Genomic DNA, 288,358 nt, shown 5'->3' with positions numbered 1-288,358 from the left:
CATCACTACAAAAGTTTTTTTTTCTCCTGCCTGATAATAGCCCACCTTAATCGATGAGTCTTGTTAGAACTGATATGGCAACACCCATTTTTTCATGTTCTCTGTATATATATATATCTATATATATATCTCCACTGTATTTTCCACTGCATGTGTCCAACGAAGTGGATTTTAACCCATGAAAGCTTATGCCCTAATAAATTTGTTGGTCTCTAAGGTGCCACAAGTACTCCTCATTCTTTTTGCTGATACAGACTAACACGGCTACCCCTCTGAAACCTATCTGATGAGGCTAATTAGTGGATTAGAATGGGCTGGGGAGGATAATGAGCAAATCGGCCCATTAACACAGGGGATATGACAAGACACAGGAAGGAAGTCCAGAAGATATGGGGCAGGTTGCTGGTGCTAGGAAAGATTGCTGGGTTAAGAGATTCCTTCCTTCCTTCCTTCCTTTCTCTGGAGTACTGAGGAGAAACTGAAACTGGTAAAAAATATGGCGTTTGGATCAGTAAAATGGTGGGAAGAGCAGATGTAAATAAACTGCATCAGGATGCTTAATAGTTGAAGATCTCTCTGAGTCTGTGCAGACAGAGCAGAAGACAGGAGCAGGTTGTTGCCCTGTCACAAGTTGCTAGGTTGCCTGAGATAGGTCAGCCTACAGATCCCTGTTCCATGATTGATTTAATACTAGATCTAGACATTTTAGTACCTGAGCAGAGTGTTATAAAAGAGAGAGTGTCTAATTCATTTGGATAAATAATCCGCTGGTAGGTGGGCTTTATCTAACCCTCATATCAGTTTGCTCTTTGTGAGGATATGTATTTTAAGATACTATATCCTAGTAACACCAGAATTAAATGTTGACTGGAGTAAGACAGGCAAGCTCAGAGAATTCATTATAAGGTACAGAGCTGCTCTCATCTAAGTCATGGGTTCCAAGCCAGAGTAATCAAAAATTCCATTCTAATCGTTGTAAAGTGGCACATATCAAACTAGGTGTTCGGCTAGTTCTTAGCAGCAGGTGCCAATATAATTAAAAACACTCTCATGACTGGCATTGGTTGGTAGATGGACCAGCGATTATATAGCTATAGATAATAATCCACCTATTTACTAATTCAAGTAGCTCTTGAAGTCAGAGTGAAGATATATAAACAGGGCATTATGGGGAAGATTGGAAAAGCTTCTGTTTACCCGTGGACTCTGTCACATGGGCAATCTGATACCTTTCACCAGCAACGTTCAGTGCAAGATCCTGGAGTTTTAACAAAGGTCACTTAAAACAGGTAAATAACTCTGTATTCCATGCTCATGAGATGATATACTGTTCATTAGGTCTAGAAACTTCCAAGCAGATAAGACAAACAGTGATGCAAGTAGGGTGGTATGGTCTGGTACACCGTACCAGTAAGCTATTTATAGCTGATGCGGTGTACCAAAGACCCAGGAGGAGCCACCCAGAGGCCCCACACCAGCAGCTCCTCCGGTGTGACTGTACCACCCCCAGCCCTTCCATGCAGCTGCATGCCTGCGTCTCCTATCTGTGGCCTGTACAGCAGCTCTGTCGGAGGACAGGACTGAGGGGGGCGAGGCTGGGGGCGGTACAGCTGCCGGCATGGGACTGCCCGACGTTCTGCTCCTTTCACCGCTGCGGTTCCCAGGAGAAGCCTGCGGTTCTTCTGAGACCATGAGATGAGGTGGGTGATATGCTCTTGAATACCATTTTATGAGGACTCCTGCATCACACGTACTATTCAGCTGGGTGGGATGGTCTAGCTTCAGTGTGGAAGGAAAACATGAATCTGCTTGTGAGCAAGTGAATCATGAGCCCTGGTAGAAATTATGTAGGAGGGGGAGGAAATCTACTGACCCGTCAGTCAGTGAATGCATTTTGAATCTCTAAACTGAATACAAGGAAGGCCTTTTATCACTTATGGATTAATGGAGGCAGCTTCTGGCTCTGAAACTGCTGGCCATGGAATGCCTCCAGCTATGTCAAAGCACACTCTTTTGGGTGAGTGAGATGGAGACAGACTTCATGTTGATTTCATCAAAATGTAATGAAGAAAAGCATTCTAGTAGGCATGCAGAAGGGAGCAAGGCCTTAATTAAATAAAGATGGTGGCCTTCTGTATTGACCTGAACTGTAAATAGCAGGGGGCCACCACTAATGCCCCCTTAGTGGGAAGAGGTGGGAAAGGAGGAATGACTCATTTAACAGAACCCCCCAGTTTGCTACCCTTAAACCCTGACCATAGGCTACTGGTGAGAATGTAATGGGGGGTGGGGGAAAAGCACAGCATGTGAGAACATTGTTACCATGTTCTGAGGACTGGCTTTAGTTATCCTTCTTTGGAATCTAAGACAGGTATAAATGCCCTCTTCAAGAACAGGAATAGTCAGGACTTCCCCCAAATAGAACAGTTGGGTTCAATCCAGATTAGATAAAAGACTAAAATTTTTGTTCTGAAATTCAGCAAAAGGCCAGATCCTGCAGTCCTTATACAGGGAAAATCCCCATCAACTTCAGCAGGGGTTCTGCTTAGATAAATCCTGCAGGGTTTTGTCCAAAGAAAATACAGGAGCTGTGTGAATGTACTGCATAGCTGCTATAGAAATGTAATACCAGTCAGCTGAATTTACGGATGTTGTGATAGGGCAGTCAGCCCCTTTAAGGGCAGTGATGGCTAGGGGTCAGCCTACCCTTGTCACATAGGCCAGCCCACCTAAGATTTTAAAGATGTGATAATATAAAATTAAGGACGTAGGAGCTATTGGTAGAGAGGAAGCTGTCCCAGGAATAAGTGGTGTTGGGAGGAAATCCCATCACTATTTCTTTAAGGACACAGGACTAGGAGCCTGGCAGAGTTGGCAGGGCAAGGCTCACCTCTCACCCAGCCAACTGGGATGAACTTTGGGAGTGGGGACCAGTGTATATGCTGCCTTCTCCCACATAGTAGGAAAGACACCAGTGGAAGATCTGTCTGCTGAACTCTCCTAGCTGGAGGGTGAAAGGACTAATTGAGGAAAAGGGCCAGCTGTCTCCATTGTGGGTTGTAGGACAGAATTAAAGGTCCACCCCCTCAAGCAAGTGGGAGGAACCATTGAACCCCAACCATAACGGAAGTCTTGGGACAAGAAAAAAAATAGAGATAGGAGTTGAAAATCAGAGAACCAGACGTTGACACAACAAAGAACACTGGACACTGCTCCTCAAAGGTGTCTAAGGAGTCAGTGGACACTGCCCAGAGGAACTCTGCCTGGAGGCATGATCGGACAAGTGACTGGCAATAGGACCCACAGTGAGACAGTGCCCCTTGTCCAGCTTCCTTCTCCTGCTGTAATGGATGGCCAGCTTGGCCAGTGCTAGGATGAGGTTCACGAGGACGTCTTGTTACTTTGTGGGGCTGCAGATAAGGTGTGCTAGGATAAACGAGTCTGAGAGGGGAAATGCAGCCAGAACCTGAATAAGAGGTTCTGGAGGAGCCAGGAGAGGGGCTGCAGCCTGATGCGCTCTTCATAGACATGCACCAGGGTTTCCCTCTTGCCACAAAAGGAACAGGTGTCAGGAGTTTGTGAACTGTGCCAGATACATACCTGTGCTTACAGCTCCATGGAGGAGCCACCAACTAATATCCTTGGTGCATAGCGTACAGGCTGGCCTAGTGGGATTCCTTGCCCTCTGCGGGTGACAAGGGCCATCTGTAGGAGAAGCTGGCTAAGCTCTACAGCTGGTCTGAATTATGACTCTAGCTCCAAGGAGGAGAGCTGGGGACTCCTTTCTTCAGAGAATGACTGTTTTTAAATTACAACCCCAGCTTCAGAGAGTGGGTGGCGGAAGGGGAGGGAGGATCCTGAACAAGTGACCGAAGAGATGAGTTAATTCTGTAGAAAGAATTAATAAACCAGGCCCCCATGAGGGGGTGTATGCTTTGAACTAATCTGGTCTGAGTAATTGACTGAAAGAACCCAAGTGGGTGCTCCGAGCAACGCATTGCAGGGCCACCAGGGAGCATGCACGTGACAGACACCATTACAAAGAAGAGTCTAAGGCCCAGCATCTGTCTACTTGTGAAATAGATCAAGGTAAAACATGAAGATCGCCATGGGGGATCACAGGGCTGTCGTGAATGGAACCAAACTGTCGGAACCAGCTTGAAAACCACTAACAGTAAAAGGCTAGATTCTGTGCTGCACCGCTCTGGGTCTGCCATACAGAAAACACAGCCCAGGGTGAAGGTGGAAAGGATGAGGCTGAAGGGAATGCAAAGGTGATTTAAAGCTACCTGTGTATAACCCACATGTTCTCATTACAGCATTTAGTGGTGCAAATAAGGGAAGAAACAATGGGGAGGATACAGAGTTCTTGGTTTTGGTTTGAAGGATTCTGGCCTAAACCCCATTTTTAGTCACCATTGCAATCCATGAAACCCCTGCTCAGTGGCTGCCTAACCCTATAGGTGCCTAACTTTACTTGGTGCCTAAGTTTTTTTGCAGTAAGTTCCCTAGGCACCTATTTTTCTGCCTTTGCGCGCTCACACTGCTGCCTCCCTCTAGGCATCTGGACACCTAAGCCCCAGAGCAACCCACAAAGCTCTGGAAGATTGGCACTTGCCCGCCTATATTGCCTGGTCTGGTGAGGGCTAGAGGAAATTGTGATGTAGGTCTCTGTCTCGCTTTCCTATGGAAGTTGTTCCACTGTAATTAAATAACTGACTTTATTAATTGAGCGGGAGAGAGTGAGAAAGTGACTCGGGTGCTCAACAGAAAAGTGGCAGATACCTCTTTAAATCCCACAGCCTAAGCGACAATCCTAACCACTAGACTAAAGGTTATAAGGGAGTTCCACCTCCTCTCCATGCCCCCACAAACATTAGGTATGGAGAGAGGCAGGTGCCTAACACATTCTCAAGAGAAACTACTTAAGTGCCTGAGCCGTCTGACTCCAGGAGAGCGGTTCCCTATTGTAGATTGCTATCAGAGAGAGGTGTCTCCTTGTAGTCCCAGTTTAGGCACTGAATTCTGTGGGGGCCTGGGCTTAGGAAATATCCTTCTCCTTGGCATCTCCCATTTGCTAGCTTAGGCAGCTGTGTCTAGTGTATTGGCTTTTGAGGATCTTGTTCACAGGCACCTAACTCTTATTGTATAGGGAGCCAAGGTGCCTAATTCAGATTTGTGGATCACAGTGCAGTTCCTGTGAATTTTTTTTAATAGGTGCCTAAAAGTTAGCTGTTGCTAACTAAGTCCCTTTGTGGACTTGGCCCTCTGGGCTTACAGGCTCGCTGAAACTGAGCACAGTGATTCTGCTACATGGGCCAGGATCATCCAGAAATTGGGGGCAGGCACTAGGTTGTTTGAAGCTACTCAGGTGACTTCCATTGTGGGCAAGCAACCTGGAAGGACATACCCAGAGTCATCCTCAGGGGATGGAACTAATGGAAACTCATGTGGGGAGAGAAGTTTATAAATAGGAGTGGGAGCCAGACTGGAAAAAATTAGTGATGGGTCTGCTGTAAGGATGGTGTTCCTGGGACTTTGCCAGTTTGGGACTTTGCCAGGCACTACAGGGTCCTTTATCTCACTAGAGGAGAAGACTACAATTGCTGCAAGCTATGCAAATTGCAGGTTGTTATTGCCAAGACTCAAGGGGAGACTGTAGGACTATAGCTTGTTTCTCAGACTTTAAGAAGCTGGTGTGCCATTCAGAGGATTTGGATACTATTCCACAGAGACTAAGAAGTGTAAAGCCTCACAGAGAAGAGCCATATGCATGTATGCATGTACATGTTCAAAATTTTAGATATTTGAAATTGATAGCAACAAGTACTGAAACTCGGGGGAAAGCTCCCCTGAAAGTATTTTCATTAGAAGTTATTGACAATCTTTACAGTTGTTTCAAGGGTTATGAGTAAACTATTATGTAAGCATAGAGAGAAAGAAAATGTTTTCATTTAGATATGTTGTGTCACTCTCCTATCAGAGATTTAACTCTGTGTGTGTGTATGTGTGTACACACCTGAAAAGACTACATTTTGTCTAATCTCCAGTTGCACACCTAAAAGGTAAGCTGAGGTACAGGAAGGGGAAAGAAATTCTATACCTGATGTTAGCATATTGCCTTCCCCAAGCCCATTATATTTGCACTTCACTAAGGGTGCCTGCTCTGGGGCAAATGTGGCCCCCTGCGTAAGCTGGAGCAGCTGAGGGTAGTGCTGAATATTACAGCAGGCTCACCTACCTGTGTATGGGCTGCTCTATGACCAAGAACTGCTAGAGTGCTCTGTATTGTGCCACTTCCCCACCCAGTACTCAACACACACTACAGCCGGTGATGTGAAGAGCGGCAGCGTAGGGTTGTGTAAACTGGCTATACACTGCCAACATCCTAGGGGAACCTCTGAAGGCTGGTCCATGCATTTTTAGTCATCCAGAGTTACATAAAGGTGCTATAGTGTGTGGACAGGGGTGTTCAGCATCTGGCCCTGTGCTTTTGCTATGATGAGCATTGAACGATCTGAATCTACATGGATTAATAATCATTTCCATAGTAGTTGTTTCTACCCTCCCTAGAAAAGGCCAAAACTACGGAGCACCCCCCCCCCCTTCTGTTCTCTAGTCCCTGCAGCCCAATTTTAGCCACCCACTCCATGCTTGGGATTATGAGGGGAAAGGACTCTTCGCACCTTCTTGTGCACCTGTGGAAAGGCTGGCCTTGATTTGGCCCTACATGTATTGTTATGGCAGAGGTCACCAGGTGGCTCTGTTACACATAGCTGTGCTCCCCCCCCCCCCCCCCCCGGGCATGTGTCCAAGTTTCTAGTCTTGGAAGAAACACAGTGGTGGTGTTAGTTTCGGATGGAGATCTTTGAGGATGCTGTGGGAAGTAGCAAGTGTTTTTTCTCTCTCCCTTCATCTTTCAAACTAGAGTAAATTCTTGGGGCCAAGGAGCTCCTATAACTGGACTCGAAATCTCTGAAAGAGGGGTTTCCTGCCTGCTGTTTGACCTCCTCTGCTCAAGGGCTAGAGTGTAGAGTGTAGAACAAACAAGTTGCACTAAGAAGGTATCCGGATTCTGCACCACTGATTTCTCCTCCACTGGGATGCTGATCTGCAAGGCCTACCCATCAGCTACTGCTCAGTAGAAAGGTGATAGTATGATTCTAGCCATTCCAAATATTAGATTCGCAAAAGCTGTTACTCAAAATGTTTGTTTAAAAGACTTATCAAGAAATTCTATAGGAGCAACTGAGGAATATTTCAGAAAGTATCCAGTAGTGCTAATCTGAACTGAGTTCCTAAGCCTCCTTTTCTGACTAACACCTGTCCTCACATTGCTACTGGGAATAGTTGTTTCCACTTGAACATTCAAATAGGCCAGGTAAACTCAAAGATACAAATAGCTCTGTATTACTTGTAAATATAACACTAGTGCTCTGGTTAAGGCAAGAGAGATTTCTAATTTTAGTATACTAGAATACAAACTTAAATCTTGAAAGTAGGTACAGATAAATCTTGGGTTTAGAGGAAGAGTACTATCAGAAGATGACAAAGACCAAAGCTACTGATAAAGAGGAAAAAACAGGAGAAAAACATCAGCGGGAAGCCAGAAATTATTCATTTTAAATAAGAAACAGTGGCAGCAATTTTAAACTGCATGTCTGCTCTCCTAGCCGGTTTCAAGCTGCTGGAAACCTGTGATGTTGCTCAACAAGCCATGTGGTAGAAGCAGCTGCATGACGTTTCAGGTCTTCTAGAAGACTTCCATGTAGTGTATCAAACATTAGTAATCTCCCTCAGTAGGTACAGAAAGTAGCATAATTGTTCCATCTCAGGACTCTGATATTAAAAACCCGCACAACCCACTCATCCTCGTAGTTTGAGATCACCAAAAACCACTTAATACAACTGTTATTGAGTGGTTATTCGGAACCTTCAGTGTACATGATGCTTTACATGTAAAGACATGGCCCTTGTTTGTCATTTAACTCCTGATAAATTAAGATGATCAATTCAAATATGAGGTGTGGAGGCATAATCAGTGAGGGGAGCAATGTAGGAAGCCTTAAAAAAAAAATAGATGGGACGTGATACTGTTCAAAGCATAAGCTGATTGCATGAGGCCCAAGAGCGTGGCAGAGACAAACCATAAGAGAAGATGCATCTTCTCTCACTCGTCACACTCCTCTGTAAGAGGAAATAAGAAGAGATAGAGGACAGATAGTTGAAGAGTTTTGAATAAGTACTTACAGCTTTATTGTGTACCACTGAGGGCAGGTTACATTATTTCTTGTTTTTACAAGGCTAGTGGAGGAAGTCTGGCAGCTCACGCTACCCTGTTCCAGAAGTCCTCCTGCAGACAAGACAGAGAAAGGGGAACAGACAGCCACTGAGAGGAAATGATGCCGTAGTAACCGTTGTCATCTGGAAAGTCCCAGGCTACTGTTCAGTTTAGGACCTGGGAGAGGAGTCTGTAGTGCAGTATAGAGCAGGCCAGGGCTCTTCTCTCAATCAACCAGGACAAATCCTGGAAAAGAGGGCAATACATAGTCAGCCTCTTTCCTCAAAGTTGGGAAGATGCTGCTAGGAAAAAGGACTGGCTGTTCTTTTGGACCAGGAGAGTGATACTGAGTGACTGTTTGGACTTTAACTATCTCTAGACTACACAGGAGAGTTGTAAAATTCTTACCCCATGAGGGACTCCTGCTGGAGGAAGGAATCCAGCACTTTTGGTGTTTGCAGTTCATTACAAAATGTATTTAGCTCTTAGACGCTGCTCTCAGACCAGCTCTTGTCTTTGACTGGCAATAATCATACAACCATGGTTAATACATTTAGTGACTTTTTGGTCCAAGATTAGATTAAACTGATCTTTGAGATGCATTAGACTGTTCCATACTTTGAAAGAGTACAGCTAGCTCACTGCCAGGCCCAACTTTTAACAGACTTAAATTAGCTGAATATTTATTTTTAGAATTGCTTGATTTCTGATTTAAGGGCTGCTCCTTAACCACTAGTTGTCAACTCTTCTTTCATATACATTGTGAATATAGAAATAGGTGTCAGCTAATTGTAAACATCTATTGAAACTAAAAAGCAAAAGGATTCTTATTGCCCTTTTTTCCAACACCAGTGTCCCCGCTCTGGGGAGTGGTAGCAGATATTGTGGGGGGGCCTTGCAGATCATCTTCCTAGTGGAAACATCAGTGACGCAGCAGAGTCTGGATATAATCTAAGTTTAACTTGCTTTATTTACAAGCATATACTAGTCCTGAAACACAGGTGGTATAACAGCATGCAGGCAATCCTTACTTTCAGGAATTTCAACCCAATCCCAATACTCATCCCCATGGAGCAACGCTGCCTCAGGAATTGACTAATCAGAGATTAAGGCAGAAAGTAACTGCAGTGCTGCTTGCACAGTTTCTTCTACTCAGAATTTTGTATAATCAAAAACTAATAACAAGCATTTCTTCAGAGACTAAAAACTTGCTCACGCACTGAGAAAGAACTTTGAAGACTATATGTAACAGAGCCACCTGATGATGCCTGCTATACTGGTATCTTTGTGTGCGTTAGGTGGATTGCTGTGTAGAAGCATCTGTTACAAAATCTTCAACTAGTACCATTTGGGATGGGTCCAGGTTTAGATGATTAATGCTGAAGCTCTTTCTCATATCTGAGTCTGTCACAGGCTGAATGAATTCATACCTTCTATTCTATCTCAGGCAGATAGGGCACACTACCATTTGTATTACTTAGTGATCTGATGAACAAATGGATCCAATGTCAGAGAGTGAAACTTCTGTACTGAAGCAGAGATAGCTCTGGAAATGGTGGTAAAAATAACCCAGAATTCAGCTTGTCTCCTGATTATGCTAGTCTATGTGTCTGTCATTCATTGCTCTCATCATCTTTGTTTTGCAATGCCATAAGTATTAATGTGTGATATGAAAGTCCAGGCCCTGCTGTGAAAACTAGTCTTTTAGGGGAACTACATACTATGTTTATACTTCAGTCCAGAAATGAACACTCTTACACGTGCTATCAATGCCTCAGGAGATTCTGAACAAATGCCAGCCTTCTCACATCATTTGCCAGCCTTTTTTCCCTCCAAAACCATTACTTGCAAGGATAAAATCAGTGTCCATAAGTATAGTGGATTGGGATTATAGCGTGGGGTCCAAAAAGGGGTTACAATGCTGAGTGTCACATCACATAACTTTTAGGTACCTAGAAAATCCAGGAACAATAATAAAAAGAAAAGGAGTACTTGTGGCACCTTAGAGACTAACCAATTTATTTGAGTATAAGCTTTCGTGGGCTACAGCTCACTTCATCAGATGCATAAAGTGGAAAGTACAATTCACAGAGCAGAGTTAGGTGCCTACGCTTCCTATATAATGAATGGGGAAAGATTGCGCCTAATAAAGTGATCCACAAAAGCCAGCATGCAGATGGAGAATCACCTAACCGAGCCAATGGGACAGGCCAAATAGTGGGGTGTGTTCTAAGCCCCACCCATATCTGAGATAGGTACCTAAGGGAGGGAGGTACCTTCCTCCGCTCAGCAATGAACAGGCACTTACTTGTGAGGAGGAGGTAGTGGTGCCTATACTGCCCACCAGCCCAGGTGTGAGAGCACTCCCCTGGGATGTGGGCAACCCAGGTTTAATTCCTGGATATCAGGAGCAAGTGTTAAATCTCCAGAAGAGTTGCCCTTCCTAATGCAAATGGAGCAGTTCTTAGAGGGTGTTCCCTCTAAGAGGAAATAGAAAGATACATCCTAGATGGGAATCCCACAACTGTAATCGAGGTGGGGCAGATTGGAGCCAAATGGGTGGGGGTGGCAGAAAAGAAAAAAACTAGTAGCAGTTGGCGCAAATATCAGAAGGGGTAAACCGGAACAAAAAGGGTGGAGGGAGGAGAGAGGAACAATCCTGATCGCAGTTGGAGTGGAGACCAGAAGGGACAACCTCTGACCTCACCCTACTACCGGGAACAGCCCAAGGCCCCAATTACATCCCAAGGAACACTCCAGATACCGTATTGTCCTGCCACACCGTTCTCCAGCAATCCACCTCGCTCCAGTGACCTGTCAGCTGGACGATGTTTTAAATGTAACGAGCCGGGGCATGTAAAGGCCAACTGCCCCAAGAACCCCAACAGATTACAGTTCATTGCACCGGAATCACACCAGAAGTCCTCAGGCCCAGAAGCCTCCCAGATACCCTCGGAGTGGAGGGAAACTGTGAGTGTGGGCGGGAAGAAGGTCACCGCATGGAGGGACACCGGAGCGCAAGTGTAGGCTATCCATGCTTCCTTAGTGGACCCAAATTTGATCAACCCAGAGATCCAAGTAACAATTCAACCCTTCAAGTCCAACTCTTTCAATTTGCCTACAGCCAAGTTGCCTGTCCAGTACAAGGGCTGGTCAGGAACATGGACTTTTGCAGTCTATGATGATTATCCCATCCCCATGCTGTTGGGGGAAGACTTGGCCAGTCATGTGAAGCTAGCCAACAGGGTGGAAATGGTCACCCGCAGCCAGGCTAAGCAAGCTGTCATGCCTAGCTCTGTTCCGGAAACTTCTACCAGGACCCAGTCAGAGGTAGTGAAACTGGACCCCATGCCAACATCTGCAACGGCAGTAGTGGAGAGCCAATCCCAGAACCGGAACCAGCAGAAAACCAGCACCAGCACCATTGCCAGCACTGAATCCAGTACTTGCAACCCCAACACCAGAGGGCCCCACCAAACCTGCACTGGAAGCAGCAGATAACCCTACACAAGAGGCTCAGTCGGAACCTGAACCCCAACCCCAGTGGAAAGCGGTTCACAGTCAACGGAAACAGCCCCATCCCCTACATTGTTTCCAGAGGGGCCAAGCCCAGATCCACAATCCAATGAGGAACTGATGTCTCCAGCATCCAGGGAACAGTTCCAGACCGACCAGAAAGTGGATGAAAGCCTCCAAAGAGCTTGGACGGTGGCACGGTGCAACCCACCACCTCTCAGCTCTTCTAATCGATCAAGGTTTGGTAGAAAGAGGACTTTTATACAAGGAAACTCTTTCTGGTGGACACCAGGAAGACCGGCATCCTCAGAGATAGTTGGTAGTTCCAACTAAGTACTGGGTAAAGCTATTAAGCTTAGTCCATGATCATCCTAGTGGCCATGCCAGGGTGAACAGAACCAAAGACCATTTGGGAAATTCATTCCACTGGGAGGGAATGGACAAGGATGTTTCTACCTATGTCCAGTCTTGTGAGGTGTGCCAAAGAGTGGGAAAACCCTAAGACCAGGTCAAAGCCCCTCTCCAGCCACTCCCCATCATTGAAGTTCCATTTCAGCGAGTAGCTCTGGATATTCTTGGTCCTTTTCTGAAAAAGACACCCAGAGGAAAGCAGTACATACTGACTTTCATGGATTTTGCCACCCGATGGCCGGAAGCAGTAGCTCTAAGCAACACTAGAGCTGAAAGTGTGTGCCAGGCACTAGCAGACATTTTTCCAGGGTAGGTTGGCCCTCCGACATCCTCACAGATGCAGGGACTAATTTCCTGGCAGTAACTACGGTAAACCTTTGGGAAGCTCATGGGGTAAATCACTTGGTTGCCACTCCTTACCACCATCAAACAAATGGCATGGTGGAGAAGTTTAATGGAACTTTGGGGGCCATGATACGTAAATTCATAAATGAGCACTCCAATGATTGGGACCTAGTGTTGCAGCAGTTGCTCTTTGCCTACAGAGCTGTACCACATCCCAGTTTAGGGTTTTCACCATTTGAACTTGTATATGGCCATGAGGTTAAGGGGCCATTACAGTTGGTGAAGCAGCAATGGGAGGGATTTACACCTTCTCCAGGAACTAACATTCTGGACTTTGTAACCAACCTACAAAACACCCTCCAAAATTCTTTAGCCCTTGCTAAAGAAAACCTACAGGATGCTCAAAAAGAGCAAAAAGATAAACATGCCAGAGAGCGTTCCTTCAAAGTAGGGGACCAGGTCATGGTCTTAAAGGTGCTCCAGGCCCATAAAATGGAAGCGTCATGGGAAGGGCCATTCAGTGTCCAAGAGCACCTGGGAGCTAATAATTATCTCATAGCATTCCCCACCTCAAACCGAAAGCCTAAGGTGTACCATATTAATTCTCTAAAGCCCTTTTATTCCAGAGAATTAAAGGTTTGTCAGTTTACAGCCCAGGGAGGAGATGACGCTGAGTGGCCTGAAGGTGTCTACTACGAAGGGAAAAGTGATGGTGGCGTAGTAGAGGTAAACATCTCCATGACCCTTGGGAGTATGCAGCAACAGCAGATCAAGGAGCTGTGCACTAGCTATGTGCCGACGTTCTCAGCCACCCCAGGACTGACTGATTGGGCATACCACTCCATTGACACAGGTAATGCTCACCCAATTAAAGTCCAACCTTACCTGGTGTCTCCTCAAGCTAAAACTGCTATAGAACGGGAGATCCAGGATATGTTACAGATGGGTATAATCCGCCCCTCTGGCAATGCTTGGGCATCTCCAGTGGTTCTAGTTCCCAAACCAGATGGGGAGATATGTTTTTGTGTGGACTACCGTAAGCTAAACGCTGTAACTCGCCCAGACAACTATCCAATGCCACGCACAGATGAACTATTGGAGAAACTGGGATGGGCAAGTTCATCTCTACCTTGGACTTAACCAAGGGGTACTGGCAGGTACCACTAGATGAATCCGCCAAGGAAAGATCAGCCTTCACCACACATGTCGGGCTGTATGAATTTAATGTACTCCCTTTTGGGCTGCAGAATGCACCCGCCACTTTCCAAAGACTTGTAGATGGTCTCCTAGCAGGATTGGGAGACAATGCAGTCGCCTACCTTGATGATGTGGCCATATTTTCGGATTCCTGGGCAGAACACCTGGAACATCTACAAAAAGTCCTTGAGCGCATAAGGGAGGCAGGACTAACTGTTAAGGCTAAGAAGTGTCAAATAGGCCTAAACAGAGTGACTTACCTTGGACACCAGGTGGGTCAAGGAACTATCAACCCCGTACAGGCCAAAGTGGATGCTATCCAAAAGTGGCCCGTCCCAAAGTCAAAGAAACAGGTCCAATCCTTCTTAGGCTTGGCCAGATATTACAGGCAATTTGTACCGCAATACTGCCAAATCACCGCCCCACTGACAGACCTAACCAAAAAGAAACAGCCAAATACCATTCAGTGGACCGAAGAGTGTCAGAAGGCCGTTAACCAGCTTAAAGCGACACTCATGTCTGACCCTTTGCTAAGGGTCCCAGACTTTGACAAACCATTCCTAGTAACCACAGATGGGTCCGAGCATGGTGTGGGAGCAGTTCTAATGCAGGAAGGACCGGATCAAGAATTCCATCCTGTAATGTTTCTCAGCAAGAAGCTGTCTGAGAGGGAAAGCAACTGGTCAGTCAGTGAAAAAGAATGTTACGCCATTGTCTACGCTCTGGAAAAGCTATGCCCATACGTTTGAGAACGGCATTTCCACCTGCAAACTGACCATGCTGCGCTACAGTGGCTTCATACCGCCACGGAAAATAACAAAAAACTTCTTCGGTGGAGTTTAGCTCTCCAAGATTTTGATTTCAACATACAACACATCTCAGGAGCTTCTAACAAAGTGGCTGATGCACTCTCCCATGAAAGTTTCCCAGAATCACCTGGTTAAAATCGTCCTTGAGATGTGGAAAATATTGTTAGTCTTTATACACTTGGTAGTATATTTAGAGGTGCATGTGTCTTATTAACTCTGTTTTCTCCTAGAGCTCCAGGAAGAAATCCAAGCCAGCGTTTCATCCTATCTGTGGTTTGGGGTATGTGTCATCAATATTAAGGGAAGTGTAAACACCTTTCTGTATACAGAACTATAAAATCCCTCCTGGCCAGAGGCAAAACCCTTTCACCTGTAAAGGGTTAAGAAGCTAAGATAACCTTGCTGGCACCTGACCAAAATGACCAATGAGGAGACAAGATATTTTCAAAGCTGGAGAGGGGTGGGGAACAAAGGGTCTGTCTGTCTGTGTGATGCTTTTGCCGGGAACAGATCAGGAATGCTCTTCATAACTCCTTAAGTTAGTAAGTAATCTATCTAGAAATGCATTAGATTTCCTTTTGTTTAATGGCTGTTAAAATAGCTGTGCTGAATGGAATGTATATTCCTGTTTTTGTGTCTTTTTGTAACTTAAGGTTTTGCCTAGAGGGATTCTCTATGTTTTGAATCTGATTACCATGTAAGGTATTTACCATCCTGATTTTATAGAGGTGATTCTTTTACTTTTTCTTCTATTAAAATTCTTCTTTTAAGAACCTGATTGCTTTTTCATTGTTCTTAAGACCAAGGGTTTGGGTCTGTGTTCACCTATGCAAATTGGTGAGGGTTTTTATCAAGCCTTCTCCAGGAAAGGGGGTGTAGGGCTTGGGGGAATATTTTGTGGGGAAGACATCTCCAAGTGGGCTCTTTCCCTGTTCTTTGTTTAACACGCTTGTTGGTGGCAGCATAGGGTTCAAGGACAAGGCAAAGTTTGTACCTTGAGGAAGTTTTTAACCTAAGCTGGTAAGAATAAGCTTAGGGGGTCTTTCATGCAGGTCCCCACATCTGTACCCTAGAGTTCAGAGTGGGGAAGGAACTTTGACAAGTGCTCTACCTGCTGAACTATGTGATAGTCTGATGTGAGACCTCACCTGTTGAAGCTGTGCCATTGAGGCTGAATTAATGAAAGAATGGTTGGAGCAGGGCAGCTGGCTCAGGTGGGGACCCGAACCGCTGAACTATAGTCGGTCTCTCTCCTTCTCCCCTCCCAATGACTGTTCCACAGTGGATAAATAGTCAAACCCTTTCTCCCACTCTGGCAGAGAGGGGAGAATTTAACCCAGGTCTGCCACATCCCAGGTGAGTGCTCTAACCATTGGGCTAAAAGTTATAAGGTGGAGAATGGCACCACAGCCACCAGATTTTTGAATGGGACCCAGTCTAGTAGACCTTCTGGATTGGTCCCCGCATTTGACTACGGTGGCCAAATGCCTGTCTTCCCCTGATTAGTGAATGACTAGAGGAAAGCAGCAGTGTGCATGCCCAGAGACATAAACACAGGTGCACAGGGAACTTTTACCTTGAAAAACTTAGATGCCTAGTGAGTTTAGGCCCCTATAGGGTTTGCTGCGATTTTTGTTGATCACAGTGGAGCCAACACTGTGACTTAGGTGCCTAAAATGTGGCTTGGGCACCTAAGTACTCTTGTGAATCCCACCCAAACTGCCCTAGGTGTGACAGCAATTGCGACTGTAGCCCTAAAAACAAAAGTAATTGAAATGCATTTGGTTTCTTGGGGTATGTCTACACAGCAATTGAACAACCACAGCTGGCCTGGGTCAGCTAACTTGGGCTGCGGGGCTGTAAAACTGCAGTGTAGACATTCAAGGTCAGGCTAGAGCTCGAGTCCTGGGAACCCACAAGGGGGAAGGGTCTGAGAGGTCAGGATCTACCCCGAACTTGAATGTCTACACCGCAGTTTTACAGCCCAAGCCCCATGAGCCTGAGTCAGATGACCCGGGCCAGCTGGGAGTGTTTAATTGCTGTGTAGACGTACCATTGGTGATTCTTCCTGTAATTTACACATTGGACCAAATTCTGTCATCCATTACTTATGCAGTCTTGCTGTATTTAGGGGAGTTGCACAGGTCTACCTGAGGACAAAACATATAGCACCTTATAGCTTCTCCTTTTATTGAATCATTGAAATGTAATATCAGGGTAGCTGAAGGAATGAGGCAAGACAGCACTATCGAAAACTCCAAAAACCTTTATTGCCATTGGAGCCCTAACACAGCAGTACGAACTTTTCCTAGGGCTGGCTACAGGCAGCACCACCTACCAGGAAAACACTATATTTCAATTCCCACTTTTCCAGCCTCAAACTGCACCTACCTGCAACTATCACTGAGGGAGAGGATGCCAATTTACAATATAAATTAAGATCTGTGGATGGAAAATGTGACATTTTTCAGACAAACTGCTGAAGTATTCTCCATGGTGTCCATGAGAGGTATTAAAGCAACAATCTCTAACAATAATGGGGAAATACTTAAATAGTTATAAGATATTATTTGTAAGGTAAAGAATGAAGAACTGTGCACATATTTAAGTGATTTAATAGGGCAGAAGAATCAAAACTTCCCCATTCCTTTCTAGCAGTACTTGAGTCACATAGCATGTGGCAAGTTTTCCATAGATTAATTTTATGCAATGGAATTTTACTAGAATTTCTACTCCACAGCTAAGTCCTTCCATTCTTTAAAATTAATCACTTTCCTTACCACTAGAGCTTGCATCTGATCATAGTAGGGGAGAAAGTTAAACATTTTTATATAGTTTAATTATTTGCTACACTTACGATGGTTTTGGACAGTCCACTAATTGCTGAAAATGTTCTTCCTTGGGCTACTTTATTATTAAACTAGCATTTCCATATGATATGGATCCTCACTTAACATGACAATTTTGTGGAGGAAAGAATGCTGTGGGACAGAGTGACAACCATTTCAAGGTCATTGGTGGCACTTACAGAGCAGCTGGAGATGGGGACAATTCTTCTGGGCCTGAAAAATGAGCACTGGCTGGTGGGATCTCATTGTAATACAGGTTTGGGATGACAAGCAGTGACTACAAAATTTTCGGACACACAAAAGACACATTCCTGGATCTATATTGCCAAGCTCAGTCCAGCCCTCCTCCAACACAGGGGCACAAGAATGATAGCTGCAGTGACAGTGGAGAAGGGAGTGGCGATTGCACTGTGGAAACTTGGGAAATCATTTTGGAGTTGGAAAATCCATTTGGGAGCCATTTTCATTTAGGTGTGCAGGGTCATTAATCATCTCCTGCTATGCAGGACTATGACTCTCCGCAATGTGCAAGACACAGTATGTGGTTTTGCAGCAATGGGGTTCCCAAACTATGGTGGGGCAATAGATGGCACACATATCCCTATTTTGACACCAGCCCACCTTGCCACAGAGTACATCAACAGAAAAGGCTACTTTTCTATGGTTACGCAATGGTCAGTGGATCATTGAGGACACTTCACTGACCTCGCTATTGGCTGGTCAGGGAAGGAACATGACACTCACATCTTTAGAGCACAGGACTGTCAGAAAGCTGCAAGTAGGGATTTTCTTTCCCAACTGGCAGATTACGATTGGCTATGTTGAAATGACCACAGTTATCCTGGGGGACTCAGCCTTCCCATTGCTCCCCTGGCTCCTGGAGCTGTACACTGATCACCACAACAACACCAAGGAAAAGTTTGAGCTACTGGCTCAGCAGGTGCAGACTGACAGTTCAATGTGCTTTTGGTAAACTGAAGGGATGCTGGCGTTGTTTACTCACAATATTGGATCTCTGTGAAAAAAATATCCCAATGGTTCTAACTGCCTGCTGTGTCCTGCATAATACCTGTGAAGCAGAAGGGGAAAAGTTGCCACTGGGCTAGAGGGTGGAGGTGGAGATGCTGTCTGCTGAGTGTCAACAACCAGACACAAGAGCTCTTAGAAGAGCTCACTGTGGAGTTATAGAGCTTAGGGCAGCTTTGAAGGAGCATTTTAATAGTGAGCCACAGTAATGTGGTGTGGTGGACTGTGCTCCACTTGGCCCTGCTGTTTTGGGGCCTGTTAGTAATTGTGTGGTGTTTGGTGTACATGTATGAATATAACACTGTGTTTGTCACTGATCCTGAGTTGTCACACTGTACCATAACAAGTGGGTGCTTTCAGTACTGCTAGGCTCTCTGCAGCATATGGTGTGAACTAATAAAGATGAATTATTTCCCAAAGAATAGAATTTTATTGATTTTTTTTTAAAGTGCAAAAAAAAATCTGTTCAATTAAAAACAAATACATAAAAAACTTAATAAATTAATAGAACAGAGCTTAAGATGGGGAGAGAACATTCATATCCATTTTAGCTACACATACATCAACAGTGGTTTTAACAGGTCAGTATATGTGAAACTGTGGTCTTCCTTACAGTCCCCTGGCATGCAGTGGGAGGGATAAAGAGGCAGCCACTGATGCCACACTGAAAATAGAGGGCAGCTGCAGGGAGGTGTTGCAATGGAGTTCTCCATGGACTGCAACGGGAGGTGAGCCCATGTTTGCTGAACTTGTAGGTCCACAAGAGTCTGCAGCATTTGTGTTTGCTGCCACAGAAGCTCCATGTCCTCTTGCATCTCCCACTCCTTTTCCTGCTGGGCCTTCCTCCTGTCTGCTCTTTCCATCTCCAGACTATCTGCAATATTCACCCTCCAGGTACTCTGCTCTCAGTCTGATGTAGCACTGGCTTGCAGGATCTCAGGAGTCCTCTGCTTTCTCTTCCTTATCTGGCTCCGTCATTCTACGGGTGTGCCTCCAGCAGACGGCAGCAGCTACAGATAAAACACACGGAGGTACCATTGTCAGTATAGTCATAATGGAAAGTGAAAATGAATATTCAGAACTCCCTTCCCTTGTTCCCCTCAAGTCTTAAACCAGACATGCTTATTGACACTTCTGCTTCTGAGTGCTTGTGCATGGCACCACTCACAGCACCAGCCATGGTGAGTGTGGTCTGCCAGGGTGAGGGAAATGAGGTGGGAATTGCTTGGGTGCATAAAACTATGAGTATAGGGCAATGGCACTGAACACTGGCACAATTTTCCATTGGTGAACTCCTAAGGGTAATAAAGGCACAGAGAGCATAGCTGCTGCTGGGGTCCTGATGCCGCCGGTGCCGGTATGCAGCTAGCCTGTTTACTGCAATGGTACATGTTGAAGTTATCCCAAAGTGGTGTGGGAAAATGTCCTACCGTGGAGGAAGAAATAAGGCTGCCATCTCTAGAAACCTTTGGGAGACGATCACAGAGTAGCTCCATTAAAGTTTCATTCAGATCTCTCAGGAAAATTCAAGAGACATCCCTGTGAAGTACATAAACAAACTACTCTGTGTGCCCCTCCCCTCTCCAGCTTAACTGTACAGAAGAATGAAAAGCAGATAACTCTTCCTCTCATTGTTGTACTGCTACTTCTAGTACAAGTAAATTAATGAAAAATCGGTAGCTGGGTCCTGTTAAGTTGGAGGTACCATCAGTACATTATTGTAATGGGAAATACATTTACATGAGTACCTAAGGTTCCTTCCCCTGCATCAGGCTCACCCGTGCTTGACTTCCAGGATTGACTGGACTACAGTGGAGTCTCAAACAGGTCCTGGTTCATGGCATAGTGGTCCCCCTCCCCCAGGCGCAAGTCCCCCATCCTCTTCCTCTCTCCTCCTCGCTGTTCACAGCAGGAGTCTGTGACTTGGGCTCGACAGAGGTATCCATGGTGGTCTGAAGGGTGGTGGTGGGGTGTCTCCCAAGTATGGCATATGGCTCTTTATAAAAGAGTCAGGTCTGTGACTTGGTACCAGGTTGCCGTTGGCCTTCCCGGCCTTGTGGTTTGCCTGCCTCAGTTCCTTCGCTTTCATGCAGCACTGCTGCTGATCTCTGTTGCACCCTTTCTTCTGCATCCCCTGAGCAACCTTCTCATAGATGTCAACATGTCTGTTGCTGATCCGCAGCTGTGCCTGCACATGGTCTTATCCCCACAGGCCCAGGAGATCTAGGATCTGTTGTTTACTCCAAGCTGGAATGCGTCTGGAACGTGTAGCCAGCACGGTCAGCTGGTCAGTTGCACATAACAACGGAGAGCTACTAAGTGTGCATACCAAGCTGGACAATCAGGAAAAGGTATTTCAAAAATTTGCAGGGCTTTAAACTGGTGGGAGGGCTTTCTGGTCTCTGTGATGCCTGGGCAATGGAATTGACAATTGTGGCATAGCGGTCAGTGTCAGGCATTGTGGGACAGCTTCTGGAGGACTGTTAGGATGGACATAAGTAATGCAGTGTCTGCACTCATACTGAGTCAACCTTGGCATGTCAATCATTGCTAAATGCTGACGTGGGAGGCGGTGTTATTGCGTCACTGTAACAGGGCTCTTACGTTGGTGGGAGACACACACACAACTAGATTGATGTAAGGCGGCTTACATCAACCTAACTTTGTAGTGTAGACCAGGCCTCTGTGTTTCTTGGTTGTGCTTGCACCACCCCAACATGGTTTCAAAACTAGCTGGAGGCCAGTTCCACAGATGTTGACCGAAAACTAACATCCTGTGTTTTGAGAAAATGCTACAAACATTTGAAAGAAGTAATTAACAATTGTAATGTTTAGTGTTTAGGCTGTCTTGTATGCATCCGACAGCTGGGCAATAACTAACTAACTAACGCATCCTACAGCTGGGCTTATGTAGTCAGAAATCTATTGAGAAGTGATCAATAAATGATGGGAGATGATCGTTTTATAATTGTCAGTCTTCTGCCATCATCTCCAGATTCTACAGCAGTCACCTAGAACTAAACATGCACATAACCAAGCTATTCCTAGATGTCCCAAGATGGAGCTGTGTTTGCTATATCTTTAAGAATGCCTCATTGGAAACAAATGGGTTCTGAGTCTTTTTCATTGAGGTGTTAAAACTATTTTGCTGTCTCTGTTGAAAATTAGCAAGAGATTAGCAATGACCAGACCTACATTTCCTGTTCTACCAGTAGTGTAGATTCTGAATTTGCATAAATGCAAAAGTCCCAGACAAAAGAATCAGTATTATGAAAATGCAAATATTAAAGGTTGTTTCCATATGTTCTGGCAAAAGTCAATCAAAACTTGACTAGTATTACTAGATACCCTGTATGTGTGCTTTAAATTATACACTTTCAGGTCAGCTTTGCTAAGTGCTTTAATACTGAAGCTTTGATACTGAAATTTGCAAAACATATGCAGCTACAGTATGTAAATAAGATTCATAATATGATGGACATGGCAAATCTCTGGAGCTCTTGGGCGTGGGGGAGGAATTGTAATGAGACGCACCCCATATTATGCAGAGTAGCAGTAATACCAGAGATGTCACTGTAGCTATTGGAGTGCTGTATTGTTAAGTTTGTGGAGAAATGGAACAGAAGCAGAACACGGTCAGACCACCAAATCTCAACACTCACAAAGGCATTTCTTGGAATTCTGGCAGGCAGTAATCCAGCAGAGAGAGGCTGTTCTTTTAGATATATTCTGCAGAATTAGACATCACGGCAAACTTGTGTCAGAAAATGCAAAGGCTGTTTCTTTAAAAATGTAATTAGCCCATAATGAAGTACACTTATTAACAGTTATGTATTACATAACATAATATGTATTATGTTGCATATAGAATGGCTTCTTAATGTTTTAAATAAAAATAATCACTCTAGTACTATATAATGCATTAATCCTTTTGAATTAGTACTTCATATGCTAGACACACAAGTTGGATGAGGTAATATCTTTCATTGGACCAACTTCTGTTGGTGAGAGAGACAAGCTTTCGAGCTTAGAGAGGGCTCTGAAAGAGAGCTCTGTCTGAGCTCAAAATCTTGTTTCTCTCACCAACAGAAGTTGGTCCAATACAAGATAATACCTCACCCACCTTATCCCTCTAATATCCTGGGAACAACATGGCTACCACAACACTGCATACTTCATACATTGCTATTTTACTTGTATTTAAATATATATTTTTACTAATGCTTGACTAGTCTCATGTTAATGCGTGTTTTAATCTAAGCGCTTTGGGATTCCAAGTTTTAACAAATTAAATCACAAATATAACTATCAGGTAGTTGCTATAGATATTACAAGGGCTAAATCCTATCTGGCCTGATTTTTCAGAGGTGCTGAGCACACTCAGATGCAACCAAAGTCAGTGGGGGAGATGTACATAGAAGTAGACTGCCTATACTGTAGGAACTGCATATGCTTGAGAGAGGAAGGTCAGGGCACTAGCCTGGGACTCGAGAGTTGGGTGTAATTTCCCAGTTCTGCCACAGACTTCCTGTGTGACCTTGGCCAAGTCCCTTATTTGTAGTCCCACATCTGTAAAATGGGGAACACTACCCACTCTCATTGGGCTGTAGAATTGTTCAGATACTATGGTAAAGGAGAACCATGTAAATACCTAAGACAGGTAAATATTCTAATTAAAAATCAAGCCAATAATTTTTAGTCACCACTCTGGCTGCTGTCTGAGCACAGGCTATAGGATTAACCCTGAATTTTATTTTATGATATAATTTTACAGCAAATTAACAAATTTTACAACAAGGTAGCAACTACAAAGTGAGGTTGATGTACATCACCTTGAGTCCACCTCTGTCAAATTTGTCTCTGGTTGACCTAAGAGCCCTGTTATAAGGACACAATAAAATCATTTCCTAAATGGTGCAGAGCCATGGTTTACCTACTGATGTTGATGCAGAGCCAGTGTAGACATTGCATGACTTGTGTGGACTCTAAGAGTCCTCCAGCAGCTGTCCCACAATGCCCTGTTTTCTATGACAGTTTCCGCTCTAGTCACAGTTGTGAACTCCGCTGCACAGGGATCACATTGTTCGGAAGCCACCCCCCCTCACACACACACACCCCGACATGTTTTTTAAATGCCTTTTCCTGATTGCCCACCTTGGCGAACACACCTAGAAGCTCTCCCTCGTTGTGTGCAACTGCCCAGCAGTATTGGATCTCCTGGGCCTGCCGGGAGAAGAGGCTGTACAAGCACAGCTACAGACGAGTCATAGAAATGTGGATATCTGAGAGCAGATTGCACAGGGGATGCAAGTAAAGGGGTATGGCAGGGATCAGCGGCAGCTTTAAACTGCTCTCTGCATAGTTGCCATTTCTGCAGCAATTTCTAGTCTTCTATCTCCTTTAAGCCATTTTTAACGTATACATTCAGTATTTCATATTCATACTTCTATAATAAATTAGATGAAAATGGCAATTGGGCCACAAACTGCTGCTGCTGGAAGAGCAGCTGGGCTTCTGGAGGAGAGGAGAAAGAGTCCAAAAACTGACTGCACAAAACCTTGATAAATAAGATGGGGGCAGAAGACATTGCATGTACTTTTTTTAACTGCAACTTAAAGCTAGTCCAGGGGTGCTTTAGCCGGCTATTGGTGCACTTCTTAGCATGCTGAAGGCATTCAGCAAAATGTACCCAAGCACATAAGAGAACCCTAGTAGTGCACATCCTGTTTTGGCTCATTGCTCTATTATTTGGTGATTACTAGAACACTGGAAATGAATTTCACATCTCTTTTTTTCACGTCACTGGGTTTCTATCCAGCTGTGTAATTGCTATAATATTACTCAGTATGTAATGCTATTTCCTAGACTGGTCATTCTGACTTCCCCTCCCCCCGTCCCTATTCACTCTTTTGGTTCATATTCTCACAATGTTCTCATTGTGATTCACTTCCCTATTGCCATTTTTAAAAATAAATGCTCAGGTGCCATGGTGATGGTTATGGCATAAGAATCTGATTAGAACAGAAATACTGGTGTCTTCCCCCTCTTTTCTTCTAGCCTCAAATTTATGGAATACTCTACCCCTCTTCATTTCTGATTCTTTAACCTTAAATGCCATCTCAACTTCTCCTTTTTTAAAAGCTGCTTTTAATGATTTGATGTTTCTCGCTCTTCTTATAATCTTTCAGTAGTTCTCACTTGATTTGGGAACCATGTGGGTGGAGGAAGATGGTGAGAGGGAGGGAAGGCAGATCTGACAAGGAGCCAGGGTGCTGGGGGAGAACTGGGACTGGCTGGGCAAAAAGATGGACAAGGAGCCAAGTGATGTGACACTGAGATTGGATGAGGACCCTGGGGTGGGAGACTAGGACTGGAAACTGGTGAAGATGAGGAACATGGGTGGAATGGAGAAAGACAGATCAGATGAGGAGGTGGGGAAATTAGGATTGGCTGAGCAAGGAAGCTTGGAATGGGAGCGGGAGGGAAAGTCAGGGATTCTGAAGGAGTGAGAAGAGGACTTACTAGGATTGGGATAAGAAGCCAGAGGAGTTGAGATGAAGACTGTGTCAAGGTGCTGGGAGTAGGGAGAAGATAGAATGAGGACAGGTTGGATGTGATGGGGCAGAAGGGGTCAAGCTTGGGGGAAATAGATGGAAGAGTCTGTGCCCTCTGGAGCACACTCTCCTCCAGAGCCTGGAATGGAACCCAAGATTCTTGAGTCCCACCATTCCTCTGCTGTCAGCAAATATCTGTGAAACCCACTGGCAAAGTTTCCCATCCCTCTCTAGGACTAGTCCACGGAGGAAGACAACCTGCTGTTGTTAGTTACTCTGTTAGCTCAACTGGCAGAGATCTCTATGGTGGATTCAAAGGTTCTAACCCTGCTGATGAACCCTGTTGGTGTCAGTATGATGCGACATGCTGGAATTCCTGTTTTTTCATTTTGATTTTTAAAAATTTAGGAAATTACACACACACAAACATGCAAAACACATTACGTAGGGTGCAAAACCAAGCACTCAAAACCCATGCAACCTTAATTCAGTTCCTTTGTGTGTATGTGTTTGTTTGAATCAAGCACAGGAATGGAAGTTAGTGGTTGCCTAGGGACCAGTGATCATGACCTTATTACATGCAAAATACGAGCAAACAGAGGACAGTCCTGTACAGTTATACAAATTTGGTCTTTTGAAGCACCAAATATGTATGTGTGTGTGTGTGTGTGTGTTATATACTTGAGGCTTCAAAAGACCTAATTTCCCAAAGCTGAGTAAAATTGACTGGGAGGAAAAAATTAAATTGAAAAACATGAAGAAAATTTAGGAGCTCTTTAAGAAGAATTTATTAGGTTGCCAAAAAGCCACAATTCTACAATCAAGAAAGAGAAAAACTTTGGTTAAAAGCTTATCCCTGGTTCAATGGGGAAGCAAAGGCTGCAATTAGAAATAAAAAAGCAATATATAGCAAATGAAAAAATGGAAGAAATAGATATAAATTAGAAGTTACAAAATGTAGAAAATTGATAATGAAAGCTAAAGCCATCAGGGAAAAATCCATAGTTGGCAGGGCTAAGGACAATGTGTTTTCAGAAGTATATTAAGAACAAAAGAAAACCTATGGTATAGGCCAGTGGTGGGCAACCTGCGGCCCGTGTCACACATGGCCCATCAGGGTAATCCGCTGGTGGGCCACGAGACAGTTTGTTTACATTGACCAGCCACAGGCACAGCAGCCCACAGCTCCCAGTGGTCATGGTTCACCATTCCCGGCCAATGGGAGCTGTGGGAAGCGGTGCAGTGTCAATATAAACAAACTGTCTCGTGGCCCTCCAGCAGATTACCCTGATGGGTCACAGGTTGCCCACCACTGGTATAGGCCCATTGCTAGCTGCAGATGTTAAAATCGTTGTGCAGGCAACCCTAATTCTGGCATTTCCTAACTTTTGAGTGTTTGATTCTGTATCCTTAATATTCCTCTAATGTGTGTGTGAGTGTGTGTGTAAGTAAAACCAAATCCTTGGATTGTGTAAATTGGCTTAGTTCTAATGGACTTAATCAAAGCTATGCCGAAGTACACTAGCTGAGAGTTTGGCCCATGTAATTTTTCACTTATTAAGCAATATGCTTGATGCTGTACTTTCTGCACCAGTGATGCTCAGTGCTACTGGGTCACTCATATGCATTTTAAAAACATAAGGTCCTGATTTTCAGGGTCCTGTTGAAGTGAATGGAAGTTGCAGGTTCTTAGCACACCTGAAAATTGGACCCTAAATGTGCACATGCCTTGGATCCAATCTGACCTATAGGTTAGAAATCCTGGGCCAAATCCTGGGCAAGTGTGTGCCTTTGAGGCTCTGGGTGATTTGGAAATGTCATGCAGGAGATGTAGTTTTAGTATTCTGGTGAATAAATATTTCAAATGTTTAAATATATAACCCACACAACCTAAAATAAAAAAATCATGCATTTCATTACTCTTTAGTAATAATTTTGTCTGTATTTATTAAGCAAACTAAGATCTTGGGAAAAAGAAAAGGAGGACTTGTGGAACCCTAGAGACTAACAAATTTATTCACTTTATCACTTATTTAAGCTGTAGCTCAGGAAAGCTTATGCTCAAATAAATTTGTTAGTCTCTAAGGTGCCACAAATACTCCTTTTCTTTTTGCGGATACAGACTAACACGGCTGCTACTCTGAAACCTAAGATCTTGGAGAAACTGATGGACTAACCGCACTAGCTAAAATCAGGCAGACTCTGTAAAAGAACCGTACGTGCTTCTCTCACATAGAGCTCTGTCCAGTCAAACATATTCAGCAAGCCCTGGAAGGCTATTGAAGTTGGCTGCACAGCAGGCCATTCTATTCAGTAGGCAGGAACAAAAAGGGCAAAAAAAGCCACCCCAGCACAAAAATTGTATTGCTTGCTGATAGTTGTACAGCGGCTGGAGGGAAGAGATCTTTTCATCACATGAACCACGACTGCTTGTTCTTGCCTCCCTTTCCCCACTGTAACTGTGCAGCACAGGTACAGGAACATCCCTATTTGGTAACAAGACAGAATTATGGGTTTAAAAGAGAAAATTCCAACAACCTGGTGTTGAGCTGGGAAGAGGTGGAGAGGACCATACCCACCCCTATCTCTATTGAATAAGAGAGCTCTTGCTTCCCTCCTTATTGTTGGGGCAGAGGCTGAAACAAAACCCAGTCACCTGGTCTAAACAGTACACACACTGCTATTTAAGCTAAGATACTGTTCTGTAAAGTGCTGAATGCTTTCTGCAAAGTGCTGAGCATCCTCCACTCCCACTGAAGACAGAGTTTAGGATGCTCAGCAACTTGCAGGACTAGGCCTGTACTCTGTCCATATTCTAGAATTCACTGCTTAAAATAATGTGTGTTTAAGAATGAGAATAAAAAGAAACTATTCAAGCTGCTACAGAAGTGGGCAGCACCCATAACTCATTGAAATGCCACTCTTTGGTAAGGTGAACATGAATATGGCTTGTGCTGAGCTAACTGGCTGTAGATGAAACACACGAATGATAAAGACCAATCGGAATGTTGCGACACTGGGTTTGTTTGAACTGTATTTCATGTAAACCACGAAAACTTAGGAAGATATTTAACACAGGATGAAAGGTGACTTCAGAACGGAAAGTCTGAAACATCATGTGACACAGTTGTTGTAGTGGAAATCCAAATTCTCATTGGTTAGTATGGATGCTACATCGTTATGGTAGGAGAGAAGGAATCTTTTAAGAATAATAAAAATCAGTCTGCATTTCAGTTGCAAGCCAGACTGACACAAGTTGTTAATTAAATAAGATGAGGAAAATCAATTATTGTTTTGCCTGCATGGTGTTAGTTGGAAAGGGTTTTCCGTAACTGTTGAGGAGGCACATGTAGAGCACCGATTTGCATACTGACTCTATTCCTCTTATCTCTAAATTTTTCTATTTAAGTCATCTCTAGCTCCAACCTGCATGTGATGCACAATATTTAATATCTTGTCTGCATGGGTGAATAGTGAGTTTGATATTATGTTTCTTCAGTGTATTAGGAGAAGTTGTTTCATTTGTTTTGCTAGCTGTTCCTCCCCTCTTCTAGACATCTTTATGTGAGGGCCCACTGAAACAGGGAAGGCCTATAACCTCCTTCATCCCGTGAACATGTGGGAATGTGCACAAATATATTTAGGGGAACTTGAGAAACGTAACATCTGTTTATCTAACTCAGTTGCATGAAAATGTTGATGAATGACGAATGAGAGAACCCTTTCATTGAAAGCCTTATGCCAGTGTAGCCACAAAACCCTTACCCTGATGCTATTTCTTTTACTAGGAATCCCTGAATAGGAGTAGCCTGGATTACTTCTTGGGTGTCCTAACAATAAGAATGTGTTCAGGGCTATACACAATACACTGGAAAGCAGTCCCTGCCCCAGCTGCTAAATACACTATAGACAATACAGACTGCTCAATGTTTTATATACAAGTATTGAACACAAATAAGGCATAGGTGGAATAACAAGTTTTTGTGCTCTTTTCCCCCACTTAGTTTAGCTATACATTTTAAATGCTCCGTTATTGTCATTAAAAGATCTTGTGGAAAAACTGGTTTTAAGGAAAGTATGGAAATGTAGCAGGAAAGATCGCTTGATGAGTAGTGACGGAGAAGAAATTCCAGACACAGCAGTAGCATGAAAAAAGGCACAGATGAAATTAGAAGACAAAGGGGAAAGTCAGGTGGAGGCTTTGGAGGAGGGTCATGGAGAATAGTCCTAAGATATCAGGAAGGCCCAGATCCAGAAAGAGACTTAGGCGTTGTGATGCTTAACAGTGCAGTACCTAACTTTTAGGTGCCTAGAAAATCGCAGTAACAATGCTGCCATCCACAAATCTCCCTATATGATGAGTGGAGAGAGAAATGTGCCTTAGATTGTGTTCCACGAAGCCAGCATGTTAGGTGGTGGCTGCCCAAACTAGCAATGGGAGATGCCAGGGAGGGTTGTGTATGCTAAGCCCCGCCCTTCTCCCAGAGTACCATACCCAAGTCTGGGCAGCAGGGAGGTACCCCAATATAGCCAGACGAGTGTCTCTCTTCCCCTAACTTGTGTGCGGGGCTTGGTCTGGTGGACGTGCTCAGAGGCTGCCTAACTCCACACAAATCAGCCAGGGGATAACCTTTAGTCTGGTGGTTCTGGCACGCCTCTGGGATGTGGGAGACACCCCCATTCATTTCCCCCCCTCTGCCTGATGAGGAGAAGCGCTTTTAAGAGGGATCTGCCACCTCTAACCACTAAGCGATAGAGTGATTCTTGCTTGGTCTCTGGCCCAATTAATATTTAATTATTCAATTATTTATTAAAATAGAACAACTTCAGTAGGAGAGATGGAGGGGTGCCACATCAGAATATCCCATGTCCCAGCAGCTACAGCACTCTCATGAAAGGTGGCAGATCCCTGTTCAGACCTCTTCTCCTCATCAGGCCAAAGGGAGACTTGAAAGAAGGTCCCCCACCTCCCACATGATTTCTCTAACCACTGGACTAAAGGTTATGTAAGCAGAGTCAGGATGAACTCCACCCTGACATCTGGTGGTGAGTTGTGGCAAGTTGTGGAAAAGAACTTCAGGGGCTGATCTCATTTGCATAGGCACACCCACCCCGCCTAGCATGAGCCCATAGCTGCCCAAATGGTCACTTTGGCTGCTGTGGGATCCCCAGTTTCTCTGTTATTGTGGCAGGAAGAATAAATTGTAATTATCCTGATTATGTGAATCAAGGACAGTGGAACTGTACTTGGCCTTTTGTTATGATGGAGGGACTCGCCATCAACTAAGTAGCACTCGTTGGGCAAGGGACATGAGTTCCAAAATTCAGTGAATTGAGAGAGGTTGGTGGTAGGTGGCCCTTTGGTGAGGGTCTTACATGCTAATTGTACTTCCGCCTCTCTCCACTGTGGAATATCAGAGCTAATTTTGATTCTATTAGGCATTTCATTACAGGCTGCTGAGCTGAATTCACTTTGGGCCAATGGTGCACTAGTACTGAGGCTCCCCTACTATAGACTGAAATTGTGAAAGAGCTAAACTTATTCAGAGCTGAAATCACTGAGTGTTGGTTAAGTAGTGGGGGAGCCTGAGGATATATTGTGGAGCAGTTTGTGGGACAGCTGGTAGAGCAGAGCGGCTCGTGGAGCGGAGCAGTTTGTGGGATGGCTGGAGCAGCTCATGGGGTGTGGCTGGCAGAGAGGAGCGATTCTTGGGATGGCTGGTGGAGCGGAGCCCCATGGAGAGGTGGAGCAATTGGCTTTGGACCATGTAAGGTGCCCCTTAACTCCCCCACCATCTCCACCCAGGTTGGGAGGTAAAACTCTGCAGATAAACTTTCGAGCTCTGGTGCTGCACTGACCAGGGACAGAGACTTTTGGGACTTTGGGTGACTTTGGGTTGCTGGACTCAAGAACCAAAGGGAAAGGACATGCCCCAAATTGCTTGAGGTGGGTTTTTTTTTGCTCATGAGTTGTGCTATGAATCCTGTTGGTGGTGTTTCCCCAACATAATGCCACATTGTTTCTCTCTGTTATTAAAAGGCTTTTGCTACACTGACTCTGTGCTTGTGAGAAGGGAAGTATTGCCTCTTGGAGGCGCCCAGCGGGGGTGGTATATATTTGTCCCAGGTCACTGGGTGGGGACTCGAGCCGGTTTTGCATCGTGTATTGGAATGGAACCCCTAGATACTGAACCCGGCCCTTGTTGCTGCCAACTCTGACAGGCAGAAAGGTCACAGTTATAAGAACATAAGAAAGGCCATATTGGGTCAGACCAATGGCTCATTAAAACTGTAGCATATATATATATTCAGGCTTGGGCTGGAGCCTGGGCTCTGGGACCCTGTGAAGGGGGAGTGTCCCAGAGCCTGGACTCCACTTGGTGCTGCAATCTTTTATTGCAGTGTAAATATATCCTCAGTGAGACAATGACTGACAAACCACATGTACACAGTGCATACTCCCTGCTCCCATGACATTCAGCATCCTTTAACCAACTGTATCTCTCTGTATTATGAAATCTCAAAGATCAGGCTGTAACCATATCCACCGGCAAGTGGAAAAAATCTCACTCTGTACGTTTTGCACAGTCTTGCAGTGTTTATTTGACGGAAGGGGAGAAGGAGTGCCCCAGCACTGCAAGAGCCTGGAGTTGTCCAATACAAATAAAGAAAGTTTTGAATTGTCTTTTGTAGTCACTGTTACTCGAACCAGTGAATTCTACTTCCTCCCAAGGGAGCTTATTACTTATATCCTAATTCCCTGATGTTATGCTATTTAATTCAGACTACACAGTCAAGCCCCAAACCTGCAAGCATTTATGTATGTGTGTAAGATTACTCACATGCTTTTTTGGGCAGAGATTATCTTTTTGTACAGTGCCTGGCATAGTGGGGCCTTGAGCCCTGACTTGGGCCTTTAAGGAACAATGCTATACAAATAATAAGTGCTTGCCTTGCCCTAAATTACAGGCAATAATCTGCAGTTTGGAGAGTGCCCGTTGCAGCACATAGAACAGAAAAGAATGACAAACATGCTTACTACTTCTGATCCTGTATATTAGTAATAGAGTAAGGTCACTAAATTTAATATTATAGTAGCGTCCAGAGGCCCTGACCAATATTGGAGTCCTATTGTAATAGGCACTGTACCAACATAAATATTTCTGATTCTGACTTTACTTGCACCAGCTTTACTCTGGTATAACTCCCTTGACTTCAGTGGAATTACACCCTGTTTACACTGTTTAACAGCAGAATCAGGCTGTTTGGAAGAGTTTACAACCTTGGGGTGGGGAGACTATCAAATACATACAATTGTTGTGCCTTTTTAATTATTTTAATAGTAATTATAAATACTGATCCTCCCCATCTGTTCCCGAGTGGCCTACCTAAAACTGCCCCTCAGCATAGCTAATAATCCCTATCTAGTCATCAGTGTTGGCCAGTTTCTTGCTGGTGTTGACATCTATGGGACGAATGTGCTTAAAGTTAAATAGGTATATAAATGTGTGCAGGATCAGGGCCTTTGCTACATATTGGTGTTAAATACCAAATAGTTATTAAAATGTCTATCATATTGCCCCTTAGTTATTTCTTTTCCAAGCTGAACAGTCCCAGACATTGTCTACATGCTTCCCAGTCCCAGATATTGTCTATATGCTTCATTGGTGCAAGACTATTATAGTTACTTTAGATATTAACTGCTTATGTTGAAACAAGCTGAGTCTTTGTCTTTCTCTAACTTAAAACAGGCAGGGCTGTGTTTCTTGGTAGTTATGCCATGTTAAGGTCACTGGAACATTTCATGTGACTACTCCATTTCTGGATGTTTGGGTTAAATAGACTGCAGCTGTACTAGAGTGTTTGGGACTCATTCTGTGTTGCTGTTCTCAGGAGGCGCGGTACAGAAGATGCAGTCCAGGAGAGTGATAAAGGGAGGGGCAAAGGTGGTTGTATGCAACGTTTGTGCTTGCCAGAATAGTGGATTAATTTAAATCAAGGCAATTTAAATCATGGTTTAATTCACCAAGTGGAAAGCCTTGATTTAAATAATCGATTTTAATAAACTTCTCCATTTGTACTTCAGTTAAATTCTAAAGAAAGGTGCATTCTCATTGGTTGATATAACCTTTAAAATATGTTGATTTACAACCCAAATAGAGCCTTTAGCAAAAGATGTACCAAATATAGTGTATCTAGGAGGGAATACTATAACTATATACATTTACATAAGAGATTATAGAGATTAATATTTTCAGATTATTAATAATTAGCGGTACATTTTTAGTGTGCTAGAAAATGATGAATTAATATTGCTTATTTACTAGATAATTAACTTTTTGCTTATGATTTGTGTCAAGCAGCATTAGAATGGGAATGGGAATTTTAAACAAACACACAACAGCATATAAAATTTATGTTTACTAAAGAAAACAAGCCTTTAATATAGTACATAGAAATGAAGGACTGGAAGGGACCTCAATAGACCAACCTCAGTGCAGAGGACTGGACTAGATGACCTATTATCTAGACCATGCCTGACAGGTGTTTGTCTGACCTGTTCTTAAAAACCTCCAATGACTGAGATTCCACAACTACCCTAGGTATTTGTTCCAGTGCTTAATTACCCTTATAGTGAGAAAGTTTTTCCTAATGTCCAGCCTAAATCTCTGTTGCTGCAATTTAAGTCCATTACTTCTTGTCAAGACCTCACTGGATAAGGAGAAAAATTTATCACTCTCTTTATAACAACAACTTTTTACATCCTTGAAGACTATTATCATTTCCCCCCTTAGTCTACTCAACTCCAGACTAAACAAACCTAGTTGTTTCAGTCTTTCATCATATATCATGTTTTCTAGACTTTAATCACTTTTGTTGTTCCCCTGTAGACTCTCCAATTTGTCCGTGTCTTTTCTGAAGTGTGCTGCCCAGATTTGGACACCATACTCCAGTTGAGGCCTGAGTAGAGTGGAAGAATTACTTCTCATGTCTTGCTTACAACACTTCTGCTAATACACCTCAGAATGATGTTTGCTTTTTTTTGCAACATTGTTGACTCATTCAGTTTGTGATCCACAGTATAACCCCCAGATCCTCTTCTGCAGTACTTCTTCATAGGAAGTCATTTCCCATTTGTATTTGTGCAATTGTAATACCTATCTGTAAAAAGAGGAATAAGAACAAACCAGGGAATTATAGACAGTCAGCTTAATGTCAGTACCCAGAAAGATAATGAAGCAAATAATCCAACAATCAATTTGTAAGCACCTAGAAGATAATAAGGTGATAAGTAACAGTCAACATTGATGTGTCAAGAACAAATCATGTCAAATCTACCTAATATGCTTCTGTGACAGGGTGACAAGCCTTGTGGATGGGGGAGAAGCAGCAGATATGATATATTCCTTCGTATGTGTATTGCTTTGCATTTGTCCTTATTGAATTTCATCCTATTTATTTTAGACCATTTCTTCAGTTTGCCTCTTCCATTTCGTATTCTAATCCTTTTCTCCAAAAGTGCTTGCTTGGTATCATCTGCAAACTTAATAAATGTTCTCAGAATGCCATTATCCATATCCTATATGAAGAAATTGTATAGAACCGGACACAGTACAGATCTCAGAGGGATCTCATTTGATATGCCTTTGTAGTTTTTGACTGTGAACCCTTGATAACTACTCTGTGAGTAAACTTTTCCAACCATCCACATTATAGTAGGTTTGTCTAGGCATATTTCCCTAGTTTTCTGATGAGATAGTCATGTGAGACAGTATCAAAAGCCTTGCTAAAGTCAAAATATATCAAGTAATATATTGATTAAACTGCATTAAATCCATGTAGACACTCTCAGTCAGAATTAAAGTGGCTGTAATTTGGTTTATCTTAATTATTAAAGCCATTTTAATTCTAAACGAGAGTGTCTACACAGGGGATTCACCTATGGTCCAAGAGGTGAAGCTGGGTCTTTTCAATATCTTCATCAATGATTTAGATAATGGCATACAGAGTACACTTATAAAGTTTGTGGATGATACCAATCTGGGAGGGGTTGCAAGTGCTTTGGAGGATAGGATTATAATTCAAAATGATCAGGACAAACTGAGGAAATGGCCTGAAGTAAATAGGATGAAATTTAATAAGGACAAATGCAAAGTACTCCACTTAGGGAGGGACACATACAAAATGGGAAATGACTGCCTAGGAAGGAGTACTGCAGAAAGGGATCTAGGGGCTATAGTGATCACAAGCTAAATATGAGTATTAGTAGGAGTGTTGCAAGCAGGACACAAGAAGTAATCCTTCCACTCTACTCTGTGCTGATAAGGCCTCAGCTGGAGTATTGTGTCCAGTTCTGGGCACCACATTTCAGGAAAGATGTGGACAAACTGGAGAAAGTCCAGAGAAGAGAAACAAAAATGATTAAAAGTCTAGAAAACATGACCTATGAGGAAAGATTGAAAAAATGGGTTTGTTTAGTCTGGAGAAGAGTAGACTGAGGGAGGACATGATAACAGTTTTCAAATATATAAAAGGTTGTTACAAGGAGGAGGGAGAAAAATTGTTCTTAACCTCTGTGGATAGGACAAGAAGCAATCGGCTTAAACTGCAGCAAGGGAGATATAGGCTGAGCATTAGGAAAAACTTTCTGTCAGGATAATTAAGCATTTGAACAAGTTGCCTATGGAAGTTCTGGAATCTCTTCAACTGGAGGTTTTTAAAAGCAGGTTACACAAACATCTGTTGGGGGTAGTCTAGATAATATTTAGTCCTGCCTTGAGTACAGGGAATGGGACTAGAAGACCTCTCGAGATTCCTTCCAGTCCTATGATTCTACGAACAGAGAAGAACCGCTTGGTAATAGCGATCATAATATAATTAAATTTAACATCCTTCTGGGAGGCAAAATACCAAAGAAGCCCACCACAGTAGCATTTAACTTCAGAAAGGGGAACTACACAAAAATGAGGAGGCTAGTGAAGTGGAAATTAAGAGGTACAGTCAGAAGACTGAAATATCTGCAAGTTGCATGGCAACTTTTAAAAAACACCATAATAATCTGAATTTAAATGTATACCCCACATTTAAAAATATAGTAAAAGGGTCAATAAAGTGACACCACAACTAAACAGAGTAAAAGAAATGGTTAGAGGCAAAAAGGCGTCTTTAAAAAATTGGAAGTCAAATCCAAATGAGAAAAACAGAAAGGTGCATAAACTCTGGCAAGTCGAGCATAAAAGTATAATTAGGCAGGCCAAAAAAGAATCTGAAGAGCAACTGGCAAAAGACTCAAAAATGAACAGCAAAAAATTGAAGTATATCAGAGGCAAGAAGCCTGCCAAACACTCAGTGGGGCCACTGGACAATCAAGGTGCTGTAAAGGAACACTCAAGGAAGATAAGGACATTGCATAGAAGCTAAATGAATTCTTTGCATTGGTCTTCACTGCAGAGGATGTGAAGGAGATTGCCACACCTGACCCATTCTTTTTAGGTGACAAATCTGAGGAACTGTTCCAACTGAGGTAGCAATAGAGGAAGTTTTGGAACAAACTGATAAACAGTAATAAGTCACAAGGACCAGATGGTATTCACCCAAGAGTTCTGAAGGAACTGAAATATGAAATTGCAGAACTACTAATAGTGCTATGTAACCCATCATTTAAATCAGCTTCTGTACCAGATGACTTGAGGATAGCTAAAATGACACCAATTTTTTAAAAAGGGCTCCAGAGGCCATCTGAGCAATTACATGCCCGTAAGCCTAACTTCAGTACCAGGCAAATTGGCTGAAACTGTAGTAAAGAACAGAATTATTAGACACATAGATAAACATGATATGTTGGGGGAAGAGTCAACAGGTCTTTTGTAAAGAGAAATCATGCCTCACCAATCTATTAGAATTCTTCAAGAGGATCAATAACCATGTGGACAAGGTGATCCAGTGGATATAGTATACTTTGGCTTTCAGAGAGACTTTGACAACATCTTTCACCAAAGGCTCTTAAAGCAAAGTAAGCACTCACACAGATAAGGGGGAAGATCCTCTCATGGATCAGTAACTGGTTAAAAGACCAGAAATTAAAGGTAGGAATAAATGGTCAGTTTTCACAGTGGAGAGAGATAAATAATGTCCCCAAGGGATCTGTACAATGACTAATGCTGTTCAACATATTCATAAATGGTCTGGACAAAGACATAAACAGTGAGGTGGCAAAATTTGAAGACAATACAAAATGATTCAAGAGGCAAGTCCAAAGCAAACTGCAAAGAGTTACAAAGGGATCTCACAAAACTGGGTGACTGTGCAACAAAATTACTGATAAAATTCAATGTTGATAAATGAAAGACATAATCTCAGTTATGGATAGAAAATCATAGGGTATAAATTAGCTGTTACCACTTGAGAAAGAGATCTTGGGGTCACTGTGGATTGTGCTCTGAAAACATCTGCTCAATGTACAGCAGCAGTCAGAAAAGCTAATAGAATGTTAGGAACCATTAGGAAAGGGATAGATAATTGGATAGAAACTATGATAATACCACTGTATAAATCAATGGTACACCCACACATTGAATACTGCATGCAGTTCTGGTCACCCATCTCAAAAAAGAGATATTGGAATTGGAAAAGGTAAAGAGAAGGACAACAAAAATTATTAGGGGAATGAAACAGCATCCATGTGAGGAGAGATTAAAAAGTCTGGGACTGTTCAGCTTGGAAAAGAAATAATTAAGGGGCAATATGATAGAGGTCTACAAAATCATGAATGATGTGGAGACAGTTAATAAGGAAGTTGTGACGCTGTATGGTATATGGATGACCATTTATAATATTATTGATACCAATATTACAAAATTGCAATGAATCTTATACAAGATATGCCATGTAAGGTTTCAGTGCAGATGTTATGATTTGCTAAACGTGATAAGCTTGTTTATATGTATGTATCATCTTTGTATCATGAGTTATGAATATGGGTAGTATATTGATATCTCAAACTTGTGCTGTGCATCTGCGTGACACTCCCCAGACAGATTGGCATCAGCATTGTCCAGCCTGCTTGGTGGCCCATCAAGAGCAATCATCTGTTCCACAAACTTATTGAGAGAAGTCAGGAGCTACATCTGTGAGTCAGCAGGACATGTAGGGACAGGAGACTCCAAGTACCTTTCCATGCCCATGTGCTGTGAGCTTGTGTTTGAGACAGAGGATGTACAAGCCACATGGCAAAGGATACAAAAAGGCAGCTGCATCATCTCCATTTTGTCTTCAATCCTGCTTCTTACCTCTGGAGTAACTTCTCTACAAACTGAAGCTTTGAACAAAGGACTTATAGACCCCCCCCCCAAGCTTTGGATGTGTTTCAGAGGGACTTTACAAGCCAGCAAAATCACCAATGCTCCTGAGAACCTCATATATGGACTCTGAAGTCATATGCATGTATCTGATTGCTTTGACCATTTAACAACTCTCTTCTTGTTCTTTTCTTTCATAATAAAACTTTAGTTTTCGATACTAAAGGACTGGCTGGCAGCATGGTATTTTGGGTAAGATCCAAACTAGTATTATTTTGGGGATCAGAAGAACATTCTGTATAGTGAATAGAGTTTTAAATAACTTCTCACTTTACTGAACCTATTTACCGATTGGCAGCCAGAGACTGGAAAGCAATAGAGGGGACTGTGTGATTTTCTCCCCCCTACCAACCCCACCCCCAGCTTCTTGATAATCCATGTGGGGAATCAGGAGCACAGTTTGTGACTAGTTGGTGAATCTAACTACAGTGTTAACCATCAGTTTGGGGTTTGGGGAGAATCTGCTCTCCTTTTTGCAGTCTGCCCTGAGCATGGCATTTTCAGTGTGGGCTATCCTAGGCACCTTGGGTCACACTGGCATAGTTGGCAGGATCCACAGAACCAGATCATTTGGGTTTTGGATCAGAACCCCACACTATTCCAAATTTAAAATGTGATACTGAGAGTGTTTAAACGTTAAAGTTAGACACAATGAGTGATCCATGATCATATGAGGCTATGAACACAAAAGAGCATAAACATCTATGCAAAGATAGAAAAATAACACTTAAAGGGGACACCTCAGATCAGAAAATGAGAGATTTGCTCATGGACAGTGACCAGAGAACAGGGTCTTGGTCTGCCCCTCTCACAGATGTAGCTACTGCAGAAGCAACCAAACCGGAAGCCCTGAGAGAGAGCCAGCATCTTCAGCATGAGAGAGAAATGGCAGAACTTTGAATGCAAGAGAAGGAAGCCTTGGTCCAGCTGGAAAAAGAAGCTGGAGAGAGAGAATCTCACAGGAGACGAATGGAACTTCTGCAAGCTGAGATGGAAACTGTCAGACTCCAACTCAAAATCCTGGAAGAGAAAAAAGGTCTGTCACTGCCTGGAAGTTCTTCTCCTTTCAATGTCAAGGATTTGTCCAACTTATAAGGACAATGAAGATGTTGAGGAATTTCTGTGTTTGAAAGACTCTGTGATATTCATCAAATTCCAGATGAGAGAAAAATGCCTGTTCTCCTCACCAGATTGACTGAAAAGGCAAGAAATGTATTTAATGAAATGGAGTTAAATGATGCTTTGAATTATGTAAAGTTTAAAGAAACTATATTGCAAAGATTTAAAGCTACTCCTGAGTCTGATAGCTTAACATTTCTAAATGTCAGTCTATCTGATAATGTTATCTATGTTAAGACTGTTCATAAATGGCTTGGGTATATAAAAAGGTGGATTAAGGGGGAAAAGGCTTATGATAGTTTTGTTAAAGTGATTGATTTAATTGCTATGAAACAGCTTCTTGAAATAGCACCTGATCATATCAGAGCTGAAGTGTGTGATTAAAAACCCTGATACCATTTTGAAAGCTGCAGAAATTTCAGGTGCTTTCAAAGAGAATAGAAACCATGGTTGGCATAAGCCTCAAGGAAAAACAATTCCTATTCATCAGTTTAAGAGGGAGGATGGGCTCAAGAATGAGATTAGCTTCAATTTTGTTAGAAAATCTTACACAAACCCAGAATTTAAAACTGCTTACCCCAGAGGAAAACCACTTATATGCACTTGTGTGGAATTGTTGTCCATATAAAGCCAAATTGTCCAAACAGTAGGGACAAAAACATCCCCAAACCAGCAATGCTTCAACCAAAATCTATTTGAATATGGAAGTACAGACTAGCCATATAAATGCTAACACCACTAGCTTGAGTCCAAACACAAACACTGCAGGTGTTATGCTACCACTTTAGTAATCCCTGATGGGAGGGAGGACTGTAGCCTCACTAATTATGTTATGGTTGAGACATAGAGGGATAATGAGAAGTTCATAAAGAGTGCCTGGGTCAATGGGATTATGTGTACTGGATGGATAGATTCTGCCTCAGACATTACCTTGGTTAAAAAGGAATTAGTCTGGGAGGAGAATTATTTGCCAGATCAAAGCATGAGCCTGGTGGCACTTTCTGAGCATACAGTAAAGGTGCTCTTAGCAAAAATCCACTTAGAGTGGGAAGATTTTAGGGGTGATATGACAGTTGGAGTTAGGGAACACCTCCCTGCAGATGTTTTGATCAGAAGTGATATTGTAGTTGCGACTAGCAATGTCAATGTCATAACCAGGTCACAAAGGGAATATGGCTCTGATATGGATACTGTAACTTGTGATAGTGAGGGAATCTGTGAACAGACAAAGGATATCTCTCGGCTGGTGCCAGTTGAGACTGTGGCTGAAGTGGCTCTGAATTTAGGTGAAATTCAGAAGAAGTTTTATTAGGGCCCAACAAGAGGGTGTTTCATTAGAAAGGGCCAGAATTGATGCCCAAAACCTCACCTCAGTGGATGAAGGAACAGGCAGATTTGTCATGCAAGATGGCTTGCTGTACAGAGAACCTCCTACTGGGAAAAAGCAGCCTCATGGTAAGATCTGCAAGCAGCTTGTGGTGCCTGAGGAATATAGAAGTGTTTTGTTAAAGTTGGCTCATGATGGTCGCTCTGCAGGACATCTGGGCATAGAAAAAACTTGTGACAGGTTGAAGCAAAATTTCTATTGGCCTTACCTGTTTTGAAACAGTGAGGGAGTATTGCAGAATCTGTGATTTGTTTCAGAAGCACCAGGGCTTTAAGGGTCCTAAGAATGACTCTACAGCCATTACGCATTACTGGGAGGTATTTGCCAGAATATCTGTGGCTATTGTGGGACCATTCCCTAAGCCTTCCAGGAATAGAAAGAAGTATATTCTGGTGTTGATGGATTTTGCCATCAGATACCCTGAAGCTGTAGCTTTGCCTAACGTTGAGTGGCTACAGCTTTGTTTACTATTTTAACATAAAGAAAAGGAGTACTTGTGGCACCTTAGAGACTAACCAATTTATTTGAGCATAAGCTTTTGTGAGCTACAGCTCACTTCATCGGATGCATACTGTGGAAAATACAGAAGATGTTTTTATACACACAAACCATGAAAAAATGGGTGTTTATCACCACAAAAGGTTTTCTCTCCCCCCACCCTACTCTCCTGCTGGTAATAGCTTATCTAAAGTGATCACTCTCCTTACAATGTGTATGATAATCAAGGTGGGCCATTTCCAGCACAAATCCAGGTTTTCTCCCCCCCCCCCCCAAAAAACCAAACCCACTCTCCTGTTGGTAATAGCTTATCTAAAGTGATCACTCTCCAAGGAGAGTGATCACTTTAGATAAGCTATTACCAGCAGGAGAATAGGGTGGGGGGAGAGAAAACCTTTTGTAGTGATAAACACCCATTTTTTCATGGTTTGTGTGTATAAAAACATCTTCTGTATTTTCCACAGTATGCATCCGATGAAGTGAGCTGTAGCTCACGAAAGCTTATGCTCAAATAAATTGGTTAGTCTCTAAGGTGCCACAAGTACTCCTTTTCTTTTTGCGAATACAGACTAACACAGCTGTTACTCTGAAACCTATTTTAACATAGTGGGTTTTCCCAAGGAAATTTGTTAGACTGTGGTGCCAATTTTATGTTGATTGTATTTAAGCAGCTATGGGAGATGTGTGGAGTAAAGTGCCTAAAAGCTGTCCCTTACCAGCCAGAGACCCATGGTTTGATAAAAAGGTTTAATGGAACATTGAAGGCTATGCTAAAAATGTATGTCGACAGGTGCCAGAATGACTGGGAGGTCTGGGTGTCATATTTGTGTGCATATAGAAGTGTACCCCAAGAATCTACAGGATTTGCTCCCTTTGAGCTACTTTATTGGAGGCAGGTCAGTGCACCCCTATATCTGATTCATGACTGAGGTGACAGAAGAGCCAGTGATATCTGTCACAATGCAAAGAAAGCTTGCAAGACATGATGGATCTGGTTCAGCAGAATCTTGAGAGAAGTCAGGAAGCTCGGAAGGCTTTGTCTATTAGTCATACTGAGGAAAGAGCATTTGAAATTGGAGATGTGGTGCTTACACTAGATCCTGTGAGAAGGAATAAGATGCAAGATATTTGGAATGGACTTTATGAGGTAGTGGAGAGAATTAATGAAGTTACATGTAATGTGAAGAGGATATGCAAATAACGCATACTAATAGGTTGAAGGCTTACCAGAAGAGGGAGATAGCTGTAAACATGATTTGCTGTGCTGAGGAAGAGACTTAGTCTATGCCTTTTGTCGATATGGTTGCAGAGAGGAATCGCAGCTGGAAACCACTGAAATGGGAGAGGGTTTAACTCCAGCCCAAAAGAATGAGATATTAACTTCATGGAGGCACCACAGGCAAATATTCTCAAACCAGCCAGAACACAATGACATACTAATGCACTCCATTCAAACCACAGGTCCCCGCCAAGCTCCTAGCAGAGCATACAGAGCTAAGGGAGAAATGCAAAAGCAGATTCAAGAGGAGGAAAAGGAAAAAGCATGTTATCCATGGGAACAGTTACTAGATCTAAAGCCCATGGACACCCCCTATTGTTATGGTACTCAAAAAGGACAAAATCATGAGGTTTTGCATGGATTATAGGCAGCTGAATGCTATCACACAACCTGACCCTTACCCCATGCCCAGAATAGAAGATTTGCTAGATACACTGGGGTTTGTGTGTGTGTAGTGAAGTTCACAAGCACACTGGATTTAACTTAAAAAGAAAAGGAGTAGCCATCACCTTCAGCCCCCAGCTATTAAACCCTCTCCAACGCATCATCAAGGATGTACAACTTATCCTGAAGGACGACCCATCACTCTCACAAATCTTGGGAGACAGGCCAGTCCTTGCCTACAGACAGCCCCCCAACCTGAAGCAAATACTCACCAGCAACCACACACCACACAACAAAAACACTAACCCAGGAACCTATCCTTGCAACAAAGCACATTGCCAACTCTGTCCACATATCTATTCAAAGGACATCATCATAGGACCTAATCACATTAGCCACGCCATCAGGGGCTCGTTCACCTGCACGTCTACCAATGTAATATATGCCATGATGTGCCAGCAATGCCCCTCTGCCATGTACATTGGCCAAACCGGACAGTCTCTACGCAAAAGAATAAATGGACACAAATCAGACTTCAAGAATTATAACATTCAAAAACCAGTCGGAGAACACTTCAACCTCCCTGGATACTCAATTACAGACCTAAAAATCGCAATCCTTCAAAAAAACTTCAAAAACAGACTCCAACAAGAAACTGCTGAATTGGAATTAATTTGCAAACTGGATACAATTAACTTAGGCTTGAATAGAGACTGGGAGTGGATGTGTCATTACACAAAGTAAAACTATTTCCCCATGTTTATTTCTCCCACCCCCCACTGCTCCTCGGACGTTCCTGTCAACTGCTGGAAATGGCCCACCTTGATTATCACTACAAAAGGTTTTCTCCCCCCCGGCTCTCCTGCTGGTAATAGCTTATCTTAAGTGATCACTCTCCTTACAGTGTGTATGATAACACCCATTTTTTCATGTTCTGTGTGTAAATAAATCTCCTCACTATATTTTCCACTGAATGCATCCGATGAAGTGGGCTGTAGCTCACGAAAGCTTATGCTCAAATAAATTGGTTAGTCTCTAAGGTGCCACTAGTACGCCTTTTCTTTTTGCAAATACAGACTAACATGGCTGCTACTCTGAAACCTGGATTTAACTTGAGGGTACTGGGAGTTTCCCTTTGATACTGACTGCCAAGAAAAATCTGTTTTCATAGTGGAGTCTGGCCTGTATGAATTCAAAGTCTTACTGTTTGAATAGCAAAATTCAGGAGCCACATTCATGGGGCTTATAAATGAAGTCCTACAGGGTTTGGAATCTTTTGCCAGGGCGAACATAGATGATCTAGCTATCTTCAGTGGTTTTTGGCAAGACCACATAAACCATGTGGGAATTATGTTGCAAAGGCTTTGAGAGGCTAACCTTAACTTTTAAGGTTTCTAAATGTAAGATGGGAGTCTCAGAGGTGTCGTACTTGGGACACAGGGTGGGCAACGTGTTGGTTAGCCCTGAACCCTCAAAAGTAGAAACTTTAAAAAGCTGGCCTGTCTCTAAAACAACAAAACAAGTCCAATCCTTTATTGGCCTAGCCAACTACTATAGGAGATTTGTAAAGAGGTTTAGCAACATTGTTGCTCCAATAACAGACTTTACTAAGAAGGGAAGGTTAGAAAAGGTGATATGGACAAAGGCCTGTGAAAATGGCTTTCAGAGCATTAAAGAGGCCTTATCTAAACAACTTGTCCTAACCAGCCCTGATTTTGAGGAACCATTTCTGCTGTACACAGATGCCAGTTCAACTTTTAGGCTTTATTCCTTCTTCCACATACACAATCCTCTCTCATCAAGCACTTCCTAAAAATAGTTTTCTCAACGTTCCTCAGTGCTCCCTTTTGAGAAGCTATCTAGCATACATAGCATCCCTCTCCATGCTGCTGCTGCCTTTTTAAACAGCTGCTGCTGTTACCTCAGTCCCCTGCAATGATGATCGTATAAACGTCTACATTTTTAAAAGATTAAGTGTAGTCACTTGAATGAAAAGTGTTATCAATGAGAACCACACTGATTATCACTGCCATGCTTTTTCATGCTTAGGTTTTATTAACTAACAAAATTGGTATTTATGTTTTTGTAACTATTACTTACTGAAGCAAACCTAAGTCTTCCTTATTTTGGAGGAATGGACTGCTATTCTTTCCTTGTGGAGTCATTCTCTACCTATGGCACATAATAGTGTAGTCTTCTGTGGGCTGTAATGCTTTGGCCTAATTTTGATTGTTAGGATTAGTGTGCAGATACTGGGTGGTGCTGGTCTGACCCAGGAGGTGGTCCCGTCTGGTCTTAGACTGCCAGGAGGCCAGACTAGATGATCTGGTGGTCTCAGCTTCTGGCTTTAAACTGTTTTGATTCTGGGCATGTCTACTCTACAGCACCTACAATGGCATACTTACAGTGCTGCAGTGGTGCTGCTGGGGCATAGATATTTCTTACATTTCCAGAAGGCTTCCCCGCATTGAAGTAAGTAATCTGTGAGAGGCAGTGGACAATTCTGCCAGCCAACTCTGTTTGCAGGGGTTGATTAAGTTGACTTAGCTATGTTGCATAGGGCATGAAATTTTTCACATTCTTGAGTGATGTAGCTAGGTTGATCCAATTTTTTGGTGCACATTGGGCCTCTATTACTCCACTTCCATGACAGACGTAGCACTTAGGGCAATGTAGTTAGAGCGACAGTGTCAATGTAGACATGGCGTTGCTTACATTGACTTGCTGCCTTTCCCACAATGCCCTCCATTGACTGCTAAATCAGTGCAAGTGCTGGCACAAGGAGTGTAGCGTGGACAGGCAAAAGCGAGTCAATTACTGCACATTGACATAACTTAGATAAACCTAATTTTGTAGTGTAGATTTGCCCTTAGAGATGTTCACGTTTCTTCCCCGGCTGAGCAGGATGTTTGCTGTGCTTTAGTGAAACACACTAAATCAGGGTGAGTCAATAGGCAGACTGTAGGCCAAATCTGGACCATCAGATGCTTCTGAATGAGTGAGAGCTCTTTCTACTTACTTACAATTATTATTGTTTTTGTATTATTTTCTCTGGAGCCCGGATCTCGACAATACCTTGACCAAGAAATTTGGACCTTGACAAAAAAATAAGTGATTACCCCTGCCCGCAAATCTCCTTTGTTCATAGTGACCCTCCCAGTGCTAGGCACAACTCCTGTACTGCCTGTCAGGCACAGGTCAGAGGGGTGGCAGGTGGCCTGACGGTTTCGGTGGGTGGGTAGCCACAGGGCTGAACGCTTGCACAGGGGTGCAGAGAAGCCGCTTTGGAGGCAGCTCCCCGCCCGGGCTGCGCTGAACTCCGTCGCTCAGACGAGTCACAGGAGCGGGTTTCCATGTAACGCGGGGGTTAATGAGGGGGCGCTTCCTGAGGCGGGCAGGACGCTATGGGGGAGCTCGGCAGGCGGGCCGCGCTGCGGGCTCTCGGAGCAGGCTCGCCGGGCTGCGGCCGGCAGGTGGCGCTGGGCCGCCGCGGCGCTGCCTGAGCCGGGCCCGGAGGCGGGGGCAGCCGGCGGGACATGCGCGCTGGGCCGGCGCCGCCTGGCAAGCGGAGAAGGAGCCCTCGTCCCGGCCGCTGATTCCGCACCGGGCTGCGCCCTGCCGGCCCCCTGCCGCCCCGGCAGCACCGCGGGCCGGTCCCGGTCCCCAGCGGCCCCCGCGCGCCCAGCGAGCCGCGGCCAGGCCGGGAAGATGGCGACGCTGGGAGGCGAGTCTCCGGCTTTCCCCGCTGGCCTGGCGGCGGCCGGGGCGCTGCACCCCCAGCACCTCGGCGGGGGCGGCGGCTCGCTCGGCTACAACCTGCCGCTGAGCCGCGCGCTGGAGCGGGCGCTGGAGGAGGCGGCGCACTCCGGGGGGCTCAGCCTGAGCGCCAGGAAGCTGAAGGAGTTCCCGCGGGGCGCGCCCGGCCACGACCTCTCCGACACCGTGCGGGCAGGTGAGCCGGGGGCGGGCATCCCCCCAGGCACCCCCCGCGTGTACCCCCCACTCCGCCCGGGGACGGGCACCCCCCACTCCTCCTTCTCCCGGCGTGTACCCCCCACTCCGCCCGGGGACGGGCACCCCCCACTCCTCCTTCTCCCAGCGTGTACCCCCCTCCCCCCCCCGGGGACGGGCACCCCCCACTGCCCCCTCCCCCCCCGGGGACGGGCACCCCCCACTCTGCCCCCACTCGGGGACGGGCACCCCCCACTCCCCCTTCCCCCCCCAGCGTGTACCCCCCACTCTGCCCCCACTCGGGGATGGGCACCCCTCACTGCCGCCTCTCTTGCGTGCACCCCCCCATGTGCCACCTGCACTCCTCATACCTACTGAGGTCTCCCCCCATGCACCCTTCTAAGACAGGTACCTTCTGCATGCACCCCCTGGGGACAGCTGCAACCCACTCTCTGCATGTACCCACCCCTACATGCACCTCCAGTCCCTTGACAGCCATCCACCCAGGGGGCAGGCCCCCCCACGCCATGCACTACCCCAGAGGGTAGTCATACATCCACAACCCACACGGCGGCTTATACTCATTTCCTCCACGTAGCCTCTATGCAAACCAGTAATTCATCTCTTAGTATGGGGATAAATTCCACAAACCCTTCATATCCCTGCCCCCCCATACATTTGGGCTACCTATTCACACCCCATACATTTGGGCTACCTATTCACACTCTTGCATATGCCCAGTGAAGTTGGTTGTGTAGTGGTGCTGCAGCTGGTGGGGAGTGGGTGACTACCCACCCACATAGACTCCTGCTGCTGGTGGACGTAAATACAGGTTGAACCTCTCTAGTCCGGCACCCTTGCGACCTGACTGGTGCTGAACCAGGGGATTTTCTGAACTATGGGAGATCAATGTAGGGTGTGGGCAGGTCTCCATAGGCACAGGAAGTAGGGTGCCAGTGGGTCTCCATTGGCATGGGTCTCCATAGGCAGCACCCCCAGGCTTTGCACCCAGCATGGCTCCCCACCCGGGGGCTTTGATGCCTGCCCGGGGTCCCAGCCACCGGCCCCAAGTCTTCCCCCTCCCACCCGGAGCTTACATGCTGCGAATCAGGTGTTCGCGGTGCTCCAGAAGGGCTGGGACGGAGGAGGAGGAGTTGGTAAGTACAGGGCCGCTGGTGTGTGAGAAGGAGGGAGCTTGGCGACTGAATGCTCCACACCCAGTCACTTTTCCCCGTGGGTGCTCCAGCCCTGGAGCACCCACTGAGTCGGTACCTATGCCGGACCACAGATGTTGCCAGACCAGGGAGTGCTGGTTTAGAGCGGATCAGTCTGTATCTACACACATTTGGGGTTATGTACATCACCTGCATACTTACCCACTCATACACACAAGGGCACATACACCTGTACCTCTTGAAGCCCACATAACCACCCAGTATTGTATCCACACACTGGGATCACATACACTTCTACCTCTCCTGCAGAGAACAGGCACTATAATATTTTTCATGAAGAAGGAGTAGGTACCTTTTTTAGACCCAGACCAGGTTTCACCTTTAATAGTTCCTTAGCTTTGTCTGTGGTGGCTGCTGCTGGTGACTGGTTCTCAGAATGATTAGTTTCAGTGCTTCAAGCGAGTTGTACCTATGGAATAGATGAAATATATAAAAGGAAATTTATACATATATTAATTATCATGCTGGATCAGACCAATGGTCCATCCACTCTAGTATTTTGTCATTGACAGTAGAAGATGCAAGAAACCCTGTAGCGGATAACCTGTTTGTAGAGGAGTTAGTGTTCAGCTGTCCTTTGAAGCATTGGGGTTTACATCCTTCCCGTTCACAGCATAAAACAAAACCCAACCCTCATTTTTTTTCAAATATATCTAGCCTTGTAAATTTTTGATCTTTATTTAAATCCTATTAAGCTATTGATCTTTGGGTAGCAATGAGTTAATTAGGTATTGTGAAATCACTTGTGTATTGACCACACATACTTGTAATATTTGTATATGTATCGTGTGTGTGCATGAATGCACAAATGTTTACATGTGATGTATACAGCATTTAATGTACACTGTTACGGGTATTACATGCATATGTTCATGTTTGCCATAGGCTTACTCTTCCTAAAAAAAAATTATTTAGTTGAAGTTTGTAAAAAAAAAAAAAAAATAATTTTTTTTTCATTTGAACATACTGGTTTGAAGCTTTTTATGTGCTGCAGTGTGGGTATGTACTCTTGTAACATTTTAACTAGGTAATGTGTTTGCAGAAAACACAACATGGAAGGGGATTTTCATCCTGGTTTTGCTTGATCTACATGGAGTCTGCAGAAGCAGTCTGTATCTTGATTTTGAAAAAGCAGAGTTTGCTCTTTATGATAAGTCTTTGTAACCTGATCCTTTTTTGGGGAGTTATGTATTTTAAAAAAATTAAAGTATCTGCATATCATCTTAACAGCATGTTGTAACCTGTTAAAGTGAACAGCCTGTTTTGTGAGTTATGTCATGGGTTGATATTTCTGGAGGGGCAGTCAGTTGTTTCACTATTTGCTTTACAAAAGCAGAACATATGAACAGTTGGAGGATATGTATGGCCAGGTCATCTAACTCTTACAGGACATTTTTGTGACAGTAATTTTTGTCTCACCCCTCCTTACATTTACATTATGTAAATACAATGCTCTTTTTGCAGCAGTTAGGTCGTACTTATTAAATTTTACTTTTACCTTTTGGCAGATAATCACTTTGACTTTCTTTCTGGAGTACTTCAACTTTGGTGCTCATTTTAAACTTCATAGCACAGGGAGACAGGAGCTTTAAGCTCAGAGATGTGAGTAATAGGGGACTTGCAAAGAAGTAAAACCTTGTCTGCACCCTGGCAGCATCTTCCTGGGGTTACAGATTTCTCAGTTGCACATTTCTTAACATAAGTTTTCAGCAAAATCTGAAACTGCAGGTACTTTATAATAAAAGATTCTCAAGGGTGGTTCCTGAACATGCTCCCCGTGTTTTAGCCAGATATAACGAAATATAAGCTGCAAAGTGTGGCTAATGTAAATAGCCTAAGCAAAATATTTCTTAAGTTCAAATTTGATCATGTATGTTTTTCTTCAGCAAAATGTGGGACTGTATAAAGAACTCAAATTGCTTCCTATATTTTTGGAAGCTTATGGCCAAGATAGAAAATACAAAATACAGATCATTTTTCATGACATCCTTTAGATGCAGTTTGGGCACAGAGTATTAGTAAAATTTATTCAAATGTTTTGGCTGAAAATGGTGCTGAAAAATGTCTTTGCAGAATGGAAGTATATAAACCATCTGTGTCACGTGCATGTATCTTTACTAAGTTTTTATTGTTTAATGTTAGTAAAGAAGTTATGCAAAGATTGAGGTTGCTTATGGTCAACTTTATTGTACTACGTTTCCTTAAGTAAATGAGGTTACTAGATGAAATATCATACATAAAGAGTAAAATACCCTCAAGTGTTTTCTTAAAGGTACATATTTTGGTTAAAAATCATATTTAAATAAACTAATATCCTTATTTATGTAGTTAAACAACCCAGACTACTAGAACTGGAAAATTTTGGGTTTGTTTTTCCTTTTGTTTACTACTTGCTTGTCACTCAAATTGGATAATGAAAATAGACTCTAGTCATTTTCACTTCCTAACTATCCTTCACCAGTGCAATGTTTGGGTTATAAGCGTTTGGGGTAATGCTCAAATCAAAAACCCACTTCTCATTTTAAATCAAACATGAAAATTTAACTTTAAAGCAGTCTTGTGCAAAAAACACAAGTCTACTAGATAAAATGAACTTCTGAGGGCTAACTAGTTGGCAGTATTCCTTTAATACTCCTTTTTTAAAATGCTTGTAAATGCATGGATTTAATTTACAGGGTTTCTGACACCTGCGGCATCTAACAAAAAATCATAACCAGTATGAAGTATTCTAATTACGTAACATTTTTATATGAAGATTGGTCTTGAAGTTTATATATCTTTAAAAATGACTTAAAGTTGGTTTTTTATCACTCTAAACTTGTTTTAGTAGATAGTCCTATTGCAGAGAGCTCTTTAAAGCAATGTTTCAAAGCTACCTTTACTCATTATGGGCATTACCTGCTCCTACTAAAGTCAATGTCAAAACTCCCAATAAAGTCAACTCTCACTGCAGTAGGACTAGACTCCAGGTATGAATGAGAATCTGGTATAAATGTGCAATATTAATATGAAGGACAGTAGAACTAAGGATACTAAATAGGATGTATTTTTGAAATGTCTAAAAGTGTTGTTCATTTGAAAACTATTAAAAAGGTCTAAACAATTTAAAATTATTTAATACACTGTTATTCATTTGGGAATTTTTCTGCTTAAGAACTGAATGAGTCAGTAAACTGAATTTTCAGGTTCTTTATTGGATGTGAAGTATTAAGGGATGTCTATTACAAAAAGACTTAGGGCATAGCAAAGTCTTTTTTTATATAAAGTTTCTGGTTAGATTTTTCTAAACCACATCAGTGTGGCTGCATTGCACAAGCAGTTTCAAAAATAATAAATGCTATTCTTATCACTTGTATTACAGACTGGATTATGCAAAAGACAGTGGCACACTAATCATATACTTCTGGAGTGAGTGTGTAATTATATTCCACACAACCACTGGGAAAGCTAGAAGCATATTAGTTTATAAAAAGAAAAGTTACTTTAGATGTGCAACCATGGCTGTGTCTGTCAGTTACTGTAACCTCTTTTTGTGAGTCTTGACTATATTTCTGGAGACTGATCCTGCAAACCTTTTCTTGTGTAACTAATACCCATATGATCCCATTGATTTCAGTGTAAGGATTGCACACATGAATAGGATTACTTGTGTGAGTAAAGGAATGCAGGACGTGGGACTTGCTTTTTTAAATTGGTTAACAAAACCATTTAAAAAAGGTACAAAACTATTTAAACATAGTTACTTGGCTAATTTGGAACAGGTGGAAACATGATTTTTTTTTTAAGTTGCTTAAAATTCTCTGTAAATCAGCAGGACTCTATACCATGTTTTTAAAATGGTTATTCCTGTGCAATGCTGCCCAGGCAAAACCATTAGTTTGAAACCATCTTCAAATAACTAAGTTACAAGTGGGAATGTATGTGACTTTGCTTTCCATATTCTCTTATGATGACTGGGGCTGCTCACACTCACCCTCTCCTCCCTAGGAGATCGATTTCAAGTGTTTTTTATTTAGCTTTTAATGAGCACTTTTGATTGAAATATGACATATAAAAGTTTGGCTCTGAGGATTCTTTCTACAGAATCTGAAAAATGTATTTTTGATGGTTTTTTGTTATAAATTTTAAATACGTTAAGGCTTAACAAGTTCTACATTGCTTTTCATTTGAATTTAGTCCAAGATGGTGCTTGTTAAACCACAATAATTTGTAGTACTTTTTGTAACTCTTCTTAGAAGTTAGCTCCCCTCCTTAGATGAACTGACCATTTAATTTTTTTCTTATGTTGAAACTGGTTTCAGTTATTATCCATTAATTAAAAATGTTTGCCCACAAATTCAGATTTCCCACAGCTTCTTTTTATAAAAACTATACACATTTAATTATTTTAATTTATTCTGATTAATTTCCTCCAACCCTTTGCTATCCTAGTTGCTCTTCATAATGCTCTGTTTCTGGTAATTTTGCTAATTAGATCAGTAGATGTTCAGTCAACTCCATTTAAGATGGATGTAGGTTGTTTCGGGGAGGAGTAAACAATCAGACAATCCAAATAAAAACTCATTTTCCCAAACCAGGTTTCTCTAAGATTTTTGTTGAATAAGTTATAGGGGGGGAAAAAAAAGAGTATGACTATTTGACAGGTCCTATTTACTTCCTCTCTGACTTCCTTCCCTTTCCCAATGCCCACTCTGCTCCATTCATCCAGAGAGAACATAATTATTGCCTTGAATGGACGCTGAATAAATTGGGCTTTGCACAAAAAGCTTCATTCAACAAAATTACTGTAATTTAACCAAATTATAAGAGTATATGGCAAATTATAATCCACCACAAGATAATATTAAAAAAAAATCAAATTCTGTATAAAACCAAAATAAGAATGATTTGAGCAAGAGCATTCACATTTCAGGAATTAATCATAATACTGATAGCGCATCTGTGATTTTCTCTTGTGCCTAGATGTTTGACATTTAATCCTTTTACTGCAGGTTTCTTATGTTTATTTAAGGCCTTTTAACCTTGCTCAGAGTAGCTTTTATATAAATATTACTCTAAACTTATTGGAATAATGAGGGGAGGGAAGTTAATTTGAGAGAAATAAATTATGATTATTACAGAGCTATCAAAACCAAAGCTTAAGGGAAATACAGAAATGTATAAAAAAGTGGAAAAATCATATCAAGTAAATAAATGGAAGTCCAGTATTGTTTACCCAACTGTCAAAACAATATTGCTATTTTAGACTGAAATGTCTTGACATTATTTTTAGTCTAAACAGCCCTGTATCAACATCTTAAGGTTTCTTTTTTCTGAAGGGCTATCCTTTATAGAAGATCTTTCAGTATAAAGGAGCCATTTGGAAGTAAAAAGGCTGCTAGTGATTAGTAATCACAGCCTAGCCCTTTCAAAGTCATTTTCCTTTTCGTTTGGGGCCCATAGTAGATGTCCTCCCTTCAGGTTTTGGGACTCCATAAATGTCAAGGCTAAACAAATCCTTTTTAAAAAGTACCTATTTGACCTTTTTGTTACTGAGCCTTGAATATTTTGTGGTACAAGCTGATGGCTAATGTTTAAAGCTTGTCACAGATTTTTTTTTTTTCCTGTAAAACCTGTGCAAGTCCCTCTTACATTCTCCGACAGCTAGCCTTTGTGACCATGTTACTTCCTCTTTTGGGAAAGACTCCAGATCACTTTGTGGTCAATTTTTTTCCCATATGTAAAACGAGGACAATAATAGTTAATATCCTCACAGTGACGATGTGACTATTAATTAATCAGTGCTTATAGAGTGCTGTTAAGTGCTAAATATTAGAATGAGAGGAAGATGAGGAGATGGAGAGACAGTAGAACACAGGAAGGACCAAGTGTGAGAGAGTGAAATGAAAATTTGTGGAAGTGCAAGATACAGAATAAGAGGAAGAAAGGAAATGAGGCAACATAATGTGGGCCTGAACAGAGAGAATGGTTATGAGTATGAATGAAAACCAGCTTTTCAAAGAAAACAGCATTAGAGAGTAATGACAGAAAATTCATGAAGATGGATAGAATGGAAGACGAGAAAAGAGAATAAAGAATTGGAAGAAGTAAATAAGCAAGAAGAGACCTAAGTAAGTTTGACTAGTTCAATTTTATATTCTGAGAGAAATCTTACATCTCTAAATTAGAAGAAAGAGGGTGGGATTTTGAGCAGTTAAGTTATGTTAATATTGTTGGCTAGGCTTAGGTAGTCCAACACTGGAGACAGAGAAAATAACACAAAATTAACAGGTGAATAATGCATTTATGTGCAGGCATGTCCACTTAATTCTAATTTTAAAATGTTGACAAGTATACATTAAAGCCAGCACAAGAAGCTGGATTTCTCTTTCCACGCAGGAGAGAAAGCTGATGGTATTACTGATATTTGTAAAAATGCAAATTATTCTCTTCCCAAAACCCTAAGGCTGGTTTTGTATGTAGTAGCATGACCACATGAAAGGATGGAATGGCACAAGATGCTGATGCCACCTCTGTTCCTAACTGTACTCTCGCTGACCGCAGCCAGTTTTTTTGCTCACTTTTTGGGAGACTAGTCCCTGTGTCCACACCTTTGATTGTCCAATCCCCATTCCTGCCTCCTCAAAGGTCAGAGTTTAGGCTTCTTTTGTAAATATCCATGTAATAGGGTCAGTGATGGGCTCAGAGGCCTAGTGGTTAGCATCCACTGAGTAATGGGGGCAGTGATGGGGGAGCCCAGGCCCTAGGAGGATCAGCAGCATTTGGCCTCAGGGGAGAGAGGGTCCTCCAAGTTACCTTCCCTGGGTCATTTCCTACCACTGTTTTCCTTCGTCAGCTTCTGGTCCCAAATAAGGTAAAAGAAACCAAGCTATCAGCTCCAACAGGGCTCAGCATATAGACCTGTTCCCTCAGGAAGGCTTCTCCAGTGCCTTTGGCAGGAGCCTTCAGGGTAGGTCTGTCTTTCTTCCCTGCTAAGTTGGGTTGCTCCCTTTTCAACCCCTCCGGTTGGAGCAGCCTCTTCAGGGCTGGGAGGGCAGGGCTACCTGCACCCAATATGGTCTTCTAATCCTTTCTGGCCTAATGTGGGGTTTGTAAACTGCATTACAGTCCATTAGTACCAAATAAGCCAGTTAGCTCAAATAAAGAAAGTTTGTTTGACGTTGAAAACAAAATTTAAAAAAATCAGTACTTAAAAGCTAGGTTCAGTTAGCAGTATTGCAGTATTGAGAGTAGAGTAGTTAGAATTTATTGAGTAGAGTTAAACATCTTACCTCTCAGCAACAGTGTTGATCTTGCAGTTAACAAGCTGAGTTCTAGTCAGTTTGAGTTGTCGTCCTAGTTTGTTGGTTACATGTGGCTCCTCCTTCAAGGATTGGGAATGTGGGTGCCAGGCCATCGTCCCTGGGTCCCAAAATATTGGAAGGCCTGTGGTGAAACAAATCTTGATATAATTTTTATTTAAATTTGAGACTTGAAATTTGGAGTGTTAGGGAGGAATAAGACTTGGTTCCTTCAGTGCTTTTCATCTTTAAACCTTAAAGTGCTTTGTTTTGTAAAGGAGGGCAAGGGCCAGACTTACCAAGGTGATAGGCACTGAGTGACATTTACAAGTGCCTAAATAAATTTGGCACCTAACTCCCATTGAAAGTCAATAGGATTTAAACTCCTAAATGTCTGTGGCACTTTTGAAAATCCCACTAGTTGCCCATCTGCATCGTTAGGCACCTAAATACAGTTCTAAATCTAGCCCCATGTATCTTTATCTCCTTTTAGCATATAGGGAAGCACATAGAGAGAAAGGACTTGCCCAGATTCACAGAATAGGTCAGTGGCAGAGACAGAAATAGATCCAAGTCTCCTGGTTCCAGCTGCAGTCCACTGGACCACAATGCCTCCCAATTAGACTTTGGGGTGTAGCAAACCCATCAAAGTTTATTCACTCATATCAAAGAGGTTTGTTGAATATGTTTTAAGGAATTCCTCACAGTCTTAACACAGTATCATCTCAAAGAATAGTTCCTTCCTGCTATGGTTGTGAGTAAACATACCCTTTTGGGAAGTCTTGTGTATTGACTGTGTTTCTACCCTATGTGGTGGTCTTGTTTATTCTCAGGCTGACTTGTTGGCCAGCATGCCTTTTTCTTTCTCTCCTTGTATGGTACTGATCACTATAGTGTATGAACACCTCAACATATTTAAAAATAGAAATAACAGTAACAATCTTTGTTCCTTCCATCCCAGGCTGTAGGAGAAATATTAAGATTATTTTTATACTTGTGTATGAAGACTTTACTGAGAGAGAGCGCCAAATAAGATGAGAACTGCATATATTTGTGAATGTGATGAGGTCTATAGTCATTCCTGGATCTGGAGAAAGTGAGTTTCCTACTTAGCAATGCCTGTGAAAATTCTTTTATTTGAGCATAAGCTTTCGTGAGCTACAGCTCACTTCATCGAAAGCTTAAGCTCAAATAAATTTGTTAGTCTCTGAGGTGCCACAAGTACTCCTTTTCTTTTTGCGAATACAGACTAACACGGCTGCTACTCTGAAACCTGTGAGAAATTCTGACTCTCATGATCACAAGTCTGCTGACAGTTTCAGTGGAGCACAGCTGTTATGGGAGGTCCTGAGCCTGAGGGAACGGTGATCTGAGGTAGCTACCCACGATCCCATGCTAGGCTTTGAATGTCAGGACAGAGAACTTGAACTCCTCGCAGCGGGGAGGTAGAGCAGACAGCAGAATACACAGTAATTTGTCTTACTAAGTGGACAAGCTGCTGTCTTTTATATCAGTTGTAGTTTTCTCAGGGCATATGGTTTCATTTCTAGATACGAGTTGCAGTAATCAAGCCTGGAGGTCACTGACTTATGGATCTCTTGGTCTGAAAATATGTTCTTTACAATGCTGAGCTTGTTGTCAGTGTTGAAAAACTAAGAGTAATACTTGAATTAATAGGTTAACTAATTGGAAATTAACTTTGTTTTTTTTTTACTTTTCAGTAGATGAAGGCATTGAAATATATGAATCCACTTGCTTGTGGCAGAGTTTTGTGTAACTTATGTTGTGGTGGTATCTTTGAGATAAATGATAGCACCTGCATTCTGCTCACTAATCCATCCCTCTCAAAATACCTAATAATATTTCAGACTTTTACGCAATTTTTATATAGTTGGCTTTAAAACTCTCCAAGCCTCAGAATTACATGGTTTGAAGTGCAGGGCTGGTGACAGGCATTCTGGACTGGTAACAGGTTTAATTTCCAGTTGTTTCTTTTGTTAACCATAAAGACTAGAATCAGAGGCATTGTACTAATGCAGTGGTGGGACTACAACACTTCTGAGATGGCTGATGTTAGAATAGTGACATTATTTTAGGTAGTAAAGCTATTTCAGATAATTTTTTTTTTGCAGTGCTGTAGCCATGCTTCTTAACAATCTGCTCCACCGTGAATTTAACTATGACACTCTGAGTACCTATCCCAGACTTAAAGAAGAGCTCTGGTGTAGCTCAAAAGCTTGTCCCTTTCACAAACAGCAGTTGGTCCAATAAAAGATAATTTTTGGAAATTTCTAAAACTTGGCTAGTTTTTTCTCCTCTTCTAATATACAGTTACTAATTCTAATGTACTAAAGTACAATTTAACTTGAGGTATCACACTATTGACTTTGTCATATTTCAAATTCTACAATATAAAGCATTTACTAGTACATTATTAAGTACCATTTAAACACCAACTTGTGAAAATGTTAAAATGGAACTGATGTGTTTTGACAAGGGAAGATATTGTGAGGATGGGTAACTGAAAAATCAACCAAAATTACAAGATGTAGAAATCATGGAAATAGTTGTTAGGCAGAAAAATAGATAGAGAAGAAGTATAAGGTAAATAAAGTACCTCATGTTGTCAGTGATTATTAGTAATGCTTTGCGGTGCCTTTATTTTAAATTCAGCATGTATTTCTGAGAATGCAATTAGGTCCAGTTGAACTTCTGTAAATCTGGTTCCCTTATACCAAAATAATACAGCAAGTAAAAAAGCTGACCTTCATATTTAAAGTAAAAGAAAAGAGCAACAGCATAATAAAAATTCATAGATTTAAAGGCCAAAAGAGACCGGTTGTGATCATCTAGTATAACTTCCTGCTTACCACAAACTGTAGGACTTTCCTGATTTAATTCCTGCTTCAAGTCCAATACCTGTGGTTGAACTAGAGCGTATCTCTTACAACGGTATCCAGTCTTGATTAAAACATTTCCAGTGATGGAGAATCCACAACCATGCTGGGTAAATTCTTCCAGTGGTTAGTTACTCACACTATTCAAAACGTATGCCTTATTTCTAGTCTGAATTTGTCTAGCTTAATTTTCCAGCAATTGGATATTGTTATGCCTTTGTCTGTTTGACTGAGGAGCCCTCCATTATCAAATTTCCACTTCCCATATAGGAACTTATAGACTGATCAAATACCCTTAACCGTAACCTTCTCTCTGATAAACTAAATAGATCAAGTTCCTTGAAACTCACTACTATAAGGCATTTTCCCCAATCCTTTTCTGAACCCTCTCCCAATTTTTCAACATCGTTCTTTAATTGTGGACACCAGAACTGGATACATTATTCCTGTAGAAGTTGCACTTCTGCCAAATATAGAGGTCATAAACACCTCTACTCTTGCTGATATTCCCCTGGCTAAACATCCAAGAATTGTATTATCTCTTTTAGCTTCAGTGTCACACCCTGGAGCTCCTCTTCAACCGATTATCCGCCATGACCCCCTCCCCCCAATTTTTTTTTTAGAGTTCTGCTTCTGAGGATAGTCCCCCATCCTTTAAGTATTGCTTATATTCTTCGTTCACAGATGTATGACTTTACATTTGGTCATATTGAAATGCATGTTTGCTTGTTTCCAGCATAACCAGCTGATCCAGATGGCTCTGAATTGGTGACCACATCTCTTCATTATTTACCACTCACTCAGTCTTTGTGTTATCTGCAAATTTTGTCAGTAATGATTTTGTTTTCTTCCAGATCGTTGATAAAAATATTAACTAGCATAGGACCAGGAACTGATCCATATAGGAGTGTTGGAAATAATTTTCCTAATAAACTCATTAAGGATTACCCTGACTCAGTTTTCACACAAGCATTCGTTTATTAATCTGAAGGTCACTTGGTATTGGTTACATGTAGAATATCAATATAAGCATATATACCCTTATATTCTCTGTCTTAGCAACAATATAATTATAAGCATTTTCTGAATACTTACAATCAGATTAGGCCTGGGAGACATCCCATTATGGTGTGAAGGGTAAGGAAAAGCTCCAGAGGGATAAGGAAAAGTTCTGACAAAGAACTCCCAGAAAACCTTGTCTTTTATACACTATAACAAACAAGTGATATCAGTGCTAATTATTGGACCTTAGTTAAAATCAGCTGAAGCAATTTAGGGCTGCAGTCTGCTTTCATCACAGTTTTCCTCCTTATCTTATATTTTTTCCCAACTACTGGGCTAAGCATTTTCTAACCAATTATTTACTGCACCTAGTGCCCAGTTAACCAGTTTTCTTAATAGATGTGCGACAGTTCTGAAAAAAGGACCATATTTTATAAGTTTACTGTACCCACCCTACACACACCCAAATCATCTATCACTTGAAAGATTATTTTATATATGTTTAGATGAAGTATGATTTGGAGGTGTCAGGAGGTGCTGTATGCCTGTAGTTGTGAAACAATAGTACCCAAAATGAGTGTCACTTTTTGCATAGTTCCAGAAACACTGCAGTATGACTGACTTTAGTTTTTATTGTTTAGTTAATTTCAGCACTTTAATGTGGTGTTTACTGGTCAGAATGATCAAATGACATGTATTAAGATTTTTATTGGTTTTGCCTGGGCAAGCTTTTTTAGAAATGAAGCTGTTTAGCATATAATCTAAATGGCAAATACCAATATTTTTCAAGATACTAACATTGACAATTAAGAATATATTATTTGAAAACATTTAAAGTATTTCACAAGCGATTATTATAGTTTTCTACATTTTTCAGTTGAAACTTGCTGTCCAGACCCATCTCTCACTGAAGGTTGTGGACTAGTAGAGGTAGATTGTGTGCCTACAATTTGTACAGCATAGTGGGTAGACATAAATGCATATATAAATTCCTAATGTAATGCTTCTCTATTTGTAAGCTTTTGTACATATGACGTTGCACCTGATCTGCCTGGTAGAATGTTTTAATTTGCAATTGCCTGTTCATGCAGTACAAGCCTTTGAAATATTATAGAAATTAGCTTTTTAGTTTAGTGATGCTTATACATAGGTCAGTACAAAAATGTCAGTTCTGATGCTAACATAGATCTAATTTATATCTTCTGTAGTACAAATCTGTGTACTTGTACAAAATGAAAAATGGTGGTGGTGGTAATGCTAACAATATACTTTGGGAATTTTACCTCTACAGAGAAGTTACAGTGTATGAAGACTTCGAGGACACAAGCCCCTTAAAACGTACTTGAAAGAACAGGACTTGCCACAAATTTGGAAAATGTGTTACTTGTCAAGAAAATCAAAAGAATGCAAAACTACCAAAAGCTACCAGTGCTGAACAGAATTCGGTGATTCTGGCAGCAGAAGCCAGGAGAGATTAATTGTATGGAAGACTACTGGCTGAGTTTTTTAGGTTAGATGAAATTAGACGAAGGTTTCTAACCATCAGAGGAGAGAAGTTTTGGAATAGCCTTCCAAGGGAAGCAGTGGGGGCAAAAAACCTATCTGACTTGATAAGTTTATGGAGGCGATGGGATAACATGATTTTGGCAATTAATTGATCTTTAACTATTCATGGTAAATAGGCCCAATGGCCTGTGATGGGATGGGATCTGAGTTACTACAGAGAATTCTTTCCTGGGTATCTGGCTGGTGAATCTTGCCCACATGCTCAGGGTTTAGCTGATGGCCATATTTGGGGTCGGGAAGGAATTTTCTTCCAGGGCAGATTGGAAGAGGCCCTGGAGGTTTTTCGCCTTCCTCTGTAGCATGGGGCCCGGGTCACTTGCTGGAGGATTCTCTGCTCCTTGAAGTCTTTAAACCACGATTTGAGGACTTCAATAGCTCAGACATAGGTGAGAGGTTTTTCGCAGGAGTGGGTGGGTGAGATTCTGTGGCCTGCCTTGTGCAGGAGGTCAGACTAGATGATTATAATGGTCCCTTCTGACCTTAATATCTATGAATCTATGTGCTACCAGTTATTACAGGAGCTGCTTTCAGAAAATTCACAAGCCAGCTGAATTTGGCACGTCAAAGTTGAATTGAACACGGGAAAGAAAACAGACTAAATCTGATCAGACAGTGTCATGTTCACCTGCTTCTATAATCACCAGAGCAAGTATATCCTTTGGTGATTGGATCTGTTGCATTGTTTGCTTGAGAACAACACACAAGAAAGACAAGAAACATCATAAAAGAGAAACATTTGAGAGAGCAACCTATCTAAGGGAGGAAGCACTTCAAAAAGGAGATGACATTTTGTGCAGAATATCTGTCGAATACTTGATTGCTAAGGATGCAGTTTATCACTCAACATGCCATTCTTTCTACTTGATTAAAACTAATCTTAAAGCAAAACCATCTGGTTATACTGCAGCAATAGTCACCTTATGACATTGCATTTTATCAGCTGATTGAAGAGAGAGACAGTGATCTTATCTATAACAAGAAGGCTCTTCTCCAGTCCTAGCTGCTAAAAAGTTAAAGTCCATCTTCCCTCAGATGTAGAAACTGCAAGCTGCTCCAGTAGCAAATTACAGGCAAGATTAGAAAAATACTATGGTTCTGCAATTCCATTCCCTTCAAAGTCAGGTGATAGTAATTTGCAGAGGTCAGCTATTTTTGTGCCCCTGTTTGTGCAGGAGTTTGTCCTTTGGTTGGTAAAGAGGCTTATAATTCAGCCAACAATGAATATCGTACTTCAGAAGACGGTCGTATAAGGTGCTTGACAATTGTGGAGTGCATACTATTGAACAGTTCCAAAATTATGACACCACTGCACATAAGTCTGGCTGCACAGTTGCACCCTGAGTTTGGGTCTCACAATTTAATTGACATACTACACCTTCATGGATTCTGCATCAATTATGATGAGCTGAGGTGATTCATCACTGGTGCTGCAAGAACTAAAGTAGAAAGACTCCAGGGACATATGTTCATTCCAAATGGAATTGTACCACTTTGTGCTGGTGGAAATCTCATCCATGAAGGAAATAACATAGAAAGCAACATAGAGACCTTCCTAAAATACTTCTCTAGCCATTGAATGGAATAGTCTGCAGATAGTCCAGCATCACAAGAAATATCACTGAAGTGCGGGAAAGAAAAGTCACTTATTTTCGAGGGGCAATCAGAGTCATTTATGCAGTGTGCAGCATTTGAAAAACCTAGAACATATCCAGAATGGAGTTGCTGTGAAAAAGAACTTGAAAATATAAACCCTTGTTGCTTACAAATGGACCCTGTCTGAGATCTCTCCTAGTGTCTTTTAAGACTATTGTCTCGTGATGTCCTGCCAATACCAAATTACATTGATGATGTTCACACTAAAGTGATTCCATTTTGGACTGGTTTAAACCGCAAACTTGCAACAGAGAAGAGCACCTAGACAGCAGTTGCATATGCACCTATTGTGGATGCCAACCAGCTGACATGGCCGCAGTCTATATCACAATGCTGAAATAAGGAAATAGGAATAGCTCTAGGACAGCAGCATGCGGTTCAGATCTTGGATCAGCAGCTGTTTGCTGTTGCTCAGCAAGTGAAATGGATTCTCCTAAATGAAATTTATACCAGTGTGATTTGCCTGGGTGCTTTTCACAGCCCGTGCTGTTTTATTGCATGTTTTGGGAAATTTTGGGGAGATGCAGGATCGCTTGACCTTTTTGTGGATTCTGATGTATATGCAGCTTGTATTGCAGATCAAATTGGGAGAGTGTGCTGGGCAAGCTGCAATTTCTGCAGCAAGGAAGTTGGTCGCAGTAGTGTCTGACAAGAGAGAGGGAAGACAAAGGAGACCCACAGAGACCTGAATTGCTTGCACCTCAGTCTAGCCATCAAAAAGGACAAGTCACTGGCCAAACTCCCACCATGTGAGGACAGTTTTGAAGAACATGTCAAAAGAGTATCTTGGCAAACAAAGGTTTGGATGTCCTCCCACATAGGCAAACCAGATATTGGGTCACCATTGCCACACGGATGGAAAAATATGGATGATGAACTACATCCTGTATTGTTCAAGGGCCCAATGGCATCTGAGCTTCCGCAACACCTTATTTGTGACTGTGCCAGTCGGGGTCACTGCACAATCAACTGTCTGTAGTCAGAATAATCTTCCCTGCACAGAACTGTGCACATGCTAAGGCAGTTACGACTGTGGTAACCCACACATTCTTGATAGAGATCATAATGTTGAACAAGATGAAGATGTTGACTAGAAATGTTACCAGCGCTATTACATTTAAATTATACCTGTATACGTGTATTAATATGTTTTGTTTTCCTTTTATATTATTGTTGTGATGCTTTGAGGTCGCAAAGAAATCCACTTTTGCTTTGAAATAATTGTAGTCATTAAGCTAACAGAAACGAATGCAAATATTTGTAAGTGGTCATTTTAATATGTTGAAGGTGCCATTGTTTCCCTCTCTTAAGAACATAAGAACGGCCATACTGGGTCAGACCAAAGGTCCATCTAGCCAAGTATCCTGTTTTCCAACAGTAGCCAATGTCAGATGTCCCAGAGGGAATGAACAGAACAGGTAATCATCAAGTGTTCTATGGTAATGGCACCACTTGACAGCTCCACATCAAATCTCATCTTAAAGTAGACATAAAAAGCTTTTTATGATGTGTATGTGTGTGTAGAGAAGGTACCTTAAGTCAACCAGGTTGGTGGTATCTGATTCATGCCGATTATTTCCCAAACCTTAAATAAAATTACACTGGTATTCGAAAGGGTCACTTCAAGTTTAACACAAATAATCCTTCTTTCTCATAAGTTCATTCTTTTTTGTTATGTGCATTGGGCCTATTGCTCATGCTAATATCAAAACTCAGTTAAAAACTAATTCACTTGGGTCTAAGATGGGCTATGTTTCTAAAAGAAGCCCACTAGAAACATGTCTGCCTGATATAGATTCCCTGTTTACAATTAAATTTTGAGACCAGTGGCCAGTTTTGAGTCCATTTAGAGTTTTCCAGGTTGACATTATATTGTTCTAGTTTCTTAGGGTGTGTCTACACTGCAAAAAAAGGTGTGCTAGCTATCTCAGGTTAAAATATCAGTGATGATATGGCAACTTTTTAAAATGTTGGTTAGTAGGTGAAGTTAAGGCCTTTACAGGATTCTGGGATTGAACTCCAGCTATAATCCTGAGAAAAAGCTGAGTTGTTGCCATGTGTTTGCTGCCTTTAAGGCCAACAGGCTTATAGTTATTTTGGCCATCCCATTTACCTTTTTTCAATATTGGCACAACATCAGCTTTCTTCCCATCCTTTATAATTTCACCACTTTCACCAGACTTATTAAAAATGAACAGGAGCAGTCCAGAGAGCTCCTTGTCCACTTCTTTTAAAACTCTTGGTTATAAGTTATCCAGACCTGTTGATTTGAAAAGGAAATTGAGTTAATATTGTGTTAAATTAAAAAGGTTCTGACGTAAACTGATGTTAAAATAAGTGAATATGGAGGTAAGGCAGCCACTCTATTCTTAAAGTACTATTTTATGTCTTAATATTGAAAACTTTACTGGTATGTAACAGCACATACACATGAGACTCTCAGAAATTCTAGGTTTCAGGGTAACAGCCGTGTTAGTCTGTATTCGCAAAAAGAAAAGGAGTACTAGTGGCACCTTAGAGACTAACCAGTTTACATCCGACGAAGTGAGCTGTAGCTCACGAAAGCTTATACTCAAATAAATTGGTTAGTCTCTAAGGTGCCACTAGTACTCCTTTTCTTTTTTCAGAAATTCTAGTCTCAGTTGTATGATTTATATAGTTGTATGAAGAAGACTTACCTTTGAATTTCTTGGCTTTTGCTCAAAGTCAAAACCTTCACATAACTATTTTATATTAACATAACTAGCTATTTTAAGAAGCTAATCCTGAGCTTTAGTAGACAAGACCTTGTTCTGTACATACTACTAATACAGTAACTCCTCACTTAAAGTCCTTCTGTTTAACGTTGTTTTGTTATGTTGCTGATCAATTAGAGAACATGCTCGTTTAAAGTTGCACAATGCTCCCTTATAACGTTGTTTGGCAGCTGCCTTCTTTGTCCACTGCCTGCAGAAAGAGCAGCCTGTTGGAGCTAGCTGGTGGGGGCTTGGAACCAGGGCGGACCGGCAGCCCCCCATCAACACTCCCCTCCCCTAAGTTCCCTGTGCGGCAGCTGCCCAGCAGGCTATCAATTGCTGGGCAGTTCAGCTGTCCCTCTGCCCACTGCTGTGTGCTGCTCCTGCCCTCTGCCTTGGAGCTGCTCCCCGAGCCTCCTGCTTGCTGTGCGGGGGGGGGGGGGTGAGGAAAAGAGGGGGGCTAATGTTAGGGTGTCTCCGTCCTCCCTGCTTACCCCATCTCCATAGAGCGGTGCGGGGGACGGACGGAGGGGACATGACAGGGCTCAGGATGGAGGGAGCTTGCTGGCAGCAGCTGGTGTCTGAACTTGCTGATCTACTTAAAAAGGCAATGTACTTAGTTGGGTCAGTGTACTTAAAGGGACATTGTGCATCTCTCTCTCTCTCACGCATGGTGTGTGTCTGTGTCTCTGTCTGCCATGCTGTATCCCTTTCCTCCATTTGTGCTGCCTTGTAGAGTGTGAGGCTACGTTAACAGCAATGCGTTAACCCTTTAGGGCTCAGCCAAGTGCTAGTTCATCATTTAGCAGTAAGGCATTCCTTGGGAAATATCCCACCCACTTCCACCCTCTGACTTCTTCCTCATCCAAGCTTCACAATCATCATTGCTGTGTACAGTATTAAATTGTTTGTTTAAAACCTATACTCTGTGCGTATGTGTATTGTGACAAAGTTCCTCCTCTGCCTTGGTGGGTCCTGCGCTTATTGGAGGATTTTCTCACCTCAGAGGTTCACGGCAGCCCTCAGTTTGGCCACTTTCGTGGCTCAAATCTGCCATTCACTCAGTTAGCCTCATCACTGGCCAGCAGGGGAAAGGAGGAAGAACAATCCCCACAGTCTCTGCTGATCCACCTAGTGGATCGGGGAACAGGCTAGAGACCTTCCCCTCTGGTGGAACCCACAGTGCAGTTCAACTCCTCTGGTGTCAAGTAGGGAGTTGAGAGGTTTGGGGGGAACCCGGGCCTGCCCTCTACTCCGGGTTCCAGCTCAGGGCCCTGTGGATTGCAGCTGTCTACAGTGGCTCCTGTAACAGCTGCATGACAGCTCCAACTCCCTGGGCTACTTCCCCATGGCCGCCTCCCAACACCTTCTTTTTTCTCACCACAGGACCTGTATTTACCCCCCCCCCCCCGTATTTACATGAATTCTTATGCGGAAATTAGATTTGCTTAACGTCATTTTGTTTAAAGTGGCATTTTTCAGGAACATAACGTTAAGCGAGGAGTTACTGTACTAATATCTTGCAAATTTCAGCTGAAGATTTGTTTTACATAGGTAAAAAGTATTACTATTCCTGTTTTTACAGATAAGAAATGGAGGCACAAAGAGGTTGAGTAACTTGAGCTAGATCCCAGAGCGAATAAATGGGAAAAGTTGAGAACAGAACCCACCTATGACTCCCAGTTTTCTGTTTTAACAATTAGATCAAGACGTGTTCAAGCGTCTGTAAGAATGGGTGGAGTGGTATTTTATCTAAAGTTTTCTTTTGTGTGTGTGTGTGTGCGTGTGTGCATGCGGTACTTATAAAGCTAAAATCTCTGAAGATTTCATTGCTGTTTTAGGGCATGGGTGCCACTTCATGTAAATATTTTTGCACTAATGCTGCGCAGAGACAAAAACATGAAACACTGGAAACAGCTGGAACATTTCATTAAAATGCAGAGAAAAAAACATGAAGGTAGGATTGAGAAATGTGCAGTCTGTGAAAGGGTCATTGTCTAGATTGGTGACTGATTAAAAATTAGATATTCTCTGAATGAGAATGTGAACTTCAAAGAAGCAATATTTTGGAAAAAAGTGCTCTACTATACCTTCTCTCCTTTCCAGCTCTTTGTACATTTAGCTTCTTAGTGAATGGAAAAGGTTATTTTTGGCGTGGTGCCCAAGAACTAAAACTAGCTCCTGAAATCCTTTAACTCTGTCTGATGTTGAACAGCTCTGGGTGGTAGTAAAATAACTGTAGTAATTGGCAGTCTGACTGAAATATTTTAGTTGTTTATTCTAATATTAAGTTGTGAGAGAGAGAGCCACATGACATGTCCTGCATCCAGCTTATCAGAAATATGTAACCCACATTTATCTAGAAAGCAGTGGAAACCTGAATAATACAAAGCGGTTCCTACAAATAACTGATAATGCCCTTCCTTGGGGAAGGGGAGGAGGAACTAGTTTAAACTTGTTTTCTGTATGGATGTTAAAAATGAGAGGTGATGCACAGATTTACTGTGAGAATTTTAAAAACGTTCCCAATGTCTTTGAGACTATGCACACTGAATATCAAACAAGCCTGTGAAGTTTCTAGTGCTGTTGCTGAGAACAGGGCTTTTTTTTTCTTGTGCAGTGGATTAAAAAATTAGGAACTGATACAGTAGAACCTCAGAGTTATGAACACCTCATTTGGAACCGGAAGTATGCAATCAGGCAGCAGAGACTTAAAAAATAAAAATAAAAAGACCAAACACAAAATAATTTCTAGAGCAGATCTTTTAGAAAAACATTCAGTCTTGATTTAAAAATTGCTAGTGATGGAGAATCTACCGTGACCCTTGATAAAACTCGTTCCTGCACCAGTATTTATTTTGTGTACAGTATTACCGTTGTGTACCTTTGTGATTATGGAATTGGAGAAATCAGTTATGAATTATTTCACAACCTTTTTACTGAGGATTGCTTTAAATTATGGTTATTACATTCAGGGATTTATGAGATAGGTTAAGTATTTTAACATGAAAAATCATTATTCATTAATGAAAAGTCCTAAGGGCTTCTCCATACAGCACAGTAATGTCTGCTAGGAAGGTGTGAATTCTAATGTGCTTTGCACTGACTGGCCTATGTAGACCCTGCTGGCGCACACCAAGAGTTAATGCTCATGAGGGAACTTGTAGTTCATGCCAGCAGTCTCTGTGTGGACCAGTTAGTGCACAGTATGTTGTGGACAAAGTTGCTTACGTTTTTTGTTTTTAATCACTTAGCCAAAACAATTTTTTGGTATAAAGTTGCTGAATGTATTTGAAAATTACCTGCATAGCTGTATAATAGTCTCATTTGTGTAGCCAGGACGTGGATGTCTTGCTAACAAGGTCATTTGTGTGGATAAAAATTAATTTAATATGTTGAAGAGCTGTAGGTCTGTGTTTTTGCCATGCGGTAGATTTTTCTGTAGTCTCCTGCTGAATCTCAGTAAATAAAATGGCTTTGCTACATGTTTTCATTGTAGAGAAACAGTTGCAATTCATTGATATTCCTCTGGCTGAAATTGAACCAGGGTGGAAAAGATTAAGTATCTTGGCACCCAACCTTAGTTGGAGTTTCTGGAGTCCAATGAGGGGAATGTGCCTGAGGGGACGATGAGAGAGAATGAGAAGGCCTGTTTTTACTAAGATGTACAAATTCTCTTTTTATCTACTATATTGTATACATGACCTAGGTCCTACTCTTTCCATTAGGTATAAATTGATCATTTTTTGTTACATGAAATGTAAATGGTTGCATTGAGGGTAGGCCAGTTTGTGCATATAAACAGTTCTCAAAACGAACATAACATTGTATTATAGAAATTAGCGACTAAGTAACGTGATTCCCGTTACATTTACACAGAGGCTAAGGGAACACAGCTACATTCTGCCTTGCTCCTTGTTTGGTATTAGACTCATGGGAAGCTATCAGTGTTACAAAATAATCTGATAAGGAATGATAAGCCATTATTATTCACTTTATTTACAGAAGCTGATTTCTCTTGGAGAGATTGATTTACTGAGTATTCTTCAGATGTTAGCTCTTTCGTCATTCTGTGTCATTCTTTGCTCATTTAATGCAGTTTTTTTCCTATGATATTGGAATAGATTATTTGAATCATAGGACCTGATAATTTTAAAGCCAGAAAAGGCGGTTAAGATGATTTAGTCTGACCTCCTGCATAACATAAAATTCACCTAGTAAATTCCTGTATCTAGCCCAACAATTTATAGTTGAATTAGAATGTGTCTTTGATATATTCTTGATTTCAAGTCTTCAAGTGCTGGTAATCTTTTCCACTGATGAAATCTTGAAAATGTGCTCACTATTCCCATTTTGAAGTTGAAAGTTAAACTTCTTGCCATTGGATCTTGTTCTGCCTTTGTGCCGTATTTAGTGGACTCTTTAATGTATCCGATACCTTCTCCCTGAGCAGTTCATTATAAACTATCTCTTAACCTTTTTTCATAAACTAAATAGATTGAGTTCCTTTAGTCTCTCATTTTTCAGATCTCATATTCATTCTTGTAGTTCATCTGTAAACCTGTTCAGTTTTTTAACATAACATTTTAACAACATCTTTTACTTAAAAATGTGGACACAAGACCTGGACACAGCATTCCAGTAATGGTCTCACAAATGCCATATATGGAGGTAATATTACTTCCCCACTCTTTAATATACCTCTCTTTATACGTCGAAGTATCGTGTTAGTTGTTTTTGTCACAGGCATCACATTGGAACTCCTGGTCCATTTGCTATCCATGATGATAGTCTTTTTCAAAATTACTGTTTTCCAGAAAATGGTCCCTAATTCTGTATGTCCTGTATTCTTTTATGACCTTGCATTGCCTGTATTAAAATGCATGTTGTCTGATTGTATACTGTGTACTGAGTGATCCACATCCCTCGTTATCAGTGACTGATTCTTTTAATTATCTCACCACCAGTCTTTGTGTCGTCTGCATATTTTATCAACAATGGCTTTATAGTCTTTACAGGAAAAAAAATTGAATAAGTTGATCTGAAAACCAGGCCCTGTGAGGCCCATCATAATGTATGCTTGAGGGATTAATGTCTTGCTATGCTGAGAGCAGACTGCTCACTTTGTGAGTAGACGTTGGCTTAATGCTTGCTGCAGGCAAGCCAAAATTAATAAGATTTCTAATGTTTGCAGTGTTGTAGCTGTGTTGGTCCCAGGATATTAGAGAGACCAGGTGGCTGAGATAATATCTTTTATTGGACCAACTTCTGTTGGCAAAGGACAAGCTTTTGAGCTTACACAGAGCCCTTCTTCAGGTCTGGGCTGAAGAAGAGCTCTGTGTAAGCTTGAAAGGTCTCTCTTACCAACAGAAGTTGGTCCAACAAAAGATAATACCTCACCCACCTGGTCTCTCTAAGGTTTCTATGGTGAACAAAATAAAATACTTCATGATCTGCTAATAATTTTTTACTACTAATAAAATACTTTATTTCATTGCAGGATTACTGAAGTGAAACCATTCATGGTTTTTTGTTTAAAGATTTCCATTGCAATTTTTTCTCATGTTTACCTTTAGACAGTATTTTAAAGTATATATTCCTTAACACTTTAGTGTGTTGTAGAACTCTTTAGAGGGCTAGGATGCAGTCAGATTTTAATTAAATTAATTAGATCTGTAACAGATGAGTTCTTGAATTCCATTTCTGCTTCATTCTTTTTGATTCTTTTGGTAAGTAAAGGAAGTTGTCAATGCCCATAAAAAGTTATTTAAATTATTTAAAGGTTTAAAAAATTGATGGGTCAGTTGATTCAGCAAAACATTTGTATTACAATAGGGAAATATAATCTATCAACTGCTTTTAAAGCATTGTAATATAAGTGCTATAGGCTCCAATTTAGCAAAGTACTTAAGCATATGCTTTGCCAGATGAAATGGGGACATAATGGTAAAAGTTATTTCTAAGTGGGAGGAAGGTTTATAAAGCAAATAACAAATACAGGAAAGCCAGCTCTTTTAATAAAATTAAAAATCTCTTCTGAAGTATCTATTGCAGAAAACTGTTTGATCGTTCTGTTTATAGAAACAGGATGTTTTGGCCCTATGAAATGTGGATTTCTTGGGAGTGAATTTTTGAGAAACAGTTTGCTCTGGTGGAATGCAGATTACATCAATTTGTTTAAAACATGCTGTGACCAATGCATAAAGAATAGCTTTGAAAGTATCAGTAACAGTGGGATTCCGAGAGGGATTCCATGCCAAGGCTTCACAGTTTGCACTGAATTGGTGGTATTAGAGTTCAGACGATCACCTCTTGGACACTTAAAAACTAGAGTTGGGAGTTAATTCAGGACAATTTGGGGACAAGTGGAAGAGGACAAAAGCATCTATGACATGAAACAAACACTGCAAAGGACAAGTTGGGGTGAAAAACTGATGAAAGGAAAATGGAATTGGAGGAACAGAGGAGTTGAAGACCCATGCTTCCTTCTTTTGAATTGTTTCCTTTTCCTTTTAACTACTTCAGTCTCACTTCTTCACTTCCAGTATTAAGTATATTTGTATTGAGGTAACACACAAATACCCCAGTCAGAATAAGGGCACCGTTGTGCTGGACATTGCAGAAATTAAAAAGGATGCTCCCATCTAGAGGAGTTTACAATCTCATCTCTCCTTGTTATTCTCTTCTGTCCTCCTCCTTCCTGCCCACCCATATGTTGCAGCCTCTCCCATTCTTCTGTAATCTTTAGTTCTCCCATATCTTTCTTGCTCCTCCCTGCTACATTTTCTCTCTGTTTTGCACCAGATACCTTGTGCAGTTGGCACTCTTAAAAGATTTCCTCTACTCTGAATTTTCTATCTAGTTGATTTGCCTAATAGCCTGTTTTTCTTACAGCACAGTAGACTTTTCAACAGACGGCACTTCCTGTCAGTTATTTTATTTGGGATTCTGCTTCAGTCATTGCTGATTTAGCAGTGGATTAATGACAACTGCACTGAGAAAATATTAGAGGACTGATGAAGATGGAGGAAAAAAGGGAAGTAGCAGCCATATAAATGGCACTGATGGGGTGAGGTTGGGGTCCTGGGTGATTTTTAGGTAGCCAGTCTAAGAATGGTTCTAGAAAATGTATTTAAATTTGCTTTAAAAGGGTGGTCAGGGTGCTAAAGCCTTCATAATTGTATATTAACTTTTAATAGTAGGACATGATTAGGTGAGGTTTTTTTAGGCTTTCCAACTTGCTAGAGAAGAAGGACTTTGACCTTCCCATGCACTAATGAAGAACAACCACTGAATAAATCAAAGCAATTTTTATTGTATGGATTTAGTTTGTCAGATATACACGGATTAAGTTTCCCTGCTGTAATGATTACAGAGTGAGTTGTGCTTTAGATCCCTTTGCAGTCCCTCTTGAGTATTTTCCTTCAAGTGATAAGCATGCACCTGTCTTTTTAGTGGAATTCTGCACTTCACCTCACTCTAAGACAGGTCTCTGGCTGTAGCCCCCTTGTTTATGGCTGTGATAATTTGGTATCCACAGTAATCTTTGCTTTGGAACTTTGTGACCAATGTCTGGTTAAAGTGACCTCAAAACAGTTTCTTCAAAACAAATGTATTGTTTGTTAATCCAAAGGCACATAGCAACAGACTACTTAAAACAAAACAAAACAAAAAAACCTTAAGTGCATATTTTCTTACATATAAGTGCATATAGTTTTTTCTTGCCAGCTTAAACAGACTTCACTTAACCCAGGTATCACGAAACATTAGGTTGGGGTGAGGTAGATTGCTACCTGCAGCTACTTCTTTGTGACACCCAAGCTTTATGTGTCGTCCTTTAAGTCATTGGTGGTTTTTTATCCATTCCCACCCCCCTTTGTTTAGAGTTCCCACCAAAAGATTTCTTGGGACATTGAGGAGGTCATCTGAACCTGACCACACTGGTTTCTCTGTTTCTCATAAGGGTGTTGGAGGTACTCTTCCCCCAGTGGATTCTTGCCCCTTTGAGCACCAGGCAGTTGAAGTCTATCTGCAATCACTGTTTGTGTGTTCCTTTAGGATTTAACTCTTAGCCAGCTTTTACCAGCAATACAATAGCTACGCAAACCCCCATCCATATCTATATATAGATGTTTAACATTCATAGAACTATGCAGATAATCTGTATGCAGATAATTCCCACATTCTTCACACCTGGCAACTATTATGCATAGATCTTTCATCATTAGAATATCTGGGAAATAATGGATAATCAAATAGTTTAGTCCAAATTAGTGATTTAACATCAGTCTGTCTGTTGAGAAGGGAAAGACATTATTTTAAAATATATCTTGTGGAGGTTGGTTTTACAAAATTTTGAAAAATGTGTTCAAGTTCTTGAACAAGTCCGAACTGATGAGACACTGAATAATTGCAAAGAGCTTTTTTTTTTTAAAGGTGAGACTTCAGTTTGAGTACATTACATTTAGTATTTGTTCGTGCATGCAGGAGGGCAGCAGAAGAAAGCATGCTATTAGAATGACTTATCAAAGTTGTCTCACTTGTAAGACTGTAAATTTCACACAGTAGAAACTTCTAATCTAAAAATAGAATTTCCCAAAAGACAATTAAATTTTCTGTTTCCATTCTGTGCCAGTCACAAATAATTCCTCAGTGTGTAACTTTTTCTAACATAAAAATAGTTATTAGTAATCTACTGATTTGTTTTAATGGGCATCTTGGGGCTTACTTACTGTTCTTCTAAAATAGAATGTGGTCAATACTAGGCATATTAAACTGTAAAAAGACTCTTGGGTGTTCTTTGGGTGTACTGCATTTCAGTATGTGTCTTGTGCAATATCAGATTGTCTCGAGGCATATAAACAGCAAGGGAACAGTGATCTGGATTGTGTCCTACAGATACAAAAGGGATGTATTTTCTTGTAAAAGAAAACGTGTCTGTGAAAGAAACTGTTACAACATTTTTGGTCATCTAAGCATAACAAAAGATATATTAAAAATCTTACTTGAACTATTTCTAGTATTAGGATAAATTATAAGAAACTGTACTCTAATTTTGATGATTATGCTTTGCCTTAATTCTCTTTGGTTTTCGTGCTCTGATTCTGCTGTATAGCTTTAGCAAGGTCTCCTTCACCATCTATACCAAGCCTCTATAGTATGATTTAACCTGCTTTGCTGAATCATCTTGCGTAATTTTAAATAAATCTGGTTTTAAAATATAAATGTAATTTCATCATTAGCTTTTGCAATCCTTGAAGTCATATTTTTAACAAAAGAACTGGAGTTCTTCAGTTGTGTTTCCAGAGTGTAAGATACTGCCTTTTGAACCCGTTGTTCTGTGACATTCGGAATATCTTGACTGCCTTACTAGTTTTTCATTCTAAGGCTCTTTACACCAAGTAAAGAGATTTATCACTTAAACTTAGTTTAGACTTAATCTTCATCAAACACATATTTTAAATAACACAATTATTCAGTTAATTGAAATGTTGCAAACCAATTATTACTGCTGATCTTGTGTCACAGTTGTTTCCATTAAGTAAGCAATTTGGTTTTGCTGCTTTTGAGGATTGACACACAACCCCCTTCATCAGTAGTTGTTAGTGTCTGGTTGTAAGCTTTCCCAGGCTGTGCTGATTTTAAAAGATATAATAGAGAGCACAGGATTTCTAAATTAGCTTAACTACTATGTGTACCTCAATGAAAAATACATACTTCCAGGAGCTGGAAAGTGTAAATGTCCCTAGGAGCTGTTAACAATATGTAGGTCTTGAGGGAACATTGTGTCAATATGAAAATGCTATCATATTTCCCCCTTCCTGTTCTAAGTTAAAGAAGTGACATGCCTTCTCTAGGGTGATTTTTTAAATGTTAGATTTTTTTTGAGGTATAAAACATTGTGTTGACAGCTACTACTTTTTAAAAAATATTTAACAACTTCAGAAATTGGTGATGATTTCATAGAGGTGCAGTACATTAGCTGACATTCCTAATATTGCAAGATTTGGGATTAATATAAAATGTACAGTCATATTAATTCACATTGTTTTTTGTTTCTGTGGGACAAGCTGTCAGTAAGCAGGTGGTAGTGTAAAGAATGATGTAATGACATCTTCCTTTTGTGTGGCTAAAGGCTTCTGAGATTTAGTTCACCTTCTTTAAGAATGAAAAGTGATTTAATAGTACTTGACAGGTTTCAGAGTAGCAGCGTGTTAGTCTGTATCCGCAAAAAGAAAAGGAGTACTTGTGGCACCTTAGAGATTAACAAATTTATTTGAGCATAAGCTTTCGTAAGCTACAGCTCACTTCATCGGATGCATTCAGTGGAAAATACAGTGGGGAGATTTATATACACAGAGAACATGAAACAATGGGTGTTACCATACACACTGTAAGGAGAGTGATCAGATAAAGTGAGCTATTACCAGCAGGTAATCTTTGGTCACTTTTCGATTACAGACCTAAAAGTGGCAATTCTTCAACAAAAAAACTTCAACAACAGACTCCAACGAGAGACTGCTGAATTGGAATTAAGTTGCAAACTGGATACAATTAATTTAGGCTTGAATAAAGACTGGGAGTGGATGGGTCATTACACAAAGTAAAACTATTTCCCCATGTTTATTCCCCCCCCTTCCCCCACCCATGTTCCTCAGACGTTCTTGTCAACTGCTGGAAATGATCCACCTTGATTATCACTACAAAAGGTCCCCCCCCCCCGCCCCGCTCTCCTGCTGGTAATAGCTCACCTTACCTGATCATTCTCCTAACAGTGTGTATGGTAACACCCATTGTTTCATATTCTCTGTGTATATAATTCTCCCCAGTGTATTTTCCACTCAGTGCATCCGATGAAGTGAGCTGTAGCTCACGAAAGCTTATGCTCAAATACATTTGTTAGTCTCTAAGGTGCCACAAGTACTCCTTTTCTTTTTAATAGTACTTGGCATTTATAGCCCTTTGCACTTTAAAAATGCTATGCAAATATAAGCCAAAAGCAGTGCCACAATTAGAACTCAATAAATCCTCACTACCAGTCTAGTGCTCATTTGGAGTATAACTTCTATGGTGATTAGTGATATATAAGGCTGTTTTAGTCATGGGTATTTTTAGTAAAAGTCATGGTCAGGTCACGGGCTGTAAACAAACATTCACGGCCTGTGACCTGTCCATGACTTGTACTATATACCCCTAACTAAAACTTGGGCCGGGGTGCTCTGGGGAGGCGGGCCAGGGGCACTGTGAGTGCTGGGAGCGGGGGACTGGAAGCCCCGCTGGTGCTGGGAGGGGGGGCTGGGCAGCGGCAGCCCGCGGCCGGGGACCCGTGTTGGGTTGGAGGGTTGGCAGGGCTCCCTACCCAGCTCTGTGTGTCCCTGCAGCTCCTAGGTGGAGGGAAGGCTGGGGGGCACCCCACGCTGCCCCTGCCTTTAGCTCTGGCTCCACAGTTCCCATTGGCCGGGAACTGCAGTCAGTGGGAGCTGTTGGGGCGGTGCCTGTGAGTGCGGACCCACCCCACTTGCCAGGCCCTTGGAGTGAGCAGCTGCAGCTCCCGTCGACCCTGGAGGCATTTAGGTGGCACAGGACTTGTTGCGCCATTTTCCCCTACCAGGAGAGATGAACTGCTGGCACCAGCCCACCCCACGGCCCAATCAAGGGGGAAGCCGACCATGCTGCCATGGGGCTCGCCATCCCCACAAAGCCCTCTGGTGCCAACAGCTGAGGAGCGGGACCCTACTTGGTTCCCTAGTTCCCGAACCTCTGTGCCTTGCAGCATGGCTCCTCCGTGGTCTTCATTTTTGGAGACCTCTGAGTCAGAGTCTGACTCCCATGGCTTGGACAGGAGTCAGAGCAGGAGGTGGAAGTTGCAATGGGATTGGTACGCCTATAGGGCACTGTGGCCACTACCGGGGCAATACCCGACGCAGTGGCCCTTCTGGACGCCCCAGGCCTTCCACCAAAGTCATGAGTCGCGTTTGGCAGCAGCGTTGGTAGTATCGGCTACCTTTATATTGCACTCTGCCCCTCAGGAAGCTCCAGCGCTGAGGCTGTCTGAGATACCGCGGCTGGCCACCGCGGCACCACTGCAGCTCACGTGGACACCGTTGGCTTCGGCACCTTTTCCAGTACAGTCGGCACTGACGGCTCCGGTGCCGACTGCTCTGGCTCCGGTGTATGCTGTCCCGTCACTGGGTGGTATGGCACCGTTAGTTTCGGCACCAGCCTGGGAACCCCAGGTGTCACGGGACCCCTCGGGCGTGGAGGGAAGGAAGCAGCCTCCCCTTACGGGGATCTCTTCCTTTTCCTCCCCGGATGAGGCGTTGGCCGGCACTTCTGTTGCCCCAGTCCTGGAGGATAACGGAGTTCTGCAGCAGTTGCTGTGGTGGGTTGCCCAGGGCCTGAGCATTCAGGCGGAGGAGGTAGTGGAGGATGCACATCCCATGGTGGATCTTCTTGCCCCCTCTGGACCTGCACATAATAAAGACCAATAAAGACTGTACAACAGAGACTTTGTGACAGACCCCAACCTCGTTGCCCCCGACGGCTAAGCACAATGAAAGACGCTACTTTGTGCCATCCAGGGCTGCAAGCACCTTTATACGCACACTCCAACAGATTCCCTGGTCGTGGACACAGCCAATGAGCGCCAGGGCTACCAGGGACCCTCCCCAAGGAACAGGGAGGCGAAAAGATCTATTCCACTGGCAGTTTGCAGCTCTGCATTTCTAATCAACGGGCTGTTGTCAGGAGGTACTGCTATAATACATGCAGGGCAATGGCAAAATTCGCAGAGCCGCTGTCACAGGACTCCCGTGCCGGGTTCTCTGCCCTGGTTGAGGAGGGCAAGCTCATTTCCCGAGCTTTGCTGCAGGCCGCTCTGAACGGGGCTGATGTGGCTACTTGGGTCATGGCTACCGGGGTTGCTATGAGAAGGGGCCCCGGGCTTCAGGTCTTCAGGACCATTTGGGATCTCCCCTTTGAGGGGTTGACTCTGTTTTCCGATAAGATGGATAAAAGGCTACATAGCCTAAAAGAATCGAGCGCCATCCTCAAATCGCTGGGCCTCCATACTCCTGCCATATAGCGGAGGCATTTTAGGCTGTAACCTCCTCCGCGGTTCTACCAACCGCAGAACCATCAGGACAGTTCACGAAGGAAAAAGAGAAGCAGCAGGAAGAGGCCACATCCATCCTCAGGCCAGGGCTCTGGCCGGCCCATACCTTCATCTGGCCAGAAGCAGGCCTTTTGAAGGTGCGAAAGAGGACAGTGTACCAGTACTTGGACTGGATCCAATCCGCCTTACCTTCTGATCCCAACTATCCCCTTTCTGCGTGGTCCCGTATCACATCGGACGGATGGCTGCTCCGCATGGTAGAAAGGGGATACTTCATCCAATTCTCAGCCCTCCCCCCCTTCCCCGTCCCTCTTCAGGGACTCTTCTCACGAGCAACTCCTCATACAGGAGGTGCATTTGCTCCTATTGCTGGGGGCAGTGGAAGAGGAGTTGAAGGGCAAGGGCTTCTATTCTCAGTATTTCTTAAAACCGAAACCCAAAGGTGGGCTCAAGCCCATTCTACACCTGCAAAAGCTCAACAAGTTCATGAAGAAACTCAAGTTCCGTGTGGTCTCTTTGGCCTCTATCCTCCCTTCCTTGGATCCAGGGGATTGGTATGCCACTTCGACTTGAAGGACACATACTTTCATATACGATTACACTGCTGCACAGGTTTGTGCTGAGCAACAACCACTACCAGTTCACAGTACTCCTGTTCGGCCTGTCAGCGGCGCCTCATGTATTTACCAAGTTCCTGGCAGTCGTGGCCACGTTTTTTTGCAGGCGGCAGGTACAGGTATTTCTGTACCTCGACAACTGACTGATCAAGGGCCGCTCCAGGACTCAAGTGGAGGCACAAGTGGACTTCATAAGAATGACTATCGACAAACTGGGCCTTCTCGTGAACACAGGGAAATCAACTCTGTCCCGTGTTCAGCGCACAGAGTTCATAGGGGCGGTAGTGGACTCTACCCAGGCCAAGGCATACCTCCCGGAAGCGAGGTTTTGGGCCCTGGGCGACATCATTTGGAGTTCCCCACCCCCACAGCAAGGAATTGCCTGAAACTGCTAGGACAATATGGCCACTTGTACCTATGTGGTGCAATACGCCAGACTCAGACTCCGGTCTCTCCCATCGTGGCTATCCTGGGTATATTGGCTAGCTCGGGGCAGTTTGGACAGGGTTGTGACGCTGCCTTGCCTGGTCCTCGACTCCCTCCAGCGGTGGCTTGACCCACAGGTAGCGTGTGCAGGGGTCTCCTTCACCAGTCCTCAGCCATCTCTCTTGCTGGTGACGGATGCGTCAGGCTTGGGCTGCGGAGCACATCTGGGAGACCTCAGGACTCAAGGCCTCTGGTATCAGGTGGAACTCGCTGTTAACATCAATGTCAGAGAATTGAGAGCTGTGCACCTGGCATGCCAGACTTTCCAAGCCCACTCAACAGGGAAATGTGTATCAATTATGACAGACAACATCACGGTGATGTTCTATATCAACAAATGCGGGGGTGCATGCTCCTCTCCCCTGCATCAGGCTGTGGGACTTTTCTGTAGAACACTTGATACACCTACAAGCATACAGAAGGTACAGAATGAATTGGTGGACTGTCTCAGCAGGTCATTCCATGGACACGAGTGGTCCCTATGCCTGGATGTCGCAAACTACATCTTCCAAAGGTGGGGCTTTCCCCAAATAGATCTCTTTGCCACATGATGCAACAGGAAGTGCCAGCAGTTTTGCTCCTTCTGAATCACAGTCCGAGCTCAATCATGGACATGTTTGGCCTCCCATAGGGAGGCCATCTCCTATATGCATTTCCGCCTATCCCTCTCATTCACAAGGTACTCCCCAAGATAAGGCAGGAACGAGCTTCAGTGATATTGGTAGCTCCAGCCTGGTCCTGCCAATTCTGGGACACATTGATCCTGGAAATCTCCGTGGAAGCCCCAGTCACCTTGCTGCTCCTCCTGGACTTAATAACTCAGGATAACGGCTATCTCCAGCACCGAACCTTGAATTGTTGCACCTCATGGCGTGGAAGCTCCATAGCTAAACCCGGTGGAGCTCTCCTGCTCTCACCCGGGTAGACAGATACCCCTTGGCAGTAGGAAACCCTCCACCAGGGCTACCTACCTTGCCAAGTGGAAAAAGTTTTCAATTTGGTCGGTGCAGCATCGCTCATCCCCGATGCTCACCCCATACTACTTATACTGGACTAGCTTCTCCATCTCAAGCAGCAGGGACTGGTCTGTATTGTCAATAAGGATTCACTTGGCAGCCATTTCTGCCTTCTGCTGAGTGTAGAGGGCCGGTCGGTCTTTGCCAACTCTACTGTCACCTGTTTCCTGAAAGGTCTTGACAGGCTATATCCGCACATCCACCAACCTGGGACCTCAGTCTGGTCCTTTCCAAATTGATGAGTCTGCCCTTTGAACCACTGGCGACTTGTTCCCTGCTCTCCCTGTTGTACAGGTGGCATTTCTGGTAGTGATAACCTCAGCCAGGAGGGCGTCTGAGCTCAAGGCCCTAACAGCAGAGCCCCCTTACACCATGTTTTATAAGGACAAGATTCAGCTCTGGCCACATGCAGCTTTCCTCCCAAAGGTTGTATCCCAGTTTCACATCAGCCAGGACATCTGCCTCCCGGTGTTCTACCCTAAACCGCAGTCGACCGGCAGGGAGCAGAGGCTTCACTCATTGGCTGTCCGCAGAGTGCTAGCCTTTTACATTGAAAGAACAAAACCCTTTAGGAAGTCCATTCAACTGTTTGTGGCCATGGCAGACAGGATGAAGGGTCTTCTAGTCTCCCCCCAGCGAATTTCGTCGTGGGTCACGCCCTGCATCTGAGAGTGCTACAAACTGGCAGAGGTGCTTGCCTCTCCATTCTCAGCACGCATGACCAGGGCACAGGCTTCTTGAGCAGCATTCCTGGCGCAAGTTCTGACCCAGGAAATACGCACAGCAACGTGGCCCTCCATACACACTTCCACCGCGCATTATGCGATTACCCAGCAGGACCGAGACGATCTGTCCTTTTGGTAGAACAGTGCCCCAGTGAGTAGACATTTGAACTCAGACCCTGCCTCTGAAACTTAGGCTTGGGAGTCACCAGATTGGAATGACGTGAACAAGCACCTGAAGAAGAAAAACGGTTACTCACCTTCTCGTAACTGTTCTTCGAGATTTATTGTTCATGTCCGTTCCAATACCCACCCACCTACCCCTCTGTTGGAGTAGCCGGCAAGAAGGAACTGAAGGGGTGGCGCCCAGGCCGACCCGACGGATGCTGCTATGAAAAAAATCTGGCTGCCGTGCCCATGCGCACACCTGATTGGAATGGACATGAACACCATATCTCTAAGAACAACAGTTACGAGATGGTAACTTTTTTCTCTTATACCTAATCATGTAAATCACAGGGGAGTACAGATCATACAAACCAATAAGTGGATGAGAGTCTCTAGGGACCACTGGTGTCCAGGAAGTCCGGCAGGGAGGGAGTCACATAATAGGTGGTCTCTGCCTCATGGAGCCCCTTATCCAGCTTCTGTGATGTTTCTCTCTCTTCTCCTGTGCTTCCTCTTCCTATCTGACTTCCTCTGTTCTTTTGTGTCTTACTCTTTAACCCCCCCCACCCTCACGCTTCTTTTGGTTCTGTCTTTCAGATAGTTTTCCACCCCTCCTTCCTTCCCTTCCTTTCTGAAGTCAGCTAAACTGGTTTTCCAAAGATTTAGTTTACCCCTTTTTCACGTGTTTGCACGTGAACAGCTAAGTTGAGTCCTAATGGGGTGGTGTGCTTGTATTTCTGTCTGGTGTGTAACTGCTTCAGGACCTGTCATCAGTGGAGGATTCACATACATATAGGCACTCATAATACAGCAGTTTTTCATAACACAACTTTAATGTCAACCAGAATTCATAAGTTGTACAGACATAGCCCCAATTCATCACAACATCATGGAGGAGCGGCCACTATTTGAGTAAATGCAGAGGGTCTGTGTTTCAGGCATCGTGGATTATGAATTCTTTCCAGTCTCCTATGAGTATGTTTTGCATGGGTACAGCTGAATTTCGCTAGCTGTTGGCCTTTTCAAAAAAATATAGTGACATATAATAATAAATGAAGAGGAATAAATAGAGGGTATTAATTTCAGATCTTTACATACACCATAAAAGCTGCTTTTTCTGGTACGTGGGGGACTGGGGGGTGCTGGTAAGTGAAAAATGCCGGTTAACTAAGAGGGAGGGAGTTTGGGGGCAGGAAGGGGTGCAGGGTTTGGGGCAGCGGATAGGGCCGCGGGAGGAGATGCGGGGTACTGGATATGGGGGGTGTTCACCTTGGGCGGCTCCCTGCAAGCAGTGACCTATCTCAGCTGCTCCTAGGCAGAGGAACCTTCACAGGCGCTGCCCCCACAGTTCCCGGCCAATGGGAGCTATGGAGCTAGTGCTAGGGGTGGGGCGGGGGCAGTGTGCGGAGCTGCCTGCTGCGCCTATGCCTAGGAGCAGCCAGGTCATGTTGCCGCTTGCAGGGAGCTGCCCAAGGTGAGCGCCCCCTGAATCTGGCACCCCGCACCCTCTCCCACGCCCCAACCTGCTGCCCCGAGCCCCCTCCTGCACCCAAACTCCCTCCCAGAGCTCACGCTCCACACTCCCTCCTGCACCTTAACCCCCTGCTGACCCCTTGCCAACCGGACTATAAACCAGAATTTCAATGAAGATCAGAAATGCAGATTTATAGAGCTTTCTGTTTGGTGAAGTGATGGATAAAACAGCTTTTATTGTACAATGCCTTGCTGAACTTCTTCCCTTCAGCAGTACATCTTTAGTATTTATTGATTTGGAGAACTTTCTCTAATGTGTCTCAATACCTCATTTAAAATGCTTATAAACCAGTTTCTGTCTGTCAGTGAACTAACAAGTGTTGCAAATAAAAATATCTGCATTTTAATTAAATTTGAGATGTTGTGGCAAATACTTTCTTGGGAAATCCAGTGGAAAGTCCCTTTGTGTTAATCTGTAGCTATCTGGTTGTTTTATCAGCCATTACGCTATTACAAACCTATGCAAACTTCATAGTGCGGGTACACCAGTAATTATCCTGACAGACATGCAACAGTAATAGCTCTACTTAATTTAGAGAACAACTTACCTACAGCTTAAATCTGTTGCTGTGCACTGTGTGCTTATATTTTATTGGAATGGCACGATGGCTGAATTGATCTGCTTTGAAAGAGTCTGGGAAACAAAATGAAGATATACAGAATAAGGCCATGTCTACACTTACAAGCGTACAGTGGCACTGTGCCACTGTAAGAACGCTCGTATAGCTGCGTTAAGTTGACGGGAGAGAGCTCTCCAGTGGACATAATAAACAAGCTCACAGAGCGGTGGGAGCTACGTTAGCGGGAGAGCATCTCCCACTGACATAGCGCTGTGAACGCCAGTGCTTATGCTGGCAAAAGTTATGTTGCTCAGTGGGTGTTTTTTCACACCCCTGAGCCACAAAAGTTTTGCTGACATAAGTGCTAGTGTAGACATGGCCTTAATAACAAGGCTCTTGGTGGAGTCTGTACCAGTGACATAGGGAAAGGTAGGAGAGAGGTACAGAAGGCCACATTTAGGTTGCTTGGAGGTACCTTGGAGGATTTGAGTCCTGATGTTGGCTCTTACCAGTGTATTCATTTGAGTAAAAGAAATAAAACAGAGCTATAGTTTGTTCTTGCTGTGGTAATCTCTGGTAATCACCCGGCCTACTGGGACACCATAGGTTCGCCACACATCCTATGAACCACTCACACAGTGCTGAGTGCTCCTAGGGATTGGCATGAGACCCAGTTATTCTCAATGGAAAAAAATTCATATGCCAGAATAAATCTACTAGCAGGCGTGTGTGAATCTGTTCAGCTAGTGCAATCTCTGTTTACCTCAAAATTTGCAAATCATACGTGCAATTTTGCAGATGAGAATGGCCCCTATTTCCCCATTTGTTAGCAAGGACTACCTGCCTTACTGTACTTTGTCTCTGAATTGATCCAGTTGTTTTTTTAAAAAAACCCTTTGTTGGATAGATGCACTCCAAACAAAACAAATACAGGGGTACTCACAGGAAATACTCTGGTATTCTTAGTCGTTGACATTAATAACCTACTTTCTTAAAGTAATGAGGAAATCTATCCATAGTACTGAGATTGAGGGTTCCAGTGCAGACAACTCTCTAAAATCGTCCCCAGAATAGCTGCTTTAGTTTTTTGCAGTCTTTCTTTTTGAACAAACATACCCATATGTCTGGTCTGTCAAATCATTTGCCTAAAAACAATAAAATGAACAGAGCTACTCCTTCATCCTATGACAAGAGCATCCAACCAGTTTTATACATAGCAATTTTTATAAGGCATTGGGAAAATGAACTCACAGCCCTTTTCTTGCCCTTATCCAATATCATCAGTGTCAGTGGCATTTTTTTTAAACTTTCTCCCACAAATAGAGATGTCTCAGTAAAGTTGTGTTAGAGGAGATAGCCTGCCTTTATGACAGGTAATAGGCATAGTCAAGTCATGAGAACACGAGTAAAAATAATGCAAGCAGAAGTCTGGCAGCAGGGTGGGAGTTATCCAGTTTATTGCAGTGAATGCAGAATGTATGATTACCAGTCTTATGAGCAGGTTGCATCTTTGTGCATTTGGTGCAAGCAACTCATGGCCCTCAGCGACAGAGTATGGGTTCTTGAGACCAGAGTGACTGAACTGGAAGAGCTAAGGGAGGAGAGCGAGGTACATAGATAGGAATTTCTGGGGCATAGTAAAGCAGTCTGACAGGCTCTGTTCTGTCGAGGACGATGAAAGTCTTGGAGCACATCAAGCTGGAGTGCAAGGAAATGATCCCATAGTTGGGACTTTCCTTCCAGATGATGTCATGGTATCCTATCGCACTGGGGGTACGCCTCTCAGAGAGGAAACCTGAGTTATTAGGAAGACACAGATAGTAACGGGGGATTTGATTATTGGAAAGAGAGTTGGTTTTGTGACTCCGGGAGAATTGCATGGTGAATTGCCTGCCAGGTGTGAAGGTTGCAGACCTCTTGAGACATCTAGACAGACTTATGTACAGTGCTGGGGAGGACCCAATGGTCGTAGTACATGTAGGTACCAGTGACATAGGGAAAGGTAGGAGAGAGGTCCAGAAGGCCACATTTAGGCTGCTCATTAAGAGACTAAAGTCCAGGACATCCATGATAGCATTCCCTGAAATGCTTCCAGTTCCACACAGAGGGCCAGACAGGTAAAACTGTGGATGAGATGATGGTGTTGGGAGGGGGAATTTGGGTTTATTAGTACTGGGCAACCTTTTGGGAAACGAGGAGCCTATACAGGAAGGATGGGCTCCACCTAAACCTAAATGGAAGCTAATTGCTGGCATGTAAAATTAAAAAGGTTGTAGAGGAGCTTTTGAACTGAGTGCTGGGGGAAATCCAACAGGTGTGGCTATGCACATGGTTCAGACAGACACATCCCATGGGGAGGATTTATTAAAGGGAATAGTCTCTATCCTAGTAAAAAGGAAAGGTTAGAAGTTGATAAAGTACAGGTAGGAACTGAAGAGAAAAAGTCAAATGAAAGAGAGTCCCATTCATTACATTGCATGAAGGCAGACAACTAAATATTGAAAAATGTGTAAGTCTAAATACTAAGATGGGTGAACTTGAATGCCTGATATTCAGTTAGGATGTCAGAGTACCCCCTTTCCCTCCCCCCCTTCCCCCCGCACTCTGAACTCTGGGGTAGAAGATGTGGGGACCTGCATGAAAGACCCCCTAAGCTTATATTTTACCAGCTTAGGTTAATACTTCTCCAAGGCACAAATTCCTTTCCTTGTCCTTGGACAGTATATTGTTGCCGCCACCACCAAGTGATTTACAAATTTAGGGAAGGGTCACTTGGAATCCCTATCTCCTCCAATATATCCCCCAAGCCCGTTCACCCCCTTTCCTGGGGAGGTTTGAGAATAAAATACCAACCAGTTGCCTTAGCAATTTGAGCTCAGCCAGACTCTTTGTCTTTAGGATACTGAAATCAATCGGGTTCTTAAAACAAGAACTTCTATTACAAAGAAAAAAGTAAAAGAATTACCTTCCATTCTGATTTTTCAGGTGTAACTTTACAGGGTAATAAAAAGATTTAAAACACAGAGGATTCCCCTCTGGGCTCAGCTTCACAGTTACAAAAACAGGAACGAAGGTACCTCTGTAGCATAGGGAAATTCACAAGCCAAAACAAGAGAGAACCTAACGCATTTCCTTGCCCTTCTCACAGTTTCTGTGGTTTTAGATGGATTATTCCAGGTATATTTTTCAGGAGATAATTGTACCTGCTTGGCTTCTCCCTCAGTCCGGAGAGGGAACAACACACAGAACAAAACAAATCCTCCCCTCCCCAGATTTGAAAGTATCTTCTTTCGTCTTTGGTCCTTCTGGACAGGTGCCAACTAGGTTATTTAAACTGCTTAACCCTTTACAGGTAAGGCAATTCAGTACAGCTGTCAAGGAGAGATTTTATGCTACTGAATGGGCTGGCATACATAAAGGTTGCTACCCTTCCCCCTGTATTCATGACAGAGGATATTGATATAATGGGCATCACAAGACACTTGGTGGAATGATGATAATCAATGGGACACAATAATATCAGATACCTATAAATTATATAGGACTGACAAAGTAGGTTGTGCTAGTGGGGGAGAGAGCACTATATGTGAAAGAAAGCATAGAGTGAAATATAATAAAAATCTTAAATGAATCAAACAGTACCATAGACTTTCCATGGCTAGAAATTCTGTGCTTGAATAAAAAGAGTATAGCAGTAGGAATATATTACCAAGCACCTGACCAGGACGGTGATGGTGATGTGACATGCACAGTGAGATTACAAAGGCTAAAAAAAGAGAAAATCAGATAATGGGGATTTCAGTTATTCCCATATTTACTGGAAACATGTCACCTCAGGATGTGATTCAGAGATGAAATGTCTAGTCACCATTAATTTCTGCTTCTTGGAGAAGCTAATCTGGCTAGTCCTGGAACTCACAAAGGGAGAGAGAATTCTTGATTTAGTCCTAATGGAGCACAGGAGCTGGTCTTTTGGTGAATAGAGCAGAACTGCTTGGTAAAACAAACCATAATGTATTTAACAAATTAACATCATTTTAGTTGGGAAAATACCGAGGAAACCCACCATAGTGGCATTTAATTTCAGAAAGCAGAACCGCACAAAAATGAGGCGGCTAGTTAAATGGAAATGAAAAGGAACAGTCACAAGAGTGAAAATTCCTGCAAGATGTATGGAAACTTTAAAAGACACACACATACACACACACCCCCTCCCCCCACAAATAAAAAGGAAGAGGACCAAAAAATGCTATCCTAGCCAAACAACAGAGTAAAAGAGCCAGTTAGAAACAAAAAGACATCTTTTTTAAATATTGGAAGTGAAATGCTACTGGGGAATATAGAAAGGAATATTAACTCTGGAAAGTCAGTTGTAAAAGCATAATTAAGCAGGCCAAAAAAGAATAGGAATAGCAAATAGCAGTAGACACAAACTATCAGCAGTTTTTTTTTTTTTTAAAGTACATCAGAAGCAGGAAGCCAGCCAAACAGTCAGTAGGGTCACTGGATGATGGAGATGCTAAAGGAGCACTCCAGGAGAAAAAGGCCATTGCGAGAAGCTAAATGAATTATTTGTTTCAGTCTTCACTGCAGAGGATGTGAGGGAGATTCCCACACCTGAGCCATTCTTTTTAGGTGACAAATCTGAGGAATTATCCCAGACTGAGGTGTCAATAGAAGATGTTTTGGAACAAAGTGAGTTCTTAGAGCCAGAGGGTATTCAGCCAAGAGTTCTGAAGGACCTCAAATATGAAATTGCAGATCTACTAACTGTGGCATGTAGCTTTCACTTAAATCAGCCTCTCTACCAGATGACTGGTAGATATTTAATGCAACACTGATTTTTAAAAAAGGTCCCAAAGGTAATTCTGTCAATAACAGACCGTAAACCTAACTTCAGTATCAGGCAAATTGGTTGAAACTATGGTAATAAAGAATAGAATTATGAGACACAAATATGAACACAATATTTTGAGAGAGTCAGCGTGGCTTTTGTAAAGAGAAATCATGCCTCATCAATCCATTATTCTTTTAGTGGCTCAGCAAACGTGGACAAGGGTGAACTAGTGGTTATTGTGTGCTTGGGCTTTCAGAAAGACTTTGGCAAGGTCCCTCATGAAAGGCTCTTAAGTAAAATAGACGGTCATGGAATGGAAGGGAAAGTCCTTTTATGGATCACTAAGAGGTTAAAAGATAGGAAAGAAACAATTGTAATAAACTGTAAGTTTTCACATTGGAGAGAGGTAAATACCAGGGATCTGTATTGAGAACAGTGCTGTTCTGCATATTCATAAATGATCTGGAAAAAGGGATAAACAATGAGGTGACAAAATTTGCCGATGATACAAAATGGCTTAAGATATTTAAGTCCAAATCAGACTGTGAAGAATTATAAAGGGACCTCACAAAACTGGGCAACAAAACGTCAGGTGAAATTCAGTGTCGATAAGTGAAAAGTAATGCACATTGGAAAACATAATCCCAATTATACATACAAAATGATGGGGGTCTAAATTAGCTGTTACCACTCAAGAAAGAGATCTTGGAGTCATTGTGGATAGTTCTCTGAAAACATTGTGCAGCAGCAGCCTAAAAAGCTAACAAAGTTTGGAATTATTAGGAAGGTTTTAGATAATAAGATGGAAAATATTATTATTCTACTATATAATACATGGTGCACCCGCACCTGGAATTCTATCTGCAGTTCTGGTCACCCCATCTCAAAAAAGATATATTAGAATTGGGAAAAGTACAGAGAAGGGTAACAAAAATGATTAAGGGTATGGAATAGCTTCCATATGAAGAGAGATTAAAAAGACTCAGAGTGTTCAGCCTAGAAAAGAGACAACCGAGGGGCGATATAATAGAGTTCTGTAAAATGAATGGTGCCGTGAAAGTGAATCATTTACCCCTTCTCATAATGAAAGAACCAGGCACCACCCAATGAAATGAATAGGCAGCAGGTTTAAAACAAACATGAGGAAATACTTCTTCAGACAGTGCACAGTCATCCTGTGGAACTCATTGCCAGGGGATGTTTGTCAAGGCCAGAAGTATAACTGGGTTAAAAAAACAATTAGATAAGTTCATGGACACATAAGAAGATTGGTCCATCAATGGCTATTAGCCAAGATGGTCAGGGATGCAACCCTATACTCTGCGCGACCCTAAACCTTTGGCTTCCAGAAGCTGATTGTGGATGGCAGTGGATGGATCACTTGATGAATTGCCGTGTTCTGTTCCTTCCCTTTGAAGAATCTGGTTGCTGTTAGAAGACGGGATGCTGTGCTAGATGGACCATTGTTCTGACCCAATATAGGCATTCTTCTGTTCGTATGTAACTTTCTTGATTAGCGCACTATTCCCTGTGGGAAACTAGCTACATAATAAAACATTTTTCTTGGGTATCTAATTTGTTAATCGTGTGCAGACACAATATTTTGAAACAACATTGGCTGTTGGAATTACTGTTTATCAGAGATGCTTTGAAAGTATCTTTCAGCTAGGAAAGAGGATTTCTTATTCATGAAGTTAATGTTATATCAGGGGTGGCCAAACTTACTGACCCTCCGAGCTGCATACAGCAATTTTCAGAAGTTCGAGAGCTGGGGCGGGCCTGCTGGGGCTCTGGGCTTCAACCCTGCAGGGAAAGGGGTCTCAGGACTTCAGCTCTGCAGAAGGCACCTGATGGCGCTTGGGACTTCAGCCCCGTTCCTGCTGAAGTGCAGAGCCCCAGAAGGCATGCCTTGCAGCACTGTAGCCCTGAGACCGCCCCCCTCCCTGCTGGGCAGGCAGAGGGGATGCATGGGAGGGGTCATGTGCCCCTCATGAGTTTTGCCAGGGTTTGATGGCCCCACTTTGTCACATGGTGCCATTGGGCCCCCTCCCTGCATGGCCGCTGCTGGAGCCAGCAAGCTGGGAGCTGCAGCTGTGAGGAGAGGCAGCAGCAAACAACTGGGAGCTGCAGGGAGAGGCACTGCTTTTGCTGCTCTCTCCTATGGAGCTAAAGCAATGGCTCCTCCCTGCAGCTCCCAGCTATTTGCCACTGCGTCTCCACATGAAGATGCAAGGGGTGGGGGGGACTACTGAGGAGACCTGACTCAAGCTATTGGGGGTGGTGGTGAACCTTTAAATTGTGCCCCCCCAAACTCCCTGCCACCCCCAGTCTGGTAGATGGAGAATGAGGGGGTTTGAAGGGGCTCTGCGAGCCGCACTTCAACAGTAAAAGAGCCACAAGTGGCTCACGAGCCTCAGTTTGACCACCTGCTTTATATGTATGTACATACATACGTTTGTATGTGGAATTTGCATTTTTTTTCATGTAGACGGGGAAAAAAGAAGGAAAAGGAAAGTTCCATGTACAAAACTTGAAAATTGGAGGCCTTTTTACTTCTAATATGAGAGCTTACAGGATCTAAGGGCAGGATTGTGCCATTTATAGAGAGGAGCAGTTTGTAGATTTTCTTCTGGAGCTCTCAATTAATGACACTTTGTGCTCGTCACTATAGTAATTGGGCCTCAAAGTGCTAACCTGATCTATTTATTATTATTGTCCTCCTTGTGTTTTACTATAAATACTGGGCTATTTAAAAATATGGAACTAAATCTATTTCTACATTTTAGTGAATTAAATGTGTTTTCTGTTACATGATTGGATTGTGACTTTAAGATTTCAGTAGGCATTTCTTCATGCCTTCAGGAATAATTAATACATGCAACAATACAAGATTGATGGGAAGAAAACTAATATCTTTTGTAGTTAGCCATGCCTCAAACATATGTCAACATATTTGTCTGGTGATTTGTCTTAGCAGTTTTCTGGAGAATTTATTGGGGATGTTTTGTTTTGCTTACTTTCTAAATGAAAAACATCTTTGCAATCCATGTACTTGTTAACATTCTGTTCATTGTTTCCCTGTGATGTAAAGGGCAGATATTCTGATCAGATTTAATACAAATACACAAGTTTCTATATATAGAATAGTTGGTGAAATTTTCTGCTTCCCTTTTTGTGGTCTGTGTTCATACCATAATTGCATTCCAGAAAAATTATCCTGTCCAACCTCTAAATCTTCACTTCCATACAAGCCAAATGCTTTACTGTTGAATGCCAGAAGAGTTTTGTCACTTCATTAATACAAGATTTATTCCACTCCTCAAGGCTTAAGTCTACATGTTCTTGTGCTACAGAATTGATTGGAATCTCTTAAAAGCTGAGGTGACTTCAGAAGGCTGTTTTTCAAATTGACCATTCTGTTCCACCTTGTATTTAGCTATGACATTCTGAGTAAGTTTCCCAGGCCAGGAGAAGTGTTGTGTGCAAGCATGAAAGCTTGTTTCTCTCACCAGAAGTTGTCCAATAAAATATATTACCTCACTCCCCTTGTTTCCCAACACTTGTAAAAGCAGTTTTGTTCGCTCTTTCTTCAAGCCTCTAATGCTTTGAGATAAGTAACATAAGGGAATCACTGTAATGACAGAAGAAAGTTGTTGCCTAGTTATGTAGTTTTATTGGTTACTCATCTGAGTGGACTTCACCAATTAAAGAAACAGGTGACAGCTGCATAAAAGAGAGAGGCAGCATATTAGCAGGTTTGACTCCAGTCAGTAAAATAAGAGGAGAATGTGAATATGAAATGTACAGTTTCAAAGTATCGTGAATTATACAAGAAAAATAACATGACTTCCTGTTTTGTTGAGACCGGAAATTAATATTCTTGTAACTGGTAAGGGGAAAATGTCTAGAGCTACTTTAATGATTGTCCATTGCATTTTGCATAGCCACCATTGAATGTACTTTTTCTGGACTTACAGTTAAAAGACTTATATTTGGAAATGATCCAAGTATTATTTTACTAATTCATTAATATTTAAACCATTTTCATCATCGTGCCATGTGGTATTGTTCTGAATTTTAGAGAGTGTATTAAAAGCTGACTTGTCAGGGTTACAAGAGTTTAATAAGACTTTGTGCATTATGTTTTTAAAATTGGTGGGAGTAGATAAATTAACACACTTAATTTACCAAGACACCAGAAATACTGGGGAAAGTACCTAAAATCAGGTATGTGTTCACTGATTCCACAGCTGCAGAATTTCTCAAAGGATTAACGCTTTGCCACAGAATTGTGCTTCAGAATCTGAGCTTTGTGGAGGAGGAGAGGCTGGTTGTGTAAATGTCCTAAGGGTCTGCAGGAGAACAGTTCTGATAATGTGCTTTATAGAAAGTGTGCAGAAGGGGAGCTCTGCTCTTGTGCATTTAGGGGAGTTAGAAGTATTGATGATCCTCTCTATTTTAGGTGGCGGGCAGGGAGGTGAAAAGTCTTGCAATATAGACAATTATGCGCAGCTAGCAAAAAGTTTTTCATGAGAACATTTAAGAATAGGGTGCTCTAGAAAACTATATTGTAGTTAGCCCACCTAGGTTCCTGTAATAATCTAGTTTAAATTTTCAGGGATCCTTACTTTTTCTTTAATAAAGAACAAACATTCCCAGACAAAAATTATTAATTTAGAGTTAAGGGTACTTAAACTATTAATATAACCATAATGCAAAATAAATAACTACAGCGTTACCACTTTTTTTGGGTGGGGGGAGGCATAAACTCTGGAACATAGAAGTTGCCTTGCCTTCCAGACCGGTTGTCTGTCCCATCAGAATTAAGATTTGAACACAGATCAGTACCAGATGCTTCCTAGGAAGGTTCAAGGAGCCCCTGTAGTGAATGATGAAGAAGTTTTTTATTCCTAGCTAGACTCTCAATATAAAGGTTATGCCTTGAAGTGTGACAGTTTATATCCCTTAAAAAAAGTTGTTTATGCTTTCATCCTATGTTCACATTCGTATATCTAATTCTTTTGCGACATCAGATAAGCTCTTGGTCTCATACTTTGTGGCAGTGAGTTCCATAGGTTAACCACACGTGGTTAAAAAACAAGTATTTGTTTCCTTGCAATTTAACTGTCTCTTCTTTTTCTTGTATAACAAGGGGATAAATAGGAACACACTATTTACCTTTTTGACCTCTTTTCACCTCTATCAAGTCTCCTCTTATTCATCTCATTAAATTGTTCCAGTCTTTTCAGTCTTTCTTCATATGGAAGTCTCAATGTAATTGTATTAGCTGTACAGTAATACACTGAAATATATAAGATGAAGTTTGTTAATATCGTGGTAAACCAAATGTATGAACGTTAAAGGAAATGAAAGGGTTATATAAATTACAGTAAATTGAGTTCTACTCCGAATGCTCAAGTGTTAATCATCATATTTTGCATAAGAGAAGTGTTATAATTACTGCAGTGATCCTGGCCCCAGTTCTTTTGTACACTAGGGCTGCTTTGTGCCATTCTGGCAATGCAAAACTGCTCTAAAGCAGGCTGATCTAGCCCTGGGAATTCCCCCTGTGCAGCTCATATAACACTGTCTGTTTCACAGCTGCTAGAGTAGGGGACGTGGCTGGACATGGACAATGGTGCCCTTGCATTTGGTTGGTTAATTGGTCCCTCAGAGCTAGTATAGATGAAAACAATCTTCAGGGTGATATAAATTTATCCTGTGGACCTGCTCAGTGAGCAGGATGGTGGAGGTGGCCCACATCTGACGTAAAGAATCTTGCCCCTTAGCTCTTAAGTTCTTTGTGTGTGGTTACCGTTATATTTATTGTTATGATTAGTATGCTAGTGTCTAGAGGCCCCAATCAAGATCAGAGCCCCCAGTTGTATAGGCACTTTACAAGTGTGTAGCTAGTCCCTGTCCTAAAGAACTTACAATCTCAATAGATACACAGCAGAAGGATGGGAGGAGAAACAGAAGCAAAGTGACTTGAGTGAGGTTACTCAGCAAGTCAGTAGCAATGATATAGCTTTGTACTGAAGTTATAAGTAATAGTTGGTTTTTCTATTGTAATGCACTGATTTTTTGGAGTTTCACTACATTTGGTGTTTTAAGGCACATTAAGTTGAAACTTGGTGTGACATTGTCAACACAGATATAAATTGTTTTAATGAGAATTCTATGTGTAAGTACTTAAAAAATAATTACCTTTTAAAAAAGATTTTTCCTTAAAACTTGCCAAAAGCATCTTAAAACAATATTTTGTGTAGATTTAGGAGAGACCAAATCCATTTGCTGTATACTTTTTAAAGCTGGAATTACTAAAGTACTTAAGTTTAGAAATTAGCCAGTGAGCATGTACAGTTGCTAGTTTTGATCATTTGCTTTTGTAAGACTGTTACATACCCTGAAGTGAATGGTTAACTTTCTCACAAATTTTTTATGAAAATGTCACTGTGACTCTACTACAATGCTCTCTTTTTAGTAAGCAAAAAGTCAAGGTGAATTTACAGTTATGATATGAGGAAGGGCAAAACCGTGTCAGTGCAAATCTGTGACAGCATCATCACGATCACTAGAATGATTTAAAGTTGGGCTGTACAAATCCTGAAGAGTATACTTTAGAGGAAGAATGTGCATAGGCAGAGATATAGTCTACTTCATTTGTGACCCAACTTTTCTTCTTCTTGTTTTCACCTGTTTTTCTGTTATATTTTTATATTTTACGATTTTTAGATCATTTTAACAATTATGCAAAACCAGAGTTACCTGATGATACTGTGAGAGTTTAGGAAAAAAATACATCATGCAGAACTCGGCAGCTTGATTTGCTTCAGATCTTTCCCTAGCCAATTTTCATGCTTTGCAGGCAGAGCCACGGGGACCTGGCAATAGGCTGGAAAGCTTCATAGGATTAAGGCATATACGTTAGCCGTATAAATTATGGCATATTTCAAATATTTGAATAGAAAACAATTAATAGATTTTGACACCAGTAGGGACCCCTTATGATCATCTCATCCAACCTCCAGCATAACACAAGCCATAGAATTTCACTCAGTAATTCCTGGAGCAAGTCCATAACTTCTGGTTGAGATATTGGGAAAAAGTCCGTCTAACCTTTGAAATTTTATTAGGGTGACTGATTGATTGAAACTACCAATTTTAATAATAATTTAAATAAAAAAAGCAGGAAACATTAATTTAAATAATTGATTTTAATAGTGTTTAGCATTTGTACCTTAGCCCCGCTGCGTAGGGCTGAAACCCTCAGGCTTCGGCTTTGGCTTTTGCCATAGGCCCCAGGAAGTCTAAGTCAGCCTTGGTGACCCCATTAAAATGGGGTCATGACCCACTTTGGGGTCCTGACCCACAGTTTGAGAACCGCCGGACTAGGGTACAGATTGCACAATATATTCTACTCGCTGTAGATTGGATCTGTAGAGAAGATTCTCAAGAATGAAAGAAAATCTGGTGTATAAGAGCAGTCCTCTGTCTCAAAGGAGGAGGAAGAAATTCATGATGTCAGTTCTTTCCTATCTTATGTTGATGTCCGAGGTTGGTCTGTCTATTCAAAACAGTTGCACCAGCGATTTTTAAAATACGTATTAATGCTAGGGTCATTATTGGTGCAAGACACTGCCCTTTAAGCTGAGTACATCATCTGCAATGGTCACCAAACCCTTGACAGTACTGGGGTCAGCACTGAACCAGCATACACCTAACATACATTTCCATTAATAACCTCCTCATTACAGCCCCTTCAGGTTAGTGCTGTTAAGAACTAAAATTGAGGTAGTTTTGGAAATGTTGTCATGAGGAGCATTTGTGTCTTATATAAATTGCCTTATAACATGCCTTCTGCATCTGAAGAAGTAGGTTTTTTACCCATTAAAGCTTATGCCCAAATAAATCTGTTAGTCTTTAGGGTGCCACTGGGCTCCTCATTGTTTTTATAAATTGCCTTATAGTTTGAGAGGAAACTTGTTTTAATGTTAGATTCTTAAAGAGAACAACAATACTCGTCCTCCTCTAATGAAGATCATTTTACCTTTCTGGACACAAATCCCTTCATTGAAAAGAGGAACCTGAGAGTAGATGCTTCTGCATTTCAAACGTGTTTTGTCAGTATGGAATTTTCTGATCTTAAAGCAGGTTCATTTTGTGTGTTTAAAAACAAACAAAGCCTCCCAAATCTTATAGGCTAAAGATTTTTATATGTATTTTTGTACTTTTAGTCCAAACTGGGAAAAATCAGTGTTTGGCAAAGGATGTACAGTAATTGGTCGGGGAAAATATTTGCAAGTTTAAGTAGTGTAATAAATAGTATTAAAAGCTACTTAGTGGCTTCCTTTCAGCTAAGCATGCTAAAGTTGGTCATGTTGGTTTTGCATTAGATAAATTTTGAAGTAATGGTGTATTCGTTTGCCTTCTCAGCTATAGATTTTCATTTTTAATGCGCATTAAAATGTAATTTATATTAAAATATTTTGTTTTATACTGTACATTTTTCATGTCCAGTAAAAACAACATTATACACCCATGGAGAAACTAGGAAATTTAACATACTGATCTATTAGAATAAGGTATGGTGACAACTCTCCATACAGCAAGGGAAATTCTAAACAGTGCTCCTGTAAAGGAGGGAGCAGGAGTTCCAGAGATGCTTTGTGACTGTAATTTGATATAGGTAGGGCAACATGATATCACAAAGCCAAATAGACCGGTTGAAGGAGTGGTTCCCAAACTTTTTAGTAAGGTGAACCACCAATTGCATTTTGTCTTTCTTGGGGCCCACACCTTTATCTCTGTTCCTCCCTCCCTTTCCAAGCCCCCTGCTTGGCTCTTTCCAGCCCCCTTGTTGTTGGCTCTCACAGGCCTTGCCTCTTCCTGAAGCCCCAGCCAGCCTTTCTCTCCTCGTAGCCGCGATCCCTACCAGGTTGTTGACTCTTTGCTGGCTTTGGCTGCTTCTGCCATGCTGCTGCTCTCATCCTGCTCCCCATGCCACTGCCTGTTGCCCTGGGGACGTGAGAGCAGGATCCATGCAGCAGCGTCGAGGAAGCAGCCAGAGAACGGACAGCCACCAGCCTGACCCCGCCTTGCATTTGCCCAGGAGGTGTTCCTCCATGCTGCTACCTGGATCCTGCTCCCCAGGCTGCTGCCTGCTACACAGGTGAAGTGAGAGTGGGGAGGTGGAAGGGGCAGAAGGGGGAGTTCCTCTACGGTATGTGTGACCCACTGTTGGGTCTGGACCCACCATTTGGGAAACACTGAGGTAAACTATAAGCCTGCCCAAGGTATTCACAGAAATCTGATTTCCCTTATTTTAATTTTCTCTTTTCCAAGTTCCCACATCTCAGACAGAGTCATGAGTGTCATCAATAGAGGTCAATATGCAGAATAGAAAACTGTTACAATTCAGGGCAATTGTACCTGTATTTCTCCTAAGTGATTCAGCAAGGGCACTCATTCTCAGGCAACGGCTGGGGAGCTGGAAGCCTTTCTTGTATGGAGACCTGCATCTCACTTCCTTCTGACTGGGGTATTTCCAGGATGCAGTGTCCTGCCTTGCCTGTGTAATTCCCAACAGAGAGAGGCTGCCCAAGCACACCTTCCTGCTTTCTTTTCTGAGATGGTTAACAGTGTGACTACCCACAGTTAAAGTTATCACACAGCTCTTTTATGCAAGCCTATTTTATTCTTAAGATAAAAGCACTTCAGCGAAAACATACTAAAACCAATAAGAACCTACACACATGCTGATAAGCTTACCAGAGATCACCATAACCCTAACATGGGCTCTAGCAGGAGTCTTCAGCACACCACCCAAGGGAATTCCTGTGGTCACAAGTTCATAACAGCTTCAGATCAGAACAGCCACCTAGTCTTACAGGGCTTCAACAGGGCTTGCAACCCTTCCCTAAAGACTGGGACAGTCCATGGACCTTGGGTCCTGTCTGCTGGATCAGGAAGAAGGCCCTGAGCCTGTTTAAAACCAGGTTATTTATTTGTCTGTTGGTCCCTGGAAAATCCAGGTTGACCTAGCATGTGTCCCTCTTGGGTGGTGGGGTGGTGGTTGGGGCTTCAGAGGGCTGATAACAGAGCAATTACATTAGCATCCCCCACCTCCCTAGAGGAGTTATATACAATTTCACAATAATACACAATTGAAATTTTAATACAAGAGACTTCCAGAAGTATTAAACCTAATTCAGTAAAGTTTAATTTAACTCAAGTTAACTTTAATCTTAATGCCATAAGGTTTGTCCAGTATATGGCAGGATGTTGTCAGTCTGTCTCAAAAACTATTTTGTACTTCAGTTTTTGAAGAAGTAAACTAAATTATGTGGAAAAACAAGATAATGAGTTCATTAGCTGAGCTACAAATACAGTAAAGCACTTTTGGTTTAGGGCAGCTAACTTTTTACTCAGTAACATGGCTAGGTTATTCATTGAATAGATTTACAACATATTTCAGTGTTAGCAATGCAAGTGAGCTAATTTCACTGAACAGAGAAGCAATGAAAGTAATATTTTGGTGTCAGAGTATTAGTTTGCTTTTTCATCTACGGATCTTTAATGTTTTTTTAATTAAAAAGCAAAGTTTTCCTTAGATAAAAAACAGAGAATATCTAGTTAGTTACCCATCAAATGTTTAGGTGTATGAATCTAAAATGTTGATTATATTTTTAAAATGTGATTTTAGATATTTCGTCTGTATTTCCTTTTGTCAAATAAAGTAGGAATACTAGTTCAAAAATTACTTCGACTTTTATACAGTTTTTCTGCATTTTGGTGCATGAGACATAATATTCAGTTTCCAGGGCAGTTGCACCTGAAGGGAAGTGTTGGACCTGAAGGGAGAAAAGAAAGAGGAGTCTGATATCTCTGGCTGGCAATAGGCAGAGCTTTGATTCAGCGGTATGTGCAGTGTCCAGACAGTGGCAGTATTTGTTGTTTCCTTCCAGAATTATCAGTGATATGGAAGTGAATGAAGATGGGAAATATGGAGAAGAGAAATATAAAATTGCTTAAACACCCCACTATGCTCTCCCGCCAAAAGAAAACTACCGCAAAACCCTAAAACAATATAACAAGCCTGTGTTTTGTGGGTTCTCATAGTAAAAAACTACAGTGTAGAAAGAATTTCTGAATGATTATAATAGCTAAGCTTAAAACAACAAACAGTTTTCGACACACAATTCAATATCATATCTAAATTGTTAGCAGTGTATATATTTTATTTAGGGAGAATGAATCTTACTTAAGATCAGTCCAGGAAAGCAGAGGAAAAAGATAGAAATTGGTCAGATAAACAGTTGCTAAAATGTTTGTTATAAATAAAGCAATGAAAAGTAATAATTTTCTTTAAATGCTGACACAAATTACTAACAAAAAAGTAACTTGCCCCTTAGCTTAAATTTTCTCACCTTGTCTACACTAAGAAAAATTGGCTGCATTGTTTTCTACCAAAAGTAACAGTGAGAGCTGTAGTGTGGGTATTCCGACAACCATATCTTACCCAGCCTTGAGTATGATTAGATAACATGGTAAAAACATCTGCACTGAGACCACACGATAACTTCTGCTGTTGCTAGTGTCGGAGGAGCTGCACCAAAGAAAAAATCAGGAGTCTGAATTTTGCCAGTATAGACAAATCCTCTGAATCTTTTCTATGAAAAACAATTAACTTCTGGCATTGTCAGTGTAACTCTCTAATAAGCAGAAAAATAAAAATGAAGAACTCTGTTTAAATTGGATGTGGTTCAGATTGTTCAGATAAAAACTGTTTCCCGATCTGTCATTTAGTACAGTTTTATGCTCTTGCTAAAGACATGGGAATTATCTCCCCAGTGCTGCTTGTATGCCTTTCCTCTCTGACTCCTTTCACAGTCATTCTCCCTGACAGTTCTCCTTTAGGAAAATAAGATGTCATTTTAGATTTACAGACACCTGGTATGACAGTTAAATTAGGCTTTGCCCAATTAGTCTGGCTTTGCTGGCTTGAACTATGTTTTAAAATTGTGTAACAGCTCTGCCTGTGCAGAAAGGAACAAAATGTTTGCATCTCGGAAAGAATAATTCCAAGTGCTTTGTGGAATGAAAACTCAAACATTCCACTTTAAAGTCAGTGGTTTGTTTTTTTTGTTTTGTTTTTTGTTTTGTTATTTTTAACCAATAGGTGCCAAGGAAAGTGTATTTGACCTGGACTCCACAAGTATTAGAGGATTTTTATAAAGGATAAACAGTGCCAGTTGAATCTTGGCCTGACAAAACTCTTAACTTACTCCTTTGCAAAGCTGTTTTTTCATTAACTAGAGAAGTAACACCAACAAGATATGTGGAAAATCCGTAAAAAAAGATCAGGGAAGACTACAGTTCTTCTTAAAGTCCCTAAGAGAGAATTTTACTTCATTTTAGATAGCATAATTCAAGTACTAATATAATTGAGGCTTAATTTGATGTAAAAATCAATATCACTTGTCTTTGCGACTATGTAAGAACACGTGGTGAGATGTGATGTGCAATTTCAGAGGCATTATTTTCCATTTGAGAAAGGGTGTGTGTAAAAAATCAGGCTTATCCTGGGAAGCTAGCTTCTGCCTTAACTATTGAGCAGCTACGGTCACTCCATAATATGTAGGGCATTCATTGATAGTAAAGACTTCTATCTTATTTCAACTGAAGATAATTCTTTTTTAAAAAGTTCATAAGGGAGTAAAATAAGAATTGAGAATAGAATGACTGTCTCGTTCTTAACTCTAGCATTGTAACTGTGGAGCTATAATAAATTCTTCCTCAGTTGATTTAAGAACCAGCTATTCAAGAGGGATTCAGTAGTGTCATGTCTTTGTCAAGTGAGGAAGGACGGTGCTGTGGTTAGGGCACTAGTCTGGGACTCTGGAGACTTGGGTTCTGCCACAGACTTTCTTTGAAACCTGGGGCAAGTCATTTAGGACTTGTCTATAAGAAAAGTTAGTGCACGGTGAGTTGGGCTGTAAATCTACAGTAGCCTGCAGTGCAATAACTGACTCTGTGGATCCAGCTACTGTGCACAATAAGTTCCAAAGTGTACTTTGATCTATTCCACTTTGAAACACGCAAACTATTCACCTCTAGACAAGCCCTCTGTTTCTTCAGGTATGTCTACACTACAGTAAAACACCTGTGGCTGGCCTGTGTCAGCTGACTCAGGCTTTTGGGCTTGTGCTGCAGGGCTCTAAAATTGTGTAGATACTCAGGCTGGAGCTTGGGCTCTGAGGACCCCCCCCCCACCCTTCCCTTGTGGGGTCTCAGAGCCTGAGCTCCAGCCCAAGCCCAAATGTCTACAAGGCAATTTATAGCCCTGTAGCCCAAGCCCACAAGCCTGAGTCAGTTGAGATGGGCTAGCCACAGGTGTTTGATTACAAGACATATCCCAAGTTCCCCATTTGTAAAATGGTGATAATAGTACTTCCCTAAGTCACAGGAGTGTGGCGAAGATGGATGAGCATAGGTATTATTGTAATGCAGGCCATGCAAGTACCTCAGAGACATTTGGGCTTTCAAACTATCTGGAATCAGGGAAGACTCAGAATGCCTCGTGTGTGTGAAATAGCTGTATTTTTTTCATAAATGTAATTTTCTGTGAAGAATCCAAATTAGCTACAGTGGCTTCAGAGTTTGACATGTACTTCAGTAGAAGTAAATGTTGAGCACTTTTAAAAATCTCACCTTGTGCATGTGGGGCTTTCTTTTGCACATACAAATGTGACATTTTCATTTTGTGATTGATCCTGCTCTCGTTTCAGTTACTTGGTATCAGGATCCTTTTGTTAGGAATAAAAATTAAGATCAAAATTTAACTTCAGTTCTTCTGAAAAGCAGGCCTCTTAATTTTCCAGCTATAGGCATCCATTTCTGGATTTTGGTGCTTAACTTTAGACTCGTACGTTTTGAAAATTTTGGCCTCATTACATAAAACAGTCTTGCTGAGCTAGCCCTTTATACACCACAGGTATACAGGTAAAAACAGATACAATGTTTTAGTAGGTTTCTGCCCTCGTTTAGAACTGCTGCTTATATACTCTACAAAAACTAATATAGAGAACAATTAGAAATTGATTTGGACCCATTGCAAAGAATTCTAACACAGAAACAGGTAAAATTACAAATGAGTGCAGACAAGAAATAAATGCAGGTTCTTTGCTATTCCGTATCCACAACCATTTTCAGAAATACTGTTGTATGAAAACAGGTTCTCTGTTCAAAGCAGTAGGAGACAAGTTTCCTGTTACTTGTGTGTATCCTTCTTGTGACCCCAGCTGAATGCCTGTTTACTATAAAAAGGGCAAATTCAGGAACTCAGCTGTCCAGAGGGACCAAGCTACTGTATAGCTGGTTTATGAAGCACCGTGCACCTGAGTGGAAGGAAAGGTCACACACAAAAATCATAACTGGATGTTTTTGTGGTTAATTAAAAATATTTTTATTCTTTAAATGTGAACTTGAAAAATGACTTTTTTCTGTGAGGAGGTAGTGACTCGGTCAGAGTTTCACATTTCTTCAGTTAGAATTTTAATTTTGTGCAAGAAAAATGATCTTAAAGAAGCCAGTGTTGCCTTTTTTATAATTAGTAGCTGTCCCAAAACAGAATGTGAATTAAAGGAAGTGTATGTAGATATCCAAGGGAGGAGAAAGCCCCCTTAAGATATAGGTCTTTAAAAGCTTACATTGTGGATTGAGGAAATTATTGTTTTGTTTGGAAAGACAATGAACTAAGGAGAGAGAACTTCTGTAAAATGAATTGTTATAGAAAGTCCTGAAGGTTTGCTTTACAACAGTTTCATAAAACACAGTATTCTTCTTTGAGAATGAGATATGTAGGGATGGAAGGAACCTCAGGAGGTCATCTAATTTTTTGGTCTCTCCTCCCGTGCTGAGGCAGGATTAAGTATATCTAGACCATCCGTGACATGTGTTTGTCTAACCTGTTTGTTAAAAATCTTCAATGATGGGTGCCCCGTTCAAGGCAGCTGCAGGGTACCTTCAGCAAGGGCATCCACTTATAGCTCCCCAGCCATTGCCTCCCTTGGGTGGAGACAAGCGTGCCTCTCTCTCCTGACCAGGGTATTTCCATGCTCCACCATCCCCTGCCTACACTGTGAATTCCCCAGCAGGTCAGACTGCCTAAGCAGGCCTGCTTTGCTTTTTGTTCAGAAGTAGGGCAGTTGATTAACTGCAGTTAACTCACGCGATTAACTCAAAAAAATTAATCACAATTAAAAAAATTAACTGCAGTTTTAATCGCACTGTTAAGCAATAGAATATCAAGTGAAATTTATGAAATATTTTTGGATGTTTTTCTACTTTTTCCAAATATATTAATTTCTATTACAACACAGAATACAAAGTGTACAGTGCTCTCTTTATATTTTTATTACAAATATTTGCACTCTAAAAATGATAAAAGAAATAGTATTATTTAATTTACCTCATACAACTACTGTAGTGCCATCTTTATTGTGAAAGTGCAACTTACAAAAGTCCTTCTTTTTCAGCCAATTGTTAAGATAAACAAGTTTGTTTACGGGACATAATTCTGCCTGCTTATTATTTACAGTGTCGTCTGAAAGTAAGAACAGGTGTTTGAGTGGCTCTTTTGTTACCAGCATTGCAAGGCATTTATGTGCTAGATATGCTAAACATTCATGCCCCTTCATGCTTCAGCCACCATTCCAGAGGACATGCTTCCATGCTGATTATGCTTGTTTAAAAAAAAAAAAAATGGGTTAATTAAATTTGTGGCTGAACTCCTTGGGGGAGAATTATATGTCTCCTGCTCTGTTTTACCTGCATTCTGCCATATATTTCATGTCATAGCAGTCTCGGATGATGACACAGCACACGTTTGTTTTAAAAACATTTTCACAGCAGATTTGACAAAACGCAAAGAAGGTACCAATGTGAGACTTCTAAAGATAGCTACAGCACTCGACCCAAGGTTTAAGAATCTGAAGTGCCTTCCAAAATCTGAGAGGGACTAGGTGTGGAGCATGCTTCCAGAGGTCTTAAAAGGGCAACACTCTGATGTGGAAACTACAGAACCCAAACCACCAAAAAAGAAAATCAGCCTTCTGCTGGTGGCATCTGACTCCGATAATGAAAATGGACATCTGTCGGTCCACTCTGCTTTGGATTGTTATTGAGCAGAACCAGTCATCAGCATGGATGCATGTCCTCTGGAATGGTGGTTGAAGCATGAAGGGACAAACTAATCTTTAGCGCATCTGGCACGTAAATATCTTGTGATGCTGGCTACAACGGTGTCATCAGAATGCCTGTTCTCACTTTCAGGTGACGTAAAGAAGAAGGGGGCAGTATTATCTCCTGCAAATGTAACCAAATGTGTTTGAGTGATTGGCTGAACAAGAAGTAAGACTGTTTTACATTTTATTTTTGAATGTAGGTTTTTTTACATAATTCTACATTTGGAAATTCAACTTTCATGATAGAGATTGCATGACTATACTTGCAATAGGGGAATTGAAAAATACTATTTTGTTTTTTACAGTGCAAATATTAATAATCAAACATAAAGTGAGCACTGTACACTTTGTATTCTGTGTTGTAATTGAAATGAATATATCTGAAAATGTAGAAAACATCCAAAAATATTTAAATAGATGGTATTCTGTTATTGTTTAACAGCACGATTAACTGCATTTAATTTTTTTTATTGCTTGGTAGCCCTATTCAGAAGCTATAAATAGCATAATTGCCCAGGATTTTAAGCTACCACGGAGTTCTTTTTAGTAGGGTGGCCAGGAGCCAGTTTTTCGACCTGAAAGTCTGGTAGAAAAGGGGACCTGACAGTGTCCAGTCAGATATATTGACTGGGCACCCAAAGTCCAGTCACTGTGGGTGAGAAAGGTTCTGGGTCATCACCTCGGCCAGCCCCATCTCAGCTGGGACCACCTCTTACCTGGGTCAGACCGCTGCAGCTTCCAGCCCGGCTGTGCAGCCATACCATGCCACCCTTACTTCTGTGAAATTGACCAAAATGGACCATGAATTTGGTAGGGCCATACCAAGAAAAGATACTACCTCACCCACCTTGTCTCTCTAATATGACACTCCTGTTAGTACATCCTAGAATGACATTTGCCTTATTAGCAAACATACATATGGTACATTTTGTATTTTGAGAATTAATGAGCTGAAACTGAGACTCTAAAAAATTATATCAGGGAACTAATATAGTAGTTGCAGTGATGTAATGTTTTCTCATCCTTTTATATCTTTCCTATGCATTTTCCTGAGTTTCAAAACTACATATTTTAGAACTTAGATTCTTGTTTCTTCCTCTCGAGATAGCTGCATTTAGCAATCTTCCTTCAGATTTTAGGTAATGTTGTTTTTCAATATTGTTGCATGAAAAGCGGCCTAAACAAACACCACAAAATAATATAGGCACACCAGAAACTGTATGTGCTGTATCCTTTCAAAGGAAGATATTGTTTGTTTATGAATTTTGCTCTTGTATTGTGTACTAAGGGCTGGATATTTTCTAAAATCAGTTTTTCCCCAGCGACTCCCCTGAGAGAAAGTGGAAATATGCTTCAGTAATACAATTCTGTAAATAAGCGGTGATCCTCAAAGAACTTTTATTTTATTCATGGACACAGAAATATTTGCATTTGAAATGAATAATTTAATTGTAAATGGCAGGGGTCAATGAGGGCAGACTTCTGAATTTTTGAGAAGTGGCTGTAATTTTATTGATTCCATAATAGAATCACTTCTCAGGGCAACCTGTATTGGAAGCAGGGCAAAGGGGGAAGGCGATAGATGCTCCATCTGTCACCTACCTCCCTCATTTTGAATTCTGAAATACAGGGCATCACAGCTGCTTAAAACAAAGGCCCTATCAGAGCCTGCATTACTCCCAAGACCTAGTCTGGCCTGCAATCCAGAAAAATCAACTGACTGGGAAACCGTATGACTTTGTTGTAGGGTGGATCAGGCTTGTTTGTGAATCCAACTCCCTTTTCTAAGCCAGGTATGCTGATTCCTAATTTGCAGAAAAAGCTTTTGGTTTTTGGCCCCAAACCCTCCTGACTTCTTTTGGTTTGGGAGACCAAAACAGTAAACTCATCACTACCTTGCTGAAAAGGAGGATCTGGCACCCCTGCTGCTAGGATCTGTAACCCAAAGCTACAATCCTGTAAAATTTATTGGTAATCCACTCCATGCCTATTCAACAAACAGAGTACCACACAAACAGTTGCACAAGTACTCAAAGTACCTGCCCCAGTGGACTGTATATGTCTGCAAAGTCCAAAGGTGCATGTGCAATTCCATGGTAGAAGGCAAAGCAGGAAGAGGGAAGCTCTTCTCTATCAGGCTTGATCATTTTATCAGTTGGTCTGCACCCCAGACAGCCAATCCAAGAGCCTAATTCAGGGACCAAAATTACCAATCAACCCCCTAGCTAGAGAGGCTCCCCACTGACTGATGTCACAAGGAAGCCAGAGGTGTGCCTGTCCTCCTTGCCTCATCCTGCATTCCCACACTGTCTGAAAAGACTAGCGTGCATTCTTGGAACACAGCTTTCTTACTGCCAATATTTTAACTAACTCAATCACTTAGTGGAGATGGTTAGGAAACCTCAGCATTTTGTCAAATAGATAAAACGTCTTGCTAAATTTTGTTCTCTGTTTTCTGACCAGCTCTTTGCTAGTTATCCGTGGTGGTATAGGAACCTATAAAAAGGCAGCAAAAACAAAAAAGTGTTTCTCTTTCGCTTGAATTTGTTGCTTTTGTTAAGTATTTTGACATCCATGCATAGCTGTGGGAAATGGAGTTCTAGTAAAAACTTGCAGCTTAATTTAATTATAAATGTGGTAATTATGAGCTAATATAAAGAGGCAGGTTTATTTAGTAACTATAGGGAATGTTATTGCATAATGCTTTAAGTTGGTACATATATAGATATTACTACTTCTGCAGTAATTCAGTGTTAAGATTGTGGTTAATTGCAACACATCAGGAAATGCAAAACTTAAGGTTTCCATAGAAACACTGTCTATTGCATATGTTGTATCTTTGTGTTACACATATAGTAGCATAAAACGTAACTGTACTGAACAACTCTACTAAGAAAAACAATAATAAAAAGTGCTACGAGTGTGAAGTGTAGCTCAATTCATGTCCATGTGAGAACTTTAACTTCAGTATTTCATGATTTCTTTGTGACTTTCTTTTCAATGTGACATTGCCTTAACTGTTTTTGGAATTTCATTTCCCACAATTTGATTTTAAGATTCCTTTTTTCCTATTTTGCAAAGCATGTACAGTTCACAAAGGGCTACTGACATGCTACATTTGAATGATCAGAGTTCAGCTTTTAAAAAATGATTTGACCAGGAAAAAAGGTATCAAGAAGATTGTTAGTATGAGAATCTATCCTCTTTTTTTGAATGCTAGCAAAACTCAAAAACAAACAAAAATCAGCAACAACAACAAAAAAAACCAAAACCACTTTTAGGTGTGACTCATGAAAAATGACATTCCAATAACAAAGCTATAAGTGTAATCCAAAGAAGTCTCTTTTGGCAACCACTGTATTCTAGTTATGATATGCATGCAAATATGTAAAAAGATAAGGAGTACTTGTGGCACCTTAGAGACTAATTTATTTGAGCATAAGGTTCGTGAGCTACAGCTCACTTCATCAGATTAATACCGCCACTCAAGCCCATTGTTTTCACCATTCTCCTTCTCTGATTGTGTGCTACAGCTCACGAAGCTTATGCTCAAATAAATTGGTTAGTCTCTAAGGTGCCACAAGTACTCCTTTTCTTTTTGCGAATACAGACTAACACGGCTGTTACTCTGAAACCTGTCATCATGCAAATATGTATATGTTTAGATTCTTTGTTTCTCAAGTCTCTAATGTTGAGTTAAAAAAATCTGAGAAGTTACTGAGTGTTCTCGAGATGGTTAATATTTCCTGAAGAAGATTTACAAATCATCTCAAGTTTAAAAGGTTTTTGTGTTAAAGAAGCTTGATAAGTTCAGAACTGTAAAGAAGCTGATACCAGTGTTCCTCGATGCATTGGCCCTCAAGAGGTGCTCATACTTTTTTCTGTGAGCCCAAATGTATCACTTTTGTGACTTGCCTTTAGCCAAATGCATGTATGGCTTCAGATCTCTTGCTTCTTTCTCCATGGGAGCTGGAGACCTGAAACCACTCATGAACTGATTCTTCCAAGTCACTGGGTGGTCCCCTCCATAATTTAAATAATGTAGATGTATGAAAGATCAAAATAATTCACAAAACTATTTTTAAATGTCTGCAGAAATGGCTGTTCATGAATCACTTGGTACAGTACTACAAAGAATTTTTAACTTTGTTTCTGCAGTTTTGTTTATACTTTGTCAACTCAGAGTTATTCTGTTGTGGTGCAAGAATTCCATGATTGTTAATTGCATTCCCCAACAAAAGACAATTTTACATTTGTCCTCATTGTCTAAATTGCAACAACTTCCTTCAGTCTCTCTCTCATTTTTTCTCGCCTTAAATCCTAAAACACAAAATCCTTAAATATGTATGTGGTAAGATTGTTAGTGGATAAAGGAGTTAGTTTAAAGTAGTCAGTAAAGCTGAATGTTAAGCTTATTCATTCACAAAAAATCCAACATGTTGAAATGTTATATGGGATGCATATATTTTATATATCATACACAACAAAATGCTGATTTGCTATCCATGTGACAATTTGCCTAACATCCTCCAGGTGAAGGAGAAGTGACTACATGACCCTGGGAGTGAGTTATTGTCTGCTAGTTTGTTTTTGTTGTTGTGTGCTTGCTGTGTGCCTGCTTGACTGAAGTTTATAGTGTGGTCTGCGTGTGTGTGTGCATGCGTGGGTGGGCGGGCTGAGCCTAGTGACCTGCTAGGCAAGACTGAGAACTTCCTAATGAGACTTTACCCTTTCCTCCCTAGTCCATTTAGAATCCTGGGACTGGGAGGCAGGGCTAACTCAGGGAGAACAGGAGTTTAAAAAGCTAGAATGTAACAGAGTAGAGAAGCTAGCAAACAGGGGTTTTGTGAGGGAACTTAAAGTGGGAGCCTGACAGTGAGACATACTTAATAAACCTTCTCTAAAATTAGGTCTATAACTGCCCCTTCCCCAAAACATACACTCAAAGAGCAAACAAACAAAAAAACCCTGCAAGAGTAAAATAATACAGGCACAAGTCCAGCAGCAGAGTGGGGGCTATCCAGTTTATTGCAGTAATTGCAGCATGTATTATTACCTTCCTTGAGGGTAGATAGCATATATGTGCATTTAGTGCAAACAATTCATGGCCGTCAGAGACTGGGTATGGGCTCTTGAGACAAAGCTAGCTGAACTGGAGGAACTAAAGGAGAGAGAGAGAGGTACATAGCTGAGACTTTTTGGGACACAATAGAATAGTCCCATTCCCAGTCTGACAGCCTCTGAGCTGTCAAGGACGATGAAAGTCTTGGAGAGGGAGCACATCCAGCTGGAGTGGAAGGAAATGATCCCATAGTTAGGGCTCTCCTTCCAGATGATGTCATGATATCCTCTCTCACTGAGGATACACCTATCGGAGAGGAAACCCCAGTTATTAGGAAGACATAGTAGTAACAGGGGATTCGATTGTTGGAAAGATAGTTTTGTGATGACTAGGAGAATTGCATGGTGAATTGCCTGCCAGATGTGAAGGTTGCAAACCTCTTGAGACATCTAGACAGACTTATGTACAATGCTGGGGAGGAGCCAATGTTGTGGTACATGTAGGTACCAGTAACATAGGGAAAAGTAGAAGAGAGGTCCGGAAGGCCACATTTAGGCTGCTCGTTAAGAGACTAAAGTCCAGGATATCCATGATAGCATTCCCTTAAATTCTTCCAGTTGCACACAGAGGGCCAGTTAGACCAGTAGAACTGCAGGATGTCAATGTGTGGATAAGATGATGGTGTTGGGAGGTGGGATTTGGGTTTATTAGGGCTGGATAACCTTTTGGAAAATGAGGAGCCTATACAGGAAGGATGGGCTCCACCTGAACCAAAACAGAATCAGACTGTTGGCATGTAAAATTAAAAAGGTTGCAGAGGAGCTTTTAAACTAAGGGCTGGGGGAAAACCAGCAGGTGTGGCTATGCACATGGTTCAGACAGACATATCCCTTGGGGAAGGATTTATTAAAGGGGATATTCTCTATCCTAGTAAAAAGGAAAGGATAGAAGTTGATAAAGTACAGGTAGGAACTGAAGAGAAACAGTCAAACAAAAGAGAGTTCCATTCATTACATTGCATGAAGGCAGACAACTAAATATTGACAAATTTTGTAAGTGCTTTTATATAAATGAAAGAAGTCTAAATACTAAGATGGGTGAACTTGAGTGCCTGATATTCAGTGAGTTTATTGATATAATAGGCATCACAAGACACTTGGTGGAATGATTTTAATCAATGGGACATGATAATATCAGATACCTATAAATTATATAGGTCTGACAGAGTAGGTTGTGCTAGTGAGGGAGAGAGCACTACATGTGAAAGAAAGCATAGAGTGAAATCTAGTAAAAATCTTAATGAATCAAACAGTACCATAGACTCTCCATGGCTAGAAATTCTGTGCTTGAATAAAAAGAGTATAGCAGTAGGAATATATTTGTGACCCCCTGCCTCGTGATGGTGATGTGAAATGCTCAGTGAGATTAGAGAGGCTACAAAAACAGAAAATTGGATAATGGGATTTCAGCTATCCCCATATTGACTGGGAACATGTCATCTTAGGACGTGATTCAGAGATGAAATGTCTATAAACACCATTCATGACTACTTCTTGGAGCAGCTAGTCTTTGAACCCACAAGGGAGAAGCAATTCTTGATTTAGTCCTAAGTGGCACATAGGATCTAGTCCAAGAGGTGAATATGTGTGAACCACTTGGTAATAGCGACCACAATGAAATTAAAGTTAACATCCTTGTAGGGGGGAAAATACCAAAGAAACCCAGCACAGTAGCATTTAACTTCATAAAGGGAAATGAAACAAAAATGAGGAGGCTAGTTAAATGGAAGTTAAAAGAAACAGTCACAGAAGTGAAATGCCTGCAAGCTGCATAGAAACTTTTTAAAAACTTCATAACTCAGGCTCAGACTATAGGCATACTCCAAATAAAACAAAAGAGGAAGAGGACCAAAAATGTCACTGTGGCTAAATAGAGTAAAAGAGACAGAAGACATTCCTTAAAAATTGGAAATGAAATGCTACTGAGAAAAATAGAAAGGAACATAAACTCTGGAAAGTCAGTTGTAAAAGCATAATTAACCAAGCCAAAAATGAATTTGAAGAGCAACTAGCTAAATACACACAAACTAACAGCAGTGTTTTTTTCAGTACATCAGAACTAGGAAGCCTGCTAAACAATAAGTGAGGCCACTGGATGATCGAGGTGCTAAAGAAGCACCCCAGGAACACAAAGCCCTTGCAGAGAACTTTGCATAGGTCTGTACTCCAGAGCCTGTGAGGGAGATTCCCATACCTATGCCATTCTTTTTAGGTGACAGATCTGAGGAACAGTCCCAGATTGAGGTTCCAGTAGAGGAGGTTTTGGAACAAATTGATAAATTAAACAATGAGGAGTTTCTAAGACAAGATAGTATTCACCCAAGACTTCTGAAGGAAATCAAATATGAAACAGTGGGATTACGAACTGTGGCATGTATTCTGTTGCTTAAATCAGCCTCTGTAGCAGATGGCTGGAAGGTATCTAATGCAACACCAGTTTTTAAAAAGGGCTCTAGAGGTGCTCCTGGCAATTACAGGCTGGTAAGCCTAACTTCAGTACCAGGCAAATTGATTGAGGCTGTAATAAAGAACAGAAATAGCAGACACAGCGATGAACAAAACATGTTGGGGAAGAATTCACATGGCTTTTGTAAAGGGAAATCATGCCTCACCAGTTTATTAGAATTTTTTGAGGAAAGTTCAGTAACCATGTGGAGAAGGGTGATCCAGTGGATATAGTATACTTGGACTTTCTGAAGTCTTTGTCAAGGTCCCTTGCCAAAGGCTTTTAAGCAAAGTAAGGAATCATGGGATAAGCAGGAAGGTCCTTTCCTGGATCAGTAACTGGTTATATTACCCACACACTCTGTGGCACCCATCTTTACCCAATTCCTAGGGATCAAGGTGTAACCCAGTTGATTTAGGCACCCCCACCCTTTCCCAGTTCCTAGGGCTCCGGGCAAAAGGCACCTAACCTTACCCAATTCCTCAGGCTCAGGGCGTAATCTGGTTAATTTAAGTACCACCCTTACCCAGTTCCTAGGGCTCAGGGCATACTCTTCTATGGGTTTGTGGGGTTTTTTACCAGTGAAAGAACCTTACACAGTAATATCCTTAACCTTGCATCCAGTGAAGTGAGCTGTAGCTCATGAAAGCTTATGCTCAAATAAATTGGTTAGTCTCTAAGGTGCCCACTAGTACTCCTTTTCTTTTTGTGAATACAGACTAACACAGCTGCTACTCTGAAACCTATCCTTAACCTGTATTTATTAACAGTCACCAAAACAGAATACACACTTTAAGCACACCGTGCTCACCACTCCCAATAAGGCAGAAGAACTTTTCATGCTGGCCAGTCAGGATCAGGTTGTCTGGGGACGCAGCTTGTGCATGATATAGTTGGCAGGGTGCTGAGGTCAGGCAACTCTGATCATGGGGCTGTGTCCTGGAGCTGGTTCCAAAGAACTTCCTTTTGGACCCCAGTTTATACAGTGAAACTTGAGTCCTGCTTAGCTATACCTTAACCAATCATTTTACTAAAGTATTACAAAATAATTCTTTTACCAGTCCTAACATATTATGAAACCATTCTTTACCCAGTCATACCCCACCACCTTAGTTGATTTAAATCTTGCAAAATTAATTATGCAACAGACAGAAACCATACAGGTAAACAATAGAGAAGTAGGGGCTATAAAGATAAAAAATAAAGAAGTATAGGATTCACACTTACACTGTTGATAGGTGATTCCTTGCCAGACAGAATGTAATCAGACTCATTTTTCTTTAAACATCTTAAGATCTTGTGATGGGTTCCCCTTGGGGTGCTACCTGGAACTGGGGTACCACTGAGACCCCTGATCCACCAGCCTGGGCTCCCTCTCACACTGTATTGCTGTGACCAGCTGCAAAGCCCTCCCGCCTGCACTTTCACCAGCATTCATACAGGTAGCAACAAACCTAGCTGTAGTTACACGCTGGCTCTCTAACCACCAGCTTCCCAGCCTGGGACCCCAGAGCAGTACTGTCCTGCCCTGGTCAAATCTGGCCAGTATATAGGTTTAATACACGGTCTGCCTCTCCCTCAATGTGAAGAGAACAATGCATATTTGTGGTAACCAAGCAGAGATTTTTCCCAAACACTCCAGTCAAAGCTCACTGATTTAGATTAAAAAGTTTATTAACTGCAAAATATAGATTTTAAGTGATCATAAGGGATAGCAAACAGATCAAAGCAGATTAGCTCGCAAATAAAAATGCAAACTAAGCTTAATATACTAGATAGATTGGATATAAATTAGCAGATTCTCACCCTAAGAGATGATACAAGCAGGCTGCACTTGCTTTACAGCTTGGAATCCCCAGATGCTTCAAACACAGGCTAGAAATCCCTTTTGCCTAGGTCTAGCACTTCCCCCAGTTCAGTCTTTTTTCCGCAGGTGTTCCCAGGAGTCCTCTTGTGTGGGGAGTGAAGAATTACAGATGATGTCACTTCCTCCCTTGTATAGCTTTCGCATATGGCAGGAACCCTTTGTTCCAAAGCTTAGTTCCTAGACCAGTCTGTGGAAAAATACTGACATCCCAAGATGAAGTCCACCATCATGTGGCCTGGTCACATGTCCTTGTAGAGTCATAGCAGCCATTACGTACAGGCTGTTTGAAGTGTTCTCAGGAAGGCTCCCCAGCTGGGAGATAAACTTCTCCTAAGGCCTGTTGTTCTTTCTAATGGCTCATTGCCCTGAATAGGCCCTTATGAACCAGCTATCTAGACTGAAAGCATCTTGTCTAGTGGGGGTTACCCAGGTGTAACTACATTTACAATACAGATACATAATCAATATTCATAACATCAGATACAAAAATGATACATGCATACAAATAGGGTAACCATATTCAGCAAATCATAACTTTTCCAATGACACCTTATATGACTTATCTTGCGTAAAACACATCATCATTATGCTATGAAGAATATCGGGTGCAGATTCGTAGATCTGTTTCTTTCTCTATCTGATGGTCATGGGTAAGGATAGTCTTCTTAAGAGCCTGATATTACATTGTTTTAATACAGTTTTGATGGAATGAGCGGATGTGACTTTCTGCTTCTTGGCTCATGGCTGCTGCTCTTCTAATATGGCTACAGAAAAAGGTGTCAGACCTTACGGTTAAAAGATAGGAAAGAAAGGGAAGGAATACATGGCCAGTTTTCACAGTAGAGAGAGAGAAATAGCGGTGTCCCTCAAGGATATGTAGTGGGACCAGTACATATTCAACATATTCATAAATGACCTGGAAAAAGGGATAAACAGTGAAGTGGCAAAATTTGCAGATGATACAAATGACTCAAGATAGTTAAGTCCAAAGCAGACTGTGAAGGGATCTTACAAAACTGGGTGATTGGGTAACAAAATGTCAGATGAAATTCAGTGCTGATAAATGCAGAGTAATGCACAATGGAAACATAATCCCAACTATACATTCAAAATAATGGGGTCTAAATTACCTATTACCACTCAAGAAAGAGATCTTGGAATCATTGTGAATAGTGTTCTGAAAAGATCCACTCAATGTGCAGCATCAGTAAAAAAAAAACAAAAAAACTAACAATGTTTGGAACTATTAGGAAAGGGATAGTTTCTGTCTATCACAGTTGTGTGCTCCGTGCAATTCTGGTCCCCATCTCAAAAGAGAAATTAGAATTGGGGAAAGTACAGATAAGGGCAACAAAAATTATTAGGGGTACAGAACAGCACCCATATGATGAGAGATTTAAAAGAGTGGGACTGTTCAGCTTTGAAAGGAGACAGCTGAGGAGGGATATGATAGAGGTCTATAACATTTTGAACGTTGTGGAGAAATTGATAGGGAAGTGTTATTTGCCCCTTCATATGAACAGGGGTCACCTAATGAAATTACAGTAGGACCTCAGAGTTACGGACACCTTAGGAATGGAGGTTGTTCATAACTCTGAAATGTTTGTAACTCTGAACAAGACATTATGGGATGCTTCTCAGAGTGGACTGCTTGGAGCGGGAGCTCACAGCTGTACTTGCGAACTTCAGTGTCTTCACCTCCTACCTGTAAGTGACTGCTCCCCATGTGGCGAGTAGGGGGTAGGGGTGGGGACAGGTAGCCTAGATATGCCTACCTTTAAGATGCAGTACAGGCAGAATACAGTATTTGCTAGGTTTTTTTGGTCTCTGCTGTTGCCTGATTTCTTACTTCTGGTTCCATATGGTGTCTGGTTGACCGATTAGTCTGTAACTCTGATCGTATCTTAGAGGTTCTACTGTAATAGGCAGCAAGTTTAAAATAAACATAAGGAAGAGGAACTCCACACAACACTCAGTCAACCTGTGGAACTTGTTGCCAGGGCATGTTGTGAAGGCCAAAAGTATAACTAGGTTCAAAGAAGAATTAGGTAAGTTCATGGAGGATAGGTCCATTTGAGGCTAATAGCCAAAAAGGCCAGGGGTGGAACCCCATGTTCTGGGTGTCCTTAAACCTCTGACTGCTATAAAATGTAATTAGATGACAGAGAATGGATCACTCAATAGTTCCCCTGTTCTGATTATTCTCTCTGAAATTCGTTGCTGGCCACTTTTGGAAGATAGAATATTGGGCTAGTTGGACCATTGGTCTGGCCCAGAATGACCATTCTGATGTTCCTATGTTGTGATAAATTGACCACTTTAACTGCTTTCTGCCCACTAATCCATCACCCCACCAATCTATTGCCCCAGGAATTATTCTAACACCTCAACCTATGTTGACGGGAGAGCTTCTTCCACTGACATAGCTTCTGCCACTTGCGGAGATGGTTTTATTATGCTGACAGAAGAGCTCTCTCCCATCGGCACAGAGTGTCTTCACCAGACATGCTGCAGCATTGTACATGTAGACGTGCCCTTAGTCAGAAGATGTTAAAATGAAGAGCAGTTGGGACAGCTCAGGGACATACTTGTATATCACTGAAATGGAATAGAAACGGAGTCAGTTGGATAAACATACAGTCGGCAACAATGGTAATTCTCAGTATCATCCGTAATAGATTGGGAACTTCATTTACAGTTGTGAAATGGTTTAGCTGTTCCTTAGTGATATTAGTTTTGTTGCTGTAAACATTTCTGTTCTTCTGGAATGGTAGTGTTGCTGGTTCTGATGGAAAACATGATACAGTTAAATCTACATTCATTTCTTGAAGTATGATGCTCTGATTTATGAATAAGTTAATATTAAATGCAAATGCAAAGTATTCTGTTATGTGTCTCTTCCTCTTTCTTAGAGGCAAGTTGTTGGAGTGGCCTCAAATGCCACTGCTTATGAAGCCTTTACCTGAAAGGCTAGATCTATTGTTTGTTTTAGTTGTCAGTTAGAATCAACTGCTTAAATGTTTTTTTTTAAATGTTTTTAAACATGTCTTTAAATGTATTTTTTTAAAACGACTCTCAATTTTTCATTCTCTTTTGTTTAACATTAGACATTCAGGTTTTGTCTGTTTTGTTTTTTCCTGAAAGACTCTGGAGACAGGAGAGCTAGTAGAATTATAACATCATAAGTACCAAGAAAGTGAAGCTTGAGCAATTGAAATGAGAAAGAAACTTAAGTCAGAGCTTTTAAAAAAATGTTATGCCTATTTAATTCAGACATCTGACAAGCAGTTGGGAAAAGAAAATCTATTTGTGAAAGGGTCAATATCTACATCCCTTTGTCTGAGAGTTGAGAAAACTACTGACAGGTTTCAGAGTAGCAGCCGTGTTAGTCTGTATTCTCAAAAAAAAGGAGTACTTGTGGCACCTTAGAGACTAACCAATTTATTTGAGCATAAGCTTTCGTGAGCTACAGCTCACTTCATGAAAGCTTATGCTCAGATAAATTGGTTAGTCTCTAAGGTGCCACAAGTACTCCTTTTCTTTTTGAGAAAACTACTCTAGCTGTTTGGTATTCCAAGGAGAACTCCAGCAAAAACAGAGTTTATAACCTAATATTGCTAAAGTGTAAAAGAAGAGTGAAAAAAAGTAAAATCTCAGTGCTTTGGGTTGCTTTTATACATCATAAAGAAGTCAAAAGGAACACGCCCCATTTTCTCCCTTTGCAAGACATCTTAAGTAATGTTAATACTTGTAAAGTGTAGAGAGCAGTGGGAAGCCTGAATAGGTTCTGTAGTAATAGCAATATATCATCTGCCAACACTCCCTTGCTATGATAGTTTGTTCTCGTTTGTGTAGGTTGAGTGTGATGATTGTTGTGTTCAGATTTATACTTTGGTTATACTTCTGTGCTTTTATGTCTCTCTCTTGGCCAAACAGCTCCCAAAGAGGTAAGTGTGAGAAACAAGGCTGTGTTTGAGCTGGTAAATGTGGATTGTGTAGAATTTTATTGTTCCTTAGAGAGTCAGGAGAGAATTGAGTCATTCATCAAACAGGTTTGATTAAGACTGAGAATGGCCTCAAATGCTAACAGTAAAGTGGATATCTTCCATCTCCTCCTTTCTTCCTTCTCCTCCTCCTCCTTTGTTTTATGTTACGATAGTGTCAGGAGGCTGCAGTCAGATTGGCACTCTTCTGGCCTAAGCATTGTATAATATAGAGGTAGACTTGGTACCTGTCCTTAAAAGAGCTTTCAGTCTTAACAATATGAACAGCTTCGATAGGGTGGGGGAGAGGAGGGTGTGTGTGTATGTATGTATGTATATGAGAGAGAGAGATATGGGGCAAGGAAGAAGGGTGTGTGTGTGTTGCAGAAGAGATAGGGGTAGCTATTTTAGTTTTGTAATTACATCTGTAAGTATTTATTGACTACCCTCATCTTGGCCACAAAACTCCGCATGGCCAGAATGGCAAAGGACCTATATGGATCACTGACAAGACATGCAGCTTTTTCCAAGCTAAGGGGCAAAGATAGATCTCTGCTGCCATGGCATGGGTAGTGTTTCGTACTTGTAATTTAAAGTTTCTAGCCTATTGAGTAACATAATTACTAAATGACAAGTTTCAGAGTAGCAGCTGTGTTAGTCTATATCCGCAAAAAGAAAAGAAGTACTTGTGACACCTTAGAGACTAACAAATATATTTGAGCATAAGCTTTCGTGAGCTACAGCTCACTTCATCAGATGCATTCAGTGGAAAATACAGTGGGGAGATTTTTATACACAGAGAACATGAAATAATGGGTGTTACCATACACACTGTAAGGAGAGTGATCAGATAAGGTGAGCTATTACCAGCAGGAATAGTGGGGCCCCCACTCTACTTGCTCTACATTGATGACATCTTCATCATCTGGACCCATGGAAAAGAAGCCCTTGAAGAATTCCACCATGATTTCAACAATTTCCATCCCACCATCAACCTCAGCCTGGACCAGTCCACACAAAAGATCCACTTCCTGGACACTACGGTGCTAGTAAGCAATGGTCACATAACACCACCCTATACCGGAAACCTACTGACTGCTATGCCTACCTACATGCCTCCAGCTTTCATCCAGACCACACCACACGATCCATTGTCTTCAGCCAAGCTCTACGATACAACTGCATTTGTTCCAACCCCTCAGACAGAGACAAAGACCTACAAGATCTCTGTTAAGTGTTCTTACAACTACAATAACCACCTGCGGAAGTGAAGAAACAGATTAACAGAGCCAGAAGAATACCCAGAAGTTACCTACTACAGGACAGGCCCAACAGAGGAAATAGCAGAACGCCACTAGCCATCACCTTCAGCCCCCAACTAAAACCTCTCTAACGTATCATCAAGGATCTACAACCTATCCTGAAGGATGACTCATCACTCTCACAGATCTTGGGAGACAGGCCAGTCCTTGCTTACAGATTGCTTCAGGCTGCGGGACTAATACTTACCAGCAACCACACACCACTCAACAGAACCACTAACCCAGGAACCTATCCTTGCAACAAAGCCCATTGCCAACTGTGTCCACATTTCTGTTCAGGGGACACCATCATAGGGCCTAATCTCATCAGCCACACTATCAGAGGCTCGTTCACCTGCACATCTACCAATGTGATATATGCCATGATGTGCCAGCAATGCCCCTCTGCCATGTATATTGGCCAGACTGGACAGTTTCTACATAAAAGAATAAATGGACACAAATTAGACTTCAAGAATTGTAACATTCAAAAACCAGTTGAACACTTCAGTCTCTTTGGTCACTCGATTACAGACCTAAAAGTGGCAATTCTTCAACAAAAAAAACTTCAAAAACAGACTGCAATGAGAGACTGCTGAATTGGAATTAATTTGCAAACTGGATACAGTTAACTTAGGCTTGAATAAAGACTGGGAGTGGATGGGTCATTACACAAAGTAAAACTATTTTCCCATGTTTATTCCGCCCACCCAGTGTTCCTCAGATGTTCTTGTCAACTGCTGGAAATGGCGCACCTTGATTATCACTACAAACGGTTTTTCCCCCCACCCCGCTCTCCTGCTGCTAACAGCTCACCTTACCTGATCACTCTCGTGACAGGGTGTATGGTAACACCCATTGTTTCATGTTCTCTATGTACATAAATCTCCCCACTGTATTTTCCACTGAATGCGTCCGATGAAGTGAGCTGTGCTCACGAAAGCTTATGCTCAAATAAATTTGTTAATCTCTAAGGTGCCACAAGTACTCCTTTTCTTTTTGCGTAATTACTAAAATTACATAGTAGATATTTCTTACCTTTTAATTTGATATTCTTTTCCTCCCTGAAATAAACCTTTTAATCAAGAAAAACTGAATTGGATTGTGATGAGATGGGGTTTCACTACTGTTTGGTATTCCTGAGCCTTATTACAAAGTCGAGGGAAAGCAGGGATCCCCACCCCAAAAGATACTGCAATGGAAGTAGCATAGACCGCGGTGATAATGTAAAGTGGCAGCCTGGAAAAAGTTAAGGGATCCCTGCATAACATGTGGCTGGACTGGGTACAAGAGAAAGAAGCTGGGTCACAGGGGGAAGGAGCCCTCTTTGGCATGGCTGATGAAACATAGAAAAGTCTTTGGGTATCGTGAACAGCATTTTGCAGTTGAGTTATTTTATTTAGTGTTGTTCATATCCTTTATAAAAAAACAATAAATCGTTCCCAGAGGAATGGGCCTTAAAAAGGACTTTTTTGGGTGGAGTTTGTTTCCCTTCACTGGCTAGTGAAAGAGCACACTGCCAGTATAGTTCGAGGTATACTATAAAATAAGTGTACTGCCTGTATGTGAGAAGAACTCTTATTTTGTTGTCAGCAAGAGACTTTTGTTCTGAACTTAAAAGTTAAGCTCTTTACCCAGCATCAAAATAACTTTTTGGAATGAACCAGCAAACTTTGATGGGCTCACTTAGACCACCAAATGAAAAGGAAGTTGCTGTGGTTTGTGGATAGGAACTTATTTACAAAGACTGTAAATGCTAATTATATAAGGATATTATAATCAGAAAATGACATGCAAATGATGGATTTTCACACCTAAATACAGTACCCTACTGTAACTGTAATAAAGAGATTCTGCAGTTACAAGAGAGGGTTTGACAAAGAAAGACAAAGTTGAACTCTGTGATGTAGACTGAGGCCTTGTCACTACTGAACAGAATGTATTTTTTATCATAAGCAACTAATGTGTGTGAGCTATCCTGAGGTAACAGCACAGTGAAGACAAGGCACTTCAGTTTTACTATAAGGTAAACTCACCACAGTTAACACTATAAGCCTGGTTTACCTTATGGTAAAACTAAAGTGCCTTGTACATCGGGATAGCTTATATGTATAAGTTACCTTGAGGTAAAAAATGCACCTTTTTTTTTAAGCAATGAAGACAAGACCAGACTGAGGCTGCTTCTGACCACATAGTAAGTTTTCAAACTAATTCCCTAGAGTGCAAGATTTTCTAATGTTGTTAATTTACTAGGTTGTATCTAATAAGTAGGGCTGTCAAGAGATTAAAAACATTAATTGCGATTAATCGCACTGTTAATAATAGAATACCATTTATTTCAATATTTATGGATGTTTTCTACATTTTCAAATATATTACAACACAGAATACAAAGTGTACAGTCATCAGTTTATATTTATTTTTAATTATGAATATTTGAACTGTAAAAAACAAAAGAAATAGTATTTTTCAGTTCCCCTATTGGAAGTATAGTAGTGCAATCTCTTTATCATGAAAGTTAAATTTACAAATGTGGAATTATGTAAAAAAACCCTGCATTCAAAAATAAAACAATGTAAAACTTTAGCGCCTACAAGTCCACTCAGCTTTACTTCTTGTTCAGCCAATCACTGAAACAAGTTTGTTTACGTTTGCAGGAGATAGTGCTGCCCTCTTCTTGTTTATAATGTCACCTAAAAGTAAGAACAGGCATTCTCATGGCACTGTTTAGCTGGCATCGCAAGGTATTTATGTGCCAGATGTGCTAAAGATTCATATGTCCCTTCATACTTCAGCCACCATTCCAGGGGACATGCGTCCATGCTGATGATGGGTTCTGCTCGATAACAATTCAAAGCAATACAGACTGACACATGTTCATTTTCATCATCGGAGTCCGATGCCACCAGCAGAAGGTTGATTTTCTTTTTTGGTGGTTCGGGCTCTGTAGTTTCTGCATTGGAATGTTGCTTTTTTAAGACTTCTGAAGGCATGCTCCATACTTTGTCCCTCTCAGATTTTGGAAGGCACTTCAGATTCTTAAACTTTGGGTCAAGTGCTGTGACTATTTTTAGAAATCTCACATTGGTACCTTCTTTGCGTTATGTGAAATCAGCTGTGAAAGTGTTCTTAAAATGAACAACATGTGCTGGGTCATCATTCAAGACTGCTATAACATGAAATATATGGCAGAATGCGGGCAAAACAGAGCAGGAGACATACAGTTCTCCCCCAAGGAGTTCAGTCACAAATTTAATTAACGGATTACTTTTTTAATGAGCCTCATCCGCATGGAAGCATTTCCTCTAGAATGATGGCCGAAGCATGAAGGGGCATACAAATGTTTAGGCTATCTGGCACATAAATACCTTGCAATGCCGGCTACAAAAGTGCCATGCAAATGCCTGTTCTCACTTTTTCGTGACATTGTAAATAAGAGGGTAGTGTTATGTCCTGTAAATGTAAACAAACTTGTTTGTCCTAGCAACTGGCTGAACAAGAAGTAGGACTGAGTGGACTTGTAGGCTCTGAAGTTTTACATTGTTTTGTTTTTGAGTGCAGTTATGTAACAAAAAAAAATCTACAGTTGTAAGTTGCACTTTCATAACAAAGAGATTGCACTACAGTACTTTACTTTGGTTGAGGTAAATTGAAAAATACCATTTCTTTTGTTTATCATTTTTACAGTGCAAATATTTGTAATAAAAATAATATACACTTTGATTTCAATTACAACACAGAATATAATATGTATGAAAATATAGAAAAACATCCAAAATACTTAATGAATTTCAATTGGTATTCTATTGTTTAACAGTGCAATTAAAACTGCAATTAATGGTGATTAATATTTTTAATCGTGATTAATTTTTTTGTGTTAATCATGTGAGTTAACTGATTAATCGACAGCCCTACTAATAAGCTATACCTCCAGAATCTTGGACAAGTTATGTGGGTATAACCTACTTAATTTTAATGTTATGATTTTTTTCTTTGTTAAACCTGCATTTAATTAAGAATTGGAGATTATTTGAGGACTCTGTATGGTCCTTATGAAAGCAGACTAACATGAGATATTAAAAAAGGCCAACAAAAGTGGGGGGTCCTAGCTTGAACACTTAATTCAAAGGCAAGAAAGTTTGGGATGCTTCAAAAGGTGCTGTATGCACCTTAAGAGTGGTCAGTGTGAGTACAGCCCAAACACCTTGAGTGTGTACATTTGGGTTAGCTGGATGTATCTGCACTGAGACTTCTCCAAATTACAGGAAGTTTTTTAAAAACACAAAGTGGAAGCAGCATAATAAAATCTTAATACACATCTTTAGTCTGCAGTGCCTTTGTATGTCACTACTGCAGTTTAGCAATTAATGTAACCACACATAAATGTGATATGGCCACACATAGATATGATTTATTTTCCATTACTGATGTTAGTCTTGAAACATTCTCATATAGTGCAATGTGAAAGACTTACTGTGTTATCTACTTTCCTGTTACACTATTGAAGTTATTTTATTTTCATTGTACTGCATTAACATTTTTTTTTCCTTATAAGTATGCCAAAGCTATAGATTTGCATCTTAGTATTTCAGCACCAAATATTATGTTGGACAGTGTATTTTAGTTATGACTATTGTATTTTCCGTAGGAAATGTCTAATGGTTATTGTAAACATTATTTCTGGGAGTCCGAAGATAGATATTGCAAAATTTACCACAGATTGAACTGTTACACAGTTTTCCCAACTGTAAAATGAAGATGTTTCCTGACTTCATAGATGTGTTGTGAGGATTTATTGAGGATTTATTCATTAAAGTATGTAAAGCATTTTGATATCTAAAGTATTGTGATGTTCAAAATGTCAGCAAATCTTACGGGTCTATCATACTGTAGCTCTTCCTGTATTACTGTTTTGAAACAATTTTGACATGTGAGAACTTCTTGTGGGTTCAGGCTAAATTGAAGAAATAGTTCAGTCTAGTCAGATTGCTTCTTCTTTCAGACATGCTTGTGTGGTTAACTGATATGAGGAATCTTGATTGAGTAGGCAATGATTGTTTTGATCCCCCTCCCCAACTGGAGAGTATTAGTTTACCTCAGTATTTGGATCCCAGTCTTCCCCTGTACCTAATACATACGGATCAGGTATAGTTTGAGTTTGCCATATTCTGTTTTCACTGCACACTGAGTCCCTTTCTGATTACAGTGCATAGTATAGTTGATCATGCATTCTGGCAATATGACAGGGTAAAATTTTCAAGAGCAATTAAGTCCCACCAAATTGGACCTAGGCACTTAGGCTCCTAAGTCCCACTAACTTTCCATGAGACTTAGGAGCCTAAGTGCCTAAGTTACTTTGCCAGAAACTTCAGTGTTAAACAAAAAACGAACAATATTAATGTTAAGACAATCATAGGACTGGAAGGGACCTCAAGAGGTCATCTAGTCCAGTCCCTTGCGCTCATGGCAGTATTATCTAGACCATCCGTGGCAGATGTTTGTCAAATCTGCTCTTAAAAATCTCCAGTGATGGAGATTCCCCAACCTCCCTAGGCAATTTATTCCAGTGCTTAACCACCCTAAGAGTTAGGAAGTTTTTCCTAATGTCCAACCCTAAACCTCCCTTGCTACAATTTAAGCCCATTGCTTCTTGTCCAGAGGTTAAGAAAAACAATTTTTCTCCCTCCTTGTAGCAACCTTTTACACACTTGAAAACTGTTATGTCCTCCCTCAGTCTTCTCTTTTCCAGACTAAACAAACCCAGTTTTTTCAGCCTGCCCTAATAGGTCATATTTTCTAAACCTTTAATCATTTTTGTTGCTCTTCTCTGGATTCTCTCCAATTTGTCCAAATCCTTCCTGAAATGTGGCACCCAGAACTGTATACAATACTCCAATTGAGGCTTAATCATCGCGGAGTGGAGCAGAATAATTACTTCTCATGTCTTGCTTACAGCACTCCTGCTAATACATCCCAGAATGATCACTTTTTTTGCAACAGTGTTACACTGTTGACTCATATTTAGCTTGTGGTCCACTGTGACCCCGAGATCCCTTTCCACAGCACTCCTTCCTAGGCAGCCATTTCCCATTTTGTATGAGTGCAATTGATTATTCCTTCCTAAGTGGAGTACTTTGCATTTGTCCTTATTGAATTTCATCTTATTTACTTCAGACCATTTCTTCAGTTTGTCCATATCGTTTTGAATTTTAATCCTCTCCTCCAAAGCACTTGCAACCCCTCTCTCAGCTTGGTATCGTCCAGAAACTTTATAAGTGTACTCTCTATGCCATTATCTACATCACTGATGAGGATATTGAACAGAACCAGACCCAGAACTGATCCCTGCAGGACCCCACTTGTTATGCCCTTCCAGCATGACTGTGAACTACTGATAAATATTCTCTGGGAATGGTTTTTCCAACCAGTTTCGCACCCACCTTATAGTAGCTCCATCTATGTTGCATTTCCTTAGTTTGTTTATGAGGGGGTCATGCAAGATCATATCGAAAGCTTTACTAAATCAAGATATACTATGTCTACTGCTTCCCCCCATCCACAAGGTTTGTTACCCTGTCAAAGAAACCTATCAGTTTGAATCATAGAATACCAGGGTTGGAAGGGACCTCAGGAGGTCATCTAGTCCAACCCACTGCTCAGAGCAGGACCAATCCCCAATTTTTGCCCTGATCCCAAATGGCCCCCTCAAGGATTGAGCTCACAACCCCTGATTTAGCAGGCCAATGCTCAAACCACTGAGCTATCTCCCCCCCCCCCCCGTGTTTGGTTTGACACGATTTGTTTTTGACAAATCCATGCTGACTGTCACTTATCACCTTATTATCTTCTAGATGTTTGCAAATTGATTGCTTAATTATTTGCTCCATTATCTTTTGGGGACAGAAGTTAAGCTGCCTGGTCTATAATTCCCTGTGTTGTCGTTATTTCCCTTTTTATAGATTGGCCCTTTTCCAATCTTATGGAATCTCTCCAGTCTTCTATGACTTTTCAAAGATAATTGCTAATGGCTCAGATATCTCCTCAGTCAGCTCCTTGAGTATTCTAGGATGCATTTCATCAGGCCCCGGTGACTTGAAGACATCTAATTTGTCTAAGTAATTTTTAACTTGTTCTTTCCCTATTTTAGCCTCTTTTGATCCTACCTCATTTTCACTGGTATTCACTATGTTAGACACCCAATCACTACCAACCTTCTTGGTGAAAATCAAAACAAAGAAGTCATTAAGCACTTCTGTCATTTCCACATTTTCTGTTATTATTCCCCCCCCCATCATTCAGTAACGGGCCTACGCTGTCCTTGGTCTTCCTCTTGCTTCTAAGGTATTTGTAGAATGTTTTATTGTTACCATTTATGTCTCTAGCTAGTTTGATCTCGTTTTGTGCCTTGGCCTTTTTACTTTTGTCCCTGCATACTTTTGTTAGTTGTTTATATTCATTCTTTGTATTATGACCTAGTTTCCACTTTTTGTAGGATCCATGTTGACCTGTCAGTTGGTGTTCTGGGCTCGTCTTCTAATAGGGCTGCCAACCCTCCCGGATTGGCTTGGAGTCTCCCGGAATTGGGCGTGATCTCCCATAGGCTACTGAAGCTAATCCGGGAGATTTTAGGCCGCTAAAAGTCTGGTGGCGCAGTGGGGCTAAGGCTGGCTTCCTACCTTCCTTCGCTCCATGCGGCTCCTGGAAGAGCCTGGCATTTCTGGCTCCTACGTGCAGGGCTGGCCACGGAGTCTCTGCGCGCTGCCCACCCCTGAGCACTAGGGGCGGTGCTTGCAGGCAGGGGCAGTGCGTGGAGCTGCCTGGCCGCCCCTGAGCTTAGGAACCAGACATGCCAGTCGCTTCCAGGAACTGCCAAAGGTAAGCACGACCCGGCAGGAGCCCACACCCTTCATCCTTTCCTGCACCCCTCTCCCTGCCGAATCCGTGAGCCCGCTCCCAGAGCCTGCACCCCCTCTTGCATCCCAGCCCTCTACCCCAGCCATGAGCCCCGTTCTGCACCGATAGTCGCTGCCAGAACTTGCACCCCTGCCCCAGGCTCAGCCCAGAGTAACCTCCCACACTGCAAATCCCACAGCCCAGAGCCTGCACACACCCCCTCCCCCTGCACCTCAACCCCCTGCCCAGTCCAGTGAAAGTGAGTGAGGGTGGGGGAGAGCGAGCGATGGAGAGAGGGGGGATGGACTGAGTGGGGCCTTGGGGAAGGGGCGGGACCTTGGGGAAGGGGCAGGGCAGGGTTTGGGGCAAGGGTGTTTGTGTGATTAGACAGTTGACAACCCTACTTCTGAAGCACCATAGGACCTGATCACTATGTTTTGTAACGGTTTGAAATTATCAAGGTTTTAGCACAATTTTCACTCAAACTGACCTCTGTAACTAAGTTCTAACTCAGGCTCCACCTACTCTTCAGTGAGCTAGACCTAAATTCTGTGGGAAGAACTTTGCAATCTGTAGCACTTTGGTGTGGAAGATTGGAAAGTCTGTGACAGCTTCATTTAAATTACCCTATATTTATAAGTCATTGACAAAAGCCTCAAGTTGCACGTGTGACTTATTTGTTACATTTCTGGACACATTTTTTATGCATGCTGGTTTTGGATCTATTGAAATCTTGATTAGTGGGGAGTGTTTGCCTCTAATACAATACCATTCCTTGTCTGTGAATGAAAAGTCATTTGGCAGAGTTTTGAATTACTTCCCCAGAGTAATTCAACTCCAGGTCTGTTGTCTTAGTTTTAGAATGTTGAGGTAAAATGTAATTAACTTTCAAATGATGACTGGTAACTTAAATCATGCTACAGTAAAAGCATTATTTATACCAATTACCATTACAATGAAAAAACGAATCCAGTGCCCCATTGGCAACATTAAACCCAATACTGAATTCAGCAGCAACATAATTTAAAATTAAGTCACTGCTTATCTGTCAGCCAAGTTACCATAAATACTGCCTCTCATAATATAGTACTTTACACTTCTCAGAACCTTTCATCTAAAGATCTCAAAATGCTTTACAAACATTCAGCAATCCTTACAGTAGCCCTGTGAGTAAAGTATTTTCTCCATTTATTGATGAGGAAACTAGAACAGAGAAGTGACTTACCTAAGGTTACGCAGCAAGTCCATGGCAGATTTGGGAATAGAACCTGTATCTTCCAAGTTCTAGTCCTTTGTGGTAACTAGTAGGTCATGATTCCTTTCAGACAGTAGAATGTCACAAGATTAAATTAACATGGTATTCTAACCAAATGTTCTGATTGGGGGTGGATATAAGTAGTAGTACTCTACTCCAGCTCTGCTCACAGTCCCAGAGTATCTGAATATTCCTACTAAAATAACAGCGGAGTAGTTAGCAGCGTTGACCAGTGAAGTAATTGAAGTTTTGCCTTTGACTTAAATTGGGCTAAAATTGCACCTGTTGACTTTATGCTGTCAGCATTATGGTTCAAAGTTAACATTCCATTCAGATGCAAGAGGCCAGTTCAAACTTTTATTGGGACGAAATGCTGAACTTGCCAGTCATATATGAAGTAAGTTGATTTTACACAGAAAACTTATGAGAAATTGTGGAGAAAGGAATCTCAGCCTCAGCTAGGTGGTTTGATGTGTAGCTGTTACGACAACCTGTGGGTTTTAATAGGAGCTGGGGCCCTGACAAACCCTTACATAGAGGAAGAAATTCTAGACATGTGAAGTCACATAATGTCAGATCTACTGGCTGCTCAAAGCTCCCTCATGTAGAGTTCCCTTCTGTGTCTGCCTTTTCCTAGTAGAACAGCAGCCGTTCTGCTTGAGAACCTGCCACACCGTGGAGGGGTTGGGTGGCATTTGGCCATTAGTCGTTGTTCCATTTGTCTATGTGTAGATTCAGTCCTACATCAGTTCATGTAGAGAATGGAGGGCTAGAGAAGATACGGTCTTCCACAGTATTCTTGTCAGCAAGTTAAAAAAGTATGGATTGGATGAATTAACTATAAGGTGGATAGAAAGCTGGCTAGATCGTTGGGCTCAGTGGGTAGTGATCAATGATTTGATGTCTAGTTGGCAGCCGGTATCAAGCGGAGTGCCCCAGGGATCAGTCCTGGGGCTGGTTTTGTTCAGCATCTTCATTAATGATCTGGATGATGGGATGGATTGCACCCTCAGCAAGTTCGTGGATGACACTAAGCTGGGGGGAGAGGTAGATATGCAGGAAGGTAGGGATAGGATCCAGAGTGACCTAGAAAAATTGGAGGACTGGGCCTGTCAAGGTTCCTTCCCCACTCTGAACTCTAGGGTACAGATGTGGGGACCTGCATGAAAACCCCCTAAGCTTATTTTTTACCAGCTTAGGTTAAAACTTCCCCAAGGTACAAACTATTTTACCTTTTGCCCTTGGACTTTATTGCTGCCACCACCAAGCGTCTAACAAATATATAACAGGGAAAGAGCCCGCTTGGAAACGTCTTTCCCCCCAAAATCCTCCCCAAATCCTAAACCCCCTTTCCTGGGGAAGGCTTGATAAAAATCCTCACCAATTTGCATAGGTGAACACAGACCCAAACCCTTGGATCTTAAGAACAATGAAAAAGCAATCAGGTTCTTAAAAGAAGAATTTTAATCGAAGAAAAAGTAAAAGAATCACCTCTGTAAAATCAGGATGGTAAATACCTTACAGGGTAATCAGATTCAAAACACAGAGAATCCCTCTAGGCAAAACCTTAAGTTACAAAAAGACAAAAACAGGAATATCCATTCCATTCAGCACAACTTATTTTCTCAGTCATTTAAACAAAACAGAATCTAACGCATATCTAATTAGATTACTTACTAAGTTCTAAGACTCCATTCCTTTTCTGTTCCTGGCAAAAAACAACACACAGACAGAGAGAGAGAGCCTTTGTTTCTCCCCCCCTCCAGCTTTGAAAGTATCCTGTCTCCTCATTGGTCATTTTGGTCAGGTGCCAGCGACGTTATCCTAGCTTCTTAACCCTTTACAGGTGAAAGGGTTTTTCCTCTGGCCAGGAGGGATTTTAAAGGTGTTTACCCTTCCCTTATATTTATGAAAGGGCCAAAATAAATCTGATGAGGTTCAACAAGGACAAGTGCAGAGTCTTGCAGTTAGGACAGAAGAATCCCACACACTGCAACTAATCCCACGCACTGCTACTGATGCAGCCCAATATGCCATTAGCCTTCTTGGCAACAAGGGCACACTGTTGACTCATATCCAGCTTCTTGTCCACTGTAATCCCCAGGTCCTTTTCTGCAGAACTGCCTCTTAGCCAATCTGAACCGTCTGGCTAAGAGGCAGTTCTGCAGAAAAGGACCTGGGGATTACAGTGGACAAGAAGCGGGATATGAGTCAACAGTGTGCCCTTGTTGCCAAGAAGGCTAATGGCATATTGGGCTGCATTAGTAGGCGCATTGCCAGCAAATCAAGGGAAGTGATTATTCCCCTCTATTTGGCACTGGTGAGGCCACATCTGGAGTATTGCATCCAGTTTTGGGCCCCCCACTACAGAAAGGATGTGGACAAATTGGAGAGAGTCCACTGGAGGGCAACGAAAATGATTAGGGGGCTGGGGCACAAGGCTTACGAGGAGAGGCTGAGGGAACTGGGCTTATTTAGTCTGCAGAAGAGAAGAGTGAGGGGGGATTTGATAGCAGCCTTCAACTACCTGAAGGGGGTTTCCAAAGAGGATGGAGCTCGGCTGTTCTCAGTGGTGGCAGATGACCGAACAAGAAGCAATGGTCTCAAGTTGCAGTGGGGGAGGTCAAGGTTGGCTATTAGGAAAAACTATTTCACCAGGATGGTGGTGAAGCACTGGAATGGGTCACCTAGGGAGGTGGTAGAATCTCCATCCTTAGAGGTTTTTAAGGCTTGGCTTGACAAAGCCCTGGCTGGGATGATTTAGTTGGTGTTGGTCCTGCTTTGAGCAGGGGATTGGATTAGAAGACCTCCTGAGGTCTCTTCCAACCCTAATCTTCTGTGATTCTAAGTATAAAAAGGTGCAGATCTGTTTCTTTCTAGATTTAGGACAAATTAGCTAGGAAAAAAGCAGGGGCCTCTTACCAGTTTGAAAAAAACTTGTCATGAGCTGAATGTTGAGACAATCGTATTACACTTGGGTTGGCGAAATTATAAATAAAAATTCAAAGACAAAATCTATTCAATTGTGTCCCTGATATAGTATGTCGAAGTGGGAAAGCACAATAGAAGGCTGAATAATCTGTATATATTTTTTTTTAATTCCACTGGTTTTGTCCATTGATAAATTATTCTTAGTTGTTTTCTGGTTTAAATTCTTACTTTTTCTGTTAAATTACAGTATTAAGTGGCTGAAATAAGTTAAATATATAAGCTATGAGTGAAAGATTGTAGTATGCTATATTGTTTGATATCGGATCATTTTGAATTTTACTACTGCATATATAAACCTCATTCCTATATGCAGATATGCTAGCACAGGCCCTCATACCCACTGTGGAGTCCCATTTAAATCAGTTTAGGATGGGGCTATATAAATACCTAGATACATATAGTTCATTGAAGCAATGTTGATAACATTGCTAGAATAAAATAGTTTTTAAAAGGTCTTATTTGATTTGTGATATGAGATGCTGCTAAATTCCTTGTATCCTTTTTTGTTCATTCCTATTGCTTAAATCCAGGGGAGGCTATAAAGCACAAAGAGTGATGGATGATTTTCTCCTTTCCTGTTACTGGTAGTTTAGTTTAAATGTTTGCTGTAAATTATGCTCAGACATTCCAAGCAACAGCTGAGATATTTCATGCTAATCATTTTATATACATGCCTAACAGCATGACTAATAATAGCATGGTTGATGTTTTTCCCTAATACATTTGTTACTCTGAATATAGTTGGAGAATCCTGTCTTCAGAAGTTTTATAGTTTATATATTTTAATATCTTTTATTGGACCAATCTCTGTTGATGGAAAGGACACTCTTTCCAGCTTCACAGAGCTCTTCATCAGGTGTGGGGAAGGTAACCAAGTATTCCTTTCTGAGATCTGAGGAAGAGCTTTGTGAAGCTGAAAAGCATATCCTGGGACCAACATGACAAGCAATTATATATATTGTGACAAAGCTCTGTCCTTGTCTCCATGGGTCCCACATTTCCTTGCGGATTTCGTTAGCCTCAGAGGCTCACTGTGACCCTCCACGTAACCCTTCTCTCTCTAGAGACAAGGGTCACAGTCTCCTAAGCCATTTTCATCATAAGTCAGCGAGGGAGGTGAGGAGAAGTTATCCTTCCTTGCACAGTCTCTGTTGACTCCCAGTCTTAGTGATTAATCAGGGGGCAAAGATGGGCAGGGGGAGCCCGGGCCACCCTCTACTCCAGGCTCCAGCCCAGGGACCCTAATAGTATCAGCTATGGTAGCTGACCTTTTAGAAACATAACATGTACAATTCCCTGGGCTACTTCCCCCACAGCAGCCCTCACTTCCTCAAGCTCCATTTCACCCTTACCTCAGGGCCTCCTTCCTTGTGCCTGCTATGGCGTGTACTACTCAGTCTCTCCAACAGCACAACTTCTTCCCACAGCAGCCCTCACTTCCTCAAGCTCCACTTCACCCTTACCTCAGGGCCTCCTTCCTTGTGCCTGATATGGTGTGTACTACTCAGTCTCTTCAACAGTGCAACTTCCCCCCACAGCTCCTGACATGCACACCCACCTGACTGGCTGGGAGGCTTTTAACTAGTTTCAGCCAGTCCCTGATTGGCTTCAGGTGTCCCAATCAACCTAGCCTTCTCCCTGCCTTCTGGAAAGTTCTTAATTGGCCCCAGGTGTCTTAATTGACCTGGAGCAGTTACCATTTCACTTATCCTGGTATCAGAGATTTGTTTAGCCTGGAGCTAATATATCTATCTCCCACTACTTTTCTATAGCCAGCTGGCCTTGCCCCATCACAATATATATATATTTCCTTCTTGCACACTAACTACTGGCAGTGGCCTCTCAAGTAGAAACATTCAGACCCTTTCAGAACTTTGTAAACAATTAAAGGAGGAAGTTATTTTTGGCCAGGAGGTGATTTAACATTGGGCTTTTTTGGAACCACAAAATAAGTAGTGCATTTATTTATTTATTTTAAACTGAAGACAGGGCAAAGAGAAACATAATTTTACAATCCTCAAGTTTGTCTTCAGACACGGAAAGAAGTCTCTGGTTAGTTCATGCTTGTGCAGTTCCGGGAATATGAATGGACTATGTACTAATGCTGTAAATGTTTATTTAATTTATTGATGAATTAGAATACAAAAAAAATCACCTTGCAAAGTTACTTATCATGAAAGGGTACTAGGGCTCAAGACCACACTGTAAAACAAAATATACAAAATTAAAAAAATATTTCTATGAACTGGTGCTTAAGGATGATGCACTTGTATATTTTCTTTATAAGACAGGGTTTTTCAAATATCTCTGGCCACTTCCGCTTTTTGTTCGGGTTATTGCACATGCTTAAAACTTCCTTTGGAAACTTTTAAAATGCATCAGTTTCTGGTGCAATAAAGCAAAATTAATTCATTAATTAAAATAGTTATTTTTCCAGAGCTAATAAGAGGGAAAATTACTTCTTATTTGAGGCCGGAGTGGGGGACTGTGTTGTCCATCGGCTAGTCAATTTATTTATGTTTTTGTCATACTCCTTATATTAAGGCTGAATTTATTGGGCTGAGGATAATCTCTTTAGAAAAAAAACTTAGGGAACTATAGTGTCACCTTGGCCCTCTGAGGGAGGGGGTTGATACCTTAGGAAGGTGTGGTGGGTCTGTAGTATTTGAAAGCTACCATGCTGTGGTGACCCACGAGCACTTCAACTAGGTGAAGGGTCTGCAGATCAGATCTAGCCAAGGCAAAACTTGTTAGAAATCTGTCCATGGATATGACCTGTGTATCACAAGAAGAGAGGTTTGCATTGGTTTATTTTTTATTTATGCCCTAGGAGAAATGAAGGTATAACCTGTTGATCCATATTTGTAACTTATTTCTCCTATGTTTAGGATTTTCAGGAACTATGTATGCATTAATAAAAGCAAATATCTTTAAGGAGTGTTGCACTGTAGACCTAAACTTCAATAGACAAGGGTTAACAGTAAAAATAATAAGTTAAATTTCCAAATCTAATTATTTTAACTTGGGATGTAATCATTGAGCAACATTGTAAAGGATTGATAGTTTGTCTTCAATTTATTTTGAGTTTGTTTATAACCCAAATTTCTCTATCTAATTTGTTTAAAGTGCCAAAAGGACTCTTAACATTTTTTTTAAAGCCACATTCACGGTAGTACTGAAGTAGTTCAGGTAGTCTTAAAAAGGAGCACTGTTGCACACAGACTAAAAATTGGTCGAAGGACCATGAACAAGAGCTAATGAGGAAAGGCAATAGACTCTGTGGTCATCAAACTTTTCCAGACGTGAAAGATTTGTGGCCTGTTTCTGGCTCAGGGATCGGCAACCTTTGGCCCGCAGCCCGCAAGGGTAAGCTCCCTGGCAGGCCGGGCTGGTTTGTTTACCTGCTGCATCCACAGGTTCGGCTGATCGCAGCTCCTACTGGCCACGGTTCGCCGCTCCAGGCCAATGGGGGCTGCGGGAAGCGGCGGCCAGCACATCCCTCGGCCCACGCCGCTTCTCACAGCCCCCATTGGCCTGGAGCGGCGAACCACGGCAAGCAGGAGCCGCGATCGGCCAAACCTGAGGACGTGGCAGGTAAACAAACCATCTTAGCCCGCCAGGAGGCTTACCCTGGTGGGCCGCATGCCAAAGGTTGCCAATCCCTTTTCTAGTATCACACAATTACGTAACTATATTAGTATAATTGAGGACAACACTGCAGGTCTTGGGATAGTATATATCTGTTTCAGCAGAGCTAGAATGGGAAATGCATGTGCTTCTTTCCCTGCCATGTGGATTCTACAGAAATATAAGTAGTTTTTAAAAATTGCTTGATGTTTGAGAGATTTATTTTTTGTAAAAGAGGTCGAGATTTGGAAGATATTATCTCCAGATTATTGCAATTTCATTGAACTGTACTGATGGTAGTTCTGAGTTGCTGCAAAAAAATGAAGACCAAAGGACAGCTGGAAATGAAATGAGTACACCACGAATAAATACATCAGCCATTCACATAGGAGAATGCAGAAAAGTTTTTAACAATGTAGACTGCTCCTGCTGGCAATAAATTCTCCTGTCTTCTAACTGGAAGTTGCTTGAGGTGACTCATTGATATGCATTGTGTTAATTTTAATTCGTCCTCCACCTCCAAAAGAAGAGAAAAGTGATTGTTGTCTTATTTTCTGATTTGCAGATACAAGCAGCTATTTCAAATGTCCATTCCTCTTTATTCATGTTTATCACACAGTGACAGCTTTGTCATATACATTTAATCTTCCCTGTACAATGGATGTTCCCTTGGAGCCATACCAAGAAGTGTTAGTGAAGCTGATACAACCTTGTGAGATATTCTTTCAAACTTGCCTACTAGTAGCACTGAATTGGTAAGGAAAGTAGCATGGCTTTTGGTTCTCTTCCAAAGCTATAACAAAAACAACTGTTATAACATTTATCTATGTAGCAAATGAATTACAGCATTTAATATTTTATACAGCTGCAGCACCAAGCAGTCAGGAGGCTGAAATTTGGCATACAAGAGAAATTATTGTCTTTTAAAGAAAATGAAAAACATTGCAGGTGCTTAAGGTATAAAAGTGGCCAAAAATGTTTAGTGATATCAGACTTTTATAAATTCTTAGATCAGTCTCCTGTGACAGGTTTCCTGCTGATAACCTGTTAGTTAGCTGCTAAACTATATGTGAGGCTCATCACAAAATATGGATGCCTTAGATTGTTTAAAGGTATACACTTAATACCATCTACCTCTACTACTTTAGCCAAATCTGTCCTAACTTCTAAAACTAATTTTTTCAAGTCCTCCTTATATACAGATGCGCCTTACACTGTGCCACCAAAGTAGCAAACCATCAGAGAAAAATGCTCTGCTTCCAGTTGTGGAGAATTGTTTCCCAGCAACCAAACACAGAATTCGAGGTGATTTTCTGTAGTAACTAGTTCCAGATTATTCACACAGCTTTAGAGATCGTAGCCAGTACCGTGAAATACTCCTGGAACCAAAGTGGTCAGTGTGCATTCTACCGTCAGAATAGCATGGGGATAGGGTCTGATGGAAGAACTTGCATTTCAGGAGCAATTGTGAAACCATGCTCTCCTCCCTTCCCCCTCAGAAGATCTTATTACTTTTTACAAAATCCACTGCAAAATGTGTGCTAGTCTGTGTCCTAGATCTAGCTGAATATCTTCTCTTGGCCAATCACCAGATTGCTCTTAGAGGACCCGCTGTACTAGGCCCTGTGTACTTAAGCCTCTGGAGTCTGACACAGGTGCATACACTGGCCCTAGTTAGGGGTCTCTAGGCACATTCTGTCTAGCACCCATCCTGAGAACTGAAACTTCAGAGTTGAACTGCCTAGCCCCTGTTATTAGTGTTGACCCCCTAAGGGCTAGTCACACTATTGTGCTACGCTGGTGCAGCTGCACCACAGTAGCGCGTCTGGTGAAAATGTGCTATGTCGAGGGGAGAGCGCTCTCCCATCGGCATAATTACTGCACCTCAACGAGAGGCGGAAGCTAAATTCGGCCGGAGAGCGTCTCCCGCTGACAAAGTGTGGTGTGGACGCTGCTTTAAGTTGCTTAGGGGGGTGGCTTTTTCACACCCTGAGCAACATACGTTACATCAACTTAAGCGGTAGTGTAGACAAGCCCTAAGAGTCCCTTGTAGCGTAGCACACTATTTCCCAGAACTCCCCAGCCATGTGAGTGTTCTGGGTCCACAGGTTACCTTTTTAAGAGCATGTGATAGATATAACATATACATGCAGACAGATTTTTCACAGGATTCTAAACCACCATTGCTCTTTAGTTAATCACACAAGAAGTACACAGATCTATACAAAAATAATAAACCCTACGCACATTTCCCTGCCTCAGTTTTCTCAGCACTCTGATTCCTTGGGATGGAGTCAGAGTACTCTGGGCCACCCAGGGTCTGTCTGCTGCAGCGCACAGCTGGTCTTAATCATGAAGTCTTTCCAGGTCAGCTTGCTTTGACCTTTGCTTGGTCCCCCAGTTATAGCAGAACCCCCTGCTACATATTATGTCCCTCTATTCCCCAGTCCTCCTATCTCAGTCTGTGAGTGCCTTGAGTTTATATGTCCCATTACCACCACCTGGTTCCTTTTTCCAATTGCTGGTAATTTTCCACTCTTCAAACCCAAGCCTCCTGTAGACAAGCTGGAAGAAAGTGGCTTCTCCCAGCAACAGCCAATCTCCTTGGCATACCTGTTGACTGGGTAGAATATAGTGATTAAGATTAACCACTTTCAAATATATCTAGTATGGAAGAGACATGCTTAAAGTCTTGTCAGCAATGATGGATTCACATAGATATAGAGCATTCCATGGTACAGCAGTTTCCATAAGAAGCAATTTCACAGTATCAATTAGAATTCATAAGTTGTACAGACAGATTCCTGAAATCATAACACAGACAGCCCTCCCCTTTTCTCTCCATTTCTCAACAAAAATTCAATAGCAGAGTGCTGAAGTGAGTGCACATCTTATGTAGATTTTATTACTCATGCAAACTGTATAATATGAGATATTGCCATAAATTAATAAATAAAACTGAAGAACATATGTTACATAATGTATAGTCACCTCATCGTCGTTCTTTAATTATATTTCTTTGCTTGCTTTCATCTTATATATATATTGTGTGTGTGTGCATGCATGCAGATAATCACTAATATCCAATATTCGTAAAGTAACACAGTTTTACTTCCTCTGTTATATTGAATGGTTTTCTTGGTTATACTTAATTATACTTGTTTTCTTCATATTGCTGCACTTTCTAGGTAATATAAAAGACCATTGGATTTGTAGTTTGAGAACATGATACTCGCACAATGTTTCCCAAAACATATCTGGAGTTGCCGAAGTTACATGGATAGTTTGTTATGGCCCTTCAGTATACAGCACAAAATAAAAATGTCTAGCACTTGCCAGTGTAAGCCACTGACATTCCAGGCACTTGAGTATATGTTTTGTTTTGGCAGACTGCCATATAACTACACTACCCACATACTTCTTTAAAGTAAATTTAGTGTGCCTTTAACTATAGTTTAACATAGTAGTTTTGCTGTGTAGGAGACTGGCAATTGGCTAAGTCAAAAGCAATAACAAAGTAAATAAAAATAAAATAGTAGCACTGTCCTTCCTTCTAGTGGACTAAGAGAAGAGCTGACTATGTTTTTCTGGTTGTTATAAGATACCTGACTTGTTAATTACTGGGAAAGAGTGGAAGAGGCTAGTTGCCCTTCAAACACTTCTGATAGAAACAGATCTAGGAAAATTCAGTAACAAAGGAAGATAAGCATACCTTTCCAAATAAACTTAAGACCACGATGGACTTGCTAACTATTTTGCTTATTTTTTTACCAACTGAAACCCCTTAACTTTAGAATTTTATAGATGAAGCCAGTAGCATAAGATATTGTTAAGGTCGCCTAATGTTTATTTTCCATGCTTGCTGTCTGCCTCAGGCTGAATTTTTTTTTTTTTTTGGAAGTTTCAGCAAAAACAGTTATTCTTCAAGTGATTGTTCATGTCCATTCAAACCAGGTATGTGTGCACTGCGTGCACGCCAGCCGGAAGATTTTTCCCTTAGCAACATCCGTAGGGTTGGCCTGGGCGCCCCCTGGAGTGGCGCCTTCATGGCGCCCAATATAGGGCTCTGCCGACCCTCCACCCCCTCAGTTCCTTCCTACTGCCGGTGATGGCTAGCTGGAACTTCGCTCGCTCCTGTAGCAAGCGCTTTAGTAGTGTCTGATAGCATATAGTGTATATATAGTTTCTCAGTTAATAGTTGTTCCTTATAGTTATAGTTTATTGGTTTGGCCCCCCCACCCCACAGCGTTTCATCTCCTGGGGTATGCCCGGGTCTCCAGGGTTTAAGCTCCATGAGGCCTGTGGCAAGTTTATGCCCAAGAGTGATCCTCACTCTTCCTGCTTGCAGTGCCTTGGTGAGAGTCAGCAGAAGGAGAAGTGCCGTATCTGCAAGGGTTTCTGTCCCAGAACTCTCAAGGACTGGGAACAGAGACTAAAAAATCTGTTGATGGAGGTGGCATTGAGGCCACACTCTGACCCGGAACCCACTGAACCGGCACCGAGCACGTCCTCATTGGTGCGCAGCGCTACGGCAACAACAGCGCTTGAAACGGCCCCAACTAAGGACTCTGAGGCCCCCCAACACCACCATGGCTTGGGCCATAAGAAGTCGGCCTCAGCATGGCACTGCTCTCCATCCCCGGTGCCGGTAACAAAGAAGAGGCCGGTGAGGGGTCCATCACCCCTCTCGAAACCTAAGGGGTCTGTGCCATCCACGAGCATGTTGGGACAGACCGCCTCCTCCTTGCTTCCACTCAGGGTCTAGTTGACTCCTGCCCCAGCCGGGATCTAGTTGAGTCTGAACCCTCCTCGTTCCCCGGACCACCAAGGGGACATACAGCTACTGTCGACGCCGGAGGCGTTCGAGGCGGCTACAGACCTGATGCGTCTCCCGGTGCCGTCCTCCCCACAGAGGAGGGACAAGTTGCCGGTGACTGCATGCCCCCTGTTCTAGGCAAGCCAGCCATGATGACCTGCCGTTCTCCATCACCAGCACCCCCGGCACCGCCCGCATAGATAGAAGGACCGTACCATTCCCCGGCTTCGCGGCACCACTCACTGGCGACCCATGGTACTGCTCCTCCATGGTCCTCCTACTTGGAGACCTCGGTGTCGGAGGTGGACTCTTAGAACTCCAGCAGATCGTAGAGCAGGAGTTCTAGGTCTCGACGGAGTCACCACCATACCCAGCAACAGTGGCAGCCGTCTGCTCAGTGGCCCTTCTGAACACCCTGGGCTTATCATCAGAGCCAGGGCCAAGCCCAGGGTCTGTAATCCAGGACTGTGTCGGTGTCTTCGGCATCTTTAATGCCACAGACAGTTCCAGCATCGCTGCCTGTGGCACCGTTGTCCGAGGGAGCAGCACTGCTGGCACAGCCAGCTCCGGCACTGTCTCTCCGGGCAACGGCACTGCCGATGGCTCCAACTTCAACCCTACTGGCACCGTCGGGCTCGGCACCGCCAGATTTGTCAGCTCCGGAACCAGCTGCGGTGCCAAATCCTCCATCAGCACTGGCACCGCAGCTAGAGTACTGTGTGCCAAGGGACCCCAGAGGGGCCGAGGGTAGTGAACAGGGCCTGCGACCCATCCTCTCATCCTCGCCTGATGAAGCGGTCGCGGGGACATCGATGGCCCCGGCTCTCGAGGACAGCCGTGTTCTCCAGGAGCTATTGAGACGGGCTGGTCAAAGCCTGGGGATACAGGCCGAGGAGGAGGAGGAGGATTGGGACCCTGTTGTAGACATCCTTGCTCCCTCCGGCCCATCCAGGGTTGCTCTGCCACTGATAAAAACAGTAGTTGACATGTCCAAAAATGTGTGGCAGACCCCCGCTTCTCTGGCCCCTACAGCCAAGAAAGCTGAGCGGCGCTACTTCATACCATCTCTGGGGTACGAAAACCTTTATACCCACCCTCCCCAGACTCTTTGGTGGTCGATGTGACCAATCAGAGGGAGCGCCAGGGGTTCCAAGGCTCCATCCCTAAAAACAGGGATGCCAAGAAGCTGGACCTATTTGGCCGAAAGGTCTGTTTGACTGGGAGCTTGCAGCTCCATATAGCCAAGCAGCAGGCCATTGTGAGAGCTACGGACATAACACCTGCTCGGCAATGGCTAAGTTCGCAGAGCTCCTGCCTCAGGACTCTCAGGCGGAGTTCTCTGCACTTGTGGAGGAGGGGAAGTTGGTTTCCCGGGCCTCTCTGCAAGCGGCTCTCGACGCAGCGGATGCAGCCTCGCGCACGCTGGCCACAGGGGTGGTGATGAGGGGCGGCTCCTGGCTACAGGTCTCTGGACTGTCCCACAAGGTCCAGCAGACCATACAGGATCTCCCCTTCGAGGGATCCTCCCTGTTCTCTGAAAAAACAGATAAGAGACTTCACAGTTTGAAGGACTCTAGGGCTACTCTGTGCTCGCTGGGGCTCCACATGCCAGCTACCCAGCACAGGCATTTTAGGCCTCAGCCTGCCCCTCGGCCTTACCAGCCGCAGAACCGCCAGGATGCTCCGCGTAGGCGAAACAGGAGTGGCAGGAGGAGGCAACATCCCTCCTCTGGGCAAAACTCTGGCCAGCCCAAGCCTCCCTGGTCTAGACCTCCCTTTTGAAGGTGCGGTCGAGGATGGCTCACAAGTACGGACTCTGGATCCCTCCCCTCTTACCTTCTCGTCCCATCTATCCTCTTTCTACCATGCCTGGTCCCAAATTACTTCAGACCGCTGGGTGCTCCGCACAGTAGAGAGGGGATATTCCATCCAATTCTTTGCTTCCCCGCCCTCCAACCCCCTTCCCTGTCCCTCTTCGGGGACCCCTCTCACAAGCAACTTCTAATTCAAGAAGTGTAGTCCCTATTTTCGGTGGGGGCAGTGGAGGAGGTTCCTCAGGAGCTAAGGGGCAAAGGGTTTTACTCCCGGTATTTCCTAATACCGAAGGCCAAAGGGGACCTCAGGCCCATCTTGGACCTGCGGCAGCTCAACAAGTTTGTAAGGAAATTCATGTTCCATATGGTCTCACTAACCTCTGTTATCCTCTCGCTGGATCCAGGGGACTGGTATGCCGCCCTCGACTTGAAGGACGTGTATTTTCACATTGCAATAGTCCCACATCACAGACGCTACTTCAGATTCATGGTGAGCAGTGGCCACTATCAGTTTGCCTTCCAAAGAGTCCGTTTGGACTGTCAACAGCTCCCCAAGTATTCACAAAATGCATGGCGGTCGTCACGGCATTCCTGAGCAAGCGCCAGATACAGGTTTTTTCTTACCTCGACGACTGGCTGATCAAGGGCCACTCATGAGCCCAAGTGGAGCGTCAGGTCAAATTCATAAAAAGGACCTTCCCTGAATTAGGTCTCCTCCTAAACGAGGCCAAATCTACTCTGTCCCCGGTGCAGAGGATAGAGTCTGAGACTCGACTCGAGTCTGAGACTCGACTCAAGCCAGGCACAGTCTGAGACTCGACTCAAGCCAGCGCGTACCTCCCGGAAGCCAGGTTTTGCTCATTAGCGGACATCATACGGGGCCTCAGACAGTTCCCCATGACCACAGCAAGGAACTGCCTAAAGCTGCTGGGTCACATGGCTGCGTGCACCTATGTGGTACAGCACGCCAGACTCAGACTGCGTCCACTCCAGTCTTGGCTGGCGTCGGTGTATCGGCCAGCCCGAGACGCTCTGGACAGCATCATAACTCTGCCCCGCCCGGTATTGGACTCCCTCCTATGGTGGCTCGACCCAGGAGTGGTTTGTGCGGGAGTGCCCTTTGCTGGCCCTCAGCCCTCTCTCTCATTGGTGACAGACACTTTGGATCTGGGCTGGGTAGCTCATGTAGGGGACCTCAGGACTTGAGGCCGACCTCGCTCTGCACATCAGTGTCAGAGAGCTGAGAGCGATGCGCCTGGCATGCCATGCTTTCAAAACCCACATAGCAGGCAGGTGCATCTCAGACCTCACGGACAACACCGTGGTGATGTTCTGTATCAACAAACAGGGGGGTGCATGCTCCTGTGCCGGGAAGCCCTTACACTGTGGGACTTCGGTGTAGAGCATTCGATCCCCCTGCAGGTGTCATAACTCCTGGGTATGCAGAACGAGCTGGCAGACAGTCTCAGCTGGTCCTTCCATGGCCACAAGTGGTCCCTCCGGCTGGATGTGGTGAGCTCAATCTTCCGTCTCTGGAGCTCTCCCCAGATAGACCTGTTTGCCACTCACGGGAACAGGAAATATCAACTATTCAGCTTCCTCATGAGTCACAGTTTGGGGGTCCATCGCGGATGCCTTCTTCCTACCGTGGAGGGGCCGTCTGCTCTGTGCTTTTCCACCAATTCCGCTGGTCCACAAGGTGCTCCTCAGGATCTGCAGTCACACTGATAGGGCCTGAGTCATACTGATAGGGCCGGCGAGGCTGCGCCAGCACTGGTTGACATCGCTCCTGGGAATGTCCAGAGCGGCACCGCTCACGTTACCGCCGGTCCCGGATCTGATCACGCAGGACCATGGCCGACTCTGGCACCCGAATCTAGAGTCGCTCCACCTCACAGCCTGGATGCTCCATGGAGCTGTCCTGCTTGGATCAAATCAGAAAAGCCCTCCTTGGTAGTAGAAGCCCTCCACAAGGGCAACGTACCTTGCCAAGTGGAAAAGGTTCTCCGTCTGGGCGGAGCAACGCAGTCAGTCACTGTTGCTTGCCCCCATACCATTCATACTGGACTGCCTCCTTCACCTAAAACAACAAGACATGTCTCTGTCATCAATAAGGGTCCATTCAGCTACCACTTACTCCTTTAGCTGATCTGGGAGAGGTCTCTGCTGTAGTTCTGTACCTCCTGTATTCAAATATCACTGATAACCACTGCAGAAGGTCAGTGTGGTTCCACATGATGCAGGGTAGTTGTTTTTTTGTATATAATGCTTTAGATTTAAAAACAAGAACATTAAAAGAATGTGTCAGAGTCAAGTACTCAGAAGTTAGGAAATGTCTGTGCATCTGTAGTTCAATTCTCTTATTATTTGCATTCTGATAGGATGTGATACGTAATTGAAGACTAGGAACCAGTGCTCAGGATGGACCGTGAAGGAGGCAGGGGGCTGTAAGAAGAAAAAGGACATTCTCTTGTGTTTTAAGGAACTGGCCAGAGACAGAGGAGAGTTGGGTTCTGTTAGTGGCTCTACCACAGATTTCTTATGTGATGTTTAGCAGACTCTGTCAAAGTGCATAAATCAGAGGGTTAAATCTAAGTTTTCACAGGCAACCTTAATTTTGGCATTTTCTAACTTTTGGGTGCTTGACTTGGAATTTTAACATTCTTTCAACATAGTTTTTTGTATGTAATATATGCTTATTGTAATGTAGTTTGAGGTTAGAAATACTTTGTCTGTCAGATCATGAAACTACTATATACAGAAAACAGGTTAACTATAGATAGTTTAAAGCAGAACAGCCATGTAGTACTTTTTTGGATAGCACACTAAATCCTTGTTGCAAGAACATAGCTTTTTGAGTAATATATGTTATATAAATGCAGATGATGCTTGCGTAGAGGCTAATACAAGCACAATTTGGATGCTTTTAATGCAGTAAAAAATGATCAGCTGCCATTTGTATCAATCTTAAATAAGCAAATGTTATAGACTGGACTTTTCATTAGATGGTATTTTGTTCAGTTTCTCATGAGAGAGAGTACTGATCGTCTGAAGGGATTCAGAGACTCCATGACCCAATTCTTTGATGTTTCTAGGTACCACAGACTTTATTTTCTTGGTCAAAAATTGTATAAAAAACTAATAATGGAGGTGGGATGGTGGTGGTGCTACACTATTGATCCAGAAAGCTGGATAAATGTTTTTTTGTTCTTTGTTTTTTCCCCCAGAGATGTTATAAGAGGAGGGTTGTGAGGAATGTGTATATATTTTTATAAATCACAAAGAGCTATACTCTGCTACCTTTATGCATGTTGAATAGTATCTTACGCTGCAAGTAGAATAGGATTGTTTTGGGACCTGTGAGGAACTATTCTTTGTGAATCATGGTGGCAGAATCTGGTTGTAAAGTAGGCCGGACTGCAAAACTTTGCTTTTGTCACACAAATAGAAATGCGTAAACAGTATACAATTCTGATTCCCTCTTACTAGCTTCCTTTTTTTTTACTGGGCATGACCTAAGTATCAACATGTTGGAATTTAAAGAATACCTTTACTAATGGGATTATACAGTCAGCATCCAGATCAGAATAGTGATAGTGTTGACAGAGGTGTGGGCGGGACAAAACCTGCTAAAATAATAATACTGGATGACTTCGCCTGTCCATATGTTAACTGGTCAAATGTCATATTAGGATACAGTTTGAAAAAGCAGTTTTTTGACACATAGCCAACTGGGTTTTGAATCAGCTTGTCTGCAGCATGTGAGAATGATTACTGCTGATTTAGGGTCAAGACGCAATGGTAGTTGAGCCCACTAAGTAATAGTGACCATAATATAATTAGGTTCAATATCCTCACAGGAGGGTCGTACCAAAAACTAGTACTGCAACACTGAACTTTAGGAGTGATTTTTAAAATGAGTAAGCTAGTTAAAAAGAACATTAAAATTAAAGTTAAGTACTTAAAATCCATTGGATCATCCACTGTTACAGTTCAGGATCAGCTGCATCTTTGATCCATTGGGTGGTCTCTCTTGGAGTACACCCCCTCCAGCTTCTAGACCATCAGTCTTTACCTCCCTCGGGTGGAATCCTACAGTTCTTCCTTTCTCAGACTGGATGCGGGGTTGCCGCTCCTTATGTACCTGTTGTGGTTGCTTAGTAGGCCTGACTGGGTTCAAGACCTGCAGATGTTCCCTTTGGGAGCTGTGACCAGTATGAATACAGTGATTCAAAACTGCTTTTTCAAAACAACTATTGTTTAATCTTAACAGTAATAACAAAGTATAATAATAAAAGGGTTTTTAACACAATGAACAGTCTACACACACCTCCAATTTACAGCTTAGTTGGGCATAGTTTATCCTAGATATCCCAATCACTTGGGGATCAATCTACATGCCCAGGAGTCCCTGTCTTTCTCACCCCTGCTCTTCAGGGGTTGCACTTTTATCCACCCCTACGTTCTTTGACTTGTTTGTCTCTTGGAGAGACTTCAAATCAGTGGGTCCTCTATATAGTTTAATTATTGGCAAACGGGAGGCTATCAGAAGTGTTCACTTTCTTGCCTACATGCAGCCTAACTACACTAATGAAAACTGTTAACGCATATGCACTTAAACAGGTAAAAGTGCAATTTAAGAGAGTATATATTAATTTGGTAAATTACAGGATTGAGCAAAACTAATTTAAGTGGGGTTAAGTACTTGTATGTTAAGCATTGGCAAAAGTGGAATTAAATCAGTTTAAAAACAATGGTGTGTAAAAAAGTCATGTGTAAATCAGCCCTAAATAAAAAAGGAAGCAGAAAAGCATGAAGGAAAAAACCTACTATGGTTTAATCACAAAGTAAAATTTTAAGCCAAAAATTTATCCTCCAAAAGTGGAAATCTATCCTAAATAGTGCTGATGGAAATGAACATAAACTAGGGTTGGTAAAATGGAAGATGGAAATTAGGAAAGCGGGAAAGGGAATTTGAAGAGCAAATACCTAAGGATATAGAAATGAATAAGAAAAAAATATGTATATCAGAAGCAGGAAACATGACAAAGTCTGTGGGTTCACTAAACAGGGAATAAAGGGAGCTATCAAGGAGGCCCAGGATATTGCTGCAATGCTTACAGGTCTAAAATTCCAAGGATTCCAGTTAGTGGGCTTTTTAACTATAGAGACAATATTCGCAAAAAGAAAAGGAGTACTTGTGGCACCTTAGAGACTAACCAATTTATTTGAGCATAAGCTTTCATGAGCTACAGCTCACTTCAAATAAATAAATAAATTGATTAGTCTCTAAGGTGCCACAAGTACTCCTTTTCTTTTTGCTAATACAGACTAACACGGCTGTTACTCTGAAAAGAGACAATATTGACTGCCTTTCAGTCTCCTAGTATAGTATCTAATTATAATGAAAAACTACATATTTTTATCAGTTCAGCCATTTCATTCCTAAATTATTTTAGAATTCTTGGATGACTACCATCTGGTCCTTGTTTATTGATTGGAATTTAAATTATCAATAGGATTTTCTTTTTTGGAACTTCAGTGTTTGATAGTTTCTTCATAGTTATTACCTACAAAGAGTAGCTCTGAAGTTGCTATTTCCCCATTATTCTCTGTAATAAACAGATGAAAAGAAATAATTTAGTTAAATTACTTGAGATATAAATGTAAACATAGTTATAAAACACTTGGAGGTGCTTAATATGATAGGCACAAAACAAAAAGTGTGACTTCTCTGAAGAAAAAAATGGTGCCTTTCCAATCTACTAGAATTCTTTGAACATGTCAACAAAATAATGAACAGAGAACAGTTTGATATAATTTATATGGACTTTCACAAAGCTTTTGATAAAAAATGCTTAAAAGAGATGTCACAGGGTGAGTGGAAGAGTTTTGTTCTGAATTAGAAACTGCTTAAAAGAGGATGCAAACATCAGGAATAAATGGTAAAATTTCCATACAGGAGGTAGTAGTGGGTTGCCCCAAAACCCATACTATGCTTGGTGGTGTTTGTACTATATTAGGAAACCTTTTTGATGAGGCATATGAATAATTTTTTAGCTTTGCCTTGTGCAGTAATTTGGGAGCTTTTTCTAATATAGCTTCCATGTAAATGCTATATGATTAGTTCATTGCTTATATAAATGCAAAGTAGTTATTAGTCGTCTTTTTATGGCATTAATCAAATTTGTGTTGATGAGCTGTTACCATTATTTTATATCAAGTTCAAGAAGAACATGAATAATTTATTACAACTCTGGCATCTGTGAAGATGCACAAACAGAAAGAAGGAAATGATTAGAAAAGTAATATTCTGACTTTTCATGTCATTGTAAATTAACATCAGGTTGCTTTTTTGTAGATTTGCCCACATACCTTCAAGAGAACAAAGTTCAAATATACCTCTGTATTTTTCCTTGTTTATATCTTGTTTTTTTATAGATTATGAAACAATATCCATTGTTTCACAATATCCATGGTATTTATATTTCTTGTTTAATCCTTGGGCACATCTTTCAGTGCTGTAATCTAATTTGTGACATGAGATTAGAAACTGTGAAATTCCTTGTGAATCTTAATTTATAAATAAAAAAAAACCCCACTGCATTTAAAAAATGAAGCAAATGTAAGGTAACATAGGGTTCTTGAATCTTGAAACCTGACATTTGTTTTTTACCTTTAAAGCTCTCAGTGGGTTGGGACTTGCTGTTTTTGAGTATGCTACACTGAATCCTGGCATGCAAACAGATCATCAGGGTTATTGAAGTTGACAGTTCCCTAGAAGAAGCTCTTTGGGGCTGGAGCAAGGTATTCATAATGGAAGTCTTTGGAATTCCCTATCACTGGAGATTAGGATAAACCTGGGTGTTGCTAGCTTTACTGAGGAATGTAACACATTTCTTGCCTATGATTTTCCTACTGCAGCAGTGAGCACAAGATGATCTAGTGAGGTTTTTCTTGAGAAAACAAACCACAAAAATAGTCCCATTTGTGAAATCATTTGAAAATGAGGATTAAAGGCTAAAATCTGCTCCTGAGTTCTGGAAACTTCTTTGCCCAACAGTCTCTGAGAAAACTCCTAATTTGACTGTGTTATTCCAACAGCAATGGCCACTCCAGGGATGGCAATCACAGTAGTCAGCAAATTTCAGACTGATTTTTGTCATACACAAGGCTCAATTCTAATATTAGTTGCATGTCTTTTTCTTTGGTAAAATCCAGTAATGCGGTTGAGCACCCAAACATTCTAGCAGATTTTGAAAGTAGTGTATGTAGTAAATTTGTAAGACAGTGTTGTAGCTGTGTTGTTCCTAGGATAATATAGAGAGAAGGTGGATGAGGTAATATCTTTTATTGGACAACTTTTATTGGACCAGGAAGTTGGTCCAATAAAAGATATTATCTTACCCACCTTGTCTCTTGTGAATATGTAAGACAGTGAAGCAAACTCATTATCCCAGACAACCTGAGTGAAAATTAAGACTCCATACAGTCTGATTCTAAAAAAGGATATAAAATACTTTTTACATGTTAACACAAAATTAAGCCTTTTCAGCAATTTGCATTATTAATCTATTCTGTGTTAATAGGCATTCCTGAAAGTGGTAAAATTGTTTCTGATTTAGTTGTATTCCTGTGTACAGCTTGGTCCTATTTAGACTGTGGAAAACAATCCACCACATCTCTAAACTTGTGCTTTTGGGAGCACTGTATGCATTGATATGACTTTCTGTGATAGGGTCCACTCCACACAAGGCCTGAAGGGGTAAATTAGGCCAATTAACCTATAGGCTACACCTGGGGGAAAGCCAGGGAGTGCTAAGGTAGGGTTGCCACCTGTCTGAGTTTTACCTGGACAGCCCATTTTTTGGCTTTAGTGTCCAGGTGCCATTTATGGTTGCCAGGTGCCCTGTTTTCAGGCACTTGAACCAAAAGCCTGGTTACAGAGGGGTGGGGGAGAGTTACCATGTCATTAACCTGTGCCAGACCCTGCTCATCTGGGGCTACCTCCTACCTACATGCAGGCTCCTTGAGATGATCCAGCAAGTGATGGGGAGGGAGAGCTACGGGGTGGGGTGCTGAAGGAAGAGGTGGCCCCAGGACCTTGAGGAAGAGGTAGAGAAGGGAGTGGGGCCTTGAGTGAAGAGGTGGAGAAGCGGCAGGGCCTTGGGGGAACAGGCAGGGAAGGGTGTGGGGCCTCAAGGGGTCCAACTACCAGCAATTAGAAAGGTGGAAATCCTGTGCTAAGGCCTAATTGCTGATGAAGTCCAGCTGCGGGGAGCTGGGCTGGGTTTAAAACGACAGGAAATTGGCCCCAGAAAGGGGGAAATAGTCTGCGGCCACTCCCTGGGAGAAGGGAGGTATGCTGGGGGTCTCCAGTGCCAAGTAACCTGTGGCTACTCCCTGGAGGAAGGTGTTTGGGCTGGTAAATCTAGGGAGGGGAGGAGCCAGAAGGTAGAGCTGAGAAATAGGAAGGAGTCCAAGAGAAGTGCAACCTGGTTTGGGGAAAGCAGGCCACTGTTGCTAGAGAGAGGTCTCTGGACTAGAACCTGGAGTAGAGAGCGGGCCTGGGTTCTCTTACCAATCACAGGAGTAGTGGCATAGCCAGGGTGGTGAAGGGAAGACTGCTGTTTATGTATGGAGGGACTTTGATACCCTGGAAGGGGAGTACTATAGTGACCTGGCTGGAGGGCTGAGTGACAGCAAAAAAGAGAGACCACAGGGCGAGGAACTGACAGAGAGGGGCATCAAACCTGGAATCAGCTAATCTCCAGAGCAACCTGGAGAAGGCACTTCAGGGGTGAGTGGAGCCTGTAACACCTTTTTAGGATTATTTTTTTAATGACCCCAGAATGCTATGATTTCATAATATAAAGCATTTATGGTAGAATTTAATAGAGCTGTCTGTCTTAAGGTTTTATTTTGGTACCCATCACTGTAGTATCTGAGCATTTTTACATTGAAATAAATAGCAGTAACAAAGTCCACCAAGGTTTTGGATCTACTCCCTTTCCAAGGTAAAAATGCCACTTGGGCGATTGATTTGTTATTTGGGTTAGTTGATTTTTTTGTTATAGGCTTTTATTTTGAATTTTTGGGAGGATGAGGAGTATGCCTTTCTCCTTTTCTGAGCTTTCATCTGCTATATATGCATGATGGCTAAAACATCCAGAATAATTTGAAACGTTGTATGGCCTGTAACAAAAGAAATGCAGTGCTTGTTAAAAACTTGCAGCACAGATAATATAATTTTCATCTGAGTAATTCATGAAATTCCACAGATTTGCTTTCTTTATTGTAAAATAGCTCATTTTATATGAATTTTAAACTTTTTTCCCTCTGGCTAATATAAGATGGAGGAAAATTCCCAGGACTTCTGATCAATTTTCTATGATTTAAGGGATTTGTAAACTCTTAATATATCTTGTAAATTAAAAATTCATTTGTTTTAAAAAAATTTTTTGCAATTGTACAAGTCAGTGTTCCCACAGTGTGACTTACAGTATATATCGCTATCATCAGAATGTCTCTATCAGTCTCATCTTGGCTGAATGCAAATTTTGAGACTTCAGGCATAAGTAGATTCACAGACAATTTACTCTTTGTTCCTGCTATGTTGAAATGAGAGAAGAAAATTGAGCAAGGTTTTTTTTCTGAAAAATTTGTCTGCAGAATTATATATGGTTTCATACACTGTATTGCAGACTGCCAATCTCTGCCTATTTGAGTATTTTGTTATATTGCCTCTTGTAACTGTAGCAGCTGAACAACTTGTGAAAATTAATAATAATAAAAAAATTCCTTTGCATCAGGTGGGAGCAAATTCTTGACTAAAACCATTCCATAGTCCTTGACAGCTCCTATGAAAATCCTATCTTTTGTGCTAAGTACTCTCAGCAGTCTTCCCCCTTAGTCAACAGTTTAATTGCTCCCATGGAATGTAATTTGTGGGATACCAGTGTCATGGAGGAAGTGTGTCTCTCAGGAAGCTAAAGCCAGTCCTATGAGGACTTTGAATATCAGGAAAAGAGACCTGGAATTGGACCATGTATTCAGTAAGGAGCTAGTGCAGGTCTTAGTCTTTCTTGTGGTCAACTTCAGCCAGCTCTCCTTCCAAGGCCTGGTTTCAATGGTGCATTCAAAGCTTGGAGATGGTTTGATATAAGAGATGTAGAGCTGGGTATTGTTCACATATGTTGTGGGCACTTGAGCCTGTGTTGTCCCATTAGCTGCCTCAACATCTTAATATAAATGTTGAATAGGATGGGGCAGAAGTTTGAGCTTTGTGGGCCTCTGCATTTGATGGCTTTGAAGATGGGAAATTACCCATAATGACCCATTGGGTTCAGTCTGCGAGGATGCTCTCAGTGCTTTTACTTGCTACAACAGCTAACTAACCCAGCACTGGAGCAGTACATCTGTTACTCCTGGGGGAATTGTGCGCTGAAAAATTCTGCAACAAAAAATTAAAAATTCTGCACACAGTATGGGAAGTAAATTGCTGGGAAGGAGCCTGGCTGTAAACTTGGCGGGTTGTTGGGTATGGGTGGGAAATTATGGTTTTTTTGGAGGGTGGGGAGGGATTGTTAGGGAGCTTCCCCCATGCAGACCCTGGCTGACTCCTAGCCTCTCCCATTCAGTCAGGCACATCTGCCCCTATCCCCATGTGTGTCTGCACCCCCATGTGTCCCTACATTCCCACTCAGACACCGATTCCCCCCATCCCCATGTGGCCCTGCAGCCCCTCTCCCTGTCCCCATGTGTCTCTATGCCCCCAATCAGCCACTCCCTGTCCCTGTGTGGCCCTATGCCCCTTCCCCTTTCTCCATGTGTCTCTGTGCCCCCACTCAGCCACCTCCCCATCCCCATGTGACGCTGCAGCCCCTCCTCCATCCCCATGTGGCCCTGCGCCTACCGCCCCCCTGTGGCCCTGCGCCTCCCCCACTAGTCCTTATGAGCTCCTGTCTGACCCCCCAGCAGCCCCACACTGTCTGTCTCCCCATATCCCTGTCTCCTAACCTGGCCCAACAGGCACTGTGAAGAAGGCAGTTTCTTTCTCTTCCCTAGCTGGCTGGGAGCTTCTGCTCTGTTCTAATGCCATAGCGCCCTCTGGTGGGCAAAAGGCAGAACTGCAGTAACTTTCCGGCAGAAGCTTTTTTCTGCGCAAAAATTAAAAATATGTATGGCTCATTAATTATGCACATGCACAGTGGTGCAGAATTCCCCCAGGAGTAATCTGTTAATCCCCTTATCAAAATTAATTGCTTACTAAGGAATATGAAAATTTAGAGGTCCTCTCATGCCTTCCCCATGGGAAGAACTGTCTGACAGTCAGTTAACTCGGTGAGTTTCATATCACAAATTTCTAAAGATCATCAAATGGCAGGGTGCGTGGATCTCCTAGTCTACTGATTCTTGGATATGTAAAGGAGGAAATCATATGGTTCTAAAGGGCATTTCGATGAAGGGCCTGTGCTTCCACAGCAGTTCCTACCCACATTCTTTATGTCAACACAGCTCCCTCAGGAGCCATGCTTCCATGGGTTCTCTACCACCAGGTGCTCCAAACCATCTTGCACTCATTCCTCTTGAGGGGGGAAGATAATGTGTAACATGGCAATATCTATGCTGTAGATTTCTTGCAGGCGTATTTCTCTCCACCCAGCCAACCCAGATTTGTGTAGTAGTTCTTTTGGGCAGTGGGGCTTCCACGAGTTCCAAGGGAATGGGAATATACCATATAGCCACTCCCTCAGTACCTTCAGTGGCATCAGGGGCTTTTATGACCCCCCCCCCATTCTTTTTTGTTACCCTGCACTTCACAGAAGAAGGGAGCAATAGGGCCTTAGTGATCTATGTTCAAACCAAATGCTTCCACTTGCTTAAATATTTGGCCTTTATCAAGGTGTCATAGGACATCATGTTATCCGTAATATTATTATTGCTGCATGCTTTGAATATCGGGTGTAGTGTACTGCCTGAGAGGAAGTGTAGAATATACATCTGTTGTACTTGCTTTGGCAATTCTTATTGGGGGTTACAATAGTATGCAGTAGAAAAGCAGCATGTTTAGCAGTTTTTAAAGTTTGATGAAATAAAGAAGTATGGCACATGAGGTGGGTTATAAGGTCAGGAAATGGGAGTGTGTAAAACAGTATATCAAGGTGTTGGTAAAACATAAAGCTTTAGAATGTGCCAGTTGCCTTAAATAGCTAGATTTTGATAGCTCAGTATTTGCAAATACCTAGGGAATACCTCAATAGTGAATTAAAGTTCTCTAGTTATATTATCTAAGGCAATATTGGAAAACTTTTCAGCGTGGCCACTGTACAGCAAAACTTTCTATAGGATTGTTATCTTAACAGAATTCAGTATATTAATTTGCTGTGATAATAGTTATAAATGGAGGTGATTTGCATCAGATTTTGAAAATCATTGTATGAAATAATAGGTTCACAAAATGAGTTCTGTGTAGTTGAGTTTGACTTTGCATATGTTTTTAGCCCTTCTTCTGCCCTATCCCTCACTTGTTTAAAAGCAAGTTGCATTGTTATATAATAATAAATGCTGGTGTAACATACTACTCTAGTGTGTGAGATCAGGACTCCCTCTAGCGGCTGGCTCCAGTGACTGATTATGCAGTGTGCACTTCTCAGAGCTCACTTTTTTTCTTTTTTCTCACATGGAAGAGGCCTGTGGTTTTGATGGTGATGATTCTGGGTTAGATCCCTGCTGATCACTGTTGTGGTTTATTACATTGGTGAGTGGTAAATTAGGGTTGTCAATATAAAGCTGAGCTTCACTGGGAAATTACTATTAAACTGTCCGAATATCACTGGTTAACTTAATCACTCACGTTCGCCATCCACATGACAGGATGTTGGATGGCAGCAGATGGAACAAGGAGGAGTGAAAGAGCTCATTTTCTATTTCCAGGGCCAGGGAGAGAGTGTACTGAGTTGTTAACATGCTAGTTCACAACATTATTGGGGGAGGGATGCAAAAATTAGGTCTGTGAAACGATTAAAAAACGAATTGTGATTAATTGTGAGATTAAGCCACAATTTATTGCAGTTTTAATCGCACTGTTAACAGTAGAATACCATTTATTTCAATATTTTGGAATGTTTTCTTCATTTTAAAAAATTGATTTCAACTATAACACAGAATGCAAAGTGTACAGTGCTCACTTTATATTATTTATTTTTATTACAAATATTTGCATTTGTGTGTGTGTCAGGGAGAAGTGTGTGTGTCGCGGGGTGAGGGAGGGGCGGGGGGAATGTGTATGCATTGGGGAGCACTGTCTCTTTAAGCAGAACACTCAAGACCCTGAATGTTTTTCAGCCATTGGCAGATGCTGTCTGCAGCACTCACTGCTGAGCCAGCAGCAGACAGGCTCCCACTGTTCCCCAACCCCAGCTCAGCAGTGACCGGGTACATGAGAGGGGGACACCCCAACATCAGTCCCTTTGCCCCTGCTCTGCGCAGCAGACAGGAGGCAGGCTTCTGGTCTGGAGCAGCTTGCCCAAAGGTGGCTCCATGGGGGAGGAGGCGGGAGCAGCAGTGGAGCAGGTCAGTGGGAGGAGGCACATCCCTGCCCCGGAGTTACGCAGCAACGCGCCCCCTGAGCACGGTGCCCTGGGCGGCGGCCCCCCTCACCCTCCTCTAAGGCCAGCCCTGTCCAGTGGGGAGGGGAGAGTGCAGACAGTGCGGGAGCCGGGCACCTCTCTGTCCCAAGAAGGTGTTTAACCAGCTCTCCCAGATTGCCTGCAGTCTCTTCTCCCTGGCTGTCTCCTGCTTGTTGCCACAGCCAATGCCTCCCTCCGCACCCAGCTGCCTCCACGTCCCATCTCCAAAGGTGTGTGATTAATGCTTGTTTAAAAAAAAAAAAAGCATTAATTTGTTTTGAGTTAATCACATAGGTTAACTGCGATTAATTGACAGGCCCAGCAAAAATATATATTCTTTCTTCTGAAATTTGCTCCATCAATGGTATGGTTTTACATTAACTGTGACAGTGAGGCCAATATTTTCAAAGTTAATTCTTATATTAACTGTAATATGGGGAGTGACCACAATACAAAACAGTGATCTTTAGGAAGTGTGCATGAACTAGCAGAGTTACTACATAGTTTTATTTATGTGACCCTGTCCAAACTCTTGTTATGACATGTTTAAAATTTATATAGCTAGGTCTGTGGGATGTTCACCCGGTCTAATTATTCTGCAAGCCACCTTCATGTATTTGAGCACAGTACGAACAATACATTACAGTGTTGTCAATCAGTATTTGTACCTTGGTGGGCATACAGGATTACACTAGTGATGGTTACCTTCCAGAGATCAATCCTGGGGCCCAAGAGTTGTCAATGTGCCCTTTTAAAAATAAATAAATTTTTTTGGGGGGGTCTGTATTAGTAACCTTAGTTTCAACATTACATTTTTTTCTCACATGAAATCAGAAGTATATTTTAAAACTCTTACCACCAAGCCTGCCGGAATGCAGCCCTTTCTATACATCTTATTCTCTTGGTCCTTCGGTATTTGTTATAATAATGTCTATCAAACAAAATGTTTTCTTTAGTTGACTCAAATGGAAGTATTCTTCCCACTTTTTCATGACCATGATGACATCACTGGAAGTGCCATGATTGCTAGTTGCCATTCGTCCTGTAGGACGCTGTGGAGATGTAGTTAACTCCCTGACTCTAAGGGCAGGTCTACACTACAGTAGGGATCGATGCTCTGAGTTTGATCCACTGGCGGTCGATTTAGCGGGTCTAGTAAAGACCCGTCAAATCGACTGCAGATCGCTCTCCAGTCGATCCCTGTACTCTACTCCTGACGAGAAGAGTAAGGTACGTCGACAGGAGATTTTCTCCCACCAACCCCTCGCGATGTAGACCCCGCGATAATTCGACCTAAGGTATGTCGACTCCAGCTACGTTATTCACGTAGCTGGAGTTGCGTAGCATAGGTCAACTTACTGTGGTAGTGTAAACATAGCCTTACAGAGACAGAAAATAGTTGCAGAGACTGAGGCTATGGCTACACCAGAGCTTGCAGCTGCGCAGCTGTAAGCTGTCTAGTGTAGCCACTCTAAGCAGATAGGAGAGAGCTCTTCCATCGACTTAATTAATCCACCCCCAGGGACCAACATAGCGCTGTCCACACTGGCGCTTAGGTTGGCGTAACTTATGTCGCTCAGGGAGGTGGCTTATTCACACCCCTGAGCAACATAAGTTATACCTGCATAAGTGGTAGTGTATACATAGCCTGAGACAAAATATAAAGCCGCATTAGATTACAGCAGCATCAATACTAAGTTTACTTCTACAATATATTACTTGTTAAATATGCTATCCAAACCTCCTGCCTTTCTGCCATCAATGAAAACTCACAAGCCTGATCTTCAGGTTATATAGCTGCCTTAAGAGTTACGCCATGCTAATATTTTCCTAAAGAATGTGTAACATTTTTTTGTTGGAGGAGGATAACATTCACTACAGTTTGGAAAGAAAATTTTATATGGGTATAGGATGGAATGAAGCAGCTTCTCCACACAAGACCATCTCCTGGTAATGATTCAAAAAGGGAAAGTTATACTGGTAGTTGATCACTTGCTTTCCTTATCAGGAAAAAGACGAATGGGATAGGACAATTCATTACTTAATTGTTGTTGTTCTAACCTGTATAAACTGGTTTTTATTTCCTTCAGTAATCCTATGATTAATATGAAATATTGAGTCACTAATTTGTCTCTTTCGACAAACAAAAAATAATCATATAGCAGCACTTTGATAATCATACAGGAGAAATTTAATGTTAGAATTCTTAATGCAAGATTAACTCTTTTGACATACAGTTTTGTTTTGGCTCACTGTAATGGAAATGAAGTTTACATTGTATATAAATTCTTTAGCAGCTACCTTGAATGCGGTTTTATCTAGTGATGGTTTATTTGTATTGCAGTTACACTCAAAAACCCCAATCAGGGTTAGTATTCCATTGCAAAATTGTGCAAACAAAGGTAGACACAGTCCCTGTCCTGAAGACCATTAATAATATAATTAATAATAATAATTTATTATTATTCATTTATTAAATTGTTACAGTAATACATGGTCCAAGTACATCATAAAAAGGCCTCCAAGAATTTACCTTATTTTCTAATCTACATTAGCTATTTTTTTATTGTTGCTTACACATAGCCAAGGAAGTATATTTTAGGTACTATATTAGATTCTTGTCCAGTTTCCAGCTTAGTACAATACTATTTCTCATTCAAGAACAGAATAATTGCAACAAAATTATGCTGACTGTTTCACGATAAAGATTCTATCTAGTGTTTTTCTAGTGTGACTTGCTTATTTTTTTGCATTTTGTTACTTTATTTTGGAGATTTAGCAAACTGGCTTTTGGCAGGTGAAAGACTTTTTGAAGCCAGAAGCCATTTGAAAATCTCTTGGCATCAGCTACAATGAATTATTTGTGTACATCAATTAAAAAGCTTAAGAAGCTGCTTCATGATTATTATTTTTCTATTTTAAACCGTTTTATATTTATGTACATATAGAAGTGGTGCGCTCAGGTGAAGACTACATGCATAGGTGCCGGGGGTGCTGCCGTGCCCCCTGGCTTGAAGTGGTTTCCATTATACATAGGGTTTACAGTTTGGTTCAATGGCTCTCAGCACCCCCACTATAAAAATTGTTTCAGCAACCCTGACAACATCTATGGTCTTGATAACTATTAAATACACTTCTTTACTTTGGCAGCCATTGAATGAACCACAAATCATGGAACAATTTGTTTATTTTTCACCTTTTGACATCTTGTGCCCTGTAATCCTTGTAATATTCCAGTTGATTGCGCACAGCTGCCTCTCTCTCTCCCTCCCATTAGTGAAAGCTTGGATCCAGTAACTTCCTTTTTATTTTCACCCACCTGGAGACTCATTCTTCTAGCTGCTTTCTGGACTTCCACCAGCTAAGCAGTGGGTCTTCAGATCACTGAGTGAAGGTGTTCTGAGGGCAGTGATATTTGGAAACAAGTGGGGCTTGGGAGTTGCAGACAGAGAAGAGGTTTGTGAACTGGTTCCTTATTTCATTTCTTATACAGAAAAGCTATTTTTGGAAATGCTTAGAGTGTTTAAAATGTTAAGGTGTACATTTTAAATCATTTTTTGAAAAAGTTTTCTGAAGAGTTTGTCAACTGTGGCATGAACAAAAAGACAAGTGTGCTATAACATTTTTATTGAAATTTATTTGAGGTGCCGTGCAAATTCACTTGAGGCTGAACCACTCATGGGTACTGGAATCCCCTATTTAAGCCAGAATCTTTTATTCCCATCCAAGAAAAACTCTATTAACAGACCACATCATCATGGAATCTACATTTATGGATTACCCAAAGGATATAATAATAAAATAAAAACTGGTAGCACAGTACCACTAAATATAAAAGTAATTAAGCACTTTGCAAGAGTTTCTACACAGCCACAGATGAAAAACCTGTTCATTTGTTTATTGAGGTAGAGTGTTTAGCTTGTGCATATTATTCCTGTGTTTTTCCCACCATCAGTTTTTAAGAGATGGGATTTTTTAATTTTCACGCGGAAAACTTCCAAGGACAGGGAATGGAGGATTTGGTTTATTATTATATCAAACTGGAACATATATAACAGAGCAGCACTCCTTAAATATTGCATTGTGGTGTCACAGCGACCAGACACAACTCTAAATTAGTGGACCCCTTAATCTAGTGACAAGACTCTCTGCATCCTGTACGTAGCCACAATTGGGGCTAAAAGGGACTTGTGTTCTGTAGGCAGGAGCTGTGACTGATGAATCAATGGACAATTTTCTTTGTCCACATGCATAAGTTTGCTAAACTACTTCCATGTGACAGTTGCTTTTGCTTGTCTGTCTTGTGACTTGAACCTGGGTTTCAAGTCAAGAGTGCTGTCAGCAGGCCCAGCTGACAGCAGTAATATTTCCATCATTATTTCCTGTCAATGTATGCTCGGTTGAGGTAAACAATAAAAACCATGCACCTTAACAATTAAGCAAATGTACAATTACATGATGATGACCACCCAGCAGCATGAAATGCGGATGTGAAACTTATTAGCTAATCAGTCCAAGGAATAAAAAAGTTCGTTTCACCTTTGCAGAAACATATCATCAACCTTCCCCAAAACCCTGCCTAGTTTTGTTTGTAGGCGTGCAACCCAAGAAGACAGAATGTTAGTAATTAAATACAACTGTTAGCTGAGCAGCACTCTTCGTCTCAAGGGAAGGACTTTTAGAATTTGTGCTGACAAGTTGAATTGCAACTGTCAACAGATATTTCCTGAAGAAGGCCTGTAGGTTTAATACACTTATTCTGTGCTTTCTTCTTTTTAGTGTGTTTGTGTATACACTCACATATGTGATTTAGTCCTTTCTTTTGTTTTGTGTTGTGGCCATGGTTCATTTAGGTGACAATAAAAGACATAAAAACACCAAAATGTTGTATGACCTTATCAAGTATATAACAATGTATATATGTATAACAATGTAAATGTATAACAAATGTTTTCACTTCCCCTTTTGTATACATAATTCACCATATACCTAATTATCCCAAGTACAACAGGAAGGCTTTTGTTTAATTCTGTTGTCAGCTGTGTTAGTATGAAGAGCATTCCTTAGATTAATCCTTGTTCTCAGAAATTTTAACATAGTTAAATCAATATAGAAAATAACATTAATCAAAAGGTTAATTTCACTTTTAAGACAAAGTCTGAAATGTGTGGTAAGAATTTATTAGCATTTACTAGAGTTACAATGTTTAGCTTATGGACTAATGAAAATATATTGAAAGAAGGCAGTTACCCACTACATACTAGCAAGTTAGTTTCATAACCACCTTAGTGAAATCTAGGTTAATTTTCTTTATTGACTGTCATGATTTTTTTTTTCAAAAAAATTAGTTACAATTGAACAGCATACATGATTAAATAGCCTCAAATCATCCGTTAACTTGTCAACATCCAGGTCTTGCATGTCTAAAACTGATATAAATTAAGTGTGTATGAATTAAAATGAATTCTTAACACAGTGATGCTCAGACCACAGTGGTTCAGGAACCAAATTAGGGATCAACATTACCCAAAAGAGCCACAGTAGTGTGAATTCATTGTTACATTTATGATAATACTATTCATATTTAAACAGTATGACGGGAAATATTTAGTTCATATATCTAGATAATTCTCACAGCAGATAAATTAAAAACTTGATAACTTAATTGGTTAATAACACAGTAAAAGCATCCTGATTGGTTGTTAATTAAATCACACATTGTTTTAATATTATGTGCTGCAAAGAGCCGCAGGAGACATGTCAAAGAGCCACTTGCGACTCATGAGCCAGTCTGAGTATCACTGTCTTAACATATAATTAAACAGCCAGGATAAAATGGTTGAGTCTAAAAATTTTAATTTACTTAGGTTGTTATAACTTTCTGTGGACTGTCCTCCAAATTTGAAATGTTTGGTTTTCCTACCTGTTGTCATGAAAGATGCTGATGAACAGATAAGGAAACCAGCAAAAGAGGGCTCTTTTGTTATAACTGTTTCACGTGCAAATCTGTGATACAGAGAATAGCGGATGGAGGGGGAGAATTTGTATTCTTACTTCTCTAATAGTTCTTTGCCACTCTTAAAGCAGTTGTATGTTGTCGTCTTATAATACACAAAAGTCTTTTCAAAATAAAAAACAGTATTTCTTGCCTGTGAGATGTTTTTTTCTTTTCTTGGCACAAGGTGTGGATAATCACACTTCTAAATAGTGACAGAGCCTCAAATGACTTTACACAGGCTATCCCAAGCCAGTACAAGTTGCAGTTTTATACCACACCGCCATTTGCCCCATTTTCTTTAGAAAGATTATTGTACAAATTTTGTTTTTCTTATTTTATACTTCCGTTGTTCCACTTTATCACTGTAGCTGTAAATTTGGTTTGCACTAGTAACCATGAGTTACATGCTCTGATTCTGCGACATGACATTTGAAGAGTAGCTTATTATGCAAGTAATCCCATTGATTTTCATGGTTGCAGAAATAAAGAAGTTATGTAAAGGTTGTCATGACTACATAATGTAGGTAATCTAAATACATTTTAACAAATGTATTATTTGGTAGGTCTAAATTGTGGCAGGAATTTTCATTTTAACATATACTTTCATGGGTAGTTTCCTTATCAATAAGAGAGGTTCTTCTGGCTAAATTATGTCCTCAATGACGCTTGTTGTGCTGATACATTCCGTGTATTAAAATGTTAATAGTATAATATTATGCATATCAGTGATTTAAGGCCTGAATTTGAGACATGTCAAGCTGCAAATTGTGTGAGCCTCTCACAAAGGAGTTTTTGGTCTTGTACCAGCTAGGTAGGCAAGCTGACCATGAACGGCTGCTGAGTTTTGACAATTAACTTTTCTATTACATGATATGCTCAGTAATTCATAGTATATATATCCTTGTCTCCCCTGTATTCCATGATTCTGCAGTCACATAATTAGCCATGAAATTTACTCCTTGCTGCAGAATTGTTCATTAGAATGTCAGCTTTAATTAAAATACTATTTCTAGCCCTTATGGTTGTGGAGATCATCTTGAACATGTGGAGAGAGTGTAAACTGATGCTATTACATCTCTTTGAAAGTGCAGTGGCTGAACCGCTACATTCATCTTACACAGAGGCTTGAAGACTCCACAATTCTGTGGCTGCAGGATTTGGCTCTTTTCTAAGATCCACAATTCTGTTATTTGGAGCTGGTCTGACCCAGTATGGCCATTCTTAGTTTCAAATTAATTGAAACTGGTGTGATTATGTAGTGTTGTTTTGACAAAATTTGCTGAATTTTGCAGAATTTTTACTTTTTTGGCATAGAATGCCCCCAGGAGTAAAGTGTGCTGAAATTAAACCTAGGAACTGAATTTTCAGGAACCAGAAGAATGGGTTGGATAATCAAGTTTCATCTTCTTTAATTGTGAAGAAATAGCCTTACACAAAAGATGATCAGTATGTACTCTAAAAATGTGTTGACAAAATAATAAACTCAGTCAGAAGTAAAATCTGGTACTTGGAAGACCTTTGTAGCAACTTGCTTCAGAAATAAGAACTACTTTTCTTGAGGGGTTAAGCACAGTAGCTATTCAGCTGTGTAGGAGGGAGCATATTAGTCATACTGTTAGTACTGAAGCATGAATGCTCTGAAATATGAGCAGCTGCAGTCTTGATGCTGCTACATTTGTGTATCTCATTTTTTGTGAGGTACCAGAATTTGAAGCATAAGCTGTTAGCAAGATGTAGTAGAAAAAGTCTATTTGTTCTAGTCAGGATGGTGAAGGTTTATCGCACTGTTCAGTGAAGAGTGATGTCATGTGAAGTGCCACTCCTTTTTGTTTAACTAATGTTGCTGCACACATGCATGCGTGACTCAGTACTTTATGAACTGGGTACCTGTCAAATTTGGACATAATTTTCTGTATTTAAAGACACTGACAGGTTTGATGAGAATTAAGCTACCTTTATTATTACATTTTTTCCCACCAATGTGTTCTTTGCGAGTTCTTAAAACAAGAAACAAAACAAAAAACTACTAACCTAAAATATTTTGTTCTTCAAGTTAACAGCAAAGGAGTCGTATAGGTAATTGGCAATCCAGTTGGACTTCAAATAAATTAACTATAGCATTATTTTTATTAATAATTAGAATTGCAGTAAAACTATAGGTTCCTAGCCAGGATCTGGGTCTCACTATGGTATATGTTGTACACACGCATAGGAAGACAGTCTTTTCCCAGAAGAGTTTTAACATCTTTACCTGTTGTCAGATATGGCCTTTTGCCTGATGGATCAGACAGTCCTTCTGTATACTTACTGTATTGCTTCTTCATTTGTTGTTCTTGAAAAAGTTATACATCAATCCCAGAACACAAATGATCAAACTAACATTGACTGTGCCTTTAAGTAATATAATATTGGTTACTATTAAGGAATGCATTTCTATAACTATTAGAAAGTGGATAGACTTATTGATAACAGCTGCTAATCAGCATCTACACAGCTGGTATTAATCTTTGGATACATTCTGTTGCTATAAAGTGCAAATTTCAGAAGTTATGCTTTCAAATCTAATATGATGGTGGTTTTTCTTAACATCTTGAGTCCAGTGAATAATTATTTTAATTAAATTGAATAACAGGCAATTTAATATTTGATATTTCATATTCAATATGTAACAGACTTCAATTTCAAGCTTCTAGGGGTTATTAATAATTTTGTTCTGAATTATGAAAAATATTGATAGTTCCCTCTTTTATGCCTATGATGGCAATATTTATTTTAATAATGAAATATATCTGTTTAAAGTATATATTTTTGATGTTTCAAAAATGTGCTTTTTCTTTTTCTCTCCTCAGATCTGTCCAAGAATAGATTAACTGATGTTCCTATGGAGCTGTGCCATTTTGTGTCACTGGAAACACTAAATTTATACCACAATTGTATTAAAATTATTCCAGATGCCATAGTGAATTTACAAATGCTGACTTACTTAAATTTGAGGTAAGTTAACTTTACTGTTTTTTCTGTATGTTGTCACTTATGATGGCTCTTTTTCTCTCTGTTTTCCGTGCATCTCTTCGGAAACATCACCGGCTATGTTGCTCATTTTATTAGCTTCCATAAAGCAGAAGCCAATTGCTAGTAGGATTTTTCTGTCCTCTGTTAATTATGTATATGAATACATCATAGGCTAAAATAAAAATAAGCTCTTACAGAAGATATGAAGAAGCATCGATTCTGCTTTGAATGATGGTCCCTGCACATATTCCACATGTGGCTGTGCAGGTGCGCCATGTGCCTGAGTCCAGAAGCGTTTCTTAGCGGTGTCTATTGACCTGCACATACGTTGTGCATCCACTCATGCTCCCAGCCGAGGATATAATAGGTAGTGCAGGTTGATGCCTCTCAAGTTCCCTCTTATCGCCACATAAGAATGGCCATACTGGGTCAGACCAAAGGTCTGTCCAGACCAGTATCCTGTCTGCCAGCAGAGGCCAATGCTAGGTGCCCCAGAGGGAGTGAACCTAACAGGTAATGATCAAGTTTGTATTGATGACTACTGGCTGAGTTTTTTAGGTTAGATGAAATTAGACGAAGGTTTCTAACCATCAGAGGAGTGAAGTCTTGGAATAGACTTCCAAAGGAAGCAGTGGGGGCAAAAGACCTATCTGACTTGATAAGTTTATGGAGGAGATGGTATGATGGGATAACATGATTTTGACAATTAATTGATCTTTAACTATTCATGGTAAATAGGCCCAATGGCCTGTGATGGGATGCTAGATGGGGTAGGATCTGAGTTACTACAGAGAATTCTTTCCTGGGTATCTGGCTGGTGAATCTTGCCCACATGCTCAGGGTTTAGCTGATGGCCATATTTGGGGTCAGGAAGGAATTTTCCTCCAGGGCAGATTGGAAGAGGCCCTGGAGGTTTTTCGCCTTCCTCTGTAGCATGGGGCCCGGGTCACTTGCTGGAGGATTCTCTGCTCCTTGAAGTCTTTAAACCACGATTTGAGGACTTCAATAGCTCAGACATAGGTGAGAGGTTTTTCTCAGGAGTGGGTGGGTGAGATTCTGTGGCCTGCCTTGTGCAGGAGGTCAGACTAGATGATCATAATGGTCCCTTCTGACCTTAATATCTATGAATCTATAAGTGATCTCTCTCCTGCTATCCATCTCTGCCCTCTGACAGACAGAGGCTAGGAACACCATTCCTTACCCATCCTGGCTAATAGCCATTAATGGACTTAATCTCCATGGATTTATCTAGGTCTCTTTTAAACCCTTTTATAGTCCTAGCCTTCACAACCTCCTCAGGGAAGAAGTTCCACAGGTTGACTATGCTCTGTGTGAAGAAGAACTTCCTTTTATTTGTTTTAAACCTGCTGCCCATTAATTTCATTTGGTGGCCCCTAATTGTTATGTTATGGGAACAAGTAAATAACTTTTCCTTATTCACTTTCTCCACACCACTCATGATTTTATATACCTTTATCACATCCCCCCTTTGTTTCCTTTTTCCAAGCTGAAAAGTCCTAGTCTCTTCAATCTCTCGTCATACGGGACCCATTCCAAACCACTAATCATTTTAGTTGCCCTTCTCTGAAGCTTTTCTAATGCCAGTATATCTTTTTGGAGATGAGGAGACCACATCTGTATGCAGTATTCAAGATGTGGGCGTACCATGGATTTATATAAGGGCAATAAGATATTCTCCATCTTATTCTCTATCCCCTTTTTTAATGATTCCTAACATCCTGTTCGCTTTTTTGACTGCCGCTGCACACCATGTGGACGTCTTCAGAGAACTATTCACGATGACTCCCAGGATTTCTTTCCTGATTAGTTGTAGCTAAATTAGTTGTATGTGTAGTTGTGGTTATTTTTTTCCAATGTGCATTACTTTACATTTCCCCACATTAAATTTCATTTGCCATTTTGTTGCCTAATCACTTAGTTTTGTGAAATCTTTTTGAAGTTCTTCACATTCTGCTTTGGTCTTAACTATCTTGAGCAGTTTAGTATTGTCTCAAACTTTGCCGCCTCACTGTTAACCCACTGTTAACATGGCCTGAGTCAGAACCCCTGTTCCTTTGTGCTCTTAGTTTTCTATGGGAGTAGTGTAGCTTTCATTCAGTGCATATAGTTGTAAATAGGGGTATCTGCGTCAATGAGGAGAAGTCAGTGTTGATGCCTACACAGGAGATCAACTGTACTGGAGTGTGGCTTGACTCTGTCATGCGAAAGCCTTTCTCCCGGAAGACCACTTCACAATGCTGACAGTCCTCCTCGAAGATGTGCATCACAGACCACAATCCACCGCTGTCTCTCCCTCCTTGGACGTATGGCAGCCTGCACCTACATGACACCACACGCACATCTCCATATGCATTGTTTTCAAACTTAGCTCCTTTCCAACCAAGATCCTATGGGTGCCAGGGTCATCGTTCCCCAGACTGTGCTGGCCTTCCTCAGACGGTAGTCCAATCTTTCCCAGATTATGATTGATATTCCCTTCGCCCCTCCCACACTGCAGGCCACCATCACAGTGGATGCCTCCCTCACAGGGTGGGGAGCCAACTTACACCAACACACAGGTCAGGGTGTGTGGTCACCACAGGAAGCCAGGATGTACATAAATGTGCTGGAACTGTGGGCAGACTGGTTAGCGTTCCAGGCCTTCCTCCCACTTGTTTAGGCCCTCCATGTCCAAATGTTCTCCGACAACATTGTGGCAGTGGAATACATCAACAAGCAGGGCGGTGCCAGGTCTCCTTCCTTCTGCTAGTTGGTCCAGCTTTGGAACTGGTGCATCAAGAACGATGTGATGCTTCAAGCCACACATCTACCCGGAACCCAGAATTCCATAGCCAACATGTTCAGCAGGACACTCTATCTCAGTCACAAGTGGGAGCTACACGATGCCATGTTCCAGTACTTCTTTGCAAAGTGAGGCACTCCCCTATGGGACCTCTTTGCCACTCCCAAGAATTGAAAGCTGCCCTGCTATTGTTCTGGGGAGCAACAGAGGACAGCTCTCAGGGTGACACTCTCCCCCTCCACGGCTTTCCCTTCCTATGACAGGTGCTATGCAAGGTTCGACAGGACAGAGCCATTGTCATACTTGTAGCCCCATTCTGGCCCCATCAGTTCTGGTTCACAGACCTCCTCACTCTCCACCTGCACACCACTTTGCCTCTGTACACTCCCTGATTTACTCACACAAGAGTGCGGGAATATTCATCATCCCCGTCTGGGCTCTCTTCACCTCACATCTTGATTTTTGGATGGGTGTCAAAGATAGACTGCCCATGCGACAGATCCTTACCCAAAGCAGGAGAGACTCCACCAGAGCCTGCTACCAACCTAAATGGAAATGCTTCACAATATGGGCCCGCTACCCCCATCATTCACTAAACATGGTGTCTATTCCAGTTGTCCTCGATGACTGTCTAGCCCTCAGTTCTGTACGAGTGCACCTGGCACCATTTAGTGCCTTTGTTGCTCCTGTGGACGCACCTTGGTCTTTATGCACCCCACCGCTATTCTCCTCATGAAGCGTTTACTTAACACCTTTCCACCAGTACTCAAGCCCATACCCCTATTGGACCTTAATCTCGTTCTCGCCATCCTCAGGAAGCCATGCTTTGAATCGCTGGCAACATGCTCCCTCTGCCACCTCCCAATGAAAGTGACATTCTTGGTAGCCATTACCTCAACCAGATGGGTCAGTAAACTAGCGGCCATGATGGTGGACCCCACCTACCTGATATTCCACAGGGACAAAGTGTCCTTATGGTTCCAATCCAAATTCCTCCTAAAAGTGGTGTCAGAATTTCACTTAAATCAGAGCATCCATCTGCTGATTTTCCGCTTCAAACCACATGCTTCCCCCACTGACAGAGCTTTTCACTCCTTTGACATCTGCCATGCATCGGCATTCTACCTACGCAGGACTCAACCCTTTTGCACATCACCAAAGCTATATGTCCATTGCCGAGCGGTCAAAGGGTCAAGCCCTTTCACACCAATGCATCTCCAAATGAGTGTCGGGGTGCATCTGCAAAAGCTACAACCAATCCAACACGCTCCCATCTGATAGTGTCACAGCATACTCTACACGAGCACAAGCCGCCACATCAGCCTCACTAGTGGAGGTGTCCTGGCAAGATATCTACTGTGCTGCAATGTGGCGCACTGTCCACACTTTCACAACGCACTGCGCCATCATGCAAGCGGAAGCTATAGATGCCACCGTAGGCAAAGCTTTACTGCAGACTGCACTTCCACTGGCATCCTTGCACCTACCTCCATGCTGATCACTGCTTGTGAGTCATCCATATGTGGAATACACCTAGGGACCATCACTCAAAGAAGAGGAGGAGGTTACTTACCTGGACCTGGAGGTTCTTTGTGATGTGTGGTCCTTATCTTTATTCCACTACCCGCCTTCCATCCCCTCTGCTTCAGACTGGATTCCACAACAGTAAGAACGAGACTGGAGAAATGTCGACCCACACTACCTATTAGCCTCTCGGCTAGGAGCATGAGGGGATGCACTATGCACATGTTGGTCAATGGACACTGCTAAGAAACACTTCTGGATTCATGTGCATTGCACGTATGCGCACCCATGTGTGGAATACACACAGGGACCACACATCTCAAAGAATCTCCAGTCACAGGTAAGTAATCTCTTTTCTACCTGATATTGTCTAATCAAATCTTGATAGCTAATTACAGCAACAATCCATTGATCTTTTCTCCTAAGTTTTATTATGACAGTAATAAACTTCACATGGCTCACATTGCTGATTTTGTAGTCACAAAAATTTATATATGGCAAATGCACTTTTTAAATTTTAATTTAAACTTAGCATTAAATATCTTATTGGCACCTACAGCATATATAGTCTTCCTTAGAAAACAACTGCATTAAATACTGTGAAGTTCACCATTTTCAGAAAAGTGTGAAGTTCTGTGCATTCATGTCTAAAACACTAAAGTTTGGAAAAAGTACCTACAATACTTGTGTAATTATCCTGCATTTATGCAAATGCTTTGTGGATATACCAGATATTTAGCTTTTGAAAAGACTTTAATCAGAATAATTGATACCAAATTTATTCTAGTTCTACAGCATTAAAAATAGAAAGCATTCTGAAATAATGCTAAATAAATAATGTATTAATACTTATCACTTTATGTATTCAGAGTGAGTTAGAGATATAAATCCTCACAATACTCCTGAGTGGTAAAATAGGGCCAAATAAGGTATTTGGGAAAAGTATGTAAGTGTAATTGTTTTAAAGTTAACTAGACAGTTGGATAATGAAAATGGCTTGAGAAAAACCACTTGTCCTGTAGGAGTAAGCATTTTGCTCTTTTAAGTCACTGAAACCTTTCTAAGAGGGAAAGTAGGATGAAAGGAGCAGAAGGGTATTGGAGAAAAGAAGTAGAGTGGCCTGAAGTCATTTCTTGTAGACAGATGTTAGCAGTGAAACAGATTGGCACAGGTGCTGCTTCTCTTCTCTTCTGTTAAAGGAGGGAGGGAGGAGCAGAGAATTTGGAGCCCTTGCCTTTTCCCCCAGAGGTGAGAGTGAACAGAGTGTCCCACATGGAGAAAAAATATTGATTAAAATGGGGGTGAAGGGTATGTTAGAAGTTATCTTTATTTGGAGACAAGGTGAGGGTAGATTTGTTGCTGAGGAGGTAAAGATATAACACTCTCCTATAGTTATATTAAATAGGTGTGACTTTGCAGTGTGTGAGGCCTTACGGGGCTTGGTGGTGTGAGCGTTTTTCACCAAGGCTGCCAGACGTAGTCTTCAGGCTTGCAAGTATTAAGGACCGTTTTCAAGCTCTGGTCATATTCTTACTGAACAGTAGTTTTGGTGGCTGTCAGGGCTCTTAGTTTGGGCAGTTATCCAGAACATGAGTAATGTGTTTTTAAAATACTGTCGCTCCTGTTAGAAATGATCACCTGTAGTTTGTAATGGTGCTACAGTTAGTTATAGTTTTAGATATATCCATAATTGTTTATTTGTATTACATTTGTATTTATTTGTAGCAGCTAGAATCCCAAGTCATGGACCAGGGCCCCATTGTGCTAGTCAATGTACATTACAAACACAGAACAAAAAGACAGTGCCTGCCTCCAAAGGCCTACAATCTAAGTATAAGACAAGGGGCAAGAGATAGATGTACACAGATGGGCGAGTACCAGAAATCAGTGAGACAGTATTGGTCAGCATGATAGGTAGCAGTCTCAAGAAATATAAAGTTTACATAATACATTTTGTAATTGCATCTAGTAATTATAGTGAGATCACATAGCATTGATAGTGCAATTTGTGTGATTTGTACATGTTGCCACAAATTCAGGACAGCAGTTACGGAACCAAACAGTAGTGTTCAAATTGTTATTTAATGACCCAACAAGCAGAGTGGCAGTGAATTATGTAACTATAAACAAAAATAAAATGCATCAAATTTCTTATTAGGCAATGTAAAATTCCCCTCAGTTTAATTGCCTTTTGAAGCCAGTTCCTCTATCATTTGGGTATAGTCTGCCTCCTTATTAGCCAGACTCATTAAAATTCTGTAGGAGAGAGAAAAAAAACATTTGACTGTCACAAACATATTGATCCTGGCAGGAAAAGCAATATGATTTTCAGACCATATTTCTCTTTCTAGCTTTAATAGTTATAAGTATCTTCTGGTGCCAGTGGAGAAGAGGACTGTACTCTGCATAGAACGTCCAGGAGGCTAGACTTAGATTTTGGATGTCTGTTGTCAAATTTTGTTTCATTTCAAGATTTTCACATTGCACAAATACTCCAAATTTTTATTCATATACTGTTCTTGGGATGCAACATCCCACATCTCTCTGAATGGGTGATCTCTGAATTTTGTCAGAGTTAAAAATTATCCACTGCTATAGGTTTACTTCCTGATTTCATTTTTTTCTGTAGCAGATCCACTGAACAGTGTGATTTTACTTTAAATGCTAGATTTTCTTTACTCTCGAGTGGTAAAATTAGTATCTTAAAATGTTGGATCCATCTACTGAGCATGAGAGTAAATTAGTATGCTGTTTTTTTGCTCCAAAAGCATGCAAATCCAGTTCTATTTTACTGGTTGAAAAAACTATTGGGCTGAAAGAAAGTACATTATTGTGTTCTCTGAGATAGTGATCAAAAGGCATATATGTATTATATGTAAAATCCTACAGATATCGGGCAGTGTCTGCTTCCTTATTCATTGATGTCATGTGTTGTAACCACTTGGGACCAAAAAAAACCTGAGGTGAAGATGATTGTTTGTGTTACGTAAATAGTGCAACACTGTGGCGGAAGGAAGGGAAGATCTTGTTGGGTTATCAGTATTGCCAACCTGAAGAGATCAAAAATCAGAAGTTAGATCCTCCAAAATCATGAGATTTCCCCCCCCCCCACCTCCAAACTGAGATTTTTTTTTAAAAGAAAGATGATACTGTTTTTGGGTCTCTCTTGATTTTTGATTTTTTAACTCTCCCTACCTATCCCCTGTGTATGTGAGAGAGAAAGAGGGAGAGAGATGATGCATTGCCCACTCTCCCAAATTTATTGAATATGGTGACTTTGGCTCCTGCTGCAGGTCTCTCAACCTCATAACTGTCTGTCCTTTGCCCTCCAATTAATTCTGTCCCCCTTGGCCTCCAAATCAATCCTGTCCCCTCAGTTTCCACATCTGCCTGTCACACCAATTCTGTCTGTCTCCCAACCTACCTGTCAGTTTTGTCCCTTTCCCCCATGTCCGCCTCTGCTGCTACAGCTCTTGGGGTGTTCTTCAATCCCCTTTCAGGCAGGGGGTGGGTATTGCAGCCAAGGAAAAAGAGGAAAGGGATGAGGAGCTGTCTCCATTGTGAAGGGAGGAGGAGTGAGGGGCACTCTGCTCTCTCCTCACCTGTGAGAACAGCGAGCTTAGCTGGTCTGGCTGCGGGTTTGCCTTGTATAAGATACTGCAGATATGCATATATAATTTAAATAATGTGGGTTACAAGATCATATTATTTTGGGAACCACTAGCACTAGAAAAAATGACTATAAATCATTGGAAGTCTTGAATTCTCAATTTTTCAGTAGAGTAGAGCCCTCGTTAGTTTACAAAATATCATGCTTTGAATTGCTACTGAGTTCTCAAATGTGGTCTATAATGGCTTGTATTTTTGCCTAATACCCTGCGCCAATTTGCTGTTGCAACTCATTGATTCAGATAGCACAGAATTCCCCAAGATTAACTATCAGTCTGCAGGACACTTTCCAGCGGATCCCAGTATGGCCCATAAACAAGATGTACTTGATATTCTTTCTTGTCTGCAAGGTCCAGAGATCCATCAATGACCTCTCATTCTGAAAATAGCTACAGAAGCAGAACTAGACCTTTAAGTCAGTGATTGGGGAAGTCATGACATGACTGAAGAACCCACCAGGTTTTTGTGCTGTCTCCATAGTGGCGGGAAGATTTATTGGAATTCCTGATGGAGAGCAAAAGTGTTCTTTAAAAAAAGATTTTGGCCATAAATTTGTTTCTGTAGCCGTGTTTCTGATCCTCCCCTGCATAGGGATTTAAGGGTCCAGTTCCCCTTTACTGTTGAGACACCATTACAGGGGTCCCTGCCAGTGTGCCGGGAACAGGTCAAAAAGAAGGGTGAAGCATGAATGTATGCTGTCTGCTGCACCCCACTTGTGGAGTGCCTGAATTGGAGATCTCTGTGTATTCTGCAACCAGGAGTCCTGTATACCTCAGCAGATCCAGGTCGGGCAGGGACCTTCATGGAGTTGGTCTCCTGAGCTTGGATCAGCAAATCCAGACCATCAGGAAATTGGGTCAGTAGAACCACTCCTGCTCCCTAAAAGGTGGGTGGGGAGGAAGGGGAAAGGTTTATACTCCATTTTTCCCTCTGATTAAGAAGAAATCATGAGGTGGCAGTGCTGTGCTGGACCTGAAGCATCTCCAGTTCCTGAGAGAGCCCAGATTCAAGATAGAAACACTACCACCAGGGTGAACTTCAATCAGCAAGGGGAAATTAAATTATTACTTACTTGAAAGATGTGTACCTTCACATCCCTAGAATTTCACTGCAAATTTCTCTATTTTACCTTTTGGATCCCAGCACTTCGGATACATTTTGTTGCCATTTAGCCTTGCCATCTCCTCTTCCCCAAAGTATTTACAAAGTTACCCATTGTCCTGGTAGCTGCCCTCAGGCAGGAAGTGGGGTGGGGATTCAACTCTGTCCATTCCTTGGTGTTCTGATAAGGGCTCTGTCCAAAGACAAATTGGTACAAAGCACTTCAAGGGTAATCGGGAACCTAGAGGACCAAAGTTTCATTCTAAATTGGAAAAAAGAGAAAATTAGACCCCACACTGCAGATAGCTCACCTAGGGTTGGAAATTGACACACATTCCCACAGATTGATTGATTGTTTCTCAAGAGACAGAAAAAATGGCAGATGGCCAGCAGCCTCTGAAATATCCCAGAGGCTACTGGCCATCTGCCACTCCCTGATGTAATTATTGGGGATGGTCATGTCATATGTAGACACAGCAATGAGCCCGAGTGCATCTGAGACCTCTCTAGTCGTTGCTGCTATCCCGATCTCCTACACCAGTTCATCCTATTAGGAGAATCCAATTGTTTCAGAGTCTAAAAACCTCTTTTAAGGTGATGGCTCAACACTCATAATTTCAAGAAGTGATTTCCTTTACCTGAGTTGGACAAGAATAGTGCTTACCACTGATACCCAACTCAGAGGATGGGGAGCTCACATGAAGATGAATTTAGTACCAGGCACTTGACGGAGCAAGAGTAAAAGCAGTCTATTGTTTTACTGTAGTGCTTAGAAGCCCCAGCCATGGACCAGGAGCCCACTGTGCTAGGCACTGTAAAAACTAAACTATGGTTAGATCTCAGAGCAATTCACTATAGACTCAGGAGCCTCTCTTCATGGGTAAACAATGCCCACATCCTAATCATGATTGACAACACCAATGCAGTGTTCTACATCAACAAACAGGGTGGTATAAGGTCACCAACCCTAAAAAAGGAAGCCCACCTTCTGATGTTCTGTGCAAAGGGAAACTCTCATCTCTTTTTGCTCTACATATTCAAGGCAGAAAAAAAACATTATGGCAAACTGGCTGGGCAGGGAACAGCTAGATCACATGAAGTGGAGTCTTCATCTAGAAGTGTTTTAGTTACTAATGGTTAAATTTGGGGTCCTGCTGGTAGACCTGTTTGCATCACACTTGAAGTGCAACATCCCACTTCCTTTTCCTCCTGAAAGGGTGAGCCATTTCTTCCATTTGACCCAAGAAAGAAGCTCTGGCATATATTGTATGTTCAGAGAGCCCACTTGATCTTTATCTGTCACATACAGGTTTTTCACAAGTGTAATGTTCTATTCCTTTTCTACCATCCAGCATTTAAAGGAAAGAACCTCAAAATCTTCCATTTCAGGGTGGTTGAGATGGTACATACATGAAGCATGCAAGTCAAAGAGCCTCTCCCTCAAGCGGCCTCAAAGCCCACTTACTAAGAGCAGCAGGAGCCTCCAGATCTGCAGGGTAGACACCTGGTTATTCAAACCTTTTCAACATTTTACTAGGAAGAAGCTGGCTTTGATAGCAGGTTGCTTGCAGAATTAGAGAAGGAACGTAAAACCTTGTATATAGTTCTGCTAGATTGAATCTTCCTTGAGACAAACTGCTATAAAAATCCCATTGGTCAATAGGTTTGTGGACCTTGTATATGAAAGAAAATAGGAACATTTATTTATTCCTTTCTCTGAGTTAAAGTCCACAGATCTGACCCTCCCTTGTTTGAAGCATTTATTTGACCAGTAGGATAAAAATTCCTGCTAGGTTCATTCAAATTTTGTTCAATAAAGTTATTCTGTGCAATAGAAATTCATTGTTTATTGCTATAGAGTGTATTTATTAACAAGTTTTAGTCCACATGGGGGATTATCCTTTTCTAAGGAAGCTGTGTTAGCTGGTATGTTAGCCCTCCCTTATCAGTGACTGACAGGTCTGATTCTGCCTATGTAGCTGCATGCAGGCTGAAAGGCGGTTGGACCTTATAACTCAGAGAAAGGAAATATTTGTTTAATCAAAATAAATTTTCCTGTTCCATATACTGGCTCCACTGATGGAACAGAGCCTCTTCTGTTTGGTGTGTCTATGCACCCTTCCTTGTTTCTGCACTTTCAGCAATAATGAGGGTATAGTTTACCATCCATAATTTAATGGTGCTGTGATGAAAGTAAACTCTGCTTCCCATTCTGACTTTCCTATTATATATCCTATTCTACCAACCTCTTGCTCTACTCACTGTTATTAAATAATTGAGGGCAAATTCTCTAAGGTCATTTTGTAGTCACAGGAACCTGGCAAATTAAGTTTAAAATTTTAATTACACAATTTGACCCTTATACTTTTTTCCCCCGTGTTGCTGAGTAGTTTTCTTGTCCTTGAGCTGTACGATTACTGGAACTGAAATTTGGCCCTGTTGTCCTAACTCCAGATATATTTTATCATATATATTTTCTATTTGTTCTTTATTTTAATTAATCACTCTCACCATTAATGAGTGCTCTGAAATATTAAATTTTAGGCAGTCCTTACTGGACATGAATATCATATATTCAACTCCAGTTTGAAGAGGGAATTGAGGATATTTTATAGGAAGAAATTAATTGTGGTTCCTAAGTATCATTTCAAGGTGCTAATAAAAAGAGTGAGGAGATGGAGAACTGACAGAAATAAGATTGTTGTTGCCATTGTTGCCATGGTGATGTTATACATGTGCTCTACATTTATTATTAGGTATTTGTGCTTTCAGCCTCTCAATGATTTAGTGTAAAGCAAATGAATTTGTTTATTTGTATTCTGGGTAGCTATTATGGGAAAATAGTCTTTGGTTGGAACAGTGCAAATATAGTACAGATGTACGTAGTCAAAACTGCATTATACTCTCCTCCCAATAGATTTTCTTCAGGGCAGTGATATGCCTTTGCTATATTCTTCTTGTCTTTATTCTTAGCCTTTCCAAAACTGCTTTTTTTTTTTTGGTCTGCTTTTTTATTTTGTGTTGCTGGTGTATGGTAATTTTGTTGGATCTGTGTTCATTTGAAATCAAGCTTAGAAATCTCAGCCAAAGTTGCTTTCTGTATACCTTTCAGTTTAAGATGTGGCTCTGGATATAAAAGAATTATAGTCATTCTTTCAGAACACTGACACTCTGGAGACAGTTGGATTTAGGCATCATAATTTCATAAGAATAATTGTCTTCTGCTTTAAAGCATAGGATTAGATTCTGATTATGGCTACTACGGACTTTCTGTGTGATCTTGAGCATCCCACTTAACATCTATGTCTGTTTCCTGACCTGTACAAAGGGGATAAAAGTATTTACCTATCTTCACAGGGTTTTTTTTTAAACTAAAATATTTGTAAAGTATCTTGAAATTTTTGGATACAAGACTTTGTAGAAATATAAATAATGATTTTAATATACAGCTTTTGGAGCAGATGTCAAGATTCAGAATTGGATAAAAGAAGCTGTGGAGACAAATGTGAGAGATCCATGTGGGAATTTGGGACATTTAATGCAATTATAAATGAAATCTGTCTTGGGTTCTCAAAATACAGTCATGCATAAATTGTTCATTCTTTAGAGGCTTGAACAGTGACATATATTGAGAGGGTGACTAAAATAGCTTTTAAGAGGGTGTGAATGTAAATTAAAGTTAATGGTAGTTGGTACAGGATTTTAACCTGTAAAGAAAAGAAAGCCAGGTGTTTTGAATATGAAAAATCTTCAGCTTCTTGGAAAACCAAAAGTTGAGAAGCAAACAACTCTGTAGATTTTTGTGGCATACCTCGTAGGAACTTTACCCGAGAAAAAACTCTAAACCACAATGTAAATTAGCATTTTTACTTAGTGCTAACTAAGAGTCATGTCTCCTCCTCCTGTCACTCCCAACTTCCAGACTTCCCCCAACATCTCTAAAATAGCTGAGGAGGGACGGGAATTGAATCTGCCCAGGTGTCCCTGTCTAAATATGATTCCTTTTTATTCTCTGTGCCAATCCACCACCACTGCGCTATCTACCAGCAGGACAGTTATTTTACGATGAAGAAGGAAATGTGTTCCCTCTAAGAGCTTTGTTATTTCCTAAATTAACTTTTTGTAAATTTATTTCTAATGATCTTTCTCAGTGAATTTCTCAAGTTTCCATGTGATATATTTCAGAGTAGCAGCCGTGTTAGTCTGTATCCGCAAAAAGAAAAGGAGTACTTGTGGCACCTTAGAGACTAACCAGTTTTTTTGAGCATAAACTTTTGTGAGCTACAGCTCACTTCATCGGATGCATCCGATGAAGTGAGCTGTAGCTCACGAAAGCTTATGCTCAAATAAATTGGTTAGTCTCTAAGGTGCCACAAGTACTCCTTTTCTTCATGTGATATAGAAATCAGTGAAATGGGGAACAGTGAGCAGCCTTACTCTAGTCTAGTCACAACTTGTTTTCCAGCACCAGATTCATTATATTGCTGTCCTCTTCCCTAGCCTCTTTTCATCGGCCATTTGTTAGTACTGACCAGCTACAGACCTCTTGGGCAGATGTGGTTAGAACAAATTGGGTATGGCTCCTACTGCCTAAAAGAAGTGAATGCTAGATGATTTGTGCCAATGTTCAGACTTAACATATCCCTTTCAAGAAAAAGTTAATAATGATTGACCACCGGTTGAAATAAAATCACTGTGTTCACCACAAAAGAGTGCTTGCTGCTTTTACTCTGGGAAAGCATGTTTTGTCATCTTTTTTCCAACAACAGGAGCCTTCGTTGACTCTTGATTTATGGTTTTATATTTAAAAATCTATAAAGTCATATCTAAAGTTAAACAATAACCCACTGCAGGTGCATATGTGCATTCTGGGTGAAGCTTACGTAAGCTAGAGAATTAATGAGCATTTGCGGGAGAGAATTTAACTTGTGACATACAGGACCAGACCCAGGGCTATAATTCTACATGCCATCAGATAGATAGATAGATACATGCCACCAGATAGATCAGCAGCCAGAGCTTGGAAATCATGTGGTAGAAATAATGGGCACAATTATTAAGGGCTTCATAACAACCCCCACCTCCACCCCACACGCTCTTTTTAAAATGCATGGTGGGTCAAGGTTGAGAGCAAGCAACTACTTAAAATGAAAACTGAACCTGCATTGGTGAATGTGCTGGCCCACCACAACATTTGTTAAAAAACGTATCTTTTGAAATGATGTTGGTTTATTGGGTTAATGCACTAGCCTTGTTCTTAAGCATTACTGGGTTTAAATCCTTGTTTATGATTTTAATTTAAATGATTTCAGTGGTTTTCTCTTGATCAATAGTGCAAAATTGTTCAATTTGAAGTACAACACAATATATTACATACAATACAATATGATGCCAGTCCTTACTCCTTACGCTTGAAGGGCACTGGATACTAATTTGAAAATGAGATGTACCAAGGGATGATGTAAAGTTGGAGGGGGGGGGGGTGGAGAAATCCCTTAACCATTTTTTTGTTGTTAGTAAGGTATTTTGAGTTTATAAGCCTCTTAACAATTTATTATTTTCCAGTTTAACAAAATTAAAATGTATGTCTATGGCTTGGTCGGCTCAGAACAGACCAAAGAGTATTTTCTCTCTGACTGGCAAAATTACTAGCAGTATGGGAACAAAATAAGAATCGCTTTTCTCTCTTTGTGGCTCTTCCTTCACTGTAACCCAGCTCTCTGTTGGAATACCACCCTGCTGCTGGAAAGATGCAGGAGGATGACCCATGTGGCCCATTTGCACGTCATCTTCTTTGCATCACTGAACATGCAAAGAAGTAAAAAAAAAAGTTCCAGAGAACCCTAAAATTAAAAAAAGAACTTCAAAAAGTATGTTTCCTGTAGCAGCTTTCCACCCTTTGCTGCTATGGTACATTGTATTCATATTGTGAGAACTCCTGCTATTGGGACAGCCCTGGCTTCCTCCAGAGCAGTGGTTCTGAACCTATTTACCATTGTGGGCCGCATCCAATACTACCTGTATGGCCCTGAGGATGTCACGTGGGCTGCAGCTCTGTGCTGATTGGGCCGCAGGTTGAGAACCACTGCTCCAGAGATAGCACTTGGCAGGCACTCTTCAGAACTCAGTCAGAAGAAAGGAAAAAAACAGCTTACCCGATGGAACAGTCCCTCCAGCTAAAGCAGTAGTGAGAGGATGAACCATAATGGAAGCAGAGGTCAGATTGCATGTGGGGAAAAATGTCGTGAGCTCTATTCACAACATGAGTTCTCTCCAAATGATATGCTGCTCACGGTAGACTGCAGAGGTTCAAAATATGATCATGCATTCTCTGGTCTCCTTGAACTCAGCTCCTTCTCAGAGGATTCTGAATATACCATGGGCTCTGCTAGACCCCTTATGATTGGCTTACCTGCAGTGAGACTTCTGTGTCTGTGAGGCTTTGGCTCTTTCTTGATAATGGGAGGAAGTGTCAGTACTCTCCCAAACCCAGTCATTTGTGGTGACAAAATGGGCTGTCATAATAGATTATGCAGCTCTTCATAATATGATCCTCCCTCACCACCGTATGTGCTTTGAAGATCAGTGAAATGTTAACAATATTGACATTTAAAATGTTATCATTGGGCACCTTAGTTAGCATCCTTTGAAATGAATGAGGTAGGTCACACTTCGAAAACTATTGTTCCAAGTTTTGCAAACATTTGCAAAAGTGACTGTTTCAGTTCATGTCTTTGAGGCTGTCTCAGCAAGGTAGCAGCTAGAGTTGTTTTATTTATTTAAAATGAAAGCCTAGATTCTGGAGGACAAAAAAGCATAAAAGATGCGCTGATGCACTTCACTGCTGATCAGCTCAATCTGAGCCCCAGGTGGAAGGGAGTGAAGGTTCCTAACCCTCTGCTCTTTTCTCTGCTCTGCTTATGTGAGTAAATGAATATTGTTTAGTGTGCCAATCTTTTGTTCTCCACCAAGGAAAAGTCCCAAAGAAGTGTTACCCCAATTGTTTTTCTTTTTATGATTTTCCAGAGTATTGGGTTTATTCCTTTGATAAACCATTCAGTTACAGCCAACTATATAATGCTGCAGCCCCTACTCCTCTCTTCTTATCTAGATTGCTCAGTTCTTCCTTCGCAGGAAGAAAAAGCCTGGATTTACCTGCTGAGAAATGTTTGTTCTGCAATGCAGTTTGGAAGCTTAGTGGAGAAGATAGACTCAAAAGGTCTTCCAGAATTTCTGCTTAAAGGACAAGAAAAGGGGTTCTCATTGTTCACTCTTTAGCTCTCAGGGCTATGGAAACAGCCTGTCCCACCTGGGATCCTAAATCGGCATTCTAGTTCTACAGGCTCCCAGAGTAATTTTCTGATAAGTGGCTTTCTTCCATAAGGTGAACTTAACTCTTTTCTGTTTGACCTCCTAAAAACCTAATGCTTCTTTTAGGGGTCCCCTGTAGAAATAAGTTTACAAGGAACTATCAAGAAAAGTTTTAATTTGTTGCCTACTGCTGTTAGGTTTTCAGATCAGCCATATCTGCTCAAATAGTCTGAAATGCATCAGGATCCAGAATTCTCTGCTTTTTCACATTAAGAAAGTTTGAAGGAATTTCTGAATTAGTCTGTAGGAACTAACAGTTGTAATATGAGTTGGGTGTCTTCTGTGTGTGTGTAGCTGCTAATTTAGCAACTTTTGCAGAGCATTGTGGATCAGGCTGTTAGGAAGGAACATTCCCTCCTTGCCTGGTGTGTTACCCCTGTTGTGTGTATGGGGGTCTTTTTTGGAGAATTTTGAGGCATTACTTCTAACAGTTCAGATATCCAGGTAACTCTGCTTCTTACATCATCTCATGCCAAGAACCCTGAACTTTTCACTTCAGGAATGCATTGTGATTGCTCACCCCTTGACTGAAAGAGTTGGCCTGTTGAATTCTTAACAAAGATGTCCAATTATTTTTAAGCAAAAAAAGAAAGAAACCACAAACCCTTTCAGCTCATATTTATACACCAGAAAGAAACGAAGATGAGCACAAGACCTTTAAAAAAAAATTTGGGGGGTTACTTTTAAAATTTCTCTGTGGGAACAGAGTCTTTACAAAGGTTGATTTACTGTTTTTCCATTTTAAAGGATTCAGATGGCCTTGAAGCTTCCTGATATGCCACTGTGCTTAAAGAGTTGTATACAAGAATCACAGCAGCAGTGTCCTTCCTGATCAGGATCAGAGAATATGCCGACTGGGCTGTAGTTTCTTCCTTGACAGATAGAGGTGAAGCCTCATTAGATAAACTGTGCTGGGCTGCCACCTTGATCAGGCATTGGTGACTGCTGCATTTGGCTGAGAAAGGTTTGGAGATAGCCCTCCTTTGAGATTTCTCTTTTAAGGGAAGAAATTATTGGGATCATAGTTGGTGTCTTCCCAGTCAGATTAACCTCTGCATTCTGAGAGTCCCATCAGATACTGTTGTTTAGAACACTGTTCTCTATTCTGATCAAAGTCACAGAAAAACAAACTAACAGTTAACTCTATGTGTGACTGAGCTGATTAATACACCAACTCAGCCTGATGGACATTATCCTATGAGGTTTAGAAAAAGGAAGTTCCTCTTAGGGATGAGGAATGCAGGCTAACCTTCATTCTTTCACATAAAGATTGTCTCAAACTGGGGAGCAAAGAATGCGCAAAGGAGGAACAATGAAGGGGAAACTTTTCAAGGATGGAAGAATGATAGATTTGTGATTGAATCACAGGATTGGGAATCAGGAGACTTGAAGTATGTGCTCCAGCTCTGCCACAGACTTCCTGCATGGCCTTGGACAAGTAATTTAATTTCTTGTCCCTTAGTTTTCCAATCTGCAAAATAATTGTGATAACACATCCCTAACTCACAGGGAACTTTAATATATGTGAGATGTTCAGATAATGTGGCGATGTGTTATAGTAAAGTTCATTAATAAATGTTTGATTTGGTTGGTTGCCATCTTTCCTATTGTTGCAACCAGAGAGGGAGAAAACGCTATGGTCTATTTTGCAAGATCAAGTCACAAAAAACGAACGATCAGGTAAGAGAATAAACAATTTTGGCTTTTCCGATCTGAGATATGTGAAGAGTTTCAGGCTGTAAAGAATTTTCTATGCTGAGTTTCAAATACCTGGGGGGGAAAATGGGTTGCAACAGACACAGAGAGAAGACTTCATATGCAGCTGTGTTTTTTGAGAACCGGAGGCATGCCAGTGGTTTTTCCTATGATCAGTTGTTGGCCTGTCCTTCAGTTAGCTGGGAAAAAGTCTCTCATTTATGCTTGCTTCAGTAAAATCATAGTTTTTTTTATAAAATCCTTGCAGCTACTGCCCTCATTGAGTTTCCTGCATTTGTTGTGGAGGAAAACAGCTGTTATAAGTTGATGTCACTTTGTTCGTGCAGTATATTCAGGAGTAAACTGATAAAATTTATTCTTTTGTTTCAGGATGGTGGTATTCCATAAAGCTGTTTTGTTCAGTAAATGGAGACTTTTTCCCCTAATTTTGCTTATATTTGATGTTTTAATGCAGTTTTTTATTCCAAAACTTTCATTTACTTTTTTTTATGTGCATGCAACATGATATATCAAGATATCTCAATAACTGGACTTTTTAAATAGCACATTGTAATCTCAGATTTTCTAAGTGAGCATATAATAGAATGTAACTTGTATTTTTAATGTTTGTTTTTGTTTCTTTTGTTGCAGTCGAAATCAGCTTTCTTCTTTGCCAGCTTGCCTGTGTGGTCTTCCTCTAAAAGTCTTAATTGCAAGTAACAATAAGCTAGGTTCCCTTCCAGAAGAGATAGGTCAGCTAAAACAGTTAATGGAACTGGTATGTTACTGATTTGGATGTTTGTTTTTTGTTTATTTTATTACTAGTTAAGGTATAATCAACTTTGTAAAGAACTTCCTGCCAAAGCCTAATGATACAGTAATCACTGTTACACAGTCAATGCCCCTTAGTATGTGGTGAACTTCTTAATTGCATCAGATAGCACAAAGTTACAGTGTAACTGTCTCCTTTCCAGGCTCCCTAACATCCACACTCTCTTTGGGTTCATATAAAACACATCAGTAAAGATCATCTTGCCTACTTGTTGTTGTTCTCACTGCATGACCAAATCACTCCTCTGTTCAAATCCCTCTACTGGCTCCCTGTTTTGCTGCAATGAGTTCAAGTTTCTTGTTCTGGCCTCAAAGTCCCTTCCTAGCTCTGCACCTCTCAGCTTATCTTTTTTTTCTTTTCTTACCTCATTGTGTTTTACAAATTATGCTCATCTTTTCAGTCCCTTTTAGTTTCTCTCACAAATATTTCCAAGCTGTCCATTATGCATGGAACGTCTTCTCTAAGGTGATCCATATGGCCACTGTCCTCTTTCCGCAAAACCTACCCCTTCTGTAATGGCTATAAGAAATCAGACAGTTATTGAGGGCAGGAATTAGATGGCACTTCATAATTTTTTTTAAAATTGCAAATGTTTATGAAAACATTATCTGTAAAAGCCTGTGTATATTTTAATGTTTTCTCCTCTCTCACTTTCTTCCCCTTCATATGACACCTTGTTTTCTTAGAGTGTAAGCTGTTTTGGACTGTCTTCTGCTTATTTCTGATCACCTAACCCTTTTGAGAATAGCCATTAGTAAATGAACCAGTTTCACTCTGGCATTGCTTCTGAATGCCCAGTAGAAATTATATTACAAAATTTTTCTGACTGGTAATGTCACTACCTATTGCTTCTATCTTGGGTATTTCTAAGGTGTCTGTCGTGGTGTCAGAAAGTGTCTGCTCACCCATCTTATTTATTAAATAATATTTCCTATACTTAAAGCCTGAACCTGTTACATGGTGTTGAGTTAACTTTGGCCCCAATCCTGCAACTGACTGTCCCTCCGTGGAGCTAGTTGCAAGATTGGGGTGTTTAAATAGTAGCTGAGAGTATTCAGCAGCTCTCAGAATTAGGCCCTTACAACTATAGTTGGGCTAAATGTAGTTGGATACTTTTATTTTTTCTCTCTCCCTTGGGATGTACGGGGTCTTTATAATGGCCTAAAGGATGTTTAATATTTTTCTTTTTTGTGAAATGTGCACTTTATTGGTTTTTCATACTTTGTCATATTTATAATGACTTCTTAATGAAAATAAAGCTATCAAATTAAAACACAAACAAAAACAATCTCACTACTTTAAAATGAAACTGCTAGTTATAGTGATGGTTTATGTTATGCTTAATCGATTAGTGGATTTATTTTATTAAGTTTTTATTTGCAAGTACAATTCAGGAATATTAAACATCTCTCTTTTTAGGGGACAGAATGACTAGGTGGATTATTAATGGGATTTGAATCTTGTCAACTCTTGGTCACTGCTGGTTTGAATGTGGCATTACTTAGCAATGAATAAACATCTTTGCCATCTAATGGCTGTTTGGGGGTCTCTCTGAAATAAGTTGGTGGTGCCAGTCCATTTCTCGTTGGACTGCGTTTCATATTTTAGTTGACACTAAGTGGCATCCTTGATAGCAATTTCAGTGAAGAACTACTGAAATACCTTCCCATCCTACTAGTCCATCGAGAACAGGTTGAAACACACTGACAGGGTAGTTTAGCACTATCCATGCAGTTACTGTTCCATGGAGGGTTGCCAGGTGTCCAGTTTTTTACTGGAATGCCCAGTCAAAAAGGGACCTTGGTGGCTCCGGTCAGCACTGCTGACCGGGCTGTTAAAAGTCCAGTGCTCCACGTCGTTTCTAGGAAGCAGCCGGCATGTCCCTCTGGCTCGGAACCGCAGCCAATGGGAGCTATGGGGGTGGCTCCTGGGGGCAGGGGCAGCCCGCAGAGCCACCTGACCACCCTTCCATCTAGGAGCAGGAGGGACGTGATGCCGCTTCCTGGGAGCCACCTGAGGTAAGCACCTCCCAGAGTCTGCACTCCTCACCCCCTCCTGCACCTAAACTGCCATAATTAAGCATTTACATTTTAGAACATACAGTTTAAAAGGTAAAGTCTCCCTCTTGCAGAAAAATTGCCCAAAGCCCATTCCTGCACCCCAAACCCCTTGTCCCCAGCCCCACCCTTGAGCCTGCACCCCCAGCTGAAGCCCTCACTCCCTCCTACACCCCAACCTCCTGCCCCAGCATGAAGCCCCCTCTCACACCCTGAAATCCTCAGCCTGGAGCCCCCTCCTGCACTCTAAACCCCTCATCCCCGGCCCCACCCCAGAGCCCGCACCCCCAGCCAGAGCCCTCACCCCTTCCCACTCCCCCACCCCTAGCTTGGAGCCCCCGCCCACACTCCAAACCCCTCAGGCCCACTCCACAGCCCAGAGCCCCCTCCTGCACCTCATACCCTTCTTTCCCAGTCCCACCCCAGAGCCTGTCCCCTCCGCTGGAACCCTCACCCCCTCCCACAACCCAGCCCCCTTCCCCAGCCCGGAGAAAATGAGCGAGCGAGCGAGGGTGGGGGAGAGTGAGTGGAGGGAGGGAGGGAGGATGGAGTTAGTGTGGGTGGGATTTTGGAGGAGGAGTGGGGCAAGGCCGGGGCATCGGGAAGGGACGGGGCAGGGGTGTTCAGTTTTCAGCAATTAGAAAGTTGGCAACCCTAGTTCCATGGGTAAACAGAGAATTTGCATTTAATAAGAATAAAAGCCCCGCTTCTGATTTAGCTTTTAAAAATTAAAAGCAAAATTATTTAAGAGGTTCAAAAGAAATACAAATTGTGCTCAGGAGGAGGCAGGACTCTTTGGATTTTTGGTTTGGTTTGGTCTTTTGTACTACCACCGTTTCAAAAGACAGCAGATTTGACTGATTCTGGTGCTTCCCAGTCCAAGTGTTATATCAGTGTCACTCTTTGGAGGCACCAAGAAAATGTAAAAATTACTTTTCTAAAAATAATTGCAAAACAACGTTGACTTGTATTGTAGCACATATCACTTTGGTTAGAATCTGACTGGAACAAGAGGGTAGAAAAATTTGTGTCAAAGCTGAAAGTATGACTCTAATCTTTTTCTCTGTGTTCTATATGGTTACAAAATAGCATGTTAACATAACAAGGTTTGTTAAATTTGTGAATAATTCAGTTCTGATGACATAATCCCCTTACGTTGATGAACACTAATTATTTATGTAACTATTCAGATTGCATTGTTTGCTTGGAAATTGCTAACTTATGACATATTGGATGGGGTAAAGAGGAATATAAATTAAAGCATATTGATAAATAGTGCTACGGTATATGATTCAGAGACTTTATATGGATGGGTTGCCACAGATTAAGCTAGGTCTCAGAACCCAAATAAAAGCATTTACCAGTAAAATGTTTCTGTTGCTATTGTACAATACCATTTTATAGAAATTTAACATTTTCCCCATTTAACTGCACCCAGATTATAGTAAATACATTTCATAGAGCAAATTGTATTTGTTGTGTATTCTTTTTAGTCTCTGAAATGAAACATTGAAATGTTTTTAATTTCTATTTAGATGCTACCACTTTAGTGAACATTCAGATTAATTTTAAGTATTGGTTAGGAAAATAGCTTTCCTGTGGTTGTAATTAATTACAATTCAGTAGTTCAGTTATTTTCCTTGCATTCTCTATGTCTCAGATGGCATGAGCTCTAAGAGAACTGGCTTGTTTATTAAGACGTTAACTCATGACTGAATCATGATTTTGAGATGAATGTGCAGGATGAAATTCACTTTAATGTTGACGGCTTGCATAAACTCATATGTGCCCATTACACCCGTTCAGACCTAATTTAAGGATTTATTTGGTCTTTGGCAGTATGGTGAATTTCACCCTTTGAGAACACATAGCAACCAATATTTTAAGCAAATTTAAAATGTTTTAATAGGCAGTGAACAAAAGATTTAATCAGATGACATATTTAGTGGCATATTACTGACTATTTGAATAATCTGAAAGACACCTGGAATCTTCTTCAATGGATGTCAGTAGAACTGGTGAAAAAGTCTTAACAAAGCAAAAATTTTGCTTTTGAAATATAATTTTCTGTGACTAGCCCTTAAAATAAAAAGTATTAAAGTAAAAATGGATATCTTTACCACCACCACCATTTGTTTAATTACGGTTAAACTACTAACCGATTGTTATCCTTGCTTGGGCCATCTATTGGAATAAACTTGTATTAACATTTATCAGAATAATTTCAGAAAGAAATCCAAAATGGATGGAACCACATGGTAGTTGTTTTTTCTACTAATTTGTAACCATTAAAATTTAAAGATACTGAGTGAAATTAATCTTGTTCCTGTGTACCAGCAGGATTTCATAATCCTTTGAGTTCTTTTAAAATCAAGTTGAATCTGTTTCAATCAGCTGGCTGTGGTTCTGCTCTGAAAAGTGACTCAGTAAAACAACATTGTCGAGTTCCATGATATTTTGTTTGTCTCAGTTATTTCATATTAAATGTCCAGTTTATAAGTAAATATTTTTTCCTGTTGGCAATGTTGCAAACTCAACTCTGAGATCTAAAAGTCAATCTGGATTCTTTTCTTTTTATATATAATCACCAGTAATAAAGTTTCTGAAGACTAAATTCTGTCCTCATTTATAGTTGGAGAAACAAATTGTCTTCAGAAGGGTAATGAAGATGTAACTGCAACTGTTGTGTGCTGCAACTGAAATATAGTTGAATAAGGCTGCTTGAGCCAGAATTGAATCCAGCTCCCCCTTCCTTGTCTGAATTGGTTCTAATAATGAGTAAAAAGCAAAACCAAATGTAAGGTAACTAGGTATGCACCAGACTGGAAATTCTGTAAGCACCTTAGGTACATTAAATACAAAGTTTTAAAATTTAAATATGAAAATGAATAATAAAATCAACACTGTTTTTCTTTTGTTTCAATAAAATAATTGACTTGGTAGCTAATGGGAAAATATGTAACTCTTGACAAATCATCCAGTGGGTCAACAGCCAGATGATTTATTTTACTTGCTATCAGTGCTCAAAGTGCACACACAATTTTTTGCAGTAGTTGGGATTGAGATGGTTGAAACCCTCCAGCAGGTCCAAAGGTATGTAGTAGTTTTGAAAAGTGAGATGGACACAGAAGCTTTAGAGTTAAATCTGCATTGAAATTATTATAGATGTTTACACCTGTCCTAAAGGGTGAATCCTCTCCATGACCGTGAAGAGATGCCTGTTAACGGCATTACTGTGGTTCTGCTGCTGAGGAGATGTGGCCCATGTATGGAAATGTGCATCCCTTCAGTGCCAAGGAGCTAAGCTGCATGACGGCAACCTGCATGCTGCTGTAGAGCAGGACTTAGGAGGTAGTGCTAGTGTACAACTCTATGCTACTGTAAAAACTGAGTATTTAAAACTCTTAACTTCAGACTTTCGATAGTGCTAACAGCACTAACTTGTTTGCACACTATTTGACCTCCAAATTCCACTTGCCACAGAAATTTACTTAAATTGACTATTGTTCTCCAATCTTATTTGAGAGAGCTTGTCCATGTTGTCAAACAGGGAGACAACTGATAAGAATAAAATGGAATTATTAGAAGAAATCTGACCTTCATCAAATATTAACCTTTGGAATTTGAAAAGGCATTTGGAGTACATTATTTTAATTGTCTGCAGATGTCCTTGAAGCCAAGATGCAAAACAAAAGCAGGGTAATGTATTACATACTGGAATTAGGAGAAATACGCTGCTCTTGATTTGTCATACGTACCCAACCAGAAAGTAAAAAATGTTGTATGCAGTGTTTAGTTGGATAAAAGATACTGTTGTCTCTGGATATCTTGTGACTATGAACTGAAGAGATGAGTTTTATTCTTGGATTTCTTAAAAGGTCACCAGCAGACTTTGTCCTTGCAGCTACTAACAACCATAAAATTATTATACTTCCTTAAAAAATATCTTACACCCTGAAACCAAAGTCAGTTTTATTAAAGATTCATACACACATAGAAATATGCTTCTAGACACACCCTTACCATACAATTTTTCTGCAAGAGGGGCACTTTACCTTTTAACTGTATGTTCTAAAAAGTAAATGCTTAATTATGAACTTGTTTCAAGTCTTTAGATTAAAATTAGGGCAGTAAATCCCTAAAAATATTTGGACTAAGAACAATGCAATTAACCATACTTTACAGTAGTTTGGACAAGAGAGGGTTTCCAGTGCACTCATTAACAAGGATTTTTTAATTTCCTTGTCTAAAACCTAAAACAATTCCCTGGCTCTGTTTTGAGAAGGGAAGGAAGTTTTGGCTGCAGTGGGATCCTGATAAGGAGACTTTTATCTCTCTGATACCCAATCCAGTATTGTCAAATAGAGCTTCCGTTTTCTCACTAATTATTCTTTGAAGAAATTCTTGATTTGGAAATGGCATTGACATAATATCTTTGAATAGTATTAGAGAAACTCCCTTCAAAGGGCTAAATTTGAAACCTGATTTGGGGAACTGCAGAATCTTATTTCTCATGGGTATTGAGCAACTTTGCCACTCGAAACAATAACCGTAATAGTAGGAGTTAATGTCCTTAAGAAATTCCCTTGTCTCTTTAGGAAAAAGTGTTATCTCTACGTAAATCATACTCTTGGAGATACAGTATCTGCTTACGTTTGTTGATCTCCCTATTATACAGCACATGAAACCTTGCAGGACCATTCTAGTCAAACGACAATGCATCACAGGTTAGGCAAAAGGTTCAGCGTTCTTTTCAGTGTCATGTTGACTACATACTGATGTGTTTGGTAGTATAAGCTAAAGCCTGTAAGTTAATTTGATCTTGTTTTAAAATGCTCTGATTACAAGAGTTGATCTTGATTACTGATTTTAGGCTTTTCAGAATCTTGATTAATGCATCAACAGTATTAGTATTATTAATGCATTTATTTTATATATGTATTACTAGTATTAATGCATTTCCTACTTTCCATTGTACCTTGTGTTGGATCAACTCCATCTTGTACTGCATCTTAACTTTACAAATCTAACTTTCTAGCAATTGTTCTTTTAGAAATTGTGAGCTGAAAAGAAGCTGCATCTTGGTCCAGGTTGTTAAAACCTGAGATGAGGGGCCTAATTCAGCCCTCTATAAATTAGCCATTGGGGCATTGAAATGTACAGGAATTTTTCTTTCTGTACCTTTGTAAATTTCAACAACCTCCCAGATCACAGGAACAAAGCGCACAGCACTCAGGGTTTGGCTACACTTGCGGGTTACAGAGCAATAAAGGAGCCCCCGGGCGCACTAGCTCACTACCCGTTTACACTGGCAAGGCACGTAGAATGCTCTGACTCTGCGGCTACAGCGCTGCTGGTACTCCACCTCGGTGAGTGGAATAACGTTTGCTGCGCCCTCGCTGGAGCGCCGCGGCGCCAGTGTGAACGAGGTGTTACATTACTGATCAGCCTCCAGAAACGTCCCATAATCCCCTTAAGTCAAGTGGCTACTCTTGTCATTGTTTTTGAATCGCTGCAGGAATGCAGATATGCCATTTGAAGTTCCGTTTCTGACAGCCAGCTGCTTATCTGCTCCGAGACAAAGCAAGCCATTGGTGTGGGATGCTGTGTGTGAGACAGAGAGAGAGAGAGAGGGGCGGGGCGTGGGGGGAGGGGCGTCTGCTGCTGTCTGAACTTACAAGACAGCATGCTGACATGCTCTCAGCCCGCCCAAAACCCACTCTCTCTCTCCCCCCCACATACACACAAGACAATCCCTGTCACACTCCACCCCACCCCACCTGTTTGAAAAGTATGTTGCAGTCACTTGCATGCTGGGATAATTGCCCAGAATGCACCACTTCCCATGCTGCTGCAAGTGTCATAATATGGCCACGCCAGAGCGCTTGAAGCTGTCAGTATAGACAGACTGCAGCACTTTCCCTACGGCACTCTCCAAAGGCTGGTTTAACTCAAAGCGCTCTACATCTGCAAGTGTAGCCATGCCCTCAGTATAGAGGGACATGCACACCTGTCATTGCGAATTAACCAATGGAGTGCTCTCTGTTCTAAGTGTTTGTAAGTCTGTACTTTGGAGAACTTACAGACATTCTGAGTTCACAGAGTACTCTGATTAAAAGTATTTATATTTTTAGATGTGGTAAACTTGGGACCACTTAACCAAGAAAATAGGGTAAAGCACCTGTATGATTTAGGAGTCTAAATTCCTTTGCCTTTCAATGAGACGTATGCTTTTAAGTCACTTACATGCTTTTGAAACTTTTTACCTAATACTCTTTTAACAACCTCTAATTTCCCATCAAATAAATGATATTTTTTTTATAAAAGAGGAGAGTTGTTTCCCACCATCTTAAATTTGTACTGTCACATTGAATTGCCAGTTCTCCTTCTCTCTCTTTCAAAGAGGTGACTTTTGTAAGGGGAGACTATTTCTCCTTCTGTAGAGTTTAAAGTATGAATTACATACCTAGCAGTAATTGTGAGCCCCTTCCTATACCCAGTTCTTAAACTAGTGCGTAAAAATAACCGCAATTGTGTTATGTTTTTGTGTTGCTATCATTTTGGTTTTAAAAAAGGAAAAATCTCTAAATCAATTTTTTTTTTAAATTGAAACCCAACTTCTAATATATCTCCACCAAACCTCCCCGCAAGTAATCTAATTTAGAGTCCCATCAAAAGAGAGCCGGTTGATTTTAGAAAATTGTTCATTTCCTATCAGTGTTCTGTGTCATCCGCCCCTCTTCCCCCCCAGATTGCAAAGTCCTTCAGAAATGTACTGGAAAGTCAAAAACAGATGTAGAAAAAATGAACAAGGAGCCCAAATGGCACTCTGCCTAACTTCACTAAGCAAATCTAAGTAAATGCTGTATTTTGGTTTTATGTGATGTGACACCTATCACATGGCTAGTTTTTCAGTGCAAAGATAAGACATGGCAGGTTATATGAATTTACATTTCATTAACCTGGAAAACATGTTTTAATGGGTCAACAAAGTACTTTGAATTTCACACCCATAATAGTAGACTGTCTTGAGGGAAGATAGTTCATCATCTCCTTATTGCTTTTAATATAGGATGTCAGCTGCAATGAAATCACAGCTTTGCCACAGCAGATAGGCCAGTTGAAATCTCTAAGAGAACTGAATATCAGAAGAAATTACCTCAAGGTTTTACCACAAGGTAAAAAGAAAAAAAAATAAGACCTTTAAAATCACTTTCTAATTAAAACTTAGAAAATATGCATGTATTTAATTACGTAAATAAGTAAGATAAACCTCGCATTTCCTTGTGTTAAAATTTGTTGAGTTTGGATTTACTGTGCATCAGCAACATTCTACAATACTTACTGCCAAGCAGAAGCAATATGTGGGTCTTTTTAAAATGAATTATCTTTGTGATTCATGGTGGCTTGATACTTTTCTTCAAATCATTAGTTTGAAGAGTACTTATTTATGAAAGACCTATGAAGGCAGACCCTCCGCTGGTATAAAATGTCTTAGCTCTGTTGCGGAGTTATGACAGTTTACACCAGCTGAGGATCAGCCCTGTGGAGTCCTAGAAATATTTTAGGAATCTTGGCGAAAGTATATGGTGTACTTAAAAATACTATGTTTTTTTTCCTGAGGTCATTGTACTTGCATTAGAAGCCTAATCAAATCGGTACTGCTTCTGTGTGAGTAGAAGTTGCATATTATTAGGGCTGTCAAGTGATTAATAAAATTAATCATGATTAATCGTGCTGTTAAACTATAATAGAATACCATTTCAATATTTCTGGATGTTTTCTACATTTTCAAATATATTGATTTCAATTACAACACAGAATACAAAGTGTACAGTAATCACTTTATATTTATTTTTGATTACAAATATTTGCACTGCTATAACATGAAATATATGGCAGAATGCAGGTAAAACAGAGCAGGAGACATACAATTCTCCCCCAAGGAGTTCAGCCACAAATTTAATTAACATCATCAGCATGGATGCATGTCCTCTGAACGATGGACAAAGCATGAAGAGGCGTAAGAATCTTTAGCACATCTGGCTTGTAAACATCTTGCAACGCCAGCTACAATAGTGCCATGTGAACACCTGTTCTCACTTTCAGCAGACATTGTAATTAAGAAGTGGGCAACAGTATCTCCCATAAATGTAAACAAAGTTGTTTCTCTTAGCAGTTGGTTGAACAAGAGGTAGGACTGAGTGGACTTGTAGGCTCTAAAATTTTACATTGTTTTGGTTTTGAGTTACGTAACAAAAACTACATTTGTAAGTTGCATTTTCATAATAAAGAGATTGCACTAAGTACTTGTATGAGGTTAATTGAAAAATACTATTTCTTTTGTTTATCATTTTTACAGTGCAAGTATATGTAATAAATAATATAAAGTGAGCACTGTACACTTTATATTCTGTGTTGTAATCAAAATTGATATATTTGAAAATGTAGAAAAACATCCAAAAATATTTAATAAATTTCAATTGGTCTTCTATTGTTTAACAGTGCAATTAATCACGATTTATTTTTTAAATTAATCACGAGTTAACTGCCATTAATCGACAGCCCTACATATTATGCTATTGTCCAAGTCAGGGGTGGCCAACCTGTGGCCCCGGAGCCACATGCGGCTCTTCAGAAGTTAATATGCGGCTCCTTGTATAGGCATCAACTCCGGGGCTGGAGCTACAGACGCCAACTTTCCAATGTGCCGGGGGGCTCTCTGCTCAACCCCTGATTCTGCCACAGGCCCTGCCCCCACTCCACCCCTTCCTGCCCCCTCCCCGAGCCTGCTATGTCCTCGCTCCTCCTCTTCCCCGCCTCCTGCATGCCATGAAACAGCTGATTGGCGGGGCTCCTGGTGGGCGGGAGGCGCTTGGAGCAGGGTCGGGAGAGCTGATGGGGGGGCTGCTGACGTATTACTGTGGCTCTTTGGCAATGTACATTGGTAAATTCTGGCTCCTTCTCAGGCTCAGGTTGGCCACCCCTGGTCCAAGTGATGATACCTTAGGAAATGCACCAGAAGAAATTCTATATTGTCCACTCACCTCTTGGTCTCTGGTGTTTGATTACCAACACCGTTAAACTGTTGTGGGTTAGTTTTTACACACTGATACACAGTATTGGCATAAAACTGTGTATATTTGGGGGATATTAAAGCAATAAGACATTAAACAGGAAAGTGGTGCTTATTAACATACACCTTAATTATGTACATATAAAAATGAGGTGAGTCTAGATATGGTGTTTATAAATTTACAGGACTTGTGGGGATAAGATGCAGTTATGAAAGCCAGCTATTTTTCCTGGGCTAAATCTTGAAGTTCTTACTCAAACAAAATTTTCTTTGAAGACAAGTTAGAACTGAATGTTTGAATGATTTAATATTAGTAATGAAAAGCATTAGAAAAAAGTTGAGCACCCTAGTAATGTAGTCCTGGCCACAAAAGGGAACAGTTATTCTATTTGGCATTGCTTTGATTCTTTATAGTCACCCGAATTAATATCAACATAATAATGTGGTGGGGAAAGTGACTATATTTAGCTGTTTTTCTTACTTAATCCCATTTCCATCCCTTATTGTGGCAGCATTGCTTATTCTGACAATGCCTTTGGAGAGATCCCATCAGGATTTCCAGAGTTTATGCTATCAATACTGACCATCCTTTAGTAATCTGAAATGCTGTGGCCTACACTAGAGACCCAACCTTCTTGCCTGGCTCTGCCTGATCAGCAGTCCCAAAGAAGGTATCTTTGACTGACACAGTGACTCTAGGAAACTGTCTATACTCTTCAAAAGAATAGTACAATACATTGTATCCCAACTGAGCAACAATAGTTTATACTACTAGAAATAGAGGTTAGAGACTATTCTTTCTACTTAATATGGTACAGAATTTATTTTCAAACCCACTTGTTTTTATGGAATTTATAGATTTAAATAGCTACGCTTCCCTTTGCAGCATGAGAGGTATTTGATTTTATTTTAAGCAGCTGCCAAGTTGGCCTACATACTTGCGAATGACAAGTGCTGTGACTATAGCACTGGGTGGACATTGTACACAGAATGTAATTTATAAGGTCTACAGAATGCATAAGTAAAGTAACAGGATTGTCCACAACTTGTATTTAGAAGAAAAATAAATTTAATTTATTATACTGTGGAATCCTTACTTTGCCCAGTTACAAATAGAATCATATTCAAAAGTACTTACTTCATGTATTTTGTGACAAAAATAAATATCATAATAACTATGATCCTTTCTGTTACTTTTAGAACTAGTAGAGCTTCCCTTGGTAAAGTTTGACTTTTCCTGCAATAAAGTGCTCGTGATTCCAGTTTGTTTTAGAAAGATGGTACAGTTACAAGTATTACTGCTTGAGAACAATCCTCTGCAGTCTCCACCAGCACAAGTAAGTAATGTGTGTCACTTAAATTGTGATTTAGAATAAGGATAGGCTAGATGATGTCAAGAACAGCCTGTGTTTAATTATTATAGTATAAAATTCATTATCTTGTTTTTTTCGAAGATTGCAAACGAGCAGTGCTAGCTGTTGGGTCTTAATTATCATAGTCAATTGATTTTAGCTAGAATTTTTTCTGAAATATAAATAAATGGGAGATGGTAGGTGTCCTCAAGCTCCTAACTTGTGCTCTTGAGCATACATAGCACCTGAACAGAGTCATTCTAGAATATTCCCCCTACTAAATTGTAGCTATCTTATAAATACATTGTTAAACTTTATTTCATTCACCTGTCTTCTTTCAATGGTTACTACTAATAAACAGGATATTTTCATGATGGTGGAGGGAAAAATTGTAAGAGAAGTGTTGTGGATAAACCTATATTCCATAACTGCTATAAGGGAATGGGCTGACATTTTAGGAAGCTTTGGTGTGATTTTACCAATTAACAAACCACTAATAAGTTCAGGCCAGGAAATCAGTTAAAACATCTTCTGGAAGTCTACTGTATGGGATGCACACAGAAACTAAGAAGTTCCATATTTGGATATAGCCTGCCTTGAAGTGTAATATATTGTGATGGTGAATGTAGACAACACCTCCACCAGTAGACAGTGCTATATCTTACTGTTAAGTTACAGCTATATCTTTCTTGTATGTTATGTTGTTTATGTGATCTGAGGGGTTAGCAGGAAGATCTGTCCTGCCTGTGTTTACTAAGTTGGTGTTTGCTGTGTCCGAGTAAATCTCTGATTCTATAAGCAAATATTGCAACCAGTGGCTTCAAGATGGCAAAAGCACTTTTGCCTGAGAAGAAATTTACTGGATCTTTGAGTCTTCAGACTTTGAGTGGATTGTCGAGGAAGTAGCACAGTACCTAGTGGTATTTTTGAATAGTAATGCCAAGATATTTTACCAGTAGCTTCCCAGTGCAGATCATGGTTCTTATAGACAGTTACACAAACACTTATATAACCTCTATGAAAGGCCCTTGGCCGTTTTGGAGTACTGGAAGGAATGACAAGCCAGAAGACATCTGGAAGAGGAACCCCTGCAGAGTTATATGCGTGCATTAAGGAGATTGTTCAATAGACCTTTCCATCCTCTCCCTGTCCAGGAGATGACTCGAGTGGATCAGAATCTGCTGTGCCACATATGGAACTGGCAATTCAGAGAGTAGCAAGCCACGAGAGGATTCTGTGTGAAAAGTCAGTTTCTAAACAGTTTAACAGGAGAACTTCATAATCTGCTGGTGAAGGATAACATGCTGAACATATCTATGGACCTGATTATATGCAGAGTTCAAAAATATGGAAGAAGAAATTTATGTTTCCCTTAAAGGTATAAGCTGCTAATTCGCAGCCTTAGGGTGATTGTTTTATACCAGATGCTGCACTTCAAGAAATTATTGCTAGTGAAATGGCTAAATAATTGGCAGAGGCCCATGTGCAACCTATTCACCGGCATCCCATAGGTCAGAAGAGAGAGACTGTTTCCCAAGTGGGTCCCATGACAGATGACATTTGCAGGTGATATGGAAGCAAAGGCCATTGGAGACAGAATTGCCCAAACAGAGGTAAGCCACACCAAGGGAAATGAGAAGTTGCTGATGCAGTAGGGCCACCATCAGCAACTCTTAGAATGGGCCAGTCAAAAGCTACACAGACACCTGTTACTATGTGTCTGGAGACTACAATACTCAGGATCTGAAATAAGTCTGATCTGTGGTGACCACCCAGTGCTGAAAGGGAAGAGAATTTGTACTGCAGGAGTTAAACTGGTGAGTGTTAATCATCAACACTACTCCCCCTGAACTTGGGGTCTTTGCATACTAAGTGGACTTCTGTTGCGGTGACCAGTATTTCTAGTGCTGTTATGTTGGGAGAGGATTTCATCTGAGGGCATCACAAGAACTCTTGGGGTACTAATAGAAGAGTTTTGTCCCTGGATACCATTCAGATACCCCCGCTGGATGTTGGAAGGAGGAAGTGTGGACCCTGGGTTCTTAGAGGTGCCTCTATCTTGCCTATAGGATGACAGAGAGGAACTGCATCCTCCCTGTGAAGGCTCAGGTAAAGTTGTGGTGAAGCCAGCTAATCATGCAATAATACCCCTAATGATAAAGGACAGCTGCAATGAATCTGTAGGAGTATTTGAAGCTACCAGTATCTGGTCAGGATTGCTGTTTAGCAGAACTTTTTTTTTTTTCGAGCTGGACCAAAGGGTGTGATGTGGATAAGAGCAATTAACATGACTGACCAAGAAATGCAGCTAGTGAAAAATCGGGGACAGTGTCCAAGATAACTAGTGTCTCAAAGCCTCCCACAGGGGCAGAGATCAAGAGCTGTGTTGCAGCCCAGTCAGTAAAAGAGCTAGGGGTTGACTTGACAAAAGCAGCCATAGAAGGCAACAAAGGGAAGTGATTAGAACAGTTGCTTGTACAACATGCCACTGTGTTCTCCAGGAATAATGAAGAGCTTGGGAGATATGATTGGATGCGACATTGGGTTGTGCTTAAGCCAGGGAATATTCCTATGAGGCAGCCCCCACATCAGATTTCCCTGGAATAACAGTCACGGATTATTTTTGGGTTCCACAAATCCATGCTTCCCTGTGACTTGATGTTCAGGCAGCAAGAACTGGCAAGGCCCTCTGCACCTACACAGAGAGGTGTCATGGTGGAATCTAATATCAGCGACCTGATGACTGCATTCCGGAAAGTGGAGAAACAGATGAGCTGGAAATGAACATGTCGAGCACAGGGTGCCAGGAAAAAAGGAAAATGATGTGCCCATCCAGGAAGGAGAGAAGCTGTAGGTATGCAACTGGAAAAATCCCAGAATTACTCCTTTTTTGGAGGGGACATTACACAGTAATTAAGAAATTAAACAATTTATCCTTCCTGATTTTTAAAAAAAAGAAGTGAGAGTCCACCCTTTTGTATTGCATTCAGAATTGGTGCCCAGCTTCACTGAAAGAAAGGGGAGGGCAAGCATTGAGGATGCTCAACAACTATTCCAGCGGGCTTCAGTAGAGGATTTGGAGGTACTCAGCAGGTTCCTATGGCTCATAAGGGGAGACTGATTGTGGACAAAGAATTGCTGGGGTGTTCTAGGAACCTCAACACAGTACCGTCTTCATCAGACAGTCTGACCACAACAGATAGGCCTGATCTAGAGGACATGAATCCTTCACTCGCTGATCTAGATCCAACTATGAGTGATGCGTACATGACTGAATACAGGACTTGAGTGAGCAGATGAACATGGAAATCTGCATGGATGGCAGACTACTTGGATTCCTAGGAGTTAATGTTTAAATTCATATTTAACTAGGGAGGGGAACGTTGTAATGATCAGTGTAGATAGTACTACAGTAGATGATGCTATATCTTTGTCAGTGTAAAGTTGCTGTATGTGGGTACTTGCAGTGTCTGAGTAAATCTCTGATTCTATAAGTGAGTTCTACAGTAAAACTGAAGGAAATGCCTATGTTCTCTATAGGCTTCTGCCATCCAAAGTTTTCCACTGTCATTGTTTGGACGCATTAAACTATTACAGCTCTGCTATGGGAGCCGAAAATGATTGTTGATTGACAAGCATCACTTGCATGGAATAAGAGTAAGACATGATTTGCTTAAAGAAAATAAGCAAAACGTTTTCCATTTTTCCATTAACCATAAAGCTGATTTTAAAAGATAAGTGAAGCAGACACCACCAAGTGATGAGATTAGAAATATTAGCTCATTTTTTTTCAAATGTAATAAATGCATCATACAAATGCATAGAAACTTGTAAAGACCGTTTAACTACATAGAAAGAGACAACACATTTAAGTGCCCAGTTAACTACTTTCTTAAAATAAAAAAATATTTATTACTTTAATAATATTTTTCAGTTTATATTTTGTCTTTCTCCATTGGGAAGGGGGAAGGTAAAGTACTTTCCTCATGGATTTATAATGTATCATATGTTAATATGGCTGCTTCTTGTTTCTACTTTCTTTACACACTTATTTTGTTTTTGATGTTAAGGGAGATGTGCATTACTCTTGGAATGTATTTATACCTGAAGACGTAAAGTTGTGCACATCTTGCCCAAACCCACATGGGTCACGGTGGGCATGCTCCAATTGAAGTCATTGGTAAAATTCCCATTATCTCCATTGCTACTTCTTAACGTCTTCTCCAAAGCAGCAAAATTAGATTGCACACTGTTTTTGTTGTAATTTTTACAAACGATATAATCTGATGAAAAACATTCTGTCTGCTATTTTTCCAGGAAGTTAAGGTCAAATTTGGAGCAAATATTTTTTAAAAAATCTTTATGGTTATAAATGTTTTTTTTCTCATCCTAATAGATTTGTATAAAGGGTAAAGTGCACATATTCAAATATCTCAGCATACAGGCGTGCCAGATTAAAACAGCAGACTCACTTTATCTTAATGCCATAGAACGACCACACTTGCAGCAACCTGTGGAAGAGAGGTAAGTATAAAAGACTAACGCTGCATTCTTTGTTCACATAAATCAGTTCTAGAGGTCTGGAAACAAAGTGGAATGTATTTTTTATTCTTTTACTTCAAGAGTTTTCAATGTAGTCTTATGTCAGCTGCACCTTTTTCTGAATAAAACTCTGATCTGAATTAATAATCTCTATTATTACAATTATTAAAGGCAGCCTTTTTCAACATTCCTGTGTTATACTTTATTTATTTATCACATATACTTTAGCACAAGTATATCCTTTGAATTCGTTAGCTTTTCCACTAGCTTATAAAAAAACAAAAATTATGGAAAATACTGTTTGCATGTTTTGGAGAATAATCTTATAATAATGGCTTCCAGAGAAACACAAAACCTCTGGGATTTCCACAGATTATTTCACACAAAGTCCCAGTATTTACTCATAACAGATGGTAAAAACTGAGCCTTAATCAGAGACCTGGCTTTTACAAAGACTCATAAAATTGCATTTTTCATTTTTATTGGTAAATGTCTAGTTGCTGAAAAAGTGACACTGTGCAAAAAGAAAAAATGGTGGAATTGGGCAGGATTACAATTTAATTTTTTAAATCACAAATAGGCAGAAATGTGTGATGTGGAAAAAATGTAATGGTCAATGTACTATCCTAGGAACATGAGCATATGATTGATATTGTACAATGAGTAAAGGTCATATGTTAGGCAATGAAACCAGAGCAGAAGGTACCTGGCATTATTATGGTTTACCAATTTAAATAAGTAAACCTCAAGGAGTTTTTAAATGAATGCATGTCACAAAGGTACCTATGTTGTTAATTACTTCACACTCTAGGGAGATCCAACCCCCTCTCCTCCAACACTAATTAATTTTTAACATATTAATGCTCAGGTGCGATTCAGTTGACTACAGTCTGAGTTCAGCTATTTTAGTTGATTTGAAAGTCACTTTGGGGATATGCTAAGCAATCAGAATGCTGCTAAGCTGCTGGCAGTTTTTATCTGTGTGAACAAAAAAGGATGAGTTAACAATAGATTATTTTTTCCTATACTTACTAAATCTTCTTTTTAACCAATCAGCTTAGTATCTTCTTAGAGGAACTTGTCTCGTTGTTTGTTTAATCCATTTTACTTGATGTTGAACATTTGCACAATAATGTTACCAGTCTTACTTCACATGTATTATATTATTAATTTGTTAAGGGACTGATCTTGGACCATAGAAACTAATGGGAGTTTTGGCATTGACTTCACTGAGATCAGGCTCAGGCTCTTACTGCACACTAAGATAACTTTCTGTTGGCTTTTGTTTACATTTAGCATTGATGACATATATCCAAGTAAGAAGGATTCTGATTCAGGTGTTGGCAGTGATAATGGAGATAAGCGTTTGTCAGCTACAGAGGTAAATTACCTGAATTTTTGCTTTTTCAGCCATTTTGGTTTATACTTCCAGTTGGATAGTTTTGTGGAGATGCTTTCTATGTAGCAAAAATATGCAGCCAACCCTGGACAGAAATTTCTACGAAAGTAAAGAGTGAAATGATGAAGGTAGAAGAGAAACTTTATTCTATCTATCCTGTGGAGGGGGCTGTCAAAACACTTATTTCAAAAGGTTTTAAGAATACATTACTGAAGAACAGAAGCTGATCATGAGTGGATTGATGCTTTTAAGATTTTATTGCCTACGAGAATTAATTATTTATCTCGCTCTGATTGAAAGTCAGTGGGAATTGGGCACCAAACTCCTTTAGGCACTTCTGAAAATCTCACCCTAAATTTATTATTATCTTGCGTCCACCACTCAGATCTTCTTTTCAAGTTCTTGCTGTCTAAAGGCCACTGGAAAACACAGACTCTGGATGTTACAGCTGCTTTGTAATGTTCTTGCACATGGCTGTTTTGTTCTGTAAATATTCATTAAAACAGACGCCAGGCTGGCACTCTACTTTGCTGCTGAACTGGCCCCTTTTTTTTTTTCTTTCTTTCTTTTTTTTTTTTTTTGGAAGTCCAAAATTGAAAAAAGAGCCTTTTGAGGTGAGTCTCCCCAAAGTACTAATTTGGACTTGGTGCAGTTTTTAAAATATTGTACATTTAAAAGCAGAAAGAGAGAGAGAAGTGTGAACAGAATGGTGGGAGGCTGCTGAGAGAACAGGGTATTGCAAAAAGAGAAAAGAATAGGTAAATTGAATCTTCGGGGGAGTTGAGAAGAGCAAGTGAAAATGGATGAATGGAAAAGAGCATGGGAGGGAATAGGAAAAAGAAGGGTGGGAGATAGTGTGGAAAATATGACAGGGAAAGTAATGGGGTATGGAGGAAAATGAAGAAGGAAAGGAAAAGGAGGAAGTTTATCTGTGTAATACAGCTCCCAGTGGGTCATGACTTTAGGACTTTATTGGAACATGCCTTTTTATTTTTTTTGTACAACACCTGCCATGTTCTTGATACTAACCAACGGAACCATATCATCACAGAGTGGCATGATGAAAGCTTTAACTTCTCCATTTAATTTTTTTAAAGAGAATGCTGCCGTTTTCTGTACTTCTTGTAAAGTATGGATTTTCATGGGAAAATCGGTGTTGGTGAGCCCATGTGGGTGGCCTCCCCTTGTCCTGGTCCCAGACAGGGGCTCCCACAGGGAGCAGCAGTGGCCAAAGCTGCTTCGTTACTCAGATGTTGTAAATGTGATATGGATGCGTTACCTAGGGAGGTGGTGGAATCCTCGGAAGTTTTTAAGGTCAGGCTTGAGAAAGCCCTGGCTGGGATGATTTAGTTGGGGATTGGTCCTGCTTTGAGCAGGGGGTTGGACTAGATGACCTCCTGAGGTCCCTTCCAACCCTGATATTCTATGATTCTATGATCAGAAGAGGCCACGTATCCAGTCCCCACCCTTTCCTCCCACCCTCCTTTGTATACTTGATGCTCGAATATGAATTCTGTTTGGTTGGGTTTTTTGTAAGTCTGGCAGCCACAAGTGGGGAATTCAGTGGTGAGGGTCAGTAAGACATGAGGCACACTTTTAGCCACTATAAATAATAATGACAATGAATGGGGAGTAAATCTCTAAAGTAATTGAATGATGAACTTGCAGAAACTTGTCCAAGTTGCCATAGAATTTTTGGTCTGATTGATGGGAGGAATTCATGTCACTTTAAAGGAATACATATTTTGCGACTCTGAACATGTTTATGCTGATTTTCAGTGCTCATCTGCCTCTCAAATGGGTAGGAGAGAAGTTTTTTGGAAGTTGTGCAAGGAGAAAGATTCAAGTCTAGAATTAAATCTGAATTTATTGTTAATACAAAAACAAATAGAAACTAATGAGCACTTGTCATAAAGGATATAAATTGGTTTGTTTTTTAAATGTTGGAACATTAAAAACGGCATCAACTGGAAAGTATTTTGACAAGTTTCCCCCTAAAAATGAAGCTGAATCGCTGCAATTTCAGGCCAGCATTTTAATAGTTTCCCTGTAGTCCTGGGAGCATATATTCCATTCAAGGAGTCTGAATTTCCTTATTGCCATATTTCTCCATATTGCTTTTCTCATATGTTTGCTTAAAGTGACTAAGCTTGTTAATGAAGCACTGTTATTCCAGATCTTCCTGTGTGACTATAAATATTTTTAGAAAATGGATTGTCCCTCCTGTAATTAAAATGTAGCAGGCCTACACTGGAAAAATTGTTTTAAGAAAATAGCAGGAGTGAAACAACCCCTTTTTCATATAATAACACAAAGATTAATTATGTAATATTCATGTATTCATTCATTCATTCATTCATTTTCTCTTTCCAGTAATAGAGAAAATGGGAAGTAGGATCATGAATCCTAAACATGCATAGTGAACTTAACATGAGAGAAGCGAATGGTATCACATTTTCTTGTACATCATACTTTGAGACCTCTATTGTACATGGAAATTTTGCAAAATTGTGATTTCAGGTCCACATTTTGTAACCAAATACATCCGTGATCTTTTCAAAGAGAGCACGTTAAATTGGATTATAATCACTTTCACTCCTTTAAAATGTGAATGCTTTTACAATGTACAAAAAGCTCATCTTTCTTACTGAGACTATCTTTACAAATATATCAAAACAAATTGACTTGTAGTTCCCTAAGATTAATTATATTTCAGTTCATTCATAAAGTGACACACAGAGCTCATTCTGTATTTACTGTTCTTTTTTCAAGTATGTGTGAGATTTTTGTGTAATTTAAATAAAAATGAGATTTTTTTAATTCAAATTAAGTGAAGTTTTTCTTTCATTTAACACTGATGTACATTTTAGGAATCTTGTCAGATATGCAGTTGGGCAGAAAGGAGGGAGAGGGGATAGTGGGCTAAAGGAACAAATTACATATATTCTCTGACTAGCTGGTCTGACCCTAACAGCATCATAGAGGTAATTTCTTTATATCTGAAGTGTAGTCCTGGATATTGCCAATATCACACACAGACATCTTCTCCTTTCATGTATTGTTTCTTTAGAAAATATATTGATTATGGCAACTGTGAGATAAATCCTGCTTTTCAATGGTATCTCCTTTACAGTATCTCATTCATCTTTAGAGATGATGGGTAACACTTTGATTCACCTTTTTTCGTTAAAAGTTCTGTCTCAGTTAAAATTCATTAGAACAGCAGCAGATTTTTATTCCTTTAACAGTAGTATTTGAGATTTGCACAGGGAGATCAAGATTAAATATGACATGTGAAGATCCATTTGATTTTTCTGCACCATTACCCTGAAGGATGTGGCATTGGTACCAGCACTGTAGGCTCTTCTTTGAGTGCTGATCCCTATGTGTTTTCCACTGTGGGGACACATGTGCTCCATGGCCCTGGAGCCGGAGAATTTTGAAAGCTGTGGCTGCTGATCCACATATTCACCCTGGCTCACCTCATGCCTCTGACAGGAGATAAAGAGTGGGTGGACCGACTGCCTCTTTGGTTCCTTCTCACCACCACATGGTTCAGGTCAGACCCTCCAGAGTCCAAAGCTTTGGAAGTATTTCTTTATCTGTTAACATATATTTAGATATCTGTAAATAATTTTTAGAAGTTTTAGAATTTAAAAGTTTTATCTAATAGTTAATAGTATTTTATAATTAGTTAGTTAGTCTCCCTGATTGGGGAACACTTCTTCCTCTGAACCCCATTTTGGATATTGGACTATGCCCAGGACTCCGGGGTTCAAAATTTGTGCTTCTTGCCTGCGATCCTTCTCAATCAGCGATGACCATCAATGCTGCATGTACTGCCTTGGGGAAGTCAGTGTCATGGCAAGGTGCAATATCTGCTGTTTGTTCCCCAGTCATACCCAAGAAGGGTGGGAATTTTGCCCAAGGAAGCAGCTTATGGAAAAGGCCATGAGGCTGCAATCGGAACTAGGCTGGGAGCCCCCCTCAGGTCCCTCCCCACCCCCGTTCATCCATCTTCCTGACTCAGCAAGGAGTGTGCCTTCTTCTCTCATGAGGCCTTGTTAAGGACTTCAGCAGGGTTTTGTCAGGAGAACAGGGAGCATTCTCATAAGCATGAAACTAAATCTTCCTCCAAATCCACTTTGAAGAAGTTGGATTCAAACCTACCTAAACCAAGCACGTCTCTAAGCTCAGCCCACAAGAACTTAGTACATTCTAAATATCAGTAGCATGACAAAGGCCACAAGTTTAGGGCTCCATTGGCACTGAATCACGATCTGCCAGCACCAATGCCTCCGGTACGTTCAAAACACAAACCCTGGGTTCCGCCAGTACTGATGAAGACCGATCACTGAGAGCATTGGCTACCCACAGTACAGTCTTTGTCTTCCATGGCTGGGTCACAGACTATCTGTACTGTGGCTCCAGCAGTTCAAATGGGCAGGACCCCTATCCCTCTAGGAAGAGCTGAGACGTGTGCTGCTCCTGAGGACATCTTTGCTCTTCCAGGTCTGGAGTCTCCTACTACATCAGGTCCCTCCCTCTCAAGAGAGGTTCTGACTCCACCAGGAGAGCCAACATTTGGGAGGAGTCTGTCTCTCATTCCATCTTTGGGCTGAGACTTTCCTCCAGTGGCACCATCAGCATCACTGTTAGGCCCAAAATTGGCTCTCTCCTCATCAGTAGATACTGACCCACCTGATGAATCATTATTCCCTCCTCCAAAACACACCTTCCTGGTCAGAAGGCCTGGAGCAGCTTGGGACCAAACTCCATCCCATCATCTGCCTCAGAACCATTGGTATCCCATGCAATGGGGACCTCTAAGATCCCTATTTGATCTATCTTATTGGCCATACTGGGTGCCATGGGACCAATACCATCCCGCAGAATTGGTCCAGTATGCTAGGGAGTTGTCCCTTCTCTTCCATTAAAGAGAGCAACCAGAACTGCCAACTGAGGAGGAGGAGTAGTATGTGCCAAATCTGTCAGTTCCATTAGAAGTGATGAGATTGCCGTCTTTGTCTCCAGATGAGGCAGTGTTTCCAATGTCTCCACCCCAACCCTCCATTACTATAAGCAATTCCAAGGACTTCCTCGCAGAATTGCAGGGGAGCTTGCAGATTCCTCTTGAGGAGGTTCAGGATCCTCAACACAAGCTACTAGACATCCTCCAGTCCTCTGGCTCCACTCAAATAGCACTCCCTGTTAATGAAGTCATCCTGGAGCCATCTAGAGCAGTCTGGCATCCCCTGGCTACCTATGCCCCAACCCCTAACAGGACAGAAAAATGGTACTATGTCCCAGCCAAACCTGTGGAATTTCTGTTCTCTCATTGGTCCAGGCTGCCACAGAGAAATCTAAGCAACAAACTCCCTAACTGATAAGGAGGGCAAGCTTCCCAATTTATTGAAAAGGAAGTTCTTTTCTTCTGGCCTCCAGTTCAGGATAACCAACTACCAAGCACTGATGGCTAAATACGAATTCCATGAATTTTGAGTAGTTCAGGACTTTGCTGACGGACTTCCGCAGCAGAACAGAGCTCAGTTGCAGGCTCTCATAGAGGAAGGCAAATTGGTTGCCAGAACCGCTCTCTAATCAGTGGCAGATAGGGCTGATACATCTTCCAATGCAAGGGCTACTGCCACTGTAATGTACAAGGAGTTGTGGCTCCAGGCTTTGGGGTTTTCCAGGGAAGTCCAGAACACTGTTGAAGATCTACCTTTTGATCAGATTGTTTAATAAGAAGACGGAGTCCTTACACACTCTAAAAGACTCCAGGGCCACCCTCCACTCCCTGGGAATATATACACTTGCCCCAAAGAGAGAATTCCACCAGCAGCCATGCAAGCCTAGACTGATGGCTCAACAGTTCTACCACCAGAGACCTTATGCGCCACCCTGTAAGAGGCAGAGGGTCCAAAAGACCTGCTTTGCCCCACACCTTCCACAGCAGGTTTCTCAGCATAATGCTAGCCCTCCGCAAAACGTTATTTGTGATGGGAGCATGAGAGCTGCAGACTACTAAGTCCTGCATCTTCTGACCCTCACATACTCTTTAGGGATTGTCTAGTCCTCTTTTTCAACACCTGGAGTTCAATGACAATGGACAAATGGGTAAGGAATGTCATCCATTCTGGCTATATGATACAGTTTATGTCCCTACCCCATCCAAAACCCCTGCCCTGCCCTCTTTTGGGGGCCACTCTCACAAGAAGATTCTCAAACAAGAAGTGGAATCCCTCTTAGAGTGAGAAGTGATAGAGCAGGTTCCTCATTAGTACCAAGGGAGGGGTTTTTACTTGACATACTTCCTAGCATCCAAAAAGAAGAGCACTGGGAGACCCATTCTCTACCTCTACCATCTTCATTTTCACACTTAAGCTTTGCATGGCTCCATTGGCATCTATAATTTCATCCCTGGAAAAGGACATGCTATTTACACCTCTCAACATGAAGGACACCTACAGTTATGTGGACATGACCGTCTCACTGGGTGATGCTCTATTTCTTCCATGGTCAGACCACTTGAACTATGCCTTCCCTCCACTACTACTCTTGCCTTGGGCTTTACACAGAATTCAGCAGGACAGGACATGAGTTATCCTCATTGCCCTCAACTGGCCCAGAAAGTTTTGATTCACAAACCTTCTACACATGCCATCTCAGGCACCAAACATTATTCCAACATTTCCTGATCTCCTGACCCAGGAGAATGGCAAGATCAAATGTCCCAACCCCCATCTGCTTCATCTCAGGATTTGGTTTTTGGATGGACATCATCCTTAAAGCTATCATGTTTTAAAGCTATACAGAACATCTTTTCTAATATTAGGAAGGATTCCACTAGAAAATTTTACCTAGTTAAGTGGAAGCATTTTTCTGTCTGTGGGCATCAGAGGTGTCCCCCTGAAAGCTGCTGCTATTCTTCTCATTCTGGACTTTATTTTTTTCCTTAAAAGACATCAGGTTTATCTGAGTGGGTGGGTGAAATTCTGTGTCCTGCGTTGTGCAGGAGGTCAGACTAGATGATCATAATGGTCCCTTCTGACCTTAGTATCTATGAATCAGCTCCTTACGGTTCATTTGGCAACAATCCGTGCATACCATCCACCTTCACAGGGCTACTCCGTCTTCATGCACCCATTGACTAGCAGATTCTGGAAAGGCCTAATCAGAATCTTTCTGCCTATAAAAAGGCCCGCTCCTCAATGGAACTTGAATCTTGTTCTCTACATATTAACTAAGCCTCCCTTTGAATCATTAGCTTCTAGCTCCATGTGTCTCCTATCTTTGAAAGTCACATACCTCATAGCTGTCACCTCAGCCAGAAGGATTGGTGAGCTTGGAGCACTGATGGTGGATCTCCTTATGCTATATTCCATACGGACAAATTTTTAATTGTTTACACCCTAAATTCACTCCAAAGTATTTTTAGAGTTTCATCTGAACCAGTCAGTTCACTTAGCTGTGTTCTTCCCAAACCCACCCTCAACCTCAGAAGAAAGGAGTATCCATGTCCTCGATGTTTGGTGAACTTTAGCCTTTTACTTGCACAGAATAAAACCAATCAGAAAGTCTCCCAGACTATTTCTTGCCATAGTGGAAAGGATCACGGGTCAGGCTATGTCATCTCAAAGTGGATCTCAGTCTGTATTTTGCTATGCTATCAGTTATCTAGTGTTCTCTTTTCTTATGGGGTAAGAGCTCATTCCACAAGAGTTCAAGCAACGTCTGTGGCACCATTTCAAGAGGTGTCTCTGGTTGATGTCTGCAAGGCAGCTACATGGAGCTCCAGGCACATGGTTGTGGGACACTGTGCCTTGGTACCAGGACTCCTCCGCTGATGCATCTTTTAGAATGGTAGGCTTTTGTTCAGCACTTGAAGAAGAGAAAGCTACATACCTTATAATAACTGGAGGTTCTTCAAGATGTGTGGTCCCAGACTGTACTGCTCTACCCTCCCTCCTTTCCCCCTGCTTTGGATCTCTTTATTCTCAGTAGAGAAAGAACTGGAGAGGCAGTCGGTCCGCTCCGCCCTTTATCTCCTTGGTTGAAAGCACAAGGTGAGCCAGGGCGCGTGCGCAGTCCTACACACGCTGCTTTCAAAATTCTCCAGCTCCTGATGCATGGAGCACATACATATACACAGTGCAATACAGATAGGGGTTCACATATCTCACGAAACTTCCAGTTACTATGAAGTAAGTTTTTTCTTGTGACATGTAGTTGTCCCAGGATATTAAAGAGACAAGGTGGGTGAGGTAATATCTGTTATTGGACCAACTTCTTTCTGTTGGTGAGAGAGACAAGCTTTCAAGCCACAGTACCTTTCCCAGACTTGAAGAAGAGCCCTGTGTGGCTTGAAAGCTTCTCTCTCACCAACAGTAGTTGGTCCAATAAAAGATATTACCTTACCCACCTTGTCTTTCTCATAGGAAGGCAGAAGCTTTCAAAATGGCTGCATCAGGCACTAAAGTTGTTTGAAATTAATGCTACAATAGCCTTAGATTTTTAAGATGAAAATTAGACTCTTCTCTTTTGCGACTTTGATCCTTGTAAGTCTGTCAACGGCTTCCATTGCTAACTGAATAAAAATATAAGTACAAATGAAGGAAATGAGATACAATATTTCACTTGTGATAGAGCTATGATGACTTTATATAATTACAAAGTTGCTTTGGATAGTTCCTATTTGGCCCTATACTGTCAGGAAACACCTGGGAAAATCAGTTACATAGTTTAAAAAAACCAACCACCCTGAATAGCCTGTGGAAGGAACGATTGCAAATGAGCGAGGCTGCATTTACCTTTCAACACTTTCTAAATTGTTTGCATAACTCCACTGATCAAAAAACCCTGCCCAAATCTTAAATATTAGAATTTGTAATCATGCCAATAGAAGATGCCACTGGGCTGCACTATTTTCAGCTGATAGTTGCTAAATTAATAGGACCTGAATCTTTGGTCCAAAATAATCTTTCTGAATCTGCTGCAAAAGCCATCTGCTTGACAGAATTTGTGGAAGTGTTGAGGAATGCCTCTGCAAAAGTGGAAAGGGACATTACTGCTGCTCTGATTTAATGACTGTCTGAATTTATTTATTTCCTATATATGATTATTTTTAAACGCTGGATGGTCATCATTATGTGATTATAACTCTAATTATTAGGCTGCGTAGAGCTCTTTGTACAGGGACCTTTTTTGTTTTAAATCTAAATAAATAAATGTTTTTTGTAATTGTATGTTTATAAATAAGTGACAAATAGAAGCAGTTGTGCAATACTAAGTTATTTCACTGTTGAGCTTTATCACTCATGGCAAAGGTTTGTCAGATTCCTCAATGTATATGTTTGTATGTACTAAAAGCACTGAATTGTAAATGTAGAATTCACGGGTCAAAAGTATAGGACACATAGCCTTCCTCCTATAAGCTACTATTTAATCTTTTACATATTTGAATGCTAATAAAATAATTAACGTCAATTGACATTTCAGTCTTGGTTTAATTTTTAAATTAATGTTTTTCTTGTTTCTTCTCAGCCCTCTGATGAAGATACTGTCAGCCTTAATGTACCAATGTCAAACATAATGGAAGAAGATCAGATTATAAAGGAAGATACGGGTCACCACATCAACCTAATCCAAGGTCTGAACGTAAAGAAGAGAAAGTTGTTAATAACAAGAATTTTCCCTGCTATTCTATATGTAATCCTGTATGAGTGCAATTCACAAAAAACTTCCCAACCCAAGTTTCTACTAACAACATGCTTAAAACCTACTCCTTCAGTTTACCACTACTTTTCCTGGAAAATTTATGAAGCATGTTTAGTTTTGTACTTCTGAGAATAATCACTTAGGCCTGAAACTACAAAGGCACTGAGGCACTTAAACCCCAGACTTAGATGCCTGCTATCTCACTCTAGGTGCCTGAATGCCTATCTCCTGCCTAAGCCCCAGAGTGATCCATGAACCAGAGTAAGGTAGGCATTTGTCTACCTAACTCGCATGCATATCCTGATCCTGTAGGCGTGCTCCGAGGCTGTCTGCTGGATCAGGTACCATTCAAAATCTGGCCACCAGAGGAGGAGGAGGACATGGAAGGTGGTGGTAGTGGTGCACTTTTAAACTTTTAGCCTAGTGGTTAGAGCACTCATCTGGGATGTGGGACAGCCAGGTTCAGTTCAGTTCCCTCCTCAGGCAGAGGTGGGGGAAAAGGAATTAAACGGGTCTCCCACTCTCTCAGGAGAGTGCTCTAACCACTGAGCTATCACATATTCTGATGTGGGGCTTCCTTAGTCTCTCCTGTTGAAGCCGTTCTACTATGTATACTTAATCATTGGGCCAGTGAGAGAGAGTGACTCTGTAGCCTGATGGTTAGAGCACCCACCTGGGAAGTGGGAGTACAAGAAATAGATCAGGTATCTGCTTCCTAGACTGACCTAAAATATACTCTAGTCTGTGTAACTTAATTTTTGTATTGTTAGTGACATTTGTTGCATTTACAATTGATTGAGTGCTTTCCATGAGTCATATTCTTATCTCTCTCACTAGTGTAATTTAAAAGTAACTCCACTGACGTGAGTAGAATTGTTCCTGAATTTAACTTGTGAGAAATCAGAATCTGGTGTCACAACATAAAATAAATTCGCATTAAAAGAAAAACGTCTACGCTTTATTAGTAGTGGTCCAGTGTAGGCCAAAGTCGTCCTCCCTGTTTTTATCATTCTTGTACCTTTTGGATTTCGTTTTAGGCTGTGTTGCTGTGCCCTACTAAATTTAAAAGGTTCCTTAAGTGACTCTGATTTAAATGCAAAGTTGAAAAAGCTGAATCAGAAATATTTTTTATATCTTTTTGGGTCTTTTGGTCTCATTTCTCATTAGTAGAATTTCGTCAGGGACCTTCTCTTATGATTCACAATAAGTCAAGAGAAGCAGGAAACCAGTTTGCTGAAGGATCACATCCCCTCACGACTGAATTTATGAGCTACATCAAGGCAAGTTTTTGATCAATTTTAAAAGAAAAAAATCTCATGACTACCATCCTAGCAAGCAGAAGTGATAAACTGTTGGCACCTTGTTCTTAATAAGAGAAGTGCAATTGATATTCATCCTCATCAGTGCAGAGCCATAGAGGGCAAACATAGGCAGATTAATCATAACTGTAATTTTAAAGCTGTAAGGTCAGGTTACCCACAACACTTATTCTAACCTAACCCTCACCCTAACCCTTGAAATCTGTCCTTTGTTTTCTTTGTTTTGTTGTTTTTAACTAGCAGATGTGTTCATCAGTAAAAGTTTACATTTTTCTTCAAGTTCTGGTCCCTGTGCATATTGCATATGTGGTACACATTTACTTAATGTGCCTGAGACTGGAGAATTTACTAGTAGTGCCTGTTGGTCCATGCCTGCACCCTTGCATTCCTCATGTTCGGTACCGAGATTATAAGGGGAGGCGTGGACTGACTGCCTCTCTAGTTCCTTCTTACCGCCACATGGTCTGAGTAGAATCCTCTGTGTCTGAAGCATCTTCATCGTCTTTTCATCTGTAAATGTGTTGTAAATTCTTAGTGTTTTACTGTTTTTGGTACTTTTCTAGTAGCTTTTCACAGTTAGTATAAAGAGGACTATACCCGAAGTTCAGGGGTTTAAGAACTTAGTATCCTGCCTCCATTTCCTTTTGGTCAGCGATGACCATCAATGCTGCCTTCGCTGCCTGAGGGAGGCTCACATCTCCACCAAGTTCAGCATCTGCCACTCCTTTCCTTCGTGAACCTGAGAGGGAGGAGAGCTTAAACTGTACCTCATGGAGAAAACCATGAGACCCCAGTGGGATTCAGGCTGGAAGGACCCCTCTGTACATTACCAGCAGTCCCTGGAGTACCCAAAACATTGGAGTCCCCCTCAAGCAGCATTTGGGACCCTTGGGGGCCCATGGGATCCCTTAGCATGATACCCTGGATCCATGCACGAGTCTGACGTGACCCTCTTCCCCTAGACAACAGCAACCAGCTCTGCCAGAGCACATGGAAGATTCAGGATTCACTGATACCAACCATATTGACAATCATAAGCTATCGTGCCATCCTCACCATCCCTGCCTGATGACCACAGGCAATGCCAATAACTTTTGCAAAGGGTGGCAACCGAACTTCATATCCCACTTAAGAAGACCCATGATACACAGCATAAGCTCCTGGACATCCTGCAGTAAACAAGGTGGTCCTGGAACCAGCCAGGGTGGGATGGCACATAAGCACATCTTGCAGCCCTATCCCTAAAATGGCTGAGATATTTTGTAGCTGTGAAAGAGACAGAATTTTTGTTCACCCATCCTAATCCCCAACTCCTTAGTAGTTCAGGCAGCCACAGAAATGTCCAAGCAGCAACAAGCTAAGACTACCCATGCAGACAAGGATACTGAATACCTCAACCTTCTAGGGAGGAAGATATTCTCATCTACCAGCCTCCAGGTTAGATTTGCTAAGTATAATTTTACAAACTACTCCAAATTTCTGTAATTTAAAGACAAACTCCAATTCTAAGCCATTCTCGATGAGGGTAAACTGGTAGCAAAGACCTCACTTCAAGACACAGTGACTTCTGTGGCTTCCATTTTTGGGGCTCCCCACTGAGGTTCTGAATACTACCGAGGATCTGGCCTTTGATGAATTTTACCTCTTTAACAAGAAGACGGATGAGTCTTTACACTCACTAAAAGGTTCCAAGACTACCCGCAACTCCCTGTGCATATATACTCTGGCCCTGAAGAGGAAACAACATTAACAGGTATACAAGCCAAGGCTCGTTCCACAGCCTTTCTACCAACAGATCCCATATGACCCACCATGCAAGTGCTAGAAGGTGCAAAGACAAAGGTTTCGAACCCCATCCACTTTGACATCATCCACCCAACCCATTCTACCAACTAAAGGTTACTTTTGAAGGGATGCTTGAGAACTGAGAACCATCATCGATGCCATCCCTAACTACTTCCTGAAGCTTTGGTGGCATACTTCCTCCACAACTGGAGGGCTATAACAACATACAAGTGGGTTCTAGATGTCATCCACTTTGGCTACATCTTCGAGTAGAGAGGCGTCTCTCCTGTCCCTGCCGCAGCCCCGGAGCTGGGACCAGGGGGTAAGCATCTCTCCCATCCCCGCCGCAGCCCTGGGGTTGAGGCCGGGGCCACAGGAGAGGCGTCTCTCCCTGCTGCAGCCCCGGAGCTGGGGCTGGGGGAGAGGCATATGCCTTCCCCCCACCCCCATAGCTGTGCATGCCCCAAGCTCCCTCAAAGCCCATCACCGTCCCCCACCTCACCACACTGTCCCCACCCACCCTACACATCCTCCACATTCACCTGTGTTTGCGGTTGATGCCCAGCCCTTGATGGTCTGCTGTGTGGCTGCACACACTTTAGAGAGAACACAGGTGAGAACTTCATTATTCGGTCCTAAACGAAATCATCACCTGAGCAGGGAATGCCATCTTGGGACTTGTTCACCTCCCAAATGAACAAGAACATCTACTATCCTGGACAGACCACCTGAAGTATGCCTTTTCTCTCATTCCACTGGTCCCGCAGGTTCTGCGGAAAATGTGCCGTGACAAAACGTGCGTCATTCTCATTGCACCCAACTGGCCCAGGCAGTTTTGGTTTCTGGACCTCCTGCAAATGTCAGCCCGTCCTCCTCTCAGCATCCGACCCCTCCCAGATATGCTAACTCAGGAGAATGGTAGAATCAGACATCCCAGCCCAAACCCTCTTCACCTCGTAGCCTGGTATTTGGAGGGGCATCAGACTTGGAGTCTTGGCATGTACACATTTAAAGGGTGTTCAAACTGTTTGTAACCACGACAGAGAAGACTCCATGAGACAATGTTGTTTAGCTAAATGAAGGTGTTTCTGTACCTGGATGCAACAAAACTAGCTAGTCTAGAAAATAGCCTGGATATCTGCTGTCTCTGGAGCTATCTCCTCGCTCTCAGATACCGGATCTTTCTTTTAGCTTGCTGTGGGTACACCTAGCAGCAATCAGTGCCCTCCACATTTGGGTAGAGGACTATTCTGTATTTACTTACCCGATAACTGCCAGATTTCTGAAGGGTCTCACTAGGATCTTCCTACCAGTAGTAAAGCCAGCACCGCAATGAGACCTTAATCTTTTTCTCTCAGTACTTACCAGACTACCCTTTGAATCATTGGCTACATGTTCAGTGTCCAACCTGTCAATGAAGGTCACCACCTTCATCACAGTCACTTCAGTCAGGAGGATGAGTGAACTGGCAGCACTCATGACCGACCCACCATATTCCACATTCCATAAGGAAAAAGAAAAGGAGTACTTGTGGCACCTTAGAGACTAACCAATTTATTTGAGCATGAGCTTGCTCATGCTCAAATAAATTGGTTAGTCTCTAAGGTGCCACAAGTACTCCTTTTCTTTTTGCAAATACAGACTAACACGGCTGTTACTCTGAAACCTGTCATAAGGAAAAAGTTTCCCTTCACCTCCATCCAAAATTCACCCTGAAGGTAGTCTCTGACTTTCACATAAATTAATCAATTCACTTGCTGGTATTCTTCCAAAAACTCATGCTTCCAGTGAAGAGAGGAGACTTCATTCCCTCAACGTCAGATTATCTTTAGCTTTTTATCTGCAAAGAACTAAACCTATTAGGAAAACTCTCTTCTTTCTCCCTGTGGCAGAGCGATCATGGGGACAAGAGTGATCAGCTCATAGGCTGTCTAAGTGGACCTCTAGCTGCATCTTCTTTGCAATCAGTTAGCACAATTCCCTGGGCAGTTTTAGGGTGGCTACCTGGAGTTCTGTGCACACCTCTTTGAAGGATTATGCTTTAGCCAAGCCTCCTTTTCAGATGAGTTGTTGGGAAAGTGGTATTACAGATCTCTAGACTACCAGCATCTTCTCACCGCCTCCTCTTTCCACAGTCACCCGCCTGTGGAATACACATAGGGACCAGCACTTGAAGAAGAAATGGAGGTTAGTTACTGGTAAATGGAGGTTTGTGAGATGTGTGCTCCCTATCTGTGTTCCACTACCTGCCCTCCTTCCCCTCCACTTTGGATCATGTCTGGGTTCACGGTGGAGAACGAACTGGAGAGGCAGTCGGTCCACACCTTCACTTATACCATTGGTACTGAGCACCAGAAACCCAGGGCACAGGCATGGACCAACAGACATCATTTCAAATTCTCCAGTCTCAGGCACATGGAGTGCACGCACACCATGCACGAAATACAGGTAGGAACCACACATCTCAAAGAACCTCCAATTACAGGTAAATAATTTCCATTTATATTTTTAATTAGACAGTGTTTTCATGCATTCATAGGCTACAGTGATGCCAAAAGATGATGGGTTATAAATGTGCATTTAGTTTGTAAAGATCTTAGCAGAAACGTCAAGATCTCCAAAGACAAAGGATATCATCTGCTGTTCGGTAAGCTGCGTAAGGATGTACTTCTCCTGAAAAATATAGTGAATAAGGTTCAGTGACTACCTTTCTCATAGGAGTCTGTTTGTAGCACTGATAGCAGGAAGGTGTGTGTGGTCATGGAGGAGTTAGAGCTATGGATAAGTTTAATGAATTACGTAGAAAGCCATGGGCTTTTTCCTCATCAGAAACTTTGGAATTGTATTCATCTATATTTCTCTTATATACTGTAGTAATCTACATCATTACTAGTGAAAACTAAGGTGGCTTTACAGTAGGTGTGAGAATGCACACTGTCAGCCATTGTTCCTGCTTTGCCCCTTTCACTGCCTTCATGGTTAGTTGGTTAATCTTTGTGAAAAAATCACTCTTGTATTGCTGCAAGGGTTAGTGAACACTTTGGCTGTTAGCTATGTTGTATTCAGCTGTGTAAATAGCATCTGCCAAGGGAATACTGTAGCTTACACTTCTGACTGTTTTCAGAATTGGTCTGAGACTTCTCTTAGGTTGCTCCATTGTACCTCTCTGTAGTTTTCTAAATTGCGTGTTCTTCATTTTCATTATCCTCTGCTCTCTATTTTATTGTGGAATTGGATCTTTGGCATTCCTGAATAATATCTCTCTGAGAAAGTTGCAGTAAAATCCTTATAAACGATCCATAAATCATTCATGAATACAGCCACTTTGTAATTCATGAATTTCAGCTGGTTCATTATGTAATGTAACATAACACGATTTTTGGACCGATTTCATCATTTATCCCATAATAGTAGGATTTCTATGAAACTTTTTATGCCAAGGTTTGAACAATGTTTATTTTTATATGAGAATTTGTTTGCTGTCCAGTTTTGCCAAATTTTAAGGACGAGTGTATTCCACTATGGTCACAAGAAGTTGCATTTTACAGTAATGTTGTGGTTGGGCAGGCAGGTCTTGTCTAGATTGAAAGGCCAGAAGAGACCATTGATCATCTCATCTGGATAGCCTCTTGACCAATTTGTACCTTTTCACCGAGAGATCTAGGAAATGATCCAAAGAGGTCCTGTGTACTTGCCATCAAATTCCTTTATGAGAGAAAAGTGCTAGATAGCCACAGTGGAGAGAATGGATGTGGTTTCCTGACCTCTTAGAAGTGAAGGGAAAAGAACTTCTAGGTGTGCAAAAGAACTTGCCTTTTTGCAGTCCTTCCCACTATTTCCTCTAGCAGCAGCGCTCTTGCAGGTGTCATTCTACCAACGGCAGGGCCTCCCTGGTAGTCTTGCAGTAGCAGCCATAGAGGGCATATACATTAAGAACAGTGTAAAAAAAAATCCCCAAATGCTCTCAGCCCTCAGTGGCCTCTGCAAAAGAAAATGTAAACTGCTTAATTTAAAAATGTTTTTGTAAAACAACCAATTTCAAATATAATTACTTGTATCAAATACCTACATTTCTAGGGTGACTAAAGCTATCTGAAACGTGCAGTTATCCAATACATCCATGTTGCTTGTTATGTTATTGCTTACTGGATATATAAACACATCCTACAGTATCATTAAATGTGGCAAGTGTTTATTGCTGGGATATTCTCTGATATTATTAGGGAGAGTTTTTTATGGATGTTGGCTATATGGGATGTAATGTATCATCTCTTGGAAAAAGGGCAGGGATTAAAAGAAAGGGTCAATGAAACTAAAATTTCTATTTTGTTTTGGTTTGCATTTTTCATTTAAAAATCCTGACTTTTTTTCACCCGCCCAGCTCTAATATACACTAATATAACGCTTTACATCTCCAAAGCACTTTACAAACATCACGTACTTAATTTTCACATCTCTTTTGTGAGGTAGGTAATTAATGTTATCCCTGCCTGATATATGGACACATAGGCATAGAGAGATTAAGGGAGACAGTTTTTTCTCTTGAGAATCAACATGGTGAGGTAGAAGGAAATGGAAGGCTTCACTCTACTCTCTCCTCCCTCAAACTGGATCTTATATCAGAAGCTGCCATTAAATGCCTGTTGTGCATTAACACTTTCTCCCCTCTAAGGTGTGCTATAGAACTATTGGCTATTCCCTCAACAATGCCCTCAGCCTTGCTATAATCTAGCATTTTCGGCACCTCATTGTAGAGTGTGTTGCAGAGCTTAATTCAGTGATGCAGAGGTGCTGTTAAAGAATTTCAGAATGGGAAAAATGTTGCCTCAGATGTGGATTTTGATACCCTCTTGATGCTAATGACAGGTGAGATTAGCAAAAGTGCTTGAGCTAACAGTCCACAGGTTTTATGGGGGGGAGGGGTTGAGGCAAGGCATTTTCCTTATCGATCTGCAAGAGTTCGAATTTGTTGGGCTCTTTAGTTCACACTGCAGATCTTATATATTTGTTTCCCAAGATGTATTTTGGGAAGGTAGGAGACTTTAAGGCTGGTATAAATTATGGAATCATATCCACACGAGAGTTTGAACCAGTTTACCTAAATTGATTTAAAACATAACTTGTTCAAATGGTTCAACTTGCAATAGAAACAAGGCCTTAGTTTTAGTGGGTTTGGGAGGATTTTATATTTGAGATTTGTCCTAATTTGTGTGCTTTATTCTTTAATTTGTGTACGTATACCCAAAGCTTCAGATGGTCATCTTTTAAAATAAATTAACATAAATAATGGTTAATGCAGATTTCTGAAATATATGGTGGGGAGCATAGTTATTCTTCATTGTATAAAATACCTGCATTTTCTATTGGAGAGATCAAATGCTTCATTAATCACTTAATGAAAAATAACAGATGAAAAGAATGGCTTTATTTGTGGTATTGGGCACTGACTTTGGGAATAAAGTCATATTTTCTGATGAGAAATGTTAGAGAAGCCAGTGCACACAATTCAGTGATACATCTGGCAGAATCAGACTGCATTTTATTGGTGCAGGGTTCCTGAGATGGATGTGCCAAACGCATGGCCTTGAAAATAGTCCTTTTGTCTGTTGTTCATTCCCTGCCAGTGCAAGTGCACATCCTTTCAGACAGCTTCCGTCCTTACTGGCCCCTGAATTAATTCAATGTTTCTGCATGTTGGAGATGAAAATGAAAGCAAATGTATAAAGTGCCAAATGGAAATATAAGTGTCGGATGCACCTTTACAAATATTAACCATCAGTTCATAATTATGGATGCACTTGGTAGCAACTCCACAGTTGGAGTTCTGTTATAAAATGGGGTTAGAATGAGGCACGAATTCTTGTTTTTTTTCCCCTAAAAGTAGGTGACAGACTGGTGTGCAGTTTCCCACAATTAGTTTTTACGATGTAAATTTTCTATGAGGTCTATGTTTTGTTTCTTTTAATACTTTCTAACAGGAAGCCTTTGAATTAGGGCTCTGGTTAAAATGTATCATTGGCAGATCTACTTTCATCATTAACCAATATTGCTTTAAAGTATTATCTATCCACACAAAACTTAGTAGAAAGGTGGGCCTTGAGAAGATCTGGTTCTTTTTTAAAAAATGAATTGAATGTGATTTGTAGCCATTATTCACATTATAACTGAAAGTGTATGCACTGTGTGCACCAACCGTGTTGGAGGGGAGCTGAGCAGGTGCAGACTAGCTTTGTTGACCAGACCATGTGGTAGGAAGATGGGTACAAACTAGCCTGATTGACATAGGGTGGGTTTTGGGCAATTAACCTGTTTGACGGGTGGTGGACAAACGCAATTTTGATTGATTAATGGAGGGTTGGATGAGCACCTACAAAGCCTGATTGATGAGGACTAAACACACACACAACCTCCACCGTGAGGAGCTACACTTGTCTGTAAGAGTGTATCTTTCATCATATAAATGTACCTGCTGACAAATAAATATTTTCCTACTGCACTTCAAACGCCAACCCCAGTGTTCCGCTCCTTCCTTCCTCATATATTGCCAATCCCCAAGTACACATTAAAAAAACCTAGAAAATGAATGGAGCAAAACTTTGTTATGAAGCACTCAGGATTACTGTACACGTCTGACACAAACCCATCGAAACAAGGAAATGAGAAGTGACCTAAATTATTCTTTCTCCACCCACAAGCACACATCTTTACATTATCACAACTACAGTACAAAACAGATCATGCACCACTTAGCAACAGAGCTCTTTGTGTATTAATCCATCTTTAAATAGTGACAGAATGGTCTTGATTCTTCTCCCACATTTGGGAGTTTAACACCAGTGTAAATCCACTGATTTCAATGGAGTTACTCCTGATTTAGTGTGGCGTAATTGAGAGAAGAATTAGGCTCATGCTTAATTGGTGGGTTATTTGCATACATCTGAAGGATATGAGAGAAAATGGGGGCATTCAGTCATAATTCTCAAGTTGGTTGACTTATTTTTATATTTAAATGAGGTTAGGCTTTGCCCTCAATAAAATGTGACAATTTAATGAAAGTTGGTGTAATCAGTATCTTGGTTGGGGGTGGAGAAATAGCAATGAAGCACAGACTTTAGATTGCTTCAATTAACTACTCTAAACTGATAAAGGAATTAGGTCAGTGCTTAGTCAGAAGAGGAAACTTATTATCTGTCTACTTTAATAGCAAATTTCTGTCCTAATGTTCATTATAATGTCTGTTCACAGGGCAGAGAGGCAGAATGTGATGAATTATTGCGAATAGAAGAAGATGCACACTGGCAAACAGAAGGAATGTAAGTATTCATTTATGTACATAATGAAATAATATTGGTTATCAATTTTAGGTGACCTAAATTTAATTTGCCTTTTGAGTATTTCCTTACCAGCTTCTTGTTTTGTATACAAGGAAGCATAACATTTATATAACAATAGAATTTGTCTGCATTTTGGTATTTTTAGTGCATTGATTAACACAGTGAAAATTATATTAAAATGCTGTAATACTGTATTATATTTAAGGAGAGGGCAGGTGTTGTTCAACTAGACACTGACATTACATCTGCTAATAGTATTTGTAAAAGGGCTGTGTCAACCTTTTTAAGGCCAAAGTTTGACCTATGATAAAAATGTTATAATTTGATTGGAAAAATGCTGAAACCTAGGGGGTGTGTGTGTGTATGTTTTAACACACTTTCCTGGCCTTGTAATAATAGTGAATTCAAAACCACTGTTTCAAGACTGGTGCTGACAACTGTCAGTCGATGAACATACATGAAACAGATAAGTTACAATGAAAGGAAACTGTTAATTGAAGGGTTTGCTAAGCAAAGCAGCAGTGTTTGTTTCTGCTTTGCCAAAAGTTCAAATGAAAAAAAAATCAGTAGTTGCCAAAAGAATAAACAAAAATTAGGTGCTTTTAAAGCTTTTAAAAGCACTACAAACATTGAAAACTAAAGGGTAAAATGCTATTTTAAAACCTGCCAGTGTCTCCCTCATACTAGAACAATAAACTTTATTAATCAAGGGAAAAAATTGTTGGTAATTAAATTTATTTCAGCGTCGGAAGTCAGGCTGTTTAAATTGATTGAAATGATAGATGGTGGAATAACTATTTAGTTCATCGGCTTCTAAACTGACTTCCTAGTTTCCACACGAAAATTGCCAAATCCTACATCTGTATATTAATTGGCACAAATGCAGGGTTTTGCAATACAATTTAAATAGCCAATTTGAAAATATTGCCCATTGATTTAAATTCTAACTCCTTTGATACTCACCCTAGTGTCTTTGTTTCCTACCGTAGAACGAATACATCAAATAAGCAAAGTATTGATATAGCCATGATAGATCATTTAAAAGAAGCAGTAGATTTGCTGCAAGATCCCAACAGGTATGCTCATATCAGAGGGTCTCCTGTTGTAAGTAATACATTGTATGGGAAATTCTGTGAGGATCAAAGTCAAAAAATGCTCTCTCACTCTTTTTTTTTTTTTTTTTTTTTCCATGACTAAATGCCTTCTGCCCTGCATGAATGCGATGTGGGATGTTAACTAGACAGCAGGGGATATGGCATGGTGCCTGGAAGGGCATGGGGGATGCAAGAATGCACAGTTTGCAAGATGGGTCTGGCTTCTCCTCCTCTTCGGATCCTTCACCTTTCCATTGCCTGAGGGTGAGGGGACTGGGCTGGCTGACTGGCTCTTACATACCCCTCCCACCATTTAAACTTTTCCAAGCTTTTCAATAGCTTCTTATACTTGTTAGCTGCCCTGCCCCCCTTCCCTTTAGTTGTAGCATAGGAGTTGTATTTTCAGCATACTTCTGGACTGTCTAATTGTCTGTTTTGGGATGAGGGAGAATTTTTCCCATTGGGTCAAATTGACTGAGTGGGTTTTTGTTTTTTTTTAAATCTTTGTCATAGTGTTATGGAGGCTGAATTAGGTTGAAAGCAATAGAACTTGAAAGCTTAACATTAGGAAAGGTACGGTTGGCTAGTTTGTCGCAACTAGTAGGTAAATGCTAAAAGGGTCAGCTCCCAGAAATAAATGAGACATGGGGTTTCACTAGTTGACCTCATGCCTATAGGAGATGGGGCCACCTGAAGTATTCAGGGAGCAGTAGAGAGGATTCCGAAGTGAGGAGAGTCCTAGGGGCAGTTTGAGAAGGGTCTAACCTGAGTTATTGGTTATAAGGTGGGAGTTTTGTATCACCACAATGGAACCAGTTAAATGTCTGGTATGTGAAAGCAGGGGGTGGTGCATAGCCCCCCTATTCCATGTTAAATTAATAAAGTTGTGGCCTGACATTTAAATTTATCCCTGCATCTGTCATTCAGTCACCTGAATGTTCTGATTAAAGTATGTTTGTCTGTTGAAGTTATTTGTTAGCATACAAGGTGTTCTTCAGGAATGGGTTATCAGATGTTCTTAATTTGACAAGCTAATAAAAAAGAAAATTAATTGTTATGTGACCTTTTGACTAAGAGTAGCTTAGATATAATCTTCCCTGGATAGTATGCACTAGATTCCCATGATGTTAACACAGTGGTGTCCAAACTTTTCTGTCGCTATCTCCCCACCCTTACCGGAAATAGAATCTGTCCATGCCCCTCCCCCCCTTCATTACTGCACAGTTGGCTCAACAGAGAAGCTTGGGGGAGCAGCTGGGGCTTGGGGGCAGAGCTGGGGCTGGGGACAGAGCCAGGGGCAGAGTGGAGCTGTGGCCAGAGCAGGGGGTACAGTGGAGTTGCAGCTGGGGCGAGAGCTGGGCTGGGAACGGAGCTGCAGCTGGGACCAGAGGTGGGCAGGGGACAGAGTGGGGCTGCATGGTGCCTCCCCACGCTCTGTGGGGGCTGGCCCTGTCACGCCCCCCCCCAAACATTCCTCTACACCCCCTTAAGGTGGTGCACCCCACAGTTTGGGAACCACTGTGTTAACAGGAACTGTAAATGTAATAGAAAACATAGATGAAGAAAAGCTAATTAATCCAGCCATCTAGTTGTACAGAACTGTTCCCCACAATGGTTTTTCTGATGCTTTGTATAGCCTAATTTAAACTTTTTCTAGGGATGCATTAGAAAAAGAATATAATCCCCAGTCTATACTTGCAATTGCCCAGTGGGAGTAGGAGCAGGCCCTTTGTGAATGAACAAAGGATCAGTTTTTTCAGTTGTTCTAGTGAATGTATTGCCTGCTCACTTTGAAAATATTTCCCCTTTTAGTTCAGAAGATGAATTTACTTTAGCTCGTGCTGGACAGTTGTCTCTCTAGAAATGTTTGTTAGTTTTGAAATAGGTAAAGCAGATGTTTTTACTTTGTAAAAGAGAAATAAGCTTGCCAGTTAGAAAAGTTTGTTCATATTAGTTCTGGATTCAGTAAATTCAACATTTCAAGTGGCATTGCTTCTGCACCTCACCTGAGGCGTTCTCTTTCAGTTGGAACAAGCGTTGCTATTTAAAAAAAAAAAAAAGTTTAAAAAATGTGTTAATTAATCATAACTACGAGAAGGTCTTGTTTGTCACTTAATTACTCAGTGCTGTAACCCATAACAGTACACATCTCCTTTCCCCTACCAAACCAAGAAGAGACATTTAAAAATGTAATGAATTGTTGTTTTAATATTTCAGTTTAACTAGGTTTCTTATTCTGAATATATGTTATGAAGCAAATATATTTGCAATACTCACGTCTGTGAATATTCAGATGGGCCATTTATTTCAAATACTGCTGTTCAGGATAGCCAATCATGCTGTACATATATACAAAACCAGTAAAGAGAAATGTAGAAAATAAAATATGTAGGTTATTCTTTTTCTTTGTGATTTTAAGATGTGCTTAATTACATATCTATAGTCTGAACAGTAAAGAGCAAGTTGCACTATTTTCCCAGTTGGTATTTTGCTATTTTTGGCAGTTCCAACCCACTTCTAAAGAATAATGGGAACTAGTATTCTGTTGGATTTGCGTATGTACAGTTGAATAAAAATTTGTATAACCTACTAACCAAGGTTTAATATTGTAGTCTTGCATTTGGGTACTGAAGTGAGTGGTGTGTAGATGGGGAGTTGTAAGTAGTTGAACAAGTTAGAAGAAAACCATCATTTAATATACCCATTTTTAAAAATTAAATACTTAATAGAACGTTCATCAAAGATATACCCCAGTGCATTGTTTTTATTTCAAACCTTACAGATTAAGCATGGATATTACAGAGAGCAGTGGTGTGAATCTGTATCCCATGGAACCAGCAACAGATTTAGAATTACAGGAGTCTACAGTAAAGTGTGTTTATATTCCTTTTTCAGAAAAATAATGGATTTGCTAAATTTCATATTCAAGATTCTACACTTCAGAATTTAATTGTTGTGTTTTGTATATCCACATACAGTGGCCAAATGCAGATGGAGGAGGCTCCTATCTATCAGGTACGTTGTCACTGTATTACAAAAGATCCAAGAGAGACACTGAAAATGGGTCACCAATTACATTAGCTATTGGACCAGTAAATGAACAAAGTTTAGTGGTCTGCAAGAGAAAAATGTAGCTGCAGTTATTTTCAAAATTTCGCATATCATTTTGTAAAATTAATTTTGCTTTCACAAATTTTTTAAATAGCTCAAAAGGACTTTTTTAATGTACAGAGATTTAGTTATTTTTAATCTCTGTAGTCCTTTGCCTTCACTGTGGCGACTATGCTTGTTGCTGCAATCATAAATCTGCCTGCAATTGTCCCATTGAGCCAAATACTTCAAGTATTGTAATGGCCATAAAAATAGATGAACAGTCTGCAGCCCTTCGCTAAATGCACTCTTGTTTGTTTTTCTTCCTACCCTATCATTCCACTGTTCACTACCACTGTGGGATTGCTCTTCACAGTATTTGTACAAAACTACTTGTTATAGTGTGTTAAGAAAAAGTTGGGTATTTGTTTCTGATCCCCAGCAGTGTGCATAAAGTCTCAACAGATGTGTACATTGCAGAATGAAAATGCTGAGGAGGAACTAGAATTTCAGAAGAGGAGAGAATTGATTATAGAGAAAACCAAGACTGAAGCCAAAATAGCATGTGAGCAGGATGAGAAGCAACTACTGAGTCAGGTATGGAGGAGCCTGGGTACAACATATTTATCTAGTCCTAGGACCTTGAAAAGGGATTCCAAAGAATGTTATCCTATTCGTTGGTGTGCAAGTAGAACTATTGTTCTATAGGATAAAACATGACTACTCTGGGGGTTTATGCCTTACCATGAACATAACAACGGCCATAGTGAGTCAGACCAGTGGTCTATCTAGCGAAGTATCCTGTCTCTGACAGTGGCCAGTGCCAGTTGCTTGAGGGAATGAAAGAGCAGGATAATTTCAAGTGACCCCTCCCCTGTCTTCCAGTCCCACCTTCTGGCAGTTGGTGGTTTAGGGAAACCCATAGCATGGGGTGGCATCTCTGCCTTCTTGGCTAATAGCATTAATGGACCTATCCTCCATGAATTTACCTAATTCATTTTTAACCCTTTTATAGTTTTGGCCTTCACAATATCCCCTGGCAATGAATGTCATGGGTTGACTTTGCACTGTGTGAAGAAATACTTCATTTGGTTTGTTTTAAACCTTCTGCCTATTAATGTCATTTGGTGACCCCTAGTTCTTATGTTATGTGAAGGGGTTAATAACACTTCCCTATTCCCTTTCTCCATTACCATTCATGAATGTATAGAACTCTACCATATCCCCCTTAGTCATCTTTTTTTTAAGATGAACAGTCCCGGTCTGTATCTCTTCTCGTCAAAAAGCTGTTCCATGCCCTTAATCATTTTTGTTGCCTTTCTCTGCACCTCTTCAATTCTAATATATCTCTTTTGAAATGGGACTATCAGAACTGCACTCAATATTCCAGGTTTGGGTGTATGGTGGATTTATATGGTGACATTATCATAATTTGTTTTATCTCTCTCTCTTTCCTAATGGTTCCTAGCACTCTGTTAGCTTTTTTGATTGTTTCTGCACATTGAGCAGATGTTTTCAGAGAACTATCCACGATGACTTCAAGATCTCTTTTTTGAGTGGTAACAGCTAATTTAGACCCCATGATTTTATATGTATAGTTGGGATTATATATTCCAATGTACATTACTTTGCATTTATCAACATTGAATTTTATCTGCCATTTTATCATCCAGTCGCATAGTTCAATGAGATCCCTTTGTAACTCTTCAGTCAGCTTTGGACTTAACTATTTTGAGTAATTTTGTATCATCTGCAAATTTGCCACCTCACTGTTTACCCTCTTTGTCCAGATCATTTATGAATATGTTGAACAGCACAGGTCTCAATACAGACCCTACGGGAGCACTGCTATTAATCTTTTAAGGATTTGGCTCTAGAATAAAAATAAATAAGAATTAGCTCCTGGGGGAGAGGAACTGGTGTATTGAAATTCAGCATAGCAGGAGACATTTATAATGGAGATTTTGTAAAATACAGTGACTTTAATTTTGTAGGAAAAGAGAGGACACAACACCTAGCAGGATTTGGCCCTTCAATAAAGTTGAAAAAATATTTCTTCAAGATATATGTGTTATTAGGCTATTGTAAACAATAGTGTTTAAAACACAAAAGTTTAATTTTACAAGAAAAAAACTATTTACACGTTGAAGTAATTATTAATCTTCAAGATATCTTGGTTTTTGAATGTGTTGTAGTCATCAAAATTTAAGATGTCTGAAACCTGTGAATTTTTGTTGATATTTATTATCTTGAACCTTGATTTTGACAGTGTCCTTGCAACAAGCCACAGAGAATATAGTCATATATCATTCCACATACAATTAATTTGCTAATTCCTTTAATATCTTCTGTGTATCCAGAATCTCTAATTGTGTATCTTGAATTTCTTTTTTGAGTGATTGCACTTGTCCATTTCACTGTAGGTTGTGTGTGTGTGTCTGTGCCTCATGCGTAAGGCTACGATTTAGTCACGGGTATTGTTAGTAAATGTCACCGATAGCACACGGGCAATAACCAAAAAGTCACGGCCAGTGACCTGTCAGTGACTTTTAGTAAAAATATCCCTAACTAAATTCTACCTGCTTCAGGGGGGGCCCACCTGGGGCCCTGCCATCGCTGCTTCTCCGGGTGGGGGGGCAGCCCAGGGCCCCGCCACCACCATGTGTGCTGGGAGGGGGCATCCTGGGGCCCTACCGCTCCCACGCCAGGCTAGGGGTGGCCTGCGGCGCCACTGTTGCTCCTGAGCCACTGCTCTGGGCCAGCACCTGGGACCCGTTGTCTGGGGCCACTGGAGCAGCAGCCGGTGCAACTGGACCCAGAGCAGCCCCAGCAGGGTGGTCCTGTGGTTAGCTGCTGCAGCTGCGGAAGTCACGGAGGTCCCAGAAAGTCATGGAATCCGTGACTTTCCATGACCTCCATGAAAGATTTGCAGCCTTACTCATGAGCAGTTAGAGAAGATTTTCCCCTCAGCATTTTTCCCTGTCAGGGCTGCATGAGTACCGTTTTTCATCAGTGTTATAAAAGTGACTTTTTTGATATAGCATGATTATTATATACTGTAACATATCTGGCCTGTTGAGCAGGTAGTGCCAGGATGTCTGTTATGGACTTAGACCCCTTTAGCTGTGGGGTTGATGAAAGCTGTCGTCTCCAGGCAGGACACATGATGAAGAGGGATCTACTGACTTAGAGTGCTCTTATTCAGTCTAGAGAAGATGAGGGTTGATTAAAACCCTGAGGGAAGTCCTTTCATGAAGACTTGGCAGGAGCCCTAGGAGGTACACAGGAAAGCCTATGCAGTGGGGAAGGGTGTGTCTTCTCCCATCCCAGCTTGCTGAAAGTTGGAAGCAGTCTTAGTGGTTGGGGCCAAGTGTTCTGCATTGCTTTGTTTGTTCCAAAACTTTTTTGCAGTAATAAAGCTGGCCCTGAGGAAAAGGTGTTGCATTGAACTGTGGTTTGGCCTTTATTTTACCTTCCATAACTGGTGTATCTGCCCACTGGCTTACATATAAATGATATGTTAGTACTTGTAAGTCATGTTGTGAAATATGCAGCATACATTGTCAGTCTGATCCTGTTTAAAGAAGTGGCAAAAGTTAAGTTGTACCATTATTGTAGAACTGACTCCTGGTAAATCTTTAAATCTATATTAAAATAGTTTTGTTTGGTGCTTGTTTAAATTATGACAGGTTTCAGAGTAACAGCCGTGTTACTCTGTATTCGCAAAAAGAAAAGGAGTACTTGTGGCACCTTAGAGACTAACCAATTTATCACTCTCCTGCTGGTAATAGCCCATCCAAAGTGACCACTGTCTTTACAATGTGTATGATAATCAAGGTGGGCCATTTCCAGCACAAATCCAGGTTTTCTCCCCCCCAAACACACACAAACTCACTCTCTTGCTGGTAATAGCTTATCCAAAGTGACCACTCTCCCTACAATGTGCATGATAATCAAGGTGGGCCATTTCCAGCACAAATCCAGGTTTTCTTACCCCCCCACCCCCATACACACACAAACTCACTCTCCTGCTGGTAATAGCTCATCCAAACTGACCACTCTCCTTACAATGTGTATGATAATCAAGGTGGGCCGTTTCCAGCATAAATCCAAGTTTGAACAGAACGTCGGGGGGGGGGGGGGTAGGAAAAAACAAGGGGAAATAGGCTACCTTGCATAATGACTTAGCCACTCCCAGTCTCTATTTAAGCCTAAATTAATAGTATCCAATTTGCAAATGAATTCCAATTCAGCAGTTTCTCGCTGGAGTCTGGATTTGAAGTTTTTTTGTTGTAAGATAGCGACCTTCATGTCTGTAATTGCGTGACCAGAGAGATTGAAGTGTTCTCCGACTGGTTTATGAATGTTATAATTCTTGACATCTGATTTGTGTCCATTTATTCTTTTGCGTAGAGACTGTCCATTTTGACCAACGTGCATGGCAGAGGGGCATTGCTGGCACATGATGGCATATATCACATTGGTGGATGTGCAGGTGAACGAGCCTCTGATAGTGTGGCTGATGTTATTAGGCTCTGTGATGGTGTCCCCTGAATAGATATGTGGGCACAGTTGGCAACGGGCTTTGTTGCAAGGATAGGTTCCTGGGTTAGTGGTTCTGTTGTGTGGTATGTGGTTGTTGGTGAGTATTTGCTTCAGGTTGGGGGGCTGTCTGTAGGCAAGGACTGGCCTGTCTCCAAAGATTTGTGAGAGTGTTGGGTCATCCTTCAGGATAGGTTGTAGATCCTTAATAATGCGTTGGAGCGGTTTTAGTTGGGGGTTGAAGGTGATGGCTAGTGGCGTTCTGTTATTTTCTTTGTTAGGCCTGTCCTGTAGTAGGTGACTTCTGGGTACTCTTCTGGCTCTATCAATCTATTTCTTCACTTCCGCAGGTGGGTATTGTAGTTGTAAGAATGCTTGATAGAGATCTTGTAGGTGTTTGTCTCTGTCTGAGGGGTTGGAGCAAATGCGGTTGTATCGCAGAGCTTGGCTGTAGACGATGGATCGTGTGGTGTGGTCAGGGTGAAAGCTGGAGGCATGTAGGTAGGCATAGCAGTCAGTAGGTTTCCAGTATAGGGTAGTGTTTATGTGACCATTGTTTATTAGAATTATAGAATCATAGAATATCAGGGTTGGAAGGGACCTCAGGAGGTCATCTAGTCCAACCCCCTGCTCAAAGCAGGACCAATCCCCAATTTTTGCCCCAGATCCCTAAATGGCCCCCTCAAGGATTGAACTCACAACCCTGGGTTTAGCAGGCCAATACTCAAACCACTGAGCTATCCCTCCCCCCCAAGCACTGTAGTGTCCAGGAAGTGGATCTCTTGTGTGGACTGGACCAGGCTGAGGTTGATGGTGGGATGGAAATTGTTGAAATCATGTTGGAATTCCTCAAGGGCTTCTTTTCCATGGGTCCAGATGATGAAGATGTCATCAATATAGCGCAAGTAGAGTAGGGGCATTAGGGGACGAGAGTTGAGGAAGCGTTGTTCTAAATCAGCCATAAAAATGTTGTCATACTGTGGGGCCATGTGGGTACCCATAGCAGTGCCGCTGATCTGAAGATATACATTGTCCCCAAATGTAAAATAGTTATGGGTAAGGACAAAGTCACAAAGTTCAGCCACCAGCATTTTAAGGAGAGTGATCACTTTAGATAAGCTATTACCAGCAGGAGAGTGGGGTGGGAGGAGGTATTGTTTCATGGTCTCTGTGTATATAATGTCTTCTGCAGTTTCCACAGTATGCATCCGATGAAGTGAGCTGTAGCTCACGAAAGCTTATGCTCAAATAAATTGGTTAGTCTCTAAAATGCCACAAGTACTCCTTTTCTTTTTGTTTAAATTATGAACTCCATAGAACACCCTGAAATATTGACCTCTCCACGCAGGAACCATATATTAAAATGTTATAACTTGTGAAACAAATATAATAACCAACTTACGTGCTAGATTATTTCTAAAAGTCTACAAATTTCTTTTATTTCTATTCTAAATTAGGAAAATTTCTGTTCTAACTGAGGAAAATTTAATAAACTCAAAGTTTGCGCACTTAATGAGAATGTCACTAGCTCATTTAAGAATAGAAGTGTGTACATGTGTTCTTCAAGAAAAAGAATTGTTTCACTGAAAGGCTAACTAGTCTTTGAAGGTGAAAAGTATTATATAAATGCTAAATATTATTCCTATTAGTTTAGGATTGTACTTAGTTTTTACTTTAAGTCTATTCACTCTAATTTTCCTTGATGAAAGTATGGGTAGAATGGCATAGGTTCCCTAAATCTCTCTCTATGGCAGTGTGAATCTACCTATCAACAAAATGCTCTTTATTGTGTGATAAATTTACTTACTGAACCACTTTATTTCTATTCAAACATGCAGAATGATCTGATTGTCTGGAATATAGGAGGACGCAGTTCTCACAATGAGGTGAGATACTACTAGTATTGTGTGTGTGTCTATAATGTAAATTTTACTTTTGATTTACACATTGTCCAATGTCAGTGTATTTTTGACTATTTCTACCTGTTAAGAATGAAGTTGGTAATTGAACATCATTTGAGTTAAAATGATAAGTGATTGTCTTCCATTTCCATTTGCTGTAGCCTCTGTAATTTGATCCTTTTCTTAGTGTTTAATTGAACATAAACATGCATTCCTGGAAGTGTTTCTGATGAAATGCAGAGTATGTTGATTATATATGTTGATTATAGGTAAGAGCATACCTCTGTTTTATTTCATTATACTTTCCCAAATTCTGCCACCTGGTGTTGAGTAGTACCCTATCCCACGAGAACTCCCATTGATTTCAGTGGGACTTCTTCTTGAATACAGTACATTCTGCCAAGAGTGGCCCTTTATAGTAGATTTCAGAAGGAAAAGTTATTTCCTTGGCCCCATTCTCCTCCATGGAAGCACTCTCAGGAGGAAGCTAAAGGAAAGGAAACATTTGAGGTTTTCCTTGTGGAGATTTGTTGTTAATGGTTCCGTTGGGGAGGCAGCATCTGCTGCCCCATGTAACTGTGTGGATTGCTCACAAATTCAGTGGACCGTGAGCGAATCAGGTGAGAGCACTGTGGCTGCTCCCTGCTCTCCACAGACTTGCGCCCAATTTCTGCCATTGTAGCTCCAATAAAGCCTTGGTGATGGGACTCCTATAATCTGTGGCTCCCCCAGGAAGCCCCTTTTCTGGTTGATTCCCACCATGGAGTCTGTGTGGGCACAGAAAGATAATACAGTCTGTGCTGTACTATCTTTCCAGTCTTAGCTCTCCATGGTACAGAAGGGTAGAGTGTTTATCCTCCATATTCTTCTACCCACTGCTGTACTCCTTCCTTTCCTCCTGCATAGATCTGCAGACCCAGGTCAAGGTCAAGGGGGAGGATGCTCTGAGGTGTCTAAGTAACATCCCCCTTTCAGGTTTTTCTTGCTTGGATTTGAGCTGGTTTTTCTTCCGAAGAATTTCACAATACAGTAGGCAAAGCAGTTAGGCAAGGAAGTGTATTAATGCAATGAAAGAATGTACATAAGGAAGGAGTGTTTTTTCTTATTCATTCTAAAATCTTGCACTATAGTGATGAATTATTGTTCATGTGAAATGTTTGTGTAATATTAAAGTGATGATATGAAAGAAAACTGAAAAATAATCAGATGAAGTTAGAACAGTGGGACAAATCCTGCAGTTCTTACTCAGTCAGAATCCCCTTTATAGTCACCAGGAGATTTGATGGAATAAAGAGTGAATTAGGGTTACAGGATGTGAGCCTATAATGTTAACAATTTGGGGGAAATAATTGTAATGCTGCATGATTGAATCTCTATATTTTGGGTAAACAATTGTGCTGAGATGTACAGTTTCTTACTCATATCTATCTTGAAACACACAGAGTAAGGAAAAAACTCCCACACAATCTCCTACTACAAACAACACCGCTCCTTTTGGCCTGAAGCCACGATCAGGTAAGATTGTGAAAAAGAATAAATTACAAGAGGGCTGCTTCTCCAGCAAACTCAAGGACCTTTGTTTTCTTCTATCTTATCTCCATCCAACAGGAATCAACAAGTCTCTTTTTAGTTTCTTAAGCCTGTGCTTACTGGTGGTGAATGTTCACTTACAATAGATATATATTTAGAAAGAAAGGAGGCAAAAACACTGTCCCCAAAACACTGAAAAAAAGTACAGTAGAAGTACTAACTTTTCAGCACATTTTATATGGATCAGTTTTCATCCCTCATTTTTTTCATATATAAAAATGCCATATATCTGCCTGATGCATCAATTTAAATCCTATGTTCACCTGGTTGACATACAGAGATACATTTTAAAGCTGTGAATAAATAAATTTATATGATAATTAGGTTTATTCAGGTAATTATTGTGCATTGCTCTGAAAATATATTCATGAGTTTTTCCATAGGAGTATGTATAAATATCAAATTAGGTGTTAACATAGCTGCAGTCTGTAGCAGAATGAATTTGTGATGTGCTAAATGCATAATCACTGACGTTTAATTAGTGTGTTGATATTAACTAATTTTAATTGCTAGGGTATTAAGAATGAACAATCTCTTTTTAAAATGGGATCAGATGTAGGATGACATCGTTTTTATCTTTTGTTTGCTGAAATATGCAATATTAGAAGTCCTCTCACATTGTCTTTGAAGTATATCATGGTTTAGATTTTTTTAAATTTATTTCAGCTTCCTAAAAATGTAATTGTATTTTTTTTTCACCACTAATACCTTTAATCGAATGCTGGTAAGCCACTACAAGCCTGTAGCTTTCGTAATGAAATATTTCAGAAATAGCAGCACATTTTCATATTTGAATGCATTATAAGAAATTGTACCCTTAGAATTTATTAAAGCAAAAAAAAGGGATAATGAAACAAAGAAAACGTTGTTGAACCAAAATGGGTATCATTATTGAGAGCATTTAAATTCCCTGTTCAGTTGAGATGATGGGAAAGGTATGCAACTTAACCAGGATACCCAAAAGTTTTAGATTTGTTCAGAACCAAGGCTTAACAGCTTAACAAACTGAAAAGTACAAACATTCTTGTGTATCCTTACTGCTTCAATTAATTTTAAATATACGCCAACATATCAATGCCCTCCACTCCTGACAACTCAGTGTGTAAAAAAAGGACTTCCTCTTTTGTATATATGTTAAGTAATTTAACCCTTATGTCTCAGTTGTTTTTCATATAATATTGAACAGACAACCTGAAACCCATTATTGCATAGTGCTTTACTTTACGCTTGCTCACACCAGTTTTGCAAGTGTCATTTCATGGGTTTCAATTGGATTACTCGTGATTTGCACTAGATCAAACAATGGAATTATGCTGGTGTGAAATCAGAATCAGGCCCAATGTCTTTTCCCATGATATAACATTAGTGTGAGTGGCCTGGTCTATGCTAATGAAGTAAGTTGACCTAAGTTACGCTTGTTATTTAGGTAAAGATACATACCTTAAGTCAACGTAGCTTAGATAGACTTACAGTGGTATCTACATCATGCTATGTCGATGGGAAATGCTCTCCCATCAACTTATCGCATCTTCATCAGACCTGCTAAATTGATGCCTGCTGGATCGATCACAGCAGCGCTGATTTAGCCTTCAGTGAAGACATGCCCTTAGTTGATCATGCGCTGTAACCCAGCGTGCTGTGATGAAACATTACAAATGAAATTTGACACCTTGGAAATTACCCACCTCACCTATCCATTTCCCCCCAAAAAGCAAGTGCTTCATACAGGCATTAAATCTAGTCCTTTAATGTAGTTTACCCACACATTAGAGCTGAAGATAGTATAGCTGTGAAGACACCTGCCCTATTAGTGAACCTTGTGTGTATTTGCCTTTTCAAGTCAAAACTGGTTGACTTGACACATCTCTAATTTCTTCAGGTAATGCCATCGTACTTTTCAAGCTTTTTTTTCTTCTCAAAGAATGTACAAATCTAAACCCTTCCACCAGTCAGTGTTTGCTTGTACAAATGTACAAATCTAAACCCTTCCAAACAGTGTTTGCTTTTTAATTACCTACATCCTTATTGACATAGAGCTGATCTTGGAATCCAAACATGCTGTATGAGCCTGTAAAGTTAGTATTATAGATTTCAGTTCAGTTTAGAGTTGAGGTTTAATAGCTTTTTTATTTAAGTAATATGTGGCCTTGTGGGAGAAAACCTAAAAAAACTTTAGACTAATTTTTAGCAGTTTACTGCTACAATTTAAATTTTATGGGAACAGATCAAATTATTTTAATAACAGTGCAAGATTTGTTTTAAATTATGCTAACCAAAATTTGTAAATCTTGCTCTGAAAAAGCAAGAATTTGTAAATCTTGCTCTGAAAACAGAAATAAGAAAGATGTGATAGAAAAGAATATACCAGAGGGGAAGAAATGAGGGGGCAGACTTTCAAGCAAAACATGCCCTTCAGAGTGTATATTTTATTTTCCCTATTTGATTCTACTTAAAATTAATGTTTTGCTTTCTATTTAATATTATTTCACTGTGTCAGTGATTTATGTCTCTAGGAAAGGTAAAAATAAACAGAGTACTAGACTTCTGGTAGTGATTCCAGCTTTTTGAAGTACATACACAAAGCCTGCTTCCAGAGGATAAACCACAGTTACTTAGATTTCTCTGTCAGCCCATACTAGATCTGTGTTCATGAGTAAAAGTTCTTTTTATACCCACATTTTAAGGCTCGCCAAAACATGAGGAAAAATCCATACATGATGCCTAATTAGGTATCCAAAGAAAATGTTTTTCAAAGGTAATGAGTATGCTATCCTGACCTCTTGGTGTATACCCTTTTTTAATAAAAGGGTCAAACTGCTATACAGAAGTTAAAAGGAGAAACTCGGTGCATTTTGAATTAGTCTGTCTTATATATACACTTTTGAAGAGTGGATCTCTCTAATTCACATGAGTGATTGGAAAAACATTTGAACATGACTAAATATTGTAAAGAAATAAGTAATATGAATTTCCTTTTAACAATAATTCTGCTGCTTGGAAACACTTTCATACTGTGAGCAGGAATATCTCTGAACAGTTCATGGATTTACTCTTGATTTTTCAAATAGATCGAAGCACTATTAGTAATCGTGGTGCTATTGTAGATAAATTTGAGAATTTCCTAAACTTCTTGCCATGTCATTCACTATAAAACCTTAGTTTTACTCAGAACTTGGTTGGATGTACCCACATCATCTCATACCCTTTGCAGTATTCAAAATTATTCATTTCTACTTTTGTGCCATTTTTACTTAGTTTTTCTTTCATGACTTTTACTGAACAGAGTGGCTCCTCCTAACTGAGGAGCAATGCTTGTGTACTCACAAGCTACACTAAGTACTGAAAAAAAAAATCAAGATACAAGGCCTTTTGCAGTAGAAATTCCACAGGAAATGAAGAATAGACTGTTCATTAATTGAAACAAAACTCTGAAATACACGTCTGCATCAAGTCCCTTCATTTTTGTAGCCCTACCTAGCACATTAAAGCAGATGTAGTTTGCATTGACATGTGCTGGAAACTCATTTTTTTTATGTCAGTTGCAAAGAGTAACTGAGAATCAATTAGTAATTATTTTTCTCTTCTTCATTAGTTAGAAAAATAGTAACTCTACGTCCTGTCATTTATTGTTACATTTAAAATTTCTTCCCAGGAAGTGAATTGGCTGGTATGTGTACTTGGAAGCTCATGAGAATCATTTTTAACAAATGAGACTGACAGTGGCGGCAATATTGCTTCAGACCCATACTGTTTTAGCAGGTGTTGATCCTACTTGAAGTGTGTTAGGTAGGTTTTGCTGACTCATTGATGCAGCTGGCTCCTTATCCCACAGGATATAACTGAGCTTGGAGTAGCTGGAGTCAGAGTGAACTGAGGTTTGGAACACACAAATTCTAAGGAAAAGAACACTAAGAGCAGCCAAACCTAATGATTTAGAGAGGGTGATAGTTGTGATATTATTTTTAATTACTCTAGTTAACCTGTCAGATTCCAGAAAGGGTGAATTCTTTTTCTTTCAGTATGTGTAGCTTTATTTGGAGTGGGGCAAGGCTTTTTACTGAGGCTTTATTTATTTTTGCCTTTTTTCCATTTTAATATTTAAAAAATAAGTTTTCATTGAACTGGTATAAATCATTGCCTTTTTAAAATCTAAATGCTAATTTTCATGTTTATAATTAATCCAGATTTCTATAAGGTACTGTAAACTCACCTATTTAAATGGAATTAGGATTACAGTTTGGCATTCAAAAAGGCAACATGTAATAGCATCCAAAGACCTCATTCAGAATCAGGGCCCAAAGCTTAAATTGTACATGGTGGAAAACAGGGAGCCAGTAAAAGGTTTAAAGAGGGGGATGACGTGGTGAGAGTGGTGGGCAAAGAAGATGATCTTTAGCAGCTATGATTTGTAAGGACCATTGGGTGGGGGGGGGCAGTGTGGGTTTGGGGGAAGCTAGAGAGTAAAATTTCTAGTAATCAACATGGGAGAGAATGGGACACTGTAGGTTGGAGGTGAAAGGGAAGAGATCGCTGAGGTTAGTGGAGGGATTTGAAGCACGGGTGAGAAGCCTTGTTATAGATAACTAAAGGAGGAGAAACAGGGAGGAAAAAAGGAGTAGCAGGGAAGACCGTGTTGAGGAGAGAGGTTACATTGCCATTCTTCTCTTTGAAAGAGTCTGAAGATCTTGTGCAAAGAGGAAAGAGTGCAGAAGAGGGGAGGACTTTAGTTGGGGTGTCAAAGGTGGGCAAATAGGTGGCTAGGATTGTGGATGAGAAGTTAATGAGAGGGAAGAAATAGTGCTGCTTGAGCTGGAAGATGACAGCTGAAGAAGGAAGGAATAAAGTCAGGAGGATCATGGGATTTTCTCCATGATAGAAGGAGAGCCAAAGGATTAATGAACTACTACTAGTACGTCCAGGACAGAAATGGGTATTTTTGAAATAAAAACTTTCCCAGGAAAATCTTAACAATTTTGTTAAACTGTGTTTATTCCACTCTGTGGAAAAAGTGCTCTTCTAACACTGAAAACCTGAAATATATAACATGTTTATTTCCTACTGTTTTTCTTCTTGGTTTATGTTTTTACTTGTGCAACTGCGCTGTTGATAAATTTACCCAGCAGTTCAGAGTCAGGGTTTCCTTTCCTTAGCCTAAAGTATGAAATCTATGGGTACTTTTTCTTCATAATTATGTAAAGTGCTATGTTGTAGTAATCTTGTTAAGATTAACAGCATTAACTGCACATATAATGTATGATTTACAAATACTAACATTTAATTTTTCATTCTTTTTATTCTGTACACCATCTCTCATTCTTTTCTTCCAAAATTATACATTTTATAATAATCATTAATTTGAATGGCATCTTCTTCATTGCCATGCAATCTTCATACCATATATGAAATGGTGCTACCCCTTTGGTTTTTCCTGGTCTGTATGCTACTGTATCTGGACTGGCTCTCACTCCCCTGCAACAGACCCACCCCTCACTCTTCCTCCTATCTCCTTCAACAAACTTACACAGGCTCAAACATGGGACAACTATAGCTACAGTATCCCATCTGAAGGGGACAGTGACAATGGTAGGTGATCTGTACATATTTAATTTGTATGTTTTCAGATAATTTGTATGTTTGGCTACATTCCCCACACAGCTAAAGGTGCAGGACATTCAGCCATATTCTTGTTGTAATGGGTAAAAAAACTTAAGGATTAGAAACCAAAGGCTCAGATGGTACATGTTTATTAGTGTAGAAGAACGTTGAGTACACAGTCTAAGAAGTCTATGAGCAGAAAATGCAGGGAAACCGAATCTGATCATTATGTCACTACTAGGCCAATGAAAAGATATTTAACTGACCAGCATTCTTATCAGCTTTCCCTTCTCCGAAGAAGGGATTCAAACAGAGGTGAAGGGAGAGCTAGAAATATTTTAGTAAATAAAACAGTGTTTTCACTGAGTGAAATCAAGGTAAAAAAGATAGATAGGTAGGTCAGTTGGTCTTCCTTTAGTTTTAGTTTGTTTCCAGACAAAAATCTATGAATTGTTTGAAAACCATAGCTGTTGTGCAAGCGTTTTTCCAGTGACACTTGAGCTGAATAAGAGAATTATATAGATTTTTGTGCTGGACTTGATGCTGTATTTTTCAGATAATGAAAGTTATTGAGAGGTTTTTTTCAGTCAGCAGCACAGTGTGCCAAGAAAACAATATCTCTTCACATTTGCAAGTACCTGAGATTTATGAAATATTCAAGAGCATATATCAGTGTTTCCCAGACTTGGGACACCGCTTGTGCAGGGAAAGCCCCTGGCGGGCCTGGCCGGTTTGTTTACCTGCCACATCCGCAGGTTCGGCCGATCGCAGCTCCCACTGGCCGCGGTTTGCTGTGCCCAGTCAATGGGGGCTGCGGGAAGTGGCGCAGGCCGAGGGATGTACTGGCCACTGCTTCCCGCAGCCCCCATTGGCCGGGCACAGTGAACCGCGGCCAGTGGGAGCCGCCATCGGCCGAACCTTCGGACGCGGCAGGTAAACCGGCCAGGCCCACCAGGGTCTTTCCCTGCACAAGCGGTGTCCCAAGTTTGGGAAACACTGGCATATATGATAAATTTGTCACAATGCATAACAAACAAAGCACTGACCAAAAATGAACAGTTCTTAATTTTTATCTCTTTAACCAAAGAGCAGATCAAATGTGATTTCCTACGAAATTTCCAGATTTCTGACCACCACCCGGACACAAAGAAGATACTCTTCCCTCCACTCCCCCACATGAGAATATTTCCCACATTTCAGTCTGAACCTGGTGCGTGCTGGAACAGGATTTGGGGAATTTAGCAAGTACACAGTGAATCCACTGCAGTGCAGACATCAGTAAAGTTCACAGCTATATATATATAACTGTTGAGTCTGAGTGCTTTTGATTGAAGCAGCTCCCATAGCCTGGGACACAACATGAAAATGGTAATATAACTTTTCTTCTGAGGACATTATAGTACTGCATGTCACATCTGATAATGGATCCACTGCACTCAATATTCTACATAATGGTAGCGTAAAGTATTTTTGATTTTGTCTGCTGTTTGTTTAAATCTAGTATTACATGGCTTCCTTGAAAATGAAAAATTAGAAAAATCATCACTGACATTAAAAAAAAAAAAACACCAGTCAGAAAGCTGTCACATTCTGAGACATTCAAAAACATGATGGTCATTCAGAACTGTATCTTATACAAGATGTGCCTATATGTTAGAATTCAACATTCTTTTTATGAAAATCTGTCACACCAAAAAAAAAAAAAAAAGTTGAACATGATGTAGCAGGTGTTCTTCTGAATGCTAAACAAGGGACATATATGAATAATTTGTTGTGCATGCTGAGCCCTTTGAAACTGGCTGTAAGAAATTTGTTCTGACCATTCATCCATTAGCCAAGTACTCCCACTTGTCTGGCTTATAAAACTGAAATTTAAGAAGTGAGGCTAAAGAATAAGAATTCTTCTTTTTTTCTTTTTTTTTTGAAAGAACACATTTGGTGGCACCATTTATGCACATTATTGAGAAACTATCTTTAAGTGCAGTCTGTAAGCAAATATTCTTTACAGTTAAAATCCTGCACTTCTGGCTTAAATGGAGATGGAGCACTAAAAAGTGATCTGTTAGCTTTTTAAACTAAAGTATTGGCATCTTCAGCACGATGCTAGCATTTTTTTCACTCTCTAAGAGTCGCAAGCTCACTTAGTATGGATCATGAAGATAATGTCAGACAAGGCTTCCTGATCCTTTCCAATATTGGGAAATCTATTCCATCATTACGAGTGCTCATCCATAGTTCACATGGTAGAGTGTGGGAAATGAAAAAAAGAGCTGGCTACCTTGACAGATGTGCAACACTTAAAACACCTGAATTATCTACCAACAGATCTTTCTTTGCATGAGAAGAATGGACAGTTGGTATATTATTGAAGAAAATCAGTCTTGCTGATTCTTAGTAATAAAAGGAATTCTAGTAACAAGCAAAAGCCTACAAAGATTTTTCTCATTGGAAAATAAATTTGCTAACTCTTAACCATTCTTCATAACTGTGATGGGGTGGACTAGGCCCTGAGACCCTGGCCCAGAAAAGGGCAGTAGAGAGGTCTTCCAAGCTGCCTAGAGCAGCTGTGTGGGAAGCAGCCAATCAGGGCTCAGCAAGTCAGTATAAGAAGAGCTGCAGGGTAAGAGCGAGTTCAGTTCCTTGCTAGAACTGGAGGAGAATGGATGGTGTGTGGCTGGCTGAGGAAGCTGCAGGACCTCGGACGAAGTAGTGCTGCCAGAACCAGGGAGAGCGAAAAGGAACCCTGAGTTGGTTGCAGGGACTCCCATGAGGACAAGGTCCTGAGGTAAGGGTGAAGATGGTGCAGGGCTGCGGAGAAGTGGTCTGGGGAAGTAGAGCAGCAGTGTGACTTAGATAAAGGGACACAGCAGACAGCTGCGATCTACAGGGTCCCTGGGCTGGGACCCAGAGTAGTGGGCGTACCTGGGTCTCCCCCAGCCCCCATTAGCCACTGGGGGAAGTAGCCTGGACATTGAGGCATCCCAGAGGTGGGAACTGAACTGCAATGGCCCAGCTGGAGAGTTGTGGCCAGAAAGGCCTTAAGACGGCAAAGACTGCACCAGGGAAGGACACTGCTATGTTCTGAAGTAGGGACAACTTGTGGGAGACATTACAGAGGGAACTGAGAAAGACCCCTGTTGGACTTGTGCCCTGGAAATGATTTTGCTTTGCTTTCATCACACAGACAGACTGTGTGTGACTCGGCCGGAGGGCTGAGTCACCAAAGATGCACCAGATAGAGAGTGTAGGCGCACACACACTTGGCAGGGGGTGCTCACAAGAGGTGAGTGCGACCCTGTTACAATACCTTAGATTCTTGAGGCCTGTTATCATTTTTTGCCATATGTTGCACCCTTCCAGTCATACAGTGACCTGTGCAGCCAACAGTATTCATGGATGATTGCTCTATTTAGCACATAAACTCTAGTTTGTTTCCCTTTTCCCAGACTAATTTGTGTATTTTTTAAAAATGAACAGCATTTGCCATCTGCTAGCCTGATCTCCTAAACTATCCAGATCCTTTCGAATGGACTTGCAGTGGTCATTATGTTCAGTGCCTCCAGTGTTCATGTCATTTACAAAATTCTGTGGTTTGAAGTCAAATTCTTAAAACTCTAAGCTGCTGAACAGTATTATTACAATTCTAGTCTCCACATGCTTAATTAAAGTATAGAACATTATACCTCTCCATTTAACACAGTACTTCCTAAGTTAAAGATTACTTATTCAACTCTACTCATCTTTCAGTAAAGTACTAGAGATCATGAAAGATCTATAATTGCTTATAGACTCAGAGGTAGAAATCAGCCTGAAGTTGGCTTTTTTTTAGCAAGAGAACTTAGTTTCTTCCTGTTAATGATTCTGGAATCAAGTTCTGCACTTGGCTTCATGTGTGTGTCACCCATTGAAATGAATGGGAGCCAAGGATACAAAAGATAGAATTTGCACCTTAAAGCTGAACTAGAATCTTCTTTAAAATTGTCAATTTTTAACATTTTAGTGTATCTAAATATTAACCTTTGTAAAACCTTTCTACAGTAATTTTATTACAATACTTACAACGTATGAAATAATATTATTTACATAGCCTCAGCCCTCTCTCCTTCCCACTAAGATAATTCAATTTTAGAACATCTAAGAGACAATGATCAAACATTAAAAATATTGGAAATTACATAATATAAAACCTGATTAACAAATCATAGCGAATTGCTCCAGTGAAGAACATATACAAAATCTGTGGCTATTGGGGGGAGGGGGAGAATAGACGTCAAAGTTCTTTCATAAAATGGGGGGCAAAATACTATCGTTTTTATTTGGTGCTGTCATCAAAAGGCTATCATTCTGATTTGTGTGTACAAATTACACCCACTTTGCACTTGTTTTCCTCAGGTGAAAAGGACCACAAAGACATAGGACAGTGGAGAATCCAGCCTGCTGACTTCTATATCAAACTTGATAGGCCACATGTTCAGGCATTGTAAATTGGCATAACTCAGTCGAGTTTAGTGGACTACACCAATTGGGGATCCGGCTCTAGATGTGTTTTTTATCCTTGTTGATAGGAATTCATTAGGTATGTGATCTGTGCTAACCTAGGGCTAACAGTGTAATTATACTGTGTGATACAGCATGGCTAGAAGGCAGCAGGAGAGTGATATAGGAGGCATCTGTAAGTCCCAGGATGAGGAGAAGCCTTATTCCCTGTAGAGGGAAGAAAAGTTTCTATAGATTAAAAGCACCTGATGCCAATTAGAGCACCTGAAGCCAGTCACCTGATAAAAACCCCCTGCTTCAATCAGCCAGGGGAAGGAGTTGGAGCACAGAGCAGTTTGAAGGAGTTGGAGCACAGTGCAGTTTGGAGGAGTTGAAGTAGAGGAGAGTTTGGAGAAGTGCCGTGGCTGGCTAGAAGACCAAGACTCTAGGTAAAGAGACACCCGGCTTGTGCAGAGAGAGGGCAGGAAGTCCCACAAACTGAAGAGCAGGAGAGGGAAGTAGCCCAGGGGAAGGAAGCACTAGTTCAAGTGATTTGCCACTATCCCTAGGGCCCCTGGGCTGGGACCTGGAGTAGAGGGTGGGCCCGGGTCCCTCCATCTCCACTACCCTTCCTTGGGTTGCTAGTGGGACAGTAGATACCCTAGTTCAGGGGCAGGAAACTGCTCTCTGAACCTCCCACCCCAAGAACAGGAAGCGCGGGACCCATCATAATTGTGCCAGCAATTTGCCACAACTGTCATAATAAAATGAGAACAGTGTAGGCAAGCTTAAGCATAATCATTTGAAACCATTCAAATCCGATAGCTTTTAAGCCAACTGCAAATATTAGTATTAATGCTTAAAACTGTTAGAACAGTATGTTTTTATTAGATGTTTTTATCTCCTGTGTTGATGTGCTTGAAAGTTTGCTGTGCAGTCTATCTTAGGTACTAAAGCAGTCTCCTTCTCCTCTCCCCTGCCCAAATCACTGTAGTATCTTGAGTGCTTCACAAATTGTGTTTATCCTCACAACATCCATGTGAGGCAGGGAAGTGCTATTATCCCCATTTTACAGATGGGGAAATAAGGCACAGAGAGACTAAGTGACTTGACCAGAATCACACAGGAAGTCTGGAGAGGAACAAGGACTTGAACTCAGGTCTCATAAGTTCTGTTAGTTCCCTAACCACTGAATCTCCTCTCAGTGGTATTCAGATGTGTCATAAGAAGCACGTATTCCATATCCACTTGAACCATATATAGTTAAAGAAATCTGAATAGAATTGATCATGAGAAATAGAACCTTATTTTCAAATTTTCAGCCTTGCTTTATCTAGGCCTCTTACAAGCCCTGGCATTTTTGCAACCACAGGTATTTACAGGTGCCATTTTTGCTCATTTAGACATCTAAGTACTTGATTGGGCTGGCAAGTTAAGTACTTGCAGTATTAAATGTCCTAAACTTTGCCTGCAAATAATTGCATGTACAAAACTGTTCCTACAATGTAATGAAGGTGTGAAAATGGAAATCAATTGGAAGTCTGACCTTTAACAAAGAGACTAAATACATGTCATGTATTGTAGATTAGACTAAGTATTACTGCTAATTTAATTTTTTTCACTTAAATTTTTAAAAATTGCCAACAAAAGCTTATTATTGAAACTAACATGAAATAAATAAGTTGTGTTGACCAGCAATGAAGAGAACTACTGTACTTTGGACTGAAGAAATATTCTCTTCTGAAAAAAGAAAAGGAGTACTTGTGGCACCTTAGAGACTAACCAATTTATTTGAGCATAAGCTTTCGTGAGCTACAGCTCACTTCATCGGATGCATCAAATAAATAAATTGGTTAGTCTCTAAAGTGCCACAAGTACTCCTTTTCTTTTTGCGAATACAGACTAACACGCTGTTACTCTGAAAACTCTCTTCTGAGGCACACATTTGTGTGGTGTGGGCCCCCTCTGGTGGAACAAATGTATAATGCAGAATAACTAGCATATTCCATATTGTTGTATTTAGAACACTTTACTTCTGAATTAGAACACTTTACTTCTAATATTTCTACTGTAAAACAGAGATGAAAGAATATCTTATTCACTTGCTAATTATTTTGCTTGTGTATGTTTTCCAAATTGGCTAGCCTGTTTATTTATTACAGTTTGAAGGAATTGCCTATATGTTTTCCTCCATTTCCCATAGGTAGAACGTATGTCTTACGAATAAGTCAAACTGAATGAATAATTTTCACATTTACTTTCCATAAACAGATGTATTCTATTCATGGACATTTATTTACAAAACTGCATACATTTGAGGTACCTGTACCAAATTACTGTTTGTAATTTATAGCAAACTTTATAGTTAAAACTTATAGGAAACTAGGCAGTGATAGTATTCAGAAATAGTATCTAGTGCAGGTGAGTTGTTCCACAAAGACCAAACATGAGTATCCTCTCTCTCAAGGCTTACATTCTACATATGAGAACAGTACGCAGACAATAAACTGAGTCTTGCTCATAATAGTATTTCCTTTCAGAACTTCTCCTGTTCTTGTCTAATACATCCTCATTACAATATGGGACCAGAGAAAGTTCAGTTTCTCTCTTGTGCAGGCACACACCAGGTCAGCACAGCACATAAGCAAGATAAACAAGGCTAGAATGATTGAAGACCATAATAATAATTTCCTAAATGTAGACTCAAACACAAACCATACAACAGTGGCCTTCGGTATGATTCCTTTGTACAGAACTCTTTGAATTGTTGCTGCTGTTGAAACTGGAATGGAGATTGCAACACAGTTTTCAAGTCTGCTGTTGCAGTGTGTTTGTGTGTGGGGGGGTGCATGTTTATTTGGGGGCGGGGGGGTGTGTATTTACCTATTTTCCTTGGTATTATAGGGAACATACAACATATAGCACATCTAAATAGGTTCCAGAATTTTAAGTATTGTTTGTTCTAAGTTTTACAGTAAGTTTACTAATTTGAAATGTAAATAATTACTTAACACTTTTAACTGATATTCTTAATAAGTGTAGTAAGGTATTTTCATTTTTTTATTATAACATTAGGAACAATTTAAAAAATTGGCCTGATACAGGAACACTGTATTTCATTTTAACTTACTGTTAAAAACACAATCTTCCTTTTCTTCATATGTCTTAGTTCTGTTGTGGATATCTGATAGGGAGCACTAGATGACTAGCGTGTGATCTGTTATCCTTGGATTTTAAATATGATGCAAATTAATTTATCCACAGAACTACCATGGAGTTTAATGAAAGTGGCTAAATCCCCAGGTATACTTTGAAAATATGGGAGCTGAGCTTAGCTTAGCTTTGCTATGCTGCTCTTTAAATTATGATGATTTTCTTTTACAAATCTGAGGATGGGCTGGTTTTTATTGCTTAACTAGTAGGCTCTGCCACCATCTAGTTGGTGGCTTTTCCTAAAATATTTATTTTTAATAAAGCATTTTACTATGCAGTCACTGCAATCATCATCTCATCTAGAACAGTGCAAGCTATTCCTTCAGCCATTGGATCCAAGCAGAGATTTCATTTTGTCACTTCAATATTATCAGGACCTCTATGAACACAACTCATGAGCCCTTTCTGGAATTTCAAAGAAAGTATCTCATGCAGGAACCTTTTTTCCCTCCCCCTCTTCTTCCAAGATCTTAATGCAGATACATAAGCAAACCTGTCAAGGACCCAGAAGATCCCAGAATACAGTTTAGTTTATTGATCTTTCAGATTCACTGAGCCTCATGCAAGCATACACATTCATCCTGTGTTGAACTTATTTGAACTTTTCTTACACTCCATTTTTTTTCCAGTGTATTGCATAATTTAAAAATTGATATAAAAATTAAAACATTTATCCAAAATACAACCTAAATAAAAATGAGATAGTGTTAGCATGAAATAATTAATTTGAGTAGTAAAGAAATAACTACTAATTTTATTCCGTATTGTACCTTTCTTTTGTATTATGCAATTAGAAAGAATAATTTAATTCTTTATTCTTACCCGTAGGTGTCACTGGCAGTTCCGGTATTTGGTTTAGACGGGCTCACATGTAGTTTTCACTTCCCACTGGAATTGAAAGTAGTTTTAAATTGTTGGACCTCAAACAATTTTATTTTTAAAAATAAACATATTTAGTTTAAAGCAGTGGTTTTCAGCCTGTGGTCCTGGGACTCGTGGGGATCCATAGACTACGTGTAAGATTTCCAAAGGGGTCCGCACCTCCATTTGAAATATCTTAGGGGCTCACAAATGAAAAAATGTTGAAAACCAGCAGTGGGTCTCAAACTTTTGTATTTGTGACCCTTTTCACACAGCAACCCCCCCCCCTTATAAATTAAAAACTTTTTTTTGTAATATTTAATACTATTATAAATGCTGGAGGGGAAGCAGGGTGTAGAGGAGGAGGCTGACAGCTCGTGACCCCCATGTAATAACCTCACAACTCTCTGAGGGGTCATGACCCCCAGTGTGAGAACCTCTGGTTTAGAGAAACATGAAATGGTAGGCCAGCTCTTACTAATTGTTTCTCTTCCTGACGGCTCAAGGATGTGGCTCCCGCTGTTTAGTCACAAGTGTTCTTTAACATACCTTAGAGGACACCATTATTAAGAGAAGAACATACAACATAATCACAACTATTAACCACAGCTATGTTCTTATTAAAGAAAGGAAAAGAAAACATTAAACAGAACATCAAATGACTGAACACAAATGAAACTGGTTACTACTATTACAATCTCTTGTGTATGTCTCTCTATGGAGAGAATTTAACAGAGATTACACCCTTGAGAGTGAACCGCCTCTGGGGAGGCACCTTTCTCTTGGTAAGTTAAGACCAAAGTATATTATTTCCCAAAATTATTGTGAATTCAGTTTTAGAATCTTAAAACTGTTCATGTATGGGCAAAATAGTTCAAGAGCAAATGAAGCCTGTCTATTACTTAATAACCTAAACAGTTTATAGTTGGGCAAAGTAAGCAACCTTAACTAAATCCTATGAAAATGGAAAAAAAATACTTAAATGAGTTACTTAGAAGAAGCCATTTAAGGAGCTGTCCCTAAGACAGTCCAATTATTTATTATCTTAAATCCGGTTAGATTCCACTATTTCTCTATTTGCCAATGTTTAGCCACTGTTTCCTGTCCAGGAATACATATCTAACTACTTGGTGAATAACAGAATAAGAAACTGTTTGTTGTGGCCAGATCATGGGCAACCAGACCTAATAGTGGGAGTGAGTCTGCAGTCATGAGACAGGAGTCAAGAGTCAGCTGGGTCAGGATACCAGGGGGTCAGAGGCAGGAAACAAAATGGAGGTCAGGAACCACAAGGCAGATGCCAAGAGTCAACCTGGGTCAGGATGCCTGGAAATAAAATAGCAGAAAGCACATAGTCCAGAGCAGGGTGGAGCCCAATTGTTTGGGAGAGCTGCTTGTTGCTGCCACTGGCTTAAGTAGAGCCATTGGGCCAATCAGACTTCAGGGGCAGAGCCTCACTCTGGGGCTGGGCTTCATGGGTCCCAGGTAAGCCATTGTCACCAGGCTGCTAGGTTGAGGGTTGAAGTGTTGTTGCTCCCATGAAACCTGCAGACTTGGGTTTGAGATCTGTGGGTCATTACACCACCCACACCTCTAGGAGTGCCCTCTTTACAAGGGTAGCAGACAGGGTGTGTGATAGGTGCTCACTTAGAGGTTTTTATACCTTTATCCTTCCTGTTTTCATAAAAGTACAGGAAAACACACCTCTTTCAGTCCTGTTCAGATTGAAAGTCAGTTGCTGCTACCCTTTTGTTTGCTTAGGTGACACTTTCAGCTCCTGAATATGCAGTCTGTTTAATTAATATATGCAGCGTTTCTTTATAGATTCATAGATATTAAGGTCAGAAGGGACCATTATGATCATCTAGTCTGACCTCCTGCACAAGGCAGGCCACAGAATCTCACCCATCCACTCCTACAATAAACCTCTCACCTATGTCTGAGCTATTGAAGTTCTCAAATCATGGTTTAAAGACATCAAGGTGCAGAGAATCCTCCAGCAAGTGACCCGTGCCCCATACGACAGAGGAAGGTGAAAAAACCCCAGGGTCTCTTGCAGTCTGCCCTGGAGGAAAATTCCTTCCCAACCCCAAATATGGCGATCAGCTGAACCCTGAGCATGTGGGCAAGATTCACCAGTCAGATGCCCAGGAAAGAATTCTCTATAGTAACTCAGATCCCACCCTGTCTAACATCCCATCACAGGCCATTGGGCCTATTTACCATGAATAGTTAAAGATCAATTAATTGCCAAATGTCCCATCATACCATCTCCTCCATAAACTCGACAAGTTTAATCTTGAAGCCAGATAGGTTTTTTGCCCCGACTACATCCCTTGGAAGGCTATTCCAGAACTTCACTCCTCTGATGGTTAGAAACCTTTGTCTAATTTCAAGTCTAAACTTAGAATCATAGAATATCAGGGTTGAAAGGGACCTCAGGAGGTCATCTAGTCCAACCCCCTGCTCAAAGCAGGACCGATCCCCAATTAAATCATCCCAGCCAGGGCTTTGTTAAGCCTGACCTTAAAAACAAAACTTCCCAATTGCCAGTTTATATCCATTTGTTCTTGTGGCAACATTGGTACTGAGCTTAAATAATTCCTCTGCCTCTCTGGTATTTATCCCTCTGATATATTTATAGAGAGCAATCATCTCTCCCTTCAACCTTCTTTTGGTTAGGCTAAACAAGCCAAGCTCCTTGAGTTTCCTTTCATAAGACAGGTTTTCCATTCCTTGAATCATCGTAGTAGCCCTTCTCTGTACCTGTTCCAGTTTGAATTCATCCTACTTAAACATGGGAGACCAGAATTGCACACAGTGTTCCAGGTGAGGTCTTACCAGTGCCTTGTATAACGGTACTAACCTCCTTATTTCTACTGGAAATACCTCTCCTGATGCATCCCAAGACCACATTAGCTTTTTTCAAGGCCATATCACATTAGCGGCTCATAGTCATCCTGTGGTCAACCAATACTCCAAGGTCCTTCTCCTCCTCCATTACTTCTAATTGATGTGTCCCCAGCTTATAACTAAAATTCTTGTTATTAATCCCTAAATGCATGACCTTGCCTTTGTTCTTCTTGTGGCAAGACAGCATCAGATAACTTTCAAAACTAGTCTTTATTCAGTCCAGTCTCTGAGAGTCTTTCAGTTTTATTAGAGCTTGTCAGGAAATTAAATTCTGCTTTCAGAAAGTCCAAACACTCCTGGTCTTTATATAAAAGGTTTTAGTTCTCAAAAAGTCTCTTAAAATTAAATAACTTTTAGAAAGTCTTTAGCTCAAGTTGTTGTTTCTGTTTTTGGAATGATGATTTTCTTATCTTCCTGAATTGGGTGAGGGTTTGCTTGCACACTGCCAGTAATTAATTAATTCTCCATTAATATAAATATTCTATACTTAAATGGCTTCTTATGTTAGTAACTAGTTACAGCATCAAATGACTTTGCTATATTTCTGCATAAAACATCTTATTATTCCTGTAACAGTATCAGGCAGTTATATAAAGGCTTGCATTTTGATACAAAATATTTGCAAATATACATCTCAAAAGGTGTTTGCTGTTTCAACATTTAAGAAATAAAAGTTTTTAAAACGTTTCCAACTACACTTGTTTATCCTGGAGCTTCAAAAACACAAGCAGAGATTTTTCCTTTGAAAAGAAATGGGGTTGATGTGGTCACTTTCCAACCTAGATTTATAGCTCGCATAACACACCTACATTCCTTTTTACAGTTAAGCCTCTACTTAAAACATTAATGTTTTTTACATGTTTTGTCTTTTTCATGTTTGCTTGACCTTGGAAGATAGAAGCAGAAAACTTCTGGCACTTCTTGGATTAACTTTAACATTTTGTAACATGCTTGCTAAACACATGTACTGTTATATATCCAAGCATCCTGGCTATAACTTATTTGTAGCTATTTCTTGATGTTTAGTAAAAGCATAAACAAGTTTGTAACAATGTCATGAAAAGAGTTGTTATAATTTATTAATATAATACTGAGGTCTCTCTCCTACTAAGGCTATTAGCAATCTGTCCATTTGGGACATTTGCATATACAGATATACAAGACTTCTTCCTTCTCTTTGTATCTTGATGACCAAAACATCATCCCCCACGTTTCTTCCCACATTTTGAACAAGCCCTGGCTCCCCAAAACTGCAGGAGATGGAGAGTAACTAACTGAGTCTTGTGGAGGAGTCTGTGGATATATTCCTATTCCTGCACCAGGACCAGACCACTCCCATCTCAGTATCCAGAGGGAGACCAAGAAAAGGAAAGCACTAGTTCAGGGGGACAGGAAATAATGCTAACAAAAGAAGCAAAGCAAAATAGTAATGCAACAAAATCTAAAAATGACCATAACCTGTGCTTACTCAGTGTGACGCTGTACACCCCCAGTCCCTCCCTCCCTCCCCCCCACCCCCCTTAGTGGCTGTACAATGCATAGAGGCGGTTGAGCCTGCTGCTGACTTCAGCCTAACAGGTCTGGGGTTGCATCCTGCTGCGAGGGGCTAACCCGGTGGTGTCAAATGACAAGTGGTGACTGAACCACATTGAGGTTTGAGTCTGCTACAACCAGCTAACAAAGCTGCATCTTTTAGTTCAGGCGGTCGAGTTTTATGCTTTTAGAACCAGAGGACCTGGGTTTAACTCCCCTTGTGGATGACACACCTAAGGCTGTCACATTACATTAAAAAAAAAAAAAGTAATAAATACAAGTTTTATTGTATTATTCTTGAGCACTTGTCACTTTTCATGATACGTGAGCAAGTCAGTCCAGCCACAGGAACTGGTGACCCTCCGCCATGGTATCTACAGTGTGGGAGGGCATTGGTGGGTATAGCCCTCATGATACATGTACAAGAAAGAACCATTAAAAGCAGTCATTGGAACACAACAAAAATATTTAAAAGTACAAATATACATTAAATACCATAGACTTTGTCCCTGCTGTGCCTGAAGTTATGGGATGGATAAAATCATCCCCAGCACCAGGAGCGGTTGTAGGAAAACTGTGTAAGGACCTAGTGCAATACTGCACATGAAATGGGAATCTCTAGTGTAGGCAAACCTTCAGAGGTGCTATAATAGGCACTCAGTTTTTAGGAATCAAACACATAACTTTTTTTGATGAAGGGAGAGATGAAAGATAGTCATGAATAATTGGAGAGTGCTAGGAGTCTGATCCTGCAAGGTGCTGAATACTCTCGGTTCCATTGGAGTCCTGCACCTTGTAGGATTAGGATCTAACTAAAAGACTGAGAGAGGAGTCCTATGATAGAAGCAGCAAGACTTCGAACAACAGATTAAAAACTCCAAGGGACAAATGCTGTGCAAATTTAGTAAAATTCCCAGTCAAGACCATAAGATATAAACGATGTCTGTATATTCCACTTATATCAATAATACATGAATTCTGTTATGAGCACCCCCAAGCAAATACACTTTTATGACTGTAGTTCTAAATCAGTTTTTCTTTCTATGTGCTCTCAGGGAAATCTTCCAACAGACATAATTGGGACAGTGAATAAGGATTTTGTTTAACCTGAAAATTAATAAAGCAAAAGTTTTTGATGGCTTGTTTTTGCTAAACATCTCTCTCCTTAAAATCACAGTATTTTTAAGACCACAGAGAAATTTGGAATCCATAGACCCTCAATTTACAATTCGGAGGAAAATGGAACAGATGAGAGAAGAGAGAGAGCTTGTGGAGCAATTGCGTGAGGTATGTGAAAGACCATGTGAAAGGCTGCAGATTTTCAGCTGAAGCATGTATTTCCTGTTTTCCCTTGGGAAAGTCACCTAATCTTAGGGCAAAAACCGTGCTTGGGTGTATAAGCATGGGAATATCAGAGTGGGAAGATACAGCTTTAGTGGGACCATGACTGGAATACTTTTGATGTCCATACTTCAAAAAAAAATCTGAAAAATTTGGAAAAGATTCAGGAAGGAGTCACAAGAATTATTTGAGGTCTGGACAAAATATCTTACACTGAGAGACTTAAGAAGCTCTATCTATTTAGTTCACCCAAAAGAAGGTTAAGCGGTGACTTAATCAGTGTACAAGTATCTGCTTGGGGAAGAGGTTTCTGATGGTGGGCATGGCTCTTTAATCTAGCAGATAAAAGGCATAATGAGATCCAATGGTTGGAAGTTGAAGCTAGACAAATTCAGACCAAAATTAGTGCTTTATTTCTAAAGTGTAGATAATTAAGATTTGCAACGATTTACCTAGCAATATGATGGATTCTCCATCACTTGAGATTTTTAAATCAAAACTGGATATCTTTCTAAAAGATACACTACAGCTGAAACAGAAGTTATGGGCTTGATGCAGAATTACTGGGTGAGGTTCTATGGCCTGTGTATTGCAGTCCAGTTTAGATAGTCGCTTGTGGCCTTAAAATTTATAAACCTCTCTGTGCCTCAGTTTCACCATCTATAAAATAGAGATGATATAATTACTGCAAAGAGTGTTAAGTGTTAAGATCTTCAGTTGCAAGCGGTCCCAAATACGAAGTGTTCTTATTTGTGTCTGTAGTGTTAATTGCATTACAACTACTAAAGTTGTATGAGATAATTTTACATTACTATTGGTTTAAGATACATTTGGTGTTACAAGAGAATAGTAGTATCACCTGATATTATCATGATCAACTTGAATTTTGTCCATTGACTAATGTAAAACATGTATATTTTCTTGATTGAGCAGCTTTTAAATATGTACTGATTTTAAAAAAAAGAACAAAAAAAAAAACCTTTTCTAAAATAAGGGCTTTTCTGTTCCCCAGCTAATGTTTAGAGGGGTCATTTAGTTAAGCACAACACCACGTCTTCCGCCTCCCTTACACATTGCACACACGCCTATCTGGTGCCTGCATAGTTTGTTTTAGCTTCACTGCTGCTGCTGTTTATAATACAGTGGCACCAAGAGGCCTCAGAAGGGCCTGTGATAAGCTGAATACCGCATATTGTAAATGAATGTTCCTGCCCCAAAGAATTTACAGTCTAAAAGACAAGATAGAAGAGTTGGGTGACATGGACAAACAGATGGAGGAAGGAGGACAGGGGAAACTATTTTAGCATAGACTGGCAGTGTGCACAAATTTGTAGTTGTTACTGATTGGCTCATTACAGCAATCAGAGCTTGTCACCTGTTACTGGTAAACACCTCTTGCAACTAGTGAATTTTAGCAAACAGACAGAAGTGGGGAGGGAATGCAAGGGACAGGGATGATATATTTTTATCTGTCCTCTAAAGGACATAGTATAGTTTGGGGTACTATATAAATAATAATAAATAATAATGTGCTCTACTGGGAAGGAATATGAAAACACATGCCAAAGCATTTGCAAGATTGGAGCTCAAATCAATAAAAGTTACACATTTGTAACAAAATGCAATGGGTTTTTCTCCAGAAAATTTGTAAACATTCTCAATGTGCCCTACTTTGCTGATTGTTTTGCAATGCGAAGTTCATTTAATTAAGGTGTCCCTTTTGTCTGAGTAGGGAGTTTTCATATTTTTACCCAGTAGTACACATTACAGATCCAACCTTGTCCTCCATTCTGCATTCTTTCCAATTTTTGTTATGCCCACTTGTTTCTTTTCAGCTGTTTGAGGAGTGGCCATCTTTTTACTCTGTGTTTGTAGGGGGCTTAATGCAATGGGGCTCTGATCCTGACTGGGGATTCTGGGTGCTACTATAATAAAAAGAATATCTTTAGATAAGAGGCAACAAGCAAGAGTAGCAAAGTATGGTGCTGGCAGGGTGATGGAATGAGGAAGGACAAGCATTACAGTAATAAGATGACAGGTTTCAGAGTAACAGCCGTGTTAGTCTGTATTCGCAAAAAGAAAAGGAGTACTTGTGGCACCTTAGAGACTAACCAATTTATTTGAGCATGAGCTTTCGTGAGCCACAGCTCACTTCATCAGATGCATACCGTGGAAACTGCAGCAGACTTTATATATACACAGAGAATATGAAACAATACCTCCTCCCACCCCACTGTCCTGCTGGTAATAGCTTATCTAAAGTAATCGTCAGGTTAGGCCATTTCCAGCACAAATCCAGGTTTTCTCACCCTCCACCCCCCCACACAAATTCACTCTCCTGCTGGTGATAGCCCATCCAAAGTTGGATGGGCTATCACCAGCAGGAGAGTGAATTTGTGTGGGGGGGTGGAGGGTGAGAAAACCTGGATTTGTGCTGGAAATGGCCTAACCTGACGATTACTTTAGATAAGCTATTACCAGCAGGACAGTGGGGTGGGAGGAGGTATTGTTTCATATTCTCTGTGTATATATAAAGTCTGCTGCAGTTTCCACGGTATGCATCTGATGAAGTGAGCTGTGGCTCACGAAAGCTCATGCTCAAATAAATTGGTTAGTCTCTAAGGTGCCACAAGTACTCCTTTTCTTTTTAGTAATAAGATGATGTGGCTACTCACTTCTGGCACCGTTAAAGTGATGAGGTTTTTTCATAAGTTACATTTCCAGTGGGTGACCTGGAATGGGGCAGTGTGGTGTTTTTGGGGGGTTGGGTTTAGGAGCAATTTAAATGAAGATGTGGTGATGGCTTGACAAACTGGAATTGGATGAGGATTCACTGCAATAGTGGATAGGATGGGAAAAGGCATGGCGATGTGATAGAAAATATGGATATTTGCTTTTGGGGGAGGTGGTTCTTTCTAATTCTGTGTAAAAGTGGTGACGTGTTTGTTCTTCTTTTACAGAACATTGAAATGAGACTAAAGATTTGTTTGCCTGAAGACTTGGGGTCTGCTCTTATGGATGGGGTTGTTCTCTGTCATTTAGTCAATCACATTCGTCCTCGATCTGTGGGAAGTATCCATGTACCCTCACCAGCAGTAGTAAGTCAAATTTTTTTAAAAAAAAAGAAAAACTAAAGCTTTATTATCAAATAAAATCTACTTTTGAAAAACAGGTCAGTGAGTGGTGAGTAGTGTTCACTCCTACAAACGTGTACTTTTTTCTTTTTCCTTTCCAGTTCAGATTGGCAGTAACTCAAATCTTCATAAAAATGAAGTAGTGGAGCTATTCAAAAAAAATATACACTTCTCTCTTTTCTTATGAATAAACTGGTCTGTGGCTGGCTGAAGCTCATGATAGGTTTGTTGTCTATACCATCTAGATTGCAGGAGGCCAGATTTTTCCATAAATGCCTTGCTGTTTATGTTGTAGCAGGTGATCGTTACCCTCTGACAAGATTTTGTTCCAGTGGATACTTTCCTAAAAATCAGTTCTCTACTTCCTGGTGCATTGTTAACGTGTTTTGTCATAGAATACAGTATGATTTATAATGTACTCTACTAAGCATGTATCTGCATCCAATCCGGAATCCACAAAAATGGTCCACGGGTATCCGCATCCACATCTGCAGGTGCCTATATCCGCAGATATAAAGTGGAGAACTCTAAGCATGTGGGAAACATTATACTACAGTGAGATTAGCAATTTATTAAGTTAACAACAATCCTATATAGCAAGGGTTTGGGCAGGGTTTTTTTTGTTTTTTGGGTTTTTTTTGTTAAATATCAAAACAACTCATTTTTTGTCACAGACAGGACAGAAGAGAAACATATGACCTAGTCCTGCAATCTTTGATTCCCCAAAGGTACTAGGACATATGCAGGACCAGGGTCATCAAGGATTTTTTGTGCCAAATCTACTTACGTACACTTTTTTCAAACCTAATTTCCTTTTCTTTTCAACTTTCTTCTGGATTTTTCCTGTATTTACGGAAGACTTGGTTTCCGTTAGTGGGGACATTTCTGGTCTAGATTTCTGAGGTCACTTTGATTCTAAAGAGGTTTCCTGTATTTTCAAAATATGATGCATAAAGTTGTGTAGTTTTTTCTGAGTGTACCTCCGGTTAAATATTTGTTAAATAAAACCTTATCTTTAATTCTGAGAGAGGCATGCTGATTGTAAAGGTGATCTGCTTAGGCTTTTAGGAGTATAGACTTTAACAAAAAACAAGGAGTTTTCAACAGTGGCTAAAAAAATGTATCCCTTTCATAAGAATGGCCATACTGGGTCTGAACAATGGTCCATTTAGCCCAGTATCCTGTCTTCCGACAGTGGTCAGTGCCAGGTGCCCCAGAGGGAATGAACAGAACAGGTAATCATTAAGTGAACCGTCCCCTGTCGCCCATTTCCAGCGTCTGGCAAACAGAGGCTAGGAATACTTCAGAGCTAATAACCATCGATGAACCTATCTTCCATGAATTTATCTAATTCTTTTTTGATCCCTGTTATAGTCTTGGTCTTCAAAACATCCTTTGGCAAAGAGTTCCACAGGTTGACTGAGCGTTGTGTGAAAAAATACTTCCCTTTGTTTTAAACCTTACCTATTCATTTCATTTGGTGAACCCTAGTTTTTGTGTTATGAGAAGGGGTAAATAACACTTCCTTATTTACTTTCTCCACACCAGTCATGATTTGATAGACCTCTATCATATCTTCCCTTAGTTGTCTCTTTTCCAAGCTGAAAAGTCCCAGTCTTATTCATCTCTCCTCATATAGATGTTGTTCCATACCCCTATTCATTTTTGCTGCCCTTTGCTGTACCTTTTCCAATTCCACTATATCTTTTTTGAAATGGAGCAACCAGATCTGCATGCAATATTCAAGATGTGGGCATACCATGGATTTATGTGGAGGCAATATGATATTTTCTGTCTTCTTATCAATCCCATTCCTAATGATTCCCAACATTCTGTTAGGTTTTTTGACTGCCACTGCACATTGAGTGGATGTTTTTAGAGAACTATCCACAATTATTCCACGATCTCTTTCTTGAGTGGTAACAGCTAATTTTGACTCCATTTTATATTTTCAGTTGTTGGTTTTAAATCACTTGATTCGTGTCATGTCCCATTTTACTGCAGAGACTTGCAGAGTAGACAAGACCTGAATTTCCAAGGCTGAAAGGTGGTTCTTAGTGTTTTACAAAACACTTTCAGCCCTTGCTGACACATAGTTAACCTTGAGAAGAAATGTTCTGGAGAATGCTAGGCAGCTAATGTCTCTTTTGGTGCTGATGAGCTTTCAGTTTAAAGGTCAGGAATATCAGTATCATTTCTCCCTGTTAAAGTAGGGAAATAAAGGATTGGCTGTGGTGACACAGAATGCCACTGTAAGAGGTTTGATATTCTTGAGTCAGACAAATAGGACAAAGATGGCATCATATTATAGGAATCTTTGAAATTCTAAAATACTAAGGAAGTTACTGTAAAAATGAATTGGAAGGTTTTTAATTAAGAATCAATATGATAAAAGAACCAATTTAAAAAATATAGAAATGACATTATAGAGTTTGTACAACTGTTCTTAATGTATGTTGAAATGATATATCAAGTTCTCATAATATCCAAAAAATTAAATGTGAAAGACGTATGATTCCCTTTATACACATCTTAAAACAGCCTGAGATGTTTGGGTTGTAAAATTCCCATTAGAACAGTATTACCACTTCTTGCAAGTAAGCCAGTCTTCCACTGCACGTGATTATTAGAGGGGACAGATTTTCAGAACCTTGCAAGCCAGACTTTCATGTGCACAAACTGAGCCCACAGTGAGTTGGACGCACTCCCAATTTCAAAACTAGAGCCTGGGCATGCACAAAAGCAAATGCACCCAAAAGCTGCATGTTTGTAAAGTAGCCTCCTGAAAAATTAAGCTGCAATGAACTAAGGCCACTTTAATTCTGAATGAGAACATCCACATGAGGATTTAATATGTTTTTATTTATGCATATTAACTTTATCACTTTAATTCATTCATTTTCACTTTCCTGAATGTCCTTGCATAAATGAGCCCTGATTTGAGAGTGTATAGGCTGAGTGGGCCAGTCACTACAAGACCATCCAATGGAAATTAAGAGACAGTGATTGAAATGGGAGACTCTCAGTGCAGCTGAGCCAGATGAGAGTGACATAGAAAGAGACAGGCTGATATTGAGAGGAAGAAAAGAGAGCATAGAAGGGAACTTTTATGGTATGTAGCACATTTCAGAAGAACATGGAAGCAAATTCCACTTCAGTGTCTGTGATGCAATGTGAACATCATTACTAAAAATTCCTACTACTAACAACATGCATTAGTAAGGAGAACATATACCCAACTCAAAGAACTGCATTTTTAACAGAATTGCAAAACACAGAGAAATAGAAATGAAGGAAAACCAGGCCAATGATTATGATTTTTAAAAAGCAGAAAAAAACCTTCAACTATAAAAACGCACGATGGGAATGGAAAGGCTTCCACGCTCTTATTTCTGAGCATATTTTTGAAGGTTTATAGACCATCTGAGAATGTCCTCTGACTAGCTGCTGAGATAGGTCACCGCATGAGTTGGGGTATATCTACACTGTAATTAAGTAGCTTTGGCTGGCCCATGTTAGCTGACCCGGGTAGTGGGTGCTGTAAAACTGTGGTGCAGATGCTCGGGTCGGAACCCGGGCTCTGGGCCCTCCCCCTTTGTGGGGTTGCAGAGCTCCGGCTCCAGCCCTAGCATCTATACTGCAGTTTTACAGTCCCGTAGCCCGAGCCCTATGAGCCCGAGTCAGTTGACACACAGGCCAGCTGTGGATGTTTAATTGCAGAGTAGACATACCCTTGGAGGCTTACAGAGTGCACTGGCCTCCTCCACTGTTGTTCTGCCCTTGCCAGTGCCACAGAGGTCACTGCCGTGATGGATGGGTGGTGGCATGGAGACATCGTGGCAGTAGGAGACTAGTACGTTGGCAGTTTGTCAGTTATTAGATGTTGGTCAATCTACTGTTTACCATTTCCTAATTTATTTTTTCAGGAACAACCTCCTCTAAATATTTCATCAGCAGTAGAAACGTCATTTAATAGGCAGAATTTTATGATGACTGCTGTATATTATTAGCTTCTGTCCCATTAATCCATGGTTCCTTGTTTTTTCAGCCTAAACTTAGTATGGCCAAATGCAGGAGAAATGTGGAAAACTTTCTGGATGCATGTAGGAAACTGGGTATACCAGAGGTAATTTTTAATTATGTCTATCAATATAATGTGACCTAAAACACACCAAAAAGCATAACTTGTGTGTTATTTTACAGTTGAAGGCTCTTTATTTTATGGCTAAAATGATTCGTGTCTTATTTTATGAACTATTACAGTCAAACATTTACCCCCTTATTCAACAATGCACGTATGTATGCTTTTAGCTTTAAGCACATGAATTGTCCCATTAAGGTGTTCATATGAGATATTCATGAGTTTATAGTTCTACTGTCGTTAATGAGACTATTGTAATTAAAGGCATTGCTGGATTGGGTTGACTAGAAGGCCCACTAAGAAATGACTGAATTTTGTGCATTAGCAAACTCAACAATAAAACAGGTACAAGGTATAACAAAATGGATAATATTTCATTTTTGAAAACATACCAGTTTTGCCATAGATAGCTAGATAAGAGTATTTACAGTAATCCCAATACCTCCTTGTATTTCCTATAGAGAATAACTAGTAAATATCTACTAGCAAGTAGATGCTAATTTTTCCTTATATAAAACTAATATTAAGTTTTTTAAAAGTGATAACTGTGTTTTACTTGGTGCTTTTATTTTAAAAGCTTAGTTTAAAGTATTTATACTTTATACTATATTACATATTTTGTAGTATGTTTTGTCAAAGAAATTGGTAATATGAGATCTCATCTCGGAGCTCTGTTACATTTTTGCTGAGGTGTAAGGAGAGCATTTCATATGTGTAAATTATGAATGTGCAGATTAGCAAAATGCAAATTGAGTGAGGTTCTACTGTAGTGTTAAAGTATCACTGTAGAAATGTGAAATGACAAAATGCAGTAAACTCAAGAAAGTTTAAGATTTTACATTTTCAGGTTTCTGTAGAGAATGCCAGTAGTCCATATTCTGATAAACATTATACTAGAGTAACTCATTATGATACAATTTAGTTACTCTGGATTTACACTGATGCAGTTTAGATCAGAATCTGTCCCAGTATCCAAAAATATGTCTGATGTAATTAAAGACCATTTCATTTCAAACAATTGGCCTTCAGTATGAGGAATTAGTTTGTATACAGACTAGTTTTTAATGCAGTAAAATATAAAACTACAAACATAAAACTGTACATGACTTAATGTTGTCATTGTATTTTTGTTAACAGTACAACTTAGGCTCTGAGAGCACTTTTATTTTAAGGTTTACTTTCAGGAGTTTAAAACATGTTTAGATTTGTTTTTACTTTGGGATGAGACTTGAACACAAAGTCTTTAAGTTATGGAAGGATTCCTTTTTCAGAATGTGAAGAAATCCACTAGTCTGACCTCTATTTGTAGGGCTGCAAAACAAACAGTGTTTTCTCCCTTTCTGCAATTTGAAGAGGCATTGGGAGGGAGGATTGTTCTCATATCTACAATGAATTACTGTTAAAATTAAACTTTGTAATCCATAGTGTTATGAACTATGTCTCTATTTTAAAAATGATTATATTGGCCATCTGTTACAGTTTATTAATGCACAGTAACTGGTTTCATAAAGTTATGTAATGTAAAATATTCATGATAATATTAGAATGGCTGCATATTGTGGGCTAAAAAGATTAGTTTCAGAAATAAGATGGCATGTCTCCGTATTATGAGAATATTGTGTCAAAATGTATGCAGCCTGTGTGTGGAATGTTTAGTGAGATGTGAGCGAACCTTTGATGCACTCGTAATCAGAGTTGCCTGGAAATGGCCTTTTGGGGGAAGGGAGAGAAGGAAGGTGGTTGTTTTTTAATTAAGGCACATGACCCCAACTGCCCCCCGCCACGCGTCGCCTCTTTAAGGGGTTACATTTGTTTTTCTCTTTGCAGCTTTCAATGAAATATAAACTTTCTCTGCTAATGTTGCAGACTTGTTATAGATTTTTGGCGCCATTTGACTAACTGTTTATATATTGCATGTTTTCATAGAGGGTTAAGCAAAGGGTCAAATCTCATAAATCTAAATAAATAAACATTAGTTTCTACCCATATAAAATTTCATTCACTTAAATATCAAGGACATTTGATTAAGGTTTGTAATTTATAAGAGATCTTGTGGAATTCTGTAAGAGAATTCAGGTTTACTCAGCATGGATGGCAATTGACAAATTTACTGCTATACTTCCTGGAAAAGGCATTGTGTTTCAGAGCTTAGATGGGTGAAAGTGTTTGGAGTTTGCTGTGTTTTACGAGTGAATGAGAGAGAGAAAATGTTGGAAACAAAGATCAGTGGTAGGTAGATATGATTGTGTGAGTAGCTAGCAGGATGCCAAAGCCCAGATAGATCAAGAATCTGTCTAGGAACAATGTGCTGTAAAAGTGCGGAGAGAGACATTCCCCACTTTCTAACATTTGAATGTATGTTGATTGTTCTTATGTAGCCTTACTGTCTCAGGAGACTCCAGCAATAGGAATACAACATTTGCAATTAATTTGTTTTCTTTTCTGAACAGATTACCGTTAAGCTCCAGCCCTTTCTTGGCAGCTCCTATGCCTACTAACCCACACCACAGCGTAGCATTCTATTCCTATCACATTAACATATGTCTCTGTAGGAAAAATGGATGATCTGGGACGGGCTGAATGCTGTTTCAGTACAAGAGGGTGATCAAAATGGAAGATTTTAGACGCGTTTAAACAGAAGGGGGCTTTCAGTGGAATAAGGTGGGATGCTGTTTAGTGATAGTGCTGAAGGATCTCCAGAACCATATGCTCACTGAGCTTCATGACTGACCTTGAGACAAGTGTAGTATGAAGATGCAAACATGCAATGTGATTTGGAGGATGATAATTTTACAGGACATTGAGTCATGGGTTGCAGCTTTTCCAGCCCCCAGTTGAATGTTGAGTGTCAGGAAAAGATTCTCCAAAGATCTTGCCAAGGTCCTTGAGCAAACCAAAGGAATTCAGGACATACAGTATTTTAAATCAGTGGCTCTCAATCTTTCCAGACTACTTTACCCCTTGAACGAGTCTGAATTGTCTTGTGTACCTCCAAGGTTCGCCTCACTTAAAAACTACTTGCTTACAAAATCAGACAAAAATACAAGTGTCACAGCACACTGTTACTGAAAAATTGCTGACTTTCTCATTTTACCATATAATTATAAAATAAATTACTTGTAATATAAGTATTGTACTTACATTTCAGTGTATAGTAGTGTATAGAGCAGTATAACCACGTCATTGTCTGTGTGAAATTTTAGTTTGTACGGACTTCGCTAATCCGTTTTATGTAGCCTGTTGTAAAACTAAGCAAATATCTAGATGAGTTGATGTACCCCCTGGAAGACCTCTGTGCACCCCCAGGGGTACACATACCCATTGTTGAGAACCACTGTTTTAAATGAATAAACAGGCAGGAAAAAAACAGTCCATCTTTGTACATAAAAGCTCACTTTTTTGCTTTGAAATTCACCATTAATATATGTATGAACACACTGTTGAGGTACTCAGTCATCTGCCCACAGCCTTTAGCCTCTCAGGAGTGCTCAGAGTCATAAAGACACTTACAGGTCAACAAATTTGGAAGTTTTGTCTTGACACAAAGCAAAATATGTCCAGGACTATATATATAATAGGATTATAGTATAATCACATCAGGGACAAAAGAGAGACAAGAGGGAATATAGAGGGGAAATCTAATGAATATCTTAGATGTCTGTATAGTAATGCAGGAAATCTGGGACATATACAGGAGGAACTAGACATACCAGTGAATAATCACAATTATGACGTAATTGGCATCGCAGAGATTCAGTGGGATAATTCATATGACTGGAATAGTTGTGTAGAAGGATAGAGCTTATTCAGGAAGGACAGGCTGGGGAAAAAGGGAGGAGGTGTGGCGTTTTATATCAAAGATGTATATGCTGGCACTGAGATTGAGACAAAAGTTGGAAGCAACCTGTTTTAAAGTCTCTGGGTAAGGATAAAAGGGGTAAAAAACCAGAGTGATGTCTCCTACAGACCATCTAATCAGGAAGAAGAGATGGATGAGGCTTTTTGAAACAACTAACAAACTCATCCGAAGCACAGCACTGGGTAGTGTGATGCGCAACTTCAACTACCCAGACATCTGTTGGGAAAAACAGCAGTGCACAGATTATCCAACAAGTTAATGGAGTGCATTGAAGGCAACTTTTTATGGCAGGAGGTGGAGAAAGCAAGGAGGGGAGAGCCTGTTCTAGATTTGATTCTGACAAATAGGGACGAACTGGTTGAGATTTGAAGGTGGAAGGCAGCTTGGGTCATGAAATGAGAGAATTCATAATTCTAAGGAATGGTAGAAGGGAAAACAGCAGAATAAAGACAATGGATTTCAAGAAGGCAGACTTTAGCAAAAGTGGGTTGCAAGCCTATTGTGGGGGGGGTCCTAGCATTGCTACCCTTAATTCTGCACTGCCTTCAGAGCTGAGCGCCCGGCCAGCAGCCCCCACTCTCTGGCTGCCCAGCTCTGAAGGCAGTGCCGTCAGCAGCAGCAGTGCAGAAGTAAGGGTAGCAGTACTGCAACCTCCCCTACAATAACCTTGCCACCCACCCCCCTCACCCCCCCCAACTCCCCATACACACACAAGTCCCTTTTGGGTTACAGTTACAACACTATGACATTTCAGATTTAAGTAGTCGAAATCATGACATCTATTATTTTTAAAATCCCATGACCATGAAATTGACCAGAATGGACCTTGAATTTGGAAGGGCCCTGCCTATAGTATAAGGTAAAAGTACACAAAAGACCGGATTTCACAGGGGAGACTCCTATCAATGGTTCACAGTCCAGCTGGAAAGGCATATTGAGTGGGATTCTGCAGGGATCTGTCCTGTTCTATTCTATATCTTCATAAATTATTTGGATAAGGGCATAGATGGTACGCTTATAAGGTTTGTGGAAGATACCAAACTGGGAGGGGTTACAAGTCCTTTGGAGGACAGTATTAGAATTCAAAATGATCTTGACAAACTATAGAAATGATCTGAAATAAATAGGATGAAATTCAATAAGGACATTTGCAAAGTACTACACTTAGGAAGGAACAATCATTTGCACACATACAAAATGGGAAATGACTGCCTAAGGAGGAGTACTACAGAAAGCATCTGGGAGTTCTAATGCATTGCAAACTAAGTATGAGTCTGCAATGTAATACTGTTGCAAAAAAAAAAAAAAAAAACCCAAACATCATTCTTGGATGTGTTGTCAGCAAGACACAAGAAAAAATTCTTCCACTCTACTCTGCACTGACCAGGCCTGGGCACCACACTTCAGGAAAGATGTGGACAAAGTGAAGAAAGTCCAGAGGAGAGCAACCAAAATGGTGAAAAGGTTTAGAAAACATGACCTACGAGGAAAGAATGAAAAAAATTAGGGTTGTTTAGTCTGGAAAAGAGAAGACTGAGGGGGGACATAAGTCTTCAGTTATGTAAAAGGTTAAAAGAGAAGGGTGACAAATTGTTCTCTTCAACCACTGAGGGCAGGACAGGAAATGATGGGCTTAAATTCCAGCGAGAGAGATTTAAGTTAGACATAAGGAAAACCTTCCTAACGGTAAGGGTATTAAAGCCCTGGAACGGATTACCTAGGGAGGTTGTAGAATCTCCATCATGGGAGGTTTTTAAGAAAAAGACAAACACCTGTCAGCTGGTAACTGGACTAGATGATCTGTCTAGGTCCCATCCAGTCTTATGTTTCTATGGTTCTATTATGCAGATTTAAATGTTGGGGTTTTTTTGGAATTGGTTGCATAAATATGCCCCAGAATGTAAGATGTCTGTAATACAAACAAAACCACATCAAGCCTAGCATCTTTACGACTGCAAAATAATCTTCAAAATGTGAAGTGAATGTTAACCCATGCAGTAGTGGCTGTCAGTCTTCAGACAGTGTGAAACAGTAGCTTTGAGACAAGTATGAACTGTCCCCATTAGTCTCAATGGGATGTTAACTGTGATACCTAGTGAACGTAATTATTTACTATTTCACAGCTGATCATTTTAGCAGAATCCAAGCCTTTGTACTTTGCCATCATTAATGGATATAGGTAATGGAACAGGTGCCAGGCAGCAGTTAGTTGCTGTTAAAGCTTTATCTTATAACCAACCTGTTAGTTGTTTTCACTGCTACCGCTATATTTGCACCCCCCAGTTTTCCACTCACGCTCTTATTCTGACCAATTGCCTCACCACAGTTTGTTCTGGAGACTTTCATGGAGTTGCAATGCAATTGTATCAGGTATCGATTTTTCCCACTCAGCTAGGCAATATATGCTATTTGGACTACAGTATGGTTGCAAGTGGTATAGTATACTGTTAAAATCTTACCTCTGAGTTTCCTAGCTAGGTATTTATCATATAGTACATACACAGAAGTATAGTTGCATTCTTTCATGCAATTCTGAGTACTTACCATTGAGATTTTATTTTTAGGAATTAAAATATGGGCTTGGTTTTCAAAACTGTTTGCACAATTTACTGCGGATGCATGAATAATCAGAGGAGCTTGTGCATGCAAACGGCCAGTTATGTGATTAACCTTCCATATCTATCTACTCCATCTAAATATTTATTCTGTATGCGCAGTTTCGGTAGCTGCATGATCCATTTAGGCATGCAGCTGCTCATACGTTTAAAAAATCACTAGTAACTGGGACAATACCTGTGCTGAGATTTTTAGTTGTGACTAATAATATTTGTGCTTTTAATGAGGAGAGCAGAATGTTTGAAATTGTTGATTATCCAAGCATAATTGTTGTTCTGTAATGTTGTACCCTTTAGCCATATGATTATTTAGTTTTTAAATTCACATCACATCAAATTCACATCAGAGTCACTAAAATTCTGATAACTGAGGTGGAAATACTGTAGTTATTGAAAAGATAAAGAATATTGTCTCCTGAGTTCAGAAGCACTAGATGGCATCCATAATATGAAAGATTTTACCTAGTACCAGCAGGAGAAAATAGTCTATCATGCCTGAAATATTTACTAATTTGAGAAATATTTGAATATTCAAACACTTATAGAGCAAATAAATTTGCAGAATAGTCAGACTTTTCTCAGGGTTGGTCTGATTTCACCAGTTAAAACACTAAACAGCAGTTCTTATAGGAAATTCCTTGTACTCGATTAGAAAGCTAGTGCAATGTTTATTAGTGTTTTCAGTAAAACATAATATTTCGTATCTGTGTCAATGAGATTTTGGTTTTAACAGGTTCTGTGCTCAAAAATGAGCATTTCAAGTTCACAAGTCTGAATTTTTTAAAAAATCTTATGCTTTAATTCAGATTTACAAACAAAACTTAGCATTGTTTTTAAACTCTGCATGTGTCCTTCTTTTCTTTTCCAAATTCAAGTACTATTCCTTTGAGATTTATATAACATTTGACTTTGGAGTTAGAAGCATGCTTCCATTCTGAAAAGTGATTGTGTAAAAATGCCCCACCATCACTAATCGGATCTTTTTTTGTGTATATTCAGTGTTGCACTGATAGTTTGAGTAACAAAATTAAGTTTTTACAGCTTTCTACCCCTGTGAAAGCCAGAGCCAACAATGGTAAGAGAGAACGAGGTGAATTCTCTTCCTTCTTGTATATCAACATCACAGTGGCTTACTGAGGCCTGGTCTACACATAAAATTTAGGTTGACATAGCTACATCTCTCCGGGGTGTGAAAAATCCACACCCCTGAGCGACATAGCTTTGTGGACCTAACCACCAGTGGAGATGCAGCTAGGACAACAGAAGCTTCTGTCAACCTAGCTACCATTGCACAGGGTGATAGTGTTTCTGCTCTGTCAAAAATAACCTTTCCATCAGTGTAGGTTGCATCTATACTATGAACTTATGTAGGCATAGCTACGGCACCCATAGCTATGCCAGTATTGTCCCCATAGTGCAGACATGGCCTAAGTTTCAAACCCACTAAGTGCAAACCCACTGATATTTATTGAGAAGGTGTAACTGAAGGCCTGAGCAACACCTTTATTACTGATGATGATTTGCAGAGAAGAAAGGTCCCAGATTGACTTTATGATCCCAGGCTGAAAGTGCAAGCCTGCAGATTAGGGGAGAAAAGCCAACTATCTTACTAGCAAATTTGCTTTAGCAACATTTGATACACAATTAACCATGGATTCTGTGGGGCAAGTTCTGTAGACAAGCTTCCCTACAGAAATGCTGCGCAGTCATTTCTCAGAGTAGAAGAGCTCTGGAATGCTTTTGAAAATTTGATGATTAATTAAGACTACATTGTGAAGTTGGATAGCATTAAAGTATTTTAGACAGCTAAGCGTGCAGATTTTTCATGGTTTTTTATAATATACTAGGAATTATTTTCCTTTAATAACTGAATATAGTTGGCCCAGAACAAGCTGGAATTTATGAAATGGGGCTCTGTCTTTCCTACATCTTACGCAACTTAAAATTTTTTTTTTAAAGATACTCTTACTTACATGTATGCATTGAGTTGAGCATTGATAGAGAGGTTATGTGTGCAAAGGAGATTGGAATAAAAATACACATCATATTGTTTTCATCTTCCAATTTTAAAAAGATCAGTGTGCACCTTAGGTTTGATTTTGTGTAATGATAACCGAATATCGTCTGCTTATCATGAATATCATTGCTCAGTACAACTTTCTTAATGCAACAAGTTGCTTAGATGTTTGTATTCCAATTTAAATAGCTGCATGTGGGCATTTATATCTTCCAAAAATGTATGAATAGCTTAGGTTCACATATTTTTAATTTTAAAATTTTAAATAAGAAGTTTGAGCCTTAAACTCCTCAGCTTGGAAATTTTCTTAAACTAATCAGTATCCTTTAACCAGTGTCTCTTTCAATTTTCATCCCAGAGTACCAGCCAAAGTAAACAATTTAATCACCAGATTTTAAGGTGCATGTGATGTTAGGTGAACAATTGTATTTATATTCATAACAATTTATTTTTTAGTATGTTTTTCCTGAGATTTCAGTATCATGGTTTGTCTCAACTGCTAAGAGAACTTTCTTGCTTTTATAGGGGCCTGTTCTTGCAAAATCTGAATCATGCAATTAGTCCCATTTAAGTGATTAAGTGATTGAATGGACTACGTCTATAAAGGTTTGCAGGACTGAGCTCTGAGCTTGCACTGTATATTTGTGCTAGTGTTTTGATATTGTTTGATAGCTTAATTATTTAGAGGAAACAAAAGAAAGATGGTGCATGTAGTAAATTAAGGGAATAATTGAAAGAAACAATATATTCCTACATATTTATACTAGTAATAGAATACTGTGATGCTTTATCAAACTCTATCTCTTTGTATTTTTAATTTTATGCACTGTTTTTTTCTGTTCTAATGGCTGCCCTTCGGGATAGGCTGACCTCTGCTCTCCGTATGACATCCTGCAGTCGGATATTCGTCACATGCGAAAGACTGTTGACACCCTGCTGGCCCTCGGGGAGAAAACCCCACAATCAACTTCTGCCTTTCGCTCCTGGGATCTGATAGGCTTTTGTCTTTTCCACATACTTTTTATAGTCTTGATGTACATAACTTATCACTGGAATGTGCTAACATCATAACCTGTTTGCATGTGCACACAAACTTTCTGCTTTATCTCTGACACATTACAGGTACTTTAATTTCCTTCCTTTGTCTCACAAATTTCCACCCCTATAACCTCTCTATTAATCTCTTGACTAGAGGTAGCAGAATCTTAAATTGATTGTAGAGGGAAACCCGCCCTCCACTTCCCCCAGCCCTAGCTTAAATGCATACATATATCTTGATTTTTGCAGCTTGTTTCCCTCCACACTGCCTGGGTTGCTCACAGATTGTGGAGATGCAGTAAACTGCATCTATATACCATTTTGGGCTGTGGTCTTATCAAATCTTACAACCTAAGCAGCATTGAGCCTGGTCAGTGTTTGGAGGTGAGAACCCAAGGAACCACCCAGGTGCTGAAGGAAGTGATACTGGCATTTCAGAAGATGGCGGTATTCTCTTTCAGTATGTTTTGTTGGTTAGAGGTGCCATCTTCCAAATGAAGAATAGAAACCATGGTCCTTAAGATCAGTAAAGATCCCATAGTACTTGTTGTAAAAGTGAGTGTTTACTCTGGTGTTTTGGTCAAAGTCCAGTCTGTGGTCATTACAATTCCCCCCCCCCCCTAAATTTTTTCTCCAGTTTCTTTTGGAAACAGTAATCTTCTCTTTCCCTGTCAAACTGTGTAGTGTTGCTGTGCATTTTTAAATACATGCCATGTTCCATGCCAAATTACAAAGAACTCAGAATTTGTAAGGGAACTTAGGGTCTTTCAGGATGAAGGTAATGGAGGCAACATGGTGCAGGGAGTAGGGCATCAGAGTGGGTATTGGCAGACCACTGATTCTTTCTGTGACATTGGGCAAGTTACATAATATTCTTGTCTGTTCCTCATTTATACAAACAGAAAAGGAGTACTTGTGGCACCTTAGAGACTAACCAATTTATTTGAGCATAAGCTTTCGTGAGCTACACGATGAAGTGAGCTGTAGCTCACAAAAGCTTATGCTCAAATAAATTGGTTAGTCTCTAAGGTGCCACAAGTACTCCTTTTCTTTTTGCAAATACAGACTAACACAGCTGTTACTCTGAAACCTGTACAAACAGAGATGGTGATATTCTGTAACACATCTGAGAAGAATTCTTTAACAATATGTAGAGATGTGTATTTAGTTGTTTTCCCTTCACTTAGAGATCTACAGATGAAAAGCTTTATATAAATGCTAATTATTTCATAATGAAATGTAAACATAAATTATGTTACTAACATATCAGTTTAGCTAACCCAAGAATACCAATCCCCTGAATATATAAATATACTCATTTAGGAATTCCCCTAGGAATTGAGGCGTCTATTAAACCGATCTCTTTGCCAGTGCTTTCTACATTGCTATGTTTGTTACACAATCCCTATTCCCATGTTATTTACATGAATATTTTTGTATGTATTTAGAGTATTAGAATCAAATCAGGTGGAGAAACTTGTTGCTACCAGCCCATGATATTAATCCTAATGTTATACATCTCGGCCTGTGCCAGATATTTTTAGTGACACGTTTTGCTGGTTTAATTACCCAGAGTATCCAAAATCTCCCAACCATTGGAAAGATAAGGGAGCAGTTGTTTCAAGGTTGCTGATGTGCAAAGAAACAGAGGCTTGTGTCTCCCATGTTCTGAATGATTCCTCAGTCTGAACACTGGATATGAGAGCTGAATTGCTGTTCAAGAGGTGGATTGGATTAAACTGGTTGCACAACTACACATTTTTTTCCAAATCACAGTGATAAGCAAACCCACAAACTTGTCCAAAAAAGCTGACTTCTCATACACTAGGAAGTAGCCCATATTGCAAAAGTGATTTAACATAGCCTGAAAATACAAATTCTGAATTGAATGTTACTTAATCCTTAAACTGCCTACAGCTTTTACCCATAAATTCTAATCCACAAATGCAGACATGTCAGTCTCCTCAATTAATTTACCTTTGTGATTCCCAGATCTGCTTCTTCACCTGGCTTCTAGAAAATGAGTGAACTTAATTGCTCTTCAGTTTCTTTCAGCTTTTGAACAGAATGACTAAACTAATTATTGCTAATGTTCCTGTCTGATACTGCATTAACTTTTTGTCCCAAACCTTACCAATTAAATAAACACATTCATCATGTACAGTGCTGAGAATAAAAGTAAATTCTCGTATTCCCATAAACAATAGGAAAGTTATAACACAAGATTCAAAGAGGAACATTACAAGTGTTTCCCTATAGCTGTGGACTTGAAGTTAACCCAGACCATATTGTGAAGGAATGCCTTAGGCTTTGTAACTGTAACTAAGACCAGCTCTACACTAGAAAGGTAGGTCAACCCAGCAACATCTCTCGGGGTTTGAAGAATCCACACCTCTGGGCGACATAGCTAAGCTCTAAACCCTGATGTAGACTTCGTGAGGTTGACTTCCCTTGACTTAGCTATTGCCTCTTAAGAAGTGGATTAACTACAGTCATGAAAGAACCACTCCCATCACGGTAGTGAGTGTCTACACTGAAGTACTACAGCGATGCAGCTGCAGCATTTCTAGTGAAGACAAAGCCTACGTTGTTGTTCTCCAAACATTCATTTGTTACACCTACAGTACCAGACTCCTCTTTTCCACAGTTGTTAATGATGATAATATATAACATTGTTATATACATTTGATCCCTATACATCAGCACTGAGTAAAATATACCTTCAGCTTCTGCATAATAAAGACTGTAATGTTTCTGTAGATTATAAATTTCAACATAATGCAAAAGTGAAACAGAACTGCCTGCCCTTCTTTTACAAGTCAAGTATCCCCACCCTGAATTGAGGAATAGAGGGTGAAAACTGGCTTAAAGATACAATACATATCTGATGCATCTGCTTCAGAGTGCTCTCTGATAAATTCAGAAGTCTATTTCTATGCTGTTCCTCATAGTATTGTACCCAGAATACTCACAGCTCCACACGTTGGAAATTATAGTGTTTCTCCACCTCCTCCATTATTCTCCATAATGGGAATTCATCTACATAGACTTGGTGCAGTCTGCTTTTAGCAGGTAGCGCTACTTGTTTGCTCACTGCTGAATGTCTGCCGCATATGTTAAAAGTAGTGTGTGCTATGATATGCCCATTATATCCCATTTACAAGTTGTGATTTTGTATCTGCTCCTTCTACATGTTCTCCCCATTAATACCAGTGGTTTTCCCATTGCCATGACAGGATGATTATCAGGAAATTTCAAAACTCTTTGTAATCTGTTCCAAGATTGCAGCTACTCAGATTTACTGTATGTTTGTACAATGCCCAGCATTATTGGGCTTTGATTCTGGTTAGGTCATCTGGTCTGTACCTCCATACAAATAATAGCAACTGCTTAATTTAATATACAATTACAATACAGTGCATAAATATTTTGTTTTTTCTGGTAAGCCAAAAATCTGTAGATAGAAGAACATGTGGCATTGTCATAGCATTGAAAGTATTTAAAAGGCATCTATTTGGGTAGCATGCAGCGTAATACCCTCCCACCTGCTTCTTCACTTCATAGATGTATTCTCAAAGCTTTACTAGTTGGAGACGCTTTTGGACGTGATCCAGCTCCTATTGAGGTCATTGGTAAGATCGCTATTGACTTAATGGCAGCTGGGTCAGGCCCTTAGCAAATAAAGGTGAAATCCTATTTTTCTGTTCCAAAAGCTATAATGACATCACTGTCTATCTCTGCAATGTTGCCTGAAAAGGAAATGTCCTTGGCATTTTACTCACATTCTCATTAAAAACTAGCACCACTTCCGTGTATGCATATATAGAAATTAAGATAGCAGGAGTCAAGAATAATTTTGTAGTAGACTCTTAGCAATTACTTCATTCCCTCATATTTTAATACATGATCTGAGTGTTAGGTAAAAAGAAGAGAGTTGCACAATAGGGATTTTTGAATCCATTCCACTTTATGCACAATACAAAATGCAATTCTTATTCACTAGCTCTCATCTCACAAATCTAAACACTTACATGTGAGATTCTGGTGTATTTGAATTTCTTTAGCTATAGGCGTACCTTTTCTATTGCTGTTTATTATACTTATCTATCATTATTAGGCTTTTGGAATTAACTCTCCTTTTAGCTTAAGGCTGTTGTGTTCTTAGAATATTAAAGTGAAATTGTCAAGTGTTTAGGCAAAATATTTGATGTGTTTTAAAGTAATATGGCAAGGAATGATCCTGATTTGTAAAAGGCCCCCCGTCTGCCTTCTGAGTTGGGGATGTAAAATTTTGTTTCTGAAAATATTTGTGTCTACAATTAATTATAGGTGCAGTTCATAACATTGAGGTTACTTATTGACCGCAACTGCAAATGCTGTTAATAATGAATGTAGTATTCCACATGCATATCTGATATCTGCTTCTTAAAAATCAGGCCCTGTGTATGTGAAAGAACACTAATCTGTCATTGTGAAGTTTTTAAAAGCCACTTACACACACACACACACACCCACACACACACACACACCCACACCCACCCCCCCCCCAAACCAATAACATTAATTCCTGGGCTCCATCTGTTGCAACACAGTGTTCCCAGAGATGTACAGATAGCGTCAGTGATGCTGAGATACGAACAAGGAAAGGTATAAAAATGAAAAGTAGTATCTATAGCAGGGGTTCTCAATCTTTTTCTTTCTGAGGCCCCCCCAACATCCTATAAAAACTCCACGACCCACCAGTGTCACAGTAATGGGTTTTCTGCATATAAAAGCCAGGGCTGGCATTAGGGGGGTAGCAAGCAGGCCAATTGCCTGCGGGGGCTCATGCCACAGGAGCCCCCACAAAGCTTCAGCCTCAGCAGGCAGAGCTTCAACCCCATGCAGCAGGGCTTCGGCTTTCTGCCCTGGGCCCCAGTGAGTCTAATGCCGGCCCTGCTTGCTGAAACCTGCTCACGGTCCCCCCAAGGGGCCTTGGACCCCTGGTTGAGAATTACTGATCTATAGTATATAAAACTGTAAAAAGTATTTGAGAGGTTTTTGTTTAAAACTAGTTTAGTCCTCTTTGTTGTAATGATGACTTAAATTTCAAAATACTTGATTCCAATTATTTACGTGAAAAACATGAGATTCATTTTCTTATCTGAAGTCTCTAAGAAGCTACACGTTGCAGCCTTTTCAGAATATTTCAGTTTTTCTTATGTCTACAAATGTGGGGAAGAAATAGAAGGAGCAGAGAATAGCACTTGCCACATTGCAAAATTTCATTCACTCTTCAATTTTTGCTCGCAAATACAGCTGGGTCCTGAACGTTAACATCTGCAAATCAAATCAAATCACTTTATGATGTACCTACCTGATTCAGTGGCCACAGTCACTCCCTTAATAACAGACAGTTGTATGTTAATTGCCTTGAGGTTGTCGATTAGCCTAGATTAGTCCACTTCACACAGTAGCCTTGACTTTAAGGCAACTAATGTCAAAGAAAATAGAGAGATGTTTAAGTGCCAAGTTCATACTGAATCCCCCCTACTGTTGCTTGCCGTCATTTTCCTGTTTTTCCTTAAATCCAGCTAAATCAACCATCTTGTTCTGTGGCTAGAAGATTACTGTGAGGCTAGCGTTTGCATTTTTGGCTATCCCTACAACTTTGTCTTCTCTTCGTACTAGACTGCTGGTGGCTGTGTGGCGCAGCCTACTGGCTCGGACTCTCTCTTCTCTATACTGTTACATTTTGCCTCATTTTTGATTGAAAGAAGTTTGTTCTTTCCTTTGACATAAATTTGAAAATAACATTCAAAATTATATCAGTCTTTTTAAATTTAATTTAAATTTAGAATGTGGTTAGCCTGGTTGCAATGATTAGGTGTTTCAATGATTAGGTGTCAATCATTCCACTGAGTTCATTAGAAGCAGACCTTAGATCCTGGGTAATTCATCAGGGTGTGTGTTCTGTTGTGGAAAGACCCATCCATGACCAAAGCAGAAATCGGTGGGTCCTTCCTCTGTATTGACTGACAGATTCTGTAGAGACCATCACTGGTGTTGGAAATGAAGTGCCCAACTCCATCTCTCTCACACTCTCTTTGCAGTGACATAACTTCATTGACTTCAAAGTAGATACTACTGAGAGATGAATCATACCCTGTGTTGAAGTTAGTGGAGTTACACTGGTGTTATGCCAGTTTAAGATAGAGAGAAATCACTTCCAAAAGTGGGAAAGATGTTTAAAGAATCTGTCAGTTACCTAAAGTCTTACTGTAGTCATGGGCGAGTTCCTCCATAGCTGAGGTCTAGTGCCTAGAAATGCTAGATTTCTATAAAAGTTTTGCAGTATTGTCATATAATATAGTGAGTTTCTCTCATCTGATTGTTTGACAGCTGTAGGATAAGTGCATTCCTTGTGTCTTAGAGATAGCATTTGTAGATGTGGTAGGAAAGAGAAGAGGAGGAGGAAGAGGAAGTGGCCAAGTTTCGGGGAGAATGATTGAATATGGGTAATTGGGAGGGTTGGGATCTGATCTAAAGCCCATTGAAGTCTTTGGAAAGACTCCTACTGACTTCCTTGGAGTTTGGATAATACCCTTAGTAAGATTTGATTCTTCTCTTATTTAAAAAAAAAGGTCATAGAATGTTGTTGAGCTGTGATTTGAAAAGGATTAGGGTGTGCAGAGGTAGGAAGGTTGTGTTAGATAGTGGGAGCAATGTAAAAATCTGGAATGTAAAGCTCAGCACTTAAACTCTTTACTGAGGTGAACAAGAGAATTGAGTTAGTTATGAAAACAATGAGGTGAAAGGAGTGTGTTCTTTTTATAGGATGCTACAGGATCCAGTAACTGTTCTGGGATATTTGTCAAAACACATAACCCTTGTGTTTGTTCATTGGTTTGTTCTTTATAACTTTACATTGTCCATCGTTTTCTTGTTGGTAATGTAGAAGCCTTCGAGCATGTGAAAGAGAGACGGGAACTAAGCAAGAGATTAGGGACAAGGAGATGTATTATGGGGAAAGTGAACATGCTGGTTACAAAGTACTGTCTTCCTTTGTATCACCTATTTCTGCTTTAAAAACTAGAAATTAAACCTAGAGTCTGCTTGTATATCAGTCCTAAAAAAAACTTCCTTTATTTGAGAATAGAGCTCCTAGGTATTAGTTTTATACTTGACTAGAATATTATATTAGATTTTGGACTGGTTAATTCATTTTCTTTAAAGATAAAGCAAAGTAATATTGGGGAGATTTTTATGGTTTAAAATGAATGACTGAACTTATTTACAGTTAATCACAAAGAGTAATTATGAGTAAGACAATAAACACTATAGCCAGGAAAAATCAATAGGTAAAACAAAAGCTCTGACTGATACAGGTGGCTAGATGAATAGTGAGTCAGTTTTGCAGTAAAAATCTTTTAAGTGTGAGGTATAAATCTCTTTAAACTGAACTGTGTTTGATACAGATTTGGCTTCAGTAGAAGTGATTTGGGACAAACATATCATTTTAAGAATGCATTCAAACTTACAAATACCTAGCAGTGATTTTTTTTTTTTAAAGTGATGTCCCTCTCTTATCAAATGCTTGTAACTTTTTTCCTTTGGTTTTCAAATACTCACTTCAGTGTCCAATAATTTAATATACAGTAATTTCATATCTGAAAATGTAAGAATAATGATCAATATTCAGACAGGAAACTCATATCACCTTTTTATTGGGTTTTCTTAGCCCAGTCCTTATCTGGTGAGGGGAGGGCCATATCCAGTGGGAGTAGAAACAACTTTTAAAAAAAATTCATCTGACTTTAAAACATATTCAGTATAGAATGTAAAGATTTTTTTTATCTGACAATACCAGATCAGAATATTTTATTCCTAGAGATTCTAAAACTGAAGACATTATGAGCAAGTGGGTTGTGAGATACGAGATTGACCACAGTTCCTTAACTATTAGACATATTTGAATAAACTTTATATTACCAGAAGTGAAGAAAACCTTCATTTTTGTCTTGTATTTGAAACTGAAAACATTTTTATCATTTAGTTACTCCACTACCAATCATACATCAAGTTACATGACAGTTTGCATCTGAAGGAAAAACTTTAAGCCTTTAAGATGTACAAGGTCTCTGTACATCTCTCCAGAAAGAAATGTCCCTTAATGAGGAAGCAGAAGTTAATGACAGTCTTGCCTGACACTTTGAGAGTCTGCAGGACCTCACAGTCACACAAGATTGGCCCCACTGAGATTGTTTGTATGATTTCAATTAAGTCCCTTTCACTCTAGGCAAAGATACTCACAACATTAATACGTGTCAGGGCTGATTGATTAGATATACTGTGCTTCATTACACCAGTGAATTCAGTGATGAATTATAATGTCAAAAGCCAACACATTGAAGAGAAGACAATAGCCAAAGTGGTGGAAAGCCACAGACTCCATATGTAATATAAACCAGCTTGAGCAGACTGCCAGAACCTTGCAGCACCTTCGCTGTAGGACATGGGGTAGTGTATCTGTACCACAGACACACTCAACCTCACAATCTTGAAGCTTACATTTCTCAAATAATTTCTTGTGAATTTGATAAGAGAAGCCAAAATATGGTATGCTCATAGATACAGAAGTATAACCACACACCAAAAGTTACAAGTAAGATAAGTCAAAAATACTTGCACTTCTACATTTAAAGATCAATTATAGTACCAGTGGCAGATGTAATAATTTTGAACAAATTCTGGATCTCCCTTCTTGTCCTATATTTGACACGCAAGATGCAGAGTTTGATTTCTATCTTGTTTTAAACTAGGCTACTAAATGTATTTATGGCCTGTAGATGCACAGCCTTGTGCCATGATTAATTAACCTCAAGGTAAGCTTAGTCTGGTTGAGACACAACTTGGACAGAGGGCTTCTAAGGAAAAACCTCTGTGTTACATGAAGTTGTATTGTGGTACTTTTTCCTCTGAGACAGTATTGAACCAAGGTCTAGAGAATTTTATTACTTTTGAAGATGCCAGCATTTTGATTATATAATTGAGGTCCTGACATCTTGCGTTCATTAACAATCTGGTGGCATTTTCTGTAAGAGTATACGCCAAATCCCATACAGGAGGTTATTAAGGAAAGTAAGTGGTCTTAGAGTGAGAGAGTGTACTGTCATGGATTGGAAGCAGGCTATGACAGAAAACAAATGGTAGGAATAAATGGTCAGTGTTCATTGTGTCCGGAAGTTAACAGTGGGGTGCCACACAGACCCATACTACGACCTGTATAGTTTAATATATTTATCAGTTATCTGGGAATGAACAGTGAGGTGGCAAAATTTGTAGATGATACAGAATTATTTAGGCTAGTCAAGGCTAGAGGTGACCATGAGGAACTTCAGAGGGATCTGTCCAAGCTAGGTAAAGCACAATGACAGATGAAATTCTCATGGTTAACAAGGTCAGGGCCATGTGCATTAGAGGAAATATTTTCAGTCATTTAAACAAATTAGTGGGTTCTAACTGAACTGTAACTTGGAGAAAAATCCAGTTATCACTGGGAAAAAAAAATTAAATAAAAGAAACAAAATGCTAAAATGCATAAGTAATGGGATAGAAAATATTATATCATTATTATATGGTGTATGCTATATTCTGTTCTCATCAGAAGGGATTAGAGATTGGGAAAGATTACCATAAGAAGAGAGATTGAAAAGATTGAAACTGTTTAATTTAAAGAGGCGATGAATATGGGGAGATACGGCAGAGGTAGACACAGTAATGCCTGGTGTAGAGAAGATAAATCAGATGCTCCTTTTTACCCTATCTCACATTCTAAAAGAAAGAGGACATTCAAAAAAATTGAACAACGTTTAAAGCTAATAAAAGGAAATAGTTTTTTGCATAATTAACCTATAGAACTCATTGCCATTAGATATCAGGAGTTTAGCAGGATGACAAACAAGATTAGATGTTTCTATGAATCGGAATATCCACAGCTGTATTAGCGAAAGCATTATTTTAGAAAACATAAACCAGCCACTAACAGATGGGGATGAGGAATAAACTTCCCCTTTGGCAGGCTATTTCATAATGGTTCACTCTGGGGCTTCTTGCACCTCCTTCTGAAAGATCGATTATTCTCTACTGTTAGAGTCAGAATAATAGACTAGAGGTTTGTTTGTTCTGATGTAGCTCTGTGGCTGCTGCATTCCATTGATGGATGAAGTGATCCCGTTGCACATCAATATAAATGTAAAATGTTGTTGTTCACGTTTCAATCTGTTGATTGTAATCACTGCTGTTCAAGGTTTATATTCCAGGGTGAAAACTTGACCCTATGGAATTCAGTGGCAAAACTCCCTTGACTTCAAGAGGGTTGGGATTTCACCCCAGGAATTTTTTTAAAAAGTAATGGGCACACGTCACAGTATCTCACTATTGTCTGTAATGTTGGTGTCTTTACAGTGATTACATGCTAAATTAATGTACCATCAGACTTGGTGCTGAAAACTAATTGTGAATCTTTATGGTGTTAAAATGTTGGTTGCTTTTTTTAAATGTAAGAATAAGATGGTTTCTTGTTGGCCTAGAGTCATCCAGAACACTTAAGTCTCAAACTAGGCCAAGTGTGCCATCAGAAAAACAAGAGAATCCTTTCTGAAAAAGCATAGACTGTTGTCTAATTAAATGATTCCTGATTGTTGTGATAACTGCATTCTAGCTGTATTTGCATAAAGCAAGATTTTGAAATAAGAGGTAGGTGGTCTCATCTTTACTCCTTTGTTTTTTCTTTTAGGAGAAGCTCTGCCTACCACATCACATCCTAGAAGAAAAGGGCTTGGTAAAAGTGAGCATAACAGTTCAAGCATTACTAGAGGTAACCACAATGAAGCAAGCTTTATTCACATGAAACTACTATTTCTGCTGTAATCCGCTCCAACGTGCCATAAAAGTATCAAAACACTGCTCATCTTTTCAAACTGCATTGACAAATACCCTTCTGCTCCAAAAGAGTATTCCTACAGTTCTGAACTGAAATCATCTTTCAGACTATCTATATATGTTGAGCTGCAAACTAATAATCATTTTATAAAACAAACTGGCATTTCCACTGCTTTCATAGCTCAGTTTGTACAGTAGCTATTAAAACAGCCACCTCTCTGCCGCTTACATAAGTGTGGAGTACAGCTGCCTTGCAGCTAAATATGTTCATCTTATTAACACAAGAGCATCTTAATTTTTTTTTTAATAGGAATTTTAACCTGTTTTGTTTTTCTGCAGTTGCTTCAGGCCATTTTAAAAATATTCAGCCATAAAATATTTATATAAATATTATTTATTAGTGAGTTGTTATTCATCCTTTGGATGCAAAATGTAAATTAGGAAACTGTATTTTATTACTGCTTTTTTGTGGTTAAACACTTTATTTTAATATAAATATTTAGTTATTTTTTATTCTACTTGGTGTGCAGTAATTCTAGATCTCCATAATTGTATTTTCTAATATGTCTGATAAACGGTAAACAAAAATAGGTGCTTTCATGAAAAGAATGGTTAGCTGGGACGGCATTCTTTATTTTAGGGTTTGTGGAAGATGAGTGGCATTGGTCTGCATTCCAGTTAGTTTCCAACATTCCAGCAGCACTTCCCTCTGCCCCCCAGTAGATGAAGTTGGTTGAGCTGAAGAGAAGCACACCTTTTTATTTGTATATAGCTGTTATTAAAAAAAAAAAAAGGAAAGATTAAACTTGAACACACAAATGTGAACAAATATTTTTGATTGATACTTATTTTACTATGCACAAGACATTAAACTTTTATTACAACAAAATAACTGATGTGCATTAGCGTCACGTGTCTTGAGATATAATTTTGCACTGTAACTTAGGTAATCTTAAAAGGATACAGCACTACGGAACAAATAAAAAAATAGCACAAGAAAGGTGAAAATAGAAAGTTTTCTAGATAGTCAAATATACGTTTGGGGTTTTTTTTTTTAAAGAGAAAATATAATTTCATTGCAGTTGTTTTAGGTCGTTGTAACAGCCTAACCCTTCAAATATGTACTGCAGCTTGCAGGGCTTACTGCTGTGAGTGCTCTCCTTGTAGTTAATGTACTGCCGTGGGATTGCCCTGTAGCGAGTGTTTGCAGGATCAGACCCCTTGTCCCAATTCAGCGGTAGGAAATAAAGTTTTTTTTCATTACTTTTAATTTCAAAAGGAGGTTTTAAAGCTTAATTTATTGTTCAGTCATTGTCAGACAGATATTTTAGGTAGAAAAGTTCTAGCACAGTGATTTTCACGACCTCTTGAACATCCTTTTTTTTTGGGGGTGGGGGGGGAGTATGGAAATCTCGTGATGTAAGTAATTTAGGCAAACAAGACAGGGAAGTTGCATGTGGTAGAAAGGATGGCCGTTAGGGGTCCCTGTTACATTTAAGGAAGGAGAGTTTGAAATTCATTACAGCAAAAGTGAGGCAATGTAGAGGGCAAATGAAAGAGTGAAAGAGGCTATGGAGAGAGAAATAACCATCTGTTTGAAGAATGTGTACACTTGTCACAATATTGCATATTCTAGGCAGAGTTACATGCCTGTTCACACAGAGAGACACTGCATTTAAAAAACCACCAGTATTCCAAGGAATTATATTTTTAATCCTGAATATATACTGTTTTGAATGCAGACCTTGTGTTTTCGACATCACAGATGATGGTACACATCAACAACCATCTGTTTGGCGGAAAATGTGAACTCAAGGACAGTATAATGGCACATACAGTATGCATGGAATATTCAGTTATTTCAACCAAAGTAAAAGCTTTTGTTCTATAGAGGGAACATTGACTTACTTTGCAATTTTGACTGGCAGCTAGCATATGGTTTCCTATAAAATATATTGTGCACTTTAACACTAAATTAAAATGTATTTTAATATTTTACAGAGCTGCACAAATACCTGTTTTGTCAAATAGCATGAACAATATAAAGAAAATAGGTTTTCAACTCAGAGTATATCAAACTTTAAAAGCATTCAGAAATTGACTATATAAATAGGAATATTGATTGCTGCAGGGAGGGGTAAAATGCAGGTTCCTGAGTATTTTTTTTATGATGTATATATGGCAACATGAAGTTTTGTAATTATTATTTTGACAAATCCTGTTTTTTTCATAATTAATTTGTTTTCCTCCTAATAGTGACTTTCAGTATTTGCTTAAAGTTGGCTGTAAATAGCGCTAAATATTTTGTAATCCGGCTTTTTTATGCAGTCTTAACCTGTATGGCTAAAAAGAAAATCTTCATGAATCTTTGTACACTTTATATGTGCAATAAAAATGCATGGCCTCCTGACAATACCATAAACAGTGAACGTTGTGTGTATATAGTGCCAACTTTACTGTGGCTGCAATTAAATCATTTTATTTGTATTCATTTCCTGACTCTCCCATGACTGAGGATTTGTATAATAAATCTATCGTTGTTGGAGGAAATCGCAAGCAAGTAAAGGAAGCAAAGTGCCTCTTTTTTTTGGGGGGGGGAGGCGAAACCAAAGTTCAAGCCAGACCTAGCTAAAGGCTCTTTGCTCTTGCAGAATCTGTTTCTCCAGACAAGTTGCTAGAAACCCCCACCATACACAAATGCAAGTAGACAGTTGTAATGTTTGGGTGGTTCTGGGTGTGTTCTTATAGCATAGTGGTATTTCACTGTAAAAGCTTTCTTTGATGCAGTCTGTGCTGAGAGAACAGCAAAATCTATGTAAATCTCTATCTTCTCTGCTTAAATCAGGCTACACCTTAACTGGATTATTTTATGATCCTCCTCTAGATTCTAGTTTGGGGCAGTGAAGCTGTGGGGTAACACAGCTGCTGTATGCACGGCTGGCAGAAAGGAAACACACTGTGGGATTAAAGGCATAAACGTATTTGATCGTGATTACAGACCTGCAACTAGCCACTAAAAAAAGTGTATGGTAAGGAAAATAATTTTATCATTTGTCCTCCAAATTCAAATAGCCTCTACAGCTGCATGTCTTTTATTATAGCCTGTGTGTTACTCTGTACAAGTCTCTTTCCTGAAGACTTTACAATCCCTGGGCTGAGGCCCTAAAACTACCATGACTAGTGCCCTTGATTTTGGTAGCAAGCACTGTGTCTAAGTAGTAAGTGCAGCACGGGGCTCTAACTTGGACACACAAGACAGTGAATATTGACACCCCAGTCATGGAGGCTAGAGAAAGGAGGAGAGGAGGATGTAAACAATAGGAAGGCAGAGCTCTAGGAAAGTAGAATGTCTCCATTGTTCTACAAACAGCAACACAGGTACAGAGTAATGTGTTACAGCAGCTGCATTAAGGAAAGAGAAAGGGACAGTGTATATATGCCTGGAGGCCAGTAGAGGGGAATTTCTACGGGATCAGTCAAAGATAAACAACCTTTTTGCTGAACTAGCTTTTCAGCTTTGTTGCTGAATCAAGGATTCTTTATTTCTGCTGCAGGAGTTGATGGCATCACAAATGGTAGAAATTCTGCCCCAGTGCTATTTGTCATGTCAGTTATTGCAAGGTAACCAGATCCTGGAAGGAAGAAGCGAGGTCAGTGTGAAGGGTACTTCAGTTGCAATATGAGAGGTATCCAATTCCCAAAAACCTGCCTTCCCCCTGACTTCAAGTGGTAGCCAAAAGAGCAAGGCATTTTATTGCTATTATGGATCTGGGACTTGTGTACAAATCTAGCTTCTTTGAGAGTTAATTTTATAAAACCTCCTCCACTGTGCAGGGCTCTAAAACAATTTCTCATAGAAAAGAGCCTCTTGAAGGCATACTTGTTCACTTGCACTGCCTCTAAAAATCAGCTTTAAAAGAAAGCATCAGACTCATCACTGCTGCTAAGTTTTGTCAGCAAAGCAAACTTGCTCTAGGATAGTAAGTGATTCTGCATTCTTACTAGAAAAAGCAACAGGTATTTTCTGTATCCAAACTTGTATATGGGCTGGTGTTTCAACATGGAAGCTAAAATTTTAATAGATCTCTTGCTGGAAAGTAGATTAAGACTCAAGCAGGAGCTGCATTTCCTGCATCTCACACAGTACTCGGAGATTTTAAAAATAGACTGTGTAAATGTAACACGTACGAGCCTGCTTTTCTCACAGAGGCTGGTGGTGATCTGCATTTGCTACTGCTAAACTTACCCTTGTTAAATGATCCTGTTTAATGTTATATTTAGGATCCATTAATGATGTAATCTTCTTTGAAGTAAAATTTAAGGTTTTACTCCCTGTGTTCTTTTTCAAAGGAAATGCCACAACTTTTCACATCTGCTTTTAATACCTTATAGCACCCAAATGCTTGACACTTGTTACTGTAGAATGATAAATGTCAGATACTAGGAGGAATTCTATACCTGTAGTTAAAATGGTTTCTGCTTAGTTGCATGCATAGAGAGGTTGTAATGGAAATCCCCTCTGGATGGCACATTCTGATTTCGAGCTCTTAATTTTTCTGTGAAAGCAACACTTTGGTCTTACTGAGGTGAACATGGTACAAATTTCAAACAAGGTTAAATTAACTGTTTGCAAAGTCTGATGGCAGGGGTATCGTTCCTTTTGTATAGATAGGGAAACTGTAACAAAGAGGCGCTGTGATTTAGTCCTGCAATAGTCAGTGGCAGGATTAGGTCTGAAGAGTCCTGACTCCCATTCCCACAAGGCTACAGCTAAAATACAGGCAGCCCTTGGACTTACAACACAAATCACTTAAGTCAAAAACGTAACTTGAATTTCCCATAGAGTGCTGTAAAGTCAAAACAATAATTTATAAACATTGTGCTGTTCATCATAACTCAAACATTGTAAAGTCAAGGACTGCCTGTAATGCCCGAAAGATAAATCTTCCAGTTTTTGATGCTTCCCAAACCGCATGCTCTAGGCACTAATCACAGCACCAGATGCTGCTGTTTCAAGCTAAATGGCTATTTCAGAATGAATTAGGAAAGACTTTTTACATACTTTGCTACATATAATAAAATGGAAGTGTTTCCTACAACATACCCATGCTGAATGAAACAGCTGATAAGAGTGGTCACCACACCATCTCAGGTGTCATAAAACATGGCACACAGCACCAATACAGGGTTGGGATTTTCTATTAGAACATTTGAGCTGGCCCAATAACTCGTTTGCAAAGGGCACCAGTATCCTGGAGATCAGCCCTTTGTCTTAATGTTAATTTTTTTAAAAACGATGCTTTTTTAATTCCACTTGTAGCAGTCACTTAAACTTTGTACTGCCATGCACCTGCACAGGACTTGGTGACAGGAAAGGAACTACTTTTTCCCCAGCTGCTTGAAAACATACTGCCTTTGAAATACGAAGCTGTCCCCATACAAAGCAGGGGGAGCAAAGGCTAGCCTGCCGTTAAATAAGAGCAGAATGGTTTCAGTTTTTGAGGAAAATCACATCTCTCTGTTTCCCAAAATCGTGGCTTTGCATTTTGGTTGCAGGTATTTGATGTCCTCTCTCAGGTTAGCAGTTCTACCACTCCGTTTTCAACATGGAAAATAGCCCGCTTGGTGCTGGGTGGGTGGTTATGTTTGTTTTACGTGTTGTAGAGAATCAGATCGCTAGTCACTGTTTTAGTGATGGAAAAGTGACCGCACAGTCAACATCTTGCCCTCCCCTGCCTTACACATGGTGATAGTCCAGCAGTAGGTAACGCAAGAGTTCATTAACCTCTCTGGGCAGTTTTTAAGCCAGCAATCACAAAATATAAAGGTATTATGTAGCATCCGTCTCCCTAGCACTGCAGTCCGTGGGGTCTGTCGAAGTAGAACTGAGGTCAAGTGCTGTGTTTGGTTCTAGAACCAAATGTTTCCTGCACAAGCCCAGCTACTAACCTTTCTGGCCAGGGGGAGGAAATCCAGAATCTCCTGCTCAAATCTTGAGGACTGACAGTTGGATGAAAGCTTGTAACTAGCTCCTCTATTTCCTTGAAGACATGAAATTACATTACTGACCTACTACTTATTCATGTAAGCAACTGCAATGTGTTACATGGGGATGTTATCTGATTACAAACTGGAGATGGTCCGTAAGCTCTATTAAGATGTGGTCCACAGTTAAGTTTGAGAACCTGTGGCAGCAAGTATTTTCAGGGACTTGCCGTAGGTAAAATAATTCTCCCCCCAAAGCTGTCGTATAGCAGTAGAGCTATTACTCCAGCTCCAGGCTGAAACAGCTGGTACCACTATTGGAAGAGGGAAGAGGAGGACTGGCTGTTGGATCCACATAGTGCACAGAAAGCTCTTGCATGATGAACAGCCAAAGTAGGTTGGCTAAATCCTGTCCCCTCACAGTTAAGTGGAGACATGTTAACTTGGGGGAAACACTAAAATCCTAGTGAAGAATAGGCTGACTGTATTCCTCCCCCAACATACAAATTAGCAGGCAGAGTTACACACCAT

The 288,358-nt window shown here is 40.7% G+C and overlaps 1 protein-coding gene across 8 annotated transcripts; it reads left to right on the top strand.

The window, feature by feature from the left end:
- The first annotated feature begins 46,595 nt into the window (after positions 1–46,595).
- LRCH1 (leucine rich repeats and calponin homology domain containing 1) lies at positions 46,596–284,333 on the top strand. 8 transcript variants are annotated; one of them, XR_013345473.1, is made up of 21 exons: positions 46,596–46,965; positions 164,225–164,369; positions 183,202–183,328; positions 192,512–192,617; positions 195,716–195,852; positions 200,264–200,391; positions 201,706–201,790; positions 211,355–211,460; positions 212,699–212,808; positions 221,878–221,945; positions 222,956–223,042; positions 225,843–225,932; positions 226,039–226,075; positions 226,631–226,747; positions 232,531–232,578; positions 234,036–234,108; positions 253,952–254,061; positions 257,076–257,213; positions 261,298–261,375; positions 270,746–271,003; positions 281,697–281,767. XR_013345473.1 is itself a non-coding variant. In XM_077811500.1 (21 exons), the coding sequence occupies exons 1-21, from the start codon at positions 46,722–46,724 to the stop codon at positions 283,609–283,611; spliced, it is 2,145 nt and encodes a 714-aa protein (XP_077667626.1). In that variant the 5' UTR covers positions 46,596–46,721; the 3' UTR covers positions 283,612–284,333. The 8 variants fall into 8 exon arrangements, 3 of the variants coding, with proteins under 3 accessions (XP_077667626.1, XP_077667614.1, XP_077667639.1); XR_013345472.1 differs by having other exon boundaries at positions 212,696–212,808; XM_077811500.1 differs by lacking the exon at positions 270,746–271,003 and adding an exon at positions 283,585–284,333 and having other exon boundaries at positions 212,696–212,808; positions 281,697–281,777.
- Positions 284,334–288,358: the final 4,025 nt, after the last annotated feature.

Source organism: Eretmochelys imbricata, chromosome 1, assembly GCF_965152235.1.
Source record: "Eretmochelys imbricata isolate rEreImb1 chromosome 1, rEreImb1.hap1, whole genome shotgun sequence".
NCBI lineage: Eukaryota > Metazoa > Chordata > Testudines > Cheloniidae > Eretmochelys > Eretmochelys imbricata.
The sequence above is the reverse complement of the archived record's forward strand: the minus strand, read 5'-3'. Positions and strand labels throughout refer to the sequence as shown.

Coding starts and splice junctions, on each gene's coding strand:
- LRCH1 (XM_077811488.1), top strand. CDS start 46,722: ATGGCGACGCTGGGAGGCGAGTCTCCGGCTTTCCCCGCTGGCCTGGCG. Junction 223,043..225,842: donor TTGCTGCAAGATCCCAACAG/GTATGCTCATAT, acceptor CAAACCTTACAG/ATTAAGCATGGATATTACAG. Junction 254,062..257,075: donor TTGTGGAGCAATTGCGTGAG/GTATGTGAAAGA, acceptor CTTCTTTTACAG/AACATTGAAATGAGACTAAA.